Genomic DNA, 288,358 nt, shown 5'->3' on the forward strand with positions numbered 1-288,358 from the left:
CTTATGAAGTCAGAGACAAACAAAGATGAAACACTGAGACAACTGAGAAAAACATCTTAGATGGATGGCCCAACATGAAGCAGGACTGCTCACCTGATGTTGCAGAGTACTGGAACTGCAAGGTGGAACTATCAATGGTTGAAGACATATCTCAGAATCAAAAATGAGAGGTGATGTACTGGCCAAGACTCAACAATGATATAACAAATGAAGTGTAAAACTGTACAATATGTTGGAAATATCAAGCAAGCAATCCTGTAGAACCACCAAAGCCACACCACCACCATACAGACCTTACCAGAAGGTAGGCACTGACCTATTTGAATGTCAAGGGAAGGACTATCTTGTAGTCACTGACTATTACTCCCTGTATCCAGAGGTGTGTAGACTGAACACCACCACTGCAGATGCTGTAACAACAGGGATGAAAGCCATATTCTTCAGACATGGTCTAGCAAGTGAGGTCTTCACAGACAATGGTCCCCAGTTTTGCAATTTAAAGTTCTGACATTGATAGTGAAAAGATTGATGAACAACGCAAAAGACAGTGGAATGGACTTCTACCAGAGCATCCTAGTATACCGCACAATACCGCTCGAGTGTGGTATGTCACCAGCACAACTCCTAATGGGATGTAGGCTAAGATCAAACCTACCCATTCAGGAGAATCTCCTAAAACAAAAGAGGGGGAGAAAGTGAGGAAGTACAAAGAACAACAGAAAGAAAAGCAAAACTATTACTTTGACAGAGGAACAAAAAACCTATTAGAACTCCACACTGGTGACCAAGTAAGGCTAAAAGACAAAACAAACTTATGGACTCAGAAGGGAACTGTCCTTAGTGAAATCCAGCCAAGATCATACACCATTCAGACAAATGAAGGTGCTGTTCTGTGAAGAAATCATTAAGATCTTCAAATGGGACCAGCCACAGCAGATGGAAAGACGGATACTGTTGAACAACCTGAATGAACAGCTAAGAAGACATCGTCTGAACCAACAACTCAGATTCAAGGACAATCAATCAAGAGATCGTCAAGATACATGACTCCTTGAGTAAATTTAGAGACTCCTGTTATAGAAACCAATCTTATTCGCTCTTCAAGTTTTAATATATGTGAAGTGAAAACAAGTTTAAAAAATGTTAACAATGTTGATAATAATGAAAATGTAAGTTCTTGGTGTAAAAGTTAAAATTGCAGAGTTATACAAAGAAAACATGTTAGTTAAAAGTAAGCTACTTTTGCTTTAAAAAAAGGGAAATGTAATGATACTGATCATATTTGCATAGCCACTAGCAAGGCCTTGATTATAATTACTGTTTGATTAGACTTGGCTGCCACCAGGAAGGAGGCTGACGAACAGAGCAAGACCAAGTATTTTGGATCTGTAATGGAGATTTGCAGCCTCATGGTGCTGTTTACAACAACTTTAAAGCAAAGAACCTTTTCCTTCATCCATCTCTTGTCTAAGAACTCACACATACAAATACAACATAAAACACTCCAGTTTCCTCTCATATTCCAAAGATGTACAAATTGAGTAGGTTAATTAGTCAGATGTGTATAATTGGGTGGGCCGGAAGGACCTGTTACTGTGGTTGTTTGTTGATGCATCGAATAACCAGACAACACAAAGCGGCAACTTCTGACGAAAGCCTTACTGTTAAATTCAACAATACAATATATAACAGGAGCCCTTGGAAATGGCGTCCATCACCAGCCAAGCTCCGTCACCTATTTATTTAACCACCACGCTTCGCAGGGACTCACGCATTATAGTGAGTACAGTGGCCAATAGAAGCGGCTGTCTACAGTGCTGTACCTCCAAATTAAAATATATTAACTACATAAACTGCATTTCTATACTACAATCCAAGGGCCAACATATAACTATTTTATTTAGAAATAATTTTGTGAACACTAAAAATGCTGGCCAATTGTAAATATTAAATGTTCACTTTAGAAGTCTGAATGCTCGCCAGAAAAACATGTGAATTATTATCAGAATGATATCACATTCACTAAGGAGATCTCTGCATGCCTTTATTCCTAAAATAGATGCACACATGAAAGGAGCAGAGATCAATAAACCTTCCACATTACCTATAGCATATAAACCATTATTACATGAACTTCCAGATCTGTCTTTCTTTAGATATTTTGTACAAGCCCCAAACTGTTCCTCTGTGAATTCTCTCAATGCTTTGTAAAAATTCAAGGAGCTGCATCCAGAATATGATATGCGTTGCTTTCTAAAAACCCCTAAATAATCTTTTTTAATGCATCTGGGGAAATAAAACGAGAGGATTTTTTATTAAAAAATTTGGAGTCCAGAAACAGATGCCAAAAATCGGAAAAAGAAGAAAAAGCTGGAAGCACTTATCATGTGAGATAGAGAAACAATATTGGCATTTTGGGTCAAGGACCCCACACCAGGAATGTAAAAGTGTGGAAGTGTGCCTATTAGAATGCAGAGAGAAGCTGGAAGAAACAGGGGGAATGTTTGTGCAAGGAAGCCGAACAAGGTTGTCAAGGTAACAGTTACTTCCTTAACTCTCAGAAGGAACAAAATGATCGAAAATTCTGATTGATTTTGAATCAAAAAGTAGACCACAGAATAAAAAAGAAAAAAGAAAAGATTTGCCTCTCATTGTTAAACTCCTCCTTCCTTGAAGAATCATCAGTAAAATATCTTTACCTCCTATGGACTCAGCGAGACTGGCTAAGTTCCTCCAGCATTTCTGTGCGTCAGGAAACAAGGTGCTGCTCAATAAACTTATGCTGGGCCATTGGGTTGCAATATCAGAAGCTGAAGATAAGACAGCTAGGAGTAGGATGAAAAAATTAAACTGACAGCTCACCTGAAGGTCGGATCACTCTTGCTGACCCCAAGGAAAATGATCTGTAAAGCAGTCACCCAAGCTCCATTTAATTCTTTACTGTGAAGAGGACCACATTGTGAACACTGATTGAAATACACAAAAGTGAAGGAAGTACAAATGAATTGCTGCAACACCGGAAAGGAATGTTTGGGTTTCTGGATATTGGAAAAGGAAAGAGATAAAAGGCGAGTCTCCTCCAGTTATGTACACCAAGAAGAAGGGTTAGTGAGGGTGAAAGAACAGAGGAAATGTTCCCTTTGGAATTCTGTAAGCTTATGGGAGGGAAAGATGTGCATCGTGGTGGAATTCTTTTGGAAGTGATGAAAAGTTTGGGAAATTATCCATTGGATATGAAGACTGGTAGGACAGAACGAAAGGAATAGGGAAACTCTATCCCTGTTTTTAGTTGGAAAAGAGGAAGATGTAGCAGGGCAGAAAATAGAGAGGTTGAAAACCTTGGAAATTATATAGAGAGATAGTTCAGCTAAGAAGAATGAAGTCATCAGTCATCATGAAGATGTTGGTGGGGTGGAACAGATACAATGAAGACAAGAGAAATTGGAGAAAAGGAACTCCATTCTCTTGCATCAACAGCAGAGTTCTCAAATGCATCTCCTCAATATCCCTACATTTTGTTTCACAGATCATCTTTTAAAATACTTTTTACCATGATAACATTTGTCTGCTTCCTTTTACAGACATTGTTTTTTTTTCCCATCGTCCACTCTCTGCCACTTAAAGAATGCACAACGTCTCACTTTCCATTTATCAGGGTCGGTGCTGGGGGGCGGGGCATCCACGGGTATTTCCCTCCAAAATGATGTGCTGTGCCCACCTCCCCCATACAGTCTGGCCGTCAGACCCGCCCCACTCCCTCCCATTTGCGCGAGTGAATCTCCTCCTGCCCCCGGCCGGGTCATTAGCATGTGTCGAGCGTCAGTTGCATCTAGTGACACTTGATGCCATAAATAGAGTGTCCTGGTTCCCCTCGTCAGAGGGGTGGATGGCATTAATGACAGGTAGGTCCTCGCCAGCAACCCCCCCCACGAAATGAACCTGCCTCAAAATCACTAATACCCCCCCTTTAAAATACATTCTGGCACTGACCCTGCCATTTCTGATGAATAATCTTTGACATGAAGCATCAAGTCTGTTTCTCTTCCCACAGATGCAGCCTGATCTAATCTGGACTCTATTATTGTTGTGAAATAAAGTCCTAAACCTTTTGAAACTTTTAAAATGTGACTGATTTAATAGCGTATAACTGAATGATAGAGATATTTTGTGCTGATTTTGGGTGTATCTGAAACGCAGAAAAGCAATTACATGCATAACCTGTAGGTCATGATTTTGAAAGTGTGGGTTTGATATAATGCTGTTTGAAATTTATGACCCACAGTTTTAAATTTGCAACATTAAAGTTTTATTGTTGTTGCTATTTAAACCACCTCATAATACTTTGCAAGACTCTAGTTTAAAACATTTGAAATATAGGTGCTGAGCTGCGGAATAGAGAGAGTAAAGTGGCTGTATTGAAAGTTAATGCTGTCCTTGCTGTGGTCGGGCTTCCTGCACTATCTTGAAGTGGTACTGATCTAACTTTGGTGAAAGTCTCATGTGAGTGATTTGACTCAAATCTACATTAGACAAATATTTTCTTAAATAAACAATGTTCACTTATTGCCAATAAAGATTAGTTTTATATATCCCTTTTATAGCATTATAGCATTATGTTAAAGTGCATTTGTATTAATGAGTTGAACAGTGTGGCGTTTCATAGCACTGAACTTGCTTGGAAGGCATTAACCATGTTGCACAGAGTATGCCTGTATAAATAAAACCTATAGCACTTGTCAAGGATTAATGGCCACAAATACACAAGTAAGGAATAGAACCATCAGTTAGATGTGGTTCGATAAAGAAAACTTCTATGCTCTGTTTCTTTTATCTTATTTATCTGAGGTTGAAAAGCCTTCTTTGAGCTGAACTCTTCTTTGCAAACTCTCAAAAACTGTAAAAATCAAAGGTTTCTTTCCAAGAGAAAAATTAGTCAATTATTTGGAGGATATTGTTGATAGAATTGCTTTAAGCAATTGCCAAGAACCTAGCTGAAAACAATGATCAAGGTTTGTGGTCATCATATACAGAAGTACAATGTACAAGTATACTGACATTACTTTCTTCCTATAGCCACACATGGGAATGTAAGATATACCAACAATAATAAATTAACATTATAGTAATTTACATTACCACAATATGCTATCAGACAGAAAAGGAGATAATAACTAAAGAAGGATAGCCAAATAAATTTTCACAGTTGTAGATAGTGCAAGAAAAATGAACTTTCAATAAGGCAGACAGACCTTTTCCTAGCAGGTTATGGTTAGGGTTGTGTGGAGAGGTTCAAGAACTTGATACCTGTTGGGGGGGGGAGGAAAAAAAAGAACTTTTGGCTTCTGTATCTTATGCAGAGAGAAGAGATTGTATTAAAACACATAAATGCTGGAAGATCTCAAGCAGGTCTCATAGGAGGTAAAGATATATAACTGATGATTCAGGACTGAGCTCTTCTTCATGGTCTGAGTAAAAAGCAGGAGGAGAAGTAAAGAAAAGGTAATGGGAGGAGAACAAACCAACAACCACAAGGTGTTCATTGGATATGGATAGAAGGACAGGAAGTGGAAAGGTGAGAATTACTTGGGGGAGGGGGATTTTTGCTCTGTAAATGTGAGGTGGAAAAATGGAGACAGAGGAAAGGGAAAGAAACAAGATCAAGATTCTAGATTCAATTTATTATCATAATAATTACAACAGTGTTGTATTACATAATTTTTTTTTGCCTGCTACAAGGCAGATATATTCGCCACTGGCAGAAATTGCCTAAGCACCTCTTCCAGTCAGAGAGAGAGAAGCAAAAGAGAGCCCCCTCCCCCACCACCAGAGTCACCAAGTGCCCATAGATTTGCCTGCAGCACTTCCGCAACCCCTGTAGCCTCAAAGAGCCCAGCCCAAACAGAAGTAGAGGAGAGGAGACACAAGGATAGATTAGGGTGGGAAGGGGTACAAATGGAAACTGGACATTATTGTCATCCATTTGGAGGATGTCCAGAGAAAATAGGACCAGTTGTTCCTCCAATTTGCAGGTGGTCTCAGTCTGTCAGTGCATGAGACCATGGACAGACATGTTGGCAAGGGAATGGGTGGCTAATTGAAATGGGTGGCCACTGGGATATCCCTGCTATTGCAGTGGACAGAGCCAATCTCCAAGTCTGCATTCAGTCTCTCCAATGTAGATGAGATCACAATAGGAGCACTAGATGTAGTAGACGACCCCTGAAGATTCACAAGTGAAGTGTTGCTTCACTTGGAAGGACTGTTTGTGGTGCGGAATGGTGGTGAGGGAGGAGGTGTGGGTACAAGAGCAACACTTCCTGTGGTCACAATGGTAGGTGCCAAAGGGACGATTAGTGGGAGTCATGGAGGGAGCAGTCCATGAGGAATGCAGAGAGAGGAAGACGAGTCTGGTGGTGGGATCATGAGGTAGGTGGTAGAAATGGCAGAGGATAATATGCTGGATGTGGAGACTGGATAGGGTGTTAGGTGAGGACAGAAGGTATTGTAACCAGGGTGTTAAGAATCCTCTATGACATTGGCTGCCTTCTGGAGGATCATAGAATCATGGAAACTGGATGCTGAAGTAGGCTATTTAGCTATTTGAGCCTGCATCACCATTCAATATGATCATGCAGATTATATGATTTCAGTACCCTATTCCTAATTGTTCTCCATTACCCATAAGGGCTACATTCAACCCCATTTTGAATATCTCTCATGAATTGGTTTCTATGATCGGGAGTTCCACAAGTTTATAACTCTGAGAGAAAAGGTTTCTCATCATCTCAGTCCTAAATGGTTTACCGATATCATTAGATTGAGATCCCTTGTTCTGGACTTTCTCAACATTGGGAATTTTCTTCCTCAGGCTGTGATGCAACTAGTATACTTTCCTAATGACATGTCAAGTCTTCTCAAACTTCTTAGAAAGTAGAGGTGCTGGTGTGCCTTCATAGTTTCCTCAAAATGCTGGCTCTAGGAGAGGTCCTCCATTGTGTGAGCATCCAGGTACATGAAGGTACTAACCCTCTCCCATCAGCATCCAACCAACTGAGACACATGCCTGGTCCCTCAACCTCATATGAAACATAAAAGATACCAAACTAGTCCTAGCCAGCAGAATTTCTTTTTTTTTTAAATTAGACGTAAAGCACAGTAACAGGACTATTTGGCCCAGGAGCCTGTGCCCCTAATTAATCTACAACTCTTGGTATGCTTTGAATGGTGGGAGGAAACCAGAGCACCCAGAGAAAATTCACACAGACAAGGGGAGAGTGTACAAGCTCCTTTCAGACAGTGTGGGATTTGAACCCCAGTCCTGGCCGTGGGAACACTAACAGCGTTGTGCTAACTGCTATGCTAACCATGCAACCCTCAATTCCAGCCAGAAAGGCCTTACTTAAAGAAAATTGGTTAGTTTCAAACAGTGCCTCTGAGCTGGCCTGGACAATTGCTACCCAATGCAATGATTGTGCCCTTTGGTGATGCTTGATGCCAATAAGCAATACTGCTAGCTCTTCCTCGTCAATGAAAAATAAAACACAGAAATAAAGATAAAGCATGATCAGCATTAGGTCAAATAGACATGTTAAACATAGATTGCAATGTTTTCCAGTCCTATCCAATTTATTTCCGATCTTGTGAGAAAAACATGACTGTCAGAAATGTATTTCATCAATTGGCAGATATGGTGACATCAGGAAGCTATAGTTATTTTTGTATTACTGCAGTGGCATTTTTCCTATCCACTAGGGGTACTGTTGTAAGGTTTAAAGACAGATTGTGAGGTAAATAGAATTAAGAATAATATAAGCAAAAATGATGTGTTGGTAGAACTCAGCAGGTCAGGCAGCATTTATGGAGTCAAGGGGATGGTCAACATTTTGGGTCAAGACTCTACAATGATCCTAATGAATGATCTTGATGCAAAAACGTCAATCATTCCTATGCCCCGACAGATGCTGCTTAGTCACTGATTTCCTTCAGTAGTTTGTTAAGGTTCAGATTCCAACATATCCTGTCTCTTGAGCCTCCATGGGAATAATATGATATTTGAATACATAGAGTACTTCATAAATAAATGTTTTGTTAAACAATTGATTATTCAAAATTAAAATGATGCAAGGAGACTTAACAGAGGTATACAGAAAAACCCCTGTCATCTGGAATCCAGGCAACTGGCAACCTCAAGCAACTAGCAAAAAAAAAAGGAAAATGAATAAATTTTAAAAAACAAATAAATAAGAATAATAACAATGTAAATAAAATTTTAAAATTGTAAAAGTAAATGTTTTCTGAAGTAACACATAAATTTTTGGTGAAGTGGTCCTGCTTTGCTCGTAGGAGCTGTTTGAATAAATTTGTGTGAAATAGCATTGCTGTTGCCCATTACGAGGACCTGGTTGATGCTGCTCCCCATTTGGTGACTGTCTTAAAGTGTTTCCTCATTTGTGCTTAGTAAGAATCACCCCAGTCAGAAGCTTTATTCTGTAAACTTGGGGGAGGGGGCATCTCTAATGTTATGGGTCATCTTTTGGGCGGCTCTGTGGAGGGGGAGGAGTATCTGCTAAATATTCTCAAAGAATGTGACTGAAAATAAAGTAAAATGCTTCAAGGTTTATATATTCTTGCAAGTGAAGTTAGTTCTGTGTAAGTACAGTATAAACTTCTTAAACTATTTACTCTTAATGCAGGTATATTAGTTAGGCACTGTGAGAGTGAGTCTCAAGCAATCAGAAAACTTGCTCATCAGGCATCTACCAATCCCACAGGTGCCAGATACCAAGGATTTTACAGTATTAAAATTATAAAGGGCATAGGTCAGGTAGACAGCTAGTACCTTTTCCCCAGGGTGACAACAGAAAATATGAGACACACTTATTTAAGGTGAGTGGAGGAAAGTTTAACGGAGATGTCAGAGGAGAGTTTTTTAAACTCAGGAAGTGGAGGATGTGGTGATATGTAATTACACCATTAGGTCACCAGGGGTCATCCCCCTCCCCCAAGTAATTCTCACCTTTCCACTTCCTGTCCTTCTATCCATATCCAATTAACACCTTGTGTTTGTTGGTTTGTTCTCCTCCCATTACCTTTTCTTTACTTCTCCTCCTGCTTTTTACTCAGACCATGAAGAAGAGCTCAGTCCTGAATCATCAGTTATATATCTTTACCTCCTATGAGACCTGCTTGAGATCTTCCAGCCTTTATGACCTTGTATATACAGCAGTCCAGAGCTACAATCTAGCCTTCTAGGTTTGCCTTGTAGAGAGACAAGATCTCCGAGTGTATATGTTAGTAAATTAAAGCTGTCTTATACTCGCACTGCTGTTATGGTTATTGCCAATACAATTCAATAGATTAATATGATAGCTACTAAGATGGAAGCTGCTTCTGCTCCAATGCGCATTCTCGACCACCAGGAGACTCTTCCTGAGGAATGGAATCCAGGGATGACTAGCACGCACGTGCTTCCAAGGACAGAGATGGCAAGGAACTGGTGTACTGGAATCATGGTGGAATGCAGGGAAGACCACAGAAGTACGATAGGGCAGGTAAGAAACGGCCAAGAGCCCTGCCTACCCGTGGGTTCGCTGGTACAGGCACTGCCGACCCTATACCCCAGACCAATCAGAAAGGGGCAAGTGCGGGTGCAAGGATTTCCACAAGTCGTGCTCCCAATCACCACGTATGTGCAGAATTCCCAACCACTCCAGAGCTAGGGAAAGTAGACACCGCTACCGTCACTCCCTCAGCAGCAGCTCCCAGTACCCCAGGGTCCACCCTTGCTACACTTAAGGGACCAGAGACTGCAGCTTAGCCATGTGCTGCAACCAGTGTTGGAATAAAGGGGTTAATTAATCATAGAAAATATGTAGAATATATGCTTATGTACTATTCAGTTTCAGTACTATGTAACAATTTAATATTTACCTCATGGTGAAGGAAAAGAGTAATGTAAGTAAGGGGCAGCCGCAGTATGTAGCAAAGTTGGCAGATTAGAGTAGGTTTAGAATTGCCTGCTCCCAAAATACAAAAGGGAGGATATGTATGAAACAATTTAGTAGGAATAAGGCAAAAGGAGATGTTGATTAGCACAGGAGAAGATGGCCAGACAAGAACAAAGAGAATCCTAACAGAGACTGTTAGAAACAAAGAGAATGGAAACTAACTCAGTAAGAGGCTAAGACAGAAGGAGGGTGTTGAGTAAAACAGAAGAATATGGCCAGAATGAGAACAAAGAAATAATTAGAATATCTGGGGTATTAATTGATTTTGATCAAAACAACAGGATATTCTGGCCTTGAGATTAAGATGGGAGGTCTACACCCTAGATAACTGCAGAGCAGGAAATTACTTGAGATAAATCTTATGCAAGGTATCTAGCAAAGAAAGCCAACTTTTCTTCAAGTGTAATAATGTTGATCTATATAAACAGAAGAGACTGGACAGTAGGAGTCAGTCTTGGGGAATAGCTCACTGTGCAAGTGACCTATGAACTAACGACTGAACAAGAGCTCTGTTAAGCTTTATTCTTGTGCTGTGTAATAAACTGATTGTTGAACCCTATAATGAACACGCTGGACTCAGACGACACATAGACTAAATTAAGGGTAGGGTAAAGTCAGAGTCTGACACCAGACAGGCTGGAGTTCGACCCCAGAAATCCTGGAGCTGGCACACACTTTGGCTGTTGGCAGAGATGCTTTCTGAATTACGTGGAGGGTGCTGAGGCATCGGATAAAGAGCTATTAATGCTGCTGTTAGCCCAGCTGGGAGACCACCCTTACTCCCTTATACAGGATGCCAGGTCCTACCAAGAGACAATGAGCATTTTACAAAGGCATGACAGTAAAGGGCATAGTGAACTCCACTCCCAGTACAGGCTCATGACCAGGTCACAATAAGTAGGGGAGTCTGCCAGAGTCTTTATACTCTCACTGAAAGACCTGGCGAGAGGCTGCAACTTTGAAGCAGTATCAGCTCAGGAGTATGAGGAGGACCTTATTAGGGACAGAATTGTTGCGGGCATAAAGTCCACTGAGACGAGACATCGATTGCTGGAGAAAGAACTGGTGGGGCTAGATGAGGCAGAGACTATTGCAGAAGCTTTAGAAAGCACCAGGAAAGAATCGGAGGGGTATTCACAGGACCTTGGGGCTGGGACAATCGTCACACTGCTGGACTCTCTATCCCCACGAAAAGAAAAGTATGCTGCCTCACAGGAATCCAAAGCAGCAGCACACCTTGAGAGTCCCAAGTGCTTTTTCTGTGGACAAAGAAAGCACCCCAGAGTCCTCTGCCCTGCAAGAGAAAATGTCTGTTCCAACTGTGGAAAACGTTGGCATTATGCAAAAGTCTGCAGAAGCCCCAAGGCCACAGCCAAGGCCCATTCTCATGCTAATGAAAGGCAGGAAAGCTATTCTTTCTCCACAGACAAACAGAAGAAGAAGAATGCCATGTGCAGCCGGCCATTTTGGACAAATGCTACAAAGCAGAGGACACAGTCTTCAGGAGATGAATATGACGCCGAGTACTACCGGATGGAAGGACTCGAAGGACACGCCAGACTTGCTTCCCTATGCATGAATCAGGCAAGCCCACACAATTTATCTGACGCCACTGTGTGCATCAAAATTAATGATGTAAGGGTATATTGCTTAATAGATAGTGGAAGCACTGAAAGTTTTATTGACCAGGGTTTGCCCTCCCCACATGCCTGAGTGAGCACCAGATCCTGTTGGCAGTCAGCAGCCTTGTGGCTGATGTAAAACAGTTTTGCAGGTTTACTCTAGAAATCCAGGGCACAAAATATGAAGGGTTCAAATTACTAGTACTCCCTCACCAGTACTATTGGGGTTAAATTTTCAGCGCCAGTTAGAAAGCATTACAATAGTGCAAAACGGGCCTCACCCCCACTACACCTTACGAAAAAACAACACTGCAGCCTGTCTGCCCTGAACATAGAACCCCCTCCACTGTTCATACACCTGACCCCAGAATGCACACCAATAGCCACAAAGAGCAGGAGGAACACCCCGAGGGATAGAGCCTTCATTAGGACAGACTTCCGCAGGCTACTACAGGAGGGCATCATAGAGCAGAGCACCAGCCCCTGGAGAGCCCAGGTGGTTGTAGTAAAGTCAGGAGAAAAATTGCGCATGGTAGTGGATTACAGCCAGACAATCAACAAATTTACACAACTAGATGCCTTCCCCCTGCCACGCATGGTCAACAGACATGGTCAACAACATTGCGCAGTATAAGGTGTTCTCCACCAAAGACCTGAAGGCAGCATAGCACCAACTGACCATTAGAAACAGCGATCGCATTTACACGGCATTTGAGGCAGACGGCAGGCTGTATCCATTTCTGCAACTTCCCTTCCACTCCACCAATGGAGTGTCCCTGTTTCAGAGAGAAATTGACCAAATAGTAGATGAGTTCCAACTGAAAGTGGTCTTCCCCAACTTAGACAATGTGACAATCTGTGGCCACACTCAGGAGATTCATGACACGAATTTAAAACGCTTCTTCCAGGCAGCTGAGGAAAGGAACCTAACTTACAACAGGGACAAATGCATCTTTAGCACCAGGAAGTTGCCAATCTTGGGATACATATTGCAGAATGGGGAAATCAGCCCAGACCCAGCCCATAGACCTCTCCTCGACCTCCCAGTGCCACACACACTGAAAGCATTAAAAAGGTGTTTGGGGCTGTTGGCTTACTATGCCCAATGGGTCCCCAACTACGCCGACAGGGCCCGCCCACTTATAAAAGCCTCAGTTTTCTCACTGTACCCAGCAGCCACCAGAGCATTCAGGGACATTAGGGACCATATCGTTAAAGCTACCATGCGCTCCACAAATGAGTCGATCCCATTTCAAGTAGAAACGGATGCATCCAACATGGCTCTGGCAGCCACCCTAAATCAAGATGGACGACCGGTGGCCTTTTTCTCATGAACCCTAGCCATTGTGGAAGCAGTAAGGCACTGGCGATATTATCTGCCATGCAGGCACTTCACCCTCGTCACGGACCGATGGTCTGTGGCTTTTATGTTCGATAACCAGAACGGGAAGAATTAAGAATGACAAAATCCTGTGCTAGCAGATAGAATTGTCTACATTTAACTACAACATTCTATACCGCCCTGGGAGACTCAACGAGCCCCCGGACGCGCTGACCAGAGGCACTTGTGCCACCCTTAATCACACGTCCCAGTTGCAAAACTTGCACAATGAGCTGGGCCACCCGGGGGTCACTAGACTGTTTCACTTCATTAAAACCCAAAACCTCCCATTTTCGGTAGAAGAAGTGAGGTCAGTGAACAAGAGCTGCCCCATCTGTGTGGAATGCAAACCACAATTTTACCAGCCAGACAAAGCCACCCTGATAAAAACTACCAAACCTTTTGAGCTCCTCAGCCTCGATTTTAAAGGCCCGCTCCCATCCAATAATAGAAATGTCTATTTCCTAAACTTAATAGATGAATATTCCCATCTCCCCTTCGCAATACCGTGTTCTGATGTATCAGCAGCCATTGTTAGAAAATGCCTCCAACCCATCTTCAGCATATTTGGGTACCCGAACTACATACACACAGACAGGGGTGCTGCATTCATGAGCACGGAAGTACAGCAGTACCTGCACGAGAGAGGGATTGCTACCAGCCGCACTACAAGTTACAATCCCAGGGGGAATGGACAAGTTGAAAGGGAAAATACCACTATCTGGAAAACGGTCCTCTTGACTTTAAAAGCAAAAGACCTGCCTGTTACTAGATGGCAAGAAGTGTTGCCAGAAGCCCTATCCTCTATTCGTTCTTTGTTGTGTACTGCCACTAACATGACCCCACATGAACGTATCTTTTCTTTCACAAGAAAAGCCACGACAGGCACAGTACTGCCTAATTGGATGATGACACCGGGACCTGTTCTCCTCCAGAAGCACTGCAGACCCCACAAAGAGGACCCACTGGTGGATCAAGTGGAATTGAGGCACGTGAACCCTCAGTATGCCTTTGTCACATTCCCAAATGGAAGAGAAGACTCGGTGGCCACCAGGGATCTTGCGCCAGCCAGATGTGTGAACAACACGGAAGATACTCAGATGTCTACGGTTCAACAAGGAGCGCAGCAGCAGTCACTAGAGCAGTCGTCCATCGAGTCACCCTAGAGGACTATACCACCCACCCCGGAAATCAGGACCATGGGTACGCCCACCTCACAAAATATCACCACCCTAGACTAGACTGCAGTATCTAATCCCATACAAGAGATCCCCAGCCCAAACAGCCACATGACTAACCAGTACTTCCCACTCCCACACCTCCACCAAGAAAGGCCAAAAGGCAGACCGCACTCCCCACCCCTATACCACTACCGTGGAGGTCCAGAAGGTAACGGAAGCCATGAAAAATTTTGGACATATGAACTTACAAACAAGGGAAGGAGGACAGGGGATGGGGTGGGGGGGTTAACAATTTTTTTAAGGGGGGGGTGAATGTGGTGATATGTAATTACACCACTAGGTCACCAGGGGTCATCCCGGTGACCTTGTATATAAAGCAGTCCAGAGCTGCAGTCTAGCATTCCAGGTTTGTCTTGCAGAGAGACAAGACCTCTTACTGTACATATTAGTTTATTAAAGCTGTCTTATACTCGCACTGCTTTTGTGGTTATTGTTAGTACAGTGGGTACCTAGAATGCATTGCCTCGGGTGGTGGTAATAGCTGATGCAATAGAAACGTTCAAATGACTCTTAGATTGGCACGAGGATGTACGAGAAAAGTAGAGGGGTAGGGGTGTGAGGTAGGGAAGGATTAGATTGTTGTGAAGTAGGTATACAGGGATCGGCACAACATCGTGGTTTGTAGGGCCTGTTCTGTACTGTAATGTTCTATGTTCTAAAATACACACTGTGTGTTACAGGCAGCAATAGGCAATGAACCAGAGAGTGTTTAATTTTAAAACACTAATTTTATTTATCTTAAACTATTGTCTTAATTTTTAAAGTATCCTTAACACTAAATCTATCCCCAGCTATGTGCAGGTATTGTGTGAGGGAGGGAGGGAGGGAGGGAGGGAGGGAGGGTGTTGAAGCATAGGCCTTTGAAATTTCATGCCCAATATTAATGTTGAACTGATGGGAAGACTGAAGTTGAGGCTAGGTCAGACTCACAAATTCTTCTTGTGTTGCCTTTGAAGAAATGTCCATCCACATAAGCTGTGGTCATAACGCTCCTGGTCCTTTTGTAGAAAAGCCTTGAACTGGACGGTCTCCACGAAGCTTCCAAGATCCTGGCTTTTATTTAAAATTACTAATTTTGCCAACTATCAGTCCTGATTCCTCCTGGCTACCATTAAAACAGGGAACCAACATAGGCAGTTGTGGTACCCATTTAAAGGGAACACGAGCAGGAATGGCATCCTGGTGTCAGACGACAGCCCAGAAAAACGGGCTCTCCTAGGAGATATGAAGTACACTCTGGATGTATGCCTACCGACCTGCCCTTTGCTTCACAATGGGATAGCACGGTGATGGGCATCTGGGCTCTGTGCTTAGGGAACGCCATCATTTTGAATGATGGGAGGAAACTGGAGCCCCCAGAGAAAACCCAAGCAGACACAGAAAGAACGTACAAACTCCTTACAGACAGCACTCTGCTCCATCAGGAACACAATGGCCCTGATTGAGAGTTAACTGGTAAGATGCTGTTATTGAATTTGATTATGTGCCTTGTCCATCAAACAGAAGGCACTTGTCCATAAAATATATTAAAATTGACTTGTTTTGCATCATTTTAAAACATGATTTTTTTTCTCTTTTTTTCTTTCTTCTATATATATATATATATATATATATATAGTTATAACAAGTACATAGAGTTGACTGTAGTTATTTGATGTCTTTGTAGTGATTGCAGAGTGATGCGACTTCTGAGGGATGGAATGTTATATGTGGATTGTGGAGAAATACGTGGCCTCCCTGTCTCTCTGGAATATTGTAGATTGCAGTTGGTCACGTGTCATCCCTGTCAGAAACTTATTCAGAAGTCACATTACCTGTCAATCAAGGTTGGACTCCGGCCACCCATTAGTGCACACTTTGCCATTAGCTCATTTAAATTACCTTGGGTCGTTATTGGCTAGGCGCCCAGATCAGATTCTTTCTCTCTGCCCCCAATGGTCCAAGCCCTAGACATTGCTCCATGCCAGGTCACTACTGTGGACATCGCTGGAAGTGTCGTAGGTAAGGTGGGCTCTACACTTAAGCTGAGCCATAGTGTACTGTGATAGATCAGAACTTGGAGAGAGCTGCACACCTGTGAGAACAGGGGACCAGGAGTGTGTGTGAAAGTCCCTGTCTGTAGAATGTAAGAGCATGTAGAGTAAAGGTGGCCACTGGTATCAGAGTCCAACCTGGGGGCGATGTGAATGTCCATAGCATTGTTTAGTAGTAGGGCAATTGAATACCGTTTGATGTTCTCCCCTGTGCATTCATTAAAATTACCTGTGATTGTTATACTTGTGTCTGAACTCGCCTCTCTGTGAACTCACTGAACCTGATACTCTTTCAATCACAATATATGGGAAAAATATACATGGCTCCTTTCATGTATAGCATATTCAAACCTGGGTGACTGATAGCTGTACTGTAATAGTGTTGTGCTAATTGCTACACTAACTCTGCTTCCCCAAAAGTTTGGAGAAATAAAATTACAGCTTTCAAAAATCAAAGTAAAGAAAATTAATATATTAATTGAAAAGTTAGATTTACAATATCTTTGCTCTGAAGCTTGGAAAATGTTTTTACAGTAAAATATATACTGACAACAAAATCTAGAAATATAAGGAACTGATTCATGCAATTAAAAGAGCACCACTAAATGATTACAATATTAATAAGATAAAAATGATATTTCAAGTGAAAGATTCAGTATAATATGTACAAATGAGCATGGAACTGTCCATGCAAATTTTCTGTTACAGATGATGTTTCCAATTAGAATCACAGAACCAAATCCCATTTACCTGTCAATTATTTTTTTAAATGTCAAAGTTGATTGGGGATCCAAGATGGTGCGGGATGACAGTGAGAGGAAGTTAAAACTCCCAAGGTAAAAGATAGAAGACAAAAAAAGAGAAGATTTCCCCCAAAAAACATCCTGAAAAGAAGAGGATTTCATAAAAAAGCATTAAAAAGTTATAGAAGAATGAGTAAAAAGCCAAAAACAACAAACTCAGAAGGAACAGAAAAAAAAAATCAAGAAATGGTAAAGGCTCACCTCGTGATCTGGATGGAGAGGCTGACCTCGGGCCTAATCAGAGGCAGACAGCTGCGGCAGCAGCAGTAACAGGAACAGACCATCAGGCCGTCCAGCGAGAAGAGAGAGTGTGAAGGCAACCTTAGTGGGGCTGACGTATGAGGAGGCCGAGGGAGAACTGTGAATGAGGTGGCAGGAGTGCAGTTGGATGAGTGTGGTGAGGGGGTTTGTGGATGGTGGGAGCAACCCAAGGTGGAGGTGGCAACAATGGTGACAGAAGAGGTGCCTCAAACTGCTAGAAATACTCAGGACCTACTTGGTAAGGCCATTTAATCTGGGGATCAGGAGGAGACCACGGTCGATGCAGCATTGGGAGCATGAGGCATTGGGCCTGGGAGAAAGCTGGAGCAGCGCAACCAGGGAGATGACGGGTCCAGAGGGAAGGATGTGAGGTCAGGAGGAACATTGTCGTCGGAGGAAGATGGAGATGGGGAAGAGGAGGAAGAATATGGACAAAGGTGATGGACAGATGACAGACAGAAACAAAAGGAGGCAGTAGGCTTGATGCCCTCCACCAGGGATATAATGGAGACTTTGGCCAGATTTTTTTTAAATTAAAAATATTGGTGGTGTGTCAGAGTGTAATTAAGAAAAGATTGGATAATTTAACGGAATGTGTGACTGAAACAGAAGAAATGAGTGAGTGGAAGAAAGACTGGAAAAGAGGGAAAGTGAAATGGATGTGTGGGTGAGGGAAAGTGAAAGAATGTGGGAAAAAATGATCTTCCAAGAGAATTACAGTAGGAGAAATAACTTTAAGATAGTTTGGGTGAAGGAGGGTGTGTAGGGAAGAGATCCGGTGGAATTCTTCAAAAAGTGGATCCCAGAAGTGCTGGGGAGATACAAAATTATGGGTGAACTGGAACTTGAAAGGGGCCACCCGTCTCTTGCCTTCTGCATGGGTCAAGGTCAATTACCCAGTTCCATCCTGGTCAAACGCCTTCGCTACCAGGACAGAGAGTGAATTTTACAGGTGGCAGCAATGGGAGTGAAGGAAAGTGGGGCGGGGGGGGGGGGTGGGGACTGGCAGAATATGGAGGTAAGAAAATCCTCTTCTACCCATAACTAATGTGGCACTATTAAGGCACAGGAAAGAATTTGATCAAGTAAAAAAAATTAAGGCAAAAAGGATAACAGTTCACCCTCCTTTACCCACCTATTTTAAAAATAATAAGGCAAGGAGGTTTTCTATGTTAATATAGATGCTAGGGAGGCAATAGGTTATGTAGAAACTGCCATCCTCTCAAGAATAATATAAATGGGAGATAAAAGGAGAAATTAATGGAATAATTGATTGTATATATTGTAAAGGGAAGAATATAGATGGGAATGTTTTATTGTTTAAAAATATGAATGTCATAGTTAAATAAAGAATTAATGTGGGGATCTCTAAGAAGGGGAGAAAGGGTAATGAAGAAGTTAGATGGGTGCAATAGGCACACTCCAAAATAATGGGGGAGTTGGCACCAGTATCTTGGATATTAGTTCTGGAAGGAGAAGTAGGCGGGGGGGGGGGGGGGGGTGTATGTGGATCAAGAAGGATGGGAAGAATAGAGAGGGTTATTTGGGGGTATTTTTTGAGTATTTATTTTATGGATACTTTGGTTCTAGGTTTTTTTAGGTTTTATTTGGAGCACATTCATCTGTCAGGGATCCGTGGAGGATAAATTGGATGGAGGATTAGTATTCTGGTAAAAGAAGGAAGGGGAGAGAATTGATAGAGGGACTCTGGGGTATGGATAAGACAATCATATTTATGTTTCAATGTAAATGGGCTGAATGGGTCGGTAAAGAAGAAGAGTTTTGGCACACTTAAAAAAAATACAAGCAGATATAACATTTCTACAGGAGACCCACCTCACAGATCAAGAATACAATGTTAAAAAAGGGATGGGTGGGTCAGGTGGTAGCATCCTCCTTGAGCTCCAGAGCCAGAAGGGTGGCCATCCTCTTAGGAAAGAGTGTTCCAGTGGTGGTCTGATGCACGGTCTTTGTCCTGGATGGGAGAGTTGTGATGATTCATTGTCAGAAACTCAGAATTATGGACACTCATGAATATATATGCCCCGAATTTTGATGAAAGTAACAGAGGTGGGGGGGGGGGATGTTTTGAATGGAGGAGATTTCATCTTTTTTCTGGATCCAGTCTTGCACAAGTTGGCGAGGAAGGTAACAAAGGCCATAACAGCCAAAACTACCCTGGCCTTTATGAAAGATTTTTAAAAAAATATTTTATTTAAATTTTCCAACCATGTAATTTCACATGAGTTGAATTTAATAGATGTCTGGAGATGGCAAAATCTGATAGAGGGGGATTATTCATTTTACTTGAGACAGCACAATTCCTAAACTAGAATTGATTTATTTTTGGTACTGGCCCAATTGGAGGGTAGGATAGTGGAGACCAAGTACACAGCTCAGTTATTGTCTGACCAACCCCACTTTGCTCTGTCTATTGTAATGTCTGATTAATTTTTTTCTGCTGTTGGGAAAACTGGAATTTTATAGCTTTTTTAGAACTCAGAGTTGTTTTGTGAGTCAGTATGCCCTGGCGTGGAGTGGGAGATCCTTCAGTCAGAATGTGGTGTCTTACCTCATGCTTTGACTTGGCCTCAGAGAACTGTTGAGGGGAACTCCGCCAGGATGTGGGTGAACTCATTGTCTGAAAGCGTTATAGACTCATGGTTGGAGACGAGTAGCTTGGCTTCCTCCAGAGGCAGAGTCTGAAAGGTTCTGGTGTGTACCAAGTGCCATCCCTGGAGGTTGACAAGTAGGCAGTGGGCCTAAAGGAAGTCAGCCCCCAGGAGTGATTTTGTCACTGCCGCGAGAGTGAAGGTCCACGTAAAGTGGCTGTTGCTGAAACAAAGGGGGATGCCGCGGGTCCCAAAAAGTTCAAATGTAGGAGCTGCCCTCACTGCTGGACCCTGCTTGCTGTTGTCAAGACCTGCAGGGGGTAGGTTGCTCATCTTAGCACCAGTTCAACCATGAAGTGCCTACATGACAAGGAGTCCCAAATGTAGAGGAGGCTATCACGTGGGTCAACCACTGCAGCCATCAATGACAGTCAGCCAAGGCATTTCTTGGAAACCCACAGGGTGGGCAGCATCGACGGGCCTCCGCATCCCATCGCTGGTGGTGGTAGCAGAATTGTCCTGGGGTATTAACTTGCCTCTCCCTGGTCTTGGTCTCACAGCCAGCTGTTCATGGGGCTTGCTGATGTGGTCTACAATGGCACTGGTGTCCTTTACTCTCCAGAGCATGTCCACCTGGGCCATAACCCTGAGGGTCGCTGAAGTCCTCGTCTGTGAGCAAGAGTCAGATATTCTTGGGTAGCTGCTCCAGAAAGATCGGTTCAGAGAGTAGGCAAGGCTTGTGGCCCTTGGTTAAAGCAATCATCTTGCTCATTAGGGCAGATGGGGTCCTTTCCTCCAATCTGTCCATATGCAGCAATTGGGTGGCGCACTCATACCCGGAGAGCCCAAAAGTGCGAGTTAACAGCTCTGAGGGCCGTATATTTGCCTTGATCCTGAAGCTGCTGTAGGAGGTCTACGACCCTTGCCACTGTGTCTTGATCGAGAGCGCTTACGACAGAAGTAGTGGGTGTCAGCAGCGGTGATGTGTCAAAGCTAGAACTGAGCTTCTTCCTGCTCGAGCCACACAAGTGGCTGTTAAACCCGAAACATTGGGAGCCTGAATGAGTTGCTGGCTCCACTTGATCAGTCATCTTTGGGTCCAACTGCCAGTTGGACCTGTAGGTGTCACCAATGTACCGCTAGTGCCACACAACTGTGGAAAAGGATGGCACGCACATCAAAACCTTGAAGTCAAGAATGGTTTATTGCACTGGCACTGACAGAGTACTGGTACTGCACAGTGCTACCACGGTTCCCCATCTTCCTGCCATGCAGGTCACCTGGGACGATGGCCAGTGTTACCCCTAGGTTTGAATGGTCGCTGCATTCATCAGCCATTTTGTGGGCTGGTCCATGAATCCTTGTGCGGGCCGCTACAGTGCGACCCCCATTGCTAAGGCACATGATTGTGCAATAATTGTGACAAATTTATAAATTAAGCTCCTCTGTCAATTTCAAAGTACGAACTTCTACTGAAAACATTCATGCAAAGAGAATATGACAATTAATGTTTCACTAAGGTAATTAGGAAGACTTCATTAAATACCTTTGTTAATAAATACCACTGCTCAAAAATGACAGAAAAATGCATTTTGATATCGTAAAAGATAAAATGTTTTTTCTGTGTAATTGTAAATTACAATCTCCAATGTAATTGTGAACTGTAGCATTAAAATAAAATATTCACTGGTTAGTTCAAATTGTAACCATGAATAGTAATTTGCAAAATGAATTTGTTAGTCAACAAGCTGTTATTATGTAGGATATGATGGAAAAATATTGAAACTTTCACTTGGAAAACACGTGTAGAAATGTTTAAAAATTAGGATCAATAATGCACTAAGGAGTCTGAAAGCTGTGGGGAAAGGGTTTAATGCATACGAATATTTGAAAATAATGGTATACTAATTGTTGACTGTTAATAGCTCCTATTGTTAGATTTTAGTTGAAGGCAATCAGAGTTGAGGACTCACAATGCATAATGTTACCCACTGCTGCAATTAAATATTTATAGAACCAAATGACAAAATTCCTATTGTCATCAGACACTGATGAACAGTTGCTATAATTTGACTCCACTTCAACATTTTTTTCAATAATTCTAAGGTTGGGAGAGATATTTTTAATTTCTTACTATTGGTCGCATAAATCTTTTCTGAACTACATTAATATCCTTTCATGAACCAACTAACAATGTACACTGCATGGCCTCCCTTCTTTTGTATTACATTCGACTGGAAATAAATGATAGCATTCAATTTGCTATTGTTTTACCTGCACACTCTCCTTCTGTGAATTATATGAGTACCCCTGAATCCTTTGCTGTTTTGATGCTTTTTCACCTCATCTCTGTCCAAAAGGATATTTCCATACTTCCATCATTATACCCCATTTGACAGCTCTGCATCTCTTCACCTAACATTTTGATATTCTCTTTGTGGCCTGCCTGTGTCCTCACTATAATTTAGTTTTTTTTTAAATATATTTAAATTTGAATCATCTGCAAATTTAGCAGCCATACAATTTCCTCCTTCATCTGTGTCAATTTTACAAGTCTCATCACTGAGAGTGGCTTCTTCCCAACAAGATAAGGAACCATTTAGAGTCATTGAGGTATTCAGCATAGAAACAGGCCCTTGAGCCCACTACGTCTATTCCAATCATCACATCTATACGTCTATACATACTTATCCCACTTGCCTGCAGTAATTCTGTATCCTTCTGTGTCTTACTCATTCAGTTAACCTGTCCAGAATCTTCCTAAATGTTGATACTGTGCCTGGTTCTGTCAGCTCCTCTGAGATACCAAATGCAGACAAATAGGACCAGCCCAGTATGCCATTATGGTCAGCAGGAACAAATTGGTCCAACAGGCCTGTCCATGCAGCCCAACTATGATCCTATGACTCTGCACCAACCCATTCTATGTGCAAATAAAATTTACCCCTCAGATCCCCTTTACGCCTTCTCCCCTTAAATCTTTGTGTTCTTGTTTTAGACATCCCCTCCATAGGAAAGAGATTTTGTCATTCAACCTTCGTTATGCCTCTCGGAATTTTATATTCCTCCAAAATGTCACTTCACAGGCTTCTGCACTTCATGGGAAAGAGACCCAACCCAGCTCTCCAGAAATGAAGTCCTCCAATCTGGGAAACACCCTTGTGCATTGTGATCGTACAGATCTATCACCAATGTATATAGTGTATATAGTTACAGTATCTAGACTGTGCTTACAGTGATTGGCTGAGAGCTAAGCCACGCCTATTGTCTGGGCCTTAAAGGGTTGTGTCCCTAGCCAGGTCGGATCATTCCGGACTGGTCGGCCACCTGTGAAGAGCTCCTGTCTTTTGCTAATAAAAGCCTTGGTTTGGATCAACTAGTCTTTGGTTCTTTCGACGAGCTCTACATGCATCTTATCTGCATTCTCTCCAATTGAATTTTCCTAGAGTAGGCAATCAAAACTGCACTCAGTACACCAAATTAATGTTTCCGGCAACTGTAATATTATCTCCAAACTCTATGTCTTGGCCAATGAATACCCACATGCCATATACACGTTTTTCACTAATTCTTCTGCCATTTATTTGTGCACTTTCCTAGTTGATCAATATCCTGTTGTAATCTGAGAATCTTCTTCACTGTCCTCTGGACCATCAATTTTGGTTTCAGCTCTAACTTACTGATTATGTCATTTACATTCTCATCTAAATAATTAATATACATGATAAACAATAGGGGATCCAGCACCAATCTCTACGTCACACCACAGGTCACAGGCCACCAATCTGAAAAAATGACCTTCCACTACCACCCTCCGACTCCAACCACCATGCCACTTTTGTTTCAAATTTGCTAGATCTCCCAAGATTCTGTGTGTTCTGGACCGGGCTACCATGCAGGATCTTGTGAAAGGCCTTGCTAAAGTCCAGCAGACAATATCTACCCCCCTTCCCTCATCAATCATCTCAGTTGCCTTTTCCAAAAATAAAGTCAGTCAAACGTGAGAAATGAAATTCCCCACACACAAAGCCAGGTTGACTCTCCCTGACCAGTCCTTGTCTTTCCGAATGAAAATAAATCCTGTCTCTCAGAATCCCTTCCAATAACTTTCACACCACTGAAGTAAGACTCCTTACCCTGCAGTTCCCTGGCTTATTACTGCTGCCTTTCTTAAATAAAGGCACAGCATTAGTTACCATCTTGTCTTCCAATACCACACCTGTGGCTAACAAGTTTCAAAAATCTCTACCAGGACCCCAGTAATCTCCTCCTTTGCTTCCTATAACATTCTGGAATATACTGCTTAGGCCTGGAGATTCACCCACTGGCAACCCCCGGAGTATTTCATAGGTCTCAACATTTTAACTTATATTTATGTAAATCTCTTCCATGGTCCTGGAGAAACACCATCTCATGATGCATGGTATGAACAACAAATAAAGGTGACATGACTTGAGCCAGACTGACCTGTAGCTCCTGGGTTTATGCCTCTTCCACTTTTTGGACATACTTTCTAACTTCCACAATCATTTAGTAGTCTGACATTATTCCAAGTTCTAAGGAAGATGGGTGGATAAGAAAAGCATTTGGCCTATTCTAGCTGTTTGTTTGTTGGCAGTCTTCATAATTTCCCCCCTTATCCCATTTAAGCCTGCAGTGTATCTACTGCTATTTTTGGGCAGCGACCTCCCAGTAGCCCAACCATTTCAATTTGAGTCACACTCCCAGACTCGCACGCAATCTCTCACTGCTATTTTTGAGCACTCCTCATCTTTAAAAATGCCTTCCAATTATCTATTTCAAAGTAATTTCTCTTGCTATGAATGCCATACCGTAACCATAGTCTACCTCTAGAATAAGGACCTATTTAGTCAAAATTAGCCCCAGCCTTCCATTAGATGACATTTTACTATATATCGGTTTATAAAACCATTTTTGGCTATACTTTACATTCTCAGAAAACGTTTTTTGCCCATTAATTGCTTTCCCTTACTCTCCTCACTGCGTGCAGGTCAGTTCTCCTCTGCTTGGCTAGTCTCGTATCTATTGTAAAGAGGTAAACAAGAAAATATGCAGCTGTTGGTGTCAAATGCTGGAGAAACTCAGCAGGTGGCACAGCACTCATTGAAAGTAAAAGCTAGTCAATCTTTTGCAACCGAGCTCCTCTATTCCAAGTCTCATTTCTGTTTCTTCTTAATCTCGAAATTTACAATCATCCAGGGAACTCTAGCTTTCTCCATTCTTGGAAAGTAATTGGACTGTAGTGGAAGAAGTTCCACTTTGAAGGTTTTTTGCTTATTTCCCCTCCCCCCCCCCCCCCCCCCCCAACCATGACTTTCTGTTCTCTTTTTTATTTGTGGCCCATGTCTACTTCATAGCTCATTCAAAGAAAATTATAATTAGTTTATTTCTTAATAAATTGATAGCAATTTTCCCCCATGACAAATTACACTGGACAATATTTTTTTTCTGCCAAGGTTTGCTTCCTGAAAAGACTCAGGATTATGATAAGCAGCTTTATGTTGAACACAAAGGTCATTTCAGATTTGCTGTATCACGTAGGAAGTTGGAGAAATAGGAAATGAACTTGTGTTGAATTTTGCACGTTTAATCACATAATGATGTAGTCACCATGATCATCTCGGAATGCACCAAGGTCAGCAGGGAGTTCATCCAAGTGTGAAAGCAGAAAATGGTTTTCTATGTTTGATGTAGACTTAAAAGATGACAGGAAATTACAAAAATAGATTATATCTAAAATAAGGTACATGATAACCATATAACCACTTACAGCACAGAACAGGCCAGTTCGGCCCTACTAGTCCATGTTGTAGCAAATCCCCACCCTCCTAGTCCCACTGACCAGCACCCGGTCCATACCCCTCTAGTCCCCACCTATCCATGTAACGATCCAGTCTTTCCTTAAATGTAACCAATGATCCCGCCTCAACCACGTCTGCCGGAAGCTCATTCCACATCCCCACCACCCTCTGCGTAAAGAAATTTCCCCTCATGTTCCCCTTATAATTTTCCCCCTTCAATCTTAAACCATGTCCTCTAGTTTGAATCTCCCCCTTTCTCAATTGAAAATGCCTATCCACATTTACTCTCTCTGTCCCTTTTAAAATCTTAAACACCTCTATCAAGTCCCCTCTCAATCTTCTACGCTCCAGAGAAAAAGCCCCAGTCTGCACAACCTTTCCCTGTAACTCAGACCCTGAAATCCTGTCAACATTCTCGTGATAGGAACATTTTAAGATTATTTTCATGTTCAGCAGCCCAAAATACATAAAATACATCCAAAGTGTTCAGGAAGAAAAATCTTCATAGATCTGTGTTATTTATCATATTTTCCACTGAAGTATCTTCATAACAGCTTAACACTGATATCTTAAATATCCTACATGAGCCTCACATTGGTAAAAGATTTTGCCCTTGCACTGTCTTTTACTGTACTTTTCTCTGTACCCCTATTCTTGTTTTTAAAAACACTATACACTGCACACTTCTTTTACTGTAATTCTACACCCTGTACTTTTGTTTTATGATCACAAGATATAGGAACAGGAGTAGGCCATTCAGCCCTTTAAGTCCACTTCACCATTTCATCAAGAGCTGAACCTCTCTCTTGCCTTCTCCCCATAACCTTTGATACCCCAAATATTCAGATACCTATCAATCTCCGCCTTAAATTCAGCCAGTGACTTGGTCTCTACGGCTTCCCATGGTAGAAAATTCCAGAGGTTCACCATTCTCAGGTTGAAGAAATTCCTCTGCGTTTGTTTTAAATGGGTATCCTTCAATCCTGAAGCTGTGCCTTCTTGTCCTGGACTCCCCTACCATGGGAAGCAACTTTGCTACAACTGGTCTGTCCAGGCCTTTCAACATTTGAAGTGCTTCTAAAAGGTTCCCACCTCATCCTTCTAAACTTCAAGGAGTTCAGTCCAAGAGATGTCAAAATTTTCCTCACATCCTTTCATTCCAGGGATCATTTTTGTGAATCTTCTTTGAACCCTCTCCAATGCCAGCACATCCTTTCTTAAATAAGGAGCTCCAAACTATATCCCATACTCCAGAAGAGGCCTCACTAGTGCCTTGTCAAGCCTCAACATCACATTGCTACTCACATAGTTTTCCTCTAGATCAGTGGTTTTTAAACTGCCCACATAAACTCACATTCCACCTTAAGTATTCCCAATGCCATCAGTGCTTGGATTGGTAAGGGATTGCTTAAGGTGGTTTGTGAGAGGGAAGGTTGAGAATCACTGCTCTAGACCCAATTATTACTGAAATATTTTTCTTAAGAAAAATTGTCATTGGCCCATTTCCTTTGCAGTTATGAAACGGTGTACATGTCATTTGGGTACAATTAAAAGAATTATTTTTCAACCTTTTTCTTTCCACTCACATATCACCTTCAGCAATCCCTTACTAATCACAGAGCACATATGGCATAAGGATTGCTGAAGGTGGAATGGGAGTTTAGGGGGGTGGGGAATTTGAAAACCACTGCTCTAGATACTAATGCCAACATTTCATTCGCCTTCTTCGCTGCTGACTTAACTTGAAGGTTAACCTTTCAGGTGTCCTGCACAAGGACTCCCCTTTATACCTCTGAACAAAAATGGGAACAAGATTTAAATATAAAGATAAAAAAGGAAACATGGGAGAAGTTATGTTCTGGAATGATGAGAAATACAATAAATACGAGGTTACGTATGATACAATATAACTGGATACACAGGCTATACATTACACCTCAAAAGTTAAATAAATGGGACCCAACAGTATCGGATAGATGTTTTTGATGTAAAAAAGAAATGGGAACAACAATTCATGCAATCTGGACATGTGAGAAAGTAGAAAAACTTTGGGAAGGTCGAAACCAAATATTAAATAAAATTACAGAAAACAATATACCAAAGAATCCAGAGATCTTCCTCCTAAGTAACATAAAAAACAAAGAATTTGGAATTGATTTGGATGATGCACAAAAAAGATTTGTTAAGATAGCTCTAGCCGTAGCAAAAAAATGTATTATGTCAATCTGGAAATCGGAAGATAATTTGAAAATACAACAATGGTATATAGAAATGAATAAATGTATTCCATTAGAAAAAATAACATATAGTTTAAGAAATAATATTGAAATATTTGAACAAATATGGGAGCCTTACATGAAACAATAGAAAAAACCTACCGGGGACATTCACTACCTAAATTAACGAAAAGAGAAGGAAATGAAAAGAATTGACTCAGTGGAATTTCTTGTTTATTTTTATTGAATGACAACATTGTTTGACTGGTTTAATGTATCCTAGATTTTGTACTTTATATGGACGGGGGTGGGGGGAGGTAGGGAGGGTGGGATGGGAGGGGGGGGGGAGAAAATGGCACTGTATATATTTGAAAAGGAAAAAGTATGTATCATGGTTAATGTGGTTTATGGTGTGAAAAATAAAAAAATTTTTAAAAAGTACTAGTTCTGTAGTTATAATGGTCTTCAATCATTCCCATTCTTCCCGATGGTTGTCTGTCCACTTGAATTCACATTTGTCCTGTAACAACTGTGACAGATTATAGATAAGTTTTTGGGAGATAAATTAGGGCAAATTTTTTTTAGTGTAGGTCACATACAAACACTTCAAAATAGATCTCATTTAAAATACTAGAGCTCTGCTCAAATTAGAGAGGCCAGTTCCAGCAAAAAGCTTTGAAAAGTGCCCAAGAAACTTCACTAATGGATTGTTGTTTTGAAAAGCAACAGATGAAAGAACTCGGAGGAGTAGGTTTGGAGCCACAGGCTGTCTGGAGTGCAGCTTGCTGTTCTAAGAGGTCATCTGGCTTTGCAAGCAGAGAGAGAGTCAAACAGGCTTTTCTCTGAGAGAGAGAGAGAGAGAGAGAGAGAGAGAGAGAGAGAGAGAGAGAGAGAGAGAGAGAGAGAGAGAGATGAGTTTTGCAGTTTTAATCAGCAGCAAAAGCTGGGACTGCAACAGGACAAACTGGCAAGCTTGTGGATAAACCCCATTTGGAAGATGGGTTGTGAGTGCTCAGTTCAGCCTGGTCAAAATCCATACAAGAGGAGAGGACTGGCTGCCTAATGTTTCACTTGAAATAAGAGAAACAAAAAGGAACTCTGTGGTGACGTGAAAGAAAGAGGTTATCATCTGAAGAACCCTGAGGGGGAAAGTTTTGTCAGCAAGACACTGACGTGGCTAATTAGAAGGGATCAATTTGTGTCCAGGAACAACAAATTTCTCTCTGTAAAATGACAAGAACCTTCCTGACCTGTAACTATTTACCTTTCAAGTACCAAAGTCTGGTGGACTTCATAAATGTTAAATTCTGTGCACAGTGTAAGAATTGCCTGCAACCAGTGAACTTGGAGGAGTTCACCTGCCTCTGACAGTGAGGTTGGGCTGTGAATCAAATAACTTTACTGAATTTACACACGCGTCACATATACGTGCGCTTAGAATTAGAAGGGGGTTAAGTTAGGTGAGTTAAGTTAATAGTAATAAGATTAAGTTTGATCCTGTTTTCATCTTTGAAGATAATCAAAAGCAACTTTTGTTTAAGTAACAATTTGTCTTGGTAACTATCTATTGCTGCTCAGTTTTGGGTCCTCTGGACTCGTAACACAACTTCCTTAGGTACATTGTTTTGGAAGACAGGTTTAGTGTGAATTTACCATTGAAATTGATCATTCCCAGCAATCTCAATATGCCTTTTTTTGTCAGTGGATCTGGGCGTCTCCAAAATTGCTTTCACCTTGCTCTTGTCTGGCTCGACACCTGCCTCTGACAGTTAATTTCCCAAAAAGGTGATTTCCTTCACTCCAACCTGACATTTTTCTCTGTTTAACTTTAATCCATATTTCTGGATGCATTGTAGCACTTTGATGAGCCATAGGATCATGTCATCCAAGTACATGTATTGATATGCCATAAGCAAGGACCAGACTTATATCATTTTATAGGCTTTTATTAACAGAAGAAGCCACCTCTACTGACCAGTGGGATAAGTTGCACCATCTGTTATACCAGTAGGGTGGCGCCAATCTACAGTCATAACCAATAGCAAGCAGTGAGCATAATACATTACATCACTACATTCACCCCTCCTAAAATTAACCAATTTTAAGTAATAGTAAAAAAGAATAAAAAGCGTTAAAAGCACCACAGAAGAAGAGAGAAAATCAGTAGTCAAAAAAAATCCGTGTGAAATGCAGCAATTAAAACTTATCATAAGTAAGCCGTTGGGACGGCCTCAAAATTCTTTGAGACCGACGTAAAACAACTGGAGAGGGCTCCTGTAAGCTAACAGGAGAAGTTGTTTTTTCAGTAGATAAGAATTAATTGGTAGCAGGTGTTGTTTGGGGTAAGTCTCTGTGTGCTACAGACTGAATTTCAGGGACAGAGACATGCTGTTCTGAGGAGGGCAAAGTGAGATTAGTAGGAGCGGGAAAATGGTTAGAAGCTGTAGGCAGAAACCTCTGGTAAAGCAACCCCTGGCGGAGCAAGATCCCTAAGGGAAACAGTGTCCTGTCTCCCATCAGGAAAAGCATATTGCGGGTTAGCATGAAGCAGTTGTAGATGCTCAACTAATGGATCCACTTTGCTCTGTCTAACATGCTTTCTCAGTAAAACTTCTCCAGGTTTAGAAAGCCGGGCCAGCAAGGTCGATCCAGTCTTCGACTTTCTGGAAAAAGAAAACAAACGCTGATGAGGTGTTTCATTAGTTGATGTGGAAAGTAAAGTACGAATAGAGTTCAAAGCTTCAAGTAACATTTTTTGCCAGCGGCTGGCAGGGAGACCTTTAGAATTGAGTGCCATGGTAACAGCTTTCCAGATTGTACCATTGCTGGGTTTAACTTGACCATTTCCCCGAGGGTTATAACTGGTAGTGTGACTTGTGGCAATGCTTCTGTCAAGAAGATATTGCTGAAGCTCTGAGCTCATAAAGGCGAACCTCTGTCACTATGAATGAAATTTTGATAACAAAAAATACTAAAAATAGAATCGAGACATCTAGTTACAGAACCAGCAGAAACACGAGTACAAGGGATAGCAAAAGGGAAATGAGAGAATTCACCAATAACACTAAGAAAGTAAACATTTCTATTATTTGAAGGCAGTGGCCCTTTAAAATCTACACTGAGGCATTCAAAGGGTCTAGAAGCTTTGATCAATGAGTTATGTGAGGGTTTGTAAAAATGAGGTTTGCATTCAGCACAAATAGGGTATCACCCAGTTAGGGTTCTCACGACCTCTACAGTATAGGGCAGATTGAGAGATTTCACATAGTGATAAAATCTGGTGACCCCCCGGGTGGCACAGTTCTTCATGAAGAACTTTTAATCTATCTAACTGCAGACTTGCACAAGATGCGCGAGAGAGAGCATCTGGGGATCATTTAATTTTCCTGGACGATAGAGTATGTCATAGTCATAAGTAGAAAGTTCGATGCACCATCACATAATCTTATCATTTGTAATCTTGCTTTTCTATTTAGTGTTGAACATGACTTTTAACTGATCAGTTAACAAGGTGAACTTCCAGCCAGCTAAGAAATGTCTCCAGTAGTGGATAGCTTCTATAATAGCTTGTGCTTCCTTTTCAGTGGAAGAGTGTTTTAATTCTGCCCCTTGTAAGGTGCAAGAAAAGAAGGCTACAGGTTTGCCAGCTTGATTTAGTGAGGCAGCTAGAGCAAAATCAGATGCATCCGATTCCACTTGAAATGGTAAATCCTCAACAATTGCAGACATGGAGGACTTAGCTATATCTTGTTTAATGTTTTCAAAAGCTTGGAGGGCCCCATTACTCAAAGGAAAATTGGTGGTTTTAGAAAGATGTCGGTTTTGTCAGTGTAGTGTGGCACCCACTGGGCGTAATAGGAGAAAAACAATGCTTGAGAGCCTTTTGCGTTGGAGGGGGCAGCTCCATGAGGGGTCACATTCTCTCAGAGTCCAGACTAATTTCTCCTTTACTTACTACGTAGCCTAATATTGGCAGGCTCTTCGTGCAGTACACACATTTTTCATTATTCAGAGCTAAACACAAGGTTTTGGCTACTTGGAGGAACCATTGCAAATTCCGATCATGATCATTCATGTCTTTACCACAGATGGTAACATTGTCCAGATAAGGAAAAGTGACCTGCAACTTATAGGTGTCCACTAACTTATCCATTTCTTTTTGAAAAATTGATACCCCGTTAGTGACGCCAAAAGGAATTCTCTTAAACTTGAAGAGTTTGCCATCTGCCTCAAAAGCAGTAAACTGTTTTTCATCCTTATGGATGGGAACTTGGTATTAAGCTGATTTCAGATCATATTAGAGTATATCCCATATTGGGCGATTTGAAATGCGAAGCGGGCGTAAGCGTCTAGTTGAGTGTACTTGTTTATAGTTTGGCTGTAATCCACGACCATTCTCGGTTTCACCCATCTCTGACCACTACCACTTGAGCGCACCAAGGACTTGTGCTGGGCTCGATTACATTTTCCTTTAACAAGTTCTTAACCTCATCTTTAATAAAGAGTCTGTGAGTCTGTCTTCTTTCTTATAGTGCCTACATTTTGTAGCTATAGGCTTACAATCCAAGGTCAAATTAGTGAAGAGACGTGGGGGGGGGGGGGGGGTGTTTAATTTTTAATGTAGACAAACCGCAAAACTTCTTTGGTGAGACGTTGATGGATGGCAAGGGACCGTTAAATGCCAACATGATACTTTTCATTTGGCACTGGAAGTCTAGGCCCAGAAACATTGGAGCGCATAGGCCAGGGAGTACAGAAATCTTAAAATCAGGATTCTCATTGTCATGTATTTTTAAATTAATTTTGTAATAACTTGTAGTATCTTGTTCTAGTCCTGAGCAAGCCATTGTGATTGTGCGCTTAGCTGGGTATAATACATGATTTAGAGCTCTAGCGATCGAAGGGTGAATGTAACAGTCTGTACAGCCCGAATCAAATAAACAGTTAATACGCTGCCCATGTACCTCCACTTTCATCGTGGATGGCTGCATGTCATAGGATTTATCTTGATTTACCTTCATGGAAGCCAGGATTGGATCCCCTTGTGGCATTGGCATATAGGGCATCGCCTCATCACTGGTCGGTCCATTAGATGATTCAGAAGAAGTCGAAGAAGCTGAGGTCAGACTTGACGAGTCATTGACTCTCCAGCTCACCATCGTGGCGTTATGACGATGACTTTGCTTAGTATCAGCGCTTGAGCACTTCTTCCCCTTCTCCTCCTTCTTCTTCTTCTGCTTGCCACAAGTGCCAGAAGTTGACTATCTAGCTCGGCAAACTCTGGCCCAATGGCCCTTCTTCCCACAGATGGCACAGGTATCTTGGCGTGCAGGGCACTGGTTGCGGGCATGTAATGCCAAGCCGCAGAAGTAACATTTCAGGGACCAACTTTTGCATCGTGGTTTCGTTGAGCTTAGTAGAGAATCTTCACTACAGGTCGATCTGAGGGGTGCCACTTCAGCACTTCTCCCTTGCTCGAATGCTTCGCCCCTTGTAACGCAGTTAGGATCATCTTCGCTTGACGCAGAGCCGCATTAAAAGTCAAGCCTGGAGTCTCTAGTAGACGCTGTCTAAAGTATCCAGATTCCGGACCGCTTATGAACATGTCTAACATCAGGGACTCGTGATGAGCTTCAGCTGTGATGGCAATGCAGGCACTGTCCCTGGATAGCCCCATCAGGGCAAGTGCGAAAACATCTATGCTCTCACCTGCTTGTTGCTTCCGAATGTGAAGCTGGTGTCTTGCGTACAGGGTGTTCTGAGGTATATCATAGTAGGTTTTAAGGAGATTCACCGCATTCTGGTAGCCAGCTACCTCTCTGACCATGGATTAGGGACCATTCTTTTTGACACACGCCATTGAATTCACCCATTCTGTGGGCTCCTCCATTTTATTTATGACCCTCCTAGTGCCATCATTCAGTCAAGTTCCTATTTGAGCTTGTAGAGTGTGGCTGTGGTAATAGCTCTGGGTTAGAGCTCTAAAGAAGATATGCACACTCATGAGTACAAATAGTACTGACTTTCTGGGTCATTCGCTCTGCTTTTTATATGCCAGCTGAGCCTTGCTGCTACGTCATCAGTAGGCATGGCCTGCACTCTGCCAATCACTAATTGGTACCTTTACAATCTGCCGATTGCTGATTGGACCATTTCCTCTGTGGCCATTGTGACCTATGAAAGAAGGCTGTCTAGGCCCGTACTGCCTGCTCGATTGTCCCGTTCAGACGTCGTTACTTATGTAGGCCACAGAGTAAGCCATGGGTTGCTACATGACCCCAACCCCCCCACCTCAAGAACCGGTGATCTGTAACAGGTCTATCTTTGGGAGGCCTACTAGGGTCCAAATGTGCTGGTTTGAGATGGTGGATTGTGAACTCCCTGCCTCTGATATCTAGCACACTGGTGGTCCCATTATGCTTGAGTATCCGGTAGGTTCCTTCGTAAGGCCGTTGAAACAGTACTCAGTGAGCCTCTTATCTTACAAAGATGTGTCTGCAGTCCTTTAAGTTTTTAGGGGTGTAGGTTTTGGGTTGACCGTGTGCTTTGGGAAGTGTCGGGGTCAGTGTGCCTCGTTATTCTCTTAGGCGATGTAGGGCCACTGCTGGTGGTTCGTCCGTCTTTTTGGCCAGGAATTTGTCAGTGATAACCAGGAGTGCCCCATAGATAATCTCCACTACTGATACATCAAAATCCTCTTTGGTAGCGGTACGAATGCCCAGGAGAACCCATGGGGGTTTGTCGGCCCAGTTAAGGCCTGTGTGCTGGGCTATGACGCCTGCCTTGAGGTGCCTGTAGAAAATTTCCACTAACCCATTGGCCGTGGTATGGTGGAGTTGTGTTCCCAGGGTGTTGGATAAAGCTGCCCAAAGGTCTGAAGTGAACTGAGCCCTTCTGTCTGAAGTCAGATACTCTGGAATCACAAACCGTGCTCCTCAGGTGTTCAGTAGGGCTCTGGTGCATGCTTCCATGGAAGTTTCTGCCAGTGGAACTACTTCCGGCAACCTAGTCAGGCAGTCCATCGTTGTCAAGCGGTATTGTGGTCCTCTTGAGGGTCCACAATGTCAAAGTGCACATGGCTGAACCTTCATCGGTCTGGCTCAAAAGACTTGGGGGGTGGCGGGGGTTTTGATGTGCATCTGGATTTTAGATGTCTGACACTGTGTGCAGGTTCTGGCCTCTTGGTCACTGTCTTGACCGTGATTCTGTTGGGTGGGTGTGCCAGGTTTTGGACCATGTGGAAAACTTGTTTCCTCCATGCTGCTGGCACTATAGGTCAATTTCTTCTGGTCAAGATGTCACACAGAAGTGTCTGTTCCCCTGGGCCAATGTGCATGTCTTCTAGCTGGAGACCGGTTATTGCAGTCCTGTATGCAGGGATGTTGTGCCTCTGCTAGCACTGCATTGTCGATCCTTGGGTTGGGGGCTTGTATTGCCAGAATGGATGGCCATGATACTGCATCGGCTACCACGTTTGATTTCCTGGTGATATAGGACAGGTGCCTTTGTTGCCTGGCCAACTATGATTCTGATACTTCGCTGAAAGCCAAAGTGAGCAGCTTGTGGTCCATAAACATCAAGAACTATCCACTTTCCAGGAAGTATCTCAAGTGTCAGACCACTAGCTTTAGTGCCAGGAGCTCTTGATCAAAGGTACTGTACTTGAACTCAGCTGGTCAGAGGTGCCATCTGAAGAAAGCAAGAGGCTGCAATTGCCTGTTGACAACTGTTCAAGTACTTCCATGACCACAGTGTTGGAGGCATCCATTGTGAGGGCTGTCGGGGCATCTGTCATTGGATGCACTAGGAGGATGGCATTGGCCAGGGCATCTTTGGTTTTCTGGAAACCCTCTGATGTTTCCTGAGTCCATTCTATTTTCCTCTTTTGACCTGCCATAAGGAAGAATAAAGGTCACATGATGTGACCATACCAGCGAACTCTTGAAGGCCTTTTACTGAAGTTGGCCTCCATCTTTTTGGGCAATGGCTTGGGCCCATCTTTATTTATTCTGTGCCCCAGGATTGTTTTCCTCTCACCTGAATTGGCACTTGGCTGGTTTGATTGCCAAACCAAATGTGCTCTGGTGGGTGCACGATTGCCTTATGTGGGGCGCATGCTTGGCATGGTTGCAGTTGGCTATCAGAATATCATTCAAGTATATGAACATAAACTTGAAATCTCGGCCCACTGTGTCCATCAGTCTTTGGAAGGTTTGAGCAGCATTTTTCAGTCCAAATAGCATTCCGATAAATTTGAACAGTCAAAAAGGGGTGATGGTTGCGATTTTGGCAATGTCCTCTGGGTGGACCGGGATCTGGTGATAGCCCCTTATGCAGTCCACCTTTGAGAAGATCCATTCTCATTGCAGGTTGGTGGTGAAGTCGTGGATGTGGGGCACTGGCTCTCTGTCCATTGTGGTGGCCTCATCAAGGCAACAGTGATTCCCGCAAGGTCTCCAACCCCCTGCTCCCTTGGGCACCATATGGAGTGGGGAGGTCCAGGGGCTCTCAGAGTGCCGCATGATGCCAAGCTCTTCCATTTTTTAAAATTCCTCCTTTGCGAGGTTGAGCTTTCCGGGATGGGGGAAATGTGGCATGCCCTGGTATGAATGGGCGGGCCCTCCATGAGGATTGGTGCTGCACCCCATGCTTAGGTTCTGTCGAGGTAAAGTGAGGCATTGTAAAGGAAGGGAATTCAGTCACAATCTGAGCAAATTCATTGTCGGAGTCAGTTACTGGTGGGCAATAACCTTAGTTCCCTTAAGGGAAAGGGTCTGAAAACTTTTAGCATGCACCAATCTATGTCCCTTGATATCCACCAATAGGGAGTGCACTCTGAGAAAATGCACCCCAGGAGTGGCTATCGTACGGTCGATAGTGTGAATTTCCAGGTGATCAGGTTGATCCCAAAGCAGAGGGCTATGGTGCGCTTGCTGAAAGTCCAAATGTCCAAATTGTTGGCCACCCTCAGGTCCCAGCCCACATTTCCATTGTGGATACCGGACTTGGAAGGGGGACACTGACCTCGGCCCCTGTGTCGACCAGGAACCAGCAAAGAGTCCTGAATGTGCAGGAGGCTGTCTTGTAAGCTGGCCGCCACTGTCATTAATGACGGTTGTCTCTGGCGTTTCTCTGGAATGCACAGGGAGAGCGGCATCGATGAGCATCTCCACCATTGATAATAGAAACAGTATTGCTCACTGGTGGGATCCACTGGCCAGTTGGTTGGCTATCTTGTCACTTGTTGAGGCGGGGGTATGGTTACTTGTTCCAACGTTCCACGAGTCCTTTTCCGCCGCCCAGAGTGCGTCTGCTTGGGCAGCTACCTTTCTAGGGTCATTAAAGTCTTCCTTCTTGATCAGCAGCCGGATGTTCTCAGGCAGTCGCTCCAGAAAAATCTGCTTGAAAAGCAGGCAAGTAGTGTGCCCATCAGTTAAAGTGAGCATGTTGCTCAAGAGGGCAGAAGGGGCCCTGTTCCCCAAGCCATTCATGTACAACAATCAGGCTGCACGTTCGTGCTTCAAGAGCCTGAAAGTGGGGTTTAATAGCTCTTTGAGGGCCACGTACTTCCCTTACTCTAGAGGGTGCTGGAGGAAATGGATGATCTTGGCTGCAGTCTCTTGCTCAAGGGGGCTCGAGACATAGTAGTAATGCATGGCGTTGGCGGTGATGTGTCAAATGGCGAATTGTGCCATGACCTGTTGGAACATCACTGGTTGCAACGTCCAGAATTTCAGAAGCTCAACAAAGTCGCGTTGATTGAAGGTTGCTCGTCCATCTTCTTGTCCAAATTGCCGCTTTGACCCGTCGGGATCACCAATGTAGTGTGTGGCTGCAGTTATAGCTCTGGGTTAGAGTTCTAGAGAAGACACACACACACAAGAGTACAAACAATACTGATTTATTGGGTCATTAACTCTGCTTTTTATAAGCCAGCTGAGCCTTGCTACTATGTCATCAATGTGCATGGCCTACACTCTGCTGATCATTAATTGGTGGCTTTATGATCCGTTGATTGCTGATTGCTCCATTTCCTCTGTTGCCATTGTAGCCTATGGAAGAAGGCTGTCTAGGCCTATGCTGCCTGCTCAATTGCCATGTTCGGACATCACTACTTGTGTCAGGCCGTGGAGTAGGCTGTGGGTCGCTACAAGCTTACCTTTTAGTGGCACTGGAACAGGCTCGAGGAATACATTATTGGCTGTGCATCCTCTTTTAACTGTATCTTATAGGTGAATGGTAGAAGTCCAAACCCCTTGAAGATGTCAGGAAATTGATCCAGTATTTACTCTCTGCTTTTCTGTACATGGTCAGAGTTAATATGGTGCATGCTCTTGATTAGGTTTAATTCTTCACATGCTTTGTCACCCAGCAGTGACTCATGTCCATCTGAGTCTACTGTGAACCTGACGTGGTGCTCTTTATCTTTAACTTTCACCTTGAGTTTACATGTACCTTTCGTGTTGCTGCTCTGTCCATTGTATGCTTTGAAAATTATAGGATTTGCATGGATGTATGGTTTTATCTTCATTGCTCTGATGTTGTGCTCAGACATCAAATTGATGTTTGCCCCTGTGTCTAACTTGAAAGGAATATTTGTTCCATTTGTATGCAATGTCACAGTCCATTTATCTTGATCGATGCTGTTCACTTCCTGCACCACCATACATTTTTAATTCTGTTTCCCTTTGGAAAAATATTGCTCTGCACAGTGATTACAGACTTTTCCATAAGTTGGGCATTGCTTTGGTGCATGTTTGGTGCTGCATCATTTACAATTGAATGTCTCTCCATCTTCTTGTTGGTCCTTGTATCTTATTTTTTGTGAGTGTCCAGACACTGTAGCTATGAGTATGCCTTCATTTTCACTGGATTTTACACTCTCACCAAACTTTTTCACGTGCTGCAGAGCTAGTTCACTGGCCTGGCATATCTCCACAGCTCCAGCTGTGGTAACCTTTGTCTCTCGCAGCAACATCTCTCTCACTTTCTTATCATTAATTCCAAATACAATTTGATCACAGATCTTTGAATCTTGCAGCAATCCAAAATTACATGTTAGTTAAAAAATTATCAAAGCTCTCTCCCTGCAGCTCCGTGTGCAAGTGAAACACGTATCTCTTGTAGGTTTAATTTTACTTTGGTGAACAGTGTTCATCAAACATCATGATAACCTTGTCAAATTTGCTCTGGACTTCTGCATTGGCAAATAAATGTGTTGAAAATCTCTAGTGCTTGAGGTCCTACACGGTAAGTAGCATTGCAATCTTCCATGTATTTGGTTCACTATCAATTCCAATGGTTGCAGGTACAGCATAAAGCTTTTTTTAAACAGCCTCCATTCATGGTTGATGTTTCCAATCCATTTTACAGTATTAGGAGCTTTTAAACCCTCCATATTTTCTCTGCTGATATCGACTGTTACTCACTGTTGGGGTGGGGGGTGGGGTTCTTCTTCTTTCACTCCTATGCACAGCAGAATTAGGCTGTTTCTTCCACTCTTGACTCTTTCTTCCACTCCTAGTACCATGTGATGTTTATTCTATTACAATTAACAAACTTGGGTTATTTTTAAATAACTAGATTTATTAACTAAGCAAACAGCAGGAAGGACAGGACATACAAATGCCAGACATCATGTAGAAGCATCCATCTTGAATCCACCTAAGATGTAACAGCATACCCAGGATGCAACATTCCCTAGATGCTACACACTCAGCCTCTGACTCCTCCTGGTGGTAGCACTCTATCCCTACATTCATGACAATAAAATCTGATTCTGATGCTAAACTGCCATTTGACCTTCTGAGTGTTAATTCTGCCAAGATCCTTGAAGGACAGCGTTCAAATGCTTCTAATCTAATGCCTTTACTAAAACATCATTTTTTTCATAGTATGAGTACCCACCAGAGTTTACAATCAGTGGTCTGTCCTGTTGCATATATTTAGGGATAATAGAGTGCATTATCAAACAGTAGTCATGGTGCTGCTATTGTTTAGTATGGTTTATTACCATGTAAAATGAATATTGGTCGATTTCTTGAATTTCGAAAGGACGCTGCTTGATATTTGCAGAAATTTGTTGGATTTTAACCTAGTGACTTGATTGCTTAACTCATTTTCAATGTTGCAACATTTCTTATACAGTCATTTGAATTGGATAAATGTAATTGGACACTGTTTGAATAAAGCCTTTCTTTTTTTTCTGTTTGATGGTTAAGAGAAGTTTTGGTGATAACAGAGAAAGTCAAAGTTCAAAGTTCAGATTTCTAGTCAGAGTATATACATGACATAAAACCCTGAGGTTCTTTTCCTGTGGACCAGGCAGAATTTCAATTTATCACTAGTACAAAAGACTATACTCAAGATACATACACAAAAGAGAGAAATGTAAAGAAAGAAAGAAAACTAAACAAACTAACTGTGTAATGGAGAAAAATATAAATTTTCAGTAATAAATAATGTGTAAAGTAAGATTAGTTAAATGAGTCCTTGATTGAGTTTGTTGTTGAGGAATCTGATGTTAGAGGAGTAGCCACTGTTCCTGAACATAGTGGTGTGAGGCTTGTGGCACCAAAACCTCTCCTAATGGTAGCAGTGAGAACAGAGCATGTACCTGGGAAGTGTGAATCCTTACTGTCCTCCGGCAGCAGTGTCCCATTAAGATTTTCTTGATGGTGGGGAGAGCTTTGCCTGTCATGTACTGTGCTGTGTCCACTACCTATTGCAGGGTTTTCCACTCAGAGTTATTGGTGCCCCAAATCAGGCCGTGATGAGGGCATGCAGCCATTCAGCACACTTTCTACTACACACCTGCAGAAGTTCACTAAGGTTTCCAATGTCATACAAACTTCTGGAAACTCCAGAGGAATTAGAAGTGCTGACTTGTTTTCTTCACAATGACATTTGTGTGTAGCGCCCAAGGAAGATTCTTCAATATAGTAACTCCCAGGATTTTAAAGTTGCTCCACCTCTGATCCCCCAATGATCACTGGATTTTATGCCTCTGGCTTTCCTTCCCTGAAGTCAACAATCAGCTACTTAGTTTTGGTGACATTGAGTGCAAGGTTGTTATTGGTGCACCATTCAGCCAAGTTTTCAATCTCCCTCCTGTATGCTGAATCATTATTCCTTTTTATAAAACTCACTCCTGTGGTATCATCGGCAGATTTGTAGATGGTGTTATAATCATACTGAGCCATAGTCATAGGTGTAAAGTGAGTAGAGAAAGGGCCTAAGAATGATGGGGATTGTGGAGGAGATGCTCTTACTAATTCTCATTGATTGTGGTCTAGAGATGAGGAAATCCAGGATCCAATTACACATTGGCGAATTGATGCCCACGTCTTGGAGCTTGTTGATCAATTTGAGGGTATGATAATGTTGAATGCTGAACTGTAGTCAAAAAGAGCATCATGATGTATGCATCTTTGCTGTCCAGCTGTTTCAGGATTTTATACAGAGCCACTGAGATGGAATCCACTGTAGACACACAGTACATGGATGGGAGAGGTATGGAGAGCTATGGACTGGGTGCAGTTCAGTGGGACTAGGAAAAAAAAAGATTTGGCTCAGACTAGAAGGGCCAAAGAGGCCTGTTTCTGTGCCTATGTTCTATGGTTCTATGATCAAACATGTTGCTATAGTTGGCAAATTGGAACAGATCCATGTCGCTGTTCAGACAGGAGCTGATATGTTCCAACACCAGCCTCTCAAAACACTTCATTACTGTGGATGTGAGTGGCACTGAATGATAGATATTGATGCATTGAGGCCAGTTTTAAAAAAGGTAGGTATCACACCCTGCCAGAGTGACATATTAAAGATTTCCATGAATACATTTGCAAGTTCATCAGCACAGGTTTCCATTTGGCACAGCTGTCAGGTATTCTTCATTGTTTCCATTCTTGTCAGGAATCTCTATATCATCCAGATTCATTAAAGATAGACTAAAGTATCTAAATTGATTGCCTCCTAACTGACTTCACACAATCCTCTTCTGCAAAATGAGATTGCCTTGGAACAGTTGAAGAAAATGTGCTTCAACTAACTATAAATGCAGATTCTGGTGATCAGTTACAGTATGTGATATTAGTCTGCAAACACAGAGCAGCTGTTGATTGCCTCCTTGACATTGAATGGAATCCCAGAGCAAATACACTTAACTGAGGGAAATATTAGCATTGATTAAACCCATGCAAAAACCTGCTGTTTGTACCATAACCTGCTCAAATTGCAATTCACCCATCAACTTGCCTTAATTAGGGTTATCTTTATTAGTCCTGACATTTTTAAATTCTCCATCTCATTTTCATATACCTTCATTGGTTCACATCTCTCTATATTTCAACAACCTCTAGACCTACAACCAACCCAGTTATTTGTGCTCTATCATTGCACATACACAAAAGTGCTTGAGATGCACAGCAGATCATGCACCATCCATAGGAAGTAAAAGGCAATCAATATATAGGGCATGAACCTTTCATCAGGAATATGGAAAAATAGTTAAATGTGTCCATTTGATACACACAGACCCCCCCACACACACACACACACACTTCCACAACTTTGGTCTGTAGCACTTTAGGATTTTTACAGTAATAAAAGCATAATAAAATACACATTTATTTAACTGTTGAGATAGCAGTGACAAAAATTGAATCTATTTTTGTTATTTGCTTTTTTAGCCTTGTATAAAGAGTTGTTTTTTTTATTATAGGAGTTTAAACAAAAGCTTTACTTGTGGGAATCATGAAATATTTGGTTGGTCTCCAAAATGTTCAATTGAGGAAACCGCCAAGCCATTCAACCAAATATGGTACTATCTCAACATAATGTACATTGCTGTATTTTGCTTTAGGATAGACCATGTGTTTTTCATTTCTCTCTTGAAGCATCACTTCTTTTGGACTAACTGCAATTTATTCTCTTTTTCTCTCTCATGGCATATTGTGGTAATTTTAATTTATACTCTTCTTAAACCTGTCTGGCTGCAGCAAGTAAGAAATCAATTGCCTCTGGACATCACTTGGACATTTAACAGAAAACTTTCATAATAATCATCATGTGTGCAAATTAGGTAAATGCAAATGTCACTTTTAATGCAGTTTATAATCCTTGTATTAAAGTTGTGTTCCAATGCCCACATTATCCACTCTACAAACAAAAATCATAAAATCTGTCGAAGCTGGAAATCTAAAATAAAAACAGAAAATAGTGGTAAACACCCATTAAGTCAGGCAACATCTCTAGAAGGAGAAACAGGGTTAACTTTTCAGTTTAAAGAACATGGTGAAGGGTCTTTGATCAAATTGAAATGTAATTTCAAGTTTATTGTCACCTGCACCAAAATCCAGTGATAGAGATTGAGGATCATCAGGAATCATATATTTCTCCACCCTCCAACCAGCATATTCTATTGCTGATTTTATCTCAACCCATTTCTTCAGTTCATTTTTAACATTTGTTTCACACAATGACAATCTACACCATTCACAATAGAGTCCTCTGATTCACTTCAAAGAAAAGTAGAGAAAATACAGGTGAAGTTGGACATTTCATACATTGTACAAGAACGACACAGTACAAAAGTGCAGTTACAGAGACAGATCAATTGGTAAGTAACAAAGGCAATGTAATTTTGATGGGAGGTCAGTTGATTCATAGGGGGTTATAGGATCAGTTTACTATTTACTATATGCCGTGGAATATATTTGGGTTTATGTAGGTCAACAATATCCTATTCGTTATGAACAAGGTGTTTGAATTGAAAAGGTTCAATTTTGTATTTCAAATCAACAAGCTTGATGTAGACTACAATACTGATCCAAATATATTAATATAAAACAACTTCTTTTGCAGTTGAGGAAATGGATATTAAATGGAAAGATATAATTTCACCACCAGAAATGTGAGCTCTGAATTATTTTTCAGCTACTGCAATTCCTCATCCTAACCATTTAAGACACATAAATAATAGCTCATTAAATATTTTCCCTTCCTTGATTAATTATTAATTATTAAATTGAATGCATAAGTTTAAATAAGTGTCCTGCTTCATTGTAAAGGAAATACTGTAATATCTGACCCTTTCTTTTTTGAGTGTCAGCTTCATTGACCTCTTAACAAACTATTGAATGCAGCAAAATCCCCATTATCTGGCACTCAATCAATTGACCGGGACACTTGCATGGAGGTGAGTCAAATTGTCAGAGTGAGGACAGTGCTCATTTTAATGGAGGTAAGTCAGGTTGTCAGTGTGAGCAAGGTGCGCCAAGGACCTGGCCGGGACACCTGCATGGAGGTGAGATGGGCTGCACTGAGGGTCTGACCGGGACTCTTAAGTGGAGATGAAACAGGTTTTACTGAGGATCTGACTGGGACACCTGAAGAATCAATCAATGCCATTTGCCGCTGGGGCGACTCTCCAAAAGTGTCTCACTATCTCTGCGCTAGTAAAGTCTTTATTTTTATTATGTGGCCTCTGTCAGTCATAGTCAACCATGAATACTGCAACTCTAGTAGTCACTGGATTGTTGAGTGACGTCAACCATGGCTATTGAGGCCGATCCTAGAATGGTAAGCTCTGCCACAGCTGCTGCATGTGTAGGTCATCATTGAATTGTCATCCGTTCTGGGTATATTAGTAAGGCTTTATATGTAAACTTGAAGGAGGGGGCACAGTTAGCACAACACTTTTAGACTCCAGCATCCAGGGTGCAAATATGAAGTTAAATTTTGTAAGTTACAGGAATTATTTAATTAAAGTGAATTAAAGACTACTAGAATGATTTTTTTCAAATTACTTTACATTTTTCACTGTCTTTTGTCTTTTAAATAGTGTATTCTTAATGTAGGTGTATTAGTTACACATTGAAAGAGTGAGACTCAGACAACTGGAAAATTTGCATATCCAACGCGATTCCCATAGGTGTCAGATAATGGAAATACTACTGTACTACTACTCAAAGTTTGAATTGGAATATCCATGAATTACAGTAGCAGGAATGATTCTGCATGTTCAAAATCTTACCTTAATAACGAGGTCAGATGTGATCTAACACCTGTAGTAGCACCTTCCTTTTTTTTATATTCAGTGAGAGCTTGCTTTGTGCATTATGGAAAGCAAATCACAATCTTCAAGTACTCTTGTTGCATTAAATTCTATTTGAAGTGCTTGTTCAGAAAAGCTACCCCAGCACTGCTTAATCTGCACCCCTTAGCCATTCTAATAAGTCATTAAATGTTAATAGAGATGTTAATTACTTTGATCTCTAATTCTCTTTGTTCATTTATCCCATGTCTTTTCTAATTGGCCATTTTTTAACCTAATTATACCGTTGAAGTCTTTATGTTGAACTTCATCTGCTGTTATTTCACTTGCACGCTTCAAAACATATGGGGGTTGTGGGCTGGAAGGGCCTGTTAGCGTGCTACGTGTCTAAATTAAATTATTTTCTTATTTTCACGAGCAGTTCAACTTCACTCACACACCTCAAATAGTATTATTAAATCCACCATATGTAGCAGTTCAATTCCTAATTACATAATTTGCCATTATGACCTGGGTGGAATATCTCTCCCAAATGTGTTTTGGATATGCTCTCTATTCTAAAGATTAAATGTTTAAATTTTAAATTTTCTTTACAGAAAGGTAGAAGCCGATTCTGGCCATTTAAACCTGTACCCCCCAATTTTAAACACATGCCGCCCAATTGGAGAATGAAAAATCAACTCCAGCACCAATGATGCAGCAAATTATCATTTTAGTCTTAGGCCTTTTGCTGCAAACCGTACTTTGTTCATGTTCTTACCAATGAACATACACTGCACTTTCTTCGTTTGAAAATAAGACAACTGAAGCTGATGACAAATCTAGGAAGCAGATGTTTAGGGACCAAGCTTATTGACATCTGTGTCGCAATATTGGAGGTCATACTGCTAAACAGACTGAGGAGTGAGTGCCTAACCTGATACTAGCACAGAATGAAAGTGTAAGTATGTGACTTCCCTTCAAATGCTCCAAGTCCAATATTGCACTTTGAATACCTATTTTCCTGGAGTATTGCTTGAGAATAATGCTTGAGAAAAATACATTAAAATGCAACATTCACTTCAAGCAGCTAAGGTTATGTATCTGGAGTCAAATAAAACAAGCTGAGATTAGTGGTTATGTTGCATAGTGTTGAAATTAAAGATTGATGATTCTTTTATTGTCATGTGTGACAGAGTACATAGATATGTTTTTGGGAGATAAATTGGGAAAGGTTTGTTAGAGTAGGTCACATACAAACACTTTAAATCAGATCTTATATGAAATACTGGAGCTCTGCCTCATGGTAGATATGTTGGGGTCAACAGTCTTTGCAAGAGCTTTGGAGAGTGCCCAAGAGACTTCACTAATGGATGATTGTTTACAAAAAGGCAACAGATTAAATAACGTATTGGAGCCACCTTCTGTCTGGAGGGGAGCTTGCTGTTCTAAAATGGTCATGTGGTTTTGCAAGGAGAGAAAGTCAAACAGGCTTTGTGTGTGTGTGTGTGTGTGTGTGTGTGTGTGTGTGTGTGTGTGTGTGTGTGTGTATGTGTGTGTGTGTGTGTGTGTGTGTGTGTGTGTATGTGTGTGTGAGAGAGAGAGAGAGAGATATACACACAAACACACACACACACACACACACACACACACAGATCATTTCTACAGTGTTACAGCCAGCAATAACAGGTGGAAATGGAACAGGACAAGCTGGCAAGCTTATGGAAAGCCCCATTTGGATGATGGCCTGGTCAAACCCCTTGTGGTTCAGGCAAGAGGAGAGGACTAGCTGTCTAATGTTTCACTTGGTATAAGGGAAACAAAAAGGAACTCTGTGGTGACCTGAAAGAAAGTGGTTATCATCTGGAAAACCCTGATGGGGCAAGTTTCTTCAGCAAGACTCTGAAGTGGCTAGTACCAAGGAATCAGCTGTGGGTGTCCAGTGAACAACAAATATCTCTCTGAAAATTGACAAGATCCTTCCTGAGTGGTAACCATTTACCTTTCAAGCAGCAAAGCCTGGTGAACTTCATAAATGTTAAATTCTATGCACAGTATGAGAATTGCCTGCAACCTGTGAATTTGGAGGAGTGGAGAAATGAGACGGAACTGTGAATCAAAGAACTTTTCTGAACTTATACACACACACACACACACACACACACACACACACACACACACACACACACACACACACACACACACACACACACACATTATGTACACATGCACTTAGAATTAGAACGGGGTTAAGTTAGATAAAGTAAGTTAATAGTGATAAGTTAAAGTGTGATTCTATTTTCATGTTTAAAGATAATTAAAAGCAACTTTTGTTTAATGACCATTTGTCTTGGTGACTATCTATTGCTGCTGGGTTTTGGGGTCCTCTTTGGCTTGTAACACATGTAATAAAAACATAAATATAATATTACATGAAATTTCCTTCAGGTAGACAGAGTATCCACTAGCATTGCCCAGCGCCCCTTACAGTAAGAGAAAGAGAAGTAAAAGAGAGTCCCTTCAGAGTCATTGAGATCCGTGGATTTCTCTCCAGCACTCATGCAGCCTCTGCAGCCACACAGACCCCTGTTCTATCCGTTAGCAACCTGAGCTCCAGATCCAAACCTAAGACACAATCAGGAAGCCTTCAGCTCCCAAGGACCTTCAGGAGCTCTTCTTGCCCTGCAGCAGCCTACATCCTGACTGGGTCATTTTTTTGGAATATTTTATTTATAAAATTTAAACCACAATATGAATCACTTTTCATTCTTCAAAAATTATTTCAGAAAGTTATACATGTGGTATGTAAGAATCCCACCTCCCTCCCCTCCACCCAAAGCACCTAGATAGAAAAAGTAAGAAAAATAAAGGTTAAAGAAAGAAGGACTGGAGAATGCCAGGGGAATAAAGCATTTATATCATAAAGTCTAATTTTGGAGGTTACCAAGAAGTGAGGTCTTCAGAGAGCTTATCAAATGTACAAACCCACATTTTGTAAATATGGGTCCCATATTTTCCAAAACAAATGATATTTATTTTGTAAACTATGAGTAATCTTCTCTAATGGTATAGAGCTACAACGTTCTGCATGCCATTTTTCCATACCTAAATCCATTGTGTGGGTCCTTTGACCTCAAGTCACCAACAGCCTGCAGCCTGTGAACATTTGTTATAATCGTGCTACCTGTCAAGATACAAAATGTAAGCAGAACCATAAAAGTACAAAACACACATTTTATTAAGTCATGCCAGCAGGTAGACCTGAAGGGTACAATATTTAAGGACAATTCTTGAATACAAATTTGAGAGGTATCTCTTTGAAAGTATTGTTATAAGTTAAGGGATTACCATTGGTATTTGTACATTTCCAAACAGAGGGAAATGGCTGATGTCAATTGGCTTTTTACTTGTACATGTTATAATTAAGAGATTATGAATTGTGGCATATAAAATTAGAAACAGTCTGGAAAAAGTCCCCCCAATATTCTACGCCTCAATTTCCGTCTAAACAGAAAGTCATCGATATCAGCAATAGGGAAAGAAGCTGCTAGGGTGAAGTGCTGTGAAGCCTTGGTCTCGTTGGCATCTTCAGTGTGGCTAAGTGCATTCTGTAGCTTTTGACAGCAATATCACGCCTGACAAGCAGTGAAGTCAATCATCCGCATTTGGGCGGGAATGAATGGGAGGCCATTTGATAAGAAGTGGAATCGGTCAGCAAAGGCATCTTTGTGTTAAGATATTATGGATTCTAGAGCCCAGGGGGACTGTGTTTACTTGAGATGATTTGGGCAGAAGAGATCATCAATTCTAATTTCCTGTCTGGAATGTTCCTTGGGACAAAACTTATGTCTCTCCCTTCATGCCTGTTCTCTGGAAGCCTGTGACTTTATTTCTGTTACAGAGGAAAATCTCTGCTGGTTTTCTCATAATCAATATTTCTAGATAGCCAATAAACACAAACTTCTACATTCACTCCTTTTTATTTATATTTATGATAACCAGTTAGATGATACTATTGAAACCATCTTTCTGTGCACATTTGATGAGGGCGCACACACTGTTGAGCAGGAAGACAAGAAGTATTCGACATTATGCAGCCATAATGTAGTATTGCTACCCAGAAGTCTCCCAGCACGTTAAAAGACCACCATCCAGAGCTCCCCATGCTCCCCACATTGTGAATGCTTACCCCAGATTTTTTAATCTTGTCTATCTCTTGAGTGATGTGTCATGAAAGGTCAGTAATGTAAGAGGATTCGTTAATAATGTAACAAATTCATTAGGATGTAAGTGCAGAATTCCTTCTCGATGAGTGCATAAGTCCAAACTTTCTCAGCCAGAAATAAGTCCAGAGCCATACGATTTTATAAGACCATATGTCTTAAAGCTATCATCTTAGATATTCGGCTCTGAGTGTGCATCAGGGACAGGGCAATACTGTTTGCCACTTGCTCAAGGGCAGCTGCTAAATTAATGATTTCCCATTAATTTCTGGCCATCCCATTTGTGGGAAAAGCGATCATCCAGAACCTTTCTCCCTTGAGGTAGCCCTGGGTTGTCTGTTTAAATGGGGGTGGTCTTGTAACTGGGGCAAAATTCTTAGATAGGTAACCATGTTGGCCAAATAGAAGCAGCCAGTCCATTGCTTGTGGGTAGGTTGACTGTCTTTTTGGTGGGTTGTTGCTCCAGGGAGCCAAGTGTAGGCTCAGGTGCCACACACTAAGTATGTGCCATTTACTGGTCTGGGTAACACTTTAGTAGCCATGTAGCTGCTGTGGCTCAGAAACATTGTGTCCTCTCCCTTCCTGAAATTTCAAAATCGAACAGTGACTTTTTTTTTGTCTTGGGACACATCGGGCACTTGCATGTAGGGCCAGAGGGTCTTGCAAGGTGTGTAATTTATAATGGGTGTGAGGTAACACCTATGACAGATTATAGATATGTTTTGGGGAGAAAAGTTGGGACAGGTTTTTTATGTAGGTCACATACAAACATTTTAAAACAGATCTTATTTAAAATACTGGAGCTCTGCTCAAGCTAGACAGGCTGGCTCCAAGAGCCTTTGCAAAATCTTTGGAGAATGCCCAAGAGACTTCACTAATGGATTGTTGTTTTGAAGAGCAACAAATGGAAAAGTAGATTCGGAGTCGCAGACTGTCTGAGAGTGCTGTTTGCTGTCCTAAGAGGGTCATGTGGCTTTGCAAACAGAGAGAGAATAAAACAGGCTTTTCGCTGAGAGAAAGAGAGAGATCAGTTCTCCAGTTTTGCAGTCAGCAGCAGTATCAGGGACTGGAACAGGACAAGCTGGCAAGCTTGTGGAAAAAAAAACATTTGGAAGACTGGCTGTGAGTGCTTAGTTCAGCCTGGCCAAAGCCCTTGTGGTTCATACAAGAGCACAGGACTGGCTGTCTAATGTTTCACTTGAAATAAGAGAAACAAGAAGGAACTCTGTGGTGAGCTGAAAGAAAGAGGTTATCATCTGGAAATTCCTGATGGGGCAAGTTTCTTCTGCAAGACACTAAAGTGGCTGATTAAAAGGAATCAGTTGTGGGTGTCCAGCGAACAACATATATGTCTCTTAAAACTGACAAGAACCTTCCTGAGTGGTAAGTGTGATGATACGACCACCAGCCTACTGCAGGGGGCGACCACTGTACCTGCAGGAAGACTAACTAAGGTGCTGACTCCACCAGGCCAGCTGTCAATCAGCCGACTTGAATATAAACCTGAGCCAGTCACATGGGCAGTCACCAAGGCTTGAACTGGTATTCAGACTTTTACTGGAATAAAGCCTGTTGTACAGTCTTTTGAGTTTTGTGCTTGTTTGCTGCTACCCCAGTGCACCTCAGTAACCATTTACCTTTCAAGTACCAAAGCCTGGTGAACTTCATAAATGTTAAATTCTATGCACAGTATGAGAATTGCCTGCAACCTGTGAAAACCTGGAGGAATGAAAAGTGAATCAAATAATTTTTCTGAACATACACACACACATTACGTACACATGCGCTTAGAATTAGAAGGGGGTTAAGTTAGGTAAAGTAAGTTAATAGTGAGTGATAAGTTAAAGTGCGATTCTGTTTTCATGTTTCAACATAATTAAAAGCAACTTTGTTTAAGTAACCATTTGTCTTGTTGAATATCTATTGCTACTGGGTTTTGGGGTCCTCTGGGCTCGTAACATATTTGGGGGATCGTCCTTTCAGATTGAAAATTGGAGTTTTGGAATCTTAAACTTTTGGAGATATCGTAATTTATTAGTTCATTGTTTTTTCCAAGCTAATTTAAAGCTTGTTTGTGGAAAAACAGTAGCAATAGATGTTGATATATTTTTGTCACAACCATCACCTGCAGAGCTGCAGAGCAAGAGAAATGAGGAACTGATGGTTATTTCTAAGCATTAAGGCTGACTGAAGTCAAGCACTGGATGAAAAAAGTACAAATACAGAGAATTATAGTGAGATATTATGTAGGTGATGGAAAATTAGTTGAGAAAACCTTAGAAATTTTTCTGGAGGATAGATCTTTTAAATTGCAATTGGAGTTGGAGAAACTGAGGGTGGAAGAAGAAACAAAGGGTGTTGGAGGCTGAAAAACTGAGGATATATGAGGCAGAGAAAACTGAAAAATGGAGCAAATATGACTTAGAGGTAGCTGAAAAAATGAGGAAGGAAGTTTGAAAGACAAAGAAAATATGACTTGGAAAAGATTGAAAGGGACAGATGGTTTCAGTGAAGTTAAAAATTGAGATGGAGGGAGGTAAGAGAATTGAGGCTGTAATTCCTGGGGAGAGGCTTTTGGATAGTAGAGAGGTAAATCTAGTTCCTCCTTTTGATGAGGGAGATATAGATACATATTTTCAACTTTTTGAAAAGTTTGCTGAGAGCTCAAGATGGGCAAAAGAAAAATGGCCTCTTATGCTCCAAAGTGTATTGAAGGGAAAATCACAAATTGCATACTCTAGCTTGACTACATAGCAAGTGGCAAATTATGATACTGTTAAACAAGCAGTATTAAAAATGTATGAGTTGGTTCCAGAAGCATGTAGACAAAAATTTAGGAGTTTGATGAAAACATGGAACAAATCTTATATGGATTTTGCTCTGGGAAAATTTGTATGTTTTGACTGTTGGTGTAGCATTTTCAGAGTTAATGTGGAACAGATTAGTAAGCCTGAAATTAAGTCTGGTGAGAATGTTAAGAGAAAAGATGAAGATAAGGTGGGAAAGGACAAAACTTCTGCATTTGTATGTAATTTTTGTAAGAAACCTGGTAATTTTATTGTGAATTGTTTAGTGTTGAAAAAGAGACGTGAAAAAGAGGTTTTACCAGACGCATGTATTCAGACAGTTGAATTTAAGGAGAGCAGATGTTCCAAACCTGATAAGGGGTTATGGATGTTTTCAAACCTTTTGTTTCAGAGGGCTTGGTTTCAGTAAAGGAGGGAGAATCACAGGTTCCAGTTAAAATTCTTAGAGATACTGGGGCTGTTCAGTCATTGTTGTTGGAATTTTTTTAAAACTCTGGATCAAAGGACTGACATAGCGGAGACAACTTTGATTAAAGATGTTGGAAGCGACATAGTGCTAAATTCAGAATTAATTAAAGAACTTCTTGTAGTAGGAGTAATTTCAAAGTTAGCCATGCAGGGAATCTCATTTTTATTAGAAAATGATTTGGCAGAGGATAAAGTTGGGTCTGTTTTGAGATTAACAAATCAGCCTAGTAAGGAGGATTGTGAGATTTATCCTGCATGTGCTGCACCAACATCTTTGTATTCGAAAACGATGAGAGCAGAAGAAGATCCAGTTGATAGAGACTTGCCCAGTGCTTCTGAAATAGTTTTGAAAGAGCAGGTTAATTTTGAGAGTAAGGATTTCTTTTTGTCAAGGAAAGAGTTAATGTAGCAACACAGGACAGATACAGACCTATTGACATAAGGGATGAAGCAGTAAGTGAACAGGAGATTAAAGAAATGACTTGTAGATATTACCTGAAGGGTGAATTGTTGATGAGGAAATGGAAACCTCTTGATATTCATGCTAATGAAGAGTGGGGGGAGGGGGGTGTTATTCATCAGGTGGGCATTCCTAGAATTTACCAGAATTAAATTTTAAATCTAGCTCATAGTATACCCTTGGGTATATCTTGGAGTAAGGAAAATATATCTTGGAGTATATCTTGGAGTAAGGAAAATCATGAATAAGATTTTGAGACAATTTTTCTGGCCTGGTTTGAGGTAGGATGTTGTAATTTGGTGCTGGACATGTCACTTTTATCAGGTTGTTGGGAAACCTAACCAGGGTCCTCCAGCAGCTCCATTGCAACCTATTCCTGTTGTTGGGGACACTTTCACTTGAGTTATTGTGGATTGTGTAGGTCCCCTGCCTAAAACTAATTTTGGGAATCAGTACTTATTAACAATTATGTGCACGGAGTCGAGATTTCAAGAGGTTATACCATTAAGGAGTATTAAAGCCAAAACAGTGGTAAAGGCTCTGGAAAGATTTTTCACTGTTTTTGGATTATCTAAAGAGATCCAGAGTGATCAAGGATCTAACTTTATGTCTGGGTTGCTTCAGCAGTTGTATTATGAGTTGGGAATAAAGCAGATCACTTCATCTGAAAACTAATATGAAACTCAGGGGGCTTTGGAAAGATTTCAGTCTACTCTTAAAATTATGATGAAGATTTATTGTCTGGAGAATGGGAAAGATTGGGACAAAGGTATTCATTTATTGTTATTTGCAGCAAGGGAAGCTGTGTAGGATTCATTAGGGTTCAGCCCTTTTGAAATTGTGTTTGGATATCAGATTAGAGGGCCTTTAGTGTTGATAAAAGAACAGTGGGTTAATGAAGATGTGCAGTTGGACTTGCTGGATTATGTTTCTAAATTTAAAGGTAGGTTATAAAAAATGTAGACTTTGGCTCAAGAGAATTTAGAAATGGCTCAGAGTAAAATGAAGAATTTATTTGACAGGAAAACTTAAGTGAGGAATTTTAATACAGGAAGTAAAGTTTTAATTTTATTCCCAACACATGTCAATCCTTTGAGAGCTATATTTTCTGGACCGTATGTAGTTAAATCAAAACTGAATGATGTTAACCATGTTATTAACACTCCAAATTGAAGGAATAAAACTCAAGTTTGTCACATAAATATGTTGAAATCTTATTATTAGGATAAGGGTGGTCGAGAGCAATGTGTATCAAAGGTGTTAGTTGTTGACAGAGTTGAGGAAGTTATGTATCATAAGATTGTGGAAACAGGATCTGATGAGGGTAACCATGGTTCCTGTGCGCCTGTCTAATGCAGCAATTTTGGAAAATTTGGAAGAAAGGTTAGGCCATCTTAAGTCACAAGAACAAATGCAGGTGAAAGAATTAATTTTTAAATCTACAAATTTGTTTCCTGATGTTCCAAAAAGGACATCAGTGATTTATCATAATGTGGACATGGGAGAGGCAAGTCTCATAAAACAACACACATATAGAATAAACATTCAGAAGAGTAAAATCATGGATCCGCAGGTGGAATATATATTGAAAAATTATATTATTAGACCTTCAAACTCTGATTGGAGTTCTCCTTGTGTTCTGGTACCTAAACTAAATGGAACTGTTAGGTTCAATACAGATTACAGGAAAGTTAATTCAGATGCTTATCCTATTCCAAGAATAGATGACAGTATTGATAAAATTAGGAAAGCTAAATTGCTTACTAAGTTGGATTTGTTGAAGGGTTACTGGTGTGTAACTCTAACTGAGAGTGGAAAGAATATTTCAGCTTTTATATCTCCATCCTGTTTATATGAATATAATGTGTTACCTTTTGGCATAAAAATGCCCCTGCAACATTCCAAAGGGTGATTAATTCAATAATCCAAGAGTTACCACATACAGATGCTTATATTGATCACTTGGTCATAAAAAGTGACACATGGGAAGAACATCTGAGGGAATTGGACAAATTGATTGCAAGATTATCCAAAGCAAACTTAATTGTTGATTTAGCAAAAAATCAATTTGCAAATGCCACTGTATCATACTTAGGTCATGTAGTTGGTCATGGCAAAGTTGCACCTATTCAAGCTAAGGTGAATGCAATTTCTGAATTTCCTATTCCAATGGCAAGAAAGCAGTGAGGTTTATTAGGAATGGCAGGATATTATAGGAAATTTTGCAGAAACTTTGCTGAGGTTGCTCTTCCTTTAACCAGTCTTTTGAAGGGGAGAAATTTGTGTGGACTAAAGTTTGTCAGACAGCTTTTGAAAATTTAAAGGAGATGCTATGACATTACCCTGTGTTTAAAATCTCCTGATTTTGACAGACCATTTTCTTTAGCAGTAGATGCCAGTGAGGGGGCAGCAGGTGCAGTTTTGTTACAAAAGCTTAATGAAATTGACCATCCAGTTTCCTACTTTTCAAAAAAAATCATTTTTTTATCCAAAGAATTATTCCACTATTGAGAAGGAGCTGTTGTCTATAATATTTGCTCTGCAGAATTTTGATATATATATCTTGGTACCTCTCATGAACCAATTTTGATATTTACTGACCACAATAAAATGAAGAATTAAAACAGAAGATTGTTAAACTGGAGTTTATTATTGCAAGAAATTAATCTGAAAATTAATCATATCAGTGGTACAAATAATGTGGTAGAAGATTGTTTGTCAAGATGTTAAAATTGATCATGTATAGTAAAATATACTCTCAATGTTGGGTTACATTGTTATAACATGTTATATTGTATATTGTTACATTTTTAGTGATTTTAAAGTCAGTTTAGTTATAATTGAATTTCAACTCAAGAGTTAAAATTGTTGGGGAAAGTATGGCAGATTATAGATATGTTTTTGGGAAATACGTTGGGTCAGGTTTTTTGATGTGGGTCACACAAACATTTCAAAACAGATCTCATTTAAAATACTGGAGCTCTGCTCAAGCTAGACAGGCCGGCTCCAAGTGCCTTTGCAAACGTTTTGGAGAATGCCCAAGAGACTTCACTAATGGATTGTTGTTTTGAAAAGCAGCAGATGAAAGAACTCGGAGGAGTAGGTTTGGAGCCACAGGCGGTCTGGAGTGCTGTTTGCTGTTCTAAGAGGGCATTGTGCTTTTGCAAGTAGAGAGAGTAAAACAAGCTTTTCTTTGAGAGAGAGAGAGAGATTAGTTCTGCAGTTTTACAGTCAGCAGCAACGGCTGGGACAGGAACAGGTCACGCTGGCAAGCTTGTAGAAAAAAACCATTTGGAAGACGGGTTGTGAGTGCTTAGTTCAGCCTGGTTAAAGCTCTTGTGGTTTATACAAGAGGAGAAGACTGGCTGCCTAATGTTTCACTTAAAATAAGGGAAACAAAAAGGAACTCTGTGGTGACCTGAAAGAAAGAGGTTATCATCTGGAAAACCCTGATGGGGCAAGTTTCTTCAGCAAGACACTGAAGTGGCTGGTAACAAGGAATTAGTTATGGGTGTCCAGCGAACAACAAATCTCTCTCTCAAAACCGACAAGAACCTTCCTGAGTGGTAACCATTTTCCTTTCAAGCATCAAAGCCTGGTGAGTTTCATAAATGTTAAATTCTGTGCACAGTATGAAAATTGCCTGCAACCAGTGAACCTGGAGGAATGAGAAGTGAGATTGGACTGTGAATCAAAGAACATTTCTGAATTTACACACACACACACACACACATTACATACACATGGGCTTAGAATTAGAAGGGGGTTAAGTTAGGTAAAGTAAGTTAATACTGATAAATTAAAGTGTGATTCTGTTTTTATGTTTAAAGATAATTAAAAGCAACTTTTGTTTAATGACCATTTGTCTTAGTGAATATTGCTGTTGGGTTTTGGGGTCCTTGGGGCTCATAACACACCCCTCAAAACACTGAGAGCAGCAGTCATCCCTTGTTCCCTGACAGTTTGGTTCTGTGTTCTTTCGGGTATAATTAGATAAAGCTCATGCAGAGAGCAATTCTCTCACATTAAGGGGGAATGATTGAAATGGCGAACATGCTACTACCATGAGGTGGGATTTCAACACACACCCAACAGCTATTGCTATTGACTATCTTAGTGTAGGGTAAGCATACTGAAATAAAGGTGTTATTATCTGTGCTCCCTGTCACGGGCAGGGTGGTGGCTGTAGAATGACTATTCGGGGAGGCTGTGCTCTGGGGAGCCAGGTATGCCCTGGGATGTAACAATCGCGGATCTTCCCCAGAGATGGGGAGCCATCCTAAGGTAATAAACATAATGGAAAATAGGTAAATTGGAAGTCCTTATTTCAGTTAATCTTCCTTCAGAGAAGCCTTCTTCTTTAGTGTAGTCATGTCGATAATTTTGCAGTTGGTGTGATGAATCCACCTGCGATGATCTTCAATCTTTAGTTCTGTGAGGGTGGATAGTAGTACTTGGGCTGGTCCCTCCACCATGGGCCTATGTTCTTGCGATCCCAGTTGCGAACTAGCACATTGTCCTCCTAGTTGGATGGAGGCATCAGCCTTGCCATCAGGTGCTGTCATTTGTGTTATCACAACCTGTGAATGTCAAGTTAACAGTGTGTGGGTTCGTTTTTGGATGTACTCTATTATTTTTTTCACTCACAGAATGTAGGTCAAGTGTAATCTGCTCATTTTTCTCAGTTTCTTCCCCCCTCCCCCCCATGGGGTGCGCAGGGGGTGCCTGTCACCTGGAGTCAGGCCAGTGGCTGAGTGCAGGGTCACCCTCATCTCAGATAGGGCCAGTGATAGGAAATTTTCCCATTTTAACCCCGTTTCCTCAGTCAGCTTGACAAGTTTAGTTTTTAGTGTGCCATTTGCTCTTTCCACTACTCCTGTTGGCTGAGGCGGTGGAGACAGTGAAACTGCTGTTTTATTCCAAAGTGATCACATATTTCCTTGTTAATTTTGGCTATGAAGTGTGGCCTGTTGTCAGAACTGATGGTAGTTGGTAGTCCGAATGTGCGGATTATCTCTTGTAATATTATTCCCACTGTTGTTTCTGTAGTTATTGCAGGTTACTCTGTCAACAGCTCCAAAACCCACAATTTCTATCAGTGAAAGGAAGAGGACACCAGTCACAAAATGAAATAGTTTAAAAATCTTACGAAGGATTTCAACAAAGTTAAATCTTTTGGGTTATATTTTTCATTGGTTTTTTTTATATATCTCATAAACAAATGCATTCTCTTAAGATTAAAACTTAGTTGGTTTTGGCTAGGTTTCTGGGTGCATAATTGGCCAAATGTCATTTTATCTTATTTTATGCCCTGTCCTAGTTTTCAATGCATTATATGATACTTATTAGGAGGCAGGTCCTTTCTGTAAAAAACCCTCGAAGTATTTTACACAGATTTCTACTGGGAGGATTGCAGAAAGTAAGGCAACAACAATGTTTGCTGCTTCATTACTAACCACAAAGTCTACCCCATTGGAAGATCCCATGGGCATCAAACAGGAACTTTGGTTTAGTCTTTAATGAAGCAGTGAAGATGAAAAAAATGGAAGAAACAAAACATGAGCCTTATAAATCTGTTTCTACTTTCATCTCATGAATAAATACTGTCTACAGATCAAATTGCCCTCTCTCCTATTTCAAAAATGTCATAAGGCATTTTTGAGACACCAACTCTTAGAAGAAGACTAAACTCCAGAGGTTTGTTAACTCAGCCTGTGACATCAGAGGCACCAGATTTCACTCCACCAAGGAGGCAGTAACTTAAAAAAAAAGCAGCTTCTATCCTCAAAGACATAGGAACATAGGAAGCAGGAACAGGAGTAGGCCAAAAATGGCCCATCGAGCCTGCTCCGCCATTCAATACGATCATGGCTGATCTAATTTATGACCTAACTCCACCTACCTGCCTTCTCCCCATATCCTCTAATTCCTCTAGCATGTAAAAATTTATCTAACCGAATTTTAAATATGTTTAATGAAGCAGCTTCAACCACCACCCATCACTTTGCTACCATCGGAAAAAAAGTATAGGAGCCTAAAGATGAGACTCAACAGCACAAGGACAGCTTCTTCCCCACTGCCAATCAGGTGCCTGAATAATCAATGAACCAAAGACACTGCCTTACTTATTGTGCACTATTAGTTTTTAATTTTTTTATAGTAATGGTGTAAGATGGGTATAATGTGAATGTTTGCTGCAAAACAGCAAATTACATGACTTGTTCAAGACAATGCATTTTGATTCTGATTCTAACCTGTTTAATTCCTGATGAGTACTACATTGATTTTCATTCTTAAGATTCATAAAATTTCCAAGTGGATGTGGATATCAATATGTTGAAATATGTTGGAATACAAGTAATTCAAGTGAGTCACATTACTACTGTTCATTGGTATCAGTCAATGCCATAATATAATAGCACAAACGGGCCCTTCAGCCCTCAATGTTGCATGGACCTATATATTAAATACCCCTAATGATTCGCGTCCTCCACCACAAAAGGCCTTCCAGGCCCCCACAACTCTGTGCTTAAAAACAAAATGCCCCTGATGTCTCCCCTAAATTTTCCTCCATTCACTTTGGAATTTGAGAAAAAGATGCTGGCTTAAATGGTCTTCTTTGTAAATGTTACCTTGCACTATTTGTACAATGGACTGAACTAAATCTGTGTTTGAGCAAGGCATATGTATCTTTCATACTTCCATTCTGTCCACCATTTTGAAGGCAAACACTCACAAATTGCTAAACTGTTTTATTTCACAATATTTACAAAGCCAAGTTATTACTGAATCCATTTATTTTGATCGTAACAAGTCCTTCTCTCGCTACAATGTGCTGTTGCAGCTAAATTGAACACTGTAATTACTCTGTATTTTGACCTATAGTCTACGGCAGGTGTCTCTGTAGTCTCTCGACTTCCGGCGTCTACCTCTCTGCCTCTTTCCAAAGCATCTTGTTCCTTTTTTAATCTCTTTCCTCACTGACGAAAATCGAATAGTTATCAAGAAGATGATGAGGAGGTGGTTTATTAGTTACTCAAACTTACTAAGAAATTAGATTTCTGTTAAGAACATGCAGAAAGATGCATCTTTTTTAACAAAAATATTGGGATTATATTTTTCTTTAAAAAAAATTATAAATCAAAATATCTATTTTAGAACTCTCTTCAAAACATTAACATTTTAGAAATGAATGTTAAGCATAATAAGAAATCATAGCTTACCAACAACAGTAAAGTTCATTATTCATTCTTTCTCTGTAGCTTGCTAAATATTGAACTGATTATTCAAAGAATACTTACTTATCTAAACTAACAAATGTACCCTTCTCAAATTTACTTTAATACTCATTAAACATGTGTAATAGATCAGAAAATCAGAATTCTCAATTATATTTCCACTCATTTTTCTTTCCATTCAATTTGTTGCTCATATTTTGCTCTGATACACAAAATGTCCATCGGTTTCCAGTTATGTATTAAAATTGATTCTGATTAAAATAGATTTTTTTCTGTGATTTTTGATACAGCCTACAGTTATTTATCCACCCTTATATAATTGACTTCCATGGATGCATGAGTGAATTATGTTAAGAAATAAATTTCAATACGTTTGTTAATTATACATTTTTCAACATCTGAAAGCAATTTTTGCGCCTTATTACTGAGTTTATTTTTCTCTATTTCTGTTTGTTTGATCAGGAAACTTCACTGACAGTTACAAGGGTGATTATACTTTTATTTGATAATAATCTTTCAAAGAGTTTAATCTGAGCAAGTGTGAGTTGTTGCACTTTGAGAGGTCAAATGTAAGGAGAAAGTATACCATTAATGGCAGGACACTGATGTACTGGATGGATCTGTTCCCTGAAAGGAGATGGTGTGGTAAAAAGGGCATGTGGTTGGGGGATTGAGAATAAGAGAAAATAAATCATGTTACAGCTATATAAAACTTTGGTTAGGCCATGAATGGAGTCATACATGGTAGAATGAATGATTAGAGGTCAAAGGCTGCCAATGCCAGAATCTGATAAGAAGAAAAAATGAGAAGGTTTAGAGGGAGACCAGATTGAATTGAAGGAGAGGGACGAGAGTAGATGGGGGTGGAAGGGGATGGAACCAAAGAGGAGGGGTGATGAGAATGGGTGGTGGGATGGCTGGAGATGAGTGTGGGAAAGGGGACAAGAAGGAAGGGAAAGTCCAGAAGTGATGCAGAAGAAGAGAGAGGTCTCAATACCTAAAGCAAAAAAATTTTGTGTTCTTACCAATGGGCTGTAGACTACTCAAGTGGGATATGAGATGTTGCTCCTCGAGTTTAGGGTTAGTGTTAAGATTTGAGTGACATGGTTAACATAATGGTTAGTGCAGTGCATTTCCAGTGCCAGGGACCTGAGTTGAATCTGTAAGGGGTTTATACATTTACCTTGTATCTGCATGGGCTTTATTTGGGTGCTCCTGTTTCTTCCCACCTTCCAAAATCATATGGGGTTTGAACGTGAGTTGGTGTATTTATAGGCAGCACAGGCTTGTTAGGGTTCTGTATCTCTGAATTTTAAAAAAATTACTGCCAGTGGAGAAGGTCCAGTGCAGACAATTTGGTGTGGGAACAGGAAAGGGAGTTGAAAGGGCATGCAACCGGGAGCTTGGGATGGCCATTATAGATGGACCATCAATGCTCTGCAAAATGGTCCCCAAGCCTGCATTTGGTCTTACTGATACTTTGAAGTAAATTAGTTTGGAGGAGGTGCCACAGAGGGGTGGATGAAAATGAATGGGTGGACAAGGGAATCATTGAGAGAGAAATTCCTGCAGAAGGTGGAAAGGGGTGTGGAGGGAAGGGATGTGCCTTATGGTGTATCTGGCAGAAATGACAGAGAATGAGGAGAATGATGAAGAGTGATGATAAGAGGAACCATATCCTTGTTCTTGTGGGGTAAGAGCAGAAGTCTGAGATGGAAAAAATAAAGGAGATGGTTTTATTGGCACAGTAGAGCGAAAGCCATCTAGCTTGAAATAGGAGAGCAAATAAAATGTCCTGGAATGGTAGGCCTTATGTTAAGAGCAGATGTGGTGGAGGGAGAGAGAGAGGGAGAAAATGAGAAAAAGGAATGACATCATTAAGGAAGACAGGGTGGGAGGAGATCTAGTCGAGGTACCTGTGGGAGCCACTGGGTTTGTACAGCTTTTCTCCTGAGATGGAGACAGATATCTAGAAAGGGGAGAGAAGTGTCAAATATGACCCAACCAGTTCATCATTTCCTCCTGCCTCTGTCCTTCCCTTTCTGATCTGCTCCCTGCGGCAAATAAATTGGGAATAGCTGGAAATTTTTTAAAAATCCAAGTGTATTTCAAAATAGGGTTGAGATTGGTAATGATATTGATAAAATTGATGAGGGTGGTGCAGAGGTAGGTTTGGAACAAAGCCTGTTCATTGTAGATAACAAAAATTATAGGCATAGTTGGGGGCCATGTGAATGCTCACATCTTTGATGTGAAGGAAATGAGGGTTGTCAAAAGAGATGTTATTATGGATGACAATGTGTTCTGCCAGGAGGATGAGTGTTCGACTCTCACCTTCTCTTCTCATCAGATACCAGCACAGGCAAACTTTGTCTTCTAGTAATCCACTTCTTCTGGTATCTTCCTCTAACTGGCCCCTTTGTTTCTTCTTGCCTCTTTCATCCCCTGTCTGGCATCTGCCAACCTTTTGCCTCTATTTGTCTTGCTTCACCTGGATCACTGATCCCACATGGAAACCTGATCCCATCCAGTCCTCTTTATACTGGCTTTTCTACTACATTTCCCCAGTCTCCTTAAAGGGCTTCAGCTCAAAAATTCAACACTTTTTTTTCTTCCATGGATCCTGCTTGACCTACTAAGTCCTCCAGCAGATTATGTTTGGCTTCAGATTCCAGCATCTAAAGTCTCCTGTGTGTCTCTAGTTTAATTTGGCAATGTGTTCTGAACAGATGTCAAGGTGCAAAGGGCCTATTCCTGTGTGGTATTGTTCTCTGTTCAAATCACATATGGATGACACTTCCTGGATGAATATGAAGAGAAATGATATCTTCTTGCTGGTATCCTCTGTTTTTGACAGAGGGCTGTTTGACTGAAGGTTGGTGTGTAAATGGAGCATGCTGCCAGAGGAAGTGGTAAATGTGGGTACAAGTACAATATTTAAAAGAAATTTGGACAGATATATGGATAGGAAAGAATCAGAAGGATTTGGGTCAAACATGGGCAAATGGGACTAGCTCAGGTGGACTAGTTGGGCTGAAGGGCCTGATTCCATGCTGTATATCTCAATTACTCTATGACTCGAATTACCAATAATTAAGACGGTCATTTGACCTATCCTTTTGAATCCAACAAAAAAGGTTTTTATTATTGAAGAATAAGTGCCTATTTATGGAATTATGAATACCATGAGTGCTCCTCCCAATTCCACTGTCAACTTCATCATCTCTTGGGACATTATCTGGATTCCACTACTGAAGTAGAGGTCAGAGAATCAAAATAATGGTCAGCCGCTCTTATGATGTGGCATTGAGGGTAGGGGGCAGGTAGTAGAGCTATTACCTGGGTTTGACCTTGTTTAATGGTGTTATTTGTGTGTTCTTTCTGTGTTTGCCTGCCTTCCCTCTGACTGCTCTGGTTTCCTCCCACATCAGGAAGGTATGTGATTTAGCTAATTAATTTGCCCATTGTAAATTTGCTGCTCAGGTTCAGGCCAATGGGGAATCTGGGAGCGACTGTGGGGAGAATAGGCGATGAATGTAGGATTAATGTGGAAGCTATTTGATGGTTGTATGGTTGTGGTCGGCTGAAGGGCATTATTCCATTCTGTAACCCTCCATTATTTTCATGAATACAATGTCAAGTTTATAATTATAATCCTGCAATACTTAGGCTTGGGTTTATAAGCAAAATGTGTGCACATAACTGCCTAATTAATATATTGTTTGCATTGCATAGGTAAATGGCACCTTTCATGTAAAAGTCTGTCCAGGACTGACTTTCAAGATGAAGACGTCAACAGAAATGGTGAGGGTAACACATAAGGGTGAGACCAAAGACAAAACACTGAAGAGGGATCTTTGGAAGATTACAGAATGTAAGCAAATATAAAATATGTATTGCGAGTTAGATTAAATTACCAGATATCAAGGGTGTAAACAAAACACCAACTCTTATTATCATCAGACTCCCACTTGAGTTATTCACTTGAGATGCATCATAAAGGTTTCATTATTTTCTCTATTTCCTTTGTTATCTAAAGAGTTCTGATTCCATTAAAAGTATCGTCCTCTGACACCCCCTGGGACTGAACCTGAGACATCTCTTTAGGTCATCATTACAGGTGGCTCATTTCCATCTTAATTGCGGGGAAGCTTGTGGAGACAATAATCAGGGGAAAACGGAATAAGCTTGGAAAATATTAAAAGAGGTGACCCAGCATGGATTTGTTCAAGGCAAATCACATTTACTGAACCTGATTGATTTTATTTTTGGTGAGGTGACAAAGACGACTAATGAAGGTGATGCAATAGTAATCGATAAAATGGATGTTTAGAAGACGTTTGATGAAATCTCAAAGTTTATAAACAAAACTAAGGCAATGGGATTTAAATAATCAGTAGGAGCATGGACAGAAAATTAGTTTAAAGCAAAAAGCAGCATTGTTGTAAAGGATTACTTTTCATACTGTGATGGTCATTCCAGGGAACACTGCTTAAGCAATGTTAAGGTCAGGTAAAATTTCAACAGTTGTGGCTAATAACAAACTTTGTATGTGTAGTATACATTGGAAAAGATAGTAAATGAAACATGCAAGGTCATAGAGGTACTGCCTGAAGGGGTCGTAAAGGGGCCGATGAAATATAAAGTGGTACACTTTTAGAGAAAGTATAAGGAAAAAATATAGATTAAAAGGCACCGTTCTGAAGCTGTACAAGAATGGGGAATATTAAAAAAATAATTGATAAAAGAAGTGGTATCCTGAGATTCCTAAAATGATGAATTGGGATATAAAAGCAACAAAACTGTACTAAATACTCGATAAAATGCATCGAGACTACTGTGTGCCCAATTTTAATCACCTCACTTTAGTAAATTTTAGAAGGCCTTAGAAGAGAGGGCACACGGGGATTAGATGGGAAAAGCTAGAGTCCCCCGTAGAAAAAAAATTGAGAGCAGATTTAATGGAGGCATTAAAGATCAAGGCAACTTCCAAGCTGCACTTTTATAGTAGGAAGCTTGCATTTCCTTCTCTCCCTTCTGCTCTCTTACTTTATCCAATTGGAATTTTGGGCTTCATCAACCTTGCACCTATTAACCATGTTGATCTGCTTCACTGACTGCCCAAAATACTGAGGTTTTCACCTGCAGGTGCTCCTTGGCTTCTTTCGGAAGTACATAGGGGTTTCTGTAGCATTCTCTGCTATTCCAATGGTTTATGGATTTGTGCTGGTAATCTATGAGTGGATCCCCCGTGTTGCTGAAAATTTTACAAATTCATCTGCAGCACATTTTGAGCCAGTGCTTCTTACAATCTTAGGTGGCATTGTGAGCCTTCAGCTTGTGAATGATAGCTTCAAAATGTGGTTGAACTGAGGGAAGTTGGAAAAACAATTGCCTATCACCAATTCATGTTTGGCCTCAAATGGGAAGTCTTTAAAAATAATTTAAACATACAGCATGGTAACAGGCCCATCTGGCCCACAAAGCCATTTTGCCTGAAATCACACAATTACCTTACAACCCCTCACCCCCACCCACCCCATAGGTTTTTGAAGGTTAGAAGGAAACTGGATCCAACCCAACCCTTTTTTATCTTTACTCATTGTTTCTTTTCTGAGATCTTCACCACAGTCCCTTCCATCACAAGCAGACACCAAGGAAAATGATGAATATGGAAATAAAATTGATGTCTTATGACAAAGATTATATCTTGTATCCCTTTCTACTATCTTTAACCAAAGTCATCATTTATTTTGGCTTAAGATTTTTTCTTCCTTGTTCATTCTTGGCCAAACACTATTTCACAAGCTCTCTTCAAGTAGTTGCTCCTTCCTGATGTACCACTGCACTTCGGTCTCTGAACTGTAACCCCTTAGAAGCCCCAAGCCTCATCTCAGATGTGGAAGTACAGTCGAAGTCCAAAAATCCTGACTGCTTGAGGATTGGGTCAGTCTGGATTTTCGGATTTTCCAGACTCTCAGGCAGTACTTTTAAAATTAAAATTTAAGGAGGAATAAAGAAGAGATGAACAGGGACATTTTGATCATTTATTCATCAGCAAATACAACACGCTTCATTAATCAAAACGAGCAGTTTTAAAGAAAAAATAAAGTGGTCGCTTGTTGCCACTGGGCATCTGTGGCGCTTGCGCATGCATGAACGCGCACAAAAGCCTGCTACATTTTAAAAGTTTGAAAGTTTTCAAAAAGTCCGTATTTCTGGCATCCAGATTTTTGGACCTACTGTACAAGAGAAGACTGTGTGGGTGGTCCTGCTGTTTCTCTAGCCATTCCATTATGACAGCTTCATGTCATTCTTGCAGCTTTGCATCTATTTGATATATTTTATTGAGATGCAATGGACTTAGACAAACATTTGTTCACGTTATGCCTGTGTGAAAAACAATGTTTCACTTCTCCTCATCAATCTTTTGAACTCGGAATTCAATTTACTTCAGCTGGAAAAGGTCCTGTGCACCACTACTGCTTCTTCTCATTTATCTCAGGATGGTATTTCTCCTATGGCTTTCCATTTAATTCATCTGCAAATTTATAAGCAGCTGCTCCTCATTGAGTTAGGTGCTTATAAGAGCCATTAAGCTTTGCAGCACTGAAACAGGTCTTTTGGTCCAACAGACTGAGTTACTATGCAATTTGTTGTTTTTGATTATTTTTATGGCAATTAAACCTTTTTTTTTATTAAGGACAGAGAGTAAGGGTAAGGAAGGTGCACATTTTGAAAGTGGATATGTTGCAATTACACACTACATACCACAAACGGAAGAAAAAACAGTAGACACATCTTAAAGCTGGATTATGACATTATAGCTCACAGACTTAGTGAATCATGTACCTAAACTCAGTCACAATGTAATAGCACCCAAGGATCATGATGGTCCTTGATAGCAGGTTTAAACTGCAAACCCTGCAACATCTCAAACCAAATGACAAACAGACACATTCAATTGGTGATGCAGAACTCTGGAGTCATTATGCACAAATGTGCTATTATCCACTATCCTCTGTCAAATCCAATGTCTTCACAGTGAAATATACAAAACTCTTATGAGCCCTGAAAGGGTGAATGGAGTGATGAAGTTTCCCCTAAGTGGCATATCTAAAACCAGAAATCATAATTTCAAAATAAGGAGTTGACTGTTCAGGACTGAGATGAAAAAGAATTTCTTCAACTGAACAGTCATAAATCTGAATTCTCTACCTTAGAGAGCCTTGGAGGTGGAATCAATCTGTTTTTGTATTGTAAGTGTACCAAGAGATATGGATCGACTACAAGAGAATCTGATAATCTTTATGGATGGAGAAGGCAAGATGGTCTACTACACATTCTGTTTCTTATTTTGTCATATTCAGAAGAGGGCATTTACCAATAATACTATGTGAAATTAATTATGCAGTGTAATCAACTTGATTAAACGTTCATACTTGAAATTAATGTCAGGGAACAAAGGATTCAAAAATAAAACCAGCTTAACTTGTCCATGTCTGTTCAGTGAAAACATTTTTTATAACTCTGAAGGGTAGAAAATAAGAACATTTGGAAATTAAATCTGAGCAGCCACTGATCATTCAGATTTAGAGTAGCCATACATTATGAAAATGGTCCAGTTTGCGGAAACGTAGAAGATTAAAAATTAAAGATCATCAACCAGGAACATTGCATTTTTAAACAGTTGAGGATGAAAATATCTCCATTTTTCCATAATCAATATATCAAAAAGTAGCAACACAGCAAGTAATTGCAATTTATAGCACTGCAAATACTGATCTAATTAAACACAAAATGCTAGACCATTTTGACTTAAAAACTGAAATTGAATCCTCCTTCATTGAAAGAACTATCATTTTCAGAAAATGAATTTAATATTTTATTTCATGCTTATATTTAATTGAAGTTTCAAATAAAAGGATAGTGTTTAAATATACTACCTCAATGTTTTATAATTACAACACAAATCACTTGAGAATAATTTTGAAAGTGTTACATACATTTCAGTTCATAGTAAAATGAATTATCATGGTTGAGGTTTATATTGTAAAATCAAGCCCAGTCTGCTATAAAGTGCTGCAACTATAATATATTCCTTTCTTGGTGAAGTTCAGCCTAATCAATTTCACACCAATTAATTTAATCAATTTGAATGAAATGTGTTAGTTTTGATCAGATTGTTTGGTAGAAGACCATCAAATAATGGCCATATAACCTGAAGAATCCAATTTCTTGGAAGCAATTTATCAAAAATATATTGAAATGTTCAATAAATTTCAAATAACTGCCTTCTCTAGCTAGCAAGCAAAGTTCATATTGATGAGGCTTTGGAAGTCATCTTATATGTTCCCTTGAATCAATGATTTGATATACTTGTTTGCAGAGATTAGGTATGTAATTTCCCTATTAAGAACTAAACAAAATAATCATATAAGATGATAGATTCCTCTGTCAGAATACCAATTATTTTCTTGATGGCCCATCTACTTTGGCTCACCACCCCCAAAATTAATAATTCATCGGCCTCCTGTCTGCCTATGAACTATGTGAGTATATTTGTTGTTCCCCACCCGTGATTCATGTGAAAGTGGATTGGTTGTCCAACCTGCCTTGTCTCTGCTCTATACTATCTGATCTCTTTCTCTGCAGCTCTGCACTCTGTACTGTGATTTTACTGCTTTACTACCTAATACTCGATGGACTACTTGTAAAACAAACTTCCCCACTGTACCTTGGTACATGTGACAATAAACTTGAACTTAATCAACCTACATTAAAAATGAGGTTGAATCAGACTGTTAGAGAATTGGACATTTTAGCTCTCATCCATTTTGTGCTCATTCAGTTTTGGTTAAAAGTAACACAATCCCACAGGAGAACAGTTCCCATTTTTATCGCTTCACACTAAGAACCTATTTGCCTCTTTTAAAAAAATGATTTTCTTTTTCGATGGACTTGAATTTCTTTGTGAAAAACTTCCTTGCACAGTTCGAGACAAGATCAGAAACCTGTTCATAAATAACACATAGCAGACAGGAGGAATTTTCTCCCCTGTGAATGATGTGAATATTGTCAAAAAAATAACACTTGACTTGCTGCAAAACAGAATTGAGATTGTACAAGTGAATGGTCTTAATCTAAGTTTTGCCCAAATCTATCATATTGTGAAATTAATTCTGAGAACATTCTTATTTTAATACTCCATGGTCAACAATTATCCTTTATTCTATCATAAAAATGATAGCTTAATCTTTAAGACAGCTAAGAAATTATGAGAGAAATATTGATTGGTGAGATAGAATGGCACATCATTGATATCAAACAGTTGAATATTACTTTCATTCCTAATGGAAAGCAAAAAAACAAACTGTATGCATAATTATATTTAAAATTCTAAAATACTGTGAAATAGTACATTTTCTAATTTATCTTTTCTCAGCAAAGCCATGCTCAAGTTATTTTAAAATTAATTCTGAAAATACTGGACTTCATCTTGGATTTTTCAGTAAACATCTATACTTTGCTAAAAACCGCCTTTTAATATGCAGTGTGCAAATCCAAAAGGGTATTTATATTATTCATGAAACACAAGATATCTTGTTGTCTTCATATAATTTATCCTTTTTGTCAAAATCTCTTACTGATATTCTTATAACGACAGTGTATCTAAACTTAGGTCATGAACGTTGTTTTGATAGTCTTCAAGTTTAGCTTCAACCCAGCATCCTCAGATATTTCCTGTACAAGCTACTGTGAGTAGAAAATTAACAATAAATCAAACTAGCTGTACAGACATGCAATGGACATAAATGTCAAGGTCTGCATCTGCCAAAAGTTAAGGCACTGATTAGAATATCTGTTAAAAATGCAATTTACAGATCAAACTTGAAGTCAGGTCAAATATAAATTGAAGCAAATGAACTTCAAACTACATTCTTTCACAGCACCATTAACTTTCAACCTTGTGATATAGACTTTATCTGATGATGGATTCTTTGGGGGGGAAATTGTCTTTTGACCTTCAAAAATTGTTTTTGTTTGGTTTTGAATAGTATTAATTTGTTGATTATTGTTCATGCTTGCTGCTTGATGTCTTCAATAACTGAGATGTCTTCACTGGCAAACTGAGAACTTAACCCATTAAGATAAAGACCACCATTTTTTGACAAAGTGGGCAACGTATCTTTTCCATCAGTTAGATTGACAGACAATGTTCTCTTGCTTGGAGTTAACTCTTGCATTTGCTGTCCTCCCAGCTCCGAGGACAGTTTTCTTTTGATGGATGCAGCTCTTTGAAACTTGTCATAAATTTCCACACTCAGTCTTCTGCGTGTCTCCTTTAAATCTGCTGTGACGTTGGCTGTCCATTCAGCAGCATGTGCTCTCATCTCCCCAACCTAAAATTAAAACAAACATCAACTCCCGTTTCTCTTCTACTGACAATGGGCCTAGTAATTCAAATCTGCCTGGACTCAAGCACCAAAGAGTGAACTGCACTTAATTGACTCTGTGTTGCTAGTTCATGCAGGTACTTTGTTGTTGAAGAAATTGAGTGTTTATGAGATGTAAACATTTTTTGTATCTTCACCTGCCTTAATTACAAGTTATTTCTGGAATCCCATGCACCCACTGAAACTTACCTGTTCATTCTCAAAAGGGTAAGTGTTCAATGCAACCAACCTGATGTCAACAAATTATTACACAGCTTGTGAGAAACTGCTACAGCAATAGTGAGGACAGCCATTCTGTTAGACATTCATGGGGAAACATTCTCATGCCTGCAGAGCATTTCTGTATACATACATTACAAAACATCCATCATTTTTCTTTCACTCTTGTAGGAGTTAGTGATACAATGCACTCCCTGGACAATTGCCCTAGAAGCAGAACTATATATTGAAGGTCCTGATGGCAGCCTCCTTGTTGTTCTGAATTTGGACTTAAATGTAATTAAGACCCTGAGGTAGAACGTCCAGTTCTGGATATAAAGATCAACTATAAGCCATCATAGGAACATTGGAAGTAGGACAGGAGTAGGCCAAAAATGGCCCATCGAGCCTGCTCCGCCATTCAATACGATCATGGCTGATCTAATTTATGACCTAACTCCACCTACCTGCCTTCTCCCCATATCCCCTAATTCCTCTATCATGTAAAAATTGATCGAACCGAATTTTAAATAGGTTTAATGAAGCAGCCTCAACCACATCCATCAGTCTTGCACAGTATGAGCCAGACCTGCAAGGTTCTTAGGTGCATGGTATTGATCATGACAAGGGACTGTCGACTGTCTCAGCTTCTGCAAGAAATGATAGTCCTCCCTATTGACAGAGCTCCGGGCTTGCACGTGGAGATCAAAACACCACAAGCCTACATTCTGCGACTTCTTACACATTTGAGAAGCCTGCAGCACTCTGGACAAATCCTCATGCAGGCACTATGCAGTACTCAAATGGAAGATACTCACGAGGTTACCAATGCATCCGTAAGCAGCTAACTACAATACATGACAACCACTACAAGGGCTAAATTATTGGGGGTTACTCTGGCCTTCATCTCTCAAGGCATGGGATGAACATCCGGAGCTCCGACTACATGCGACGGGGTTTCAGTTTCCAAATTCATTCATTCTTGGAATGGTCAAAATCTGAGCAGCTCTCCCTGAAGTCTTTGGGGAACAAGTTTCTTTCTCTCCTTCATCAGATTTCTTTCCCTTCTGCTTGGAACACAGCAGAGCTCCAGCAGATTTTCTTGGGCTATTTAAATTTTACAATGCAGCATTCTAATTCATTCATAGCATTCGCTTCACAATATGTACATGAGAATTTGCTCAGTGTTGAATGGACACACAGAAATAGCATGTGGAAAAATAGGAAACGGACAGCTTATCATAACAAAATGAAAGGCAGAGAGAGCAAAGTGCCATAGGCAATTACTGTCCCACTTAGAATGAGCTGCCAGAATGATTGAAGTCCATTTTAAATTTCTCATTGTGTTTTGTATGATCCTACCAAAAAAGGAAAGTGGAAATTCACTGTATTTGAGGATTAGCTGCAATTATAATACAAATAACTGCTCTTGTCAAAAATCATAAATGATCATTTGTGTAAATGCCGAAAAAGTGCTGAGACAAGATAACATGTCAATTAAAGTCGAAGGGTAGTTTTTAACTTAGAGTAGGTGCCAGTATGGACTCCTGTGATATTTACAGGTGAAGCATGATTGCTTCTCCGTGTCCTTGGGATATACTGAATGAAGAATTCATCCTGTGCAACCAGCAGCCTCTCTAACATTCTTGAGATTCCAAACCCATGGGAAACCCTTGCAGCAAACATCAAGTTTTCATCATGCTATGGATAGAGCACCCATATATCACAGTGAGATTCATGGATATTCCCAAGACCTACCACTATAAATAAAAAGGTTCATGATGTGTTCTGGATATTTTATATTTTTCTCTTTCTCCTTCTGTTATTCTCTTCTCGCCTTGTTGGGAGCTAATTCGAATTCTATTTTGTGATTCTTTGTAAGTGCCCCATATATTTTCCTCCTTCACTTTGGAAAGTCAGATCACTGGGCTCTGCTTCTCCTTCTTGCTTAAAAAGCTGATTTGTGAGGACCTTTCTTCATCACTGGTTTCAATAAACAGATGAAATACTACATGGTGGTCCATATGCAAGACTCAGTAACCAACCATCATCTCTTCATCCGCCTGTGTGTGAAGGATTGCATGGCAGAGTACAATCCATGCGTTACCCAACCAAAAAACATGGCTGAACTGCAATATCCACCCTCTACTTATATTAGACTACAGCCTACAGCTCAGCCTTTAACACTATGGTTGCAAACTCTGGGAATTTGTCAGATGGATCCTCATCTTCTGTTCCTGTAGTCCACAGTTAGTGAGGATTGGAGACAACACCTCCTCCACAATCACCCTCAATATCAGTGCCCCACAAGGCTATCTTTGCAACCATTTACAATTACTATACTCCTTCAATACCCTTGACCGTGTAGGCAAATATTGCTCCAACTCCATCTCCACTTCTGTACATTGCATCTTGAAAAGTGACAAAATGGAATATAGAAGGAAGATAGAGAGTTTAGATACTCAGTGCTAGGACAACAATCTCTCCTTCAATGTCACAGAAGAGGGATGACTTTAAGCTTTACGGTCAAAGACAAAAATTTAGCTAATGACCTGTCTTGGTCCAACATCATCACCAAAAAATGTACCAATGTCTCAACTTCCTGAATATCCTGAGGAAATTTGGCATGTCACTTGTGTCCCTCAACAACCTCTACACTATCAAAAGTATCCTCTGAGATGCGTTGCTCCATGGTATGGGAACTGCTTCACCCTGGACCAAAAAAAACCATAGGGAGTGTTGAACCCATCTCAGACCATCACACAAACCTCATTCACTCCATTAGCTCTATTTACACTTCCTGATGCCTCACAAATGCATTCAACATATTGAAGGACTCATCCTATCTCATTCTACCTGCACAGCCATCTTGAGAAATATATGGATTTGGACCCCTCGGTCTCTCTGTTCCTCCAAAGTATTAAGTAACCAACCATTAACACTGTACACAGCCTTCTGGTTTGACCTTCCAAAATGAATTAGCTCACACTTATCTGGATTGAACTCCATCTGCCACTTTTCTGCACAACTCTGCACCCTTCTTTATACTTTTGTAACCTACGACAAGCTTCAGCGCCATCCACAATGCTTCCAACCTTCATATCATCTACAAACTTATTATCTACATCCTTCTGCTTCTTCATCTAGGTCCTTTATAAAAAAAATTCACAAAGAGCAGGGGTCCCAGAACAGATCCTTGTGGTACTCCACTAGCCACTGGCCTCCAGGCAGAATACTTTCCATCCACTACTACTCTCTGCTTTCTACATGCAAGCCAATTTTTAATCCACACAGGTATGGTTCTGTGGATCCCAGGTCTCATGATTTTCTGACCGAGTCGCTCAGGGGGACCTTGTCAATTGCCTTATTAAAATCCATATAGACCACATCTTCTGCCCTACCTTCATCAATTTATTTTGTTTCTCTTAAAAAAAAAACTCAGTTAGGCTCATGAGGCCCAACCTTCCCTTCACAAAGCCAGGCTGACTATCGAGTAGACTGTACTTCTCCAAATGCTCATTGCTCCTATCCTTAAGAATCCTCTCCATTGGTTTGCACTCCTCTGAAGTAAGACTCACTAGCCTTTCATTCCCAGAATTCTTCCTATTACCTTTTTTAAACCAGAGGACCTCATTTGCTACTCTCCCATCCTCCAGCGCCTCCTCTGTGGCCAAAGAGGACTCAAAGATCATTAGCTACTTCCCCACATGAGATGCACAGCAGTTGTTAATGCCATTTGTCATTTGTCTACTCCTCCTGCCAGCAGGGGTAAAGGGAGCTACAGCTAATAGACAAAACAGAAAGTATTCTTATTTAGTGACATTAAAGATAAACTTTCTACTTAACTTTCAGACTCTTGCCGCTATTTTAAAGGTACAAAGAATCCAAAAGACGAGGGAAGAGCAAATATTTCAAAAGGGCAATGGGATCTATTACTGAAGGTGCAAGTGTTTTGATAGTTTAACATTAAAGAGACAGAATACAATTCTTACTGGCACAATCCTTTTAAAGACTTTATTAAATATCATGAATGCAATTTTACAGGAGGTGCCAAGATGTAAATATTATATATAGAGAGGGCAGGAATTTGACCTTGATGGAATAATTTCACATGCACTTCTGGTATAATTATTTTGCTAAGCCAACTATTCATTTTCTTCTGCGCATTTTCTATTATTTAAAAAGATGAAGAAATGATCATTAGTAATTGACTTGCAAGGTGATAAACTTTGCAATGTAGACAACTAGGATGGTACCTTATTTGATGCTTCTTTCTTGTGACAATGGCTTAAATATTCCACTCTCCCTCTTTGATGTGAATTTCCTCTCTACATTGCATTGGATATTAAAATCAGTGATATCATCGGGTAATTATAAAATACATATTTAATGGTAACCACAAATTGATTATTATGCATCCATAGTGTGTGGCTGATTCCTGTGCTAAAAGGCCACTACAAGCATTAAGATTAAACTCAATTTCATCTATAAAGATCTGGACTTAAATGTTTTCAACCAGATTTATCATCTCTCAGTTATTGGTCCATTTCAAGCACTTTCCAAGCCCCATTCAGGAACATAGGTGGCTACATCGCTGCGTTGTTAGGGCTGCTTTGTTTCTTTGGAAATGTCACACTATCCCACTTCTTCCAATGTAGAAAGAGACAATAAGAGTGTCTATAGAGGACCTCTTGCATTCCTTTGATCATCATTTCTAATGTCTGGCTCTTTAATTCTGTTGCTATATTCAAATCTTTATTTGTGAAATTAGGCCGTGATTTTCATTCATAATACAACATTATGCATACAAATATGTAGTTCATTCCATTTTCTTTCACTGCTCCAAAAGCAACTGTTAATGTTTCCATTCATATCACACAAATTAGCTGGTAGGTGACATGACTACTATAATTTAAGTATAGATAAATGACAAGGGAATAATGAGAAGGAGAGTATTTTGGCATTTGAAAGAGAATAAGTTGTAGGGCTCTAGAGAAACAAAAGAAAAGGGAGAGAATTGATGGGATTAATGCTGGGAATTTGCACGGACTTGTTGATGGGAATTGTCATTTTCACACATACTTGTTCTGTACAAGCAGGTTAATATCCACATAGCAACTGTAAAGAAATGTGTATTATACATTGCACTCCGATAAAGTGAAAATAACCCACAACTTATCAAGAACAAATGTTTCAGTTTGTTCTGCTTAAGTTAATAAGTAAATCAAAGGAATGTTATGAAAATAAGACTAAATTATCAGATTTTTCATTTCAAGATAGAACATAGAGCACATTTATCCAAAGATAAATTAGCTAAGATTTTTCCTACTATCAACACGTTATGTAATAGATGTCGTAATGGGATTGCATTCTTATTTCGTATGTTTTGGACCTGTTCAGTATTAGATCATTATTTGAAGGAAATTTTAATGCATTTTCCCATATTTTCTTGGTTCTATTCAACCTCATCCCATGACAACTTTATTTGGTGGGGTGATAGAGAACAGTCAATTATTGGTGTCAGATTGCCATGTGATAGCTTTTGCCACTTTAATGGCTAGAAGATGGAAGGACTCTATCCCTCCCAGTTATGCTCAATGGATGACCGAAACCTTAACATGCTTGAATCTCGAGAAGATAGGATGTAATGTTTTGAAAATTGAAGTTTAATAAAATGTGGCATACTTTTATGGAATATTTTAATGTTTAATGAATAATACAGTGGTTTACAGTTTGGTATGTAAGTTCTCTTCCTGAACTTACTTATTTACATATAAGACATTCACCAACGTACCCTTTTGTTGGTTCAAGGTGCCCTGGTGGAATTTTCCTCTTTTTTTTAGTTTAGGGAGTATTGATTAGTTAGTTACACTCTTTTTCCTTTGTATTTTTTTTCTGCAGGAACAAGAGTAATATTAAAATCTGTCTGTTTGTTTATTATTAGTTGTGATGTTCATTTTTACTCTAGGAAACATTGTAATTACTCTGTACCAGTATAATATATTTTTCTTGTTCTTACTCTTTTTGTTTTATCTATATATATTTATAAAAAATTCAATAAAATTATTAAATATAAAAAAATTATCAAGTGTTTAAAACATGTTTTTTTATAACATAATTAAAAGATTAAGAATGTATTTAGAATGAAGCATTGAATTATACAAGGCTGAATTAGCCCAGATGGCCTAAACAATCTATAATATCTCACTTCACATGAGCTGCTTTCCAATCTAATTATTTCTTCACAAACAACTCTATGTTTCCTTGTCCTTCAAGAGTGACCTTAAACATCACAATTACTGCAGAGCAGAAAATTCCATATTCCAACCATTTCTCTGTGTACATAAGAGTCACCTTCAATGTTTTATTGAATCTCTTACTCTCAATGTGGACTACCCAAAGAAGAAACAAAACCATTGACAAACAACCACAAACAATTCTTTCTGAATGGAACATGCTGCTCTTCTGATAAATGAATTAGTTTCATACAAAACATAAAAATAATTTGATCTATTTCACTGCATTCACAATCTCCATCACAATGAAGTGCACGACATGAACTGTTGTCGGAACATGACTTAGAATCATTAATCCAGGTGATCAGCCCCACATGTCAGAAAAAACAATGTTTGAACTAAAGAAACATCAAGGTAAGATAGTTAATGTTTTGAAAACATGCTACATTAATATTATAAAGCTTTAAGTCACATGCAACAAGATAATTGAATATTATTATGTATAAAATAATCACTTTTAAATCAGCAATATAAGTTTCTATTGGAATTTAATAGGTTTTTATTTCTGCATTAATATTGATACTGCATTAGAAGAATGGGGTTAAAAATATCGGATATCCCACCTCTTCTTGTGTTTTTCTTGATATGACATGAAGCCAATCTCCAATCATACTTAGAACTGCAGCAAAATAGGCAAGTCCTACCAGGATCCAGAACCACACAGCAGGTTTATACCAGTCTAGATATTCTTTATCTGGACTCTCTCCTGAACATTATTAAAAGAGTAATCAACATCAGTCAAGTTCAAGTTGATTAGCATGACAAATTTTATTCTGAATGTTCAATTTCAAGTTTATTATTATCTGACTATACATATACAACCAGACCAAATAGCATTTCTCTGGGCCATGGTGCACACACATAATAATTACATATATACATAAACATTTAATAAGTATATATATATATATATATATATATATATATAAATATTTTGGAATTATTTACTCATTTCATTTTAAAGAAACCTAACATTACAGGATTTATTAACCTCACAGCCTGTGGGAAGATGTAGCAAAGTAGTAGAACAGAAAACATTGGCTCAGATATACTCTTACAAAGCTAATAAGAAGCTAATTCTAAGAGCCCTTTATTACAGCTAGTTGAATGAAAGCTGCATTGACACTAATTGTTGGTATGATGAAAATTGCAACATTGCAATAGCCTCAAGCGATTTATTATAACATTTGCTGAGAGTACTGAGAGATTCTGTATATATTCACTAAGGGTAAATTCACTGCCTCGTCCAAGACCTAATAGAATGCTAACTGGTATTAAATTAGTTGCTGACTCAGAGCCAATTAAAAATATTTCATAGCTATTATTTATTCCACTTTTCACAGTATTTTCACATGATTGTTGATTAAGAATTAAAGCTGTTTTCAACCCATTCTTACTTAAAAGAAAGTAAAACACAATGTAGTATTGAACTGTAAGTGAAGGGAATGTTCTAAAGCATTTTTATTAGAGATAAGAGTAATATTTATAAACTCTAGAGCCAAGTGGTGTAATGTGGTATTTTATATGGTAATGGCAAGCAATAGCATAAAACATACACATTAATTAAAGTTTAGCAGCCAATTGATGAACTGAATTTCGCCTGTCGACTGAAGGAAGAAACTGAAAACCCAGAATAACCCAACATTTCTCATCAGGTATATGGCTGACTATCCAGTTATAAAGATTAGACTCCATAGACCCTGAAGAGAGTAGTTGTGGTATGAAATAACACCGCTGAGACAGCCCAAGAATATAGAAAAAGGGCAAGGGGCTGCAGAGGAAGGACTGAAGAACATTACACTGCTCAGGAAGAGTGTGTGCATGCACACTTAATATTATGAGCATAGGCATAATCTCATGTTATATAATTGATTTACCGTAAATTTTGGCATGTAAGTTGACCAGTAGATCAGTCCCCTCTTTTAGCATCATTTTAATGGTTTTATGGCATATCGGGGGTTTATATCGACCCCCATTTTCAGGCTGCCCAAGCCTCCCAGCAACAACCCAATTTCTTTAAAAAAAAAACTTCACAATCGCCAGGTAACAACGCTTTAAATTAAGCAAGTATTTTTTTTAACTCAGACTACTAAGCAGAAGTGGCAACCTTGTTCTCCCGGGTAGGAGCGACGACCTTGTTCTCCCGGCGGAAGCGGAAATCTCAGACCTACGTGGCAAGAGTGGTGACCTCGCTCTCCTGCAGAAGCAGTAACCTCCTGCTTGAGAGAACGAGGTTGCCACTTCTGTTATGTAGGCAGAGGTTCCTGCTCCTGCCAGAGAGAATGAGGTCACCGTTTCTACCACATGGCAGAAATGGTGACCCCATTCTCTTGAACAGGAATGTTGATCTCACTCTCCTGGCAGGTGCGCGAACCTCGGCCCACATGGCAGAAGCAGTGACCTCATTCTCCCAAGCAGGACCGGCGACCTTGGCCTGCACGGTAGAAGCATTGACCTCAGCTTCTCGGGCAGGAGTGGTGACCTCAAGCTCCTGGGCAGGAGCAGGGACCTCAGGCTCTACAATTGTACACTCTCTGGGTGGGTTATGGTGGCGCCTGGCGGTGGGGAGGTGTTGGGGAGTAGAGACGCCGGTGGTGGGGAGGTGTTTTGGTGCTTCTAGGGTTGAATTATACACCAAATCGCCATCAAACAATTTTTGATTTGAATTTAAGGTCTCAAAAGTTCATCTGGCGTATAAGTTAATCCCCATTTTTTGAGTGATTTTTGATAATTTCACGATCGACTTATATGCCAAGAAGTACAGTATATAACTTGGGGAGAGCCTAGTTTGATAATGAGAGGAGACAACCTTCAAAAGAGCAGTAAAACAAATTTAAAAGGAATTAAAATTTAAAAGTTGATGTTACAAAATGATTGAATGGATGTTTAAAATACTTCAGGGTTGCTTTTAAATTTAAAAAAAAATTAATCAGGGTAAAAATTAATTATTTCAAAATATTCAGAATCTACAAAATATGAATAAAGCAATTATATTTTATTACATTATGATGCATTTTAGAAAACTGAAAATATTAAAAACTTTATACCTTTCAAAAGAAAGTTAATTAAAAAATTGTAAATTAACTACTACTTAGTTCCTCACAGACATTCATCATCAATAAATGGACAGAGTTGTTAGTGTGTGTAGCAGATCAGAGCTGGCACAGTATTTAAAATAGATTCAATGTTGAATTCTAAGAATGTTGGACTCCACAAGGAGTTAGAATCCAATGAAAGAGCAGAGTAACAGAAGCACTGGCAAGTTGCTGTCAAAATGGCTTGGGTCTACTACATCTCCAGGCGTGAAGATTCCAAATTTGCTCAGATTGCCACCAATTCCACTGAAAAACAGTGATAATTCTCCAAAACAATTTGGGCCATAAAACATTTCTAAATTGCTTAAAATGTAGATGACCAAGATCAATTATTTTTTTTTTTAAACACAATAACCTAGGCTACACAAACAAATAAAACAAAATGTAATTTTGATTTAATCCTGTTTGCTTTTTTTTCTCCATGAGCCAGTCTTAAAACATTCATGGTCAATGGTGGTACACCACTGGTCTACTGCAGGGGCCAACCTCTGTACAAGAACGAGACAAGACAACACCTGGCTGGCTGTCAATCAGCTGACCTAAATAGACCAAGCCTCACCCGGTCTAGTGTCAATCACCCTCTGGGATATAAGCCTGAGCCGGCCCTTCGAAGACAATCTCACAGTTTACAGAATCTCTCCTCACATGCTGGCTCTGTGGAAGTTCATGTCGAATAAAGCCTATTGCACAGACTTTAGGTATTGTGTGTTTGCTTCTGACCGATAGCACACCACAAACTTAACGTTATCTTAATCTTGGGCTAGTCAAAGGGAAAAGCTACTGATTAACCGTCTATTGAATTGGTAGAAAGAGGTAATAGCTTACATTTTATAGTCATTGACTGAGAGAGACAGTGTTTTGATGACTAAAAAAGGCGGCTGTGGAGGCTAAGTATTGGGTACATTGAAGGAAGAGGTTGCTAAGTATCTGAAAAATCAGGGTATCAAACATTATTGGGAAAAGGCAGGGGAGTGGGGCTGAGTAGGAAAATGAATCAGCTCATAATGAAAAATGGCAGAGAGAGCTGAATGGCCTACTTCTGCTCCTATATCTTATGGTCTTATGGAAGAAAGCAGCCTAGAATGATCTGACAATCTTGAGTGGCTTGGACTTTCCTGAAATGAGGGATGTTGATTGTTGTCAGGAATTAATTCTAGGGAATTCCTAGTGTCTGGAAGCAGTGATTTCATCAGAAGGCTGAGCTACCCAAGTGTGGAAGTGCTCTTGCAGCACACTGGAAAGTTAAAAGTATTCAACATTTTGCAAATGCTTGAAACATTGCATGGATACAGATTTAAAGTGAAAACTAAAACAACTCTTGCTTATTGAGATATTTATACAAAGAATCACACATGTAAAATGAGTTTAATCCCCAAGGGGGAATTAAAGAAGCTGTTAAGCAGTGACTGGTGTTCATTTAAGAGCTTATACACATCATGAAATATACAGGGTACATTTTAGGCATAAATAGTTTAGTAAAATCTGCAATTTTCTGCAGCTGTAGATCTTCATTTCTGGAGAAGGCTTCATAGTAGTGTGTACTACGGGTAGGGGGAAACAATTCTGTCTTTGATTGTATATATATACTCCAAATGTTATTTACATTTAATGGTGTAATAATGAAAAATTCCAAGGCTATGTGTTGGAATTAAATGAAGATCTACAGCTGCTTGGAAAAAGGCTAATCTGTTGTAAAAAAAAATCCAAATAGTTGGCAATGTATAATTGACTACACAAGGACAAAGGTGAAAAAAAGTCTCTGTTTTTTTGGTGGTGGGAGGGGGTGGTTAATTTTAGAATTGCAGCATTTATATGCCTAGAAATATCACATCAAGTTCACTTCTAAATGCCTTCGATGCTCTCTGGCACAGCCAGTTACTTGAAATAATTCTTACCTGCCACATAATCACCAAATCCAATTGTTGTCAAAGTAATTACTGCAAAATAGATGGACTCTAATGCTGTCCAACCTTCTATGTGCTTAAAGATCATAGCAGGGATAGCCAGAAACAACAGACATCCAAATAGTATGAACAAGAAAGTGGAGATGACACGAATTTTTGTTTGACTGATCTTCCATTTCTGCAAAAGAAAGAAAAACTTCTAAAGCATTTCATTGCTTCCTGCCCTCGTGATCTTTCTCTGACATCGTTATCCCAGGACTGTAGAATAACAGATTATATTTCTAAAAATTAAAATGGCATGATGAATTAGTGTGGATGGACAAATAGGCCACACGAACATGGTAGGCCATGCAGTCTGTTCCCATGCTGCATAACTCTAGGACTCTAAATGCATTAGTTTTGATGTCAATTAAGCCTTGTGCATCTATCAGTGTGAGAGAACATCAAATCCACCACTGTACTGATCAAACAGTGATAGTAGAAATGCAAAATCAATTTACAAAGGTTGGAATTTGCTCATGCAGTTCCACTGTGCTGCTCTCGAACCAAAAGGATGAGCAGCTGTCTTCAGCTTGGATCTAATGCATTTGAAAACAAAATATTGAAATATCACAGATATTATAAATCAGGGTTTCATTGTCTGCTGTAAAATGGACAGTTTAAATAAATTCCCCAGTGTGGTACTGATGTATCTTCTTCGAGTTTCTGCAATCCTCAAGGGCATTTAGAACAGATGACTAGATAAGGATGGCACACATAGGAGATCCATTTACTGTGATGAAATTAAAAATGTGAAAGAATTAAGACCACAAAATGACAGAAGAATTGAAAATGTGGAGGAAAACAACAAGACAAGTTGGCTGGGTCAGAATACAGCTGTGCTAGATCAGGTTTGTTTGATACTGAGTACAGTCACAAAATGGGGGTTACAGCTCGGAAAGATGTAATTTAGCCCACTAGGTTCTTGCTGGTTCTAAGTATGAATAACCAACCTGGTCCCACTCCTGCGTACTCTCTCTGCAATTTGTTTTTCCTTTTAAAAATTCACCCAATACTCTTTCTTGAATAGCACAAATAATCTGTCTCCACTAGTCCCACCAGTACAATCCCTGATGGCTCAAATGCTTTCCTTGTGTCTGTTGTGGTTCTTTTCTGAACTTCCTTCATTCTAGCTCTACTAGTTCTTGACCCTTTCACCAGCCGGAACTAAATTTATCATGCAGCCTAGATCCTTTAAACACCACTATCACATCTCCTTTCAACATCCCATGCTCCAAGAACAATCAGTTTATCCATAAAATTAGTGTCCTTCATCCCCAGAATGATTCCAGCAAGGTCTTCATCTCTTTCTGTAGAGTGGTGCTCAGGACTGGTTATAATACTCCAGTTGTGGCCAAACTACTATTCTATAAAGGTTGATCATTACCTTTTTTTCTACTGAAAGGAACAGGAGGAGGAGTGGGACTTTTTGTCTATTGTGTCTGCCCTACTGTTCAATAAGATCACGGCTGACATTTTACACCCGCACAATTTTCCTTAATAAACCCCATATCTCAAAATAGATCACTGTTTTATGTATACACGGTTAATTTTCAATATATTGATAAGGTAACTCCTCATTCTTCTAAATTCTAGAAGTATCAGCAAAGCTGGATTAATGGCTCCACAGGGCACAAGCTCTCCAGCCCAGGAATCAATCTGGTGAATTTTGTTTTGTACTCCCTCTTTCACAAACCATTTCTTCCTCAGGCTTGTGCACATTGATCCAGCTGCAGTCCCTCCAAGACCCAAAGTAATTGGAGTAAGCAATCTCTTTACTCCAATTATTTTGTACAAAAGGCAAATATATTGCTTGCAATTTTCTTTGATTGCTGTTCTTAAAAGCCAACTCTCAGTTGCTGTTCTTAAAAGCCAACTCTCAGTGATCCATGTACAAAGGTATCCAAGTCTCTCTGAACACAAATACCCCACTACTTTCCCATCTCTTAATACTTCTGAAATGAAATACAATAATTTAATAGTTTTTCCACGGAATAGGATTATTTTTTTAAAAATTTTCACACTGTATATTCATCTGACATTTCTTCAATCATTCACTTAGCTATCTGTTTCTCCTGTAGCCTTTCTACCTTGCTCTCACAACCTACTTTCAGCTACATATCATGAGTCAATTAGAATATATTACATTTGATTCATTGATACAGGTTGTTCACATCTGAGGGTTCAGCTTAGATCCTGGTGGCTCCCCATCAAAAGGCCCTGATTTCTTTAATAATCTTTTGCAAGGTGCCTTATCAAAGGACTTCTGAAAATTCAAATGGACAATATTATCGATTTCACCGCATTTTTATTTTGCTAGTAACAATCTGCTGCGTGGGAAAGGAAAAGTTTGGTGGGCTCAAAGAGCACTGAGTCTAGACACAGGCTGAACACAGGAAGGATTATTATTAAAACACATGTAAAGGGACTGCAACAGGGATAATGCATATTAGTACGCTCAATGACAAAACACAGCATAATCAGTCACATTGGACTTAATGCTACTAGTACAGACCGTTTCCCATAGCCGAAGTTCTGTTAATCGAAATGATCCATTAACCAAACTTTTTTGTGGTGCCGACATGACGTCACAAGTTGAAAAAATATGTATTACCCGACTTGCCTATGTGGGGCTTTGACATTCTGTTGGCACCATTTTGATTTCAATGGCGCTCTCGTGATTTTGGTATGTATTCAACATTATTTCATGCTTGAAAAGCCTGCCATTGTTTTTTTTGTTGTTGTTTAACGGCTTATACAAGTATTCGGCTGATACTACTGAGCTGCTCAAAGCCATTGTTCCTTGTCTAATGTGGGCATGGCTCCAATGCTATCTAACAGACCCGACACCTATATATTGCACACCTCACCAATGACTCCTTCAGTATTGTACATGACCTGGAGTGGAGCAGGGTTTATCTCAAGACTAAAGAGCAAAAGAGAGAGAGCTACTCCATGTGGTAAACTTTATAGAACAGTAAGATGGAGGGTAGGGCTCAGGTAATTACTAGTTGATTAGGTGTGGTTCAGGTGTGACCTCCACAATCCACACATTCACCAGGTTCCAGAAGGAGAGGTCACATGACCCTCCACAATTCACACTACACAATCTCAAAAAGCTTTTAAGAAATTTGCCAAAAATGATTTATTTTCAATAAAGCCGTACTGACTCTGGCCAGATCTGTTATCATTTTGAAAGTGTTCTGTTACCAGATCCTTTGTAATAGTTGTAGCATTTTTCTCACTACTTTTGTTGGTTAAACTAGTCTGTTCTCCCCACTTTTTCTCACCATGCTGACATAAATATGGAATTTATGTGGTATGTTCTGGTTTATGATAACCTTGCTAGAATATGTGGAATTTTACATTAGAACATGGGAAATAGGAGCAGGAGTAGGTCAATCAACCTCTTATGACTGACCAACCATTCTTTGAGAAAGTGGTTGATCCAATTTGGTCCATACATCACTTCACCCCCCTCTCCCCATACCCCTTTGCTCTATTATAGTTCAAACTGTGATGGGCCCAGGGGACCCCAAAACCCAGCAGCAATAGAAATTCACCAAGACAAATTGTTACTTAAACAAAAGTTACTTTTAATTTTCTTTAAACATAAAATCAGGATCAAACTTTAACTTATTACTATTAACTTAACTCCCTCCTACTCATAATTCTAAACACATGTAAATGTAATGTGTGCGTGTAAGTTCAAAAAAGTTATTTGATTCACAGTCCAATCTCAGTTCTCACTCCTCCAAGTTCACCAGTATCAGGCAATTCTGATACTGAGCATATAAGTTAACATTTATGAATTTCACCAGGCTTTGGTAATTGAAAGGTAAATGGTTACCACTCAGGAAGGTTCTTATTGGTTTTTGGAGAGAGATTTGTTGCCAATTGGACACCCACAACTGATTCCTTCTGATCAGCCACTTCAGTGTCTTGCTGAAGAAATTTACCCCATCAGGGTTTTCCAGATGATAACCTATTTCTTTCAGGTCACAACAGAGTTCCTTTTCTGTTTCCCTTACCTCAGGTGAAACATTATACAGCCAGCCATCTGCTCTTGTATGGACCACAAGGGCTTTGAACAGGCTGAACTCAGAACTCACAACCAGTCTTCAAAATGGGGTTACCAACAAGCTTCCAAAAGCCACTGCAGAAAATCAACAGTATCTCTCTCTTTCTCTCGGTGTCACACTTCAAGAAAAAACCTGTTTGACTCTCTCTGCTTGCAAAAGCACATGACCTTCCTAAAAGAGCACACTCCTCCAAAACATCTTGCTGACTCTCAAAATCAATTCATGAGATCTTATTTTCCTGAGATGGACCCTTCCATTTGCACCTTGTTGTGAAAATCTCCAGCACAAGAGTCTATTGTCTTTGCAGAATTGTAGGCACCACCTTATGTATAACTCTTGCATTTTAAAATGAGATCTGTTTTGAAGTGCTGGTATGTGTTTTTAACCTAACTAAAAACCCTACAAATCTATCTTCCAAAAACTTATCTACACATAATATAAAATATAACATAATCTGTCACAAAACAAATGTCAAACTTTGCTTTGAATAAATGAAATGCCTCCACCATCTCAGCTCAAGAGAATAGAGAAATCCAAAGATTTATGACCTACCAAGAGAAGAAATTCCTACTCATCTTCATCTAATTATCTCCATATCTCTTTCCCAGTTCTGAAACCATATCCCCTGCTCCCCCCCCCCCCCAACCCCTTGTTCTCTCCACTACAGGAAATATTCTCTAACCATTCATCCTGTTAATCACTTCCAGAATCTTTATGTCATCATAAGATTTCATATCACTTCTCTCACCTGATCACTCTTTCTACATATATCAACTCCTTCAGCCTAGAAATTAACTTTGTATGACCTCAAATTGAAGGCCATACTTCCTTAATACAGCGACCAAATTGTACACAGTATTCCAGCTATTATCTCAACAATACCCTGTAAAGTTGCATCTCAACTTTTCTATTTTATTTATACATGCATCCTTTGTGATAAATGTCGGCATACCAATAGCCTTTCAAATTACTTGCTGTAATAGTAATGTTCACTCATTCTAACAACATGCATGGAAAAATGATTGATATAGAGAATATGAACAGGAAACAAATGCTCTTTAAGCATTCTGCTACTTAAATTAGAGTAAGTTGAAGGTTTTATAAAATTGTCCACAGTTGTGATAAGGTTCATGAGCATATCTAATCAGAAAAGATGATACAAACAAGTGAAGAACTCAACCTTATCAGGGTTCTGGAACATGTCAAACAAAGGTTGCTTCAGTTTTAAATCCCAGTCAATGAAAAGATTACAAGAGTATGACAATGTGGTTCCAGATGTTAGTCAGAAATCTGAAAATGAAGAAGAAGCACAAAAATATTGTGCAAGTGCATCGTAGAAGACCCAAACATGAAGAAATAGGACCATAGAAAAATAGAACATTACCATACAGCCCTTCTAGTCTGTGCCGAACCATTATTTTGCCTATTCCCACTGACATGCACCACCTCCCATCCATGTACCTGTCCAAATACTTCTTAAATATTAAAAATTGAGTCACATCAACCACTTTGGCTGGCAGCACACACCCACCACTCATGTTCCCCCAAACTCTTCCCCTTTCACTCTTAACTCATGTTCTCTGGTTTGTATCTCACCAACCCACAATGGAAAAAAGCCCATCTACATTTACTCTGTCTCTCCCCCCCCCTCATAATTTTAAATACCTCCATCAAATCTCCCTTCGTTCTTCTATTCTCCAGGAAATAAAACCCTAACCTGTTTAACCTTTCCCTGTAACTCAGTTCCTTTAGTCCAGGCAACGTCCTAGTAAATCTTTTCTGCACTCTTCCTACCTTATTGATAGCTTTCCTGTAGTTAGGTGACCAAAGCTACACACAATACTCCAATGTCTTATACAACTTTACCACAACATCCCAACTCCTACACTCAATATTTTGATTTATGAAGGACAATATTCCAAAAGCTCTCTACAACCTTATTCAACTGTGAAGCCACTTTGAAGGAATTATGTATCTATATTCCCAGATCCCTCTGTTCTACTGTACTCCTCAGTGCCTGACCATTTACCATGCAGGTCCTTTCTTGGTTTGTCCTTCCAAAATTCAACAACTGATGCTTGTCTGCATTAAATTCTATCTGCCATTTCTCCAGCTGGCCCAGATCCTTCTACATACTTTGAAAACCTTCTTCGCTGTCCACAACGCCTCCAATCTTAGTATCATCTGCAAACTTGCTGATCCAATTTACCACATTATCATCCAGATCACTGATATAGATGACAAACAACAATGGTCCCAGCACCGATCCCTGAGGCACCACTAGTTACAGGCCACCAGTCTGAAAAGCAGTCATCCACCACCACTCTCTGGCTTCTCCCATCCAGGCATTGTTAGATCCTGTTCACTACTTCACCATGAAAACCTAGCATCTGAACCTTCCTGACTAACCTCCCATGTGGGATCTTGTCAAAGACCTTATTGAAGTCCATGTAGACAGCATCAACAGCCTTTCCTTCATCAGCTTTCATGGTAACTTCCTCGAAAAATGCTCTAAGATTAGTTAAACATGACCTAACACACACCAAGAAAAGTTGACTATCCCTAATCTGTTTCTGGCTATCCAAATAATTGTATATCTAATGTCTCTGAACATCTTTCAGTAACTTACCTACTACTGATGTCAGGCTAACTGGCCTATAATTTCCAGCATTACTTTTGGAGTCTTTTTAATCAACGGAACAACGTAAGCTACTCTCTGATCCTCTGGCATCACACTCATGGCTAAAGTCATTTTAAATATTTCTTTCAGAGCCCCTGCAATTTCTACACTAGCCTTCCTCAAAGTGTAAGGGAATATCTTGTCAGACCCTGGCGATTTATCCACCCCTTTGGCTTTAAGACAGCAAGCACTTCGCTCCTCTTTAATCTGTACCGGTTCCATGACCTCACTGTTTGTTTTTCTTACTTCCCACGACTCTGTGCCCTTTCCTGAATGAATACCAATGAAAAAAAATAGTTTGTGATTTTCCCCCATCTCTTGTGGCCCCAAACAAAGCCAACCACTCTGATCTTTGATGGGACCAATTTTGTCCCTTACTTTTCTTTCGATCTTAATATACCTGTAGAAACCCTTCACATTGTCTGCCAAAACAGCCTCATGCCTTTTTTATGCCTTCATGATTTCTTTATTGAGGTTTTTCTTGCATTTTATATGCTCCTCAATTTCCTCATTTGCTCCATGTTGCCTATACCTGTAACATACCCCTCTCTTCTTCCAAACCAGATTCCCAATATCCCTCGAAAATCAAGATTTCCTATGCCTACTAATTGTGCTTTTAATCCTGACAGGAACATTCAAACACTGTACTCTCAAAATTTTACCTCTGAAGGTCCTACACTTACCTTGCAAATCCTTGCCCGAAAATAACATCCCAATCCATGCATTCTAGATCCTTTCTCATTTCCTCAAAATTGTCCATTCTCCAATTTAGAATCTCAACCTGAGGCACAGACCTCTCTTTCTCCATAATTAACATGAAACTAAAGGCATTATGATCACTGGACCCAAAATATTCCCCTGCACATACATATGCTATCTGTCTTGTCTCATTCCCTAATAGGAGGCCCAGTATTGCATTCTCTCTAGCAAATATATTGATTTGGAAAATATTTCTGAACACATCTGATAAACTCCAAGCCATCCAGCCCTTTTACAGTATGGGAATCCCAGTCAACATAAAGAAAAATAAAATCTCCTACTATCACAACCTTATGTTTCCTGCAGCTATCTGCAATCTCTCTACAGATTTATTCCTCCTATTCTCATTGACTATTGAGTGGTCTATAATACAACCCCATGAGTGTGGTCACACCTTTCCTGTTCCTCAGCTCCACCCATATAGCCTCAGTAGATGAGTCCTCTGGTCTGTCCTGCCTGAGCACAGCTGTGATATTTTCCCTGACAAGCAATATAACTCCTCCCCCTTTGATTCCCTCCCTCCCCCCCCCCATTCTATTACATCCTAAGATGAGTTTTTCTTTCTCATTTTGGAACATTACACTCCATCCAATGCTCTTAATCCCACATAACAAAAGGACTGTGTTAAAACATGGAGGGAAGACACTCCAACCCAATCCTTCAATGGCTAATACTTATACCAGATTATTTCTGCTTTGTTCCCATCTAATTAAAAGAGTGGGTGAATTACTGGGCTAAAATGTAAATAACCTGAAAGGCTGTTTTTGCAAAATCTTCATATCATTACTAATTTTTTCACTGGAAAAGTTGGTTTCCAGATATGGGATTAAAAACAGAGTTCTGGAGAAATTCAGCAGGTCAAACAGTACAGTCTATCTAGCAAAGATAAAGATACTTGACCCACATTTCAGGCCTGAGTCCTTCATCAAGATATGAGTAAAGTGTAGGCAGGTGCCTGAATAAAATGGTGGGGGGGTGGGGAGGAGTGGAGGCTTGGGGGAAGGGGGATGGGGCAAGGATAGGAGCACAGGCCCTCAAGTGGATAAAGGAGGGAGTGCACAACAGAAAATGAGGGTAGGGGGATGGCTCTGTGAATGGTGAGGGAAGAGGGTGGAGGGCTGGAGAAAGGGATACAGAGGGATAGGGAGGAGAGGGAGAGCAGTCTAGCAGAAACCAGAGGAATTGATGTCTAGCAAAAACTGGAGGTTGATATCTAGCAGGTGTTTCCCCCCCCCCCCCCCACCACCAATCCCACCCCTCCCCAGCCCTCACCATTTTATTCAGGCATCTGTCTACATTTTGCCCATCCCTTGATGAAGGGCTCAATCTTGAAATGTTGAGTATGTATCTTTAGCTTTGCTGTTTGACCTACTGAATGTCTGCAGCACGGGGTTTTTACTTCAATCATTGTGCCTGCAGACTATTGTGTTTTATTAACAATAAGGCAGGTCTGGTGGTGCTTTTTCTGAGTTTGACTGTTAAGGAAGTGAAACCTCACTGACCAGGTCAAAGGGCCAGAAGACCAAGGAGAGTGGTGGATCCACCCTTGACAAAAGGCTTCACTTGCAGTGGCTGATCAAGGGTACTGCCTTGACCTTAACCTCAAGAAAGACTCATACGTGCAATGCCTCCAGTTCATAAAAGAGGTCAACTTCTGTAACCATTCTGTGGCCTTAACAGTTTAGCAAAGAAATTGATGCTGGTGTCACTGTGCAGTATGGTGGAAGCAATCAAAATTCTTTACTGCAGTACAGCAAGACAAAAGCTGGTTCAGGGGAAAAAAGGATCTTTGCTCATAATGGCTCAGGTCAGGAACCCAAAAAGGTTGCCCTACCAAGAGATTTGTGCTTCCATGAAGATCAGTATAGAGCTCACTATCTGCAACCTCATGCAATTCTTCCATCTTGAATGTGTCTAATAGCAAGGTTTGAGGCAGCATGCTGCTTGGTGTCCAATCTGGAACAACAATGATCTCACAACAATTTCAATAGTTTTAGATAACCAAGCTTTTTGTTACAATTCTGACACGGTCACTTAGCTATAATGTTGATTTAACTTTCCTCTACTGATCTGGTAAATATTTCAATCATTAATTTTTATTTCAGATTTCATAAACTGTGATTTTCCACATGTACCTTTCTAGCAAGTTCTATTTGTTTAATGTTCTCTCTTTCTTCAAATGCACTTATTCCTTCATTGCCTTGATGGCGCCAAAAGCATTGTGCCTGGACAAACAAGTCAGATATTCTTCCTATTCTCCCTGCCCTCTCCTTCCCTGTAACTTAAAATGCACTTGTTTTCACACTTTTCCAGTTCTGATGAAGTGGTATTGATGTGACACTTTTAGTTTTATCTCTACTGAACACATACAAGGCAGCAGGACCAGACAACATTGCTTCGACTGTGCAGACCATCTGATGGAGAATTTCAACAAGTCATTCCAGCAGCCCATCTCCCTGAAAGTTTTAATATAGCCATGATTACCTTGGTACCAAAGAGGGTGACAGCAACAGGCCTCAATGACTACCCCCCAGTAGCACTGACCTACACCGTTATGAAATGCTTTGAGTGTCTGGTGTTGGAATACCTCAAAGAACACCTCCCAGAGATCCTGGACTAATTTCAATTCACCTACAGATGGAAACATTCCATTGATGGACTTCCTACCAGAAAGACCACAGTCTGTCCAGGTTGGCAGCAGAAGGTCAAGCATCGTCAGAGCTGTGTGCAGAGCTCACTCTTTTTCATGCAAATGACCCACAATTGGAATGCCAGATCCAGCTCCAACAGAGTAATGAAGTTTGCAGATTACATGACGGTAGTTGGCCTCATCAGCAACAATTATTAGTTACACTAGAGAGGTGAGAAATCTTGTGAAATGATGCAAGAATAATAATTAGCCACAATGAGTCACACTATAGGGAAGAAGTGAAAAATCTCATGAAATGGTGCAAGAGTAACAACCTGAGTCTCAACATGGAAAAGATTAAGGAGATGATCATGCACTTCAGAAGGACCAAGAACGACCACCCTCCACTACACATCAACAACTCTGTAGTAGAGAGAGTGGATAGCACCAAGTTCCTTGGTTTTCACTTAACTAGTGACCTATTGTGGACACTTAACATCTCCTCACTTTTTAGGAAGGCACAACAGCGACTGCACTTCCTGAGAAGACTGAAGTGGGCAAGACTACCAGCCACCATTATGTCAACCTTCCTTAGGAGCTCTATCGAGAGTGTCCTGGCCAGCTGCATCACAGTGTGGTACGGTTGCTGCAGAGAAATGAAACAGAGGTCAATTGAGTGGCAGAGAAGATCACTGGAGCCTCCGTTTCCGACCCCTCCCCCCACCAATCAATGTGATCTATTGGGATTGTTATCTGAAGAGGGCATACAATATCATTGAGGACCCCTTCCCCCTGCACACAGCGTCTTTCAGCTGCGCCCATCAGGGAAAAAATACAGGAGTATCAGAGCTGCACTACCAGGCTGAGGAACAGCTTCTTCCCACAGGCAGTGAGAATGGTGAACGACCAAAGGAAATGCTCACACTAACCATCCGAGACTCTCATTTGTACAAAACAATATTTATTTATATACATATAATATCTTCCCTGCATATGTTATATCTGGTTGTGTGTCTGCATGTTTTTGCACCGAGGACTGGAGGACACTGCTTCATCAGGTTGTACTTGTTCAATCAGATGAAAATAAACTTGACTTGACTTGAACTACTAATGAACTGCTCATATAAACGCTCCATGATTTGACTATTTATTTAAAAAGAATATGTATTTATTTAATATTTATATATGCTGTAGGTACCATGCATATGTGTGTTATTTCTGTTTGTGTGTTTGCACTGTTTGGACTGAGGACCAGAGAATGCTGTTTCATCTGGTTGCATTTATAAAATCTGATGATAAATAAACTTGAACTCAAACTTGATGCTGCCTGAACTATTGAGAATTTACAGTACATTTTTAAAAATAAATTTAAATTTAGACATACAGCACGGTAACAGGTCAGCCGAAGGGCTTGTTCATGTGCAGTATTGCCCAGATGTACATAAGGGTAACTAACAGTGTCGACCAGGGACTTCTGACAAAGTCAGGTGCTTCACAAATGAAGCCAGGAAACAATTCTATATGGAATGAATAATACATTTGCTACTCTCTTCCACCACTAACAAATGATCATTATAAATATGGTACCTTCTTTAACCAGGTGTTTCAAGAGTTATAAAACAATGATGGTTACTTTGATTTATGTGACAGATTAATCATGGGGAATAGTGCAAATGGAATTGATGAAATTGTAGATGGTTCAGTGACTCTATCAAGAGATGAAAGAATTCCAAGCCAGGGGATTTATATTTAACCCTCCATCTTTGCTATCTTTAGAATGCTATTGTTTAAAGATTATTATTTCCTTAAAACAGAAAAATCTATTGTGAAGGAAGAAAGGCAAGATAAAATGTCAGGACTGATAATGATAATGGTGCAAAAGAAATATGACACCATACAAGATGGAACTGCAGGTGAATTAAATATAGAGTGAAGTAGGAATGAAGGGGAGAACTATGCCAACATCACAGTTCCACGTATCTGAAAATTGCCCATACAACTCATGCAATGTTTAAACCATGCCAATTACACTTTTTCTCACATTAGCACCCAAGAACAGGGAGCAATTTCAAGAGCCAGTGCACCAGATGAATGTCACTGGCATTGCTTAAGTTCTGCCTCAGGCTTCTGGAGAAGTATTGACGATTGATTGGAAGCACTGCAGGATAGCTTCAGAGCATTTGCTGCAAGGGGGTTTAGCACTTATCTATCAGACACTTTTCTTGAAATCTTATCTGATGAAATAGAGATGGAAAGAGGGTCCTGGACACTCAGAAGAGCTAGGAAGCCCTCCAGTCTGGAGAAGAAACGACACTGGGAGGAGATTGTCAGAGAAGTCACTGACAGCAGTAATGACCCAAGGACAAGATCCCTCTGCTGAAAGAACTTTCAGACTCAGACATGTGGCAAAGATTTGTAAACAGATCAACAAAACCCATGCACTAACTACCAACCCACGTTCACACATTGTTCCATGTACCCCATCCACATCAATCACTTGGCAACAATTTCCATTGAATATATGAAAAGAAGCAAAATGCCATCGTACATTGCAAGTCCAACTGCAGCCAGGGTTTGCCTCTCTGATAACACAAACTACCTCTTGGTCTGAACGTTTATTCCAAGGTATGTAGCTCTCAGCTAAACTGTCAGGGAAGAGGTGTGCACTGAAAGCATATGTCAGGAAGGCTCCTTAATGTTGCTGTCAGCCTTTTCCAACTCTTCCCCAAATTAGTTACTTTTAAAATTATGTGATAGAATTTTGAGAACTTTCTGTTGACCGATGATGTTGATGGTTGACTGTTGAAAGTGATCACCAGTGCAGAAACCTCATTGCCCATGAAATGAAATGTCCTCTGCTTGAGAACAGTCTTTCTTATGTTGCAAATGGCACAATAAGAAGCAAACTGCAGAATGTAGCATGTTTCAGTCACTTCCTCTTTTTCTTGAATAATCCAGAGGATACAGGTATCAGACCCATTATGACTTTCCACCTCAAAGGCTGAGAGCTCCATTCTTTGTGCTGGGTGTCCACATGTCCTTATCCATTTGTTTTTTTTTTGGTCACATGTCAAGGTAAGTGAAAATGTTTGTTTAGCATACCATACAGGAAAATAAAGAACAGTACAAAAGGTAGGGATACTATGAGATATCAGTTTAAATGGAATGAGTAACATTATTTTACTTGTGTGTTGTTCGTTCAGTGGACTAATGGTAGTAGGAAATAAACTATACATGCATCTGGTAATATGCAAATCTTCTTCCCACAGGAAGGAGAAGAAGAGAGTGGGGCTGGGTAGTACAAGTCTTTGAGTATATTAGATGCAGTCCCTCCTCCACATCTTTGGCTTGGCTTCGCGGACGAAGATTTATGGAGGGGGTAAAAAGTCCACGTCAGCTGCAGGCTCGTTTGTGGCTGACCAGTCCGATGCGGGACAGGCAGACACGATTGCAGCGGTTGCAAGGGAAAATTGGTTGGTTGGGGTTGGGTGTTGGGTTTTTCCTCCTTTGCCTTTTGTCAGTGAGGTGGGCTCTGCGGTCTTCTTCAAAGGAGGCTGCTGCCCGCCAAACTGTGAGGCGCCAAGATGCACGGTTTGAGGCGTTATCAGCCCACTGGCGGTGGTCAATGTGGCAGGCACCAAGAGATTTCTTTAGGCAGTCCTTGTACCTTTTCTTTGGTGCACCTCTGTGACGGTGGTTATATGACATGATGGCATGTCTAACATATTCCTCTAATGTAATCAATTTAAACTTGTCAAGTGTATGGGTCCTTTTATTAATTTTTTTTTCCATAATCTATAAGATCATTTATATCTTGTCTTTTGAGTTTGTGCTTTTAAAAAAAAATGGTAGTGAAATTGTATGTATTTACCAAATAACTTCAGAAGGGAAGGGGGTAGAATTTGTAGTACAGTATCAATTTATTTTTTATCTTTTTCAATTAGCCACATGTAATAACTGATTAAATTATTACATGATTATTTCCTTTTTTTGTTTGTTTGGCATGATATATAGTTTATATGTAACAGCTTTTCATGTATAAGGCTTTCTTTTGTATAGTTCCTTTTTCATATTATCTCTTGATATTTAGATAAATATAGCTTCTACATTTTGTATTTTTATTGTAAAATTTAATAAAAATATTGAAACAGGAAAGGGAGATTTATGTGATGGTCAGAGCAAGATTCACAGCAGGTTTTTGCAGTCTTGGACAGAGCAGGACCATGTAATGTGGTGATGCATACTGACAGTATACCCTCAATGGTGCATGTGTAATGCTGGGAACACATGTCAATGAGGTTGGTCCAGGAGAGATCTATTATCTACTATTTCAAGAGCAGGTATCAAATAAGGATTCCATAAGAATCAACACTGCTGTATGCAAACTGCACACTTCAAGCTTGCATATACCCCCTGTACTGACAATAACCACAACAGCAGTGTGAGTTCAAGACAGCTTTAATAAACTAATATGTCAACAAGAAGTCTTGTCTCTCTGCAAGACAAACCTGGAAGGCTAGACTGTAGCTCTGGACTGCTTTATATAAAAGGATGACCCCTGGTGACCTAGTGGTGTAATTACACATCACCACACCCCCAATTCAATCATATCAGGGAAGACCCACTATAATATTGCAACAGTAGATTGCAACTGAAATTTCTCACATATGTGAGTGTGGAAGGAAAATGTGATTGTGGATCTTCAATCTGTGTTCTTGGCCTATTTTCCAATTAAGTTGTCTTGATTTTTGTGTTTCACAAAAAGATATTTAAAGAATTATAATATTGTATTCCACATTTTCAATAAGCTGCATGGTTTATTTTTCATAATGCACTTTTTTGAATTTTAAGAATAAATTTGTAATTCATCATCTAATGTACTGTACTTTCAGCCTTAAAACAATGAAAGTTTTGCTTCTGTTTTACAAAATTAACTTTAAAGGAATAAAACATATTTATCACTCTTTCCATATAAATAAGAACATACGGGTACCTTTAAACCTTCAACTCTGAATTTTGAACGATGTTGGAAACAGACCTGTGAAGCTGTTTCCTCTCACATTTTCTTGTATGGTAGAAATGAGAAGATTGGTGGAATAACTTGAGGTGGATGATGAAAGCTTTGAGAAGAGATTAGGACAGAAAGAAAGCAAAGGAAAGAGGATATATATTATAAATCTTACATTGTGTACATTTTTTGTCTATAGCACTTGGCTACTGGTTACTGTACTTTTCCCATACCTTTTATATGAATTGCTTCTACAATAAGACACTTTTTCTAATTATAATAAAAAAACCTCTATCAACTCCTTACTCTTGCTATATAATCGACTTGTCAGAATGTAGAATTCGTTGCAACATAATTACACTAATCATAAAATACTCTTGCTCTCTGGTAACTGTGAATATTTGTTACCTTTCTTTGTATTTATTATCTCTTTTTAAATTAGCTTAATGTATACTAATGCAGAAGTCTAACAGCCTGAATACACCAGAGATTGTCTCATCTCAGATGCTAGGCAGTTTCAGGCCTGGTCAGTATTTGGAGGGGAGACTGCCTTGGAACACCAGGGGCTGTAGGTTTCTGTGAGGGGCTCTGGACAAAGTGGACACTCTCTGTCTGTCTTATAGTAGACAGAAGTCAAAGAATTTCACATATCTTACATTCTAAATGTTGGACTACATGACAATAATGGAACCTTTACCTTTTAAGGTAATTATTTTTTTCTGAAGTATCCTGTACAGCGGGCAGCAAGTAAGAATTTTGGTATGTATGAACATTGTATAATGTATATCACAATAAATTAATTTACTCACGAGTTCTCAAAATGGTTTTACTCTTGCAACAGGAAAGAACTCAAATTTCTAAATGTTCAAAATAAGGTTGTAATCCAAATGTACAATTTTATTATTCTATATTACACTAGAACATGTCTAAGGTATAAAATTCCATTCCATGTTTTGCAGCATTTTAAAATATCTGCTGGAAAACCAGAAAAGTAATTGTCAGAAAATCAAGCTGGTGCATGCTATTTTTGTCATGAGGTGGTATGTTGCCAGCCACATTGTGACATGCACAGAGGACCAAACAGCACTATTTATTCAGTTGCACCCAGAGGTGATTCCTCTTTTGCCTCAAGAGCTCCTGTTTGGAGCCTTTTAAATTTATTTTTTGTGAAGGTGTATGTCAAATTGAGAAGTTGTGTTTTTTTAATAGAGACCTATGTTTGTGGCAAAATTAAAATGTTCTGATTACAATTCTGTCACATTCTTTTCTTGGTGTTCAATAGTGCTGGATTATGAGAGAAAGAGAGCACAAATGTGGAAAGAGAAAGATTCTGAAAACCATAAATAGGATGCAAAAAAAAGTCACTGTGAGAATCTAAGACTGTTGGGGTTTATTTATTAAACATTATATTGCCACTTAAAGGCATTGTCAAATATATATATAGATTAGGCACTCATTAAAACATGACATGGTGCTGATATATTTTCACGTTTGATGCTTTTGAAAAATTGCTTAGAGGATTTCTACTGACTGTATCTTTTGGATTCATGAGTTACGTCCTGGCCACCTGCTGCAAGAAGGAGGTGGAGAATGGATGGTTTTAGCTCCACAGGATGTGTAAGGGGCAACTTCCTCACCTAAACCTCAATGCAGAAAATAGTGAGAGGAATCTGTACATCAATCATTACCTAAGTTGATGGAAGGAGAAGGAAAGAAAAGAATGGACTCAGTAGAATTTCTGGTGTATTTTTGTTGAATGACAACATTATCTGACTGGTTTAATGTAACCTAGATTGTATGCCTAAAATGGATGGGGGGGGGGTGGGGGGGTGGCTTGGGAGGAGGGAGGGGGGGGGAGAAAAAGTCACTGTATATGTGTTAAAAAGAAAAAGTGTGTAGCATGGCTAATGTGATTTATGGTGTGAAAAATAAAAAATTAAAAAAATTAAAATAAAAATTAAAAAAAAAGGATGCCCTGTTTCTCTTCCAGCTTGATGTACATGTTTGTTATAAATCTTTTAATTATCATTGTGTCTGTAATTACATATTCAAAGCTGCTTCCTTCTGGTAACCTCAGCCTGCTTCCCAATTTGTCCTTTAAGTAGGTTTTCAGTTGGTGATATGTAAACATTGTACCGTGAGTTATACCATATTTGTACTTTATTTGTTCAAAAGATAATAAATTATTTCCCAAAAAACAATTTTCTATTCTTTTGATCCCTTTTCTCTCCCATTCTCTAAAGCAGGGGTGTCAAACTCAAATTCATAGAGGGCCAAAATTAAAAACTTGGACTAAGTCGTGGGCCAAACTAAATATTTATTGAAAATTTTCAACAACATCTGCATGTTTTCTCTTCTTTCAACATATGTAATGTTAAACTTTTTCTTATTAAAATAAATGTTTAATAATAGTTTTGGTTAAACTCTTTCCAGAAGAAGCATTAACAAATGAGAAATAAAATATTCAATAAATAATATTTCTCTATAGCCTTTAAGCTCCTTTTAAATGTTTTTTTTTCACAAGCCAACAAGTCAAAAAAGTAACAACTTGCTTCAATGACAAACAGGTTTGTCTTTTAAAATGATGAACATATAGTCTGCCTCCCACCTGTCTTGAAAGGTCCTGTTTTCTGTCTTTCGTTTGGCCATTTTTCGTAAGGGGTTTATAACATGTGAGTTGGGCGACAGGTCGCAGATGCTAATGAAAGTAAAGAGAGGAGGTGGGGGCGATTAGCGGGCAGACGGGCCGGCGCCAATGCATTTGCAAAGCATTCTGGGATTTGTAGTATTAGCTGTGCATGCGCTATACTGGCGCGGCAGCCAGCGGGCCAGCTCTAATACATATTTGATATGATCTTGCAGGCCAAATATAATTATATCACAGGCCAAATTTGTCCCGCGGGCCTGAGTTTGACATGTGTGCTCTAAAGGAAAGTTTATCTATTGTGAAATGGATTAGTTGATTTTTCGTCAATAATAATTTTGGTAGTTGGTAATTTGTTTTTTTTCCTTTCTACATGAATCTTCTTCCAAACGTTGAGCAGATGGTGAAGTACTGGTGAACTTCTATGTTGCACCATTCTTTCATCCCACTTATAAAGTATATGTTCTGGTACCTTCTCCCTTATTTTATCTACCTCTAATCTGGTCCAATCTGGTTTTTCCCTTGTTTGATAAAAATCTGATAGATATCTTAATTGTGCAGCTCTATAATAATTCTTAAAGTTTGGTAGCTGTAAATCCCCTTGTTTGTACCATTCTGTTAATTTATCTAGCGCTATCCTCGGAAATAAGCTGTAAACCCAAACAAAAGTGGGAACAAGATCTAAACATAAAGATAAAAAATGAAAAATGGGTAAAGCTATGCTCCAGAACTATGAGAAATACAATAAACACGAGGTTACGCATGATACAATATAATTGGTTACACAGGCTATATATCACACCCCAAAAGTTAAATAAATGGGACCCAACAGTATCAGATAGATGTTTTTGCTGTAAGAAGGAAATGGGAACAACAGTACATGCAATTTGGGCATGTGAGAAAGTGGAAAAGTTATGGGAAGATCTAAATAAGGTATTAAATAAAATCAAAAAAAGCAACAAACCAAAAAAATCCAGAGATCTTTCTTCTAAGTAATATAAGAAGTAAAGAATTAAGCCTCAAATTGGATGAAGGACAAAAAAGATTTATTATGATAACCTTAGCTGTAGCAAAAAAATGTATAATGTCAACATGGAAATCAGAAGAGAGCCTGAAAGTACAGCAATGGTACATAGAAATGAATAAATGTATTTCATTGGAAAAAATAACATAGAATTTAAAAAATAAAGTCACAGTATTCAAACAAATTTGGGAACCTTACATGGAACACAACAGAGAGGGCCTACCACAGACCTCCACCCCCTAAAATAACAGAATGAGAAGAAGACGAAATGAACTGACCCAGTGTGTAAAAGTAGATGACACAATTTTCTTCTTTATTTTCATTATGTGATGACATTGTTTAATGGGTTTATTGTATTGTATATGTTGAATGTTTAGTGGGTAGGGAGGGGGGGTAGGAAGGAGGGAGGGAAGGGAGGGGGGAAAAAGGGGAGAAAATGACACTGTGTATATTCAAGAGGGAAATGTTTGTGTGTATTTTGGTTAATATGGCTCATAGTGTGAAAAATTTAAAAAAAGAAGGATGCCCTGATAGAAATCTGCCACATGCTGAAAATGTGACTACAACTTCAGAGATGACCAGTGGCTAAATCTGCAATAGTACCAGCCAAAGATCTGTGGGTGTGGAATGTCAGCTCTGTCACGTACTCAGACGAGTGGGAATTTCTTCATTGCCTGCTGTTGGAGGAAGAGGAGGACGCAACTTTGTTCCATTCAAAACGAAACTAACCACCACTGTGTGCTCGGCTACTGTGTGTTTTTGCCTGATTTAGAGCAGCAAAGACTGCAATTTTGTTCAGGACATCTGATAATGCTCAGCAGATATGTCAAAATTGACATAGATGGATAAATTAGCAGACTACTCTGAGAAGCTGAGAGTGCCTTAGTATAAGACACAGCTATGATGTTAGCTGCCTAAACTAGCATGGCAGAAGGCTGAGCTCCTACTCTATTACCCAGATATTCTCATTGTGGATTAAGCTGCAATGGAAGATAGAAATTGATGCTCATACACCAGATTCACAGATACAACCACTGCTACTTCCATGATGGGATCCAGCTTAAACAAAGTTGTTTTCAGATTCCTCCATATGGAGCAATGCTGTGATGGCATTGTGAATTGACCAGTGTCCAAGTTTGATCCTGACTACATGTGAATTCACTGAACTACTTTTGCTACAACATCCAGGTACAAGTCTTCTAACACCAACCCCATTTATTAATGGTCAGAATGAATGGATGTCTTTGTGGCCCCCTACCAAAGGATATACCCTATTAATATTTCCAATGAAGCATCTAACATTTAGATTCAGTTTGTGTTTTTGTTCCATTATTTTTCAAAATTTCCTAGGTTATATCCTCTTGTAGAAGAACAACCCAATGCCTTTAAGTTTGTGGTGCAGAAAGGGAGCTAACTTATGTTATCAGCAGTCTGCAAGTTAAGGACCAGATGTGGGAGGAGCAGCTTATTAAAGATAGTTTTGGTACTGCCACTGGGCTCCCACTTTGAGAGCCGCAAGCTAACTTTAGGGCAAAGAAGGTGGCAGATAGAAGTTGATTTTAATTTGTGCTTACATCACATCACATCAGTTCCCTGCTCCTTATGTAAAACCAATCCACTGATTTTTTATTAATTTGTTGAAACGAGCAAGCAGCGTGAAATTTACACAGAAATGCTGGGGGACCTCAACAAGTCACACAGCGTTCTTTATGTGGCAAAGATAGATACCTTCATAAAGGCCCAGGCCCTTCACGAAGGTATGAGCAGAGAGCAGGCAAGCACCTAAATAAAATAATAGGGGCAGCAGCGGGGGGCGGTGGGGGGAGCACAGGGTCAGAGGCAATAGGGCCATAGGGAGAGATGGGTGGTAGGACATAAGGGTAAAAAAATCAAAGTTATAAGGGGAGGGAATAGATCTCTCAACAGAGAGGGAAGGGGTGGGGTGCTGGAGGAAGGATGGCGAAGAGAGGGAAACAGAGGCGTGGACTAACAGAAACCTGAGAACTCAATATTATTGCCTTTTAGTTGGAAAGTGCCCAGACAGAATATTAGGTGTTTCTCCTGCAACTACGGGCGGCCTTGGTGGCAGTGCACATGGTGATGGACGGACATGTTGGACCAAGAGTGAGGCGCAGAACTGAAATGGTTGGCCACTGAAGCAGAGCAGATGACAGAGCGAAAGTGCTCAGTGAAACAATCTCCCAGTCTCCGTCCAGTCTCTCTGATGGAGAGAAGGCCATAACGGGACCACTAGATGCCATAGATAAGCCCCACAGATTCAAAAGTGGCTTCACTTGGATGGACTGTTTGAGGTACCAAATGGCGGCAAGAGTGGAGTGCAGGTGCAAGGGTTGGTACCAAGGGGGCGATTAGTGAAGAAGGATGAGGGAGTCACAGAGGGCGTAATCCCTGCGAATGGAGGAGAGGAGAAGATGTGTCTGGTGGTGGTATCATGTAATAGGTGATGGAAATTGTATAGGATATAATAACCAGCATGGTTGGTGTAGCAGTTAGCGCAATGCCTTTACAGACCAGGGTTCAAGTCCCGTACTGTCTGTAAGGAGTTTGTATGTTTTTCCTTTGTCTGTGTGGGTTTTCTCCAGGGGCTCTGGTTTCCTCCCACCACTCAAAATGTACCAGGAGTGTAGGGTGTATAGAGTGTAAATAGAGCAGCACATGGGCCAAAATGGCCTGTTACTATGCTGTATATCTAAATTTAAAACATTTTAAATGTTGGATTCAGAGGTTAGTGGAATGGTAGGTGAGGACGAGAGGAATCCTGACTTTATTCCAATCTCGGGGCAGAATGGGCCAGGGCAGATGTGCAGGAAATGGAGGAGATGCGGGTAAGGACTGAGTTGGTGAATCAGATTGTCTGAAGGAGGAGATCATGGATGATCTGGAATGGAAGACCTCGTTGTTGGAGCAGATGTGACTGTGATGGAGAAAATGCAAGAAAGGAATGAAATCAGGGTGTGACAAGGTGTAGTCAAGGTCACTCTGGGAGTAGATGGGTTTGTGGAAGATGTCTGTTGAGCGCTTGTCTCCCAAGATAGAGACAGAGAGATTAAGAAAGGAGAGAATGTCGCCAGAAATGGTCGAAGCAAATTTGAGGTTGGGATGAAAGCGAGCAGTAAAGTGGATAGCAGCTGATTGGAAAATTGAGCTCAATAGTTGAAGGGCAATTGAGGTCAGGTGACTCAAACATCACTATAAAAGTGAGGCACTGTGTAGTGGAGTGGTCTGAGTGAGAGTGGAAAGCCTTTGGCTAATAGGAGATGAGGTGGTAGTGCAGGAGTTGAAGTAGGAAAGGGGGCAACCCTATTTGAAGAACAAAATGGAATCAGCAGGTAGGCACAGATAAGGACAAGTTTTCTATATCGTAGTGGGAATGGCAGCCAAGGCAGGGGAATGCTCCTCTTCCAGTATGTAGGTGGTCAGGAAAGCCAGCAGTATCCCTGACAACTTCATCTGTGAGAAGTGCACCCTCTGCAACTACTGAAAAACCAAGCTAAAGAATGGTATGGCACTATGTTGAATAAGCTTTGGAACATTTGGCAGAAGGAGTGATAAACAGGAGTTACAGGGAAGCTATCACACCTAGGAGTCAGGAGGAGAGCGGATGGATGCTAGGCAGGAGAGGGAAAGGGAACAGGCAGGCCATGTAGTGTTCCCCTGTGGCTGTTTCCCTCAGTAACAAGTGTACCATTTTGGATACTGTTGGGAGAGATGACTTTCCAGGGACAAGTCATGGCTAGAAGTCTGGTCCTGAGGTTAAAAAGAGAAGAGAAGAGAGGAGAAGAGTTAAACTGTGGTGTTAGGGTTCAGATAAGAGGTTGTATTGAAGGGATCAAGACTCATGGATAGTATGTTACCTCCCTGGTGGCAGAATCCAAGATATCTCAGATCAAGTTCATGGTATTCTCAAGAGGGAGGGTGAGCAGCCAGATGTCATGGACCATGTAGGAAAGTACAGTTTCCATCTGAACCAGAGGGGAACTAATATCCTTCTGAGAAGGTTCGTAGTGCGGCTTCAGAGGGTTCAAATTAGATAGAGGGTGGGAACCCGAGTGCCAGAGCAGATGGAAGAGTGAAAGAGGGAAAAGAGGATGTTAAAATTGCATGTAACATTTGAAGTCAACAGATTGCATGTGGTGGATCATACAAGGATCATTATAGGAAAGGCAGATGAGCTTAGACTGTGGATTCAGCATGTGAAAATATGACATTGTGGCCATTAGTGACACTTGGCTGCAGGAGGAGCAGGGCTGGCAGCTCAATGTTCTGGGTTTTTGTTGTTTTACATGTGATAGAATGGTGGGGTGGGGGGGGTGTGGAGAGGAGTTATTTTGCTTGTCAGGGAAAATATCACAGCTGTGCTCAGCCAGGACAGACAGGAGGGCTCATCTATTGAGGCTATATGGGTGGAGCTGAGGAATGGGAAAGGTATGACCACACTCTTGGTGTTGTATTATAGACCATCCAATAGTCAATGAGAATTGGAGGAGCAAATATGTAGAGACATAGCAGACAGCTGCAGGAAACACAAGGTTGTGAGAGTAGGAGATTTTAACCCTACATATTTACTGGGACTCCCATACTATAAAAGGCCTGGATGTCTTGGAGTTTGTCAAATGTTCAGGAAAGTTTTCTAAATGAATATATAGATGTACCAACTAGAGAGAATGCAATACTGGGTCTCCTATTAGGGAATGAGATAGGACAGGTGACAGAAGTATGTGTAGAGGAACATTTTGGGTCCAGATGAGAATGCCATTGTTTCAGATTAATTATGGAGGAGGATAGGTCTGGGCCTTGAATTGGGATTCTAAATTGTAGAAATGCCAATTTTGAGGAAATGAGAAAGGATCTACATTGCGTGGATTTGAATACTTTTTTTTCAGACAAGAATGTGTGAGGCAAGTAGAAGACCTACAAAGGTGAAATTTTGTGAGAACAGTTTGTATGTTCCTGTCAGGATTAAAATCAAGGGCATAGGGAACCTTGATTTTTCAAGGGATAAGGGGATCTAGTTTGGAAGAAGAGAGGTGAATAGCCTATGTCAGCAGCACAGAGCAAATGAAGCACTTGAGAAGTATAAAAATTATTAAAAATACCACAAGAAATCAGGAAGGCTAAAAGAAGAAGAGGCTGCTTTGGCAAACAAACCATGTGAAGGAAAATCCTAAATGTTTCTACAGGCATATTAGAACAAAAAGATAGTAAGAGGAAAAAAAATCTGAGTGCTCAGCTATGCATGGAGCCAAAAGAGATGGGGAGATCTTAAATGATTTTTTTTTAAATCAGTATTCACTCAGGAAACTGGCACAGAGTAGAAGGAAGTAGAGGTCATAGGCACTATAGAGATTAGAGGAGGAAGTGTTTGCTGTCTTAAAGTAAATAAGGGTGGATAGATCCCCAGGGCCTGACAAGATATTTCCTCATACCTTGATTGAAGCTAGTGTTGAAATTTCAGGGACTCTGCCAGAAATATTTAAAATGTTCTTGGCCACCGGTGAGGTGCCAGAGGATTGGAGCGTAGCTCATGTTGTTCTGTTGCTTAAAAAGACTCCTAAGGTAACCCTGAAAATTTTAAGCCAGTGAGCCTGATATCAGTAGTAGGTAAATTATTGGAAGGTTTTCTAAAGATTGGATATACAATTATTTGGTTAGCCAGGGACTGATTAGGGATAGTCAATGTGGCTTTGTGTGTGTTAGGTCATGTTTAACCAAACTTGTAGAGTTTTTTTAAGGTTACCAGGAAAGTTGATGATGTGGATGTTTACTACACAGACATTAGTAAGGCCTCTGACAAGGTCCAACAAGGGAGGTGCAGCATTATCAATTAGACCCAATCACTATAAACTCACAGGCATATCTTACATGCTGTTGGCCTGATTCCAAGGCAGTACTGAGAGAGGGGATTGGGCGGTATCATCTTTATTAGTGATCCTGAGGGGGAGGAGTTACAGTATCAGGGGTTGGCCAACTAGTATAATGCATGTATTATGTGTTCCACCACAGGAGGTTAGTCATTAGTTCAGACACTAGGTTTTCATGGTGAAATAGGAAACTGATTTTTGAAAATGGCTGGATGGGAGAAGCCAGAGAGTAGTGCTGGAAGAATGCTTCTCAAACTGGAGGCCCGTGACGAGCAGTGTGCCTCAGGAACTGTTGCTAGGATCATTGTGGTTTTTTTCATCTATATCAATGATCTGGATGATAATGTGGTAAATTGGATCAGCAAGTTTGCAGATGACATTAAAATTGGAGACATGGTAGACAGTGAAGAATGTTTTTAAAACTTGCAGACAGATCTGGACCACCAAAAACAAAAATAGGGTGAAAAATGGTAGATGAAATTTAATGCAGATAAGTGTGAGGTGTTGGAAGGATAAATCAAGAAAAGACCTACATGGTAAATGGTAGGGCACTGAGGAGTGTGGCAGAACAAAGGGATCTGGGAATACAGATACATAATTCCCTGAAAGTAATGTCACAGATAGACAGCGTTGTAAATAGAGCTTTGACATATTTCATAAATCAAAGTATTGAGTATAGGAACTGGGATGTTATTGTAATGTTGTGCAAGACATTGGTGAGTCCAAATTTGGAGTATTGTGTGCAGTTTTGGTCACCTAACTACAGGAAATATATCAATAAGATATAAAGAATGCAGAAAAGATTTACTAGAATGTTGCCTGGGCTAAAGGAATTGAGTTACAGGGAAAGGTTAAACAGGTTAGGACTTTATTCCCTGGAGTGTAGAAGTATGTAGGGTGATTTGATAGAGGTATTTAAAATAATTATAACTGTTTCCAGACAGAGTAAATATAGGTAGGCTTTTCCACTGAGGTTAGGTGAGATACAAACCAGAGGGCATGGGTTAAGGTGAAAGGGGGGGAGAATTGATTAGAAATATAACTGGGGCAGCCTTTTTGCCGAAGGAAGACATAAGTTATTAGAGATGATGTTCCTGGGGAGTCGTCCAGCTGGGTTACATGCACAGAACTTTAAAACAAGAAATTTCAATGAGAATATGTTATAGGCTCCCTTATAGTCAATGAGAAATGGAGGAGCAGATGTGACAAGAGACCACATAAAGTTGTAAGAGTAATAGATTAGTAATGCTTGTTGATTTTAACTTCTCTAATATTGAATGGGTCACCCATAGTTCCAGTGGCTCGGACAGGGTAGAATTCATTCAGTGCATCCATGAAAATTATCTAACTCAACAATAAAGACCTCCTCTAAGAGAATGGGTAAATGACTTGAGTGTTAATGGGGGAGCACTTTGGGAACAGTGATCGTAATTCTATTAGTATTAAAATGGCTGTGAAGAAAGAACTGATCCCTGTCCTGGCCCAAATTTTGGACAAGGTTGATTTTGGAAGCATTACAGTGCCTGAGCATTCTGAGAGATGAGATTAAAGTAAGTGAGGGGAGTGGTGTATTTGATTAATGCCTCTGCAGCAATTGGAAAGATAAAGATCCTTGATTTGCCCCTAGGCTCCACAATTTTAAATATGTGATTAAAGTGCATATTCCAGATTTTATTCAAGGTTATTTGTATTCATTTTGGTTTGACCATTTGAAAATTAGAGCACTTTATATACATAGTACACCCATTTAATGGCACCAAAATGTCACCAGTGTTTACACAGATATGTTTAAATGCTTCATTGGTGGAGGTATAAGAGAGTTAGGCTTGCTTCTAAGTTTTTAATCAACTTTGAAGTCTGTAGTTAACATTTTTCAATACGAGGACCAGAGTTGTGCCTATGAAAGTCAAAGAGGCCATTTTGAGGCTGAGAAACCAGAACAGTAAGAAACATCGTCCAAACCTTAAGATGACCAAAATCTACTCTTTGGAACATCATTAAGAAACAGATGTGTACTGGTGAACTCAGTAATCGCAAAGAGACTGATAGGCCAATGAAGACCTCCACTGCAGATGTCCGAAGAATTCTCATCCCAATGAAGAGAAAATCCCAAATGTACAGTATGTTCAAAAGATCAGAAACGCTCTTCCAGAGGCAGATGTGGATGTGGCAATGACTACTGAACAGAAATACATTAAGATGCAAACCATGGTCTGGATGGCCAGATTACAGTGTGACAAGAAGTAATTTTTAAAAAGCCTGTATGATTCTGGAAAATAATCTTGTAGACAGGTGTGACCAAGATTAACCTGTATCAGAGTGATGGCAAGTGGAGTGTAAAGGAACTGACCAAGATCCAAACCATACCACTTCATCTGTGTAACATGATGGTGGGGTGCTATGACTGCACAAGTGCTGGCACACTTATCTCCATTGATGATTTAACTGCTGATGGCAGTAGCAAAGTGAATTCTGAGGTGTATAGAAACATCTTGCATGCTCAGATTTGAGCAAATGCCTCCAAACCCATTGAATGTTGCTTCATCCTACAGCAAGACAATGATCCCAAACATACTGCTAAAGCAGCAAAGAAGATTTTCAAAGCGAAAAGCTGGAATATTTTTGAATAGCCAAGTCAGTTACCTGATCTAGAACCAATTGAGCATGCCTTCATTTGTGAAAGAAAAACCTTAAGGGACAAGTCCCGAAACAAACAGGAGCTGAAGATGGCTGCCATGTAGAAACTGGCAGAGCATCACAAGAGAAGATACTTACCAGCTGGTGATGTCTATGAAACACAGATTTCAAACAGTCATTGCATGCAAGCGATGTTCAAAAAGTTACTCGCCTCAGACTCCCCAAAAAGGCTGTTTCACTCAAACCCCTTCCTCTGTACCTGCCCTGGAACAGGCCCAGCATCATGTAAGACGTGCTGATGACTTAAGATGATTAAACCCTATTAATCACTACTTCTAGTCTAATGTGGTTAATCAATAGTGCAACTATTTAATCAGCATAAATTTCATGCCATGGACAAGGCAATATAGGTGGATAAACTGGACACTGACCCAAAAGACCCAGAGGCCTCCATCAAATTCGATCAATGGCTGCACTACCTCAACGCAATCATCAAACACAATGATGTGCAGAGAGAAGAAGATTAACGGGATCTGCTCTTCGCACAGATCGGCCACCACATTTTTCAAATGATCAGAGACTGCAATACTTGGCTACTATGGAGCTCCTGCAGAGACAGTATCGGACCCCGATGAATGTCATCTATGCCAGGTATTTTTTGGACAGTTGTAGCCAAGCGCCTACTGAGTTAGTGGATGAAGACATGTGGGTCCTGTGGGATCTGGGGTGAGCCTGCGGCTGCAGAGATGACTCTACTGCTGTCCACTGAGAAGAACTGATACAAGAGGCATGTGTGGCTGGATTCAAGTCTGATCACATCCAACAGAGACTCCTAAAGAAGGGCGATCGAAGCCTGCTGGAAGTAGCAGACATGGCTAAATCGCTCAAGACAGTGCAGCTAAATGCAAAGGTCTTCTCTCTGGAAACGCGGCTGCCACGTGAGGAGCACAGGCACCGCCAGCATGGGACGTAGGGTCCCAGGTCACTGTCATTGAGCGCCCAAGGCACTACTTGTGTGGCCATACTGAACATCATCGTAAGAATTGCCAGGCCCAAAACATGACATGTTCCACCTGTGGGAAGAAGGAACATCACAGGAAGGTATGTAGGTCCCAACCTTCCTCCAGCAGTGCTGCATGCTGCCAGCAGCTACCACCATCTTGGACTGGGTCACTTCCGGTGCCACCTCTGGTTGCAGGGAACGACTGCGGGACAACAGAGACTGAAAATTGTGACGCCACTTCTTCCAGTGTCACTTTCAGCAGCAAGGAGCAGCACCGCATGGGGGCAGCCATCTTGGGGGTTACCCCTCAAACCAGTACTACAGCAGTGAATCAGACAGTTGGCCTCGATCATGCTGGACCAGAACAGCTCACATCAGCTAGCCAGGGTGTGGTGCTACACCACCGGCCTACTGCAGGGGGCAACCTCTGTACCTGCAGGAGTGTAAGGGGCCGGCTGCCAATCAGTCGGCCTGAATGGATCAAGCCCTACCCGTTCGGGTGTCAATCACCCTCCGGGATATAGGCCTGCGCCAGCCTCCCGAGGCCTCACACAGAGTTGCTGCAGCCACAGCCAGCCTGGCTCTGTGGAAGCCTGTTATACAGTCTTTACCTTGTGTGTGTCTGATTCTGTCTACGAGCGCACCACAATTTAATCCACAAAATTTTCCCACAGCTGCCATGGAAAAACTCCTGTGCACATGAAGCCTCAAAGTCGACCCACGCCACGCAGAAGCCCAGACACGCTTCGAGATCTGGCAGCACGCGGTCGAGGCAATCATCGAGGCACACGATTGGTCCTACTCCGGTCAAAGCTGGGTCCCCGCGCCTTCCAGGTAACTAAAGGCTGCTCCACGTACAAGAGCACAATGGACACTCTGGAGAACTTGTACAACACTCGAGCCCAGCAACCCAGGGAGACAGCTGAGTCTTACCTGGGACACTTGCGAGTTGGCCCGACTGTGTCTGGCTGAACCCGGGGTAGGTGTAGAGGAGGTCAAGAGGCTGATACGGGACACCTTCGTCCGAGGGCTATGCTCAAGGACCATTCGGCAGAAGCTACTGGAAGACAACATCTATGCCCTAATCAGGACTGTGGAAGTGGTCCAAACCCTGGAAGCAGCAGCCCTGCAGGTCGTAGCCTTCGATTCCAGGTTCCCCCAGGCTCCTTCATGGCCCTCTCACACTGCAGCTGCAGCCCCAGGCTGAGCTGGGGAGGAGAACATCGCTGCGGCAGGTGCCCGGTGCCCCTATAAGTACTGTGGGTCCTGGTGTGGGTCAGATGGACGATCGCACCAAAACTGTGCAGCTAGGAACCAGTATTGTTCTCGATGCGGCAAGAAAGGCCATTTTGCAAAAGTGTGCCTCTCTTAACTTGCTGGCAGCTCAGTGGCCCTCTATGACCTCCCTACCTCCCCCGTGGACCCCCCACATGCACATGATGGATGGAGCCATCGTCCCCATCCCCCTTCCCCGACTTCGACCGTGCAACATCCGGCCCCACCAGCAACCATCACAGCGTGTGCCACAAGCATTTGCACCAGCCCCCGCTCTCGCCGGTGCCGCTCACTGAGAACTACAGTGACATCACTTCCAGCTCATGGCGTGATGTCACTTCCGGCTGACATAACGACATCACTGCCGCTGGCCGTGATGATGTCACTTCCCTGGCGCAGCGGACATGGCTGGGAAGGAGGCCAACAATGCAGCGGCTCCCCACGTGCCACCACCATCTTGGGCCAAGCAGTGCCCGACATGGAGGGCCCCTGACAAAGTTGAGAACGATGTGGTCAACATGGGCAATGACCAGGCCACCCTACTGATGCTCCCCACACCTCCGGGTGCCATCAGCTGCCGCACGCCGCACCCAGCGACTGATGGCAACGTGGTCAACATGGGCGATGACCATGCCACCCTATCGACGCTTCCCATCCCTCCGGATAACGACGACTCTGACTCCGAGATGGTCCTGGCCGACACCACGCTGACCAGGGACATCCCCCATGATCTCGGGCACTCGATGATAGACATGCGAGTCAATGGGCAAGTAACAAAGTGCCTGTTGGTCAGTGACAGCACGAGAGCTTCATTCACCCGAGTGTGGCCCACTCCCTAAGGTTAAAGGTCCACCCCACCACCTGCTCAATCACCCTCGCCACCAAGGATAAGACTGTTAGTACCCTTGGGTGCTGCTCGGTCGATATAATGGTGGGAGGGGAGACTTACACAGGATTCAGGCTCCTGGTCATGCCCAAACTCTGTGCACCACTCCTCCTTGGCCTGGATTTCCAGTACCACCTGCAGAGTGTCACCCTTGCTTTCGGGGGGCCCCCAACCTCCACTCATATTGCACAGCATGCTAACTTACGAGCCCCGGCCAACCTGCGGCCACTCCACACTGCGCATCACCCAACCGGCGCTCTTTCCACATCTTGCGCTTGGCTGCAAGCCAATCGCCGCCAGAAGTAGGCGCTATTGCACTGCAGACAGGGACTTCATCAAGGTGGAGGTGTGGTGACTCCTGGCGGAAGGCATTATAGAGCCCAGTAACAGCCCTTGGAGAGCCCAAGTCCTGGTGGTCAAAGGGGGAAGTAAGCCAAGGATGGTCGTGGATTATAGTCAGACCATTAATCGGTAAAACCAGCTGGATGCCTACCCCCGCCAAGGATCGCCGACATGGTCAATGAGATAGCCTGCTACCGGGTTTGCTTCATGATTGACCTGAAGTTGGCGTATCACCAAATCCCTATCCACCCGAAGATCAAGCCCTACACCGCCTTTGAAGCGGATGGGCACCTGTACCAGTTCCGCCGGGTTCCTTTTGGGGTCATGAATGGGGTCTCTGTCTCCCAGTGGAATATGGATCGCATAGTAGACCGGCACAAGCTGAAGGCGACGTTCCCATATCTGGATAATGTCACTATCTGTGGTCGTGACCAGCAGGACCACAATGCTAACCTGGAAAAATTCCTCCAGACAGCAGCGGAGCTGAACCTCACTTACAACAAGGAGAAGTGTATATTCAGCATCACCCACCTCACCATCCTGAGGTACATCGTGGCCCATGGAGTCGTCGGCTCAGATTCGGAAAGGATCCGCCCATTATTGGAGTTACCCCTCCCCCCCCACGCTATAGGCCCTCTGCAGGTGCCTGGGCCTGTTCTCTTATTACTTGCAGTGGGTCCCTCACTTCTCGGACAAGGTCTGCCCACTGGCCCAAGCTACAACTTTACCCCTCCCACCTGAGGCACAGGCTGCCTTCACCCGCATCAGGCAAGACATCGCGGGCGCCACGATGCAGGCTGCGGATGAGGACTCCCCCTTCCAGGTGGAGAGCGATGCCACCGAGGTGGCCCTCACTAATACCCTCAACCAAGGGGGGGGTGCCCCGTTACCTTCAGGACCCTCCACGGCTCCAAGCTAGGGCACTCTGCCATTGAAAAGGAGGCCCAGGCGATTGTAGAAGTGGTCCACTACCTGGCCGGCAGGAGATTCACACTCCTCACGGACCAGCGAGCCATAGCGTTCATGTTTAACACTACCCACAAAAGCAAGATCAAGAATGACAAGATCCTGCACTGGAGAGTCAAGCTGACAACCTACAGCTATGATATCCAGTACCGCCCCAGGAAGTTTAACGACTCCCCTGATGCCCTCTCTCGCACCTGAGTGTCTATGCATGATGACAGGTTGCAGGCATTGCATGAGTCCCTCTGCCATCCGGGCGTCACCCGGTTGTACCATTTTATTAAGTCCTGAAATCTGCTATACACCATCAGGGACGTCAGGGACATGACCAAGGCCTGTCGGGTCTGTGCAGAGTGTAAACCCTGCTTCTTCCGCACCCCGCAGGCCCACATTGTAAAGGCTACTCGGCCTTTCGAGCGTCTTGGCGTGGACTTCAAAGGGTCCCTGCCTTCCATGAACCGAAACGTCTACTTCCTCACAGTAGTGGACAAGTACTCACGTTTCCCTTTCTCCATCCCTTGTCCGGACCCCTCCATGGCCACCGTCATCAGGGCCTTGAGGCAGATTTTCACCATATTTGGCTACCCGCCTTCATTCTCAGCAACCAGGGGTCTAGTTTCATGAGTGACGAGCTGCGCCAGTACCTGACGGCTAGGGGCATCGCGACCAGTTGCACCAACGAGCTATAACCCGAGAGGCAACGGGCAAGTGGAACGTAAGAATGGGGTGGTCTAGAAGGCAGTCCTCCTGGCTCTCGGGTCAAAAGGGTGGGCCGTTGAATACTGGCAGGACGCCCTGCCCGAGGGGCTCCATGTCATTCGGTCAATGCTGTGCACGGCTACCAACGAGACTCCTCACGAACATCTGTTCTCATTCCCCAGGAGGTCAGCGACTGGAATGTCACTCCCAGCATGGCTCACGACACACAAGGCCGAAGCCCTGGTAGAGCAGGTTTTCCTCCTTCATGCAAACCATAACTACACTTACCTTAAGTTCGGCAGTGGCAGGGAGGACACCGCCTCAACTAGGGACCTGGCACCAGCAGGAGCACCCACCACACCACGCCACCCTCCAACCCAGGACAATGCTGACCAGGCATACATCCCTGTCCCCAGGCAGCTATGGGGGACGCAGGGCGTCTTTGACTACCAGGGGCCCACTTCAGCCTTAGGAGATGAACCAGCCCCCCCACCCATCCAATATAACCCGCATACGTCGACCCCGGCCACCCTGGCCACCCCTTCGCGTGGCACCACACCAGCCATACACACCCCTGCCACCAGCCCCCCCCACTTCCCCTCTGACCAGTGACCAGGAGCCAGTCCCACAGAGACCCCAGTGGCCGCCGAATCGTCTCAACCTGTAAATATTGTATGTACATAATGGGTGCGATTCCTTGTTACTGCCCCCCACCCCACCACTCAGGGACAATTTTAAGGAAGGGGGTGAATGTGGTGATACACCACCGGCCTACTGCAGGGGGAAACCTCTGTACCTGCAGGAGTGTAAGGGGACAGGACAACACCTGGCTGGCTGTCAATCAGTCGGCCTGAATGGGTGTCAATCACCCTCCGGGATATAAGCCTGCACCGGCCTCCCGAGGTCTGACACTGAGTTGCTGCAGCCACAGCCAGCCTGGCTCTGTGGAAGTCTTTGTGGATTAGAGCCTGTTGTACAGTCTTTACCTTGTGTGTGTCTGATTCTGTCTAACAGTGCACCACACAGGGCCATGATGGACATCGAGGTAAACGGTCACATCACAAATTGTCTATTTGATACTGGAAGAAAGAAAAGCTCCATACATCCAGGCACAGTACAGCACTACTCCCTCGCAGTGACTCTGGTTAAGTGCAAGGTCACTCTGGCCTCCAGATCTCATTCAGCCAAGATCCACGGCAGCTGCACCATGACAGTGACCGTGTGTGGTACTAAGTACAAGAACTTTAAACTCCTTATTATGCCACAGCTCTGCACACCAGTCATACTGGGACTGGACTTTCAGTCCCAACTCAAGGGCATCCAAATAGAATACGAGGCGGGGCGCAATCTTCAATTTTTAAACCACCCACCCTCCCCTCCAAACACGACCTGCGGTCTGTCCACCATCCGGGTCCCACCACCATCCCTGTTCGAGAACCTCACCCCCAACTGCAAGCCTGTCACCACCAAGAGCAGGTGATACAGTCCCAAGGATAGAGCCTTCATTAAAGCAGAAGTTAAAGTTAACTTCTGGCTGAAAGGATCATAGAACCCAGCACCAACCCCAGGAGGGCATAGTGGTAGAGGTTAGGAGCAGAGAGAAACACCACATGGTCATAGACTACACTCAGACCATAAACCGATTTACTCAAATGGATGCCTACCCCCTTCCCTGCATCGCTAACATGGTAAACGAGATCGCCCAGTGCCAAATCTTCTCAACCATCGACATCAAGTCAGCTTACCACCATCTCCTGATCTGCCTGGAGGACAGCCCATACACTGCATTTGAGGCATATGGCTGCCTCTAACACTTCCTCTGGATCATGAATGGGGTCTCTGTCTTCCAGAGGGAGATGGACTGGATAATGCACGACTATGGGCTAAAAGCCACATTCCCCTATCTGGACAAAGTGATCACCTGTTGCCATGACCAGCAGGACCATGATGCTAACCGACAAAAATTTCTCCAAGACAGCCAAATGTCTCAACCCTGTATATAACCAGAAGAAATGCATCTTTAGCACTTCACGTCTGGCTATCCTCAGTTGCATGGTGGCGAATGGCGTCATTAAGCCCCATCCTGACCCTTTGTGCCTCCTGCTGGAACTCCCACTGCCTCACAGCCTCAAAACCCTGAAAAGGTGCTTCAGGTTCTTTTTCTATTATACTCAGAGGGTCCTTAATTATGCAGACAAAGCCCACACCCCCGGTGAAAACCACAACCCCCCATCCCCACCAGGTCGGCAGAAGCCAAAGTGGCATTCATACGCATCAAGGATGACATCGTCAGGGCAGTGATGCATGCTGAGAATGAATCCATTATATTCCAGCGGGAGGGTGATGGATCTGACTTTGCCCTGGCTGCAGTGCTCAATCAGGCAGGCAGGCCATGGCATTTTTTCCCCCGAACCCTCAAGGGGCCTGAAATCTGGCACTCAGCAATTGAGAAGGAGGCCCAGGACACACTGGAAGCTGTACGCCACGGGAGGCACTGCCTAGCTGGCAAACGTTAACCCTGCTGACTGACCAATGTGCAGTCACTTTTGTGTTCAATAACAAACAGCACTGTATTTTGTTTTTCTAAGCTGTATTATTGTATGTTTAATCATGATCAATAAATAAAATTTTCGAAAGAAAAATAACAAAAAGCAGAGTAAAGATTAAGAGTGACAAAGATCCTGAGCTGGAGAATTGAACTATCTATAACATGACCATGTGATCTTGTACTGGCCCGGGAAGCTCAATGATCCCCCTGATGCCCTGTTCTGAGGGACATGCGCCAACACGCATATAGATCACAGCGGCCTCTGCCACCTCAAAGTCACCAGGCTCTACCACTTTATTAGAGCCCGCAATCTCCTTTACTCGGTTGAGGCCATCAGAACTGACCTGGTCTGAACAGAATGTAAACCCCAATTCTACCAGCCAGCGAAAACTCACCTTATTAAAGGCACCTGTCTTTTCGAAGGCTTGAGTATAGGCTTTAAGGGCCCCTTCCCCTCCACCAACCGGAGCATGTACTTTCTCAACATTATCAATGTTATGGATAACATTATAGATAACATTATCAACATTTGCCATCCCCTGCCCAGACTTGTCCACAGCCACAGTCATAAAGTCACTACACAACCTGTTCACTCTGTTCAAATACCCTGCTATATCCATAGCAATCAGAGATTCTTGTTTGAGTGAGGAGTTGTGCCAGTACCTGCTGGCCAAGGGCATAGCCATGAGAAGAACCAAGAGCTACAATCCCCGCAGGAATTGCCAGGTAGAAAGGGAGAATGCCATTGTTTGGAAGCCAATCCTCCTAGCCCTCAGGGCAGGTAAGAAATGGCCAAGAGCCCTGCCTGCCCATGGGTTCACTGGTACAGGTGCCGCCGACCCTAAACCCCGGTCTGATCAGAAAGGGGCCACTACAAACGCGGGTGGAAGCATCTCCACAAGCCGTGCTCCTGATCGCCACGTATGTGCAGAATTCCCAACCAATACAGAGCCAAGGAAAGCAGACACTGCTACCGTCACTCCCCCAGCAGCAGTTTCCCCAGTACCACGGAGACCTGACGCTAATGCTGGGATCCCCCTAAGCCTGCTGCAAACATCCCAAAGCCAGAGACTCATCCAACAGCCCCAATCACCCAGGTTACTCTTGCAGCAGACACAAGCCCTACAGAGGCTCTACCAGCAGCACCAGATACTACACCTAGATCCAGAGACCACGTAGAGACTGGGAATGACCCCTTGGGTTCCACCACATTACTTAAGGAACCAGAGACTGCGGCTTAGCCATGTGCTGCGACCAGACTGGCTGGAGCTCGACCCCAGAAATCCCAGAGCCGACACGCACTTCAGCCGCTGGCAGAGATGCTTTCTGAATTACATAGTGGGTGCTGAGGCATGGATAAAGAGCTATTAATGCTGCTGTACTGCAGCTGGGAGACCGCCTTTACTCCCTTATACAGGATGCCAGGTGCTACCAAGAGGCAATGAGCACTTTACAGAGGCATGACAGTAAGGGACATAGCGAACTCCACTGCCGGTACAGGCTCATGACCAGGTCACAACAAGTAGGGGAGTCTGCCAGAGACTTTATACTCTCTCTGAAAGACCTGCAAGAGGCTGCAACTTTAAAGCAGTATCAGCTCAGGAGTATGTGGAGGGCCTTATTAGGGACAGAATTGTTGTGGGCATACAGTCCACTGAGATGAGATTACGATTGCTGAAGAAAGGAATGGTGGGGCTTGATGAGGCAGAGACTATTGCAGAAGCTTTAGAAAGCACCAGGAAAAAATTGGAGGAGTACTCACAGGACCCTGGGGCTGGGTCAAACGTCACACTGCTGGACTCTCTAGCCCCACGAAAAGAAAAGTATGGTGTCTCACAGGAATTCACAGCAGCAGCATGCCTTGAGGGTCCCAAGTGCTTTTCCTGTGGACAAAGAAAGCACCCCAGAGCCCTCTGCCCTGCCAGAGAAAATGTCTTTTCCCACTGTGGAAAACATGGGCATTATGCAAAAGTCTGCAGAAGCCCCAATGCCACAGCCAAGGCCCATTCTCATGCTAATGAGAGGCAGGAAAGCTCTTCTTTCTCCACAGACAAACAGAAGAAGAAGAATGCCATGTGCAGTCAGCCATCTTGGATAAATGCTACAAAGCAGAGTACACAGTCTTCAAGAGATGAATATGACGCCGAGTATTATCAGGTGGAAGGACACGAAGGACACGCCAGACTTGCTTCCCTACGCATGAATCAGGCGAGTCCGCACAATTTATCTGATGCCACAGTGTGCATCAAAATTAATGATGTGAGGGTAAATTGTTTAATAGATAGTGGAAGCATTGAAAGTTTTATTGACCAGGGGTTAGTCAACCGCTTTGCCCTCCCCACACGCCCAAATGAGCACCGGATCCTGTTAGCAGCCAGCAGCCTTGCAGCTGAGATAAAACAGTTTTGCAGGTTGACTCTAGAAATCCAGGGCACAAAATACGAAGGGTTCAAATTACTAGTACTCCCTCACCTCTTTGCCATGGTACGATTGGGGTTAGATTTTCAGTCCCAGTTTGAAAGCATTACAATAGTGCACAACGAGCCTCACCCCCTACTACACCTTACGAAGAAATAAAGCTGCAGCCTGTCTGTCCTGAACATAGAACCCCCTCTGCTATTCATACACCTGACCCCAGAATGCACACCAACAGCCACAAAGAGCAGGAGGTACAGCCCGAGGGACAGAGCCTTCATTAGGACAAACTTCCGCAGCCTACTACAGGAGGGCATCATAGAGCATAGCACCAGCCCCTGGAGAGCCCAGGTGGTTGAAGTAAAGTCAGGAGAAAAACTGCGCATGGTAGTGGATTACAGCTAGACAATCAACAAATTTACACAACTAGATGCTACACCCTGCCATGCATAGCAGACATGGTCAACAACATTGCCCAGTTTAAGGTGTTCTCCACCATAGACCTGAAGGCAGCATACCACCAACTGTCACATTTACACGGCATTTGAGGCAGACGGCAGGCTGTATCAATTTCTGCGACTCCCCTTCAGTGTCACCAATGGAGTGTCCCTGTTTCAGAAAGAAATGGACCGAATAGAAGATGAGTTCCAACTGAAAGCGGTGTTCCCCTACTTAGACAATGTGACAATCTGTGGCCACACTCAGGAGGATAATGACACGAATTTTAAATGCTTCTTCCAGGCAGCCAAGGAAAGGAACCTAATGTACAACAGGGACAAATGCGTCTTTAGCACCAGGAAGTTGCCAATCCTGGGCTACATAATGCAGAATGGGGAAATCAGCCCAGATCCAGCCCGTATGCACCCTCTCCTAGACCTCCCAGTGCCACACATGCTGAAGCACTAAAAAGGTGTTTGGGACTGTTCACTTACTACACCCAATGGGTCCCCAACTACGCCCACTTATAAAAGCCTCAGTTTTCCCACTGTGCCCAGCAGCCACCAGAGCATTAGGGGACATTAGGGACCATATCACTAAAGCTACCATGCGGTCCATAGATGAGTCGATCCCGTTTCAAGTAGAAACGAATGCATCCGATGTGACTCTGGCAGCCACCCTACACCAAGACGGATGACCGGTGGCCTTTTTCTCGCGATCCCTACAGGGGTAAGAGGTAAGACACTCAGCAGTAGAGAAGGAGGCCCTAGCCATTGTGGAAGCAGTAAGGCACTGGCGACATTATCTGGCATACAAACACTTCACCCTCGTCATGGACCAACGGTCTGTGGCTTTTTATGTTTGATAACCAGAACAGGGGGAGAATTAAGAATGACAAAATCCTGCGCTGGCAGATAGAATTGTCTACATTTAACTATGACATTCTATACCATCCCAGAAGACTCAACAAGCCTCTGGATGCGCTGTCCAGAGGCAATTGTGCCATTCTTAACCACACGTTCCAGTTGCAGAGCTTGCACAATGAGCTGGGCCACCCGGGGGTCACTAGACAGTTTAAAGCAGAGTCTCTGTTTTAGAAGATGGGGTGAATGGAACCACTGTATAGCTGTTAGCACCGTCTGTATGAATGTACTTTATGGATTGACCCACTCCTCTACCTGTGAGTCCTCCCCTCAGAATCCCCATAAAGGCTGTTACACCCAAACCCTGATGAAAGCCTATTAATCACTACTTCTAGTCTAATGTGGTTAATCAATAGTACAACAATACCATAGCTAAGTCCCAAATATTATGAAGTCGTGAAATGAGAGGACTATGTATAAAAGGTGCTGTAACCTCTACATAGACAAATCAAAATATGAACAAATAATCTTGAATAAAATCAGGAATGTGCACTTTAATCAAATGTGAATTGTTTGTAGGTGGGAACTTATAGAGATTTAGGAAAGGATGTTTGTGTGTAAGGGGATGGCTGGCACATGGAAGACATATAAGTGAGATAGTGAGGACAGCATGTTCCTATTAGGGTGAAGGGCAAGGCTGTCAAGTTTAAGGAACCTAGGTGAGGTGAGATATTGAGCCTTTGGACAGGAAAATGGAGACATGTCAGAAGCCTGGATCAAGCATATCTGTCAGTGATTATATGAGATGGAGCTGGCAAGCAGGAGAAAGGAAAATCCAAGAGATTATACAGGTATATTAGGATACGTTCAAAACGTACCAGGAGTGGTAGGTCAATCAGGTGTTATTGGGTGGCATGGGCTCGTGGGCCAAAAGGGCCTGTTACTGTGCTCTGTCTAAATTTAAATTTACATCTAAATTTAAATAAAAGGTTAAATATGGAGAGAATTAGTCTGATTGGAGGCCTGTGTCCAAAAGTGTGTCAGCATCATGTCCACAGTTATTTGTAATCTATATTAACAATTTGAGTGACAAAGTAATGAACCAATGATTAGTCAGTTTGCAGATGTCATCAAAATTGTTGGTGTAGACTCAAGAGGACGGTGAGGAAGAAAAAATATATAATACAATATTGATGGGTTGTTAATGTGGGCCAAGAGTGGCAAATGAAATTTGAATCTGACAAGTATGAAGGGTTCCACTTTGGGATGTCAAACTAGGGCAAGACTTGCACAATGAATGGTAGGATGTAGAGTGTGTTATGGAAGAAAGAGACCCAAGAGTACAGCTGCATAGATCCCTGAAAATTACAGGATGTTAAAGAAAGCATTTGGCACACTTGCCTTCATTGGGTGAAATATTGTTGGCAAAAGTTGGGACTTCAAGATACAGCTGTAAAGGTACTGGTGAGATTACACTTGGAGGTACACTGTGCTTAGTTTTGGTTGCTCAGCTATATCGAGGATAACAAGTTGGAAAGAGTGCAGAAGAGATTCACCAGAATGTTGTCAGGACTGGAGGACTTATGTTAGAAGCAGAAGTTGGAATAGGGTGATGTGATAGATTTTAGATATGTTTTTGGGAGATAAGTTGGAACAGGTTTTTTAGTGCAGGTAACATACAAACACTTAAAAAAATATATCTTTACTGGAGTTCTGCTCATGCTAGACAGGCCAGCTTTTACAAAAGCTTTGGAGAGTGCCCGAGACTTCATTAATAGATTGTTATTTACAAAAGGGCAACAGATGAAAGCACTCGTTGGAGCCACAGGCTGTCTGGAGTGGAACTTGCTGTCCTAAGAGGGTCACGTGCACGTGGTTTTGCAGGCAAAGAGAGTAAAACACGCTTTTCTCTGTGAGTGAGAGAGAGAGAGAGAGAGAGAGAGAGGGGGGGAGAGAGAGAGAGAGAGAGAGAGAGAGAGAGAGAGAGAGAGAGAGAGAGAGAGAGAGAGAGAATTCAGTTCTGCAGTTTTATAGTTCAGCAGCAGCTGGGAGTGAAACAGGACAAGCTGGCAAGCTTGTGGAAAAACCTCATTTGGAAGATGAGTTGTGAGTGCTTAGTCAAGGCCCTTGTGGTCCATACAAGAGAAGAGGAATGGCTGCCTAATGTTTCACTTGAAATAAGGGAAACAAAAAGGAACTCTGTGGTTATCTGAAAGAAAGAGGTTATCATCTGGAAAACCCTGATGGGGCAAGTTTCTTCGGCAAGTCACTGAAGTGGCTGGTTACAAGGAATAAGTGGTGGGTGTCCAGTGAACAACAAATCTCTCTCTGAAAACTGACAAGAACCTTTTAAGTAATAACCATTTACCTTTCAAGCATCAAAGCCTGGTGAATATCATAAATGTTAAATTCTGTGTACAGTATAAGAATTGCCTGCAACCAGTAAACTTGGAGGAATGAGAAGTGAGATTGGACTGTGAATCAAATAACTTATCTGAACTGACATACACATTACACACACATGTGCTTAGAATTAGAAGGGGGTTAAGTTAGGTTAGTTAAGTTAATACTGATAAGTTAAAGTGTGATTCTGGTTTCATGTTTAAAGATAATTAAAAGCAACTTTTGTTTAAGTAACCATTTGTCTTGGTGAATATCTATTGCTGTTGGGTTTTTGGGTCCTCTGAGCTCGTAACACTGGGTCTTAATTTCTTAGAGCATAGAAGTAAGGGTAGTATAGATTTATAAAATCATTAAGAGCATGGATAAAGTGAATGGTCATAGTTTTTCCCTCCAGAGTAGACAATTTTAGAACTAGAGTGCATAGGTTTAAAGCGAGAGGGAAAATATTTAAGAGGAACTTGAGGGTTATTATTTCTCCCAGAGAATAGTCCAATTATGGAACAAACTGCCAAAAGAAATGTTAAAGCAGGTACAATTATGACATTCAAAGGACATTTTCATAAATATATGGTTAGGTGGGGTTTAGAAGGATGAGGACCTAATGCCAGCAAATGGGTTTAGACTTGAGTGTCAATTTGGTCAGCATGGTTGGTTTGGACCATTCCATGCTGTATGACTATGGCATTATGACATGAAACAAAGGTTTCAATAGCAGGTCAGATGCTGATATCCTACAACAACTCACTCACCTCCTGAAAGCTCAAAGCAATCCTCCATAAAACCTGGGTGTGAGAAAACAATTTCTATATGCCTGGCTGAGTCCCATTCTAACAATACTCAAGACAATTTTCAATATATATAATCAAGCACCCTATTTAATTGGTATCTCATTCACTAATAATGATTATTCATTCCCTCCATTAGTGCACTGTAACTCCAGAGCACACCATCTACAAAATAAATTGCAGTGGCTTACCAAATCTGCTTTGATAGCATCTCTTACTGCCACTTTCTCTACCTCCTGGAAGGAGTAGGTAACAGATGCATGGAGTAAAAACACCGGAATGTTGGAGGAACTCAGCCTATCATGTTTCAAACAGATGCATGGAAACAAACAAGTTCCACTCCAAGCTTTGCCTTCCAGACTTGAAAAGATATTGCTGGTTCTTCAACATTACTCGATCTAAATCATGGAAATACCTTCCAAAATGTGACAGGAAAATAAAAAGCAGATCCTTGCCAATGGATATTGGGTGCCCAGCGCCTTCCAGAAAGGTTCATTCAGTGTTGCATCAGGTGACAGTTTTGTGGACCCTGGCCATCACAACAGAATCTTCTGACGGCAATGATGCCCACTGTATCACAGTGTCATAGATTCATGGAAATATACTGTTCAGAAGTTATCATTCAGTCCATTAAATCCATTCCCATTTACAAAGGCTAAAACAGATTGATCCCCATCCCCAGCTCTTATTCAATCACAGTACAGATTATGGAATGCCGTGCTCATCAAAGTATTTTTAGAAAAGACTCTGTTCCTACTGTTTTCTGTCATTAACCAATTCTCTATCCATGTAAATCAGAGAGCTCTCTGAACCCTTCTCCATTAACAATGGCGTGAAGCAAGGCTGTGTTCTCGCACCAACCCTCTTTTCAATCTTCTTCAGCATGATGCTGAACCAAGCCACGAAAGACCCCAACAATGAAGACGCTGTTTACATCCGGTACTGCACGGATGGCAGTCTCTTCAATCTGAGGCGCCTGCAAGCTCACACCAAGACACAAGAGAAACTTGTCCGTGAACTACTCTTTGCAGATGATGCCGCTTTAGTTGCCCATTCAGAGCCAGCTCTTCAGCGCTTGACGTCCTGCTTTGCGGAAACTGCCAAAATGTTTGGCCTGGAAGTCAGCCTGAAGAAAACTGAGGTCCTCCATCAGCCAGCTCCCCACCATGTCTACCAGCCCCCCCACATCTCCATCGGGCACACAAAACTCAAAACGGTCAACCAGTTTACCTATCTCGGCTGCACCATTTCATCAGATGCAAGGATCGACAATGAGATAGACAACAGACTCGCCAAGGCAAATAGCGCCTTTGGAAGACTACACAAAAGAGTCTGGAAAAACAACCAACTGAAAAACCTCACAAAGATAAGCGTATACAGAGCCGTTGTCATACCCACACTCCTGTTCGGCTCCGAATCATGGGTCCTCTACCGGCACCACCTACGGCTCCTAGAACGCTTCCACCAGCGTTGTCTCCGCTCCATCCTCAACATCCATTGGAGCGCTTACACCCCTAACGTCGAAGTACTCGAGATGGCAGAGGTCGACAGCATCGAGTCCACGCTGCTGAAGATCCAGCTGCGCTGGATGGGTCACGTCTCCAGAATGGAGGACCATCGCCTTCCCAAGATCGTGTAATATGGCGAGCTCTCCACTGGCCACCGTGACAGAGGTGCACCAAAGAAAAGGTACAAGGACTGCCTAAAGAAATCTCTTGGTGCCTGCCACATTGACCACCGCCAGTGGGCTGATAACGCCTCAAACCGTGCATCTTGGCGCCTCACAGTTTGGCGAGCAGCAACCTCCTTTGAAGAAGACCGCAGAGCCCACCTCACTGACAAAAGGCAAAGGAGGAAAAACCCAACACCCAACCCCAACCAACCAATTTTCCCTTGCAACCGCTGCAATCGTGTCTGCCTGTCCCGCATCGGACTTGTCAGCCACAAACGAGCCTGCAGCTGACGTGGACTTTTTACCCCCTCCATAAATCTTCGTCCGCGAAGCCAAGCCAAAGATCCATGTAAATATGTTATTTTAAGTTTCAATCTTGTGTGCAGTATTTTATCAAATGTATTTTTAAAATTTAGGCCCTGTTTTCCCTTTACCTTTGTGATAGTACAGATTTTATCACCAATGTGTATATGTACATATGTACAGATGGTAGTGTAGGATGACTGTGTTTGGCTGAGAGTGTAGCCACACCTACTGGCAGGTCTTAAAGGATTGCTCCTAGCCAGACAAGGTAATTCTGGTCTGGTCGACCTACTTGTAATATGCTCCAGTCTTTTAGTTAATAAAAGCCTTGGTTTGGATCAACAAGTTCTTCCGACGCGCATTACAACCTTCTTTGCCATTTACATCAATTTCCATTTCATTGAGTTAGATTAACAAAGAATGCAAGAAATAGTTCAAGGATTAAGATACCCACATTCATTCAATTGAATTATGGCTCATCTTCCACTTCAATTCCATTTCAGCTATCCCTCCATTCCCTTAATGTCCAGAAATCTTTTGATTTCCACTTTGAATGAACACAAGTGACCCCATGAATTTGTCAGAGGTAAAGAACGTCAAAATTCAGAGTGAAGAGCTTTCTTCTAATTTCAATGGCCCTTTCTTTATTCAAAATGTGCTTTTTGGTTCTATGTTCTTTACCCAAGGACAATACATTTTTGCATTAAACCTGTTTAGCCCTCTGAGAACCTTATATGCTTTGATAAGCTCTCCACTCATTCTCCTAAATTTTACAGAATACAGACACAGCCTGCTCAATCTCTTCATATAGTAAGCCTGTCTTTTTAGGAATGCCTCTAGTGAATTTACAGGTACATCCATTCTTAGGGAAGGAAACAAAACTCTCCAAATGAGGTTTCTGTAAAGCCCTTTACCATAGCAATAAGACTTTCTGACTCCAGATTTCACATCCTCCTATAACAAAGGCATTTCCATTTCAATCGTTTGCTGAACCTTCATGTTTGCCAATGTACCTTGGGTGCAAGAACTCAAATTACATTGAAAATTAATAACATCCAATCTCTCATCTTTATCAATAATCTAATTCTCTGTTGTGTGCACCAAAGATGACATCCTCATATTTTTCAACATTAAATTTCATCTGCCATATTCTTCCCATTCACTCAGTTGTCCTTGTGCCCTTAAAGGCTCCTTGCATCCTCTTCTGAAATCATAAACCCATCCAGTTAAGTCTCCAGCAGACTTGGTTTCATGAAAAGGTGAGCCCAAACACCAATTCCTGCTGTAGTCAGTATTCACAACCTGCCACCACGAGAACAAGCTGATTTAGTCCCACTCTTCTCCCCATCCAATGACCATTCTCAATTTATGTCAATATATTATCCACAATGTAAGATTACTTCCATTAATAATAAACATCTTATGTGGCACCTTACTAAAAACTTGCAAACATCCAAATATTGCCCACTGAATATCCAAAGAATGGTTAATCGTGACATAATTTTCTCTGTTACCAAGTCTTTAAACATGAACTACTGGATAATTGCACTGTTTTCTTATACATAACTTTTATTCTTCATTTTTTGATGAGCAGAAACTTTTTTTTTGCTACATTCTTATCTGATGGGATTATTCCAGAATCTAGGAAACTTTAGAACATCATCATGGAAATCTCCATCAGGTCAGCAGCTGATCCACAAGGTGCAATTGATCGTATCCATGAGAAGGTTCTTTATTTGTTCCAAAATTAATATATAACAGGTAAGGGCAGCACAGTTAGCACTGTGGTTAGTGCAACTCTATCACTGGTACCTGGATTCGAATCTGCCACTTCCTGCAAGGAGTTTATACATTCTCCCTATGACTGCATGGGTTCCTCCAGATGATCCAGTTTCCTCCCAGATTCCAAAGATGTAAGGGGTTTGTAAGTTAATTGGTTACATGGAAGGCGTGGTTTCATGGGCCATAAGGGCCTGTTACTGAGCTGAATCTCTAAATTAAAGGTAAATTAATAATCATTCTGAATACTTTTCATTTCATCCTCATTTTCTCCTACAGCTCCATTGGCAGATGTGTGGTCTGCATGGCTGATTTCCCTTATTCTGTTAATGTCTTAATTTTTTTAACTAGTTACTTTTAGACCTTTTTTTCAAATTGTCTACTTGACACTCACCTTTCATTTTTAATAGATTTATATAGACACTCACTTTAATCCCAGGCGACATGTAGATATTTATCACGTTTAATTTATGTTTTATTCATATGATAGCAAACATAAAATATATATTTCCATAAACATGTTAGAATCAAATAAAATATACAATTCAGAAGAAAAATATTACTGATATTTTACTCTATTGCAGCATAAAATCTTGAGATGTCTCTCTTTTGTGAAAAGATTTCTTAAATATTTTAACACGACAAGATAGCATGCATACTGGATTAGCATAATACCTGCAATGAAAGATTTAATATCATTTCTAAAATGTTGACATTTATATTACTTACAAGAAATACGTCTTCCACTTTGGCGATTCCTTTTCCAAATATAGTTCCTAGCTGATCGCCAACACCAGCAAGTAAAAACCCAAACAGTGGAATTCCTAATAAGGCATAAATAATGCAGAATATTTTTCCACCCTTAGTAATGGGAGAAATCTTTCCAAAACCTAGGAGAAAATAAAATCAAAATATATATAAGGCACTAAGTATACTTATTTTTATATACACAAATGCAATAAATCCAACAAGAGACAAAGGATTCCAGCACAGTGCTTTTGACATTTCTCCCTCTGAAGTATTATATTTAAATATACACTTTTTTTTATTCCTATGATTTGTGACAAGACTGGAGAATACATCATCACTGTTTGAGGTAAATTGTGTGATTTTATTTCATTTATCAGTCATTTGTGTTGAATTTTCTGTGAATAAATGCTAGTTTAAAACAAGTTGATGAATTTCTGTTTTCATTGCTCCTTTTTCTTTCCACCTCTCCTCTCCTCCCATCAAATTGATGCACTCATTAAAAAGCTCCCAACAATTCTTTCAAGACTAACCATTCAACGTGCTAAATAGATTGTGAGCAGGTAATTCAAAGATTATTTAATCCATGCTAATCCTATTCGATAGGGATCACTGGATAATAACCAGAATGAATTACGCAGTTTTTTTTTTAACCTTTGAAATGCGAACCTAAAATATTGTCAATATATTTGCCCTCACTGAAATCTGATCATTTAAAATTGACGGGGGAATTAAATCTGCATGGCTTTGCACACAAGACACAGAGCCTGTAGCTACTTATTCTCCACAAAGCCACCGTTCTTTGATACCTTATTTAACTCTGCATTATCTCTTCTCATTTCTCTTCCCTGTGTGTGTTTTTGTCAATCTTCCTTTCTGTTATTGGTTTGTTAGGGTCAGCCCTTTAAGAGGTTCCTATATGAAAATGCATGGTCTCTCCACTAGTGTCAAGTAGCAGGTATGCCTATTTCATTTACCACCAAGCTGATACATATATCGCCCATTCCTTTAAATAGTTGATTACCAAATTTTCTTTTAATGTCTTAGATGATACTTTTCTAACTTCTTCAAACCACTAACAGGCCAAATGAATATTAATTGCTGTGGGTTTTGCACATACTCATGCAAATTTTGAATAATTGTGCAATAGCAATTTTGTTTTTAAAAAAGTTACAAATATGAAGAAAATATTGGATCCTGCTTTTTGCCAATTTACACCATGATAAGAGAATAAATAAAAGGGATGATACTGTGCTTGGTACTACAATCGATAGTAGAATAGTTCAAGCTGCAATATTGACTGATTTTGGAGCACCCACCAGAACTATCAAAAAAAAAACAAACTAGATAAAGAGGTATGTAGCAATAAAAGGCTTCTCAGGTGAAGCTTTTAAAAAAAAATCACACAGTAAGTGCAGAGAGACAAGTGTCCTACTAGGACCCACCAGGGATTACATTCATCGATCAACAGCCTCTTGCAGAGATGGATTAAAGTTTTCATGAACAAAATAGATTTGGTCAGTTGAAAGGCCTCTTTCTAATCCTACATTCACCATTCTAATAAAGCCGTGGTAAACAATGATTGTTTATTTTTATCATGAAAGGAATTTAATTTTATTTAAAAAAAAACAATACTAAGCTGATGAACACTTAAATAATTTGTGGGAATAAATATGATTTTGTGAATTAAGATAAGATTAGATAAAGAATGGGATTTTCAACAAATTCACAAGAACAAATGTGGTTTTCAAGGTGAATAATTTATTAGGAAATAAACATGAGATGGCAGGTTTAAGCACAAGGAGATTTTAAATCTATGTGACATTTAATTAACAGATGCATCACAGGGTGTAAACATTAACAGAGTTCAGATCAAGGATTTCCTAGTTAATTTGTAGATTGATGGAATTGAAAAAAATGTAACTTTTAATTATTGCACTTAGAGTAATTTTAGGCTATTCCTGAAATATGAAAAGTGTTGCATGTAAATAAGTTATGTATTAGATTTAGTGAATTGCTTTTTTGGAGTTTCAAGGGAAAATATTGATCGATATATAAAGCATTTACACAGAAGTAAATTGCCCTCATGGATATAATTTTAACCATGAATAAAAAGGAAAAAATTGGGAAGAGTAACACCACTGCTGAGAATTAAAATGAACCTGCAGATGTTCCCATCAGCTAAATTTTAGAGGTATATGATTTAAGGATTAAGAAATTCTTCATCAGGTAAAAGTATACTTGTGAGGTTTCTGGTTCAGTTTTGTTCAAGGCTGGGGGGATTCAATATTCTAAAAACACACTAGTTACGCATTCTACATGTTAATATCCTGACCTCGTTAGCATAACCTCCCATGCATTCGACCCAAAGTTGTGTAAGCTTTCCTATCAGGCCATCCGTTCTTAATGTGGCAAATACAAGTTGCTCTCTTTTTGCATGCAAGATGGAGAGATCACTTGGCAAACAGAATGTGGGAGAAAGGGGAAGGGTGGTGGTGAGGTGGTATTGGAAAATGAAAGAAGAGGTGGGGAAAGAGAACAGGGGGTGAAAGGAGTGATGAGATGGGAATGAAGAAGCAAAGTGAAGGATAGAGGAGCAAGTAAGAGGAAGAAGAGTAGCAGAGATTGAAGGGGTGGATGATAAGCTCAGGCTGAGAGGCAGGAAGTTGGCAAGAGATGGCTCAAGAAATAATAGTCAGAAGGATAACAAGATAATATGGCAGGGGAGAAAATGACACATTGAGCAGAAACATGGATACTCAGAAATAAAGGTAACAAATCATAAAATAAGAGATCAGGAACAAAGCTAAAGCAATGAGCAGTTATCAGTTTTAGACAGGGCTATTAAACCAAGATTCAGAAGGGTCCATGGCTTTTATGAGGAAGCTACGGAACAGCTTCATTGAGAAGTTCAGCGCGGGCAATTGTTCAATGCATGGCAGCAGCAGCTTGTGAAATGCTGACTACATTTGAATTGAAAATTAAAAGAAAGATATAATGGCTAATTTCACATTGATCAGTTTACACTAAAGACCATATCAAAGCTGCATTTGTAGCAAATAAAAATATTAAGTGATTATAGTACATAGACATTTCTTCTTACAATAAACTGAAATAGACTATTGACTGTGGAGTAACATTTGAAAATTCAAGGTGATTTTTAAAAATTCTATATACATGATGCCTGTCCCGCATCGGACTTGTCAGCCACAAACGAGCCTGCAGCTGACGTGGACTTTTTACCCCCTCCATAAATCTTCGTCCGCGAAGCCAAGCCAAAGGATACATGAATTTATCACCACAGATATATCACAATTCATTGAATTCCATTTTTTTAATCGAAAAGACAAGGTGCTCACTTTGTCAAACTGCTTGCTGGATCAGTCACCATCAGCAACTGTGGTCATTTTTATTCACATCATCAATATGCAAGATGTGGAGATCTTCAGAGTGCTCTTCAAATTAATGAGCTCAACATTAAATACGAATGATGGATTCAAGATTTATTGTAAATATCTTACCTATGGTAGTTATTATGGTGCCAGCAAAGAAGAAGGAGCTGCCTAAGTCCCAATGACTGGTTTGATTGGTCGAATTCCCTGCAGGATTAACACCTGCATTTACAGCTTCTATCACATGCTGTCAGTTTGAAAAGAAAACATCAGTGAACCACCAAAATTATTCAACATGCAACAGAAAGACATATTTTATAAATCACTGGTTCACTGAATAATTGGACCCCCGAGTAAAAACACATTTTGATTGGAGAACACAACTACAGAGTCACTCGGCAAAGAAGCAGGTCCTTTGATCTACTACATTCCTACAGTGATTTTTGTCCATTGACATTTACCCTCATTAGATCTAAATGTCTGCCACCACCAGCAGCGAGTTCAGCCACCACTTTCCCCTCAAAGTTTCTGTGAAAATCTTTCCCCTTAAACTTATGTTTCAGATACCATTTGTATGGGGAAAGAGATTCTGACCATCTATCCTTACCTAAGCCTCTTATAAGTTTATATCTCCCTATCAGATGATAATAATGATAAAGTGTTTATTGCCATATACACTGCACAAAGTATGCATGGACCAAAATTCTTACTTGCTGAAGATTATACAAAAGATTATCCCTCAGCCTCTCATTCTCCAAGAAAAACCCAACCTATCTAATCTCTCCTCATTATAAAATCCTCCAATCTAGGCAACACACTGCTGAATCTAAACACAATCTATTGCAGGAACCCAGTAGGTCAAACAGCATCAGAAGCTTACATCCCACTAAATCGGCCGTTCAGTGTCCCAGGATAGGAATGGTGTTTTTGCTGTTCACACTTGACCACACTTAACTGGGACACTATGCGTGTTCACATTTGCAAGAAGCCATCCCTGGGGTTAGGACTGTTCTACCTTCTACCAGTGATGTCATGACGCATCGAATGATGGTGGACCTGCCCTAAATCTTGATCAATATATTATGATCTTATATTTGAACAAAATTAATCATGCCTAATTATAACATAATTAAGCTTTATTTACAGCACAGTATGAGCCCCTCAGCCCCTGTTGATGATGTGCCAACCTATATAAACCTTTATAAGGAACTGTGGGAAAGTGCTAGCAATAAATAGCAATAGCGGTGAATTATTAAACAATGTGGGAAAGTTGGTAGCGCTGTAAATATCATGGGAAAAAGTGATGGTGGACCTGCCCTCCCAGAATGCTGTGTGGCAGAGAAAGGGCTGTATGCATGGTTGCCCGCACAGGGCACTCATGGAGGGGTTTCTCTGCCGCACAGCATTTTGGGAAGTCATGTCTGCCATTGCTTTTTTCCCACGGTCTTTATATATTGTGCACTATAGCACTACCAACTTTCCCATGCTGTTTAAAAATGGTCCGCTATTGCTATTTATTGCTATTTACTTCCTCTCTCTCTTGCTGCGACTTTCCTATAGCAAAGTTTATGGCTTCTTTTTAATCTTTTCTTCTTTCGCACTCCTGAACTCATGCAAAAACTTGGGACAGTTCTATCCCAGAATCCAATTACCTGTTCTACGCTTACCTCATTGCAATACCAGCATCTGTAGACACCAGGGATTGTACTAGGGTCAAGGCCGTCAATCGCTGGCGTGAGATGATGTCATCTCATGCCAGCATTGAGAAGATTTTTTTTCCCCACACTAGAGCCTTTTTAGGCCAATTGGCCATTAATTCCTAGAACCACTTGCAAGTGTGAAAGGAACTAGCAAGAGAAAAAGAATGGTCAATGTTTCACACTGCAGCCCTTTATCAAGACCTGGGAAATGTAGAAGAAAAGCTGTATAAAGTGGGCAAGTTGTGAAAAATGGGTCATGGGCCCCATGTGGGATTGGTGAACTATGGAGAGGTGAAATATGAGGGATAGAGGCAATAGATTGACAGACAAAAGGGGAAAGAGGCAAGAAAAATAAAAGGGTCAGGTGGAGGCATAGGGCAGAATGAGTGATTGGAAGAGAAAGGGTGTCAGTGCTGGAATCTGATAAGGTGTCAATCATGGTATAAAGAGAGACAAGATGTATAGATTCCTTGTTTTCATATTTCCTTTTGCTATAGTGTGTATATAGAGCTAAAATAAACCTTAATAGATTTATTCCAAATCAAACTTTCTATTTCACTCTTTTCATGCAATAACATTGTTGAACCCAATTTATCCCGCAAATACCCCTTTATTTGATAATAACAAAATATTGTGTTATTTTGTGTCCCATATTTACTTTTCAATTGATCAAATGACATTAAACCTCTCTCTTCAAAACAATCCACTATTCTTCTAATTCCTTTGCTAGACCAAATATTAAAAAGTCGGTTGTTCATTGTAAAAGGAATAAGTCTATTTTGAGTCAGCGGCATTTTAGGCATCTCATATTCCTCATTCCTATTTCAACATTTACCTTATTCCACATATTAATCAAATGTTTTAACAATGAAGTATCCATATCTCCAATTATCAATCTCTTATCCCATTTGTATATAAAATCTTCAGCATTATCTCCCCTACTTTATCCATCTTGATCTTAAACCACATTGGTTTCTCTCCCTCTTTAAATGAAGAGAGAAATCTCATTTGTGCTGCTTTAGAATAATTTTTAAAATTTGGAAGTTGTAAATCTCTCAATGCAAATTTCCAAGTTAATTTCTCTAATGAGACTCTCAACATTTTTCCCTTCTAAAGGAACTTTCTTACATATTTATTCAATTGCTGAAAAAAAATTCTGTGGAATAAATGTAGGCAATGTTTGTCTAGATCTAGACAAAGATGGGAAACTGATTTAAATATTAGTACTGGAGAGAAAAATTGGTTGGAATTGTGTCGTGATAGTATGACAAATACAATAAATGTTAGATATAGATTGGTTCAATATAACTTTTTACATCAATTATATCTTACTCCATAGAATTTAAATAGACTGAAATCAGATTTATCAGATAAATGTTTTAGGTGTAATCAAGAGATAGGTATGTTTTTTGTTACATTCCACTTGGTCATGTTCAAAACTGAGACCTTTTTGGATGGTCTTAGGAGAACTTTTAGAACAGGTCACTAAAGTTAAATTTCTTCAAGATACAATGGTTTTCTTATTAGGTAATATATCTGGGAAAAGGCCAAAACTAAAATTTAATATGCTTCAAAAGGAAGTCATGAAAATTGCATTAGCAGTTGCAAGAAAATGTATAGCAGTGACACACAAATCAGATCCGGATTTGGGAATGGACAGATGGCATGCTGAAATACATAATTGTATACCTCTTGATAAAATTACATATAATTTAAGAAATAAACATGAAAGAGTTTCTTTAAAATGTGATGCCCATATTTGCACATTTTAGGTATTACTTTATGAAAATTATTCCCTAAATCTCAAGAACCCTATCAACTCCTTGGAATTAATATATGTTTGATATTGTAAAGGCAAAATTTGATTGAATGGATTGAAACTTTAGTAGCAAGATGTATTTATTTCTTTTTCTTGCATCTTTTTCTCTCTCTTATTCATTTTTATTTTTGTTTTTAATGTTCTTTGGGGCTATTATTATTTTGAGGGAGAGGGGTGGGAATGGTGAGAAGGTTTGGGGGGGATGTACAATACAATGTATTACTGATTTGAGATGTATGAGGGATATTTTCTAATGCATGTATGAACATTTAAATAAAATATTCAAATAAAGAGTCAAGATGGAACAGAGGTGGGGGAGGGAGAAGTAGAAAAATCCAGTGGTATGATGGAGTGGAGAGGAATGGAACCAGAGAGAGAATGAAAACAACATCATACCACTGATGTCTTTTGAACATCACAAGTATACTTGTTTCTATAGCTTCCCCTGGCAGGTCTTTCCACATAGAACATCTGAGTACTTCAACCAATTCATATTATTAGAATCCCAATGGCAGCTATCGTACATCGGAGTGACACATATTTATGAGAGACATTGTCATTGACTGGATGGTGAGAATAATGAAAGGTGCAGATATAGAAAAATATTCAAATAGCACCATAACTAACGAACACCCTTACCTATTTTTCCACCCATTTACTTAATTGCTGAAAAAAATTGCAATGCTAGGAGTAAAATGTACTACTAGAAAAAAACAGAACACCACATAGCACTCTGAGCTTGGATTTAATTCATTTGTGAAAGTGATGAAAGAGTAGGTCTTGAAAATTACTTTCTCACTGTCCAAAATATTTCGCACAGAGATCGTTAAAAAGCTCTTAACTCAATTTTAGCAGACTTATAACTTCAGCTTTTTTTTTGTGTCGCCTGGGAGTTATAATTCACAGTCTAAGTTTTATTTGAAGCACGAACCATGTTTCTGGAAAAGCTTGCTGAAGATTACGGATACCACAGGAGGAACTTCAATTGTCAGCGAGCTGACCACTTACAAGTTAAGTCCCAGAAGTGAAAAAACAGCTTCCCACTCTGACAAAGGCAGATATTACAGCATGCTGCATGGTAGTTGTCAGACATTGCAGGTTGGGTCCAGGCAAGTATCTGTCAATCATTCCACCATCTATTCCCACATCAGTGGATAAGCAGAGGAGGGCCTAGTAAGATGGAGTGGACCTGCAGAAGGCTGCATTTTACAAGATACGAAATACTGCCAAGCACCCAGCCTTCCCTTTCAGTTAAACATGCAAGAATAATTGGGTGACTGTGTCAAGTTGCAAATGACATTCATATTAAATAGTAAAAATTGATCTGTTCTAACAAAAATGCCTAAGAAATGGATTGTCCATTAAAATCCTGCTTAAAACTTATTAAAGACATTATAGCACCACGTCAGGGTAGATCACCTAGACTATTTTTTACTGAGGTTGCCATGTCTCTCTTCATATTTCTTTGGTGAAACTCAATTTTCTCTTGCAAAATCCCCATATTGCCATCATTAGTTTTCAATGGCTGTTGAAGTTATTTTGCCTAATAATTTAATTCCATAGCACACAATTCTTATGCACTCCACAACTAAATAAAAGAGACAAAATGGAAAATTGACATCCCTGCAGACCCAGATGACGGCACCTATGCTAATCTAGTATGTGTTTCCATGTGCTAAACAACTTGTAATCCTTTGCATTTAGTTCTTACATCATTCCCATATTTGCTACAGTTTAAACCAAATTCACACCTTCAAATATAATAATTGTTTAAAATCTATAGCTAAATAGTTAAATCACAAACACCCACCAGTTTTTTTTAAGTGCTATCCATTCAATCTCAGTGTCTTATTTCTAATTAAAATTTATAAATTCTGTTTATTCTGCTCTTTGGCAAAAGTATTCATTGTAGTTTCTTTCCAATAAACTTATTTTTAAATTTGAGATTACTTGATTTGTATTTTGCATTTGAATTCAGTAAATCCATACTTAACAAGGGCCTGGTTTGAACACAAATAGGATTTCAGTCATCAAAAGATGATGTCTTCTTTGCCTTTGGACTGAAACTTGCCCAAGAATTGCCCAATAATTGTTGGCTGGCATTGCATCTGTGGCTGGCACAGGATGAAACTCATTGGCATTCTGCCAGCTATCTCTTTGGAAATTGCATCCTACTTGTCAAATCAAGCATTAGGCTACTTGCCCAGTAAAGCTTTAATGGGACCATTTTGTATCTTAGAGCACACACAAACTTGTGCCTGGAAACACATTCTATAAAAACACTCCAAGTTATAAATGTTCAAAAATAAAATCAGTTTATTTGACATTGATATCCTAACTGCAGCACCAAGCATAATTTTGCATGCTGTTCTGGATGCTTTTGTCCACCTTTGGCAGGAGACTTGGCCAAATATTAAGTGTCCATTGAGAAACTGATAGCCAGCAAGAAGAAAGGTTGAATGAAGTGAAGGAGGAGGATAAAATCTTTATCCAGATTTAAATCAATCCCACAATTTATTTTTGCCAGACAGTGTGTTGGCTTCAAATGTATCGTAACTCTATATCAGATCTTTAAGCCAGGAGGTTATTGCCTCAGTTCGTACTTATTATTTGAGCAATATTTGTTATAATTTGTTCTGAAGAAGCATTCATCTGAAACATTCACTTTTTCTCTGTCCACAGATATTGCATGATTTATGGAGAAGTCCCAGCATTTTCTTTTTATTTCATATTTCTAGCATTTTCAATTTTGCTTTCCAATTACTATATGATCACGTTAAGTGAGTGTCTTAAATCCATGTTTCAGCCAATTTTTGAGACATTAATGATGTAGCACTTGTGATTCTCCACTAAAACTGGTTGCAATCTTTAAACTTCCTCCTAATTTTCCTTCTATGACTATTAATTGATCACCCCACTATTGCTCTACAATTCATAAAATTATGAAAAGAAAGATCAATTCTAGCATATGGCCCACGTATAAATATTGCTTCTTTGACTAAGCTATATAATTGGTCCAACTTTCATGCTCTTTTCCCATAACTGAAGAATTTATGTATCATTCACTACTTATCCAAATCCTTTATGAAAGTTACAGTTGACTCTGCTTCCTTTCCTCTTTCAACTAATGTATTCTGGATCATAGCAATACATTGCTTTGAGTCATCTTACTCTGGTCAAAAGTAGTACAATCATTTCTTGTGTGGAACTTTAACAACCTATTAAATGATTCTAACATCAAACATGATACCTGCATCCGGACTCTACATTATTTCATGAAACATCAAATGTTCATCCTTTCATATGTTCATCCATAGAAACATCAAGGGTACCTGACAGATGTGGCAGGGCCTAAATAACATAACCTGCTACTAAACCAAATCTGGAGTAGTAGGAAACAGCAAAGCTTCACACCCAGATGAACTATGTCTGTTCTGACACACAGAACATGCTCACCCCCATGTCTCCTGATCACCCTCTATTGCAAATATCCAAAGACAATGTGTGGGCAGCCTTCAGGAGAGTGAATCCAAAGAAAACATCTGGTCCGGGCGGAGTACCTGGCCAAGTACTGAAAACCTGTGCTGACCAACTTGCCAATATATTCATGCATATGTTCAACATCTCGCTCCACAGGGCACGGTACCCACCTGTTTCAAACAGGCCTCAATCATACCAGTGCCCAAGAGAGTGTGGTAATCTGCCTAAATGACTACCAACCAATGACACTCGCATCCACAATGCTGAACTTTTGAGAGGTTGGTGTTGAAGCATATCTGCTCCTGTTTGAGTAGTAATATAGATCTGTGACTGTGGTGGTACACCACCGGCCTATTACAGGGGGCAACCTCTGTACCTGCAGGAGTGTAAGGGGACAGGACAACACCTGGCCGGCTGACAATCAGTTGGCCTGAATGGATCAAGCCCCACGCAGTCGAGTGTCAATCACCCTCTGGGATATAAGCCTGCGACGGCCTCCTGAGGCCTCACTCAGAGTTACTGCAGCCACAGCCAGCCTGGCTCTGTGGAAGTCTTTGTGGATTAAAGCCTGTTGTACAGTCTTTATCTTTGTGTGTGTCTGATTCTAGCTAACAGTGCACCACAGTGACAATTTGCCTTCCACAGCTAAAGTTCTATGACAGATTCCATGTCACTGGCTCTACATAAATCCCTAGAGTACCTGGATAGCAAAGATGCATATATCAGCATCCTCTTTATTGACTACAATTTGGCATTTAATGCCATCATCCTCTCAAAACTGATCAGCAAACTCCAAGACCTGGGCCTCAATACCACACTGTGTGCTTGGATCCTGGATTTTCTCACCTCCAAACTCCAATCAATGAGGATTGGTAAGATCATCTTTTCCACAATCTCCATCAGTACTGGAGCAGTACTGGGCTCCATGCTTAGACCCCTGACTACTCTCTTTGCACCTATGACTTGATACGACAAGACCATCTACGAATTTGGTGACAATACCACAATACTGAGCTGTATAAAAAGGGGCAATGAATCAGCATAAGGGAGGAACATTGAAAACTTGGCTGAATTAGGTACTTACAACAACCTCGCACTCAATGTCACCAAAACCAAGGAAGGGAAAGGCAGAGGTGGACGACCCAGTAATCATTGCTGAAATCAGAGGTAGAGAGGTTGAGCAAATTTTAATTCCTGGGAGTCACTATTTTGGAGGACATTTCCTGGACTCAACGTAATAATGGCATAATGCAGAAAGTTGGTCAGTGCCACTACTACTTCAGGAGTTTGCAGAGGTTTGGTATGACATTGGAAACCCAGGCAAAGCTAGTGATGCTTAGTGAAAAGTCTGTTGACTAACTGCATCACAGCCTGGTGAGGAATACCAATATATCTGAGCAGAAAGCAGTGAAAAATGTAGTGAACAAAGCCCAGTACATGACAGGCAAAACTCTCCCCACCAGAAAGCAGCAGCAATCATCAAGGATCCACACCATCCAGGATATGTTCTGTTCTCGCTGCTGCCATCAAGAAAGGGGTGCCACTATTAATTTTGGTAGTTGATAATTTATTTTATTCCTTTCTATGTGAATCTTCTTCCAGATGTTGAGCAGATGGTGTAATACTGGTGAATTCCTACGTTGCACCAATTTTTCATCCCACTTATAGAGTATATGCTCAGGTATCTTCTCCCCTATTTTATCTAGCTCTAATCTGGTCCAATCTGGTTTTTTCCCTTGTTTGATAAAAATCTGATAGGTATCTTAATTGTGCTGCTCTATAATAATTTTTAAAGTTTGGTAGTTGTAAGCCTCCTTGTTTGTAGCATTCTGTTAATTTATCTAGTGCTATCCTCGGTTTCCCCCCTTTCCATAAGAATTTCCTTATTATTCTCTTTAGCTCCTTGAAGAATTTCTCTGTTAGGTGAATTGGTAATGATTGAAATAGGTATTGTATCCTTGGGAAGATGTTCATTTTAATACAGTTTATCCTTCCTATCAATGTTAGTGGTAAGTCTTTCCAGTGCTCTAAGTCATCTTGTACTTTTTTCATTAATGGCTGATAATTTAGTTTATATAAATGGCCGAGATTATTATTTAGTTGTATACCTAGGTATCGCATTGCTTGTGTTTGCCATCTAAATGGTGATTCTTCCTTAAACTTTGTGAAATCTGCATTATTCATTGGCATTGCCTCACTTTTATTTGCATTGATCTTGTACCCCGATACTTCTCCATGTTCCTTCAATTTCTTATGTAATTCTTTTATTGATATTTCTGGTTCTGTTAAGTATATTATAACGTCATCTGCAAATAGACTGATTTTATATTCCTTCTTTTTTATTTTTATCCCTCGTATTTTATTTTCTGTTCTTATCAGTTCTGCTAGTGGTTCTATAGCTAACGCGAACAATGAGGGAGATAGTGGACATCCCTGCCTTGTTGATCTGCTTAATTTAAATTGGATTGATATATATCCATTTACTGTCACTTTTGCCAATGGTCCCTTATATAATGATTTAATCCAATTAATATATTTCTCTGGTAGGTTATTATGATAGCCCTAGCTGTAGCAAAAAAATGTATTATGTCAACCTGGAAATCAGAAGACAACTTGAGAATACAACAATGGTACATAGAAATAAATAAATGTATTCCATTAGAAAAAATAACATATAATTTAAGAAATAACATCACAATATTCAAACAAATATGGGAACCATACATGAAATACAATAGAGAAATCCTACCATGAACCTCCACCACCTAAAATGACAGAAGGAGAAGACAACAAAATGAACTGACTCAGTATATAAAAGTAAAAAATAAAAATTTCTTGTTTATTTTATTAAGTGACAACATTGTTTAACGGATTTAATGTATCTTATAGATTGAACTTTGAATAAATGGGAAGGGGGAGAGGGAGGGAGGGAAGGGAGGGGGAAAAAGAGGAGAAAATGACACTGTATATACTCAAGAGAAAAATGTCTGTATGTATTTTGGTCAATATGGTTTATTGTGTAAAAAATAAAAAAAATTAATAAAAAAAAGAAAGGGGTGCCACAAGAACTCAAACCACCAGGTTAGGGAACATTTTCTACTCTTCCACCACCAGACTCCTCAACAACAGGCTCAGTCAAAGATTCATTTAAAGACTCTTACTTTGTATATTATTTATTTCTGAATATTATTTTTTCTGTATTGCACATTTTATTTACATTTCGTTCTTTGTTTACATTTCTCTCTTTTGTATACGTATCCTTTCTTAACTACAATTTTTTTGCATTACCAACAAGTAGAAATTCTGCCTGGCCCACAGGAAAAAAGAACCTCAGGGTTGTATGTGATATCCTGTATGTATTCTGACAATAAATCTGAACTTTGAACTTTAATTCATCCACTCCAGCTTCCCCCACTCAACACTCCTTAAAATTCAATGCTTGCAAAATACATTATTTGTCCAGACCATTTAATCATTGTATTGAAATTAATTTTTAAATGATTTATCTTTTTCTGAAGAGCTATGACTTTTTTTTAATGAACAAACTTGCATTAATGTAAGAAACTGTACTTCATACTTTCTCAGTTTGGCTAAAGTGCCCTAGCCTCTGTAAAAATATGTACCACCACACATTCTGTCAGGCAACAGCACCACAATTTTTGTATCAGGTGGGTGCTGCACTGTCCAGCCATACAGCCACACACTTAGCATCAGTATAGGGTGCAGTATATTTGCATATTCACACTGAAGAAAGCCATTGAGCCCATAAAGTTGAAATACTGGGCAGAGTCAACCTGGACTTACGGAAGGGAAATTACTGTATGTTTGAGCATATCGCAGATGTTTCTAAGGTTGAAATAGTAGAACAGATACAAACAACCAGTGAGTGTGATAGATTTTGATGGATGGAGGTTATAAATAATAAAATAGTGGAACGAGGGAATACTTTTTAAATGTGTAGAGATTTATTGGTGGCATTATTCATATGGATCTTGAGGTCCTTTTTCACAAATTACTGTCAATTAACAGTCATGTAATTAAGAGTGAATCTTCATTCATGAGCACCATAGAGGCTCATTTGCTGAATATATTCAAGAATGAGACTGATAGATCAAGAATTATGGGTTAGTGCACAAAAAGCATTCCAAGTTCTTATTGAAAGGAAAAATAAACACACATGGTCAAATGACCTTTTCCTGCTTCTCAATCTTCTTTTCTTACATCCAATTCCTGTTTCAGACCTCAGAACTACTGGCATCACTGGGGGGGGGGGGGGGGGGGTGGAGGGGTGGGTGGTGTGAGGGGTGCAAACCACATTGGGTGACACCAGCAGCAGGGTTAACACCTAAATGACTGTTGTGCAGTGTTTCAACAGGAATTTTTTTTTAAATAAAAAATATCCCTGTAGTAAGTTATAACAACAAAATCATTTTTTTGTAAGCACAGCTTATATGTATCAATATACCTACAAGACTAAAACTCTCTGCTCATTTACTTTTTGAACCTTCTAATATGCTCCGGTCAGAGCTGTCATTATTACCCAATGACAATGACGCTTCAAATTGTGTGGTTTCGTCTGCTCGCACTACAAGCACGTGCTGGTGTTTTTATAGTCGCTGCTTTTGTCAAATTTTCTGGTGTTTTAGCTACTATATTGTGGTAATTAGTATTTGTGAACCAATATTAATACCTCTTTTGAGAATGAAATAGTAATTAAAGGAAAAGAAGGAAAAAAAATCAAAAAAGGCCTGCTCAGTTACTGGTGCGGGAGGAGGTCCATGTGGGGGGGGGGGGGGGCCGGGGCCGGGGGTCGACATTATGAGTTACTGCACTGGGTGACACCAACCCTAGTGACGCCACTGTGCAGAATCATCTTATTCTCAAGGCTGTGTAACACACAAAACAAGTAGAAACTCAGCAGATCACGCAGCATCCATCGGAAGCAAAGATATATAACTAATGTTTTGGGCCTGAGCCCTTCATCAATGTATGAGCCAAAAACAGGCAGATGCCTCAATAAAAAGGTGGGGGAAACGAGGGAAGAAGGGACAAGGGGAGGAGCACAGGCCACAGGAAAACGGTCATAGGAGGATATGGGTGGGAAGGTACGAGAACAAAAAAAAATGATAGGGGGAGAGAGCATCTCTCAGAATGGAGAGGGAACCAGATGAGAAGCTGGAGGAAAGTGGACAGAGGGAGAGGGGAAGAGACAGATGGATTGGAGAGGAACCTAATGGAAACCAGAAAAGTCGATTGGATCAGCTCAGCATTCAACACCTTTGTACCTTTATTCCCAAAGTGCTGGTCAACAAGCTCCAAATGCTGGGCCTCTGCAGCCCCTTCTGCAATTGGATCAATAACTTCCTCATCTGAAGACCACAATCAGTACAAATTGGAAACAACGTCTCCTCCTCACTAATGATCAACACATGCACACCCCAAGAATTGGTGCTAAGCTCACTGTTGTACTCTACACCAATGACTGTGTGGTCAGGCACAATTCCAATGCTAGCTGTGGGGAAAAGGCCAGTAGGTGGAGTTGAGTCAGTGATTAAATCAGCCATGATCTTATTGAATGGCGGAGAAGGCTCTATGGGCCAGATGGCCTACTCCTACTCCTTATGTTCTTATGTTATGTTCTATGTACAAATTTGCTGATGACACCATGGTTGTCAACAGAATCACAAATGGCAATGAGGAAGCGTACAGGAGGGAGATAGATCAGCTAGTTGAGTGGTGTCACACCAACAACCTTGCATTCAACATTTGCATAACTAAAAAGATTGTGGATTTCAAGAGGAAGTCAGGGGAACACGAAACAGTCCTCATCGCAGGCTCAGCAGTGGGAAGGATCAAGAACTTCACATTCCTGGGTGTCAACATCTCCAAGGATCTATTCTGCAGCCTCCATGTCAATGCAAACATAATGAAAGCTCACCAGTAACAATAATTTGTGAGGAGTTTGAGTTCTTGAAAACTTCTACAGGTTTACTATGGAGAGTATTCTGGCTGGTTGCATCACTGTCTGGTACTGAGGTGCCAATGCACAGAACAAGAATAAACTACAGAGAGTTGTTAACTCAGCCTGTGACATCACAGGCACCAGTCTTCACTTGAATGAGGACATCTACAAGATGCGGTGTCTCAAAAATGCAGCCTGATTGCAGTGAACTGGAATTCACTGGTAGTGTGTTATGCTGATGGCTGGCCCTGCCTCTTAGCTCTGCCCACATCTGCTCACTTACAACCCTGGTTTCCAGCCTAAACCCAGAACCCTTCTGAAAACTACTGTAAGGCCCTACCTATAGTTATAAGCTAATAAAAGCATTTATTCTCCCTCCAGTTGTGAGAGCTTTTATTCACGCTACAATTTTATTAGCTTATTCCCTAGTAATGAAAATGCTACTCAAGCCAGGTATGCTACTGCTAGACCCTCTGTCCCGTGACACAGTTGAGGAGATCACATACTGGCTAGGGAGCTTCCAGGCCTACCTGAACATGACCTGAGATGTCTTCCACACCGATGAACTCAGGAGGTCCACACTCATTTTGAGGGTAGGAACAAAAGTGTATGCAGTCATCAGGGAATGCTCTACATATGACGCTGCCTTCAAGGCGTTGAAGGCTCAGTAACCTGAAGTTGCAGAACGAGGTCCTAGCAAGGCACCAACTCGCTCTACGTCACCAGTGGCCAGTAGAAACCATTGATGACTACCTGCTGGATCTGTGGACACTTGCCAAAAAGTGCAGGTACAAAGCAGCTACAGGCTGCGTTCGTGAGGAAGAACAGATCTGGGACACTCTAGTCGCGGGGGTCTGCTTGAGGTACACGAAGCAGCGACTGCTTGAGTTGGGAAAGAAGGACCTGGCTAGTCACAATGAACTAGCCAAATCACTGAAACAGGCCAAGCTCAAGAATGATGGCCTCGAAGCCAGCGAGCTTGCTCATCCAGGTGACCCCTTCCAAGGATGTGCTGCTCCTGCTATCCCTGCCCTAACAGCTGCCGCTTCCTAGACTAGAGAGTGTCCCATGCCAGGGAGTGCATTTTCTGCAGCAAGAGCAAACATCCCCGATCTCATTGCCCGCCAAAAGACACAGTGTGTTCCAACTATGGCAAGAAAGGACATTAGGTGAGGGTTTGTCGTGCGAGGGGAAGCCTGGGGAAGTCCATGGCCTGCACTGCTCCTGGATCCAATTCCAGCCCCAAGCCATCTGCCTCAAATTCACCCAAATCCACGCTGCGCGACACACTGACAGAGGGTGTCAGTGTGGAAACGGCGCGAAAAGGCTTGGCGGCCATCTTGCTGCAACCCAAATTCAACTCGGTGCCTTCATCATTGGAGGAAGGAGGGCAGTCATCTTGCTGTGCCACAAGGTCAATGCCATCTTACCCATGGAGGGCAGGCCAGTATGGTGGGGGTCACTCCAGTGAGGAGCATGGAGTCTCCAGTATCCTAGCTTCAATGGTCCTAGATCAGGACAAATCTCACAAGCTCAGCAACTCCATAGTGACTGTGAAGGTAAACGGACATTGCACTAAATGCCTAATCAGCACAGGCTTTACTGAAAGCTTCATAGACTCACGGACTGTGGAAAAATACAACCGGAAGATGTATCCTTCTAATTACCACACATTTCTCACGTCTCATTCGCATTCCACGTGTGTTCAACAACATTGTATAGTACATCTGTCATTTGAAGGGGGGATTTCTTTAAGATTCATCTGCATGTACTTGATTAATTGTGTGCTCCTGTATTGTTGAGTCTGGACTTCCTGTGTCACTTTAAAAGCGTGTCCTTGGAGTATTCTGGTACCCTCCCCTCTGTAACGGTTAGGAACAGAGGGCCCCTAAAATCAGAACCAACACGTGTAGCCTCTCCACACTGAATATTTATCCCCCCACCTCCCCTCTTCCCGAATCTGTCCTCGGACTGCAAACCCATTGCTACCAAGAACAGGAGGTACAGTACAGCAGATCGAGATTTTATAAAGTCTGAGACACAACGTCTGCTTGACAAAAGTATCACTGAACCTCGCACCAGCCTGAGGAGAGCGCAAGTGGTAGTGGTAAAAGGAGAAAAGAGGTCCAGGCTAGTAATTGACTATAGCCAAACTATTAACCGGTACACACACCTGGACGCATACCCCCTCCTTCAAATTTTAGACATAGTGAATGATATTGCGCAGCATCGGGTCTATTTGGCCATCAAAGTGAAAGCTGCCTATCACCAGCTGCCAATCCGTTCTGAGGACCATCCATATATGGCATTTTAGGTTAACAGTCATCTCTATCAATTCCAGAAGGTCCCTTTCAGTATTACTAATGGGGTTTCTATCTTCCAGAGACAGATGCACAGAATGGTGGATGAGAATGGGTTGAAGACTACCTTCACCTACCTTGATAATGTCACCATCTGTGACCATACCTTGGAAGACCATGTCACCACCTCCAGAGTTTTCTCCACACAGCGAAAGCCCTAAACCTCACTTATAACTCTGACAAATGTGTGTTCAGGACTAAACATCTGGCTATTCTTGACTACATGGTGGAGAATGGCATCATTGGCCTCGATCCTGATAGGATGCGCCCCCCCCCCCCCCTGTTAGAGCTCCCCATTCCCAGGACCACAAAGGCTTTGAGGAGATGCCTGGGGGTTTTCTCATGTTATGCCCAGTGGATCCCTCAATATGCTGATAAGGTTCACCCTCTCTTAAATGCCACTAATTTCTCCCTCTCGGCTGAAGCCCAAACTACTTCCAGGACCACATTGCAAAAGCCACCATGCACGCGGTGGATGAGAATGTACCTTTCCAAGTGGAAAGCAACGCTTTGGACGTAGCCCTGGCTGCTACCCTCAACCAGATGGGCAGGCTGGTTTCACTTTTTTTACGGATATTACAAGGCCACAAGCTATGGAACCCATCAGTGGAAAAGGAGGCTCAAGCCACTGTAGAAGCCGTAAGGTACTGGAGACAATACCTGGCTGGTAGAAGATTTACGCTCCTCACTGACCAGTGCTCAGTCACATTCATGTTCAATAGTGTCAAGAGGGGAAAAATCATGAATGACAAGATTGCTAGGTGGAGGATCGAGCTCTCCACCTACAATTATGATGTTGCCTATCGGCCAGGAGCCCTTAATGACCCTCTGGATGCCTTATCCAGAGGAAGCTGTACCTCTGCACACACTGGCCAACTGCAGTCTATGCATAATGAGCTCTGTCATTTCACGGGTTATCCGCATGGCTCATTTTGTCAAGGCGTGCAATCTGGCCTACTCCATTGAAGACGTCAGGGAAATTACCAGGGTTTGCTAGGTCTGCGCGGAGTGCAAGCCGCACTTCTACTGCCCTGCAAAGGTGCACCTGAACAAGTCATCCAGGCCCTTCGCACAATTCATTGTCAATTTTAAGGGAGCTCTTCCCTCCATGAACTGGAACACCCACATCCCATTCACCATTCCGTGTCCAGACATGTCCATTTCATCGGTCATAAACACTGTAGACTCCATTTTCGGCCTGTTTGGGTATCCCAGCTATATTCATAGCAACCGGGCTCATCCTTTATGAGTGACGAGTTACGTCAGAACCTGCAGGTGAGGGTATCACATCCTGCAGAACTACTAGCTACAACCCCCGGGGGAACAGGCATGTTGAAAAGGAGGATGTCATGGTCTGGAAGACTGTCAAACTGGCCTGAAGTCAAAAGGCTTTCTAGACTCACACTGGCAGGATGTCCTCCCTATGGCACTCCATTCCATCCAGTCGCTACTATGTACTGAAACCAACGCTACCCCACATAAGCTGCTATTCACTTTCGAAAGAAGGTTGGCTTCGGGAACTACACTCCCAATCTGCTTCACCACTCCTGGTCCAGTCCTTCTCAGGAAGCATGTGAGGAGAAGCAAGACCGACCCCTGGTGGAAAGGGTGAAACTGCTCCACGTCAATCCCACATACACCTATATGGAGTACCCATATGGCAGGGAGGACACTGTCTCCATCAGGGACCTAGCACCTGCCGGAACAGTGAGTCCATTGCCTCAGGTGCCCTGCGAGTCATGGAGCTCATTCTCACCGCCCCCAGTCAGGGCCTCAGGGATCCGGTTCAGGAGGAAAGTGCATCCCCCTCCATCTTTGAGCCAGAGACCCAGACCACCTCTCCTCCCTCACAAGGGGACCAGGAGACCCAAGGAGTCCAAGGACCCCAGTGCCAAGGTGCTCCACCAGGAACTCCAGACTCCTGGACCACTTAAATCTGTAAATTTGTAAATAACTATATTTTTCAACCATTTTTTTTGAACCCATATACTCTGTCTTCATTCACGGACCCTAAATTCTACAGGAATGGGTGAATGCAGTGAACTGGGATTCACTGGTAGTGTGTTGTGCTGATGGCAGGCCCCGCCTCCTGGCTCCACCCCCATCTGCTCACTTATAAACCTGATTTCCCGCCTAAACCCAGAACCTTTCTGAAGACTACTGTGAGACCCTACCCTTAGTTATAAGCTAATAAAAGCATTTATTCTCCCTCCAATCATGAGCATGTTTATTCACACTACACACCCTCTATCCTCAAGGACCCCCACCACCCAGGCCATGCCCTCTTCCTTCTGCTACCATTTGGAAAAAGGTACAGGAACCTTAGGTTGTGCACTCAACAGCACAAGGACAGCTTCATTCCCGCTGCCATCAGATTCCTGAATGATCAATGATGCAAAGACACTTCCGTACTTTATCTTTTCCTTGCACTATTTTTATTTAATTTGTAAAGTGGTTTATTGTGGTGATACAACCGCTACACTGGCCGCACTCCTACCAGCCTAATGCAGGGAGAAACCACTGTACCTCCAGGTAGACAACCTGGGAGGCTGGCCCCACCTGCCCACTGTCAATCACCAGCCTGTATAAGGACTTGAGCCAGCCCCTTCGGGGACAGTCAGACACATGGAGCCAGCAAGATACTGAGACTGGTGTATACAAGTTTAAGCTAATTAAAGCCTGTTATACAGTGTGTGGGCTTTTCATCAGAATTATTCGCACTTGTTTGCACTGAGATGCTGCCGTAAAACAACAAATTTTGTGACATATTCATGACAATAAATTCTGATTCTGGAGCAGAATGTTAGGTGTGGTCTCTCTCTAATCCTATCCCTCTGTCTCCTTTCCTCCAGCTCCTATACTACAGCATTATATATTCTGTATCACAGCTCATTCCCAAACATTTGCATTATGGGACCATTTCTCTCACAGGCTACAGTTGCCACACATTCTGTTTTTGCACAGTCACCGATTTTGTATCAGTGTTGTAATTTTGGTATCAGAAAACAGGGTCACACTTTCTACATCAGGTCACATTCTCAAACTTGCAATATCTGGTAATTGTACCATAGTAAATTATAGGGGCAGTTAGACCAAGCCCTTTACAGCACCAGCGATCGGGACCAGACCGGGGTTCAAATCCAGCATTGTAAGGAGTTTATACATTCTCCCAGTGTCTGTGTGGGGGCTCCTGTTTCCTCCCACCATTCAAAATGTACCAAGGGTGTAAGTTAATTGGGTGTAAATTGAGCGGTACAGACTTGTGGGGCAAAATGACCTGTTAATGTGCTGTATGTCTAAATTTAAAAATGTATCACACTTTCTGGCTTTGCATTCATCACACATTTTTGTGTCAGGATACTTTATTATATACAATTTCTCTCCTGGGCTATAATTTCATACCGTTCACAGGTCACAGTGCCTTTCTTCATTAGTGAGATTCTTTCCCTATTAGTTTCTGTGCACCCTTTCTTTATCAGACTCTATTCTCTGCCAGCAGAAAGCCCCATGCTCTATCTATTCTGTCCCAGATGTTCGGTATCGGTGGACAGAAACTCTTTTTTTTGTACCAAGCCACATTGCTGCATTTTCTATATCAACCACACAATCACTGTTTTCATATCAAAATTGAAGTTCATATGTTCTCTTCTGCAGTACTACACATAGTGAATCAAGTTAGTGCGTCACATTTCCTTTAAGAGTTACATTGCCTCACTACTTACGTGAATCAACAGTTACCACAATCTCTCTATTAGGATACAAGCCCACACTTCTTATTTAAAAAAAAAACTGGCAACACTGCAGGAGCTTCTGTAACAGCAGCACTGTTGCTGGTGTAGACCCGGGAAAATGGGGAGTGGAGACGCCGCGTTTCCGTGGGCTCCAACCACCCAGTCCAACTGCCTTCAGCTCCATACAGAATCTGGAATGGTCTGTTAAAGGAGCCGACAGTGGATTTTTTTTTTTTTAAAAAGTTCCCGTGACTGTGGGATCTGCACCCAAGATGGTGACATTTGTTATCGGCAACAGGCACGAGAAGTTGCAGGCTCTGGGGAAACAGAAAATGAGTAGGGTACCAGAAAATGAGACCATCCCCCTCCCCTCATCTGAGAAGGAGAAGCAGAGGAGACGACCAATGGAACTGTGACCTTGGCGGCAGACCAGTGAGGTGCTCTGTGGGTGAAGGACCCACACAGGTGGCAAGCTGTTGGTGACTCGAAGTGAGGAACCCATGCAGGCTGTGGGCTGCTGGCTTGAAACTAGTATCAGGTATTAATCGGAACCAGGATGGAAGAAGGTGCCGAAGGCACTGAAGGGTTCTTGATAGTGTCTGAGGTTTGGATCTGGAGCTCGGGATGTTGATGGTTTGGACTGGACACTGTGCGGCCGTGAAGACTGAAAGTGCTGGAGGAAAATCCAGGGACACTCAGTGACTCTGGGGGAATCTCTTTTGCTTCTCTTTCTCTGACTGGAAGAGGCATTTCAGGCAATTTCTGCCAATGTCAAATCTGTTTGTCTTACAACAGACAATAGCAATTTCATTTAATATGACCCTGTTTATATTACATGACAATAAAATGAATCTTGAATCTTTGTAAAAAGCCATAATAATTTTTTGCTTCAGGTTATCGTGTCACAATTTTTGTCCTGGGACATAAGCCCAAAACAATTTTTGTCTTATGGGAAACTATGCCACATTTTCCTTTTACAGTTAAAGACCAAAATTACAAATGCCAGAAATCTGGACGACTTGAGAATCCTGACTTTTCGAAAATCCTCAAACTTTTTAAATTTAGTGGGCTTTTGTGTGTGTGCATGTGTAAATGGCAATGATTTGGAAATGAACTAATTATTTGTTTTTTTGTACTTTGTATTTTATATGAAAAATACTTCAATAATAAACTATCAAAATATCCCTGTCCACCTTTTCTTTATTCTTCCTTAAATTTGAATTTTAAAAATACTGCCCGAAAATCCAGACCAACCCAAACCCCAAGCAGTCTGGATTTTAGAATTACTACTGTAAAATTAGTGTCATAATTTCATTTTGGATTAGAACCATATCCTCAGTACCAATTCAGAATGGTTCATACATCCATCAAGGTCGCTGCACAGGTTGATAGGATAATTAAGAAGGCTTATGGGATGCTGGGCTTCATTAATAGGGAGATTGAGTTCAGGAGTAGAGAGGCATGTTGCAACTCTACAAATCTCTAGCGTGACCACAAGTGGAATATTGCGTTCAGTTCTGTTCACCTCATTATAGGAAGGATGTGTAAGCCATGGAGAGGATATAGTAAAGATTTACCAGAATGTTGCCTGGATTGAAAAACAAGTTTTACGAGGCAAGGTTAGTAGAGCTTGGACTTTTCTCTTTGCTGACGTGGACTTTTTACCCCCTCCATAAATCTTCGTCCGCGAAGCCAAGCCAAAGAAGACAAAGAAGATATAGATAGGCAGGAATAGCAAACACCAAAGGACATAAGCACAAAGTTAGGGGAGGTAAGTTTAGGGGACACATCAGAGGTCAGTTTTTTTTTAAAAACACTGAGTTGTGGGTGCCTGGAATGCCTTGAGTGGGATGGTAGTGGAGACAGAAACATTAGGAGCATTTAAAAGACTCTTAGATAGGAAGGATAAATAGGGGGTTATGAGGTAGGGTGGGTTTAGAACTTTTTTTAAGGATATGTGGGTCAGCACAACATCAAGGGCTGAAGAGCTTGTACTGTGCTATAGTGTTCTATGTTCTAAAGCATTTTTTTTGGAACAGACTGTATAGCATCACAGTGTCACACTTTTGCATCAGGATGTGTAGCTGCAGTTTCTAAATCTAAGTACCGTACACTGTTACAGTTTCTTTGTCAAGAGTACAGTGCCACATTTTCTGAACTCTGCTCCAGTCCCATTCTTTCTCTGGCAGATCAGAGAGTGACACTTCCCATATTAGGCAGCCGTGTCACACATTCTGCATCTAGATTTAGTGTCATGCGTAATTTAAAGAACAGGCAATTGAGTCACAATTTCACAATTCGGCATTAGTGCTGTACTTTCAGTCTGCTACACCACAACCTCTATATAGAAATTCATAGTGATCTTTCTGAATCAGGCAGGCTCGAAGGGTCGAATGTCCTACTCCTGCTCCTATCTTCTATGTTTCTATGTTTCTAAGGCTATGGACTCAGTACAAAATATAATTCACTGATATAATCTCGAAACTCCAATGACCTGACATAACTTTTCTCTGTTAGAATGGTCACAATGCCACAATTCTGAATAAGTTGAAAACCCACTGGAAAACTTCCAAAATTATTAATATGGATACTTAACTTTTATCAGAAAAGCACTACAACATTCATACTGTACAAGGAGCACAAATAATTGATAACTATGTTTAATTGGTAGCTATATTTTTATAGAATAATAACAATAATTAATCATTTATTGTCATATACATTCTACAATCTACATGTACATCAATTTTTTACTTATTGCAGCCAACTAGGTAAAATCTTATTGGCTCTCCACAGCCCTGGATTACCTAGACAACAGCAGCACATACATCAGGCTGTTTTCCATCGATTACAGCTCAGCTTTCAACGTCATCATCCACTCAGTGCTGATCAGCAAGCTTCAAGACCTGGGCTTTTGCCCCTCCCTCTGCAACTGGATCTTTGGCTTCCTCCTGGGAACACCACACTCAGTGTGTATCAGAAACAATGTCTCCTCCTCACTGACAATCAACACAGATGCACAAGTATGCATCTTAGTCCACTGCTCCACTCTCTCTACACTAATGACTGTGTGGCTTAGCAACAATTCAAATGCCATCTACAAATTTGCTAATGTCACCACAGTTTTTGGCAGAATCTTAGACAGCAATGTGGAAGCATACAGGAGGGAGACATCAGCTAGTTGAGTGGCGTCACAACAACCTTGCACTCAATATAAGATAAACATAGGAACTAATGGTGGATTTCAGAAAGGGGAAATCAAGAAAACAAACCAGTCCCCATTGAGGGGTTAGGAGTAAAGAACTTCAAATTCTTGGATGACAACATCTCTGAAGATCTATTCTGGGGCCATTATGTTGATGAAATCACGAAGAAGGCCCACCAGCAGCTAACCTTTGTGAGGAGTTTGTGAAGATTTGGTCTGCCATCAAAGACACTGACAAATTTCAAAAGCTGTACAGTGATGAGCATTCTGGCTGGTCCCATCACTCTCTGATATAAAGGTGCCAATGCACAAGATAGGAAAAAGGCTACAGAGAGTTGTCCACTCAGGAAACGCCATCAAGGGATTTAGTCTTCACTCTATAAAGAATATCTGTAAGAGGCTGTGTCTCAAGAAAGCAGTCTTTATCATCAAGGAACCACTCAGGCCATGTCCTCTTCTCTCTGCTACCATCAGGAAGATGAATGCCCAACAGAACAATCGTAGCTTCTTCCCCTCTGTCATCAGAGTTCTGCGAATGGACCTCAGATACTACCTCACTTTTTCTCTTGTTCTGCACTCATTTATTTATTTATTTTTAAATACTTTACAGAAATGTAATTGATGGCAATTTTGCACAACATTGCTGCTGCAAAACAACCAATTTCATGTCACATATTCATGACAATAAATTCTGATTTAGTACTTTGTGGGGGAAAAAAACAGTACTGTGGTGCGCTGGTAGACAGAATCAGGCACTCACAAGGTAAAGACTGTACAACAGGCTTTAATCGGCAAAAACTTCCACAGAGCCAGGCTGGCTGTGGCTGCAGCAACTCTGAGTGAGGCCTCGGGAGGCCGGTTCAGGCTTATATCCCAGAGGGTGATTGACACCCAACTGGGTGGGGCTTGATCCATTCAGGTCGGCTGATTGACAGCCGGCCAAGTGTTGTCCTCTCCCCCCCATACTCTCCTGCAGATACAGAGGTTTTCCCCTGCAGTAGGCTGGTGGTGTACGACCACAAGTTGTATACTTAATTGAATTATAAGAGACAATAAATACAAAAGCTAGTTATATAATACGATAGATTTGGGTAGGTTCACGAGCCTGAAGGCTGTTTTAAAGAAACTGTCTTGAACCTAGTGGTGCATGTTTTCAAGCATCTGTACCTTCTGCCCTGAAGGTACCCATGAAAAGAGGTTGTGACTAAGGTGATGAGGTCCTTTATGATGTTAGCTGCCCTCTTGAGACAGTGCCTTCCATAGATTTATTCAATGAATGGAAGGTCAGAACTTGTGATAGATCTAGCTATGTTTGCTTCTTTCTGGAGCCTCCTGCATTCCTGGCCATTCAAATTCCCAAGCTAGGCTGTGATGCAACCAATCAGTACACTTTCCACAGTGCATCTGTAGAAGTTTGATAGATTATTCAACGACGTCAAATCGCCTCAGACTCCTTAGAAAGTATCGGTGATAGCGTGCCTCAATGTCCTCTTGAAAATGTTAACCCTCAACATAAATAGTATTAGAATTTGATGATTGCAAAATTGAATGCAAAAGTCATTTTGTAAATTATTATGGAATCTGAGATTCTTTTGCTTTATTGACTAGTTCTAAATTGGGATACAATATAAATATTAACAGCAATCCTGATAATCTTAGAGAGGAAAATAGATCCTGAGCAGTTCCACATCAAACAGCAAAAATAAACATGCTATCTCTCAACCAGAAAACAGTGAACAGAACAAAAAGTGTTGCTGCATGGAGGAGAGAGCAGAGGATATCACAGTTTATGGGTTACTCCTTAATTGCATGAAGAAGCTAATATAGACATTAAATCATGGGATATCTTGATTGCATTATGAGAGCATTGGAGAAAATGTTTTACAACATCTGTTCATTTTATTCTTTCAATCCCAATCGCAGAGTGACATGGCAACCTGGATAGACGATCCATTACAAAATCATCTCATTTCTTGTTTTGGTTCTCTTTTCCTGTCAGTCTACTGAATAACTATACTGATGATGGAAAATCCCTAGGGCCATGCAATGTTGTTCATTTTTCTACCAAGCACATTCATGGATGTTAAAATTTAATTTAAATGGTGACAAATGGTATTTGAAAGAAAATAAAAGGGTTTTTAAGTTATTTAACGTCAGTGATGGTTTCAATACTTTCCAAAATGCTCTCCTGCCAAGGAAATTCTTGTAAATTCTAGTCAATGCTGTGATGTTGGAAATATAGTTGTCAATTTTCAAACATCAGCAAAAAAAATAATTAGCTTTTCTTAAAAAACTAAGTTAACAATAGATAATGGACAGGATGCCAAAGGTACCCCTTGTCTTCTTAGAAACTGGATCTGGACTCAAACATTTTATTTGCTGGTAAAATGAGCAGGTATTAGTTATACAACATGAAACAGGTCCTTTGGCCCAACATCCCCTCACTGACCAAAATGTCCCAACCATACTAGCCCTACCTGGCTACACTTGGCTCATCTCCCTTGAAACCCATCCTACCTCATGTATCTTTTCTTAAACATTGCAACAGAGCCCATCTCAAGCACACCCTTCAGCAGCCTATTAAATATATCCTACCACATCTGTGTAAAAATGTTATCCTCAGGTTCATGTTAAACTTGTCCCCTCTCACCTTAAACTCTGTCCCCTGGTTATCAATTCCCCTATTCTCGATAAAAAGGCTCTACCTGCACCAGATTTATTCCTTTTAAGATTTTGTACTCCTCTGTGAGATTGCCCCTTATTACCCTATACTCCAAGGAATAAAGCTCTGGCTTGCTCTATGTTTCACTATAACTCAGCCCTCCTCTCCACCACCCCTCCTCCCCCCAACTCTACCCTCTTCCCTGGGTCCTGGCAACATCCTTTAAAATCTTCTCTATGCCCTCTCTCAGCTTGATATCATCTTTCTTATAGCAAGGTGACCAAAACTGAACACAAATATTGCATTTTCCATATGAAAACAAATGTCCTCCTTCACAACAGCAAATTTTCTGAGCTGTGGCTTTGACAAAGGCAGCGAGGAACAAACAATCGAGTATGATAATAATTCAAAGCCTTTTTGACCTCTTAATATCAACAATGGTTCTCCTTTTGGAATTCAAGCAGAAAGTCCAACAAACATAATTGTTGAATAAGGGCTTCCCACAACGGTGAAAAATAGTTTGTTAGCTATTCTAAGTCAATTAAAACAAATTGTTATCTGGTTTTCTGCAGTGGTTGTTGCTGTAGCTATTTGGACAAATGTAATAGACTGTAGAATGGTAGGACAAGATGATATTCACATGAAGCGATGATTGCAGGCAATTACCCATGTTCCTGACCAACATCTATACCTTCCCTCACAATGCTGAAGGATCACTATTTGTTGCTATTTCTAAAATACTATTCTGTGCCTTAAAAGGAAGCCACTGTCTGAGGGATATAGATAGATCCCGACTTATGATGTTCCGACTTAGAATATTTCAAAGTTATGATGGTCAGAATCTATAGTTTTGATTTTGAGTACTGATGTTTCCCCACACTTGCAATATGAAAGTGACATGACTCTCTTCCGATGCTGGGCAATTGCAGCATCATGCAAGAGTAGCATTCAGGGTACGCTGGGATGCATCCATGCTAACAATCTCTGTAGCTTTTCAATAAAGGATTTCACATCTTCTCCCCGGCCACCCGCGCATCCGAGCTCCTGATCGCGGGTCCTATCCCCTGCTGCCGGTGCATCTGAACACCCGATGCCTAAACTGCCCATGCATCTGAACTCCCGATGCTCAGGCTGCCCGCGCATCACAGCTCCCAATCACAGGTCCTCTCCACTGTTACAGTAATGGTTTTTTTCAGTGTAAATATTTTTTGAATAAAGATTTTCAATGCTTATTTACAAAAAAATGGAAGAATGCAGTATTTTTTCGACTACCATATTTTTTACTTACAATGGGAGTCCTGGACCGAACTCTATTGTAAGTCGGAGTCCACCTGTAATGATCTGTTGGATAAGAACTCCGTAACACAAGTGAAGATGTTATAAGACAAGTTGGCTGAAGATTGTCCTTGCCTCAGCTTGCAATACAGTGCCAGACCTTAAGGGAGTGAGCAAATGACAGAGAGTAAACTAAATATATCTGCTGTGAGGAGAGTTGGCACAGACCTGGGTGACCAGTTGTTGGTTGCCATGCACAAATTTTGATAAGTCGGATCACCTGGCTGTGCTCCTGTCTTCATGCAGAGAAAGCCTAAAAAGAGAGACTCTGGAGACCAAGACATCTAGAAGGTGATTGCAGGAAGCTGAAGAACGGTTACAGAATTTCCTCGAGTCAACAAATTGGGCAGTGTTCAAGGACTCAGCTGAGAATCTGAATGATTACACCAGGATTCTCACAGACTTTATCAAAACAACTGTGTGTGTCCCCATCGAATCGTCAGTGTTTTTCCCAACCACAAGCCCTGGATGAACAATGAAATCCAGAACCTGCTGAGAGCCAAATCACAGGCCTTTAAGTCCAGAGATCCTGATCAGTACCAAAGGAGCAGATATGTCCTTCATAAAGCCATCTTCTAGGTGATGAAGAGTTTCCGGTCAAAAATGGAAACAAGGAAGGATACAGACAGCTGTGGCAAAGTCTAAATGCCACAACCTGCTACCAACTCAAATCTAGTGCAGTAGGAAATGATAAAACTTCACTCCCAGATTAACTAAATGCCTTCTACACCCATTTTGACCTAAGAACAAAGAAGAGCCACCACTGCACACTCCCATGTCACCTGATGATCCTCTCCTGTCTGTTTCTGGAGATGACGTGCGGGCTGCCATCAGGAGAGTGAATCCGAGAAGATCATCCAGCCTGGCCGGAGTATTAAAAATGTGTGCTGACCAGCTTGCCAATATATTCTCGGATATCTTCAACATCTCACTCCAGCAGGGCGTGGTACTCACCTTTTCAATCAGGAGTCAATCATGCCAGTACCCAAGAAGAGTGTAGTAACTTACCTAAATGATTATTGACCAGTGGCACTTGTATCACAGTGATGGAGTGTTTTGAAAGGCTGGTGTTGAAGTACATCATTTCCTGTCTGAGCGGCGACATGGATTCATTCCAATTGGCCTATCGTAGCAACAGGTCTACAGTGGATGTCATCTCACTGGCTCTACACAAAGCCCTGGAACACCTGGATAGCAAAGATGCGTACATCAGGATGTTCTTTATCGACTACAGTTCAGCATTTAACACCATCATCCCCTCAAAATAGATCAGCAAACTCCTGGGACTCAACACCCCACTGTGCAATTGGATCCTGAATTTTGTCACCTCCAGACCACAATTGGTAAGGATTGGTACTGTATCAATATCTCCTCAGTACCAGAGCTCCCCAGGGCCGCATTCTTAGCCCCTTGCTCTACTCACAATACACCTACGACTATGTGGCTTGGTCCAACAACACCATCTTCAAATTCGCTGACGATATCACAGTCAGGGGTTGTATGAAAAGGGGAAATGAGTCAGCATACAGGAGGGAGAGTGAAAATCTGTCTGAATGGTGCAGCAACAACAACCTCACACTCAATGTCCACCAAAACCAAGCAGCTGATTATTGACTTCAGGAAGGGAAAACTGGAGATGTACGATCCAGTGATAATTGGGGTGGAGAGAGTGACTCCCAAGAACATAATTTGCTCACCATCTCAGAGGATCTTTCCTGGGCCCAACACACAATTGGCATCACAAAGAAAGTACATCTGCACCTCTACTTCCTCAGGAGTTTGTGGAGGTTTCATATGACATTGGAAACCCTGACCAATTCCTAGAGATATGTGGTGGAAAGTGTGCTGACAGGCTTCATCACGGTCTGGTAATGGGGACACCAGTCCCCTTGAGTGTAAAGCCTTGCAAAAGGTAGTGGACACAGCCCATCCATGGACCTCCCTTCCATCAAGAACATCTACAGGGAATGCTGACAACGGAGAGCAGCAGCAAATCATCGAGGATCCACATCACCCAGCACACACTCTGTTCTTGCTGCTACCATCAGGAAAGAGCTAGTAGGTGCCACAAGACTTGATCCACCAGGTTCAGGAACAGCTGCTACCCCTCCACCATCACAGCAAATTCAATCAAGCACTTATTTAAGGACTCCTACTTCTGCACTTTGTTGAATTTTTTTCTTTGTATTTCACAGTTTATTTTTATTTCTTTATCTGTTTACATGTGTTCGTTGAGTCCTTTTTTTTAATGTTGACAATAGGTGGTAATTATGACTTGCCCACAGGAAAAAGAATCTCAGGGTTGTATGTGATGTCACATAATGTACTCTGACAATAAATCTGAATCTGAAATTGCACATTGATAGAATGGGAGGTCTTAAACCAGTGAAGCAGTTGCATTGTGATATAGTGACAAGCTAAAAATGGGCCAACCATCTGCAGGAACACAAATTTACAACCTGCAGACTTCCAGATAGCCATGGAGAAAGGGATGAACCTATCTGCTTTTGTAAAATTTTCATTATGATGGATATTTATTGTCCAGGATGCTAATTGCTAACTTTAGCATTTGAGCACAGCAGAAGAAACTGTTTAAGGTTCTAACAAGTACCCTTTTCCCATCCTAATCAATCAAAACATTTCTATCCATGTCGATCTGATTAAGATTTTATCTCATTCACATGATCAAATCAAGGACAATGATACCACAAAACATACCGATATCATTTACTAGATGGCTAGTAAAGACAAATACAAGTTAGAAGACAGTAAGGGTTATTGGAAGTTACAGGGAGAAGATATAGATTCTACTCCTCATCCTTGGTCCAATGAGGAAGAGAGCATCTCATCCTGCTATGGATGACTTGTTTGTCTGCAACTCATTGGCCCATTATTCCAGTCTGTAAAAATTGTATGGAGTTTGGAAATCCTTTTTAAGATATGATCTCTTTAGATTTACTCCCCAAAATACACCGTACTTCATTTAAAATTTAAAAAAATGTTTACTTTGTTTTGTTAGCTAGAAATGTCTCCTCCTTGAGTAGTGATTTCTGAAAAGAGATTAAACTAAATGATTCTTTGAAATATAAATTGATACATTGTCTCCAAAAAGTGAGGGCACTGTTTAGAGATAAGACATAGGAACTTGGCTTAACTTTAGAAACTGAGAAAAGGTACACTTAATATTGCCACAATATCCCTTTCCTGTTTGATACTAATATCATTTGCAGACTGACAAGTATTGCTGATAATCCTAAATGGCAGAATGAAAGGAGCTGGAGGTAAAATAAGCTCAAAATTACAAGTGAAGTATGTACCATAATTCTGTCACTGCCTCCTTCACGGTCCCCAGACAACTGCAAGCTTGTTATTTTGAACCTATGAATTCTGCTCGGGATGCAAAAGGTTCTTGCAAACCCAGCTCCTTTCAATTAAATCGATACTCCAATTAAAACGATACTCTTCGTTCCCACGAAGATCATGCACCGGCAGTTCAGCTGGCACGTTTCGGTGGCCACGGAGTGGACGCCTTTCCGGCACTTGACTGATCGCCGTCCACCAGCGAAAGCCGGCTCCTAGGGACAGTGGTCTAGTCCCGCCCACGCTGCCTTGACATCGTGGCAGCGCGTTGGGCTGATGTGGAACAGAATCGGGAGCATGGAGGGCAGAAGGGAAAATGGGGCAAGGTTAGGTTGGACTGGCGGCACTGCATTGGAGACAAGGGCAGCGCCAACGCCGTGGTGACAAACCCGGGATGGGACTGGCAACAATTGGGGTGGAGGGGGGAGGGGGGGGGGGTGGAGGGGGGAGGGGGGGGGGTGGAGGGGGGAGGGGGGGGTGGAGTGTCCCCACCAGCACCGACGAGAGTCTCCCCCGGCCGGACATTCAACCGGGCACGTCGGGCGGAAGGTGTGCACGTACATCGGGCTGAATGCACCAGCCGTTCTCCACACCCTCCTCCCCAAGTTATTCCGTGCGTTCACATCTCTCTAGAAGGATACAAAGGTGCCACTAAACAGTTGGAAAGAGGTCACTTTGAGTTCTCCACAGTTTAAGACCAAGGCACAGTTCTCTTGTGGCGACATGCTTTGTTTGAGATTCCTTTCCTTCTGACCGTGGTCGTGGTTAATAGTCCTTACCCCTTCAGCTCTGTTCAATCAGATGAGACTGCAGGATTTCACGCATGTAAATATAGGTGCGCGACATAGATGTCAAGATTGTTTGTTTGCCTCAATAATGTATCGCAGCAGATACCACTGCAGCACCCTCTGAAATTGAAGCAGCCTGTTTGATTAGCAAAGAAGCATGTCTGCGATGCCTTGTCTCCCGAACAATACGAATGAAACCATTGTGATATGATGCAGCTATTAGTGGGTGGGTGGGTGGGGGAACACACCTGCCTTCACCGCGTTGAACACCTGAGGAACAAGATCAGATTTGCAACTCAAGTTCATAGCAGCAGAAACTGCGAAAGCAACTTCCTTGCACTGCCATTAAATATTGGCTTTTCGGTTAGAGGGAGCCACAAGCGCGAGTTTTTGGCAATCGATCATTTATTTGTGTGAGGTTAAGGAATTGTTTGAATATTCGAGCTCTCAATGGCACTACATACGATACCAAGCAACCTAAGTTAAAGAGGAAAGAAGTGTGTATTAAGGGACTTTTTTTTTCAAACAGCACTTGACTTATGAAATGTGCTTCTTGGATCAACATACAGTCACCTCCCCCCCCCCCCCCCCCCCCCGACAGCCGCGAGGAAATTCATCCAATGTACACGGTGACTCTAAGTGGACGAAAACAAACGCGAGGTGCTCCTTTTAAAGCTACTGTTGAAGCGCTCCCTCGACAACCACAAGCGGGTGAGAGTGGGAGGTGGCAAATGGAAAGAATTCAGGTTTGCAACCAGAAGTCGGGAGAACATGAACCAGCTAACGAAGTCCAAACCTAGAAACTGTGGTCACACCTATAGTTAGTAACCAAAGAGTTTTACCGAGCAGTGATTCAGGACCAAGACCCCTGGAAAGAAAAAAAGAAAGTTTCCGAAGAGGCTGGGTGTTCGTCACCCCTCAAAGATAAATTTCCTTTACAGAATTTTCTATGACAGCGAGGAATTGATGAAGTTTGCAGTGATCAGGTGTCATCTCTTTGAACCTAGAAGCAATCGACTGACTTTTTTTGTGTTTTAATATACATTTAAAGGTGTAAATTATTTCCGTGTTATCGCCCTGGTTATAGAACTCATCCACAAGTGATACATGACGGCCTGATTAGCACGTGAATTAGCGGTTTGTCCTTGTGGTGGTGCACCACCGGCCTGCTGCAGGGGACAACCTCTGTACCTGCAGGAGTATAAGGGAACAGGATAACACCTGGACGGTTGTCAATCAGTCAACCTGAATGGATCAAGCCCTACCCGGTCAGGTGTCAATCACCAATCACCCTCCGGGATATAAGCCTGCGCCGGCCTCCCGAAGCCTCACACTGAGTTGCTGCAGCCACAGCCAGCCTGGCTCTGTGGAAGTCTTTGTGGATTAAAGCCTGTTGTACAGTCTTTACCTTGTGTGTGTCTGATTCTGTCTAACAGTGCACCACAGTCAATATCAGATCTCCCAAACGATGAAGACCATGACTTCACAAAGATACAATAGCAACGAATTACACTGTTTACATGATCCCCCAGTATTAGATAGATAATGATTATATAACTCGTTGTTAAAAGTGAGAGGTCCATTGTGAAACGCAGTCATCTATTCAAACCAAGAGTCGATGGCTGACCTCGTCACCGCCACATCATCAGCCCGCCCACTGGCAGCCCGGCTGCTTTCAGCTGCCACGGAGGATACTCCAAGCAGGATTTAACACCTACTGGAGAAGAGTTAGGTGAGTCGACCCCCCGGCCAGGTACTCTCATTTCAGATGGCCACAATATAGCTGCACAGGAGCACAATGGTGCGGCTTTCTAGTCGGGTATTGTGGCCATCTGAAAGTGCCTTTAGTCTGTTACTTTCCACAGGTCATACAGGCAGCATGCCTTTCTGAAATCAGGTGAAATTTTGGGGCAGCTGATTTTGCCCTCATTGCTCAGCAATTTTAAACATGCACGACACTGAGCACATTTCTCTACAGCCAGCAAATTGTTGGGCTAATATTTAAAATACTTTTTAAATTTGGTGTTTGTGTTAAAAACTGCCCTACTGTACACAGCTTCATGCATTTTATTGCCATATTGAAAATATTATAGTTATGCCACTTATGTACTAAGTGCTTTAACTATTTAGATTTCAGATTTATTGTCAGAGTACATGTGGTGGCATACATTGCAGCAGGCATGACCTCACAGGACTGGGCAGACTGGCCCGCCTTCTGTACCTGTACCTCCTCCCCGTAAGATCCCCAATAAAGGCTGAGAGTGTTAGTCTCCTCCCTCATACCTGCCTTGGACATGAACCAGCAGCATGTAGAGGCATGCCTGGATTTTTTCATTAATAAAGTCTTTGACTACTTGCTTCATGTCTGCAGGTGATCGTTGATCATGCCATAATTTATTAATCAGAATTTTAACTGCAATGGACAAGGCAATTAGACTAGAGAAGCTGGAAACCAATCTGAAGGAACCAGAGGCCTCCATCAGATTCGACATGTGGCTACATTGCTTGAAGACCTACATGAGATGCCATGAAATTACAGCCAACAGCGATTGATATGACCTGGTCTTCGCAGCAGTGGGCCACTGAGCCTACCAAATAATCTGTGACTGTAATGGGTACAAAGAAACAATGGCCCTACTACAACAGCAATATGGAGCCCGATGAATGCAATGTATGCTCGCTATCAACTGGCCACCCAATGCCAGGCTCTGGTGACTCAGTTGACTATTTTGTAAGGGCAGAGACCTACTCAGCAGGCCACATGTCCAACAGCTGGGGAAAATGGGCGATGCTATCTGCTGTGCACACAAGGTGCAACTACTGCAGCCTATAGGATGACCTGCTCAAACTGCCAGACTAAAGAGCACTACACTAGGGTAAGCTGCTCTAAACCCCACTCGAGCAGTACCGCATGTGGACCACAACCCACGTCGCCATCTTGGGCCAACCCACTTCCACCGTCATTTCTAAGAAAAGAACATCTGGAACAGGTGTGGGATGATACGGGGTGATGTCACATCTGACTTCTCTTCCAGAGTCCACCACGTGCGATCCATGGGGGTGCCATCTTTGTGATTCCCAGGCAGCCATCATGGTGGTAGTCATCCCAATGATACAGCAGCAGCAACTTGGACAGTGAGCTGATGTTGGCCTCCATCTGCTGGACCAGAGCAGACCACACTAGCTGGGGCAATGGATGGACATTGAGGTAAATGGCCACACCACTGGCTGCCTGTTTGACACAGGAAGCACACAGATTTTCATACACCTGGGCACGGCCAAAGATTATTCCCTGACCATGTACTCGGCAAAGTGAAAGGTAGCATTAGCCGCTAAATCCCTCTCTGCGGAAATCTACGGATGTTGCTCCATGAGCATAACTGTGAGGGGCATGAAATATAAAAACTTCAAACTGCTGGTGATCCCCCACCTCTGCACACCTATCATACTGGGAATGGATTTCCAATGCCAACTTAAGGGTGCGCTGATGCAGTTTGACGGACCCCACCTCCAACTCATGGTCAATAATAACCAGTTCCTGGAGAGCCCGTCTGTCCTTCCAAATCACACACCAGAACACCATACAGGACATCCGACCTGAGGTTTGGCGTCCCTCTGCCCCCCACCTCATTCCAGAAATTCACCCCAGACTGCTAACTATTCACCGGGGATAGGGAATTCATAAAAATGGAAGTGGGGAGACTGCTGGGGGAGGGCATAATAGAACCCAGTAACAGGCCCTAGAGGGCGCAAGTGATGGTGGTGGAGTGGAGAGAAGTACTGAATGGTCATCGATTACAGCCAGAAAATCAACAGGTTCACCTTATTAGATGCCTACCTTCTCTCCTGCATAGCCGATATGGTGAATGAGATTGCTCATTTCAGGGTCTTCTCCACCATAGACCTCAAATCGGCAGACCACCAAATTCCAATTCACCCAGAAGACTGGCCTTACATGGCATTTGAGGCAAATGGCTGGCTCTTATCACTTCCTGCAGGTTCCATTCAGTCTCACAAATGGGGTGTCAGTGTTCCAAAGGGAGATGAATCACATGGTGGATGACAACAAATTAAAAGCTACCTATCCCTATTTAGATAATGTCACCATCTGCGGCCAGAACCAGGAGGAACATGACAAGAACCTGGAACCGCCAAATCTCTCAACCTTACATACTAGAGAAAAGGTAGGTGTTGAGTACCAAGCAATTAGCAATCCTGGGGTATGTGGAGGAGCACGGTGTCATTGCCCCTGACCCTGAGTACATGCACCCCCTTCTAGAATTACCTCTGTACTAGAACCCCCAAAGCTTTAAAAAGGTGTCTGGGATTCTTGTATTATGCCCAATGGATCCCCAACTATGCTGACAAGGCCCATCCTCTGGTGAAAACCTCTACATTTACCCCATCTGTGGAAGCCTGTAAGGCTTTTGAGGGCATGAAGGATGAGATTGCCAAGGCGGCAATGCATGTCATTGATGAATCTGTCTAGTTCCAAGTGGAGAGCGATTCCTCTGACTTCACCCTGGCCACCACACCGAACCAAACAGGCAGGCCAGTGGCATTTTTTTGCCATACCTTCTAAGGACCAGAATGCTCCAAGGCCCCAAATGCAAGCACTTCACCATCGAGAAGGAGGCACATAGTGGAGGTTGTGTATCACTGGAGGCACTATTTGGCTGGCAGACCATTCACCCTGCTGACAGACCAAAGAGCCGTCACTTTATGTTCAATAATAAACAGCAGGGGAAAATTAAAAATGTCAAGATCAGGAGGTGGAGAATTGAGCTGTCCATATAATTATGAGATCTTGTACTGGCCAGGCAAGCTCAATGAGCCACCCAATGACCTATCCAGGGGAACCTTTGCAAGGGTGCAAGCAGATCACCTACAAGCTCTCCACGATACCCTCTGCCACCCTGGGGTCACAAGGCTCTACCATTGTGTGAGTGCCCGTAACCTTCCCTGTTCAGTAGAGGAGGTCAGTGAATGGACTCACATTTGCTTGGTCTGTGGAGAATTCAAGCTGCAATTTTACAGACTGGAGAGAGCTCAGCTCATCAAGGCCACTCGCCACTTCTCAGTATGGACTTCAAGGGTGCCCCTCCCATCCACGAATCAGAACGTCCACTTTTAATGTCGTGGATAAGTATTCGCACTTCCCATTCGCCACCCTCTAACCTGACATGACCACATCTATGGTCATTAAAGCACTCCGCACTGTCTTCGCCCTGTTTAGATACCTCAATTACGTTCACAGTGATCAGTGGTCCTCATTCATGAGTGAGGAGTTTCTGCAATATTTCCTTTCCAGGGACATAGCCACAAGTTGAACAAACAGCAACCATGCCCACAGGAACAGGCAGGGGGAGAGGGAGAATAGCACCATCAGGAAGGCAGTCCTTTTGGCCCTCAAATCAAAAGGGATGCCCGTATCCCAGTGGAAAGAGGTGCTTCCAGAAGTGCTGCACACCACCAAGTCCCTATTTTGCACTGCAACTCCAACCTACATGAAAAAAATTTCTCCTTCCCTAGGAGGTCGGCATCTAGAACCATGCTGCAGGTCTGGTTGATGACTTCAGGGCTGGTGCTTCTCTGGAACCACATTAGGACCCACAAGACAGACCTACTGGTCAAAGAAGTGCACCTCCTGACTGCTAACCCACAGTAAGCTCTGGTAAGGTACCTGGATGGATGGGACGACACAGTGTCCATCCAGAACCTGAATTGAGCTGGGACCCCAGTATGGGAGGTGCACCCAGTAGATCCTGTCAGCAACCAGCCGGCCCCAGAGATCACTCTGACAAGCAATGAAGTGATCCCACTTCCACCTCAGCCCCCTGAGTTTCCCTCCCCACCACAGAACTGGTACACACAGACACAGTTCAACCCTCCAACACTCAACCTGCCGAACAAGCCACCATTCCTCAGGAACCGACAACGCAGCCAGTACTGCGATGAACACAGAGTGGGATAAAACTACCGGAGCTGCTGAACTTACAAACTGTTATGAACTGCATGACCAGTGCCGAGGGACATTGCGCTGCATTATCCAACCGGACTTCATTCAAAAAAAAGAGGCGTGAATGTGGTGGAGCGTGATAGTGTAGGCTTGACATTACTGGGCTAGGCAGACTGGGGCTCACCTTCTGTATGTAGCTTCTCCCCTTAATAAAGGCTGAGAGCCCTAGTCTCTTCCCTTATATCTGCCTTGGACATGAGCCAGCAGGATTTAGATGCATGCCAAGGTTTTCTGATTAATAAAGTCTTTAACTATTTACTTTGTGTCTGCGAGTGCCACAGCCCATACACATCACATACAACCTCGAGATTCAGTTTCTGTGAAAGGAGACAGAATTACTACTTATCAGTCATGCAAAGATTCTGTACACAACATACACATAAACAAATAAAGAAATGTAAACAAACTGAATGTGCAATACACATAAAAGTTTTAAATATCAATAAAGTGCACAAAGAGTCCCTGAAAGTGTCCCTGATTGAGTTTTCTGTTGAGGTGTCTAATGGTGGAGGGGTAGCAGCTGTTCCTGAACCTGGTGGTACGAGTCTTGAGGCACCTCTACCTCTTTCCTGATGGCAGCAGCAAGTTAATTGAAAAAAGCAAAATGTACCCATATTTTCTGAGGTCGGACTGTATTCTGAAGCAGAAATTGATGGCTAAGTGCTCCTTGGACTGGCTAGTGCACTCACCCTTTTGTTTCTAATCTTTGAAGAAAAAGGGTAGAGAGGTGTTAACGGATTTCCTCTCCAGAAATTGAGGAAGCCATAATCTATGGTGCGAGATTACGACTCCTAACCATTGTAACTCCTAACCATTTAAACTAATGCAGAATGGACAAAAAAAAGTCCTGCCAAATCATTACCATTAACTAACACCAGTGACACAGCTTGTTGCATTAACACACAATTGGTTCTGATTCATGAGTACTTATTTCAGGCTAATTAGAGTTGACGGAAGTTATCTTAATTGGCTCCACTAATTTTGGAAATCATTGTCAAGAATGAGAAATTTGTTGAATATCTCTATGAAGCATTGAAGAAGATAGGAGGAATCCCAATTTTCAGAAGCAAATTTGGATGCTTTGTTGTAAAGTAGAAATAATTGCTATGAGCAGCAAGCTAGGAATATGTAAAATAAATAGAAAACTTTTTTGTGGATGAACACAGTGGAGGATAAGGAAATAGTTGATATTTTGGGTCAAGATCCTGCATCAGCATTCTAGGCATTTTGTTTCATGGCCAAGTGGTAGTAGAAAAAAAGGGTTACATTAACAATTAAATGTCTAAACTCTTTTTGCAGGAAACACATCTTACTAAATTGGAACATGACAAATTAAAAAGAGGATGGGTAGGACAAATAATATTGTCTTCCTTTGGTTCAAAGGCAAGAGGGGTAGCGATTCTAATTAATAAAAATACACACCAGTTAATTGAAGATGCCTTGATTGATCAAGCTAGAAAGTATAGAATATGAAATTTTAAAATTTATGGAGAAGCATGGACATTACTGAATATTTATGCTCCAAATTATGATGATGAGACTTTATGAAGGACACCTTAAAAACTGCAGAGGGAAAACAAAATATATTGGTTGGAGATTTTAATTTTTTGCTTGGACCCAATACTATATAAATTGGCTAGAACAATAATGAGGGAAAAAGCAGCAAAAACTACAATTTCATACATGAAGGATCTAAATATTACTGATATATAGAGAGAGACTACTCTTTTTACTCAAGAGTGCATGATTTACATACAAGGACTGACTTATTTTTAACATCTGCCCAGTTAAAAAGTAGAGTAATTTAAAAAGAATACAAAGTGAGGCTTTCTATCCGATGACTTGCCACTAACATTAACTATTGTAATAATGGAAAAGCAAATAAATGTATACAGATGGCATCTTAATGCCATGCTACTTAAAAGAACAGACTTCTGCGAAATTATAAAGAGACATAGAAATACTTTGTAAAACATTCAGCCAACTACTAACAATAGTTTTGTTTGATATGGGACAAGCTCCAAGCATATTTGAAGGAACAAATTAAATCCTATACAAAGATTTTTAAGAGAGAATATATGGCAGAAATAATTAGTTTGGAGAAAGATATTAGAAAATTAGAAAAAAATCAAAGAACAGGACTATAAGAAGAATATAGATTACTGGAAAATAAAAAAAACCTAAGAAACAATATAATATAAACATAGAGAGCAGAAAAAGCTATATTTAAAACAACAATAATATTATGAGTTAGGTGAATGGGCACACAAAGTTTGGGGGATTAAAGCAGAGGAGTCATCAAGAATGATAAACAATATAAAAACAGAAATAAACATTCTAACATATAAACAAAAGGAAATCAATGGCACTATAATATTACACAAAATTATTCAAATCAGAATTACTATGAGACAAGAATGAAATGGAAGAATTTTTGTTGAATGTTGAACTTCCAAAACTAGGAGAGAGAAAGGATAGAACTAATCATTCTTTTTACAAGAAAAGAATTTGAAAAGCCCCTGAGTATCCTATAGGCTAATAAATCATCAGGAGAGGATGCATTCCCACTTGAATTTTACATACCATTTAAAGAACTATTAATGCCCTTGTTAATGGATGTTCTGGACCAAGCAGTAGAAACACAGACCCTCCCAAAATAATTCTCAACTGTGATTATTAGAGTGTTACCAAAAAAAATAGGGACCCATTAAAAATGTTGTCATATAGACCAATATGCCTGTTAAATGCTGATTACCAGATATTAGCAAAAGCATTGGCTAATAGGTTAGGACAAATTTTATCAGAATTGACACATACAGAACAAATAGGATTTGTTAAAGGAAAACATTCCTCAAATAGTCTAGGAAGATTATTTAAAATAATACACATGGCAAAATTCAAACAGAATCCAAGTATTACAGTTTTCCTGGACGCAGAAAAGGCATTCGAACATTTGGAATGGCCCTTTATTTAAAACACAGGAAAAATTTGGCATTGGTTCAGATCTATAAACTGGATAAAAACTTTATACCATAAACTTCAAGCTAAAATTATAACCAATAATCAGATATGAGCTTGAGTAGATCAAGGAGACAGGGACACCCCCTGTCCCTAGCATTTTTTATTTTAGTGATTGAACCACTAGTGGAGATAATAAGAAGGGATCCGGATATAAAGGGTGTCAAAGTTGGACGAGAAGAACATAAAATTAGTCTATTTACAGACGATGTGCTACTATATCTATCAGACCCAGCTAAATCTTTGGAAAAATTGCAAGGAACATTAGCAAAATATGGAAGAATATCAGGTCATAAAATAAATATGGATAAAAGTGAGAGAATGTCATTAACAAATTTTGAGTGTGAAAGATACCAAAAAGGGAGTAAATTTAAATAGAATATGATGGATTAAAATATCTTGGAATAGCAACTGACAACAGCTTATAAAATCTGTATAAACTAAATTATGTTCCTCTTCTTGAGAAGATAGAGTGGGGCCTGCAGAAATGGAGAGGCCTACCGATTACTTTAGTGGGAAGGGTTAAATGCATCAAAATGAAAGTAATGCCAAGACTGCAGTATCATTTTCCAATCACTGCCTATTTCATTACCTAAAATCTCCTTTAAACTATTAACTAAACAATCATATTAGACAGTTCCTTTGGAATAATAAGGTACCAAGAATTACATTGGAAAAACCAACATGGGACTATGGGCTGGGAGGATTTAGACTTCGAGATTTTTAAAAATAATACTTAGCTGCACAGGCTAGATTTTTTGCAGCCTTCTTCACTGAAGGCAATGCCCCCTTTTTGGATTCAGATGGGAAAATACTCAATGAAGGAGGGGGAAGCAAAGGATTTTATCTATAAATGGAGTGTCAAATCACTAGAAAAAAAGACAGATAATCCCATACTAATACATGTGATCAGAACATGGCAAGAAATTAATGAATGTATAGGCAAAAAATAGGGATATCAATAAAAGCTCCACTGTGTAAAAATGTGTTGTTGCCTATGAACATAGGCAACAGAATATTGTGGTATGACAAAGGTATAAGATATTGAAGACTGCTACATAGAAGGAACTCTTATGTCATTCGAATAATTAAAACTCAAAAACTGAGTGCCCAATGGGACCTTCTGCTGTTTTCTCCAGCTTAGATCAGTCTTAAGAAAAAGATGGGGACCAACATTGACCCCACCTGAAATTAGTGAAACTGAAAGAACTGTCTGGATGGGGAATACACCCAAATATATCACAAAAATTTACTATGCTCTCCAGAGTGAAAGAGCAAAACCAGAGCTGCAGAGGTCAAGAGAAAGATGGGAGTCAAACTTGGGTGTGGTGATTTCAGATATAAAAACTGGTCAGATTGCTGTATGGACAGCATGACATCAATTATAAGTGTAAGATATAGATTGGTTCGGTATAATTTTTTTTAACACCAATTATATCTTACCCCACAGAAATTACATAGATTAAAAGCAGAAATATAAGAGATGTGTGTCATATGTGGGACTGAGACAGGAACTTTTCCTACATGCTGCATGGTCGTGCGTGAAGGTGAAGCCATTTTGGAAAGACATCCCAGAAAAATTAACCAGTATAATAGGAGTAGCCTTCACGGGTGACCCAGACCTATATTTACCAGGTAATTCTATGAAAATAAGCAAAAATTTGCCAAAAAAAAAAAGAAATGTCATTTATAAAAATAGCACTGGCTGTAGCGAAAAAATGTGTATCGCGATCACAATTTCCCTCTACTTAAAGCATGATGAACTGCGGAAATGAACAGCTGTTTTCCAGCTATGGAAAAATAAAATCATATACAATTTGAAGAATAAATATGATACATTTGTAAAGATCTGGTAGCCATACTGACCACATAGGGGCCCAGATAGTACTGAAAAAAGGACTATAAATGCATCTATTATATATATTTAAAAGATATGTAAGCTCTGACAGTGTGCAGATTCGTATGTATGGAAGGGAGAGGGAGGGGCTGTTTTGTTTATGTTTGTAAGAAAAAGTTTAATATATTGTGATATTGAAATTTTTAATATGTATTTTTTTTAAATCAAAACTAAAATTGTCAAAAAAAGTTAAATGTCAGTCAACAGTTAATGTCAGATGCAAGGTCATAATAATAACAAAGCTAAGTCACAATAAAGATCTCATCAACACCTATAGTCAAAATCTACAGCAATGTAATCAAATTCCATCTCTTACTAGCTGCACACTGTCCAATTCAATCTTGTCACCTACCAGAAATCCCTGTCAATCATGACCCCCATCTTTGTAAGCTTCAACATAATTCTCCCCTGCACCCCCCGCCAACAATTGCAACTATTCCAAGATTCTGAGACAATAGCAGAGCATTACAAGCCAACTAGTAAGACAATTCTGATACAGAAATTATAGACTGACAAAGTCAGGCATATTACACTTGGACTTCTCATTCAAATCACTGAATCAAGTGGTGGACTTCAAAGGCCTAACACAGATCTATGTAACACTTCACAAGTTACATCCTCTCAAATGAAAAATTGACCATACATTGCCAGAATGGATAGTGGATGCAGGTCTTTCTTTGGCTTGGCTTCGCGGACGAAGATTTATGGAGGGGTAATGTCCACGTCAGCTGCAGGCTCGTTTGTGGCTGACAAGTCCGATGCAGTACAGGCAGACACGGTTGCAGCGGTTGCAGGGCAAAATTGGTTGGTTGGGGTTGGGTGTTGGGTTTTTCCTCCTTTGTCTTTTGTCAGTGAGGTGGGCTCTGCGGTCTTCTTCAAAGGAGGTTGCTGCCCGCCGAACTGTGAGGCGCCAAGATGCACAGTTTGAGGCGATATCAGCCCACTGGTGGTGGTCAATGTGGCAGGCACCAAGAGATTTCTTTAGGCAATCCTTGTACCTCTTCTTTGGTGCACCTCTGTCACGGTGGCCAGTGGAGAGCTCGCCATAGAACGCGATCTTGGGAAGGCGATGGTCCTCCATTCTGGAGACGTGACCTACTCAGCGCAATTGGATCTTCAGTAGCGTGGATTCGATGCTGTCGGCCTCTGCCATCTCGAGTACTTCGATGTTGGAGATAAAGTCGCTCCAATGAATGTTGAGGATGGAGCTGGTGGAAGCGTTCTAGGAGCCGTAGGTGATGCCGGCAGAGGACCCATGATTCGGAGCCGAACAGGAGTGTGGGTATGACAACGGCTCTGGATACGCTAATCTTTAGGTAACCATTTGAATCTCTGAGGCATGGAAGAACAGAGATCATGTGCTGGTAAATAGGATTGGTGTGGATGGGTAATTGTTTGTCAACATAGACATAGTAGGTTATTTGAATCCACGACGATATGACTCTATGAGCTATTATTTCTAACCTTGTTGAGTGAAATGATTTACTCTAAAACTGTGCTCGTGATTCACAACTGAAATTGATAGATAATTAGCAACAACACTTCTGGAAAATAATAAAATGGTGTTAAACTATTTTGGGGAGCCTTGCACTATGCTGTGAGGGCTAGTCAGCTACAAGCACCATTATCTATTGGAGTTTACAATCAAAAGTTACATTTTATATTGGTCCAGCACCAAGAGAAAGCCAACACACAGTGTTTATGTCATATACACACACAATGACATCAATCTATTCTACCACCATATTTTGCATGTTATATATAAATACTCCAGATACACAGCCCAACTTTGAAGCATATTTTTACATCGTCATCCACTAAGAAACCTGATTATGTTCCTAACAGGTGGCACTTATAAAAATGTTTCAACAGGAAAGACTGATTAGTTCCTACCCCTGTGTGAAAATAGAAATGCCTTCCAGATTTTTCCTGTTTTGTAACAACCATTGTTACACTTGTTTAAATTTTCCATTAATTGTACCCAAAGAAAAATTACTTTTTCAGCTGTATAATTGGCAGGGTCAACTGCTTACAGGCTATATAACGTTTCACTGGAATTTTTGTAGAGAACATGTTGCGGTTGATTTTCTTTTCAAATTAGGATTATTTTGATGAGAATAATTAACCTTAAAATAATGAGTAAAATAATTAATGAAGGGCTAAACAACTAATTGAATGATTAGCAATTATTCTATCCCTGACTATACTGTCGTTCAATGAGAGAAAGCAAAGGATTTATACATAATTCAGTAAATTTATCAGTCTTCTACCATATTAAAAGAATATAAATCTATCTTTGCTGTCATCCCAAGAATTAGCCAAATAAAATATTTTGGCCTGCGTCCAATGCCAGTATATCCTCTCAAATGAGGGGGCCAAAACTGTGCATACTCCAGGTGTGGCTTCACCATATTCTAACAATTCTCCTCAATTTTTAAAATTTATTCAACTTGTAATAAAGGCTGATAAGCTATTCCCCTTTCAATTGTTGCACCCTCCTGCTAACCTTTTGCAATTCGCGCACAAGAATACAGGGTTCTCTCTGCACATCACTCTGTCTTTGGATTCCTGTAACTGAAGTTGATGCACGGGCTGAGTATGTGGGGTATTTATGTACAACGTGCAAATACATTTTAGAATGCGATGATGTCATCGTGTGTATATGACATAAACACTGTATGTTGGATATCCTTGCTGCTGTGTCAAAATATTTTTTGAAGAACAAAATTATGATACCTCCACGTTACTTTCTGCTTACACAAAATTTGAATCGCTTGACTTTGCAGGTAAAAAAAAGTGGAATGTGTTGCAAAAGGCAAAAGGAGAGTAGTAAAGAAAAAAGATATTTAAAGCCAAGATTAATTAAAAGCTAACTGTTTTCTGAAGAGGAACAGTTCCACTTGCATTGGAATAATGTGACCATTGCTAATAAAATGATAGAAGGCCTTTATATATGGATCACTAAACGTGAATTCTGCCAAATATCTTCCATGCAGAGAAATATTTCCTTGTGGTGAGGTCTACATGTATTCCAAAAGTTATAAAAACAAGGTAAGCATTTATGAGATTTATATGTTCCTTGAATTTGTCAACATTGAAACAATGAATATTCATGTAAATTAAAGCCATAAAATATTAACTATGAGACTAGAACTGATATCACAGAAGATAAATATCTTGCAATTTACAAAACCAGTTCCATTTTTGCAAAGAGTGATTAATGCATCACATATATTCAATAGAAAGCTCATAAACTCAAAAAGACCAAACCAAATTTGTTTTAAATAAAATGGCCATGTGATTTTTATAGTCATTCATAGTGTTTAATTGCATAACCTGCTCTGATTAGTATCTCCAAGAGGTCAAAAGACTTTGAATATATTTTTTACATGGGGTAGATTTGTTGGAGCAACTTCCTGCAAACAGTCAGCTTTTAATGGAAAGTTGTTCCACAAAGGAAATGCTTTGTACAGACTGGAGATTCATTCAGTTGGCATCTGCCAAGTGTTTCAATCTAGTGCTTTGTGCAATTATTTCGCAAAACAACAAAGTGTGTTTACACTTACCCGCAGCAACTTGTTCAAAATACACAATGAAGAGAGCCTAGCTTTCTCAGAACATTCATTCATGATTTTAACAATTCATCTGGGGAAAAATCTTCATCAATTTATATTAAAAAAACACTTAATTTCAGCCCAACAAAAATTAAATCATTTTAGAAGCAAGGATTAGAATTTTCTGCATTTAAAAAAACCCAGAATTGGACAGAGAAATGCATCTTCTGATGGATATTAAGGTCAATTAAATGACACTGCCTTAATTTTAGACTCTGCAGATTGGTTAAAATTGTGCCGGTGTATAAATTTAACTATAATGTAGTGAAATCTCTCTCTCTCTTTTATAAAATTAAGACAATTCCTTGGGTACCCATATTGTTTTATCCTTCCTGAGAATGTCTGGCAAGTTCAGCATCTAAAAGCAAATTTAATTGCCCTTTAAAAAAGTGTATGCTCCTTGACCATTGCTGTTATTGTGAGAGTCTTTAGAGTAGAGAGTTCCAGGCTTTTGACCCAGTCATGGTGAAGGAGGAGAAATATTTTTCCAAGTAACAATGATGTATGAACTGAAGAAAATTTAGGGTCTGGATTCTCTATCAAAATATCAGTGCTAATCACGGAGCAATTCTGCTCAATTGCTCAGAATCCAAGGATGCAACAACACAAGTAGAGATAGAACAAAAGCATAATTGCATTCAACTCCACCTGCTTACTAATAGGCAGAATGAGTCATTTTTCAATTCTAAGGGACAACTTATCTTTGGATAAAACCAAAGGAATATGCCTCGTTTCCTCTCAATTTAAATAAAATTATTCCCCCTAATTTTCCTACATTGCTCAGCCTCGTCAACAATTTCCCTTGCCGGTTTTCTTTTAAAAACCTAATGGACTGCAAAATGTTGACTTCCCTCTTGCCCTCGGGCATCATTTCAAAATATCCACCAACCCTCTCTTATTCAAAGCCATGTTCCCATTAGCTCAATCCAATACAATTTGCTTTCAATTATCTCCATCAATAATTCAAGGCATATTCTCTTGAAAAGAATAAATTCTTAAGACCCAGGGAAGTACACAATAGTTATGCAACTTCCAAAAGTGCTTTATCAACCTCTGAAAACTTGAATTCCCTATGAAAACTTCAATTTACTTTAAAAATCCATAATATGCCTGGTAAACATTTTGTTGCTATGTAAAACTAGCTATTACATGCATTTTATAATTCAGCAAATTTGAATCCTGGCATAAATCCACCCTTCAGTCCTTTTGGAAATTTTAAATAAAATGGAAGAAATAGATGACTGCAGGCACGATCAAATTATAATTAATTTTCTTCTTTACTGGTAAAAGAAGACCAGTATAATTTTCTTTAAATACATTCTGAGATTACTGACAGGGCATCTCATAAATGCATTATCATTATTTCTAAAACATGGAAAGCAAGTTGTTGGAGTCGATTACTTCAGAGCAGGGAAAGAAATGTATTTTATACCAATCACTAATAAAGAATAAGTGGAATTTAATTAAAGACTTCTGGAATTTTCAGGTGGTAACTTTCTGAATTGAAGATTTATCACATTGCCAATTTGCATAATTCCAGCCCAAGTTAGGTGGAACTGAACTGAGATGTGAATTCTATCATCATGAAGTCAGAAACTCAAATCAGCCAAAATAACAAGTATATTTGTGTAATGTATAAACTGGCGTTGAAAGTGATATGGAATTGTTTCAGCATACGTTCTCGTGATTGATGTGATCATGCGGATGTGAACACAGAATTAGGTTTCAAAGGATGATCAGAAGTGGAGATATTTTAAAATCAGAAACACCATTATAAAATGCCAGTGAAAATAATTACATTTGAATTAAATATAAATGGTCTGTGAATATCTGCAAATTACTTTAATCTTGGCAGTAATAAAGCTATCAGTTAACTCAAGAACGTTACTCTATGTGAAATTATCTAATTTTAATTGTTCAACATGCTGCAACAATACTAATACTGCTCAATATTACTTAGCTGTAATGATAAGTATGCTTTGCAAACATTAATTTAAATTCCTGGGACTCACTATCTCAGAGATCCTTTCCTGAGCCCAACATACCAATGTCATCATGAAGAAAGGCACTTGTCAAGCGCCTCTATTTCCTCAGGAGTTTGCAGCGGTTTGGTATGACATCAGAAAACTTGTCTACAAGTGCTTAGCGTACTGACCGGCTGCATCGTGGCTGGGTATGGGGGACAGTCCTACAAAAGCCCAGGACATCACGGGCAAAACTCTCCCCCCTTTTGAGAAAATTGACAGGGAACATTGTCATTGGAGAACAGCAGCAATCATCAAGGATCCACACCACCCAGGACATGCTCCGTTCTCACTGCCTGAGGTGCCACAAAACTCATACTGCCATATTCAGGAACAGTTGCTACTCCTCCACATCAGACCCCAAAACAACAAACTCAATCAGAGACTAATTTAAGGACTCTTACTTTACACATTATTTATTACTGTTTTTTTTCCTTGATATTGCACAATTTGTTTACATTTCTTTATTTATTTTTTATATATATATTTCTCTTTTTATGCATGCGTATCTTTTCTTGAGTGCAGTTTTTTGATAAGTAGAAATTCTGTATGGCCCACAGGAAAAAGAATCTCAGGGTTGTATGTGATGCCAAGTACTTGTATGTACTCTGACAATAAATTTGAACTTTGAACTTTAATTCTGCTCATGTACGATAACAACTACAACTGAATATATTGTTGAGCCTTTCTGACTCAAGCCCAAAAATCTGGATGCCAAGAATCTGAACCCCTGAGAGTCCAGACTTCTCGAAAATTCTTGGGGTTTGTGTACGTGCGTGTGTAAGCACCACAGATGATCAGCAGCAAGGAGTGACTGTGCAGAAGTCACGGAAATGTAAGAAAAATATGATTATTTGGGCTTTTTTGTACTTTGTATTTTATATGAAAAAAGTTTCATGAATAAATTATAAAAATTTACCTATTTATTCTCTTTAACTTTGAATTTTCAATGTACTGCCCAAGAATTCAGAAAATCCCAAGCAATCCAATCCTAAGCAGTCTGGATTTTAGGACTCCAACTGTATATGATTTTCTGGCATTAATAGGGAGAGAGGCAATGGGGAAGGAGGAAACCACCCCTCTGGCAAAATCTATACAAGTGTTGGACAGCAAAAGTAAGCTGATAATTATTACTAAGCTGATCAAAATATATGCAGGTACCATATATTTTGTCGAGAAAACAACCCTTGAAGCACTCAAACCACCACCCCCCCGCCCAAAAAAAGGGTCATCTTATAAGCCAGATACAAAAACAAATGACCTTATAATTCTGTCCAGAAAAGCAGACCGGTCCCGACCACCTCCCCACCAGTCCCAAAACCTCCCCATCGCCACCACCACCTGTCCCCAACATCTCTCCACCATAACCCACCCACACATTTTACAATTGTAAATTGTAAACAAAAAAATGTTGTTCCCTGCTCCTGCTGGGAGTCCAAGGTGACTTCTTCGATGCAGACGGCACAGCACCCAATGTTGAGAATGGGGTTGCCGTTGCCAACTCCAGCTGTAGCTGATGCTGAAGACTTGGACTCAGCTTCATTTGGCATCTTCCCAGTCAGAAGCAAAGATTTGGGGTTTTTTTGTACTGTTATTGTAATCTCTTTCTTGGTTCATTTACAGATATTTTACTTGGCTATTGGGGTGCTGTAACAAAGTTTGGGTTGTTGCTGGTTGGCCTAGACACCAGTCTCTGGCTCGTTTCTTGCAGCCGCTCTGAGGCACTGAGCAGAAAATTGGCGGGTTGTCTTAAACAACCAATATGAGCGAAAACCATGATATTCAAGCTGAAATTGGGGTCCTGTCTTATCCACCAAAATATACGGTAATTGAAAAACTTAAGAAATAAGCTTTTCCATTAAAAACTTAACTTGCACTTACAATTGGTTTAGTACACACCTGTACCACTGTACAACCAAATTGTATCAATTAAACATTCTAGAGTTGGCCCATCAGCTAGGTCAAATGTTCATCAGTTTACATGAACATTTCAAATAAATTATTATTTTACTGAAGTTTGTCTAGATGATACAGTAAAATCGGACAGAGAAAATGACACAAATAATATTGCCAAAGCTGGAATTGTCAATATTCAACATTTTGCTTTCAGACATTTATGGATAGCATAACTTTTGGCAGATCACATTCCACTGGAAATTCATGTATAGAAAATTGTTAAGATTTCCCACACTAAAACTTAAAATGAGTTTGTTCCCAATTATTCCTGAAATTTGACTGGGTCTAAGCAACCATTGGCCTCATTTAGTTTCAGTTTTTAGCCTGGCAGGATGAAAATGAAGAGATATCTTCAACACATCACTGCAGCAGACCATTATCCCCACAGATTCCAAGACAGCCACCATCATCCAGGTACAAAAGAGAGCAACAGTAACAGGCCTCAACAACTACCACCCAGTCAGTGCTTATAGCTCCTGGTGATGGAACTTATCAAAGCACATCTCCCTAAGACACTGGAGCCATTTCAATTTCCTATGGACTGAACCATTCCTTTGATGATATCCCTCCACTCCATCCTGACCCTCCTGGAGAATAATGCTTCGTGCCAGGCTGCTGTTCATCAACTTCAGCTCTGTGTTTAATACGATCATTCCCCAGAGGCTATTGGAGAAGCTGTCCTCACTTGGACTCAACACCCCTCTCTGTAGCTAGATTCTGGGCTTCCTAACGGAAAGACCACAGTCTGTTCGGGTCGGCCACAATGTTGAGCACCATCACGCTGAGTATTGGCACAACTCAGGGCTGTGTGCTCAGCCCTCTCCTGTTCACGGATGCAACCCCAGATCCAGTTCCAACCATCCGTGGTAACAAATTCCAACTGAATCATCAAGTTTGCAGATAGCAAGACGGTAGTTGGCCTCAACAGCAACAATGACGAGTCGCATGAGAGAGAAGAGGTGGAAAATCTTGTGAAATGGTGCGAGAATTAACAACCTAAGTCTCAACACGGACAAGACAAAGAAGATGATTATCAACTTCAAGAGGACCAAGGACGACAGCCCTTCACTACACATTAATATTTCAGTGGGGGAGAGAGTAGGGAGCACCAAATTCCTTGGATTCCACTTAAGAAGTAACCTATCCTGGACACACATTTCCTCTCTTGTCTAGAAGGTGCAACAGCGACTGCACTTCCTGAAAAGACTGAGGTAGGCAAGACTACCGGCCACCATCCTGTCAACTTTCTACAGGAGCTCCACCAAGAGTGCCCTTACAGCTACATCACATTGTGGTATAGTTGCTGCAGAGAAATGGATCAGAGGTCAATCCACAAGACAATAAGACCAGCAGAGAGGGTCACTGGCATCTCCCTCCGCTCTTTGCCATGATCTACCGGGATCTTTGCCTGAAGAGGGCTCACAAAATAATTGAGGACCCTTACCATCCAGCACACACCATCTGCCAGCTACTCTTGTCAGTAAAGGGATACAGAAGTATCAGAGACAGATCCACCAGGCTGAGAAAAAGCTTCTTCCACAGGCTAGGAGACTGCTAAACGACTGATGAACTGATCATACAAACCCTCTGTAACTCTACTATTTACTTAACAATAGGTTAGAGGCTCTGATAGCTCAGTGATTAGAGCATTGGTCTTGTAAACCAAGGGTGGCAAGTTTGTTCCTAGCTGGGGCCTTATTTCTGTGAGGTGTGCTGGACAAAGTGGCAACTTTCTATCTTCCTTATGGTTGACAAAGTTTAAAAATTTTTATGTATGTTACATTCTAAATGTAGCATTATGTGATAATAATGGGATCTTTACCAATATTTATTTATATGTACTGAATATGAATTGACTATGTGTGTTGGCATGTTTTTGCACTGAGGATGGAAGAAGGTTGTTTAGTCTGGTCGTACTTGTACAATCGGATAATTTCAAATTTGAAAAAAATTGAGTACCTCAATGGAAAGGAGGTTCTGGGAGAGTCTTTTTAGGTGTGAGAGAAAGATAGACTGTGAGGAATGGATCCAATATTTCATCAAGTTTCAGACTTACAGTACCATTAAAAAAACTTGTTCGTCATCAGATATGCCAATGTAATTTTGTCTGGCATGAAAGCTCAGTAATTTTTTGCTCAAGACTTAAAATTCAACTGAGGTGACAACAATCTAATTTGAATAAAGTTATTCAACTCACATATGCTTCAGAGAAACAGCTCAGCTACCTGCCAAACACAACAAAATAACAATTCAGAGTTGAAGATGGTACATTTACAAGTAGATAAACCATTGGCTTATTTTAACTTGCTCCCTTTAATCTGATACCTTCCTGCTTGTTCACAGAAGTCATATCAACTCAAATCCTTAGTGCTCCACAAAACTTCTCAATTGAATAATGATGTCCAAAAATTTACAGTGTTTCTTTAATCTATTTTTTTTGTTTAGTTTTTCCAACTTCCTGAAATATGTCATTTAAATTCAAAATAATTGATTCAATAAAAGTATGCATTTTAAATAAAATATCATAATTAATGAAAGTAATTATTTATGTCTAGATCTCCACTTTTGATAAATAAGAAAGCACAACTGTAAATGTGAAAAAAAATGATAAATTATGCAAGGGCAAAACTTTCAACTGGTTTCATGGTGATGGTTAAACTGAGCTTCACTTTGAACAGAATGCAGCTGGAGTGATTGAAATTGTTTGCCCTTGTTTTCTGGACTTTGGAATGAATCTGGAACAACAGTTTTCTCTCAAATAGCACCATTGCTCTCCTTCGGCATCCAGTTACCTGTGCCATGGTGGTCTGCAGCTGAGCTCCCAGGCACACATAGAAAGCTGAAGCACCCTCAGCTTTCAAATCCCAAGATAGAACAGATTTCATGACATTGCTGAGATACATAGACAGGCACACATGAAGTCAATTAATAATTTATACACACATAATTCAGAATTTTGTAATATGATTACAATCTAATAATGAAATAAGTTGTTGCAAACACTTGTAAAGTGAGGCTTTAAATCCTAGTTGAAGGGGGACTGTCTACATCCATGATTTTATTTCAAACGGGTGCATTTTATTTGTACTTGCAACTTCCGATCTGCAAGAAGTATGTCTAAATTTAAAAATTTAGGACCTTAAACCATTGTTGGTAAACATATTCCTGCTTGCCATGCATTCCACAGCGTTGTGATATTGATAGTTATTACTCCAAGGATTTATTCAAAATTTCAGGAGTTCCTCCAGAATATTGAGAGCTTGTATGCTTGTTTTAGAAAACTATCAACAGATAACAAATGTAATCTCATTCGAGAAGTTGAAGGACTTTCGATAACAAACCACTATCATTTCAACAGGAAGGATCAACTATTACAGATGCATTAAAGAACCAATTAAATTTGGGACATTTTATCATTTTTGGTCATCAACAAATTAGTATTTTTTTTTATATATTGCTATTATCTTGATTCTTTTTAAAAGGATTCTAGAAGAAAGATATCAATAAAGACAAGTTTAATAAATATGAAACATTTTAAACATCAATTTAACATCAATAATAATAATGAGACTATGGGCAACCAACATTGGATCACATCAAATAAGCCTGCAATTATCCTTGAGCTGTAATGGATATTCAAATTCCCTAATCATCTATTTCAAAAATATTTTCAATAAAGCAACAGTGAAATAAATTGAGTGTCTTCCACCAATAAAAAGGCAATTAATAAAGATTTTCAAAACCAGAATTCAGTCAAAGATAAATGGACCAAAAATTGAAATCATAGTTATTTTCTTTTTCTCTCACGATGTTTACACAACCTGTCCCAATGATCAAAAAAAAATTTGTGTGCTTAAATTGAGGGGCAATCTCACTGAAACATTTCAAAAGACATGGACAGAGTTGATGTACAAAGGTTGTTTCCCATGGTGGGAGAGTCTAGGACAAGAGGGCACAACTTCAGGATTGAAGTGCATCCACTTAGAACAGAGGTGTAGAGGAATTTCTTTAGCCAGAGGGTGCTAAATCTATGGAATGTGTTACCACAGGTGGTTGTGGAGGCCAAGTAAATATAAATTTTAAATTTAAACATACAGCACGGTAACAGGCCATTTCAGCCTACGAGTCTGTCGCCTAATTTGCACCCTATTAACCTAAACCCTCAGAATGTTCCAAATGGTAGGAGCAATCCAGAACCCCCAGGGAACACCCACACAGACATGGGGATTCAAAACTTGGACCCAATGACTGGTGCTGTAAAGGCAATGAGCCAACCGCTGCGCCAACCGTGCAGCCCCGGTAATACAGTCATTGGGTGCATTTAAGGGATACATTGATATGTTCTTGATTTGCCAGGCCATCAAAGGCTATGGGGAGAAGAACGAGCAGTGGGGCTGAGCAGAAAATGGGTCAGCTCATGAGTAAATGGTGGGGAGACCTAATGGGCTAAATAGCCTATTTCTGTTTTTATGTCTTATGGTCTATTTCTTCAGAATAGAAAAGAATATCAAGAAATATAATTTCCATTCATTCTCCAAAGTTGATACAGTTGTGCCTCAAAGCATGGTTTAATTGGAAAGGACTCTGTTTATTAAAATCTGCTTATATTGTACAATAACAAAATATCTAATTAACTTCATCTATCTTACAAAAATACCAGAATAATCATAGATGATTAGCATTTGTGACAACAGATTTACTTAGAAATCAAGCTCAGTGCCAATCAGAAAGTAAGCAGATTTTGTTGAGCAAGAATCCATTTAATTAAAGACAGAAAGGATCTAATTTTGAAAGCTGCTTTTGTTTAATGCTGGGAAACGCACACATATTGACTGAATGACCTAATTCCACTCTTATGGACTTATTAGGTTGTTGATCAAGAAAGGAATCAGGGGTTACAGGGAGAAGGCAGGAGAATGGGGTTGAAAAGGTTAGTGCATCAGCCATAGTAGGTCAAGCTCGATGGGTCGAATGGCCTAATTCAACTCTTATGGCTGCTCTATCGACTTAATGTTGCTTCTTCACAAATACATCACCACCAGCCAATGTTAACTAAAATGTAGAGAGGCTGCACGGATCAGCTGGGAGCCAGTGTGGTGTCAAGGATAGCTCCAATTTGAACAGACTGCACAATTTATAATGAGCCACTCTTATTACAGTTTAGACCCACTGTGATTTCACTCAATACTGACAATTGTACACGTGCATCTGAACTGGGGCATTCATAAAATATTGGGCAGAACAAGCTTCAAGACTTATTTTAAGCAATAAAGAAATGTGGGTTCTTTTAAAACAACTATACTTTATTAGCTAAAGAACTCACACTATGTGGAGGCATCCATCTTGAATCCAACCAAAGCTACAACCAACTCATTTCCGACTCCCTTTAGTGGTCAGGAGTGTCACTAGCAGTCTATCCCTACATTCCCTTTCCTTGAGATGTTTAATCTAACATGACACACTAATACAGTATTTATTTCAATTTACAGTTCAAGACAAACATCAGCAGCACAAACTTTTAAAGTGTGCAGTTCCTTTTCTTTTAGAAATTCAGCCTGTCAGGTGCTTTGACAACATGTGTGGACCTTCTTAACACAGGTACCTGTGTCAGCTCTGCTGGTCCACTACTGTCTTGCACTCATGGTGTTTTCTCTGTTGATGTGCAGGGTGGATCTTCTGAATCTGTCTGTTCCTGCAGTGCCTCTTGCGTGTTCAGCAGGATCTTTCTATTCCTCCTTAGTATTTGACCATCCTCTGTTCTGACAGTGTATGATCTTAGATTTACTTCCTCCAAGAGTTGGAATCTCCGAGTCTCAATGTGTCATGTTGTGCCAGTGGCCCTAAGCTTCTTACTGAGTTGTGAAAGTTTGCCTTTTGTCTCTGTTGCAGATGCCTTTGTTTCCATTCAACATCTTCAACATCCCTGTTCTTTTTTAGGTCTAAAGAGTGGGGAACTGTAGTTATATCCCATCAGACGCTCAGCAGGTAACATACCATGTTCAAGTGGAGAAGCTCTGTAACTCAATAGAGCTAGATACAGATTTGAACAACTGTTTAACTATATGAACTCCTTTACCTGCTTTACCATTTTACTGTGGATTCAGAGGACTTGAAGTCTCATGTCAAAAATCATACTCTTCTGCAAAGTTCTGGAATTCTTGAAAATAGTCTGTCAGTTAAAGTCCTTGGAGCCCCATGGCATATCCTAGTGCAATCCAGTAGCTTTTCTAGTTTCTTTTTTTTTCCTTTTGTTTAATATGTTACTGTAGCTGACTGCTACAAAGAAACACAAACACTCACAGTGTAGGAGATTAAGCTCTGAGATTTATTGAGGCTTGAAAGGCTCCTTTATACAGTTGGAGCTCCTGCCATTTGTTTGATTGACTGACATCAGCTGCATGAATAACAATAACACAGGCAGGAACATTCTTGCATGTGAATACCCTTCTTCCCCAGTCTGTTATTGGTCTGTTAGCTGGGCAGCTTGGCCAGCACCATTTTAGGGCTGCTGGTTTTGTACTGCTTCAGCTTTTACCCCTGCCGGTTTGTTGTCTTGGGAGTCGCTTTAGCAATCTCTGTCTGTGTTTGCTGCTGTGCAACGTGCTGGACTGATCGCCTCAATTGCGGGTTGCCACAAGACCACACCCCCCCCCCACCAGAACCAGCATTACAGTCTATAGTGTCCGTAGGTATAGTCCCCAAAATCTTTTGTAGTCTGCCTGTGGAGATGGTGTCTCCACGGGTTCTGCTGGGACTGTGTGGGCAGTCTTGACTCTATCTGTAGTGAAGACCTCTGATTTACCACCGATGTCCAGCTCAAAGGTGGCTCCATTGTTCCAGATAACTTGAAAGGGACCTTCGTATGGCTTCTGCAGTGAACGGTGGGGTCCTCTGCGTACAAACACGTACTCACCGTCCTCGAGTTCTTTGGGGATCTTAGACTTGGCTTGTCCGTGTCTAGAGGGTGGGATTGGAGCTAGGTTACCGACCTTTTCACGCAGCCTGTCCACGAAGGTGGTTGTCTCTTCCTGCTGCCATCTGGCCTGTGGAACAAAATCCACGGGAACCATGAGTGGGGCTCCATAGATGAGTTCAGCAGAGGATGCATGGAGGTCTTCTTTCAGTGCTATTTGGATGCCCAGTAGTGCCCATGATAGCTCATCCACCCAGATGAGGCCCTTGAGTCTGGTCATGAGGGTGGTCTTCAGGTGCCTGTGGAAACGCTCCACCATGCCGTTGGCTTGCGGGTGGTATGCCGTCATATGGTGTAGCTGAGCACCCCATAGGTTGTCAATGTTGGTCCACAAACTGGAGGTGAATTGTGTGCCTCAGTCAGAAGTGATGTGCTGCGGCAGTCCGAATCTTGCAATCCAGGACAAGAGGAGTGCTTTGGCACAGGACCTGGTGGATGTGTCGTCTAGGGGGATTGCTTCTGGCCACCGGCTGAAGCGGTCGACCACTGTGAACAGGAAAGCAGAAACCCTGAGAGACTGGCAAGAGTCCCACTATGTCCACATGAATGTGGTCAAACCTGTGTTCTCTTGGCTCGAAAGGCTGTGAGGGGACCTTGGTGTGTTGCTGCACTTTGGCTGTTTGGCACTGCGTACATACTTTGGCCCACCCCCGGACTTGTTTCTGCAATCCATGCCAGATGTACTTCATTGTCTCCATGCCGTGGGGACAATAGGTCGAACCTGCCCGGTGACCACATCACACAGGAGAAGGGTAGTTCCTGTGCCGACTGGAACTTCCCAAAGCCGAAGCCCTGTGACAGCGGACCTGTACTGCGGGATCTTGTTATCCTGCTGCTGTGCCTCAGCCAGTGCTGCGAAGTCCAGACAGTTGACCAGGGAGTGGATGCTGTGTCTTGACAAGGCATCAGCGACCGCGTTGTCTTTGCCCAAGATGTGCTTGACATCAGTGGTGTACTCAGAGATGTAAGACAAGTGTCTCTGTTGGCGGGCTGACCAGGTATTGGAGATTTTAACCAGGGCGAAAGTCAGTGGTTTGTGGTCCGTAAAAGCCATGGAAGTACTGGAAGTGGCAGATGGCTAAGAATAGCGCCAGCAGCTCTCTATCGAAAGCACTGTACTTTAGTTCAGGGGGCCACAGATGTTTGCTGAAGAAAACTAGTGGGTACTAACTTCCTTCTATCTGCTGCTCCAGAACTCCACCAATCACTATTCCATGAGGCATCGACTGTGAGGGCTGTGGGTGCATCTGGTCTGGGGTGGGTCAAGTATGCAGTTTTGACCTTCCTTGGTTTCCACAAATGCACGTGCGGATTCATCTTCCCAGGTCAGGTCCTTCTCCTTGCCGGACATCAGGATGAACAGAAGTCGCATCACTTGGGCAGATGCTGGGATCAACCTGCGATAAAAGTTTATCATCCCCACGAACTCCTGCAGTACTTTGGTTGTACTGGGCTTCTGGAAGCTGTGGATGGCCTCTACCTTGTCAGGCAGTGATATGGTCCTGTCCTTTGTAATCCTGTGGCCCAGGAAGTTGAAGGTGTTCAGGCCAAACTGGCATTTAGCCAGGTTGATGGTGAGGCCAAACTCCTGAAGAGGACTGAAGAAATTTCAGAGGTGCTGAAGGTGTTCCTATTGGGTTCTACTTGCCACAAGGATATTGTCCAGGTAGACCAAAGTGCCGTCCATTTCTCGGCCCACTGTGTCCATCAGTCGCTGGAATGTCTGTGCCGCATTTTTGAGCCCGAATGGCATCCTCAGGAACTCGAACAGCCCAAATGGAGTGATAATGGCTGTCTTAGGGATGTCATCAGAATGCACCGTGATTTGGTGCTATCCTCGCACGAGGTCCACTCTTGAGAATATTGTTGTCCCGTGCAGCTTTGCTGCAAAATCCTGGATGTGTGGCAAGGGGTAACAGTCCGGGTTGGTGGCTTCGTTGAGTGGGGATGGTTGCCACATGGTCTTCAGCCCCCAGTTGCTTTAGGCACCATGTGCAGGGGCGAGGCCCATGGGCTGTCTGACCATCAAAAACACCCAACTCCTCGAGCTTGCTGAACTCCTCCTTGGCCAATTGAAGTTTCTCAGGGGGAAATCATCTCATCCTTGCATGAAGAGGTGGGCCCTTAGTCAGGAGGTGATGTCTGATGCCATGTCAAGGCATCTCCGCTGTGAACTGAGGGGAAAGGATTGCCAGGAATCCGGCTAGCACCTTGGACAACTCATTCTCCGAGCTGTGGACAGAGTCCAGGTGCATTGCCGGAAACCTAGTGCCCCTCAGTGCAATAGTCTGGTAGGTCTCGGTGTGGAAGAGTCGCTTATCCTTAAGGTCCACAAGGAGGCTGTGGGTTCGCAGGAAATCCACTCTGAGGTATGGTTGTTTCACTGCGGCCAGCGTGAACTCCCATGAGAAGTGACTGCCCCTGAACTGCAACTCGGCCCTACGAGTGCCATACGTCCGTATACTGCTGTTGTTCACAGCCCTCAATGTGGGTCCTGCTAGCCTAGTGTCCAACCCTGTCAGAGGTATCACGCTAACCTCTGCTCCTGTATCCACCAGGAAGCGTCTGCTGGACAGGCGATCCCAGATGTACAGGAGGCTCTCTTGGTGGCCATCCGTCGTGGCCATCACTTTGCCCTGGATCTGGAACTGAGCCTCCGCCAGGTCGAACCACATGCCGGGTCGAACTGTCCAGAAGGTCGGGAGCTTCAGGCCAACTGTGCTGACTGCTGCTTCGTTCTCCATTGCTAGGTTTAGATTCCTTCTAAACCGTCGGGGTCACCAATTGTAGCCGACTGCTACAAAGAAACACACACACACACACACACACACACACACTTGTAGTGTGTGAGGTTAAGCTCTGAGATATTTTTGAGGCTGGAAAGGCTCCTTTTATATAGTTGGAGTTCCTGCCATTTGTTTGATTGGCTGGCATCAGCCGCGTGAATAACAATAATGGGCGGGAACATTCTTGCACATGAATACCCTTCTTTCCCAGCCTGTTATTGATGTGTAGCTGGGCAGCTTGGCCAGTATCATTTTAGGGCTGCTGGTATTGTACTACTCCAGCTTTTACCCCTGCCGGTTTGTTGTCTTGGGAGTCGCTTTAGTAATCTCTTTCCGCGTCTACTGCTGCGCAATGTGCCGGCCTGAACTCCGCAATTGCGGGCCGCCACATTACTTTATAATATAAAAATATGTAAGTAATGATAGATTTTGTTTTGGGGGATTGGGGTTAGGGAGGGTTTTAGTCTTAAGGGGAGGGGGTATATTTCCTTTACTCAGGTCTAATCTTTACTAATACGATGGATGTATATAAATGATTATATACTTCATGTATGAACATTCTAAAATAAAGTATTCAAAAAAAATGTGAAAAAAATCAGTCCCAACTTTCTGCCATGGTTCTACTGTTAAGTGAGTTATTATTATGGCTTCCTTTGTCTGCTTTTCGTGATGTTTCAAATTGGTCTCACAGCTTGAAACCATCCTGTCGATGTCGGCATTTATCCCTGGCCAATAAACAGCAGTTCTGGCCCTTCTCTTGCATTTTTCCATTCTAAGGTGCTCCTCATGCACCCTTTTCAGTATTTCCTGTCACAGAGATTGAGCAATGATAATTCTATTCTGTCTGGGAGGAAGCCCATTTACAATACTCAGCTCAGCTCAGCTCTGATGTCGTAGGATGGCTGACATTCACCTCTAGACCATCCTTCATTCAGATTCTTCATGACCTTCTGTAGAACTGTTTCCTTTTCTGTTTCAGCTGCAACTGCTTGGATTTCATGTCAGGTATGGGAAGAGATTTAGTGATCAGGTTCACGTGGAGATTCACATCAGTCTCTGGGGAACTCTCATTGTGTGCTTCGCACTGCATTATTGCTCTGGATAATGCATCATCCAACGTAACAAGTTTCCCTGGTCTGTACACCAATTCAAAGTTATAATATTGTATCTTCATCATCGGTCTTTGGATTTGTGGTGACATCTCACTGAGATTTTTCTTGATTATCACTATTAATGGCTTATAGTCTGTCTCTGCCATGAAAGTTGGTAGACCATACACATAACTGTGGAGTTTCTCAAGTCAATAGACCAAACCTGGACTCTCTTTCTCAATCTCTGCGTTTCAAAATTCAGATGTTCTCATCATCCTTGATGCGTTTGCCACTGGCCTCCAATCTTCTCCCACAGCCTGAAATAATTTGGCACCTATTCCATCTTTTGAAGCATCTGTAGATATTTGTCTTTCTGGATACATCAAATAACATCAAAAGTACTGGTTCTTTAGTTAGAATGGTCTTCAGTCATCCCCATTCTTCCTGTGGTTGTCTGTCCATTTGAATTCACATTTGTGCTGCAACAGCTTCCTTAGGTACATTGTTTTGGAAGACAGGTTTAGTATGAATTTACCAATGAAATTGATCATTCCCAGCAATCTCAATATGCTTTTTTTTTGCTCAGTGCATCTGGACATCTCTAAAATTGCTCTCATCTTGCTCTTGTCTGCTCTACACCTGTCAATGACAGTTTATCTCCCAAAAAGGTGATTTCCTTCACTCCAAACTGACATTTTTCTCTGTTTAACTTTAATCCATATTTCTGTATGCATTGTAACACTTTGATGAGCCTTTAATTGTATTGCTTTTGTGTGGATCCCCATATGATCATGTCATCCATGTACCCTCGTACCCATTTATGCCTTCTATGATGTGCTCCGTTGTCCTGTGGGACAGGAAATTCCAAAAGGCATCCTCAGACAGGAGTATCGGCCAAACGGTACAGTATTTCGTGCTATCTTCAGCAGTTTTATTTGCCAGAAGCCGTGGGATGCATCCAATTTAGTGAAAAATTTTGCACTGGCCATCTTGCTTGTAATGTCATCCCTAGTTGGAATCTGATGATGTTCCCTCTTTATATTGGCATTCAAGTCTTTTGATTCCAAGCACACATTTAGGCCACCATTCTTCTTTTTGACACACTATTGAACTCACCCATTCTGTGGGCTCCTCCACTTTCTTTATGAACCCGAATGATGCCATTCAGTTGAGTTCCGGCTTGACCTTTACTTTTAGTAGCACTGGAACATGCCTCATGGCATGCACCACTGGCTGTGTCCTCCTACATCTGAATGGCAGAACTCCAAACCCCTTGAAGATGCCTGAAAATTGATCCAGTATTTCCTCCATGCTGTTCCGTGCATTAGCACTGCTAATGTGCTGCACCTTCTTGACTAGGTCTAAGATTTCATATGCTTTGAAACCAAGCAGTGATTCATGTCCATCTGTGAATACTGTGAACCTGAGGTGGTGTTCTTTATCTTTAACTTTCACCTTGAGTTTACATGTACTTTGCATGCTGATGCTCTGTCCATTGTAGGGCTTTGAGCTGTACAGGATTTTCATGGATGTTTGGCTTTATTTTCATTGTCCTGATGTTGTGCTCACAGATAAAATTGGCCTTTGCCCCTGTGCCCAGCTTGAAAGGAATATTTGCTCCATTTGTATGCAATGACACAGTCCACTTATCCTGTTCGACACTGTTCACACATGGCTGTTTAGTGTCTCTTTGTTTATAATCGACCTGCACTACTATGCCAACATAAAGAGTATCCCTGAGGGAAGTTCCTTGTTTAGCGTGTACAGTATGCACTCTTTCACTTCTGTTTTGTTTCCCTTTGGAAAAACATTGCATTGCATAGTGATTCTGCCCTTTGCCCTTATTGCAGGCTGGGCATCGTTTTGGTGCTTGTTGAGTGCCGCATTGTTTACAACTGAATGTCTCTTCATTGTTTCCTGCATCTTATTTTGTTTGTGTGTGTGTCCAGACACTCTGGCTACAACTATGCCTTCATTTTCACTGGCAGCAAGTTTGAATAAAGGAAGACGTGCTTACAGCTACTCTTCAGTGTTGTTATTTCTAAAGGACAAAGTGGTGACGAGGATAAACTCCATATTATGGGATCTACAAGATTTTGGATAAAGTACGTCAGAAGTGAAAAGTGAGTGGATAAAAAGGAAGCATGATGGCTGCAGCAAGATGGAAGCACGTGTTCGGCAGCAGAAAGAAAGGAGAAGGGGAACAGGTGGTGAAGAGAATGGATGGGCGAGAATGCTTCTGCTGTGGAAGGAATAACCACAGCCCTGATAACTGTTATCACAAAAGGGGCAAGTGTTATTTGTGTGACAAGGAGGGACACATCAAGTCAAAGTGTCCAAGACAGAAAGAATATAGAGAAAAAGAGGGTCACCAAGGGAAGAAAAACCAGGAATTGAAGTATAAAAAAGCAATCTTCCAAATAAAAAGCCTCAGGAGAAACAAAAGTTCTAGCAGTGAGCGCGCCTCCGAGGATAACGGAGAATTGGCAGTGATGTACATCCGAGGTGTAGTTGATTGCAGGTCAGAAATATTTCTTTGCATTAAAGTTAACAATGAACCTGTCCCAGATGGAACTCGACACAGTGGTGGCTGTGTTATTAATGTCGAAAGGTCTGAAAAACAAACTACTGCCCAAAATAGAAATGGAATGGCCGAACATAGTGTCAAAGTCAAAGTTCTAGGAAAATGTAAAATATACATCGAGTATCTTCTTTGGCTTGGCTTTGCGGACGAAGATTTATGGAGGGGGTAAAAAGTCCACATCAGCTGCAGGCTCGTTTGTGGCTGACAAGTCCGATGCGGGACAGGCAGACACGGTTGCAGCGGCTGCAGGGGAAAATTGGTTGGTTGGGGTTGGGTGTTGGGTTTTTTCTCCTTTGCCTTTTGTCAGTGAGGTGGGCTCTGCGGTCTTCTTCAAAGGAGGTTACTGCCCGCCAAACTGTGAGGTGCCAAGATGCACGGTTTGAGGCGAGATCAGCCCACTGGCGGTGGTCAATGTGGCAAGCACCAAGAGATTTCTTTAGGCAGTCCTTGTACCTTTTCTTTGGTGCACCTCTGTCACGGTGGCCAGTGGAGAGCTCGCCATATAACACGATTTTGGGAAGGCGATGGTCCTCCATTCTGGAGACGTGACCCACCCAGCGCAGCTGGATCTTCAGCAGCGTGGACTCGATGCTGTCGACCTCTTCCATCTCGAGTACTTCGACGTTAGGGATGAAAGCGCTCCAATGGATGTTGAGGATGGAGCGGAGACAACGCTGGTGGAAGCGTTCTAGGAGCCGTAGGTGATGCCGGTAGAGGACCCATGATTCGGAGCCGAACAGGAGTGTGGGTATGACAATGGCTCTGTATACGCTTATCTTTGTGAGGTTTTTCAGTTGGTTGTTTTTCCAAACTCTTTTGTGCAGTCTTCCAAAGGCGCTATTTGCCTTGGCGAGTCTGTTGTCTATCTCATTGTCGATCCTTGCATCTGATGAAATGGTGCAGCCGAGATAGGTAAACTGGTTGACCGTTTTGAGTTTTGTGTGCCCGATGGAGATGTGGGGGGGATGGTAGTCATGGTGGGGAGCTGGCTGATTGAGGACCTCAGTTTTCTTCAGGCTGACTTCCAGGCCAAACATTTTGGCAGTTTCCGCAAAGCAGGACGTCAAGCGCTGAAGAGCTGGCTCTGAACGGGCAACTAAAGCGGCATCGTCTGCAAAGAGTAGTTCACGGACAAGTTTCTCTTGTGTCTTGGTGTGAGCTTGCAGGCGCCTCAGATTGAAGAGACTGCCATCCGTGCGGTACCGGATGTAAACAGCGTCTTCATTGTTGAGGTCTTTCATGGCTTGTTTCAGCATCATGCTGAAGAAGATTGAAAAGAGTGTTGTTGCTAGAACACAGCCTTGCTTCACGCCATTGTTAATGGAGAAGGGTTCAGAGAGCTCATTGCTGTATCTGACCTGACCTTGTTGGTTTTCGTGCAGTTGGATAATCATGTTGAGGAACTTTGGGGGACATCCGATGCGCTCTAGTATTTGCCAAAGCCCTTTCCTGCTCACGGTGTCGAAGGCTTTGGCGTGGTCAGCAAAGGTGATGTAGAGTCCTTTGTTTTGTTCTCTGCACTTTTCTTGGAGCTGTCTGAGGGCAAAGACCATGTCAGTAGTTCCTCTGTTTGCGCGAAAGCTGCACTGTGATTCTGGGAGAATATTCTCGGCGACACTAGGCATTATTCTATTTAGTAGAATCCTAGCGAAGATTTTGCCTGCAATGGAGAGCAGCGTGATTCCCCTGTAGTTTGAGCAGTCTGATTTCTCGCCTTTGTTTTTGTAGTGGGTGATGATGGTTGCATCACGAAGGTCCTGAGGCAGTTTTCCTTGGAGTATAAGGGACAGACAAAGATAGGATTACGCCTTTATATTGTAGATACAAAAGGACCCGCCTTGTTTGGAAGGGATTGGTTGTAACACATCCAACTGGATTGGAAGGAAACTGTTACGGTGAAGAATGTACAAACTGTGGGAGCAAAGAAATCAAAGCTGAAACAGGTGTTTCAAAAGTATCAGACAGTTTTTGAGAAGAACCTGGGAAAAATTCAAGGAGTCCAGGTAAAATTGTATTTGGAACCAGAAGCCAAACCTAAGTTCTTTCAGCCAAGGACGCGATTTAAAAAAAGGAATTGAGAACCATAAACTAAGGAATACTCAAGAAACTCCACAACAGAGACTGGGAAGCTCCTATGGTGCTGGAAAAAAAAACTCAATGGTGAAATTCTAATTTGTGGGGACTATAAGGTCACAATTAACCAAGTGCTGCAAGTTCCTGGACACCCCATTCCGAGAGTGAAGGAATTATTTCAAGCTCTGAATGGTGGGAAAAAGTTCACAAAATTTGACTTGTCAAAGTTAAATTGGACCCCAAATCTAGGAAGTACTTGGGCTATCATCACTTACCTGGGATTGTTCACTTAAACAAGGATACCATATGGGATATCATCAGCTCCAGTGATATTTCAAATGGTCAAGGACAAACTACAGCAAAGACTAAATGTTGGATGTTATCTGGATCTCATCAGCATTACGGGTCAGAGGACACAGAGCACCTAACAAAGCTGGAAAAAGTCTTAGCCAGGTTAGAACAGGCTACAGTCCGACTGTGTCAAGACAAGTGTATATTTATGGATTTACGATTGATCGTGAAGGAGTCAGGATGGATATAGCAGTCACCAAAACCGTCCACAGTGCACATTTCCCATCGATTCAAGTGAAGTTACAACCGTTTTTAAGTTTGGTTAATCATCATTAAAAGCACATCCCTAACCTGTCAACGCTGTGCAATCTGTTCAACCAATAGTGCAGCAATGCAGAAACTGACAAAGCTTTCAATCGCTTGAAGAAACTATGGACCTCAACCCAAACAAGAAAGTGACCCTTGTTGTTGATGCTTCACCTGTTGGTTTAGGTGTGGTATACGCTTCCCCCTCTTTGATGGCCTGTGAATGGGACTATGCTCAACTGGAGAAGGAAGGACTGGTCATAATCTTTGGTCTTAAGTGATTTCACCAATACCTATATAGTAGGAATTTTACTTTGGTGATGGAAAATAAACTACTGAGCTTGATCTTAGGCCAGAAGAAAGGCATTCCTGTGTTAGCGGCGGCAAGAATTCAAAGATGGACAATGGAGCTCGCGGCGTACAATTATGACCTAAAGAATTGTCTGACTCTGCCTGAGACAGAACAGGTGGAAGGGAACATTAATTTGATGGTGGAAGGCGAAGTGATCAATCAGGAACAATTTGACCACTTATCTATTACAGCGAATCTACACTGTTGAAGATTCTATACTTCACCTTGAATGAATGACCAGAGGCCAACAATATTACCCTCAAATTGAAAGCTTATCACAAGCAGCAAAATGAAATATCAATTGAAGAGGGTTGCGTGTTGTGGAGAACAAAAGGAATCATATGCAAGAAATGGCAAGAGGCCATGCTAAAAGATCTCAATACCAATCATCCAGAAATGGTCTGGATGAAGGCGCTGGCACACATGCATGTCTGGTGGCCATCAATGAACAGTGACATTGAACAGATAGTGCAGGGATGCCACATCTGCCAAGAAATATAACAAAAGGCACCCCAGGCTGAAGCCAACCCATGGAAGCAGCCATCAATTCACATTGATTTCACTGGTCCATTCATGGGAGAAAATTTCCTGATTATTATTGATGCCAAATGGCCAATAGTAGTGCTAATGTGGTCAACCACAACGGAGAAAACAATTAAGGAACTCTAAGGTGTGTTCAGAGGGTATGGATTACCCATAGAACTTGTTTTAGACAATGGACCTCAATTTGTGTCAGATGCTTTCAAACAGTTTGGTGAGGCAACTATGTGTAACACATATTATCTGCACCCTACCATGCTAGTACTAATGGAGAAGTGGAGCGCTTCGGGCAGACATTTGAGTGAGCAATGAAAGCAAAGAAGTCATATAAAATATCATGGAACCATAAAATTGCAGACTTTCTGATATCATACAGAACACCGCCGTTCTCCATTACAAAATTTAAAAAGGGTTCAAGGAGGAAGCCTGGCAACTATCGGCCTGTAAGTTTGACGTCTGTGGTAGGTAAATTAATGGAGAAAATTCTTAGAGATAGTACTTATAAACATCTGGATAGACAGGGTCTGATCAGGAGCACTCAACATGGATTTGTGGGAGGAAGGTCATGTTTGACCAATCTGATTGAATTTTTTGAAGAGGTGACTAGGAATGTGGATGAGGGTAGCGCAGTGGATGTTGTCTATATGGACTTCAGTAAGGCCTTCGATAAGGTACCATATGGAAGGTTAGTTAGGAAGGTGCAGTCTTTAGGTATAAATTTTAAGATAGTCAAATGGATTGAACATTGGCTGAAAGGGAGAGGCCAGAGAGTGGTAGTGGATAATTGTCTGTCAGGTTGGAGGCCGGTGACCAGTGGTGTGCCTCAAGGATCTGTATTGGGGCCATTGTTGTTCGTTATATACATTAATGATCTAGATGATGGGGTGGTGAATTGGATTAGTAAATATGCAGACGATACTAAGATAGGTGGAATAGTGGATAATGAAGAAGGTTTTTCAAGGATTGCAGAGGGATTTGGGCTGCTTAGAAAAGTGGGCTGAAAAATTGCAGATGGAATTTAATGCTGATAAGTGTGAGGTGCTTCATTATGGTAAGAAGAATCAGAATAGGACATACGTGGTAAATGGGAGAGCATTGAGGAATACAGAAGAGCAGAAAGATTTAGGAGTAACGGTACATCGTTCCCTGAAGGTAGAAACTCACGTGAATAGGGTGGTGAAGAAGGCTTTTAGTATGCTGGCCTTTATCAATCATTGCATGGAATATAGGAGTTGGGAGGTGATGTTGAGATTGTATAAGACGTTGGTGCGGCCTAATTTGGAGTTCTGTGTGCAGTTCTGGTGGCCTAATTATAGGAAGGATATAAACAGAGTGGAGAGAGTGCAGAGAAGATTTACCAGAATGTTACCTGGGTTTAAGCATCTAGAGTATAGGGAGAGATTGGACAGATTAGGTCTTTATTCTTTGGAGCGTAGAAGGTTGAGAGGGGATTTGATAGAAGTATTTAAGATTATGAAATGGATAGACAGAGTGGATGTGGATAGACTATTTCCGTTAAGAGGAGGAAAGATTAAAACAAGAGGACATGAGTTAAGAATTAAGGGGCAGAGGTTTAGAGGTAACATGAGGGGGAACTTCTTTACTCAGAGAGTGGTAGCCGTGTGGAATGATCTTCCGGGAGAAATAGTGGCGGCGGAGTCAATTGTATTATTTAAGAAAAGGTTGGACAGGTATATGGATGAGAAGAAGATGGAGGGTTATGGGCATTGTGCAGGGAGGTGAGACTAGAAAGGGGTGTTTGGTTCGGTGCGGACTAGAAGGGCCTAATGGCCTGTTTCTGTGCTGTAATTGTTATGTTATGTTATGTTAAAATGCATGCCGGTAGAACTGACGTTTGGATGCAACTTGAGAACCTGGCTTACTGCAGTGCACCCAAACATCGGACTTCATATTCAACGGTCAACATCCAAGCCATCAAGAGCTCTGGAAATTGAAGGAAGACTATTAGTAAAGGATTACTAGGAGAATAAAAGGCGTGTTCCTAAAGAATCTAAGTCCATGTTCATATTCAGAACTAGTGGAGGCAAGATATGGAAATTACATATTGTTGGACATTCCATTTTGGGCATAACCAGGCAATGATACCCCTGAGAAAGCCCCAGTACCAGTGGCACATGAGCAAGAGGCCAGTCATTACTGGACACACAGCTAGTAGTGCCAGCCAGTGAGAAGTCATCTGCTCCAAAGGGTTGAAAAGTCATACTGCAATTCAGTGTTCTTCATCTCCAAGAAGATCCAAGAGAGAAGGATGCCCTTCAGCACATCTAAAAGACTGTACAGTGCCTTAAAGACTTTATTCAATATATCTCAAAAGACTATGGGTGATGACTATAAGACTTTGCATGTTTCAGTAGCACAGGATCTATAGTTATCACGATTAGTGGAAGCTATTGTTAAATTCTATGTAGTGTCAGCATCATTAATTTTAACTTTATACTTATTTACCAGTAAGTATAAATCATTTTGAGTGTTATGGAACCTGCATGAACGCATGACGTCAGGTATGCGGTGCATTGTGACGTAAGTTTCAGGGTGGTGCCATGTTAGAATAAAGAAAGATGTGATTACAGCTCCTCTCCAGTGATGTTATTTCCAAAGGGGAAAGTACACAACAAACAGTGTTCATCAAACATCTTGATAGCCTTGTCGAACATGCCCTGTTCTGCCTCAGGAAAAACAAAATGTATTGAAAACCTCTAGTGTTTGAGGTCCCACCATGGTAAGTAGCAATGCAATCTTCCATGCACTGGGTTTACTATAGAGTCCAATGGCTTGCAGCATGAATCATTGTTTGAACAGCCTCTATTCATGATCAACATTTCCAGTCCAAATTCAGGATACATTTCACTCTCCATATCTCTGCTGATAACTTCTGACACATACTCTGCACACTCCTAGTGTTTCCTCCACTCCTGGTACCAAGTGATGTTTCTTTTTATTGCAATAAAGAAACTTGGGTACTTTAAAAACAACTGTACTTTATTAGCTAAAGAACACACACATACACAAGGCAATCATCTTCAATCCAACCCAAGCTACAACCAACTTTCCGGTGACTCCGTCTAGCAGTCAGAAGTGTCGCTAGCAGGGGGGAGGGTGGCATGGCAAGATGGTGTAGTAGGAAAACGTGTGGTTCCACCTTCCCCCAGTTAGACTTCTAAATACCTGAATTTAAAATTTGTAAAAGTGGTTAAAAATAGTATTTACAGACTTTGGGATATTGGAGGATTGCAATGGCTGCAAACGTGAAAAAAAAATCAAAAGCTCAATTGCAAAAGAAATTACCTTACAAAAGTGTTGAAGAACTGAGACCTACTTACCAAGTTGAAGCCACGGAGTTGTCGATTGGAGTTCCCAAGCCTCAGAGGACTCCTGCTCGGTTAAGTATTACGCCGGCGCCAATCACACAACTGCAAGATGGCGCTGGCTCAGTGATGAGCTTGGCTGGCCCTGACTCATGCCCCCATGAGTCCAGGGGCATGGGCAGATAGGCCGAGCAAAGACAGACCCGTGAGCCCACAATGCTGCCTGGCAGTCCGGGAGCACACAGTGTGGCGTCAGAAGGTGCACCTGCGTAGTCGGTAACTTTGCCAGGCATGCACAGAGCATCATGGGTCCGGGAACTACTGGATAAGGTGTGGGCGGTGGGGGAGTCTGAACAGCGGCGGGCTGACGAGGCTGGGCGTCCAGACCCTCAGCCGCACTGGAAGAGGACCTACGATGTTAGAGGAGGAAGAAAGATCGACAACATAGGAACTTACACAGGAAGAAATGGGGACTGAGACCAGAGAAGGTAGGCCTCAAAGGGAGGTGATGGAACCTGGACTGGATTCCTGGATTCTGTGTTCACAATTTTGGAAGGGATTGCTCATCAAATGGAAAATATGTCAATACAGATGTCTACTCAGATGACTCAAGAATTTATGGAAGTGAAAACTAAAATGAACACTATATGTGAAGAAATGACTTGTATGAAGCAAGATATTAATGAGGTTAAAAGTGATGTTAGTAGATGTATATAATTAGTGGACACTGTACAAGATAACTTTAAAAAGATTGAAGAAGCTTTTTTTGAATGTAAGAACCAAGTGGAGTGTAATTGAGAAAAAAATGGAACAAGTGGAGGATTTGTTCATGGATTGGGGGATCCAGAAGAAGGAATTATTGAAGAAGACTGATTCATTAGAAAATCAGAGTCGAAGAAATAATGTAAAAATATTCAGTCTTCCAGAAGATATAGAAGGTTCTGATCTGGTAAAGTTTATTAAGAATTGGATTCCTGAGGTGTTGGGCAAGGAATTTTTTCCAGATGGTCTGGAGTTTGATTGAGCACATAGGAAGAAACTATTTCCAAGCCAACCACCACGAACAGTTTTGATTCGGTGTTTGAAATAAAAGGACAGAGAAATTATATCACGAATGGCAGTGCAGAAAGCACGGCAGAATCAGGCTCCAATGATGGTCCAGAATAAAAAAATTTTTTTTATGCAGATTTGAGTCAATAAATTATTAGAAGGCGCCAAGAATTTAATTCAGCAAAAGAAGTATTGTGGTGAAAGTGATATAAATTTGCCTTTTGTTATCCGGCCGTGTTGAAAGTTTTTTTATGGGAACTTTCAGTCTCGATTTTTTGAAAATGATCATGATGCATTAATTTTTGCTAAATCATTTCCAGATTTACGAGGAAATAGACGACCACCACTATTATCACCTAAGAAGAGCGTAAATGGCAATGGAAATGGGAAGAATTAAAAACATGGAAAGAATGGGAAGAAAGTTGAATTGACATAAAGTCTTCTTGATATTGAAGATCTGAAACAATAATTGGGACTGGAATCATTGGGTTGATTATTTTTGTTTCAGTACTTTGTGAAAGTCTGAATGGTGGGGTGGATGACACGGAGACCTTTAGTCATCTGCCACTAGTGGGTTTTACCACACCCATATTTTTAGGGGGCTACTACATTTTTAGTAGTTTGTTTTGGGGACTGTTAGTTTTTTTTTCCTTTTTTTTTTGAATTTTTACATAAGGGGGGTAAAATATTAAGGGAATTAAAAGGGGAGCATTATTTTATAGTAGTGGAATATATTATTAGATTAAGAAATGCCTAATTTGAATTTTACAACTTTTAATGTTCAGGGTTTGAATAACACAATTAAGCGTAAACGAGTTTTGGCTTAAACAAGAAAAATGAAAGTTGATATTGCTTTTTTGCAAGAAACACATTTGACTGAAAAAGAACATTTGAAATTGAAGAGAGAGTGGGTTGGCCATGTATTTTGTCCATCTTTTTATTCTAAAGTGAAGGGTGTAGTGATTTTAATTCATAAGAAATTACCATTTGAATTGGAATTGTTTGAAGGAAATGCTGGGAGGATTTTGATGGTTAATTGTAAAATTTTTGCTGAATACTTTGTTAAATATTTATGCACCTAATGTAGATGATGAATGGTTTATGTCAGAGGCTTTTTTATTGCTTAATCAGGCCAACAATAATAATATTTTGGTTGGGGGAGATTTTAATTGTGTTTCGGATCCATTATTGGATAGATCTCCGAAAAGTATAAGGAAATCAAAGGTGACAACACAAATAGGAGCTTTAATGAAGGATTTGAATTTGGTTGATGTTTGGAGGTGAGGAAACACTACAGAAAAAGACTCTTCTTTTTATTCCTCTGGGTATGATTCCTTTTCTGGAATAGATTATTTTTGGTTTCAGCACATCCGCAAGGTAGAGTATTACAGGTTGAGTATAAAAGTTGGATTATATCAGATCATTCTACGTTATTATTTTCCTGTGTAGTTTCAGATGTAGTACAGTCGTCTTATAGATGGAGGTTTAATACAATGCTATTGAAGAAACCGGAGTTTATTACTTTTGTTAAGGAGAAGATTACTTTGTTTTTGGCTGAGAATGTCAATTCAGTACGTAGTTATTACAAACTGGGTGAGCGAGCTCATAAGGTATTAGCATGGCAATTAAAAAAGAGCAGACATCACAAGCTATTAATGCTGTGAAAAGGAATTCAATAGTTACCTATAAACCACAGAAAATTAATGATGTTTTATTCATTTTATCAAAAATTATATACTTCTGAGGGAAAGCAGGATGGTGGTTCTATCCAATCCTATTTATCTAATAGGATAAATTAGTAATTTAGGGGAGGATGAGGTTAAAGAATTGGAAGCTCCATTTATGGATTTTGAGATTAGAGGCTATACAAGAGATGCCAAATGGAAAGTCGCCAGGAGATGATGAATTTTCTGTTGAATTTTATAACGTATTTAATGAAGATTTATTCTCTATATTTGGAGATGTGTTGCAGCAAGTAACAGAGGAGCAGTTGTTACCAGAATCTTGTTCAAGTGCTATAATTACTGTGATTCCTAAGAAAGATAGGGATCAATTGAAAGTATCTTCGTATAGACCCATTTCTTTATTAAATGTAGATTATAAAATTATAGCAAAGGTGTTAGCGAATAGACTTGCCAAATATTTACCTCAGTTGATGCATTTCTATTTTTAATAAAACCTGTTTGATCTAAATGTATCTGATAATATTCTTAGATTGATAACATTTTAGTCAATGCATTTAGACAGCAACCACCATCCAATGGTGGTTGCGCTGGATGCGGAAAAGGCCTTTGATAGGGTCGAGTGGAATTTTTTGTTAAAGGTGTTAGAGAAGTTTAATTTTTGCCCTTATTTTATAGGCTGGGTTAAGGCCTTGTATACAAACCCATCTGCTAGAGTGGTGACAAATGGTCAAATATCCTTATCATTTAACTTAACGCGTTCGACTCGACAAGGTTGTCCATTGTCACCAGCCTTATTTGCATTGGCTCTTGAACCATTATCTCAGACAATAAGACAGAATGATAAGATTAAAGGAATGAAAATTATGGAGGATGAATAGAAGATTAATTTATTTGCAGACGATGTGCTGGTATATTTGACAGAACCGGAACAGTCTTTGAAATATTTACAAGATTGTTTTTCAAAATTTGGAGAGTTATCTGGATATAAAGTAAATTGGGATAAGTGTGAAATATTGCCAGTTGGGGATGGAGATTATTCAGAATATAAAAGTATTATAAAATTGAAGTGGTCAAATAGAATTAAATATTTGGGAGTGGTAGTAAATGCAGACAACCAGTCTTTATATAAATTGAATTATGTCCCTTTATTAAAAAGGATTGAAATGGATTTGATTAAATGGAAAGATTTGCTGTTAACATTAATTGGTTGAGTAAATTGTGTTAAAATGAATATTTTTCCTTGAATTCAATATTTGTTTCAGTCTATACCATGTTAACTTACAAAGGGTTTTTTTCAGGACCTGAATAGAGCAGTGCAGGAGTTTTTTATGGAAAGGAAAATTAGCCCAAGTAGCTTTACATAAACTTACATGGAAATATGCTTTAGGTGGATTGCAGTTACCTCACTTTCAAAATTATGATGCAGCTCAGTTGAAATTTGTTAGCAGATTGATGGATGTGGACTAACCTCTGAATTGGGCAAAGGTGGAAATGGCTTGTATATCTGAAGTTGAGATACATCAGTTTATATTTAAATGGAATGTGGATTTATTGTAGGAATGTAATATGCCAGTATTAAAACATTTGTTATATGGGTTAAAAGAAATAGAGTTTTAGGATCATAGGGTAAATTACCAATTCAAACCCTGTTATATCATAACCAGCCTATTCCTTTTACAATGTTTAATAATCATTTAGAGATGGAATTCTCAGGGCATAAAGATAATTCAGAACTGTTTTGAAGGAGGCCAATTTCATTCTTTTGTTCAATTAAGGGAGAAATTTGATATATCTGTAAATTCTTTGTTTGTGTATTATCAACTCAGAGCTTTGATAAAAGATAATTATGGTAAAGAGATGAATTTATCCATGTTCACGAAATTTGAGTCTTTGATTTCTTCAGTACCTAAGAAAGATTATATTTCAGATATGTACCAATTGTTACAGGATAGTATGGATAAACGGGAATGGGAGAAATCTAAGCTTAAATGGGAAAGTGATTTAACCTATATTTTTCCAGGTTATGTGTTATGATAATGTAACTAAAGTGATGGATGTACGTTATGGAATGGTTAATTATAATTTTTTTTTTAACATCAGTTATATTTGACTCCAGAGAAATTGAAAAAAATATGGATTTAGTAATTAGGATTCTCATTTTAGATGTGGACTATATACTGGAATTTTTCTACATGCTGTTTGGTCTTGTTTTAAAGTACAACCATTTCGGGAAGGAATTAGATTGGTTTTGGAAAAATTATTTAAGATTAAATTATCGTTAGACCCATCGATCTTTTTGTTGGGATATATGGTTTCTTTGAAAGGACTAGGGTTGGATAAATTTCAAATTGCATTTGTACGTCTAGTGTTATCTGTAGCACGAAAATGTGTAGCTAGTACTTGTAAGGATAATGTGGAGATTAATATAGTACGTTGAGAAATGGTATTATTATGGAAAAAATTACATGTAATTTGCATAATAATTATTTGTTTTTTGTTAAAATATGGTCTTATTTGGAGTATACGAACTTAGAAATACTTTGAAATATTCTTTTTAATCACTATATTATCTTTATATTTGGCTCCCCTTAAGGGGGCTGGCTGGCTGAAGGGATGGGAGGGTGGTCAGGTTTTTTTTTTTAATATATACAAAAAATTGTAAGTTGTCTAAATTCTTTTAAATAAAGTTTTCCAAAAAAAAAGTGTCGCTAGCACTCTATTAATTATGTACACTACATTGGTTGCCTTGGTGGAGAAGCTGTAAATTAAGAGTGAGATCTGTATGTGCAAGAATCGAGAAGGTCCATCAGATATGCATAAAATAGGCAGCAAATAACCATGGTCAAGTCCCAAAGTCTGGATACAGTACTAAACCTAATTTAACTCTCTCACAGAAGTGACCATGGTAAATGAGAGCTTGTCAATTGCTACACCTGCCTCGGATACAGTTTAATTTGCTACGCTCTTAATTCCTTATCAATTGTGCTTATTAGTCAAGAAATAACTTAATTTCATATGTTCATAACAACTTCACATTTCTACACACCTCCCACATGAAACGATATGGGCAGTTACAATTTGAAACTACAGAAAGCATCAAATGCTTGTCAAAACGTACCAAACCCCAGTTGTAATTAACCAGCAACTGAGCTGCAAAAGTGGAGTATCCTTCCTGCTGAATATATAATTTTCTGCACAAAGAGGGCATGAATTAGCAACCTGAGCTTTAAAAGAGGTACGCTGGTGTCAAATCAACATTGCATGCTGATTGACAGTATAATTGACAGACATTCACTCCTTTTATTCCAACACGTGGGAACAAGTTGTCCAGCAATGATTCAAATTGTGATGCTCAATTCCATGTCAACTGCTTCCAGCTAACAAATTTGCATTTAATAGAATTTCAAATGAACCAGCAGGACATGCAGAGATTAAGTAGAAAAGAAAATAACATTTAGTTACACTTTGGCATCCATTCAGAACATCCATAAAAAAAATATTAAATTGTTCAATAACAAGATTAGTTATCGAGTAATCTACAATTCAACTCAAAATATCAGATGGATTTTTTTTTTAAACTATCTCTTCCTTCTGCTGTGCAATTTTATGCTGACATTTCCCTCTCCCAGCAACAAATGTTTTTTTTTAAAAGCAGAAGCTGTAAACAGGATGCTCCTGTGCTTGGTCATGTATACTTTTGGATCTTAATACTAATTACAATTCATTTATTTGAATTTATCAATGTAATGACTGGAATTGACTGCTAAACAGACTTTCTTAGTGGATGAACTGCATCAACAGCACTTAATTTTAGGAATCCCGTAACAAGGATTTAGCTTCCTGAATACTTATGGGTGTACTTTGTGGATTTTGGGCTGGTGATCACAAAAAGAACCTTAAAATTTTCCTATCACATACAGCTTTTTTCGAAATTACCAATTGTTGTAATTTTCTTTTAAATTTTAAGCCTACTTCAAGCATACAAAACCATGAAATGCCACATGTCATAGAAAATTTATTTTCTGCACTTGCACCTCTGTCCAGCTGACCTTGGTCATCCAGTGATGAGCATGGTGAAAGGTTTCACCAGGACATTGTGACCATCGAAAAGCAACTGGAATCCATCAGTGTTGGCTGACTATTGTTGAGCATTGACACGAGGCATCAGATGCTGAGTATGAATGATTTTATTTGTATGTACACTGAGTATATTTTGACAATCGACAAACAGAATACATTAAGTGGTTTATCACATATTTGTTAATGTGTATGAAAATTCAAAACTTAACCAAAAAGGCATTGAAATTCCATTGCAGGCAAAGCATTTGACCATATTCAAAGAATACACATGCCCAATTAAATTGGCAAATGCAGGCTCAATTTTGACCTTTGAGAAAAATTTTGACAGGTAATGGTGGGAGGGATAGAGATGGATATGGTCTGGGTGCAAGTCAGTAGGACTAGGCTGTATAATAGTTTAGCACAGACTATGAGAGCAGAAGGCCTGCTTTTGTGCTGTCACATTCCATAGTTATCTGTCTTGGAATATTTTGCAAACAAATGTGCAGGACATCAATACAATTCGTAGCTATTACTCACGCATTTTGAACTACTGACTAAAGCCACGTTTCTCCTGCCTTAACCATATAACCATTTACGGAGCGGAAACAGGCCATGTTGGCCTTTTGAGTCCTCACCGGTTCACTGATTTTGTGCCCCCTCTTTAGGCATTGGTCCCGGTAGATCTTCATTCAATAACGATGGGCGAATTCAATGCAGGTGGAATCAGTCGTAGAAATGTTTGTAAAACGTGCAGTTCAATACTTCTGGGCACATTCAATAGGTGGTCAACTAGTCCAAGAAATGTTTGTGAAACGTATCTTGATTGATTTTATCTATCAGTATCCAACCACCAGATGTCAAACTAACATGTCTGCAGTTCATCCTCCAGGCCCATCTGTGCCAAGAAGCACAGGGCAAAGACATAACCCAATGTTGCAACAAATCAAGAGATTAAAAAAAGCAAACTCACCATTGGAAAAAGGCCACAGAAAAACACTGGGTTGTGGATCATATCTGCAACTTATTCTCTCTTTACTTAAAAGAAAAAAAAGCACACAAATGCCGGAGAAACTCAAGAGGCCAAACAGTGCCTTTATGCAGAAAAAAGGGAACATCTCTCACACCTTGATGAAGGGCTCAAGCCCAAAACGTTGGTGATGTATCTTTACCGTTGCTACAGACTAAAGTCTTTAATAGACTCAATGAACTAGAAGTCTACTAATCCAAATTTTCATCAATAACATTTATTCCCAGACATATGTATGCTTTTAAATAGAGGGCAATGAATAATGTTATTAAAGATACATCACATATAATATGATATAAAAGATACCCTACACTCCACATTAGCAAAACTAAGGAAATTATTGTGAACATCAATAAGGGAAAACCATCTATATGAATTAGTTTTGCTATCTAGGGATAATTCCCTGGATGGAATTTTTAAAAACTATGGGAACAAGATTACTAACAAATATTTTCTGAGACAACATGGGATTCTATTCTGAAACATGTTCATTCATCTTCTCTCTGTGCTAGACATTCGTTATTGCAACATTGTGCCCACTATTCCAAAACCCGATTGGCTAAATTTTATTCTAACTTACCTTTTAAATGTGATAAATGTAAAACTGAAAATAGTTTATTGTATCATATGTTTTTTTTTGGTTATGTCCTTCTCTTCTCAATTATTGGGAAGGCGTATTTTGTACACTATCTAAAGATAAATATTAATATTAATTTTGGCCTCATCTTCTTTTATTGCCTTGTTTGGAATATGTGAGTCCAATGATCCGATATTGAATTCTTCACAATTCCATGTAGTAGCTTTTGCTTCCTTGATTGCCAGAAGGGCCATACTAATGAAATGGAAAGGTGCTGTCCCTCCCACCCATACTACATGGGTGTCTGATATGATGGCTTGTTTGTCTTTAGAAAAAATTAGATGTACCACTACTGTAATGAAAGTTAATTTTATTTCTTTATGGGGTTCTTTTCTTAATTATTTCCCAAATTTGTAAGATGAACTAATTTTTGATTTTTGACCTCATTGTTTATTTTTCTTTTCATTATCAGATAGTGGTCTGTTTATTTTGCCAACAGCCTCTGAATGTAGGGGGTCAATCTTGTAGAATAGCAAGTTTCTATTTTTATCTTTTTGCATGTATTTTTAAAAAATGTAACATAGGTTTTGTCATTACTCTCACTAGTATTATACAAGTTTGATTATTGTTCTATTCATGTTTATTTACCTATGTAACATTTGCTAAATAAATGAAAAGGAAAAACCAGGAGAACACAAGCTAGTCCTCATTAAGGAGTCATCAGTGGAAAGGATAAAGAACATCAACATTTCTGAAGATTTATCCTGGGGTTTTCATGTCAATACAATCATGAAGAAGGCACACCAGCAACTATACTTTGTTAAGAGTTTGAGAAGATCTGGTATGTCACCAAAGACTTTTGTAAATTTATACAGGTGTACTGTTACAAGCCCAGAGGACTCCAAAATCCAGCAGCAATAGATATTCACCATGACAAATGGTTACTTAAAAGTTACTTTTAATTTTCTTTAAACATGAATATATAATCAAGCTTTAACTTACCTCTATTGACTTATCTAACCTAACCTAACCCCCTTCTAATTCTAAGCGCAGATAAGTAAATTGTGCTTATGTTCAGAAAAGTTCCTTGGGTCACAGTCAAATCTCACTTCTCATTCCTCCAAGTTCACTGGTTGCAGGCAATTCTTATGCTGTGCACAGAATTTAGCATTCATAAAGTTCACCAGGCTTTGGTGGTTGAAAGGTAAATGGTTACTGCTCAGGAAGGGTCTTGTCAGTTATCAGAGAGAGATTTGTTGTTCCAGGACATCCACAACTGATATATTTCCATCAGTCACTCCAGTGTCTTGCTGATGAAACTTGCCCCATCAGGGTTTTCCAGATGATAACCACTTTCTTTCAGGTCACCATAGAGTTCCTTTTTGTTTCCCTTATTCCAAGTGAAACATTAGACAGCCAGTCCTTTCCTCTTTCATGAACCACAAGGTGTGTGTGTGTGTGTGTGTGTGTGTGTGTGTGTGTGTGTGTGTGTGTGTGTGTGTGTGTGTGTGTGTGTGTGTGTGTGTGTGTGTGTGTGTGTGTGTGTGTCTCTTTCTGAGAGAAAGCCTGTTTGACTCTCACTACTTACAAAACCACATGACCCTCTTACAACCACAAGTTCTCCTTCCAGACAGCAGCGGCTCCAGCATGCGCTTTCATTTGTTGCCTTTGGTAAACAACAATACATTAGTGAAGTCTCTTGAGCACTCTTCAAAGCTCTTACAAAAGCTGTGAGAAGCCAATATGTCTAGCATTAGCAGAGCTCCAGTATTTCAAATAAGATGTTTTAAAGTGTTTTTATGTGACCTACTCTAACAAACTTTTCCCAATTTAAGCTCCAAAACCAAGAGAGAGAGAGAGAGAGAGAGAGAGAACTAGGTTGGGTGAGGGGCGGGGAAGAGATGACAGTGCAACTCGGGTGGGCGGGTTAGGGATCCAAAATTCAGAACAAACTGTCCCCCAGGGGTTCTGGGTAAGGATTGTGTACCTGTACTCTGTATACTCTGTCACAGTACCATGTAGAGCATTCTGACTGGTTGCATCACTATCTGGTATGGAGGAGCCCATATACGTGTCAGGAAAAGGCTGCAGAGTTTTGAACTTGGTCACTGCAATCATGGCCATTAGTATTCACCCCATCAAGTGGCAAGAAAGCAACCTCTATAATTAAAGACCCTCACTACACAGGACATGCCCTCTTCTCACTGCTACCATCAGGAAGGAGGTGCAGGAGCCTGAAGACAAGTACCCACCTGTGCAAAAACAGCTTCTTCCCTTCTGCCATCAGTTTTCTGAATGGACAATGAGCCACAGACATGACCTCACCTAATTTTTTTCTTTTCTTTTGCACTATTTTTTTTAAATAGTGTCTTTAAGAAAATGTAATTTTTAGTAAATTTTTCACCTGCAGCACACAATAACGCTGCCACAAAACAACAAATTTCATGACACATGTTCATGACAATAAATTCTGATTCAGATTCTGATTATTGAAAACTGTGAAGTTTTTGTCCATACAAGTGGTAAGAATAAAGTGGTTTCCCCAAGGTTTGAATGGCTAAAATATGTAAAGAGCCATAAAGATTTTTATTAAAGCAGCAAATCATGAATGCAATCAAACTGGCAGCTTCTTGCATTTTGCAAAAACAGATTCTATTTTTGTTGCATGTCAAAGCAATAAAGCAAATAATTCTTCGACAGTTCAGAAAATCTAAAGACAGCCCTCATTAAAAAAATTGCATATACTGTAGACACATTCCTTTTAGTATAGATTATGAATTGCTTTGTATTAATTATGGTCAAGAGTATGGTTTCCCTTCAAAAACCAACTGTTAAATGAGTGTTTTTCCACAGGATTATTCACAAGTATTAAATTTACAAATTAAGATTATCAAAACAAAATGTTCTACTTCCTATTATGGTATTAAATATTCATTTATTTTGTTTGAATTGAATTTCTTATGCTGATTTACTTCAATTTAATATTTCCATATATCTTAACAAAGAAACCATGTACAGTAAAACCTCTGTTATTCAGAATTCAAACAACTGGCGAAACAAAAATCACGGAAGATAAATAAGTAAAATATACAGGTTGAAATGGCACGCCTTGCTATTTGTTCCCCATTCATGTAATGTTATGTGCAATCTCAAGCAACTGGAAAATTCATTTATCTGGCATCTACCTATTCGGATTGCAGTGGTTTTACTGTGCCTCACTTAAGAGATGGGATGGGTGTTTTCTAATTAATATGTCGCATTAGCATTATCAGACAACCAAGCTATATCTTTGCTGCATCCCTGATGATTGTGTGACTCATTGAAAACAGATGACCAGCATACGAGCGACAACAAAAATTGGAATTTACAAGATCACCATGCACAAAATCCAATTCACTTTTTATCTGCAATCCCAGCCCAGCCAACCCTCAGATTTAAAACTCTCAACTGCACTCCAATACCATACTCCTCCTAATTTCTTCAGCCTCCTGAACCACATTGTATATCCAAATGATTTACACACCTCCAATTTTAGTTTCGTGTAATCCATATATAATTTCAGTCATCTAGGACTCAAACTAAGCCTGCCCTAAATCCCTCCTGTTATGTAAGACACACCTGAAGACCCATTTTTTTCACTTAAGTAAGAACCTGAATCTTTCAATTAAAAGCTGCTTGAATCTGTCAACATTTACGCATCAAACCGGACAGAAGCACAAAACAACCAAATGCAGGCTGAAGTCCAGCCATCAACCTCAGCTTAGTACTGACCCTAGAGTACCTACACTATGATCAATAAGGTAGTACCGAGTTCTTCAGATTTCTTAAAATGGGGAATCTGTTCATTGAGGTTGTGCCAGGTTAGACCTGATACAAGTCCAGTGTGCTATTAAAATCACTTGGAAAGGTACAGTTGTTGATAAAACAACAAAGTTAATTTACTTTGTATTCAGCTAACATAATGTTTTAAAATATGCATAACTGCTTATAATAATTGTAGATATTTTAAAAGGTACTGTTCTGTATTGCCTGTATGCACTCAGGTGTCAAATGTACAACAAACCCAAAGACATGGTAAGAATAGAATCTCTCACATTTGTGTAGGTCTCTCTTTGCCAGTCTTCTATCAGAATTCTGTGCCCCGGAGCACACTGCAAGAGTGTGTCTAAGGACAGGCAGCCATGCAGCTCCCATCCAAGCTCCTACTAATGCTCCCTCCTCGTGTCAATCCATTGGCTTGACTGCAATCAGTGGATTGAAGTAACTTGTGACATGTCAGTGTGTAAAATGTACTAAACCAATGAAACCACACATTCATCAGAAATACACTCTGGCATTTATATGAACAATTGTTTGAAAAGCCATGAATAGTTTTACATTGCAAGGACATAAAAACATACATCCTAAGCTTCAATCTGCTTCTGTAAATCTCCCAGTTTCACTGCATTGTGGCAAAATAATTATTTCACAAATTGCTCCATATAACAGTATAAATTTTGAATTTTATTCATTAAACCTCCTAAGGTCAATCTTAAAACACTAAGTACGAGTTTCCTTTCTGAAGTTGTATACTCATTAAACAAACATTTTATATTTGTTTACTGATAAATCAAGAGTAGATTAAGACAACTTAATTGTATCACACAACACAAAAGTCAGTAAAAAAAGTCTCAGCTGACTCATTAAATATAGAACAGATTTGACTGATAAAAAAAACCAACCTTACAATTTCTCACATACATTTTAAAGTATTTTCAAGTTGGTAACAACAATAATAAAATATTTCATGGTATTCATTGATGACAGGATACAGTATATACTCTATTCATTAAAGTAATTATTCAATGAAATTAAAGAATGATACAAGTGGAACAGAGAAAATGGATGTTTCTGATGAAGAAATTGGATTAGGAACATTTTTCAAGAACGGAATCTTATAGACTGTAGTTCCCACACTACTTCTATTAAGGTATGATCATCTTAACAATGTATGGATAAAATTACTCTTCAATTAGGAGCAAGAATTGCTTCATTCATAACAAGTGACCCCAAAACAGGTGAGGAAAGAAGGTTGACTAGCACACAACTGTAATATTAAGTGTCATCCAGAAAGTATGACAAACTGATATAACTTGGTGATCCAAAGTTGCTCAAGATTCACAAACATCACATGAAATGCTCATATGCAAGTTCAATAGTTTTCCATCTATGAAGGAAATGTAGAAATAGATTTTTAGAAACAGCTGGATCAATAAATGCTTTGCACAAAGACATCACTTTTAATTGTTTGCTGATATGAAATTAACTGATTTCACAATTTTGCTATATGGGCAACAAGGAGAGTGCAGCAGTCAGCGCAACACTACGACACCAGTAACCGGAGTTCAAATCTGTTCCTGTCTGTAAGGAGATTCTCCCATATCCATGTGGATTTCTTCCAGGTGCTCTGCTTTCCTCCCATGCTACAAAGACATACAGGGATACCAGGTTAATTAGTTGCACCGGTGTAATTGAGAGGTGTGGGCTTGTGTAATGGAGGATTTAGACCAGCTTATGCAAGAAGGGATGCAGTTGCATCCGAAAACATAACCTAAATTCCACCAAGGGGCCCAGAGATGCAGTTGAATAGGAAGACAATCTAACTTACACTATGGGGCCCAGGGATGCATACGAATTAGTAGATACACCTAAATTCCACCATGAGGCTCAGAGATGCAGTTTGCTTTTGTTGGTCGCAGACTGTCAGGAGACCTTGAAGATAATTAAATCATTTATTCAAGGAGATAAGCTATGAGTAAACAACTTTTGGGTAATATAAGCCATGGTCCCACTGCTGAAGTTTGAGACTCTCCAAGAAGTGTCAATATCTCTCAGCAAGAAGAAGAACTTCTAAATTCCAACCAACGTTCCAGTCGGGGGAGGTGGAGAAGCTGCTACCGGCCGCCCAGACAACCTACTACAAGTGTGCAGTCATTGCCTCGCTTTGGCAGTTGGGACCAGTCCAGGCGTTGATAAGTATAATTGGGAAGGGTTTGCATATTGTAGCTTGAATTCAGCTTTAGATTTAGTAATAAAGACTTGTGTAAACTGAAGTGCTCTCAGTGTATGTGTCTGTTTTCTTTCGGTAGCTCAAACACTGTGACCAATCTAAAACGAACAAAGTGAGAGGTACAAGTTTACCCAGGACAATTGGCGCTGCGAGCAAGATTGATCTTGAGATGTTTCGCCGAAAGAAAGAGGTGAGCCCTGAGCAGTTCTTGATTCCGGGATGGACTTCCAAAGACAATGGGTTTGGCATGTTGGCTAATACCATGTTTTTGTTGGGACCACCCGTTAGTTGGGATGAGAAGTTAGATCCATCAAGTGCGCCTCTGGGAGAACGGGTTGCCACTCTCCTTCGAGAAAGTAAATTTCCTGTTAAAAAGGGGACGCTGACGGACGGTTTTTGGCTGCTGGCCACAGCCTTACGCCACTCCGTTCAGCGTGAAGCAGAATCAGTTCAGCGAGAAGTAGAATCTCAGCATAAGAGAGAGCAACTAGAGGAGAAGCTAGAAGCCCTACGACAACACTGTTCCACGATGAGCGAGATTGTTTGCACCAGTCAGGACCGAGCCAAAGAATGGGAGGATAAGCACTTCCAAACGATCTGCCGTAATATTAAATGCCGGCAGCAGCTCTGTGCAGATAAAGAAAGGCATGGTGTAGAACCCGATCCACATCGTATTTGTGCCATGATAAGGAATGGCGATGATCCTGATGTAATTGATGAATGGGACGGGAATATCTGGAAAGATGACCATGGTAATAATGCAGATACTCCTCAGCATGTGCCTAACATAGTACCCTCTCCACCTGCTGTTCACCCCCGCCCTATAAGGCAGCAGATTTTCCAAACAGACGGAGAGGGAGAGGGGTGGAATGTAACTGACGAGATTGAAGAGGTAGATGATCCCATGATCTCACTAGAGGACCCAGGGGAAGATACCAGAACCCCTGCTTATGCTCAATGGCCCACCCCCTCGACGGGAAGGCCTCGACCTCCTCCCAACCACCGGGCAAAGGACCCTGTGGCCAAAATGGGAACAGGGGTCAAGAGCAGTCAATGACACGTGACTTCTCTATAAAAGAGCTGGCTGCCATTGGAGATCGATATAGGAAAAAGGCGGGAGAAACTCTGGAGGCCTGGCTCCTACGTGTTTGGGAACAGGGGGGGGGGGCGGTAATGTATTTTTAACCCCTGAGGAATTGTTGGGATTAGGAACATTGTCTACTGATATCAGGGTCACTGCTGAGCTGCGGGGTAGAGGAAGAGAGGTGGATTACTTACTTGCCACTATAGGGGATGCCCTGCTATGAGTATACCCATCACCAATCGATTGTGATTTACATTTGCAGAACAATTGGGGCACCCCAGAGGAGGGTATAGCAGTAATTCGTCAGCAGGCCCTGGCCTCTGCCTTGTATGCAGGGTGTTTGAGGCTGTGGGTACATGGGGGGGGAGCCCTGATGAAGAGATATTTACAGCCGGAATGCATACCCGATTGGTTCGTTCTGCCCAACCCACTGTATGGGGACTGGTTCTGTCCGTAACTAGTCCGCTAATTGGGCACCCTGTGTCTGAGGCGGTGCACGCCTTATCTGGACTTAGAGACTTAGAGTTGGGAAGTAAAATCCACTCACGTACCACCCAGGTTAAATCAACCAGGACGAAAAATGGACCGACAAGAAAGGACTTTTTTTCTAACCTTGTTAAAGTTAGGCGTACCTAAAAGTGATATTGATGGGAAATCTACTGCGGTCCTTTATGCCCTTTATAAGAGGAAGGCAGGGGAACATCATCCCCAGCTGTTGAGTCCTCCTGGTCCAGCTGTGCCTTCTGCTCCCACTGCTGTTCCTATCGAGCCAGGGGAACTCTTGCTCCAGTTACCCGTGATGAGATACAACAAATGGTTAAAAAGGCTCTTATGGATAATAGTGGCATGTGGGCCTGGAAGCTCCCGAACCCTACTAAAGCATGAGGGTGTGGGCAGGGCCCCCGTGTCTACTCCATTGAGATACGGCAGATACACAGGGACCCACGGCCCTACATACCGATTTCAGTCCATTGGGGTGGGGGTAATGACCGCCAATATTTGGCCTTAGTCGATAGCGGTGCGGAGCACTTGGTGATTCTGGGTAACCCCGACCTCTGGACTGGACCAACATTTCAAATAGAGGGGATGGGAGGAGCGATCACCCTGGCGAAGGAAATAAAATTCCGCGCTACGGTGGGTGATGGCCCTTCCCCTATATGGTTACATGCCCCGGTGGCTGCCACTGACGAGTGTATCCTGGGTATTAATATGTTGCCCGGTACTGCCCTTAATACTAGCCAAGGGGGATTTGTATTTGGAATTCGGACTATTACAAAAAGACTAGTAGTGGGTCGGGCTAAGTGGGATCCTGTGATGGTGCCTCCCCGCCCCCCCCGAAACCAGTATGCATTCCACAGTATCGCCTCCCTGGAGGGCAAGAAGAGATTACTGCCACCATCGATGCTTTGCAAGAGGAAGGAGTAGTGAGGCCCGCAATATCACCCTTTAATAGCCCTGTTTGGCCAGCCCAGAAGCCGGATGGCTCCTCGAGAATGACAGTTGATGATCGCTTTTTGAACAAACATACCCCACCACTTGCTTTGGCAGTTCCGGACATTGTTACCCTTATTGAAAACATTGCTACTGGGAACTCGGGAACATGGTATGCTGTCATTGATCTCGCTAACGCCTTCTTCAGTATTCTTATAGACGAGGTCTCACAGGATCAGTTCGCCTTTACCTGGAAGGGGTGTCAGTATACCTTCACCCGCCTCCCTCAGGGCTATGTACACTCTCCCACAATTTGCCACAGCCTAATTGCCCTTGATTTGGAGACAGTACCAGTATCACCTTCTCTCTCGATTCACCATTATATTGATGATGTGATGATCCAAGGGACCACGGAAGAGATGGTACAGAAAGCCGAACAAGAGGACGCCTGGTTTACTGATGGTAGCAGCCGGTGGGTGCAAGGAAAGCAGAAGTGGAAGCCGGTGGCTTACCATCCCAGGTCAGGAACTCACTTATTGGAGGAGGGGGATGGTGGCTCCAGTCGGTATGCTGAGTTGAAGGCGGTCACTTTACCACTAGACTCCCATGATCACCCTCGTCAGCTATTTAGTGATTCCTGGGCTGTGGCTAATGGATTAACGGTATGGATGCCTGATTGGCAAAAGAATGACTGGCTGGTATATGACCGCCCAGTATGGGGAAAACAGTTGTGGCAGCTATTGTGGGATGCTTCCCATCATCGTGAGATAACCGTATATCACATTGACGCCCATACCAATGCAACGACGAACATGGCACAACATAATGCAGTAGCACATCAGCTTGCCACTATCAGCCGCGCTGATACCGTCCCCCTGGCTCGATGGACACATGAACAGAGTGGCCATTTGGGGGAGAAGGGATCAGCTATGTGCCTTACCCATCCATCAGGACACTGTCCGCATGGTCGTGCGTACATGCCCGGCATGCCAGCTTGTGAAGTCCCACACCGTTCCTCCTGGTCCACATGGCCGAATAAGACAGGGAGCTCGCTCAGCTGCGGTCTGGCAAATTGATTACATAGGCCCTATGCCAGACTGTATGGGTAAACGATACATCCTAGAAATGGTTGACACCTTTTCAAGCCTGGTTTTTGCTTTTCCCACCAAGACGGCTGACCAAGCTAAGCTAGCACTATCCAAGGACTAAACCATTTAGTTTCTCGTTATGATGTACCAGAGGAGATTCAGTCTGATAATGGCTCGCACTTCTTTGGGAAGGCAATCTGTGATTGGGCAACTGACAACAGTATCTTATGGGTCCACCATATTCCTTTTTACCCGCAGGCTGCCGGGTTAGTTGAATGAATGAACGGCTTACTGATGGAACAAATTTGTTTGTTAACACCACTGGGGACCTGACAATTTGAATCATCGCCCTTTGAAGGGAGGTAGACCTTTCCACTGACTTCTTCACGCTTCTGAACTACAGCCTATTCCAGAGGAAAAAGTCATTGCCCCCATTCCCAGCTAGAGAATGCAGGACAAAAGGTATGGGTGGTACCACCAGGTAGTGGCCCTGCTGTAAAAGGGGAAATAGTGACACCTTCCCAGGGTAACACTCGGTGGGACAGGATGATTTAGTTTGTTTAAATACTGAAAGCTTACAGCATCGTGAGTGACATATATCAAGCTTCTTTGTTCCAGATCCTCCGTCTTGCGCTCCTGCTGATCTGGCTTAACAGCTGCTTTGATGCCAGCAATTGGATTTGTAATGTCGAGGACGTTCCAAGGGAGTTGCCCATGGGGGACAGGGCCCAATGTATCCACTAATATATCTGATATTGTTCAGCATGTTTAAAAATCTGTTTGTGAGCTTCAGTGTCTGGGTATTGTGGCCCACAAAGATAGTTTGAGCCTTGGTTGGAATCCTTTTTGATGGTGAGCTGGTTCATTTGGAGGACTGGGCCACAATATTCCCCGTTGGTTGCTCGCTTTATTGCTTATTTTTGTGCTTATTATAGTTTTAGTTTCTATTTTTCTCTCCTTCTCTACTCAAATGCTTGTAAGGACTCGTAAGAGACAGGCTGCGACCAACGGGTGGAATGTAGTGGAGGATTTAGACCAGCTTCTGCGCAGTTGCATCAGAAAACATAACCTAAATTCCATCAAGGGGCCCAGGGATGCAGTTGAATAGGAAGACATAATCTAATTTACACTATGGGGCCCAAGGATGCATATGAATTAGTAGATACACCTAAATTCCACCATGAGGCTCAGAGATGCAGTTTGCTTTTGTTGGTCGCAGACTGTCAGGAGATCTTGAAGATAATTAAATCATTTATTCAAGGAGATAAGCTATGAGTAAACAACTTTTGGGTAATATAAGCCATGGTCCCACTGCTGAAGTTTGAGACTCTCCAAGAGGTGGCAACATCTCTCAGCAAGAAGAAGAACTTCTAGATTCCAACCAACATCCCGGTTGGGGGAGGTGGAGAAGCTGCTACCGGCCGCACAGACAACCTACTACAAGTGTGCAGTCGTTGCCTCGCTTTGGCAATTGGGATCAGTCCAGGCGTTGATAAGTGTAATTGAGAAGGGATTGCATATTGTAGTTTGAATTCAGCTTTAGATTTAGTAATAAAGACTTGTATAAACTGAAGTGCCCTCGGAGTATGTGTCTGGTAGCTCAAACACTGTGACCAATCTAAAACGAACAAAGTGAGAGGTACAAGTTTACCCAGAACAGCTTATGGGCCAGAAGGGCCTATTAGTATGCTGTATCTCTAAAATTAAATTGAATTTCTGAAATTTGTATATGATTTTTTAAAAATTTTTTTATTTTAATTCATTTTAAAGTTAGAGCATAGTAACAGGCTCTTCCAGCCCATGAACTCGTGTCACCCATATACATCAATTACCCGACAATTCCCATATGTTTTGGGGGGGATGGGGGATTGCAGAGATAATGTACAAACTCTAGATAACAGTGGATTTGAATGTGGGTCGCTGGTGTTGCACTAACTGTTCCACTGTCCTTGCCGCCTGTATAGCAGAATCACAAAATTAGTTCATGCCATCTCTATCAAGCAACTGAAATAGTTATGTGGCATTTTATAACTATATGTAAAATATATTCTAACTACAGCACAACTCCAACTATCTGAAATCCTCATTTATCCTAATTCTTTTTCTGGACCGAATTGACCTCACAGGTGGTAAAAAAAAAAAAAAATTCACCTGACATGAAATTAGATTGTCCTCATTTCGGGCAACTCCCTCTCCTCTCTCTTTCCATTTTTTCTTTACCTTCCCCTATTGACTTTTCTCTCCAACCTTCCCTCTCAAACTACGTGCCACTGTCTCCCAGCCACAAGCCGTCAGAAGAATCCCTTGTCCTGGTTGTCACCAAGGAGAGCAGCCTCCCAGACAAGAGGGACACCTCGGGCTTAGTGGCTTTACCTCCGCTCCCTCCTCGGCACAGCAGAATTCCCAATGCCGACTCCATACCCTCCCCTCACCCTACTACTGCACACGCACACCGGACACCCTAAGGATTCAGAGTCGGGTCTCTGTCGTTGGGAGTTCCGGTGACTGGGGAGAAAGGAACTCACCGACTTGTCAGTGAGTATTCCAGCAGCCCGGGAAGCCTCCCCAGGGATCAGTGGCAGTGGTGAGGACATGTCAGGGATCAGCAGCTGCCAGCATTTTTTTATGAGAATTAAACATTATTTTAATGCTTAAAAAGCCTTCCCTTGTTTATTTTTGGTTAAATATTGATACAAGCAATTTCCTGTTGCTACTGAGCATTTTTTTTTAAATGACCAGTTATCCCATTTTTAAAAAACTGGTTTTCCGACTTAGGCCCAGTCCTGACCATTTCAGATAATCAGAGTTGCAATGTATTTGGGAGCAAAAATAATTCCAAGATTCGCAAGGCAAAAAGGCAGACAGACTGTTCAGTGGTGCTGAAGATTATACATATTGTATATTTGAGTGATGTGATCCTCAAAGGACTGCTCTCTGAGAACTCCGTCCGACAGATGGAAGTGCTCAAGATGTATCGCTCCTGTTTTGCTTCGATTCGTGCTGCTTTTCCTCTGTATCCTGCGCGTATGTCATTACCCAAGTGTGGTTGGTTCCTTGTGATGACAAGGTGCCAGCGTCCAAGGCAGAAGATGTCAAATCTCCTTATTCAGTGAAGTCATTACCATGCTCCTCCTGACCGCACCACATGAAGAAAACCTACGGTGGAGATGTGGGAGGGGCAGGGCATAGGATGATTTCAGGCTTTGAAACTGAGTGGAAGGGACAACAGGATTAAATGCATTAAGAGTGTAGTCCATTAGAAAAGCTTATGCCAATCTTCCAATTTGCATATTTACAAATAATCAACAGATCAGTAGTGAGAGAATCAGAGTTAATACTCTGGGGTCAAGGACCCTTCATCAGAACTGAAACAACTGCCGAAGCTGGGCAACCCTCTTAGGACCCGCGTGAAGTTCACGGGAAGGCTGCACCTCCAACCACCTTTCACACCACGGTCTTACTTCCCTGCAAAAATTGCCTACCAGGCATTTTAAGGGGGGGGGGGGGTCCCACCCCCAGTGACAACCTCGTGAGTGATGTGTTACGCACTCACAAGAAGTCGCACAGGGAATCTTCTCACTACTCCAAGTCCACAGCCCTGTCACCTTTTGAGATCTGTCGTTGTTTCTTATCCTAAAGCAGAAATGCAAGGACTGCGAGGGGCAGGTGTTCTCAACAGTATGCTATGGACTTCACGTTGTTAACTGGGACATCTTAGCTGCACGTATGTGAACTTCCCCTGAGCAGGTACATCCACACTATCCAGCTCTTTCAATATTCAGAATGTTTTGATGCGATACACTTTCATCCTTCTAAAGTCCTGTGAGTGTAGGCCCAAAGTCATTAAATGCTCCTTGTATGTAAACCCTCTCATCTCCTCTGGACCCTCACCAACACTGGTATATTCTTCATTGTGAGCAAAACTGCTCACAATACTCCTAAATGTGGTCTGACCATACCTTGTAAAGCCTTACCATTACATATTTGCCTTTATATCCTAGTCCTCTTGAAACAAATGCTAACATTGCATTTGCCTTCCTTACTACAGACATAACCTGGACTCCAATTCCTTTCAGACCTCTGCTTTCGGAATTTTCTCCCCATTTAGAAAATAGGCTACTTGTTTATTCCTTCCACTAAAATGCATGACCATACAATTTCCTGCACTATATTTCATCTGCCCTTAACTGCCCATTCTCCTAATCTATCTCAATCCCCCTGCAGACTTCCTGCTTCCTCCACACTATTTATACATCCACCCATCTTTATATCCTCCACAAACTTCACCATAAAGCCATCTAAATTATTTATATTTGTTGAGGCCTAAGTGTTTAATCATTGCTGTCAATCTTTGTAAAAATTCTTCTCCTCCCCATGGTCGTATATCAGAGTGATCTTTCTCCTCGTGTAGCTGTATCACTGCAATTTTAGCCCTTCCCAAACATGCTTCATACCTAAGCCTAGCAAAAGAAGGTTTGGGAAGGAATCTCTTCCTCCAGCCTAGATCATGATGTTGCAATTCCATTCATTTTGCATGGCTTCAAAATCCCAGTTGCATTTTAAACTCTTCAATTGGACGGACTTTAATATTTTATGTTTAAGTGAATGACTGCCTAATGGATGTCATTCTTAACCAACGAATTTAAGACCGAGTATTTTTCTGATAAGCCTGTTCTAAACCATCCCCAAAGCTGCTCCAACCTTCCTAACTCTTTGCCAGTGGTTCTCAACCTTTTTCTTTCCACTCCCATACCACCTTAAATAATCCCTATCCCATCGGTGCTCTGTGATTAGTAAGGGATTACTTAAGGTGGCATGGGAGTGAGGAGAAGGTTGAGAACCGCTGCTCTAGACCCAATTGTTACTGAAATATTTTGCTTGAGGAAAATTGATATTGGCCCATTTTCTTTGGAGTTATGAAACTGTGCACATAACGAGTCAATTAGGTACAATCCCTTACTAATTAGAGAACACCTATGGTATAGGGAATACTTAAAGTGGTATGTGAGTGGAAAGAAAAAGTTTGAGGACCTCTGCTCTATATTGAGTACAGTATTTAAAGTAAATAAAATTTTAGATGCAACTTCTACGACTTCATATTCCAGTCCAAGTTGAGATAAAGGCCAACATTCCTCTGCTTTTTAAATTACCTCTTGTATGTCCACCTAACATCCTTCATCACTTCCAACTTTTTCCCATTCAGATATGTATGTATGCATGAACATGCCCTTATGCATATGCGATTGTGAACAAGTGTACACAAAATTCAGTGTTTATGTTGATAAAGATAAATCCCATAGTAAATTGATCCATTGCAGAGAGTGATGCAGTTTCCCCTGCATTAGAGCAACCAAGTTCGGATTGCTGATCACTTTGTTTAAACTGCAAGGGTCACCTGTCACTTTGATTACTAGCCCCATTCCGGTCCATCTTTTGCCTTCCACGTTGCTCTATCAATGCACATTGTGAGTTCAAGGAACCTTCACCTTGGACTTAATATTAAATTTAAATGTTTCAGATAGCTATGTAGTCTACTTTAACCTCTCCCTTTATGGTTTCCAACTGTCAATCTCCTTATCTTTGCAAGCCTCTCCAGCTTAACAAATCCTTAAGATCTCAGCACACCTCTAATGTTGGCCTTATGCTCATCTGATTGAATAGTAATCAGTCCACTGTGTTCTTTGCTGCCTGACTGTTCATGCTGCAAATGGCCTCCCTAAACACCTCCCTCCACATTCAAGTCATATCTTAATAACACTTTCCCCGACTTTGTACAAATGTTTTTTCTTCATTATTCTGTGAAACAATCTGAGAGGCACCGTTTTATCGTAATAACATTAGAAAAAGCAAAAGTAGCACCAATAGAACAAAAGGGATTCGAAGGGGAGAGAAGGAAATTGAAGGGGGATCAGCTGAGATGAGGGTGAAGTAGAGGAGGATGGAGCAGATGATTATAGGAAAGATAACTAAAGGAGAAGAGGGAATGGTGAGGAATGTGGAAGAAGGCAAAGGAAAATGTATCTGCTTTCAAGTTACGTGCATTTAGTGCATTCAAGTTGGAACATAGGAAATAGGAGCAGGAGTTGGCCATCCGGCCCGTCGAGCCTGCTCCACCATTCAATGAGATCATGGCTGATCTGGTCATTGACTCAACTCCACCCATCTGCCTTTTCTGCATATCCCTTAAATTATGTAAAAGATCTCAGCTAACTGAACCTTAACTATGTTTAATGAAGTAGCCTCACCTGCTTCCCTGGGCAGAGAATTCCACAGATTCACTACTCTATGGGAATAACAGTTTTTCCTCATCTCCATCTTAAATCTACTCCCCTGAATCTTGAGGCTATGTCCCCTAGTTCTGGTCTCATCCACCAGTGAAAACAATTTTCCTGCCTCTATCTTATCTATCCCTTTCATAATTGTATAGGTTTCTATAAGATCTCCTCTCATTCTTCTGAATTTGAATGAACATAAACCCAGGCGATTTAGTCTCTCCTCATAGGTCAACCTCTTCATCTCCGGGATCAACCTGGTGAACTTCCTCTGGACTGCCTACAAAGCCAATATATCCTTCCTCAAGTACGGAGACCAGAACAGCACACAGTCCTCCAGGTGTGGCCTCACCAATACCTAGAGCAGCATGACGTCCTCTAGCGAGGAAGGATAAAATTCCATTTGCCTTCTTAATAACCTGTTGTACCTGCAACCCAACTTTTTTGCAATTCATGCACAAGCACTCCCAAGTCCTCTGCACTAGAGCATGCTGCAGTCTTTCACCATTTAAATAATTATCTGCTCTTCTATTTTTCCTGCCAAAGTGGATGACCTCACATTTACTAATGTTGTACTCCATCTGCCAGACCTTTGCCCACTCACCTAACTTAACTATAGGTTTCTGCAGTCTCTCCCCACATCTTCTGTACAATTTCCCTTTCCACTCAATATAGTATCATCTAAAACCTTGGCTACACGACACTCTGTCCCCTCTCCTAAATCATCAGTGTAAATGGTGAACAGCTGTGGGCCCAGCACTGACTCCTGTGGCCCCCACTTACCACTGTCTGTCAATCAGAAAAACATCCATTTATCCCAACCCTCTGCCTTGTCAGTTAACCAATCCTCAATCCATGCCAATATACTTTCCCCAATTCCATTCATCTATATCTTATTGACAAGTCTCTTGTGCGGCACCTTATCAAACTTTCTGGAAATCCAATATACAACTTTAACTTGTTCCCCTCTATCTACCACACTCATTATATCCTCAAAGAACTCCAGCAAGTTTGTCACACAAGATCTGCCCTGTTTGAATCCATGCTGTGTCTGTCTGATGGAATCCCTTCATTCTAAATGTCTCATTATTTCATCCTTAATGACAGCTTCAAGCATTTTCCTGACTAAAGGCATTAAGCTAACTGGCTGATAATTACCCATCTTCTGCCTACAGCCTTTTTTAAAAAGCGGCATGACATTTGCTGCCTTCCAATCTGCCAGGACCTGCCCAGAATCCAGAGAATTTTGGTAAACGACTACCAACGCATCGACTATAACTCAATGTTTGAGCAAGTGTTGGTATTTGTGAGCTCACATGTGTATATATTTAATCTACACAGCAAAGCTCAGTTTCCATTCGCTTGAACTTCCTCCATCAAACCTGTATATCACTCCATGTTATAAATAAGCCTTTGGAAACATTTTCCACTCATTAAAATTAAGGTTGACATCTGAAGAGTCAGAACTCTTCATCAACAAAAGGCCTGAATATTGCTCATCTCCCATAGCTCAGATGTTTCAACACTAACATCTCCACAGCAGGTGTGCCAAAATGGATAGGAGTGGATCAGGTTAAAGAACAGGTGTTTGGTACATTTTCTTAGAAGGATTTTGGAAGTTGACTACTGTGTTCATTGTATAGGTTTCACCATCAAGAATGAGATTGTCTGGCACGTCAGCAATATCTCTCATCATAGAATCATACAGCATGGAAACACTATTTGATCCAACTTGTCCATGCCAGCAAGTGAATACCTTTCCATATTGATCCTATCCCTTGGTCCATAGCCTTCAATGCTTAAGCAAATCAAGGGCTCATCTATACACTACCTAAATGGTGTCATCAACCCAGCTTCCATTTGTCTCTCAAGCAGTGTACTCCAAATATTTACCTTACCTTTGTACCCTCTCTAAATCTCTTCTCCCTATCCTAAATCTATGTCCTGTTCTCTATCTTTGACGTTGGGAAAGTTTCATGCCACCTATCCTATCTATAACCATTGTAATCTTATATACCTCCATCATGTCCCTTCTTTACCTCTAACACTCCAGGGCAACCAGATCTAATATAACCAGTCTCTCCTCAAATTAAACTGCTCAATCCCAAGCAACATCCTCTGCACCCTCTCAAATGCTATCACACCCTTCCTATAGTATGGTGACAAGAACTGCAAACAGTACTTCAGATGAGGCTGATCAACATTGTTAGAAGGTAGGGAGCATAATCTCCCTACTTCTATATTTAGTGTCCCAATTAATGAAGACTTGAGTGTCATACACCTTCCTAATCATATTATCTACCTGTAGTGCCGCCTTCAAGGACCTGTGGACATGTACTCCAGGATGTCGCTGTTCCGGAATTCCTCTTTAAGACCCTACCATTCAGAATGTAGGCCTTGCATCATTAGTACTCCCAAAACACATCACCTCACATTTGTCTGGATGAAATTCCATCTGCCATTTTGCAGCCCATTTATTTATCTCTGCAACATGACTACCTTCCAAACTATCAAGAACTCTGCCAATCTTCATGTAATCTACGAGTTTATTGATCATGCTTCCCGTAGCCAAATCAAAGTGATTCATACACATCACAAACATATTCCTGTGGGATAGGTCAATGTCTCATGACACTCCAATCAATCAAAAACTGAACTAGCATACAAAGCCAGCACATTTGGGCTCCAAGCCTAAATCGATGGAGGAGGCAAAAAAAAAAGAGGAATTTACTTTGATGTTAAATACAAAGAAAATTGTTCAGGGAGGGTTCAATAGCAGGGTCATAAATCTCAGGTAAGATGTGAATGACAGCTACAACCTCTCAATAAAAGCAGATATCAATGATGAACCATCTTTAGGGTGCCAGCAATCTTCACCAGACTGAGAGAAATATTATTTGGGCCAAAACCTCAACCCAAGCTCATGATCTACCGAGCAGCAGTGATTCCCTTCCTAATTTCAGTTTCAGAGTCATGGAGAACAAAGCCCTGAAGAAACAGCAACAATCCCGACTCTGCAAAATTCTCCAAATCGATTTATATGGCAAGCAAGCCAATGTTTGCTTCCTCTCCCACTGACAACAACACCGAGTCTCCGGCTGCACCCAACGAGCTCCAATCAACATTTCTGCACACCCAACTCCAATGCTGCTCATGTAGCACACTCTCCCAGAGTTCCACCATGCAAAAAGATTTTCACAAAAATCCAAGGAAATGGTTCAAACTCTCTCTCACTCACTCTCTCGCACATAGAAGGGAGAAAGAGCTTCACGGGTGTTTTGGAGCCCTGCAGCTCCTTCAGACCAGGAACGAGACAATTCACACACAGCACAACCCTAACTAGCCATCCACTTGAACCAACACTTCAAGCTGCACCTGGCAGAGTCTGCGAATCTTCCATCGGACTATTCAGCACCTCAGAACCCTGGACCCTTGATCTCCAGAGACATTGTAATATAGGAAACAATAAAATGCAATTGCTCCGTCACTGATGGTTCAATTACAACTTGAGTAGCCTGTCTTGCAAACCATTAATCGAGGGGTAAGTCACGAGAAAATTGGGGGTTTTTTTACCTGAATCAATAATTCTAGCTCCGGGGAATTGACGCATAGGTGCTTTTCCAAAAACTCCAATTTCTGCATAATTATCGCAGTCTTCTGGGAGCTTTCCGTCGGCTGTTCGAGTGCCTGGAACACTGTGGCACCGATTATCAAATAAAGTACAACGACCAGAAAATAAACCGAGGCGGTCTTCCATTTCATGGCACTTGGATTCAGATCGCTGTCATCTCCTGAAGTTAAAACGGTTGGCTTTGCAGAAAAGGATAACCTTGGTTTAGCATTTTGTGCTGCTGTTTTAGGGTCTAATAGATCGGGCGCTGCCACTGAGGAAAAGCAAACATTTGAATGAATTTTAGGGGATTATTTGCACCGTCAATGAGATTAAATCGGATTTACAGGCTCAGGTTGTCTTTGTGACAGCCTCAATCTACCCCAATACAGCAACTTTAACTCGGAAATAAATATCTGCAACACCGATAAGCGGCCAACGTTGGAATTCATCCGAATTGACTGGAAACATGTTGAACCGATCGGGGACCGTAGGTTTCCACAACTCTTTGGGCGTGCATTATTCTTTGTTACCAACAAAGTCTTACTGCAGGCAATCTGCACCATGTCGGTCTCATGCAAGTCGTTACAAGTTCCTGCCCTTCGGATCTGAAATAGAGGGGGGGGGGGGGGGCTTGCTGAAAGAAGTCAATAATTGAAGCAGTTGGCAATAAACGGGCATTTAATTGGAAATCAATGAAAATATGCATCCTGACTTTTGGATCAATGACCCTGAGCTCGTGAAGAAAGCCCTGGTCAGGTATTCTTCCTTTTTTATAAAGATCCCGAGCAGTCAACTGCGTAGGCATTTACCTTTTTCAAATTAAAAAGGTTTCAATGTCTCGACTGTAGCTGTGCTTTGAAATTGACCAAGAACAGCCTAGAAAATATGCCTCGCTGTCGAAGCTTGCTCAGCAGTAATTCCAGAATAACAATGGAAATAGACCCCTTAAAAAATGCATTTCATGAACCTGAAGGGATAGCAATGGAGGCGACTGGTACTTACTTCTTGTACGAATAATTTCCCCCTATTTTCTTACATTAGCATCCTGGTTTGACCATAAGCAAGAGGAGAGTCGAACATTGACGAGTCTGTGCTGTGTGCCACATGGTTCAGGCGTATTCCTCCTGGTCAAAATGCACAGCGCCCGCTCTCGCTCCCTCTCCGAGGGGCTCGTCTGCACACGCTGATATAGACTCACACCTCGCTTCACTTAAACGATGCACGCCATTAAAATCATCGTCCCATAGCCAGGACATCGCCGTGCCTCATACGGTACGGCTAATGAAAAGAAAAATATTAGGCAATGGTGACTGCGGTCGGAAAGGGAAAGACCCAACGAAGAAACAATTAGTCACATCGACTGGCAATGAACCCGATTCGCTATTGAACTTTCCGGATTACAAACACCAAATGACCGTAATTTTTATTTACCACGTTCATCTTTCATAACATTTGTTGGACGGCTGGTCCAATGTGTCTATCCATCTGCATCAATGTCTGTGTGTTCTTTGTACACGTGCATAGATTGCAGTTGGTTTCAGGTTCCTGGATGATTTGGGCGTGTATGGACTTGGAAACTCACACGGTTACATGTGTGTCCTTTCAGTGCAAGCACGTTGGGAACGAGAAAGGCAGTTTAAAGTTGGTCAGTTATCAGGAACCCTGTCCCCCTTGCAATTCACCAGAACCCCATTTCTTTATTTTTTTTGTGTGGACCCCCTTTGAAATAGGTGAGGTCCTCATCCAATCTGCATCTGGATTTTCAAGTTGCCCCGCTGGTAATTTTTCGGCTCGATTAGGACCAAATGCATGTGATAAGGAGCTTTGGGTTCAAAACATCCGTCAGGGTCAGAAACAGTCATTGACCGTGGTGGATCATAAACATAAAACAGCAGAGGGAAAGACAAACTTTTCAAGCCTATATATTCTTTTAAATAAAGAGTTGATCTATTTCCAATAGAGTAAAATGAAAGTTTTTTTTTCAATCTGGTGAAACGAATTCCAGACATTTCTATGTTGTTGGCTCATTCAGAAAATAAGCAAAAGAAAAATGTTTTGAAGTGTTTTCGGGCATTATCAATCTTACAACAAATCTTTCACTTATCCAAAGAGAATGTGGAAGAATTAGTGAGAATATCACTACTTTTGAGTTGATTTATAAAAATAGGACAAAAAAATTGTTTATCTAATAACACTAGTTAATCAATTCATTGAAATAATCATAAAGATTAGCTGGTCTGAAATTTTTTGATTTTTAAAAAAAATCTGACTTTCTCTTCATGGACAATCTTCTCCGCCCCTCCTCCTAATCTGTCTAAGTCATCTCTGTTTCCTCAGCACTACCTGCTTCATCTCCTACCTTCATATCATCTGCAAATTTGGCCACAAAGCCATTCATTCCATAATCTAAATCATTAATATACAACATAAAAAGATGTGGCCCCGACATTGACTCCTGTGGAATCCCACTAGCAAGTGGCAGCCAACCAGAATGTGATCACTGTATTCTGACTCTTTGCTTCCTGCCAATCAGTCAATGCTCTACCCATGCTAGAATGTTTCCTGTTATACCATGGGCCTCATGCATGGCACCTTGTCGATGGCCTTCTGAAAATCGAAATACACAACATACACTGCATCTCCTTATCTAGCCTGCTTGTCACTTCTTCAAAGATTCCAATAGTCAAACAAGATTTGCCCTAAAGGAAACCATGCTGGCTTTGGCCTATTGTCATGTGCCTCCAAATACTCTGCAACCTCATCCATGACAATCAACTCCAAGAACTTCCCAACCACTGATATCAGGTCTATAATTCCCTTTTTGCTGCCTCCTTCCCTTCTTGAATAGTGGGGTGACATTTACCAAACTCTAATGAATGCCTCCATAATCTCTACTACTACTTCTTTCAGAACCCGAGGGTGCAATCCATCTGGTATGGGTGACTTACCCACCCGTCGACCATTAACCTTTCTGAAATAGTAACTGCACTCATTTCCTTTCCTTGATACTATGACAGATTATGTTATATTTTATTTTGTATATAGATATGTTTTAAAGGAGATAAAGTGTGGCAGTTTTTTTTAGTGTAGGTCACAAACAAATACAAACACTTCAAAACAGAGCTCATTAAAATGCAAGAGCTCTCCTCAAATCAGACAGTCCAGGCTCCAAGTGCCTTTGCAAAAGCTTTGAAGAATCCCTATAAGGACTTCACAAGTAGGTGGTAATTGGACATGCTGTGGAGTAATGGATTATTGTTTTGAAAAGCAACAGATGAACAGACTCGAAGATTAGGTCCGGTTCCGCGGTCTGTCTGAATGCAGTTTTCTCCTCTAAGACGATCATGTGGTTTTCTCTAAGAGAGAGAGAGAGAGAGAGAGAAAGAGAGAGAGAATTCAGTTCTACAGTTCAGCAGCAACTGGGACTAGAACATGACAAGCTGGCAAGCTTGTGGGAAAACCCTATTTTGAAGACAGGTTGTGAGTTCTTAGTTTAACCTGTTCAAAGCCCTTGTGGTCCATACAAGAGGAGAGGACTGGCTGAATAATGTTTCACTTGAAATAGAGAAACAAAAAGGAACTCTATAGTGATCTGGAAGAAAGGTTATCAACTGGAAAACCCTGATGGGGCAAGTTTCTTCAGCAAGATACTGAAGTGGCTGATCGGAAGGAATAGAAAGATAGATGAAAGTGTTTGGAGAAACTTATGTAAAGACAGTGTGACTAAGGTCATAAATGTGCAATATAGGTTGGTACAATATAATTTTTTTACATCAACTGTATTTAACTCCTCAGAATTTTTTTTTAATTGAATTTAGTTCTTCAGACTTGTGTTTTAGGTATGGTCAGGAAACAGGTACTTTTTTTCATTCAACTTGGACTTGGTTTAAGGTTAAAAAAATTTTGGTTACAAATTAAATCGTTTTTAGAGCAGGTATTAAATGTGAATTTACCATTTGATCCATTGTTATTTTTATTAGGGGACATTAAGTCGATTGCCTTAGGATTGAGATTAACTATGGATCTTATTGAATTTTTGCGTTTGATTTTGGCTGTTTCTAAAAAATGTTTACCTATTACATGGAAATCTGATTTGGTTTTAAGTATGAAAAAATGGCACATTGAAATGAAATTGTGTATTCCTTTAGAAAAGATAACGTATAATTTGAGAGATAAATACTTTTTCTTTGTTAAAGTTTGAGCCTATATTTGAAAACTATTGGTGTTAAGATTTGATCTCCACACTGGTGGCTGTCTCAGTTTCTGCAGCTAAAAAGTTGATTGTGACTGTTTTTAGTGATGAACTCCTTCTTTTTTTGTAGGTGGGTAGGGGAGGAGGGAGGGTGCTAGTGGGGTGGACGAGGGAGGTTGGGGTTTTGTATTTAATTATGTGATGTTTGTATCAATATGTTTGTATCAATATGTATCAACATTATGCGATTTAAAAATTTTAATTATTTTGTTAAATAACAATTTGTCTTGGTGAATGTCTATTGCTCTTAGGTTTTGGGGTCCTCTGGGCCCATAATATTACCCTTCAACATCTGACATATTGCTAATATCTTCCACAGTGAAGAAGGAAGCAAAATACTTATTTAGTTCCTCTGCCATCTCCTTGTCTCCCATTTTAATTTCTCCAGCATCATTTTTTATTTGTCCTACATCTTCTCTCACCTCTCTTTTACTCTTGAAATACTTGAAGAAGCTTTGATATTATTTGCTAGCCTGCATTCACACTTCATCTTCTCCCTCCCTGTGAGTTTTTTTAGTTACCTTCCGCAAGTTTTTAAAAACTTCCCAATCGTCTATCTTCTTACTAATTTTTGTTTCCTTGTATGCCCTCTCTTTTGCTTTTCTGTTGCCTTTAACTTCCCTTGTCAGCCACATAAAATATTTCCTCTTGTTTGGTATGTATTTACCCTGCACCTTGCTCATTTCTTACAGAAACTCCATCCACTGTTGCCCTGCCATCTTCCCTACCAGTGCCCCTTTCAATGTATGAGCTGACTTGCCTGCAAAGTTCATAAAACAAAACTTTTTACACATGACAATAAACAACTCAATTTTCAAAATCCTTCATGATCTTTCCATTCGCTTTAGGAACTTGGCTGAAATTATCTCATCATGACTGCAACACTCCCTACTGGTCCCACGCATATGTGAGTACTTAAGCCAGTATGCAGCAGTGCACTCTCCATATGAAGGACTATTGGTCCCCTGCTGTATATTTGGTACATGAAACAAAAGCCCAAAAGAAAATTAAAAACATTTATCATAACTGCTAAGGTGAGGATGTTTAAAGTATTCCTTTGCCACGTGATTATTTTGCATCCATTCATGATATCAATTCACTTGTGTAATTATAGGATGGATTAAGTGATATCCTATAACCAAGTAACTGAGAGGCACCCAATAGATCCATAGCCACACATACCATATGGTGATTTCTACCACTTCCTTCCTCTGATGCTCCCAGGAATTAATACTCTCTACCTCTGTCAGGTGAGTAAAAGATTTATAAGAATAATATATATGTTAAATAAAAGGATGGAAAATATTGGATAAATAATGTATATGATGGATAAGCATGACACTGTATCATGTTAAGTTGAATGTCAGATACCAGCTGAACAGATGATGATGTGATGAACAACAAAAGATAAAGAAGTGTTTCTTAGAGGTAAGCTGGTACATGGAGTGATATACTAGAATGGATTAAAGAGTATAGTGTTAGACTGTAATGTTGTAATATTACATACTTCAGGAAGTGGAAGATTTTTTTCTAGATTTAATGAGAATGTGAAACCACTTGGCAATGTAACAAGTTCACCTGTGATTCCTGTTTTTCCTGTATCCGAACATGAAAAACTCAGAATTAATCTGAGCATCTGGTCATGCTTCCACCTTATTTCATTTTATCCATCCTTCTTTACTGCCAAACAGTATGGATATCATTTCATAGAATTTCACACAAACTTCATTTCTATTATTCTTATTTCCTCATGAGAGACCTCTGGATAGGTGTTCTGAATAGCATTCATTTCCATGGGATAGCAGCAATCAGTCTTGCACCATATCGTTTCAAGTATATCAGATGAGGAAGTCAGATCATTAACTATGACTCCACTTGCTTGATTTGGTTTATAAATAATCCTTTCCATCAACTGAATTTTAAAAATTCTCCCCATCACAAATGTTCTGCTTCTCCTTCTTTACAACCCTCCTTTCCTGACAGATGCTTGATTGCCTCAATACATGGCACAAGTTCAAGCAGCATTCTTAAAATGCCAAATCCTCCTCCTCCCGAAGATATTAATGAGCATCAAAAATGACTAGTCCTGACCCATACCCTGCTGATGACTTTGTGGACACCTCATTGAAAAATAACCCCCCCCCCCCCCCCCCATTCTATTAGATTCTACAATTTTCATTTTTATGCAATCACTCACCATAGTTTTATTATTATTAGACATACAGCACATACAGATTATTTTGACCCATGAGTCCATGTCACCCAATTTACGTCCAATTAACCTACACCCCCGGTACATTTCCAATGGTGGGAGGAAACTGGAGCTCCTGAGGAAAACTCACGCAGACATGGGGAAAAAATACAAACTCCTTGCAGCGTGAGATTCAAGCCCCAGTCCCGATTGCTGGCATTGCGCTAACCACCCTTCTAATATAAATTGTTCCTCCCTCTCCCTTCTTTACTATTCTATGGGGCCAGCTGGGAGAGCAAATAAAACATTTTAAAAACAATTAGCTGGAAAGTTGTCTAATAATTTGTATGTTATCATTTGTATAGTTCTTCAACTTCATGCAAATTTTTAGTTCTAATTTTAACAAGAAAATCCCAGCAATTATATCTGACACATGGTGAAGATGTAGCCGTACACAGCTTCAGTGGGCACTGGAGAAACAGAAATTCTTGAATGCTCACTACATATGAATGAACAACTGTAATAAGACTATTTAACAAAAATAATAGCATGTTGATTGTTGCAATGGTATCTACTGTCCAATTTCGACTTAGTATTTTGTCCTGACTCTACAATTGAAGATTGGCAAAAGGGACTGGTTTAATTTAGAAATATTTGTTTGACCCTACAGCCCACTGTTCTCTCTGAAGTTTCTAGATCCATTAGAAATTATAGGTACTGATAGAGAGATTGGATGTAGCAGCTGACCAGCACCAAATAGCGTTCAAAACCTTGTAAGACTACACATAGACAACAACCCACAGACATTATGTACCTTTCCCATTCCTACCAGTCCACCTTGGCCCTCTCTTCCTTTGTTCACTTTTTCCATTCCCTCTCTCTCCTCGTTACTTATGTTTGTTACCCTCCCCCACCCAGTTCCATCAATCCATCATCCACATAGCATTCCATCTGTATTTCTTCTCCCTTGCTTACTTTTCCTATTCATTCTTCCATCTGCCCAACATCTCCCCTTTATTTGTTTCTACTTATCACTTTCCAGCCTCTGTCTCTATCTTGCCCTCTCCACACCCCATCTGCCTATTTTTGTTTTCTTATCTTTTTTCCATCTATCCCCCAACAGCACTACCCCTTCCCCTGCTCTACCTTGTTCCATCTGCTCATCATTGTTCATCTCTAGTTCCATCTAATCACCTAAGAGCCCCCATCTCACCCCTCGCCCTCTCCTCTTTTTACTGCCTAGCTCCCCTCTACACTTTCATGCTGGGTCATGATCAAAAATGTCAATCATCCCTTGGTTTCCATAGATCCCACCTGACCCCACCATTGGAGCATTAGCAGTTCAAACCCATCGCTGTCTGTAAGGAGTTTGTATCTTCTGCCTGTTCCTACGGTGTGATTCAGTTTCCTTGCACGTTCCAAAGATGCAAGTTCCTATACCGCACTGTTTCTCAAACTTCCATTCATTTCATAGTGTAGTTTGCATTGTTCCATCCAATTCACCAACCAATTTAGGATATTTTTCATGATTTTATGTCATTATGCTGAAACTGCTTTACAGTATGTACTGTCTTCAGAAAGCATTTTAGTGCAAGAGTATCAGTTTTTTTTTCCAAAAAGTCCAAGTCAGATTTTCTGTCAGAGGACATACATGACATCATATGCAACCCTGAGATTCTTTTTCCTGCAGGCCAGGCAGAATTTCTACTTGTAGGTAGTGCAAAAAACTGTACTCAAGATAGGCATACAAAAGAGAGAAATGCAAGCAAAGAAGGAAATGTAAACAAACTGACTGTGAAATACAGGGAAAAAATAATCAGTAATAAATAACGTGCAATGTAAGACTCTTTAAATGAGTCTCTGACTGAGTTTGTTATTTAAGAGTCTGATGAGGTAGCAAATGTTCTTGAATCTGGTGGCATCTATACCTCTTTCTTAATGGCAGCAGCGAGAACAGAGCATGTCCTAGGTAGTGTGAATCCTTGGGGATTGCTGCTACTCTCCAATGGCAGCATTCCATGTAGATTTTCTCGATGGTGGGGAGAGTTTTGCCAGTGATGTACTGGATTGTGTCCACTACCTTTTGTGCGGCTTTCTGCTCAGAGATATTGATGCCCATGTGATGAAGCCAGACAGCACACTTTCCACCGTAAATGTTTGCCAAGGTTTCCGATGTCATATCAAACCTCCAAATACTCCTGAGGAAATAGAGGCGCTGAAGTGCTTACTTCATGATGACATTTTAATTCCAATGAAAATTGAATGATGCTTCCTTTGGAATCCTGATTTATCATCACAGAACATTAGAAAAACAAAGATTAGATTACAGCCTTGCTCAACATATTGCAGTTGAAACTTTCTTGAAATGGCCAATTGACAAAAAAAGGGACAAATTCAAATCAGTAAATTACCACCTAATTTGTTTATACTCATTCATTAACAAACTTGGAAGAAGGTGTCACCAATATGGATTAAAGAGTTGAATTCCTGAGGAGGATGACTCCTTTGACATCAAGAGGTATTTGACCAAACCTGGCATCAAATGGCCTTGGGCATCAAAGAGACAACACTCCAATGTTTGTAGAGATATAGGACACAAAGGAAGGTGATTGTTGAAGTCAATAATCCTATTTCCAGGACATCACTCCATGAGTTCCTCAGGTTAGTGCCTAGGCCAATTTCATCTACATTATTGGCTTTCTTTCAATAGTGGAATGACGATGATTGTGTAATATTCAGATCAATTCTCATTTCCTCAACATGAAGCTATTCATCCTGCTTCCAATAAAACCTAGATATCATACAGGCTTGGATTATTCAATGCAAGTAAACATGCCCGGTAACTCTAGTTCCAACAAGAGAGGGTCCAACTATCTACCCTCACATTCAATAGCATTACCATGAACAAGCTGGCACCACATCAAATGCTGTCAATATACATCCTCTAGGCTGATGCAGAGAACAAAGAAAAGGCAGCGGAAACATAGGAACACCACCATCTACAGTTCATTGTCACTTCCGCCAGGCCCAATGAGATCACATCATCAGCTACAACTTCAACTCTCCCTGTACCCTGGCACTTTCCCCTGCCATTGTGGAAGCTGCAACAGTGGTCCTCACATCTCCTCCCTCACCAATATTTGATGAGACAAGAATTAGAGGGTAAGGGTTAACGGTGAAAGGTGAGATGTTTAAGGGGAATTTCTTCACACAGAGAGTGGTGAGTGACGAATGAGCTTGATTTCGATATTTAATCTGGATAGTGTATGGCTGGGAGGGGTATGGAGGGCAATGTTCTGTGTGCAAGACAGTGGAACTAGACGGAATAATATTTGGCACAAACTAGATGGGCTGATTCTGAGCTGTAGTATTCTACGGTTTTATTGAGGGATTTAAACAGCCCTTTCATGTGAGGTTTGCATGCGCCTTCACTGACCTGGGCGATTACATTTGTGCTCAACAATCTTGCACTCAATGTCACCAAAACGAAGAAGCTGATTATTGACTTCAGGAAGGGAAAGCCACAGGTATACAATCCAGTGATCACAGGGGGATCAGAGGGTGAGCAAATTTAGGTTATTGGAAGTCACTACCTTTGAGGATCTTTTCTTGACTCAATATAACAATGGTATCATGTAGAAAGTACATCAGTGCCTCTGCTTCCTTCGGAGTTAGTGGAGGTTTGGTATGACACCAGAAACCCTTGCAAATTTTCACAGAAGTGTGGTGGAAAGTGTGCTGGCCAGCTGCATCACAGACTGATATGGGAACACCAATAACCCTAAGCATAAAGCCCTCCAAAAGGTAATGAACATATCCCTGGACATCACAAGGAAAATCTTCCCTACTATTGAGTACATCTACATGGAACGCTGCCGTCAGAGGTCAGGAGCAACCATCAGAGACCCAAACAATCCAGCATATGCTTTTTTCTCCCTGCTGCCATTAGGAAAGAGATATCGGTGCCACAAGACTCGCACCACCAGGTTCAGGAACAGCTGCTACCCTTCCACCATCAGACTCCTCAACGACAAACTCAATCAGAGTCTCATTTAAGGACCCTTGCATGTGCTCTTTATTGGTTTTCTTTTGCTCTCTCGGTAATGCACAGTTGGCTTGTTTGCTTTCATTGTCTGTTTGCAGTTCCTTTGTTTGTTTGCCTGCTGACACTATGTGCAGTTTTTTTTTTGCACTACCAATTAGTAGTAATTCTGCTGCACTCACAGGAAAAAGAATCTCAGGGTTATATGTGATGTCATGCATGTACTTTGACAATAAATCTGATGTGGCTACGTGTTCATAGTGGACATTATGAGCTTCTGGTTAAAAGTCACTTTGAACTCTCTTTCCTATTCCGAAATGGACCTGTCTGTCCTTGGCCTCCTCCACCCAGGATGAGGCAGAATACAAATTAGAAGGACAGCATCTCATATCCTACTTGGGTATCTTGCAACCCAATAGAATGAACATTGAGTTTGAGGTTACCCACTTCCCATTGATCCTTTGCTACTCTCAACAGGGTCTCCCTCCCATGATATCAGTTTTCCATCCCCTCCACACCTTTTTGCCATCACTAAGACTCATCAGCCTCCCCATCTAGATCAATCTGCCCTTCACCCACAAAACTATCAACTTCTTCTTCCTTAGTTCAGCTTTCCTTCCCACCAACCTATGTGGCCATCATCCCTTTCTTATTGATTTTACTCCCACCAACCAGCTTCTGTCTCAATACTCCCTCCTTTCCCTGTCCCACCTAGCTCTGCCCCACCTACCTCCATCTGCCCATCATCTCTACCGGCATGTGTTTCCTCCTTACATGTACCATCCACTGTCTCAACCTGCCATCTTACTTTTTTTTTATACTGTCTGTCTTGCCCCCTATACTTTCAGTCCGGATATAGTGTCAGCTTGAAACATCAACTATCCTTTCGTCTCTACATATATTGCTGTTTGAACTGCTGAGTTCTTCCAGCAGTATGTTTTTGATTCAGATTCTAGCATCTGTAATCACTTGTGCCCCTGAATAATAAATATAGTTAATGGTGGAGGTCAGGCCATAAATCCCACGGGAACAATATCAGCAGCTTTTTTCCCAAATTTACTTTAACCATTATTCTTGCTTTCCAAATTTTATAAGCTGGCATATTTCTTAACCAAGCAAGTAATTTGCCTTCAGTCCATGAATTTTAATACAACTTAACAGTTTTTTGTAGAATCTGTTTTAAGTCATGAAGACCATAAGATTTAGGAATTTAGGAGCAGAAGTAGGATATTTGGCCCATCAAGACCGCTCCACCATTCCATCATGAGCTGATCCATGCTCCCACTCAGCCTCACTCCCATCTTCCTTGATTTGAACCTTTTTCTGAATTATGACATGTTTTGGATTGGATTTGAAAGGTAAATGGAATGCTAAGTCACGCGGTAAAAATGTATTGAAACAAAATTAGCTTCCTGTAAAATTGGCAGCCTACATTAAGGCTGATTGGTAACTCCTTCTGACACAGATATATCTCCACTCCCCTCTCTGTTCAATGAGATGAAAAGAATCTTCTTTACTGTATCTGAAGATATTGTCATTTTGCCTGCAATCTATTTCATTCTTATGCGGGTCTGGCAGATGCTTTTAGTCATTTCTGCATAAAATAAACAAAAGTTGCCGACATCTCTCCAATCCTTTGCAATAAATAGAAGAGTGAGGTTGTAGCAAAAGATAGATCAAAGGGTCTGAGATTGGATTTTGTTTACTACATGCACTAACCAACTCATCAGTGTCCACAAATAAGAAATCCGATCACACCCTTGCTGCCTCAGGATGTCTTGCTTCCCTCACTTGAGAGTTTGGAGAGATTAATCAGTAGGCTTCCACCTTGCTTCCACCAAGCAAACTATATTTCCTGTATTATTCAAAGTTTCTATTGTCTTGAACTTCTTTATATCTTGATCCTTTCAGGCAGCAATGAATATCAACATTAATCAATCAACTGATTATCTTGGAATAAGAATCTGACATTAGTGCTGCTATTTTGGAGCTTCAAACTTTACTTTACCTTTACAGATTACACTCTTCCTTGGCTTCCCATAGCTGGGGCATGGCAAACCACAGCTGGCTCTTTGACATGTCATGTGCAATTCGCGGGAATACGTTGGCTAGAGGAGATACCAGCATTCCCAAAGCTGCCCCAGGACATTCCGACCAGGGGATCCCGGGATGGTCACAGTCCAGGCTATGTGATAAGAAGAGGGAAGAGGGAGGGGGCACTAGACAAATGGCCCCTGCAGAGGAGTGGAGCAAGCAGTGCATTCCTGAGTCGTGTTCTCCTTGCATGGGCCAGGCCACACCACAGTAGAGCATTGCCAATGTGGGGTGTGTGTGGTAGGAGAGTTGGGTAAAGCTGAGGGTCCTCTGCAGAGATCAGGAAGCCAAAACTGGGCTAGGAGAGCCCTAATGAGGCGTGACCTGCCCCAGAAGCAGGATGTCTGTCTGAGGCAAACACTCTAACAGGGGGAAGAAAGATGATGGAGATGGGCAGGAGAGGCTGGAAGGAGTCCCTAATGTGGACCATCCAGAAGCCAAGCCAGGACAGAACTGGACAGTGAAAGTTCTGTCAATGACCACGGGCAAGCCTTGGCCCACCAGATGGAGAGTCAGCGTCAGCATCAGGCAGATCAGAGGTTACACCACTCTATACACCAGCCTCCATTCCAAGCAGCTGCTCCCCATCCCACTGGTGACTGGGAAGAGGGGAGAGGAGGGTGGGGCTGTGAGGAGCAAAGCTGTGAGCCCCTTGCCCTTGTCCTGCCGCAGGAGGCAACTTTGCATTGGGTCACTTCCTGGATGATACCTTCGGCTGTGGATATTGCAATTGTGAAGGTATCTGCAGAGACCAGTGGCAGCAGATTTCCTGAAGCGAACACTTCAGAAACAGGAGCAGAGGTCATCCATTCAGCCCTTTGAGCCTGATCCAATATGCAGTGAGATCACAGCTGATCTGGCTATGGACCCAACTCTGCCTTTCTCCCATTAACCTTAATTCCCCTACGACGCAAAACTCTATCTTACTGTGTCTTAATTATATTTAATGAGATGGCCTCCATTGCTTCCTTGGGCAAGATTTTGAAAATATTTTTTATGTTTATGTATACTTTTTGATTATAGAAACTAATACAAATTAGCAGTTTAGAATCTACATACATAAATAAATATTATTACATACATGTAATTCTTAATATTTATATAAAACTTTTGTAACAAAATAAGCTTGTCAGAGTAAAAGTGTGTATGTAATATTTTTTCATGTCTTGCAACTCTCAAACATCTAAAGTTTATCAAGTGTGCCTCTTACATTAAGCAAGTTTGACCAAACCTGCCATGCTGATTCTCCAAGTGGTGGGTCAGGGCTTGCCCTGTGGCCACTGATAGAACTTTTAGCACTCCATTCGGATAAAAGAGAAATTGGTATGAAAAAAATCTATAAGTAGTTTTAATTTATTTAAAGTGTCCACAGCACTATTTAAATAAATTAAAACTACTTACAATTTTTTTAAATTTGTTTTGGAGGTTGATAATAATTACAATGGTGTTTTGGAAATGGCCTTGCTGATCAATAGTTGTTGAAGCCAGATGCTTGCAAACTTGTGCCCCAGAAGGGGCTTATGCTGAGTATAATAAGGAAAACAAGCAAAGCAGAGCAGAGCACATTGCTAAGAAAGAGCAGGAGTTTGGGGGAATCGATTGGAATGTGCTTTAATACTTGATAAATTCATTTGCCTACAGGTTTCCTGAGCCATAGCTGTTGGGTGAATGCAACTTGTGTTACAAGAGGAACTGAGAGAAAGGCTATAAAATTGGGTCACCAATCCCATGTGGGGCCCCTGTCTCACCCCTTCCACACTGTTCTCTTTACACTGCTTCTGTACTAACTTCCCTCAATCGGATGAAGAGTTTCAGCGTGAAACATTGACCATTCTTTTCTCCCACTGTTTCTGCTTGACCTTCTGTGTTCCTCCAGCAGATTATGTTTGGCTGCTGAATCAAGCACCCGTAGTCTCCTGTGTGTCTCCAAATGCTGCATTGGCTCCAGAGATGTGTTGAAGGAACAAACCAGGCTGGAAAACTTAAGTTCTATGAGTAGCACAGAGGCATGTCTCTGCTTCCTTCACTCTCTTGCTGGCTGGCTTTCCACTTCACTGTGGATTCAGATATGTTCACCCTAGATCCTTTTCAATAGCCTGGTCCATCACAGTCATTATTCAAGCCTTCTGCACTCAAACTAGTGGGTGACATTTCCCTTAGGTGAGCTTCCAAATGAACTAACCATTCTACCTGCCTTGAGAATCTATTTTGTGATGTGGCAGAATAGGTGCTGACTAGCATATAAATCACATGCAGATTCTGCCCCATCTGCCTACTAAGCTACCTGCAGTCGATACCTGAGGTTATAATTGCACAACTGAGTACTGGTGCATCTCTAGCCTTTCTGGTGGGCATGCTATTCCTCCAACGTCAGAACAGGGCTCAGTTTCTGGCTCTTAGAACATGAAAGGGGACAATGGCAGTCACCGTTAAGAGAGGAGAAAGATAAATACTTCACTTTAAACAGCTTCTCAGGAACAACAAATTATGAGATGAAAGGAAAGATGTATGCGAGAAGGAAGACTGTATTTTATCCCACCAGTGGCCATGGATGTCTTTATATTAGGTCAGCATTGCCATCTCTATGGATTTGTAACAAGCAGGTCTCTGTCTTGACCACCACTGCCTTGTTTAAAAAATTCAGCAACTGTTTTCTGATCTGTTTCGGTGATGAGGTTATAATAGTTGAATAATTAGCAAATGTGTGTGCCAGCTGTTCAAAGAGGGGGATTTGAGGGTTGTGATAATGTTAAGAGTGCAAGGATGAAGGTGTGTGTTGGACGTGAACTATAGTTTCATAAACATTATTGGAAGAAGAGTGGTACTTTGAATTGAGAGTGAATTAGCCATCTGAGGCTAATGGTGCACTGATTTGGTTAAGGCATTTGATGTTGCCTTTCTCAAACACGTATGTGATCAAAAATTCCTTCCTTTCAGGCTTAATGCTATACTCCTTGATTAATGTGGATGATTAAAGGTTCCCACTGATTTCTCAGCATGTGGTTCTCCTGTCCCTCATAAGTTTATCTGGCCTTCAGTAAGATCTGAGGTACAGCAATAAATTATATGTTTTATAAATTATAAATTTAGACCTACAGGCCCTTTTGGCCCACGAGCCCGAGCCACCCAATTACACCCAATTGACCTTCAACCCCCATACATTTTGAAGGGTGGGAGGAAACCGGAGCACCCAGAGGAAACACATGCAGGTTCAGGGAGAAGATATAAAATCCTTACAGACAACAGCAGGTTCCCGTGTCACCAGCACTGTAACAGCATTGCGCTAACCGTGAGGCTAACCGTCTCACCCCAAGGTAAAGCAGTCTGTCTGTCTGTCTATCTACCCTGCATCTCTTTCCCAAATTGGATTCACTTGAAATATCCTTTTCTGCACCTGTTGCAGCCACCAAACACTTGCATTTGAGAAGGGACCAAAAGCAATGAATAGCACAAAAAAATAACTGCTGGCTGTGGTTTGACCATAGCACTGAACACACTGTACTCTGCTGCTGTGTAGCCAACATGTCACTCAAATGTGTGGGTTTTGTGTTTTGTGTCATCCCATATTCACTTCCAGGAAAGTGTCCATTTTTAACCGTAAGCTTGCTATGCTAACGATTTGGGATAAAAGAGAAATTGGCATGAAAGAGACACAAATTAACTGAAAGGATTCCTGCAGTTGTTGAAGACACTCAGATTTCAGATTCAGATTTATTTGTCAGGGTACATACATGAGATCACATACAACCCTGAGATTCTTTTCTGTGGGCAATACAGAATTACCACTTATTGGTAGTGCAAAACAAACTGTACACAGCGTATACATGTAAACAAATAAAGAACTGTAAACAGACAATGAATGGAAACAAACTGACTGCAATACAGAGATAATTTTTTTAAAAATCAATGAAGTGCAAAATAAGAGTCCATATATGATTCTCTGATTAAATTTGTCATTGAGGAGTCTGATGGTGGAGGGGTAGCAGCTGTTCCTGAACCTGGTGGTGTGAGTCTTGTGGCACCTCTACCTCTTTCCTGATGGCAGCAGCAAGAACAAAGCATATGCTGGGTGTTGTGAATCGTTGGTGATTGCTGCTCCTCTCTGACGGCAGTGTTCCCTGTAGATGTTCACAATAGTGGAGAGAGTATTGCCTGTTATGTCCTGGGGTGTGTCCACTACCTTTTACAGGGCTTTACACTCAGGGGTATAGGTGACCCTATATCAGATCATGATGCAGCCAGTCAGCACAATTTCCACCACACCTCTGAAGAAATTTGCCAAGGTTTCTGACGTCAATACCAAACCTCCGCAAACTCCTGAAGAAGTAGAGGCACTGACATGGTTTTGTCATGATGGCATTAGTGTGTTTCATCCAGAAAAGCTCCTCTGAAGTAGTGACTCCCAGGAACTTAAATTTGCTCACCCTCTGCACCTCTGATCCCCCAATGATCACTGGATTATATACCTCTGGTTTTCCCTTCCTGAAGTAAAAATTAGCTACTTGGTTTTGGTGATATTTAGTACAAGGTTTTTGTCGGTTCACCATTGAGCCAAATTTTAATTTTCCCTCCTGTACGCTGACTCATCCCCTTCCTTTATACAACTCACTACCGTGGTATTGTGGGCAAATTTGTAGATGATGTTATTGTTGTATGAAGCCATGCAGACTTAGGTGTAAAGTGGGTAGATCAGGGGGCTAAGAACGCAGCCCTGTGGTGTTCCGGTGATTGCAGATTGTGAAGAAGATTTTCTTACCAATTCTCATTGATTGTGGTCTGGAGGTGAGGAAATCCATGATCCAATTGCACAGTGGGGTGTGAGTCCCAGGTCTTGGAATTGGCTGATCAGTATTGAGGGGATGATGGTGTTTAATGCTAAAATGTAGTTGATAAAGAGCATCCTGATGAATGCGGCTTTACTGTCCAGGTGTTCAAGGGCTTTGTGCAGAGTTAGTGAGGTGGCATCTGCAATAGACCTGTTTCTTCAATAGGTGAACAGGAATCTATCCATGTCACCATTCGGACAGGAGCTAATATGCTTCAACACTAGCCTTTCAAAATACTTAATCACTGTTGATATGAGTGCCACTGGTCGATGGTCATTTAGATAGGTTACACACTCTTCTTGGGCTCCGTCCCATATGATTGAAGCCTGTTTGAAACAGGTGGGTGCCATACCCTGCCAGAGTGAGATGTTGAAGATATCCATGGATACATTGATAAGTTGCTCAGCACAGATTTTGAATACTTAACCAGGTACTTCATCCGGGCCAGATGTTTTCCTGGATTCACTCTTCTGAAGGCAGCACGCACATCATCCTCAGATATGGACAGATACGAACTCAATTGGCATTCAAACTTGCTCAACTTTACAAAGGCCATACAACACCCCAGCACAGAAAATGGCCTTTTGGGTCTTCTGTCTGTGCCCAACTATTTTTCTGTCAAGACCCACTGACCTTCACGTAGTCGATATCCCTCCATACCCTTTCCATCCATGTAATTCTCAAAATTTTTCTTAAATGTGAAAATTAAGCCTGCACTCACCACTTCAGCTGGCAGTTTGTTCCACAATCCCACTACTCTCAGTGTGAGGAAATTCCACAAAATGTTCTCCTAAAACTTTTCCCCTTTCACCCATAACCTCCGTCCCTTGATTTGTATCTCACCTACCCTCATTGGAAAAAGCCTACCTACATTTACTCTGCCTATCCCCTCATAATTTTGAATACCGCTATCAAATCTCCCCTTGTTCTTCTACACTACAGGGAATAAAATCCTAACCTGTTTAACCTTTCCCCGTAACTCATTTCCACAAATCCCACCAACATTCGAATAAATCTTTGCTGCTCTTTATCAACTTTATTGATATCTTCCTATAGTTAGGTGTCCAAAACTGCACACAATGCTCCAAATTTGGCCTCACCAATGTATACATCTGTACCATAGCATCCCAACTCTATACTCAATAGTTTGATTTATGAAGGTCAATGTGCCAAAATCTCTTTTTATGACCCTATCTACTTGTGATGTAACTTTCAAGGAATTATGTATCCATACCCAAATCCCTCTGTTCTGCCACACGTCACAGTGTCCTACCTTTTACTGTGTATGTCCTTTCTTGGTTTGTCCTTCCAAAATGCAACACCTCACACTTGTCTACATTAAATTCCATCTGCCATTTTTCAACCCATTTTTCAGCTGGTCCAGATCCCTCTGCAAACTTTGAAAAGCCTTCCTCACTGTCCACCTCACCTTCAATCTTTGTGTCATCTGCACATTTGAAACCACATTATTATCCAGATAATTGATATCGATGACAAACAGCAATGGGACCAGCACCATTCAGACATTTCCCTGAGATACCCCACTAGTCACAAGTCTCCAGTCTGAGAGAAAATCATCTGCCACCACTTTCTGGCTTCTCCCATAAAGGCAATGTTGTATTCAGTTTATTACCTCACCATGAATACTGAGTGACTGAATTTTCCTGTCTAACCCCCTTGTAGGACTTTACTGAAGACTATGTAGACAACATCCACAGCCATCTTTCATCAACTTTCCTGGTAACCTCTTCAAAAAAAATTGATTAAACAAAACCTACTACACACAAAGCCATCTTGACTATCCCTAATCAGTCCCTGACTATCCAAATACTTGTATATCCAAACTCTTAAAACACTTTCCAATAACTTATCCACTACTGATATTAGGCTTATCGGCCTACAATTTCCACAGTTATTCTATCCTCCAATCCTCTGGTACCTCACCCATGGTTAAAGAGATTTTAAATATATCTACTAGGGGCCCTACAATTTCTACACTAATTTTCCTCAAGGTCTGAGGGAATATCTTGTCAGGCCCTAAGGATTTATCTGCTCTTATTTGCTTTAAAACAACAAGCACCTCCTCCTTTTTAATTGATATAGGTTCCATGTCATCACTGCTTGTTTTCCTTATTTCCTTAATCTCTGTACCAGTTTACTGAGTAAATCATTCATGTTCCTTGCCATTCGGTGTGGGCGATCATGTCATTCCATCCATCACAGTCTCTGACCCTCTGAATTGTAGTTGTTGACTCCCCCGTATCTAACCATAATGTTAATCCATCTATCATTTACATTTTCTGTCAGACTTTGCTTCTTTTTCCTTCTAGCTTTCCAGTTGTAACTAAATGTTCTAATGTATCTCTTCACATGATGAGTCCAAAGAATTTTGATTGCTGTTTTCTGATTCTTTTAAGTAATGTACATTTTATTTTTGTCCTTTGTAGAACTTCTTTGTTTGTTATCCTGTCTGTATATATGTGTAGCATTCTTCTGAGAGATCACATCTCTGCTGCATTGATACTCTTTTTCCATGACTCGCAGCCATGCATCAATATAGGAAGAATGTAGCAGCTGAGAGTTCTAAGGTGGATGTCAATTGCTATTTTCTTGTTTGTTTGGATGTTTCACGTTTCAGTAAATGCTATTCTTGCCATTGCTAGTTTTCCTTTTATATCTATTCTATCAGATGTTACCCATGATCCAAGGTAGTTATTTCAGGATTTAATTTCCCAATGCAATCCTACAATTTGGAATATCAAGTTCCTTTGATATTACCATTTCTTCAGTTTTCATTTTGCTTTAAGTTAGGCCAAGTCTTTTGCTCTCGGTGTTAATGATAGATACTAATTTCTCTAAATTTACTTGCAGAGGTTGTTGACATTGTGTTCTCCTATATTGATTCCAGGTAGGTCTTGTATGGTTTTCATGATATTTTCACTGTTCAGGGAGAACAGATCTGGTGATAGAACACAACCCTGTCCGCCTCCTCACTTTATTGGCAGATGTTCACCAATCTCATTTTCTATCCATATGGTTGCACTTTGTTGCCAGTAGAGATTCCTGATTATTCTTAGATCTTTTCCATCGATATTAATATCTTTAAGCATTTTCATGATGACTTGCTGTTTCACTGTGTCAAAGGCTTTTGTGTAGTCAATGGAACTGAAGTATAGGTCTTGTGGTACTTCTGTTCTCCTTTCGATAATATTCCTGAGAATATAAGTGGTGTTTGATGTTCCCTTGGCTTCGACAAAGCCGCACTGTTCTTCACTGATCTCTGGTTTAATTTTGTTTCTTATTCTGAGCAGGATGATTCTAAGTAGAGTTTATGTGAGATGGCTCATTAAAGTAATTGTTCTGTGTTGTCCACATTCTGTTGCACCTGGTTTCTTTGGCAATGCAATGAATACTGTCTTTACAAGGAAATCTGAGTAAATGCAGGTGCAAAAAAAAACATTTAAGGTCTCCTCCATCTCTTCTGGCTCCAATTATGTCCTCTCTATCCTTTTGCTCTTAATATATCTGTAGAAGCATTTAGTATTTTATTCACCATGTCAGGCAAAGCAACCTCATGTCTTCTTTTAGCTCTTTTGATCTCCTTAAACTTTTTCCTGCAGACTTACACATCTTAAGAACCAAATTTGTTGCTTTTATTTTTCTCTTCTTCTTTACCAAATACCCAATATCCCTCAAACACTAAGATTTCTTATGTTTGTTTGCTTGCCAACCCCAGAATCGAATGCCTGAATCCATCTATTGAGTACAAGAGTTGGGATGTCATGGTGAGATTGTATAAGACATTGGTGAGGCCAAATTTTGAGTATTATGTGCAGTTCTGGACACCAAACTACAGGAAGGATATTGGTAAGATTGAAAGAGTGTAGAGAAGATTTACTAGGATGTTGCCAGATCTTCAGTAGTTGAGTTACAGGGAAACATTAAACAGGCTAGGACTTTATTCCTTGGAGCGTAGAAGAATTGAAGGAGATATGATGGAGGTTTACAAAATTATGAGGGGTATAGACAGAGTAAGTGCTAGTAGGCTCTTTCCACAGATTAGGAGAGATAAATGCAAGAGTACATGGCTTTCAGGGGAAAGGTTTAGGAGGAACATTAGGGGGAACTTCTTCACTCAAAGAGTGATAGGAGTGTGGAATGAGCTGCCATCTGACATCGTACATGCGGGCTCACTCTTAGGTTTTAAGAATAAATTGGATAGATACATGGATGGGAGAGGTCTGGAGGGTTGTGGAATGAGCGCAGGTCAGTAGAACTAGCGGAATGATGCTTTGACACAGGCTAGAAAGGCCAAATGGCCTGTTTTCTCTGCTATAGAATTCTATGGTTCAATGAAGCATCAATCCTACTGACAGAATTATATATCAGAAGGTCTACCTACATGTTTAAAACATCAAAGAAATATAATATCCTTCTATAAGACCTAGCTGATGCACTATCAATAACTCAAGAGATTAGAGTTACAGAACTATACGCTTTTATATACAATAAACTTGAAGGTCATCCTGTGCTGTGACCCAGACTTTCTGGGGAGGGGTTATGGTGTCGAAGCCTTTATACAGGGTCAAGAGGCAGGAGCCATGGGTACAGTCAGAGAGTGGGGCGGATCCAAATAAATGAGTGGACAGCAGTTCACCACACGAGCATAGTGTAGAACTTGGGCATTTTCAAGCCTCATTTTGCATTAATCTGCAGGAGCGCTTCAAGGAATCAGCCCAAGACTAAAGATCAGAACAGCATCCTGAGCATTTGGTAATATAATAGTATTGAAAGGCAGAATGCTTGTGGAGCAGAAGGGAATAATAACAATGTTAGCAACAGAATATCCTCTTTCTTCATTATGAGGAGAATGTACAAGAATACAAGATGTGTACTGTGTTAGTTACCATTCAAAGAAGGATGACACAATAGATCAGTAGTGTGGGGAGTAGGTGGGCACATGGCAATATTCTGTTGTGGTATACCCTTATCAATGCGATCCGTTGGATTGCACTGCAGTTTTTGAGAAATACTGGGGATCTGGTTAAGAAGGGAGAGAGAGGCTACAAACAACAAATGAGGTACTTAAGAAGAATAAAAGTACAGGAAAAAAATCTTAAGAAGGATATCAGGGGGGCAAAAATAAGACGTGAGGTTGCAAGGATGTGATATATTTTGATCTGTAGTGATAAAATCCACTTTATATTTCTCGAGAACTTTTATTACCTTCAGAGTGCATTTCTCATCAGCCTGGGTATAAATTGAGGATGGAGATGTGGAAGAACTGCTTTTCCCAGTGAATATTTAATCTGTGGAATTGTCTGTCCAAGGAAGCAGTAGAGACTGCCTCATTAAATATATTAAAGATTTAGTGAGATAGATTTTTGCACAATTAATGAACTAAGAACCAGGGGGGAAAAGCAGGTTGGAGCCATTGAGTTCATAAACAGATCTGCTGTGATTTTATTAAATGGCCATGTAGGGTTAATATTTATTATGCTGTTGAGAAATGTGGAACATTGCCTTAAAATTGAAGTATTAGGAAGTAACACATATGAAAGAGTGCAAAAAAGGAAGTGAATAGACATTAAATGAAGATCCCTGAAGATTGTAGGGAAGGTTGATAATTCATTGAGGGTATCTGAAAGAAAAACAGAAATGACATCAGTTAAGATACTGAGAAATGATGACCAGCCAGCGAAACACACAATGATTAAAGCACTTACAAAGACAGACAGAGCTTTTTCCTTTCTGTGTACCTACTCACAAGCAAGCAAAAGATTCCAGCCTGCTTGAGACTTATTTCAACAGAATATACAACAAAAAGGAACACGCATTTCAGCTCATGACATTTGCATTGAACCTAATGCCATCCAATAATATATAAATGACAGCAGTCAATTGTGAAGACATTATCACTTTCTTATGAAGGATCGTATTTAATGTTTTCTTGAAATCCACCGAGGCCATTTATATTGTTTTTTTTAAATGGGAAAAAATTTTTAAAAATCAAATATCCAAAATAACTTTCATTTTTATGTACTTTAACTAGCTCAATGTCAATGGATTGTCCTTCCAAAGCTGGTCCAAACTGATTGTAGATATCCTTGGCCTTATTGTCAAGCTCTGCTATCCTTACTTTCTAGGTTTAGTATTGCAACCTCTACTATCTCCACATTTACTTCCATCAGGGAAACTTTTTTGATGTTCTTCTTGAAATAAAGCCTTGTCATTTGCTATGGGACGACTTGCTCTGTCGTGATTTCTGGTGCCCGTCTGTAATGCGACTGAATTCACTCAGAGACGAGGAGTACAAGAAGGCTTTTAATAGCTTACAATCAATGACTAGTAGGACTACTCAGGTGAATCTGAGGTAAGGCAGGAAAACCAGGGTTTATATTGGGGTAGGTGAGGGAAGAATCAACCATCTGAACAATACATGGACAGTGAATTCCAGTTCACTGCATTCACCCCTTCCTTCAGAATTGATCCTGTGGGTAAAAAACATAGACTATTAATTCACAAAAAAAAACAAATACTTTACAAATATTTAGAAGTTAATTCTAGTCAAGCACTGCATTACTGGATGACTTTGGGCTTCCTGAACTTCCTGGACCCCCTGTGGTGCAGGATCAGTGGGTCTCGAGGGCTCTAGATCAAGTCGTGGACTGAATTGGTCCTCGAGAACGCTGAGTGGGGTACTCAGTAGTTCCTGGCACACTGTGGCATTGGACCCTCATTTCCAGCAGATGCTAGGTCTCTGAGAGGGACAGAGTCCTCTCTGCCGTCAGGGTTTGTCACGTAGGCATACGTTGGGTTGGCGTGTAGCAGGTGCACCCTCTCATTCAGGGGGTCTGTCTTGCTCCTCCTCACATGCTTTCTCAGCAGGACTGACCCTGGTGCCATCAGCCAAGCTGGAAGAATAGTCCCAGACATGGATTTCCTCTGGAATGTAAACATAAGCTTGTGAGGAGTTGCATTGGTCACCGTGCAGGGGAGCGACCTTATGAAGTGAAGCGCCATGGTAGGACTTCTTGCCAGCATGAGTCTGGAAGGCCTTTGGACCGGAGAGCCAATTTCACAGTCTTCCATACAGTTGAGTTCTCTTTTTCAACTTGTTAATTCCCCCAAGAATTATAGCTAGTCGTCCTGCTTGAGGCTATGCCCCTTAGGAGCAGGTACTGGCGTAGCTCTTCACTCATAAATTATGATCCCCATTCACTATGAATATTGCTGGGATACCCAAGCAGAGTGAAAATAGAGTGCAAGGGCCTGATGACGGTGGTGGTGGTCATGTCTGGGCAGGGGATGGCAAACAGAAAACATGAATATTTGTCAATGATGTTAAGAAAGTACATGTTTCCATTCGTGGAAGGGAGGGTCCCTTGAAATTGATACGGAGTCATTTGAAGAGGCGGGATACTTTTATCAGGTGCACTTTGACTGGGCGGTAGAAGTACGGTTTGCACTCCTTGCAGACCTGGCAGGGCCTGGTCATTTCCCTGATGTCCTCAACGGAGTAGGGCAGGTTGCGTGCCTTGACAAAATGAGCTATGTGGCTGATGCCTAGGTGGAAAAGCTCATCGTGCAGTGACCACAACTGGCCGGTGTGTGCAGAGGCACAGCTTCCTCTTGACAGGACATCTGGAGGCTCATTGAGAGTACCTGGCCTGTATGCTATGTCATAATTATAGGTGGAGAGTTTAATCCCCCACCTAACAATCTTACCATTCTTTATTTTTCCCCTTTTTGCATTATTAAACTGGGGCTGCAGGGGTCACAGGCGCTCCAACAACCTAGTCCTCTGAAAGGGCACCACTTTCGCCCGTGTGGTGATACACCACTAGCCTACTGCAAGGGGCGATCTGTGTACCTGCAGGAAGAGCACTAGAGGACAAGACAACACCTGGCTGGTTGTCAATCAGCTGACCTGAATGGACCAAGCTTCACCCGGTCGGCTGCCAATCATCCGCCGGGATATAAACTACATCTGGCCCCTCAAGGTCAGTCACATGGAGCCAGCACAGCTAACCATATCTAACTTAAGCAGGGACTTTTAAGTGGAATAGAGCCTGCTGATCAGTCTTTAAGTCTTGTGTCCGCTTTCTGTAATGACAGCGCACTACAATTTATTCCACTTAAATTTTTAGGCTGCTATGGAGATGCTCATAAGTGCTGGGAGCCTCGAAGTCGACCCACATCACCCAGAAGCACAAGCACGCTTCGAAATCTGGAGGCACACAGTCAAAGCAAATGCCGACGTCCTAAGACTTCAACAGGAAAAGGCTCATCCCGTTCAGCTCGAAGTTGGGTCCCCGAGCTTTCCAGGCCCTCAAAGACTGCACTGAGTACTAGGAGGCAATGAACTCCCTGGAAACCATGTATAAACCCCCAACGAGCATGGTCTTTGCCCGGTACCTTCTAAGTATTCATGCCCAGCAGCCTGGAGAGACAGCCGAGTCCTACCTGGGAGCCCTGCGTAAGTTGGCACAACCGTGCATGGCAGAACCTGGGATGATCGAAAAGGAGATCAAAAGGTTGATCAGGGATGCCCGCATCCAAGGTCTGCGCTCGAGAACCATCATGCAGAAGCTGCTGGACAACAATATTTACCCCCTGGCCAAAACTGTGGAGGAAGTCCGAGCCCTGGAGGCAGCAGTCCTACGCACCAAAGCCTTCAACTCCAGACTCTCCCAGGTGGATAGCACAGACCGCAGCTGTAGCCCAAAACCAGCTGGTGGACGAGAGCATCACTGCCGCGGGCGCCCCACGTCCTTGTAAGTACTGTGCATCCCGATGTGGGTTTGATTCTGCTCAAAATGTGGCAAGAAAGGCCTATGTGCCAAGGTTTACCATTCTAAGCCTGCCAGCAACTCAGCGGCCTTCCAAGACCAACCCCCCTCCCTCCCAGTCCCAGCCACATGCAATTGCGGGTGGCACCATTGCCCCTGCAGCTACTTCCGGCCTCCCCAGCCTCGGCAGCCCTACTTCCATCCTCATTGGCAATGATCGCCGCGTGCTCACCATGCGTCCAGACCAGCCCCTGGACATGCCAGTGCCACCCTGCTAAGACTCCATGTCCGCGGACTACAAAGACGTCATTTCCTCCGCCCGCAACGATATTACCGACATGGATGGACAATGGCATGACGTCACTTCCTCCAGTGCAACCAGCGCTGCAAAAGAGAAAGGCAGCCATGCCACACAGTGCTGCCATCTTGTGCTGGGCAGGGGCAGGTGCCACAACCACCCAGGCCCTCCCAGGCCTACAACAAGCACAGCACCAATGATGATGATGACATGGTCAACACGGGCACTGACCAGGCCACCCTCCTGACGCACCCCACGCCTGGGATGCCGCCGATTGCCACTCACTGCACCCCATGCCTACAGAGAGCGCCACCAGCCAACACTCACCTCTCTTGACGCACCCCACGCCTGTTTGGGAACTGCGACTTGGACCCCGAGCTGGTCCTAGTGGCCACCACACTGACTAGCGACTTCCCACATGGCCTCAGGTGCTCTATGATGGGCATCGAGATTAACAGGCAGGTAACAAAGTGCCTATTCAACAGTGGCAGCACCAAGAGCTTAATTCACCCGAACATGGCCTGCTCTCTGAAACTCAAAATCTACCCCACCACCTTCACTATCGCCTTCGCTGCCCAGGACTGAAACATTAACACCCTTGGGTGCTGCTCCACCCATCTAACTGTGGCGGGGGGGGGGGTGGGGGTGGCTGGAGACATACACCAGGTTCAGTCTCTTGGTCATGCCCAAACTCTGCACCCCAGTCCTCCTGGGCTTAGACTTTCAATGTCACCTGGAGAGCATCACCCTCGCCTTCGGGGGGCCCCTACCTCCACTCACGCTCCACAGCATGCCGTCCAATGACCCTTGGCCAACCTGTGGCCTCTCCACACTGCACATTGCCCTTCCCGCCCTCTTTTCACACCTCATGCCAGACTCCATTGATAGTCTCCAGAAGTTGGTGCTATTGCGCAGTGGATAGAGACTATCAAGGCAGAGGTGCAGCAGCTTCTGGCGGAAGGTGTCAATAGAACCCAGAAGCAGCCCATGGAGAGGCCAAGTCCTGGTGGCAGCAAGCTGAGGATGGTCATAGATTACAGTCGGACCATCAACCGGTATACAGCTGGACGCCTCCCCCTTACCAAAAATAGCCGACATGGTCAATGAGATAGTCTGCTACAGGGACTTCTCCACAATTGACCTGAAGTTGGCCTATCACCAACTCCCCATCCACTCGCCGGACAAGCCCTACGCTGCCTTCGAGGTGGATGGGCGCCTCTGTCAGTTCCGCAGAGTTCCATTTGGGGTCACTAATGGGGTCTCCGTCTTCTAGCGGAAGATGGATCGCATGAAAGACTGGCACAAATTAAAATCAACCTTCCCGTACCTGGATAATGTCACTATCTGCGGGAAGTTTAATGACTCCCTGACGCCCACTACTGGACCTGCGCATCGCTCCACACAACTAGCTGCAGGCCCTGCACGAGTCCCTCTGCCACCCGGGCATTACTCGCCTATATCATTTTATCAAGTCTCGCACCCTCCCGTATACCATCCAGGACGTTAGGACCATGACTGAAGCATACCAGGTCTGCACGGAATTCAAACCCTGCTTCTTCCACCTGCCCTCGGTCCGCATCGTAAAGGCCACCCGGCCCTTTGAATGCCTCAGCATAGACTTCAAGGGCCCCTGCCTTCCACGAATCGGAATGTCTATTTTCTCGCAGTCATAAATGAGTACTCCTGTTTCCCCTTCGCTATCCCATGCCAGACACCTCCACGGCCACCGTCATCAGTGCACTGACGCAAATCTTCAGCATGTTCGGCTACCCCACATTCATCCACAGGGACCAGGAATCTGGCTTCATGAGTGAGGAGCTGCACCAGTACCTGACTGCAAGGGGCATCATAATTAGTCGCATTACTAGATACAACCAAGAGGTAATGGGCAGGGTAATCTGGAAGGCAGTCCTCTTGGCCCTTAAGTCCAAGGGCTGGTCCATTAGAGTACTGGCAAGATGCCCTCCCCGAGGTGCTCCATGCCATCAGGTCACTTCTGTGCTCAGCTACCAATGAAACCCCTCACGAACGCCTGTTTTCATTCCCCAGGGAATCGGTGACTGGAATCTCACTCCCAGCATGGCTCACGTCCCCGAGACTGGTGCTCCTGTGTAGACACATGCAGGCCGACACCCTGATCGAGCAGGTGTTCCTCTTACACCTAACCACAACTACGCCTACGTTAGGTACCCCAGCGGCAGGGAGGACACCGTCGGAACAAGGAGCCTGGCACCAGTGGGAGCACCCACCACAGCACAACAGCCTCCATACCCCCAAGACCATGCTGGCCTGACACATCTCCTCTGCCCTGGACAGCTGTAGGGCACCTAGGACAACGTTGGCCTGCTGCACCAAACTGTGGGGGACGATCCCACTCCCCCACCCATCCAATATCTCACATATGCTCCAATTCCAGCTGGCCCGGCCATCCCACCATGCTGCACCACGCCAGCCACTCCAGCCCCCCCTGACTATCCCTCGCCAACCCTTGACCGGGAGCCAACCTCGCGATGGTCGTGGAGACTCCAACGACTGCTGGCCCATCTAAATTTGTAAATATGTACATATGTTTGGGGCTTGCAGAACATGGGATGTAATTTCCACCCCCCCTCCCCAGGACAATTTTAAAGAAGGGGGTGAATGTGGTGACACACCACTAGCCTACTGCAGGGTGCCACCTGTGTACCTGAAGGAAGAGCACTGGAGGTCAAGACAACATCTGGCCTGCTGTCAATCAGCTGACCTGAATGGACCAAGCCCCACCCAGTCGGCTGCCAATCATCCGCCAGGATATAAGCCATATCTGGCCCCTCGAGGTCAGTCACACGAGACAGCACAGCTAACCATAGCTAACTGCAGCAGGGACTTTAAGTGGAATAAATCCTGTTGATCAGTCTTTAAGTCTTGTCTCTTCTTTCTGTACGACAACGTACCGCAGCCCATGAGATCGTCAGCTCCCAGTTGGGCCTGCTCGAGCGCTGTCACCAGCTCCAGGATGCTGGACAAGTCTTTCATCCCCAACACCAGCAGTCACTGCCTCACGTTCCTTGACCTCACTCCTGCCACAAGAGTATCTCAGATTTGTTCCTCCTCTCTCACCTGGGCTGTGGCCGCTTCATAACGGCATTTTTTGGTCAGGGTCCACAATTCAAGAATATAGTTGTCCAGCGACTCACCCAGATGCTGCTGACATTGAGAGAGTTGGTGCCTCACCAGTACATCATTCTAGGACCTCATGTCGTCGGCCTCAAGCCTTCTATGGCCCACTCATTTGTTGCACAGTCTCTGATGACAGCGACCCTTTGGGGCTGAATCGAGGGAGAAGTCCCTATCTCTGGAGACAATCTGAGTTGAAGACAGCTTGTGTGGCTGTCAGGTAGGACTGGAAGCACTCCAGCCAGTAGGCAAATTCCTCCCGGACCTCAGGGGACAGAGGGTCAATCTGGAGCATACATGGCTTCAACAGGGCTTCCATCCCTTTTCAAAGTTAAGTTTTAAAATTGTAATGTGACTGAATGTATTCAGAGGCAAGTCAGGTGTGCAAATATGCTTTTAATAGCTTACAATCAACAGCTGGTAGACACAATAGTCCTCAGGTAAGGCAGGAAAACCAGGGTTTATATTGGGGTAGGTTAGGGTGGAGCCAGGGGAGGAGCCAGCCATCTGAGCAATACATAGATAGTGAATTTCAGTTCACTGCTGTAGAGCTCGTCGAAAGAATCAGACTTGTTGATCCAAACCAAGGCTTTTATTAGCAAAAGACAGGAGCTCTTCACAGGTGGCCGACCAGTCCGGAATGACTAAACACAACCCTTTAAGGCCCAGACAATAGGCGTGGCTTAGCTCTCAGCCAATCGCTGTAAGCACAGTCTAGATACAGTAACTATATACACTATGTACATTGGTGATAGATCTGTACTATCACATTCACCCCTTCTTGGAGAACTGACCCTGCAAAAAAAAACGAGGGAGAGAATGAAAGGAAGGGGTAGGTTAAAGACTGTAGCGGTCAGGGGGTCTGATCATCCGGCGTGACCGCCGTGGTGCCGGGATTGGGGTCGCTGGAGTGGTGTTGCCAGCGGGCTCGTCGGGTGCGACCGCACCTTCGCTCAATTCCCCAGTCGTGTTGTTGGCAGGGTGGCCCGGGTCGTTGGGGTGCTGTTGGTCCTTCTGTTGCGGCACGGGGCCTGGGGAATAAAGAGTTGTGGAAGGTTGGGTTGGGGGATTTGCTGGGTCTACCGCGTCCTGAGCTAGGTCCCGCACCGAAACAGTGTCCTCCCGCCCGTCTGGGAACTCAATGTAGGCGTAATGTGGGTTCGGGTGGAGTAGAGTCATTCGGTCGACCAAGGGGTCGTTCTTTGAGTGCCGGACATGGCATCGCAAAAGGACGGGACCAGGGATGGTGAGCCATGCCGGTACAGTAGTTCCTGATTCGGATTTCCTCGGGAAAAGGAACATCCTTTCGTGGGGGGTGGCATTTGTTGCGGTACATAGGAGGGAGCGGATGGAGTGTAAGGCACTAGTGAGAACCTCCTGCCAGTGAGAGGTGGGGAGACCTTTAGACCGGAGAGCCAGTGTAATTGCTCTCCATATGGTGGAATTCTCCCTCTCGACCTGGCCGTTACCACGTTGGTTATAGCTTGTGGTCCTGCTTGAAGCGATACCACACTCCAGAAGGTACTTTTGCAGCTCTGCACTCATGAATGAGGACCCCCTATCACTGTGGATGGAATTGGGGTACCCGAAGATGGCGAAAATACTGTGAAGGGCCTGTATCACTGAGGTGGCAGTGGTGTCTGGGCAGGGCACAGCGAACAGGAAGCGGGAGTACTCGTCGATGGCCGTAAGGATGTAGTTATTACGGTTGGTCGATGGTAGGGGCCCCTTAAAGTCTATGCTAAGACACTCGAAGGGGCGGGTGGCTTTGATAATGTGGGAGTTATCCGGACGGAAGAAGTGGGGCTTGCATTCAGTGCACACCGAACAGGCTCGGGTCATGGAGCGGATCTCCTTGACTGTGTAAGGTAGGTTGCGCGCCTTCACAAAGTGGGCAAACCTAGTGACCCCTGGATGACAGAGCGCCTCATGGAGTTTCTGTAGTCTATCCATCTGTATGCTGGCGCACGTCCCCCTGGAGGGCGCGTCAGGTGGGTCGTTGAGCTTACCAGGCCGGTACAGGATGTCATAGTTAAAGGTGGAGAGTTCGATTCTCCATCTGGCGATTTTGTCATTTTTTATCTTACCACACTGGGTGTTGCTAAACATGAAGGAGACCGCGCGTTCATCAGTCAACAGTGTAAAGCGCCTCCCAGCGAGGTAATGTCTCCAACGACGCACCTCCTTCTCGATCGAGGAGTGTCTACTCTCTGGACCCTGGAGGGTTCTGGAGAAGAAGGCTACAGGCCGACCGGCCTGGTTTAAGGTGGCTGCCAGGGCGAAGTCGGATGCATCGCTCTCGACTTGAAACGGAACAGACTCATCGATCGCGTGCAGCGTCGCAGCGGCGATGTCGGATTTGATTCGATCGAAAGCCGCTCTGGCTTCGGTCGAGAGGGGGAAGGAGGTGGTCTTGATAAGAGGACGCGCCTTGTCAGCGTAGTGTGGAACCCATTGGGCGTAATACGAGAAAAGGCCCAGGCAGCGTTTGAGCACTTTCTGGGTATGGGGGGGGGGGGGGGTGGGTAAATCCATTAGGGGACGCATGCGGTCAGGATCCGGCATGACTATCCCGTTCTCCACCACGCAACCTAGAATAGCGAGTCGTGTGGTCCGGAAGACACACTTGTCCAAATTGTAAGTCAGGTTCAGCCGACGGGCAGTTTGAAGAAATTTGTCTAGGTTGCCGTCGTGGTCCTGCGTGTTGTGGCCACAGATGGTGATATTGTCCAGATACGGGAAGGTAGCGGTTAGCCCGTTCTGGTCCACCATCCGGTCCATTTCCCGTTGGAAGACCGCGACACCATTCATGACCCCGAATGGTATCCTGAGAAATTGATATAGCCGCCCATTCACTTCAAAGGCCGTGAACGTAGGTCAATGGTGGAGAATATACAGTATTGGGCGATCTGGTTCACCACATCCGTGATGCGTGGCAGGGGGTACGCATCCAGGAGCGTGAAGCGGTTAATGGTCTGGCTATAGTCGACCACCATCTGTAGTTTTTCCCCATTCTTGACAACCACCACCTGGGCTCTCCAGGGGCTTGAACTTGGTTCGATGATGCCCTCATCCAGCAATCTACGCACCTCACTCCTAATGAATTGCCTGTTTTCGTAACTATGTTGCCGACTTTTGGTGGCCACAGGCTTCCAGCCAGGGGTGAGGTTTGCGAAGAGAGCTGGCGGGGCAATCCGGAGTGTGGAAAGGCCACAGGATTGGCCCCGGCGCATGGTGGCAGGTTGCTCGGGTGCTTCAGGGGTGGGGCGATGGCAGACCAAGAGGGGGGCGTGGGGTCCCCCAAAGTGTAGGGACACCGTTCGGAACTGACACTGAAAGTCTAATCCCAGCAACACTGGGGCGCACAATTGGGGAAGGACGAATAATTTGAATTGGGTGACCGTTACGCCTTGTACTTCCAGCGTGGCGATGCAATACCCCTTTATCCCGGTCGAGTGCAACCTCATCGCTAATGAGATCCTCTGGGTAGTGGGGATAATGTCAAGTCCCCAACGAAGGGCCAGATCTGGCTGGATAAAACTGTCAGTTGACCCAGAGTCAAATAAGCAATTGGTGTAGTGTCCATGCACTTTAATCAGTTCCATTGCTCTGGTGAGGGGATGAGAGCATTGCTGGTTTAGTGTTATTGAAGCAGTTGACAGGGGAGTTTCGCGTGATGACATCACGCAACGGGATGACGTCACACAGCGGGATGATGTCACACAACGGGATGACGTAATAGACGTAGTCAATGCTGGAGGAGCAGGTTGGAGGACCTCCCGGAAGTGCTGTTGTGGCAGCATCGGCAGATGAAAGGTAAGTAGTGGGGTTTGTAGTTGCTCGCGGTTGGCGATGGGTAGGTCGTCGGTCGCGGCGGTCGGGCTCCAGGGGTCGTCAGCGATGGACGCTAGGGTGAGTAGCTGGTTGGCCGCGGGGTTGGCTGTGGCGGCGGCAGCAGCAGTGGTTGCCACAGTCAGGCCTGAGGCCGGGTCGAGTATTCCGCACGGGGGCGAGAGGCGGGCCAACACCATGGTTGCGAGGGTGGGCTGCCCCTTCCGGGTTCAGCATCTCCGTGACGTCAGGCATTGCCATGCAGGGGAGCCCTCGCTCTCATTGGACGAGAGCTCTGGGGAAGAAGAGTTTGAATGGGATAGCGGTGATTGGGCTTCACACGAGGCACTGTGTTTGCCAGCGGCCATTTTAGACCTACAGACTGCAGCAAAGTGGCCCTTTTTAAGACACTTCTGGCACCTGGCTTTTCTTGCTGGGCACTGGGACCTGCTGTGCTTGTCCCTCCCGTAGAAATAACATTTTGGGTTCGCACGGGGCAGTGTAGCAGCAGCCGACAGGCCGTCAGTATCTCGGGGGGTGGTAGGATAGAAGGGCACTCTACTCAGATCAGAACGTGGGGTCCAGTCCCTAGAGAACTCGGTGGACTTTAAGGCTGCATCTTCCATTGTGATTGCAATCCGGGCCACGTCCTCTAGTTTTTCTACCCCTTGCTCGAGCAAGGACAGCCTCACTTCGTTCGATCGGAGCCCGGCCACATAGGCATCCCGGACGAGATCGTTTGTGATCTCGGCAGCAGTTTTGTCCACACAGTTACAGTCCTTGCCCAACGCCTTTAATTCTTGTAAATATGCCCTGCTGGACTCGCCAGGCTGTTGCTTCCTCGATGCAAGCACGAGCCGGGCATGAACTCTGTTCACCGGTTGATCATACAGTTCTTTCAGTACCTTTATGGCTGCAGTGTAAGTGGTCTCATCCTGGATGTTCTCGTAGACTCTCAAGGACACCATAGACAGCAATGCTGTTAGACGCTGGTTATCCTCCTCCACCTCAATGAATCTCAGGAAGTTTTCAAAGTTCAGCAGCCAGAAGTTAAAGGCTTTGAAGGCTGTAGCTGATTGTGGGTCGATATCAAGTATTTCTGGCCGAGTTAAATGCTCCATCCCTTTCAAAAAATTATTTTTGCTAATAAAATTGTAGAGCTCGTCGAAAGAATCAAAGACTTGTTGATCCAAACCAAGGCTTTTATTAGCAAAAGACAGGAGCTCTTCACAGGTGGCCAACCAGTCCGGAATGATCTGACCTGGCTAAGGACACAACCCTTTAAGGCCCAGACAATAGGCGTGGCTTAGCTCTCAGCCAATCGCTGTAAGCACAGTCTAGATACAGTAACTATATACACTATGTACATTGGTGATAGATCTGTACTATCACAACTGCACCATCTAATGTGGAGTTTCATTGTCCCAGTGATTTCAAATTTTTTCTAAACTATCCACAAAATCCTGTTATAATATACCCTAATCAATGCTACCTGCTAGACTCCACTGCTTCCAGTTGTGAAATATTTTGACCTGCATTGATTAAATCCATTTTATAGTTCTCTATAAAGAGTGGTAATCTCAAGATTGCTGCCTGTGCCAGGTGCCAGTGAAATTAGGAATAGGAAGTTGTGGCAGATGAATGTGTGGCTGAAGAGTTGGTACAGTAAGCAAGGATTCAGATTTGTGGATCATTGGGAGCTTTTCTAGGGAAGATCTGACCTGTACAAAAAGGATAGGCTGCACCTGAACAAGAAAGGGACAAATAACATAGCAGGCAGGTTTACTAGAGCTGTTGGGAAAGGCTTAAGCTAATTTAGCAGTGGGGGGGGGGGGGGGGGGGTGGGTGGGAACCAGAATGTAAGTGCAGAGAACAGGGCAGAAGGTGGAAAGGTGATGCAATTTATTGTGGGACAGTCAGGAGAGGAAACATAAATGTAGTCAGTATGAGGATTTGATATGAGTCTATTTCATTGCAAGGAGCATTAAGAATAAAGGAGATGAACATAGAGCATGGATCAGTACATGAAATCACAATGCTATGGCAGGTACAGAGACATGGCTGACGGAAGGGCAGGATTGGCTGATGGAAGTACTGAAATTACTGGTCAGGGATAGTATCATAGCTGTAGAGCAGTTGTCCTCAACCTTTTTCTTTCCACTCACATACCACTTTAAGTAACCCCTATGCCATAGGGGCTCTGTGATTAGTAAGGTGGTGTGTGGGTGGAAAGAAAAAGTTTGAAACCACTGTTTTAATTGTACCTAATTGACTTGTTATGTGAATGGCTTCATAACTCCAAAGGAAATGGGCCAATGACAGTTTTTCTCAAGCAAAATATTTCAGTAACAATTAGGTCTAGAGCACTGATTTTCAACCTTCCCTTCCCACTCACATACCACCTTAAGCAATCCCTTACTAATCACATAGGGATGGAGATTACTTAAAGTGGTATGTGAGTGGAAAGAAAAAGGTTGAGAATCCTGCTGTAGAGGGAATGTCTACTGAGTTGGTGTGGATGGGAGTCAGATATAGGAAGGGAGCAATCACTGTACTGGGAATACAAAGCAAAAAAAAAGATGCCTTACAATGGCAATTCTTCGACTGCTGCTCCGATGGGAATTATCACATTTTCCCATCTATTCAGAATTATTAAAATTCAAACCCATAACCATAGTAAAGAATTTATCTATGAACAATGATGTTGTCGGATCATTAGTAGATCTCACAATTGACAAAAATGATAGACTCTGTTGGACCACGGCAGCTTTAAACAGTTGACACACAGGCAAGTTAAACACCACAGGAGTCGCTAGCAGCTGACGCACAGGCCATTTAAACACCGCAAGCAGCCGACCCACAGGCCATTTAAGACCTGAACTCCAGGAAGCAGTGGGGGAGGGGGAAAACTACAGATTAAGTTAAGATGCCAGGCCCCTGAGGATTCCACCCCCTACCATCCTCCTGGGCAATATACAATTCTTGGTAAATAAACTCGATGAATTCCAAGCCAAAGTACAACATCAGAGGGACATCAGAGAGTGTTGGGGGATGTGCTTTACAGAAACATGGCTGAACAAGGACATTCCAAACATGGCGCTACAGCTCATGTACTACACCCTCCACTATACTGATGTCAGGAAAAACCAGAGGAGGCGGCATCTGTGTCATGATCAATTAATTGTGGTGGACAAATGTGTCAGTTATGTTCCAGTCCTGCTCCCCTGACCTGGAATATCTGGTGATCAAGTCCCGCCATCCTACTTACCGATGGAGTTCTCCACCATCATTCTGGGTCACAGTGTACATTCCACCACAGGCTTACATCGAGCTAACACTGGATGGACTGACCACTGTGATTAGCAGCCATGAGACAGCACATTCTGATCATTGTAGGGGACTTCAATCAGGCCAACCTGAAGAAGTCTATAACGAACTACCAACCACACATCACCTGTAAGACCACTGGTCCATTGCTATACCACCATGAAGAATGCCTTTTGAGCCATCCCACAACCGCATTTCAACAAGGCTGATCATCTGGCTGTACTTCTACTCCCAGTAGAAAAGCAGAGACTGAGCAGAGACTGAGGACTACAGCACCTGTGGTGAAGACAGTGAAAATGTGGTCGAGGGAGATGGAGGAAAGCCTTCAGGTTTGCTTTGAATTGGTGAACTGGACCATATTCAAGGACTCATCCTCATGAATGAATATACAACATGCGTCACTGACTTCATCAAGTCCTGCATGGACGAGTGTGTGCCCATGCACACATACCGAGAGTTCTCCAACCAGAATCAGTAGTGTGCAAGTTATTGAAGAGGATTCCTATTGAATAGTATTTAGGAACATTTGGAGATGTGCAGTCTTGTTAGGGAGAGTCTGCATGTCTCTGTAAAGGGAATGTCATGCCTCATGAGCCTGTGAGTTTATTAAGGAAGTTACAAAAGAAATTGATTAAGATAGGGTGCTCTATGGATTTTAGTAAAGCATTTGACAAGGTCCCCCATTGGAGACTTGTTCATAAAGTCATGGGTCATTGGATCCATGAAAACTTGGCTGTGTGGATTAAAACCTGGGAGAAAGGTTTAATGGGCAGAAAGTATTCTTTCTGGAGGAGAGCGACTAGTGGAGTTCCGCAGGATCTGTTCCATGACCCCGCCTCTTTGTGACTTTTATAAATGACCTAGATGACTAAGTAGAAGGATATGTTGGTAACTTTGTGGATAATACAAAGATTGGAGGAGTTTTGATTCGTGCTGAAGCTTGTTATAGATTACAATAGGATATAGGCAGATGCAAATCAATTCAGATAAGTGTGAGGTGATGCATTTTGGATGGACAAACCTGAGGGCTAAATATAGGGTTAATGGTCAGATACTTAACAGGATGGAAGATCAGGGGGACAAACATCTCTCACGGTGGGCATGCAGGATAGTTAAGAAGGTTTACGGGATGCTGGACTTAATTAGTCGGGGTATTGAGTTCAAGAGTCGAGAAGTCATGTTGCAACTCTACAAGTCACTAGTACACCACATAGGGTATTGTGTTCAGTTCTGGTCACTTCATTATAGGAAGGATGTTGAAGCTATGGAGAGGGTGCAGTGGAGATTTACCTGGATGTTGCCTGAATTGGAAATTAAGTCATATGAGGCAAGGCTAGCAGAGTTAGGACTTTGCTCATTAGAGCGAAGAAGGATAAGAGAAGACTTAATTGATATCTACAAGATTCTGAGAAGCATAGATAGGGTAGACAGCCAGTGCCTTTTTCTAAGGGCGGGAGTAGCAAGCCAAAGGACATCTGCACCAAGTGAAGGGAGGAAAGTTTAGGGGAGACATCAGGCGTTTTTTGGGTTTTTTTTAAACAGAGGGTTGTGGGTGATGGAATACCTTATCAGCAGTGGTGGTGAAGGCTGAAACATTAGGGGCATTGAAGGGACTCTTAGACAGGCACATGGATGAAAAAAAAGAGGATTACAAGGTAGGAAGGGTTTTTTTTTTGGTAGGAATATATAGATCAACATTTAGCGATACACTTGAAGGGAGTGGGCAGAACCAGCGCTAACAGCTCCTGTCTTGTGACAGCTAGACAAAACAGCCTCCTATCTACTGGCAACTAGCCACTACAGCCACGAGGCACAGTGACTCAGCAGCACCCATAGATCTACTGAGAAGCCCTGGCTACTCAATGTAGATATGTCAAGAGGTCATTAGCACTTCAGATATCATGACACCAGGTCACATGTTGTGTGTCTATATTAAGCCTGATAACACTAATAAATGCTCTTCTCTTCGCTGGCTGACAGCTTCAGGTGTGGTCTCGTTATTTCAACGTAATTGCATATGAACACAAACATCATCTTCTGCAAGCGCAACATTGAGGGCTGAAGGTCTGTAATGTTCTCTGCTCTATGTTCTAGACTTTTTGTGGTTCATTGCCTTCTGAGAGCTCTTCCCATCAGGATTCTTGTTATCATTTTGAAGATCAACAACATATACCTTGATGGTTTCAACAGCGCCATCCTAAATTTGGATTTACTCTTTTAGTCAATTAGATATAAAAGCATCTTTACAGTTGAAAATCAAAGACTGTAGATGTTGGAAATATGAAATACCAACAGAGAATGCTGGAAACACCCAACAGATGCATCTCCACTAATGGAGAGTGAAAAAAAATCTGAGCAAATCTCATAGATTATAACTTCCAGCAGGAATTACTTGTTCTGATACTGACAGAAAAGTGGCATGCCTACAGAATATGATACATGATAGAAGACTGCAAATGAGAAAGTGAGATGTCATTTCTCAGACAGATGGAACAGAGTGGAAGTGAGATAGAGAATAAAAGTGTGAGGATAACAGAAGCCCTATCTCACTTCTGCAGATTGAATGCAGGTGCTCTGTGAGGCCATCGCCCAATCTGCGTTTGATTTCTTCAAAATCATCAACATAGCATCTCTACTTTTGTCCGTTTTGATTTATCCTGCAGTGTCAGCTCAACAAAAGATGTCATTTTTTTTTCCACTCTTCATTCTTTAGACAATGTGCTGATATGGAAATCCAATGATTCAAGCATCTTGTTCCATGATGCATGTCTCATTTGAATGATGTAGTTCACTGTCCCTCCATTTAATATTCAGGTATCATAATTTTCAGGCACAGTATAAATGCTCAACTTTGATTAACCAGAACTTTTTAAAATGTTGGATTAAATGAACTAAACAGTTAATTAAACAAAATGTAAATGGAAAGCTAGAGCATATCTCATCTGTACATTTTCTCCCAGTCTTTTAGAAATGTTGTTACACATGTCCTGTGTGCAGATGAAATGAGTTAAAAATGTTGCTAATAATCTTACCAACATTCATTAATGTTTAATATTTCAGCATTAGTTAGTTGGCTGATTAAATTGTGCATTTTGGATTGCTGTAAAGTGTTTTTCACTTCATAGTAATATAAACTAAGGTGAAGCAAAACAGTGATCAGTTTGGGATTTTATATTACATTTGAAAATTACTTAACGGTAAAGTGCTTTGTTTTTAGATTTGAAAATAAGGTGGTGCAATGCAGAGTTAGATCCTTTTATATTTTCAGTGAACATAAAAACGTATTAGGACAATAGGATCTTTTAAAATTGACATTTTAATGCCATAACAATTTATAGTGTTTTTAATGCCAAGGAAAGTGATTTGATTTTTTCATAAATTGTAAATATTGTGGAACTACTAATATAATTTGTGTGATGTAATGGTAGAAATCAAGAGAGCATCATTCTGCATTCATAGGCTTTCAATGACATTGCTCCAGCGAGATTATAGTTCCCAATATTTATCCTGCACATTTAATTTTTTTGATGAACAAAAGGTCAAACATTTTTTAATGAAAATGGTAGATCAGTAAGCAAGATTAATTCTTTTGAATTGTATGAAATTCAATTAATAAAGTTGCTGCATCATTATGTACAAATATAGATCATGTATAATATTGATTTTCCTTAATTAATGTGGAAATTGTTATGAAATGTTGTATGGAAGGTTCCACATGTAAAGAAATTCAAGGCAGTGTTGACCTTGACTGGTTTAGGAAATATTCTTTTGCTGAAACTGAATTACAGATCTTCAGCCAACGATTAATATATATATATATATATATTCAGAAGGAAACTATCTTTTGAGCCATTGTTAGTCAAATATACAAATTAATCCATCATACTCTGTAGATATGAGGAAGAAAAAGATGGTTCCCATTGAAAGAATGGTGGAAAATAGTTCTAGATACATTCATACATTTATCCAAGAGATTAGAATACAGGAAGAGTAAAACAGACATGAATTGGCAACAAAAATACTCCCCTCAATGCATCAACCACTTGAAAATTAGTGGCAATTATCTGGTATAGATTTAAGGTTGAAGGTAGCGCTAATATAGGAAATTGCTTAGCAATCCTGCTTTCTCGTTCATATGAAATGCAATGCACTTCTGATAACATTCAAAGGGGCTGATGACTTTTTGGGGAGCTTAATTCAATTTTTTTTTAAGCAAAAGATTTGTATTTATGGCCACCAACATCTTCATATCCATTTTTACTCAATTTGTCATGTTAGATTATGGGTTAATTTGTACAGAAAAGGAAGCCTACATGTCATATATTATGACCAGGAAAGTAATTGTGAGCACTGAAACCTGTAAGGTTGTAAGCGGAGGGACACATTTCCAAGTTAATTTCCTCAAATCTTTCCACAGCTAAGTGCTTTACCACAAGATTCTTCAGGATTATTCCTCTTGCAGGGCAAATTTTTGGAGGATGAAAAATGCTACCTTTGTTTTTAAACTTTGCTTTAACCCCTCCTTTGGTACTAGTTCCTCGAATTCTCAATTCCTTAACACTTTAAAAATATATCAACTCCTCTTTCAAAATCTTCAGGATCAAGCTTTCACAGTTGCTTGGGTTAAGGAGTTCCAGAAATTCATCACATTAAGAAAATTGGGCTGCATTAATTGGCTGACATTAAACCAGGCTTCAAATGCCTTCAGAGAAAGACAGAATATGCAGATGCTAAAATCTTCAGCTGCTAAAGGAACTCAGCAGGTCAGTTAGCAGGCCAGAGGTAGAAGTGGTCAGTCAGCATTTTACATCAGGGCCTTTGATAAAGACTAAAGTAGGAAGAGGTAATAGCAAGTATATGAAGAGGAAAGGAAGCTAGTTTGGGGGTGGGGGGGCTAAGAGATAATAGGACAAAGGCAGGAGAGATGGAGATACAGGTTAAGGGAAAGATCACTTGGAGGAGGGGGAGAATTTTGAAAGCAAGGTCAGAACAGGAGTTGGTAAGGAAGAGATGGAAACATTGGGCCCAGATGGAGGTGTGGGTTGGGAGGGAGGGGGGATTATCTGAAATAAGAAAAACTGAAGTTCATTCAAATGGGTTTAAAGTAGATCAAGAGGAAAATTAAGTGCCACTCCTCACATTCACATTTACATTTGGCCTCACCCTGGCAGTGGATGAGAATATGAAAGGTTGACTACTGGGAGTTAAAGTTCAGACATAGAGTCTAGCTGGTCACCAAATCTGTGTTTGGTCTCACTGATCTCAAGGTAGCCACAGTGAATACATAGAATTCTGTAGATAAACTTGGAGGATGTGCATGCAAACCTCTGCTTCACCTAATAGATCTGTCTATAGACCTGGATAGAAGTGAAGGGGGAAAATGTAGAGATACTTTTTGAGATTACTGCAGGAAATGCCTAAGTGAGTTGAACAGTGGGTGGGGAGGGAAGAACGGACCAGAAAATCTTGTTGGGACTGATTCCTGTGAAAAGTGGATAGTTGTAGGGATGGGAAAATATAGTTGACAATGGACTTGTGAGAATGATTATGTGTCGGATATGGAACCTGGAGAGGTGGAAAGATAGGACAAAGGACTCCATCCTTATTCTGCCTGGTGAGGTGGGATTGGGTGAGGCAGAAGAATGAGAAATAGAGGAGATATGGATACAGGCTTTATCAAAGGTAGTAGAAGGTCATTCACATTAATTAGGATCAGATCAGATACTATTTATTGTCATGTAATAACACAGAAATGTATTATTACATGAACTTGCCTTTAGTTTGCCATTAGGCAGATAAAGATTCGCCATTAGCATTTCCCAGTGCCCTTTACAGTCAGAGAATGAGAAGCAAAAGAGAATCCACCCAGGGTCATTGAGTGACCATGGATTTACTTCGCGTTCCCACATCTGTTTGGGTGGAATTGAGGGGTGGAGGAGACATGAGGGTGCTAATAGGGGTGTATTACAGACCACCAAATGGGTCAAGAAAACTAGAGGAACAAATGTGTAGAGAGTTAACGTATATGTGTGAGAATCATAAGGTAGTGATCGTGGGAGATTTTAACTTCCCTCACATTGATTGGGATACCCATACAGTTAGAGGGCTGGATGGGCTAGAGTTCGTTAAATGTGTTCAAGATTGTTTTCTGAATCAATTAGTAGAAGAACCGACTCGGGACAGTGTAATACTGGATCTCCTCTTAGGGAACGAGCTAGGTCAGGTATCAGACATTAATGTTGGAGATCCAATTGGGTCTAGTGATCATAATTCTGGTAGTTTTAAGGTAGTTTTAGGGAGGAGCAAGGAGGGGCCTAAAGTTGAGGTTCTGGATTGGAGAAGAGCAAATTTCGAAGGAATAAGAAGGGATTTGGGGAGTATTGACTGGGACAGGATATTTTCAGGTGAGGGTATAAATGAGAAATGGAGGATATTCAAAAAAGAAATTTTGAAGGTACAGAGTAGTTATGTCCCAGTGAGGATGAAAGGAAAGGCTGGAAGTCATAGGGAGGCTTGGTTTTCGAGGAATATTGGAAATTTGGTTAGGAGAGAAAGGGAGGTGTACAAGAGGTGTAAAGAACAGAGAGCTGACAATTTGAAGGAGGACTACAAGGAGTGTAGAAGGAATCTTAAGAAAGAAATTAGAAAGGCCAAAAAAAAGGCACAAAGAGGCTTTGGCAGACAGAGTAAAAATAAATCCAAAGGGTTTCTATAAGTACATTAAAAGTAAAAGATTAGTGAGGGATAAAATTGGACCCCTTGTAGATAGTGAGGGTAAGCAGAGTGAGAAGTCAGAGGAAATGGGGGAAATTTTGAACGATTTCTTTGCCTTGGTATTCACTAGGGAAAAAAATATTGAACCAGTTGAGGTAAAGAAAAATAGTGGGGAGGTAATGAAGCATATAAGGATAACCGAGGAGGTAGTGATGGCTGTGTTGAAAAAGATAAAGGTGGATAAATCTCCCGGACCGGACAAAATATTCCCAAGGACACTCGGAGGCTAGTGGACAGATAGTGGGGCCATTAACAGAGATATTTAGGATGTCACTGGCCACGGGAGTAGTGCCAAAGGATTGGAGGGTGGCGCAAGTGGTTCCGCTGTTTAAGAAAGGGTCTAAATGTAAACCTGAGAATTATAGGCCCGTGAGTCTGGCGTCTGTGGTGGGCAAGTTGATGGAAAGTGTTCTGAGGGATGGTATTTACAATTATTTGGAGGTACAGGGATTGCTAGGGAGTAATCAGCATGGTTTTGTCAGGGGTAGATCATGCTTGACAAACCTGATTGAGTTTTTCGAGGAGGTTACAAAAAAGGTTGATGAAGGGAAAGCTGTGGATGTTGTCTATTTGGACTTTAGTAAAGCTTTTGACAAAGTTCCCCACAGGAAGTTAGGAAAAGGTGGAGGCATTAGGTATAAATGAGGAGGTAGTGAAATGGATTCAGCAATGGTTGGATGGGAGGTGTCAGAGAGTAGTGGTAGAAAATTGTTTGTCCAAATGGACTAGTGGAGTTCCTCAGGGTTCGGTCCTGGGTCCACTATTGTTTGTTATATATTAACGATCTGGAAGTAGGGGTGGAAAATTGGATAAGCAAGTTTGCGGATGACACAAAGATTGGTGGTGTTGTGGACAGTAAGGAAGATTACCGTAGATTAAAAGGTGATTTAGGAAGGCTGGAGGTGTGGGCTGAGAAATGGGTGATGGAATTTAATACAGATAAGTGTGAGGTGTTACATTTTGGAAAGGCAAATCTAAATAGGTCATATGCATTAAATGGTAGGCTATTGAGATGTGCAGAGCAACAAAGGGATTTAGGAGTTGTGGTAAATAGTACCCTCAAGGCTGATACTCAGGTAGATGGTGTGGTGAAGAAGGCATTTGGAATGTTGGCCTTCATAAATCAGAGTATTGAATTCAAAAGTAGGGAGGTTATGATGAAATTATACAAGGCATTGGTGAGGCCAAATTTGGAGTACTGTGTACAGTTTTGGTCACCAAATTATAGGAAAGATATAAACAAAATAGAGAGAGTGCAGAGAAGGTTCACGAGAATGTTGACAGGATTTCAAGGTTTGAGTTACAGGGAAAGGTTGTGCAGACTGGGGCATTTTTCTCTGGAGCATAGAAGACTGAGAGGGGACTTGATAAAGGTGTTTAAGATTTTAAAAGGGACAGATAGAGTAAACGTGGATAGGCTTTTTCAACGAAGAGTGGGGGAGATTCAAACTAGAGGGCATGGTTTAAGATTGAAGGGGAAAAATTATAAGGGGAACATGAGGGGAAATTTCTTTATGCAAAGGGTGATGGGGATGTGGAATGAGCTTCCGACAGACGTGGTCGAGGCGGGATCATTGGTTACATTTAAGGAAAGACTAGATAGTTACATGGATAGGAGAGGACTGGAGGGGTATGGACCGGGTGCTGGTCAGTGGGACTAGGAGGGTGGGGATTTGTTACAGCATGGACTAGTAGGGCCGAACTGGCTTGTTCTGTGCTATAAGTGGTTATATGGTTATATCCTTTTGAGCCGCACAAGACCGCAGTTCAGTTCAAACCATCGGGAACTCGTGTCCAAACCTCTGATACGATAAGGAAGCCTCCAGGACCGAGGACCCTTTGGGAGCTCTTCCTGGCTTCAGCCCTCTCTTGAATCCTGGTTGCAGTGCCTGGTTCTCATGAGCCAGTCTCCAGCAGCCTGCAACCTGGTGTGGGTGTTTTGATTTCAAGTCACCAGCAGCTTGTCGCCAGTTTGTGTCCTTCAGCCTCAGATCGTCTCACGGGTCTACCATTGTGGTCATTGCCTTAGGTCATCTCCTCTGAGTCTCCTTCTTAACAGGGGGTGATTTATCCATTACTGGTTCCTTGCACCTGTCTGCTGCTCCTGTGGTGATAGGATTTAAAATAAAGCACCACCGGCTCCAGTAACAGGACATTCAAAGCCTGTACCTAGCCATCAGCATCTGGACTGGGCAGTCGGAACCCACAGGAGAGCACTGTTTCATCGCTCCCCTCTCTCCCCAGAGTGACATTTCTTTTATTGTAATAAAGAAACTTGTGTTCTTTTATAACAACTATACTTTATTAGCTATAGTATTAAGGCCAAATGGAGGCATCCATTTTGAATCTACTCTTAGCTGCAACCACTCATCTCTGACTCCCTCTAGTGGTTAGGATTATCAATAGCATTCATTACACTCAGGTCCACACCAGTGGAAGTTCAACTATTATAGTAGATCTGACAACACCAATTTTTTTGGGATTTTTTAATCCTTTCCTGAACTCTCTTGAAAACACCTTAAGAGGTTATTTCAGATGTCCTGAAGTGGAAGGCCTCAACCTGGTAACAGATGCAGATAACACCAAATACTTTATTTTGCACCCTGAAATCAAAGACACTTCCAGATTCAAGTTTAAGTTTAAGGTGCAGTGAGAAAATTTGTTTTGTGAACAGTCCAGCTAGACATCCCATTACATAGTACAGCAAGTAAAACACAGTACAGAAGTGCAGAGTGATCAGTTAGTACAAAGCAAAGACAACATCATCTTATTCATGTGAATTTCATTTATCATTCTGATAATGGAAAGAAAGAAACTTCCCTTGAATCCAGTGCTGCATGAATCTTCCTAATGGGAGAAAGAAGAAGAGAGTATGGCCAGAATGGGATGTGTTTTTAAATAGGTTGGCTACTTTTACAAGGTAACAGGATGAAGTTGATGGCGAGAAGGGAGATTTCTGTCATAGCCTCAGCTGCATTCACAGCCATTGCAGTTTCTTGCTCACTTGGGCCAAGCAGTTCCCCTCCCAAGCAGTTCCCCTCCCAAGCAGTTCCCCTCCCAAGCAGTTCCCCTCCCAAGCAGTTCCCCTCCCAAGCAGTTCCCCTCCCAAGCAGATCCCCTCCCAAGCAGATCCCCTCCCAAGCAGATCCCCTCCCAAGCAGTGATGCACCTTGATAAGATACTTTCAATGGAGAAATTGTTCAGGGATGCAGATGACAAGATAAATGTCATACAGGGTCACAGGAATAATTTCTGTCTTTCAAAGCCTCAACCAACCAACTGCTTTGCTCCAGTTAAAGATGCTTGAATATTCAGTGATCTTTTGTACATTACAGAGAGCTTCCATTTTATGTAATTCAAAGATCCATTTGTTAGACTAAAATATTATATAAATGTAGATTTTGAAAATGTATAGAATCATCTGTTATGAATTTTATTATTAAAAGTACATGTTCAAGTTCATCATCATCTGACTGAACAAGTACAACCCAATGAAACAGTGTTCTCCAGTCCTCAGTGCAAGAACATGCAAACACATACAGACAAACAACACATATGCAGTACATATTTATGGACATAAAAATAAATATTGTTAAATAAATAGTCGAGTCTCGGAGGGTTTGTATGAGCAGTTCATCAGTTGTTCAGCAGTCTCACTGCCTGTGGGAAGAAGCTGTTTCTCAGCCTGGTGATTCTGACTAATATACTTCTGTATCCTTTTCCTGACAGGAGTAGCTCAATGATGCTATGTGCAGGGTGGTAGGGGTCCTTAATAATTTTGTGTGCCTTCTTCAGACAATGATCCCAGTAAATAATGTTGATGGGTGGAGGGAAACCTCAGTGATGCTCTCTGCTGCTTTTATGGTTCTGTGGATTGACCAACGATCCAATGTTCTACGCAACCATACCACGCAATGATGCAGCCACCTAGGACATTCTCAATCGAGCTCCTGTAGAAACTTAACAGGATGGTGGCAGTAGCCTTGCCCACCTCTCTTCTCTGGAAACACAGTTGCTGTTGTGCCTTCCTGCCAAGCAGGAGATGTGTGTTCAGGATAAGTCCAGAGTAAGTGGACCTCAAGGAACTCTGTGTTCCCCACTCTCTCCACTACTGAGCTCTTAATGTGTATTGGAGAGTAGTTGTCCCTGGTCCTGCTGAAGTCCACAATCTTCTCCTTTGCCTTGTCCATGTTGAGATTCAGGTTGTTATTCTAACACCACTTTACGAGATTTTTTCACCTCTTCTCTGTAGTACGACTCATCATTGTTGCTGATGAGACCAAATATTGTCATTTCATCTGCAAATTTGATGACTCTCTTGTAGTTGGATCTAACATTGCAGTTGTGGGTCTGTAGCTTCTATAGATATACTAGGAGCAAAAAGATAGTAGGAGACAAAAATGGTTCTCTTGGTCAGTTATGCATGGAGCCAGAAGAGATGGGAAGATATTAAGTGGTTTCTTTGCATCTGTATTTGCTCACGAAACTGGTACAGAATCTATGAAAGTGAGGCAAACAAGCAGCGAGATCATGCAGATTAAAGAGGAGCAAGTTCCTGCTGTTTTAAGGCAACTAAAGGTGGATAAGTTTCTAAAGTCCCAACAAGGTATTCCCACAGACTTCACAGGGGTCCTCGCAGATTTATTTAACCAGAGCATGGCTATGGATGAGGTGCCAGAGGATTGGAGGGTAGCTCTTGATTTAAAAAAAAAAGGCTCTAAAAAAACCTGGAAATTTCAGGCTCGTGAGCTTGACACCATTCATGGATAATTTATTGGAAGGTGTTCCAAGAAATCGGATATATAAGGATTTGGATAGACAAGGACTGATTAGGAATAGTTTAACCAATCTTATAGTGTTTTGAAAAGGTTACCAGAAAACTTAATGAAGATGTTGTCTATATGGACTTTACTAAGACCTTTAAAAAGGTCCTACATAGGAAGGTAGTGAGGAAGGTTCAGTCACTCAGTGTTCATAATGAAGTAGTAAACTGGATTAAACATTAGCTTTATGAGAGAAGCCAGAGAATGGCAATGGAGAATTGCCTCTCTGGCTGGAAGCCTGTGACTAAGTGGTGCACTTCAAGGATTTTTGCTGGGTCCACTGTTGTTTGTCAGCTATATCCACATTCTGGATGATAATGAGGTTTGCAGATGACACAAAAATTGGAGGTTTTGTGCACAGCGAGGAAATCTTTTAAAGCTGGGGGTATAAAATGGCAGATCGAATTTAATGCAAACAAATGTGCAGTGTTTTACTTTTAAAGGACAAACCAAGGTAGGACACACACTGTAAACACTAGGAAACAAGAGAAGGGTGTAGAACAGAGGAATCTGGGTACACAGATACAATAACAGGTAGCTAGAGATGTAAAGAGGGCTTTTGACATATTGGCCTTAATGCAAGGATAAGAGTTGAAGTGTTATGGTGAAGTTTTCTAAGACATTGGTGAGGTCTAATTTGGAGTTTTTATCACCTAACTAGAAGTAGGATATCAGTAAGATTGAAATATTGCAGTGGAGATTTGCAAGGACATTGCCAGGACTTGAAGAACTGAGTTAGAGGGAAAGGTTAAACATTAAGATTTTATTCCCTGGAGCGCAGAAGAATGAGGGTAGATTTGATAGAGGTATACAAAATTATGAGGGGTATAGATAGAGTAAATACAAGTAGGCTTTTTCCATTGAGGGTAGGTGAGATGCAAACCAGAGGATACGGGTTAAGGGTGAAAGGGGAAAAGATTAAGATAAACGTGGTGAAACTTCTTCATATAATGTCTAGTGGAGTATGGAGTGACCTGCGAGCTGAAGTCTTTGGACATTTAGAAAAATTTAGACAGATACATGGGCAGAAAGTGTAGAGGGGCATTATGGACTAGGTGCAGGTCAGTAGGACAAGGCTGAAAAATAGTTTGGCACAGCCTAGAAGGCGGAAGGGCCTAGGTCTATGCTGTAGTGTTCTATGGTTATGCAACTTTCATATCTATAAGGAAAGACCACACTATTTTTATTTGCTTCCAGGAAACCAGTGAGGATTAGGCTGGAACTAAGTTCTAGCTAGAAATGTCAAATCATTCTTATGTTTTCTTGTTGTTCAACTGCTGTTCATAGTGAACTTGTATTTTAGTTGCTTGTTTTTTCCATTCTTCCTGGATAAAATGACATTGTTGAATCTGCTAGTTTGGGTCCTTTCTTCAACATTGTCATTTTACTTTATCTTTCAAGGTACTGACAATGCACATCTTTGAAAATATAATTTTGATTGAGATTTTCATTGTTTAATATTTTTGACCTGTTCTTTCTCACGCTTCCTCTTATCATGTTTACAACTCCCATTTATTGAATTTGTTGCATGTTTTGATGTTTATCTGCCTAATTAATTGCAGTAGCCTTTTTTTTACCCCTTTAATCTTTTTGATTTGGTTGAAATAACTTGCTAGCATTTATCAAATGACTCCTCGTTTTCATCCATAAACCTTGCAACCATAATTGAATTGCAGTGAACTATTTTAACCTATTTTGCAATCCCACCAATTTGTTTTCTTGAAGTTACTGCCTTTTATGGGCATAACCTTATAACCATCCAAATTCTCATAGAGACTAATGAATCTTAGACTATAAACTGTACATCAAACTCATATCGCTACTTAAGACTTAATCTCGAAGAGCTACTGATCATATTAGATCTTCCACGAGATAAGCAAACCAAGCAAACAAAAAATTTAATGGGATGCCATGTTAATATTTGAAAACAGCTATCTAAAAGTCCCGTGACCATTTTATAGATATTTCATAGAACAATCAAGCAATTTATTTCAAAATTAGAATTTCTAGCTAAAAATAGTAAGCATCTCCAAATTATCAACATCCCATAGCATAATTAAAGGAATGTTTTTCTTATATTGAGAATTAAAGTAATTTAATGGTATGCGATAGATTAAATATCATAGTCAAGAAACTAGATGAAACCAAGTGCACAAAATAACATTTTTTAAAATCCAGAATAGATCACAATTGTTCACCTTTTTGGATAAATCTATATTAATCACAAAATTGCACTGGGAACTTCTCGCACTGTCTACATTAGCACATCTGACAATCCCATCAGACATTTGTCTACTGGTATTGCTTTAACTTTACCATTACTTGGTGCATAATTCCAGCTGTAAGTTGTAGCTCAGAATTCCAAACTATTATCCTAATGGAACAGTCTCAGTAGACCTGGCAACACATCAATCTGTCTTGTTGCTTTTTCAATATTTTAAAGGAAGATCTGTTGATGAAATGGACCTGAAATGAGCTGTTTCAGAAATGACCGCAGCTCACTCACATGCCAATCTAAATCCACAGATTGTGTTTAAGATTATTGATAGCATTGTTTGCCCATTACTGGTACTCAGTAATCATTGATGGTCAAAATCTGTTCCCTCGGGCTGTGGGACTAGTCATATATTTCCAGATTGAAGACGACCCATTTATTCTGACTCTGTTTTCTGAATGATAACCAGTTTTCTATCCATGATCATAGGCCCTCAGTGAAACAGACTAAACTATGTACATCAGTGAAGAGTCTACTCCCGCCGAATCTTCACAAAAACCATATTGTACTTATGTGGCACAGAGGAGTAATGCATCCTCAAGCATGGGGTTTGCTAAGGCTGCTTTCAATGAGCTCTGCAATTTTTCCTGTGGGAAGACTTTTGACTGTGCTCTTGTACCTGTACTGCTCTCACTGTCTTTAAAGGTCATGTTGATTCACAAATTCTTTGGCACAAAATCTTTCAAAGCCGCCATAACAGATATCTACCCAATCTGCTGATTACCACTAAAGAGAGATAAATCACCAAGGCACCAGATTAGCTAAGAAATAATTTTAGTTATCATGGTCTCATTAAGGTTTGGGGTGCATGAATCTGATGGTTTTCCATAAATGCAGTGAACCATTGATGTCTGTGAGGTCTGATTTGGAGTATTGATTTCAGCTTTGGTCGCTATGCTACAGTAAAAATGTTGTCAAGCTGGAGAGGGTGCAAAGAAGATTCATGAGGATGTTGCCAGGACTATGGGGCTAAAGCAACAGAGAAAGCTTGAGCAGGCTAGGGCTTTAGTCCTTGGAGTGAAGGAATATAAAGGGTAATCTATTGGACATTTACAAAATCATGAAAGGAATAAATTAAGTGTCTTTTGAGCAGAATAGGGGAATTGGTAACCAAAGGTTTAAGTTGAGGAGAAAGAGCTTTAACAGAAATAGCTTTATTTATACCAGGTAGTGGGTTTACAGAATGGGCTGCCAAATGAGGTGTTTGAGTCAGATCCTATTGCAATATTTAGGAAAAAAATTGGATGGATACATGGATAGAATAGGTTTAGAGAGATATGGGCCAAAAATGTGCAGGTGAGATGAGTGTGGGGAGGGCATTTTGGTCTGCATGAGCAAGTTGTGATGAAGGGCCCATTTCCATGTTGTATGACTCTGGGACTCAATGCATGGTTGTGCCTATAATGTTCCATCAAGAATCGACAGCTATTCTGTATACAATTGTATACCATTAGAAAAAAATTACTTATGGTTTAAGGAACCAACCAGAAATATTTTATAGGATTTGAAAATCAGAGATTTTGTTGATAAAATCCATCCATATCATCCACTACCCCCATTCCTCCCAATTAATATGTTAGAAAACATAAATATTGATTGATGCAAAATTATTCAGGTGGTTTTCTCTTCTCTTTTCTTTCTTCTTGGGGGAGAGGGAGGGATGGGGGATAAAAATTAAACTATGTATCATTTTGCATTGTTTTTATTATAATTATTCAAGATGAAGAAACATAGGTTAAAATTTGCTGCAATTGGAAAAAATAAAATTTTCACAAAAAAAATCTAAAGCTTTTTCCCTCTAAATCAGTGGTTTTCAACCTTTTTCTTTCCACTCACATATCACTTTAAGTATTCCCTATGTCATTGGTGCTCTGTGATTAGTAAGGGAGTGCTTAAGGTGGTATGTGAGTGGAAAGAAAAACTTTAAAAACCTCTGTTTTAATCGTACCTAATTGACTCGTTATGTGGACCGTTTCATAACTCCAAAGGAAATGGGCCAATGACAATTATCCTCAAGTAAAATTTTTCAGTAACAATTTGGTCTAGGGCAGAGATTCTCAATCATCCCTTCCCACTCACAATTCCTTACTAATCACAGAGCACCCATGGCATAGGGATTACTTAAAATGGTAGGTGAGTGGAAAGAAAAAGGTTGAGAACCACTGCTCCAAATTAACTGTTTAGATCAACACAAATGTACTGGAAGAAAACCTGTGTCAGTCATCTAAAGAATGAAAATATTATAGCTTTCCCATTTTAGTTACTGATAGGTATTAAGCTAGTCAGTGCAGGAATGGACAGATAAGCATCATGTGCAGACATTTAAGATTTAGTTTAATTTTGAATTCATGCATTGTGGGCCAAAGGGTCTGTTCTGGTGCTACATTCAGTGAGAAGACTGAAATCATCTAACTCTCCCTTATCAAGTGTTCATGCTTTTGACATTATTTCTCTCTCTTTAAATCTTGAATCTAAAGTCACAGATTGTTTTCTTTCAGCTCCACATATCCAATGTGCTTTCCAATTTGCTAATCAATATTCCCACAAGCCCATTTCATCCACTTCAATCAATTTTTCCAAAAGCAACAGAAAAATCTTCCATTGTAAGCTAATGCAATGTCTACTAATAGAGTAATGTAATGTAATAAAGATCTGAATTTTTAATTTTTTTAAAAATTTTGACATACAGCACAGTAACAGGCCATTTCAGCCCATGAGCTCATGCCACCTAATTTACATGCCATTAACCTACAAAACTGGTGTACCTTGAAACGTGGGAAGAAACCCGGAGCTCCCAGAGAAAACCCACGCAGACTCTGGGAGAACGCACAAATGCCTTATAGGCAGTGTGTATTCGAAACCCAGTCTGATCCCGATCGCTTGCACTGTAAAGGTGTTGCGCCAACCACTATGGCAACCATGAGACCAATACTTTAAGTGCAAGTAAAAGGGAAAGGGCACAGAATTTTCTGTAGATTATGGGATCCATTATCTGCTGGTCTTGTCCTTTAATTTTTAAATGCAGATGGAAACTGATAACATCAAAGTGAGCATATTGGATATTTGAAAGCTGAGTGAATAGGGCAGCAAATGTTTTTGTCCTTAATGAATTCATGGCATGATCATAAAATAAACAATGTCAGGACTGGGGAGGAAGTGCAACTAGCCAATGGTAAATTGGGTTAAGAAAAACAGAGGATGAGAAATGCTAAATTAAGAACCTTAAAAGATAAAGGGGAGGACACGGTAAAGCCATTCATGCAAGTTTACTGCCAAGTTGAACATTATCTTGGAAATATTTTGAAGATCCTTTGTTGTCATTGGGTCAATTTCATGGAAATCTCTGCTGGAGAAACTTGCACACCCGCTGCTGGCTCTTGACCCAAAACAGTAACAATTCCTTTGCCTGTGGATGCTACTTGACCTGCTGAATTCCTCCAGCAATTTGGTTTTTTTTTGCTCTACTATCTACCATCATTTATGTCCTCGTGAAAATCTTCAACCAACAGCACTCTTACGATCTGAATCACACAGACTGCAGAGAATTAAAAAGACAGTTCACCACCAACTTTTCAAGGGCAGTAGGACATCTTGGCGCCTCACAGTTCGGCGGGCAGCAACCTCCTTTGAAGAAAACCGCAGAGCCCACCTCACTGACAAAAGACAAAGGAGGAAAAACTCAACACCCAACCCCAACCAACCCATTTTCCCTTGCAACTGCTGCAACCGTGCCTGCCTGTCCCGCGTCGGACTTGTCAGTCACCAACGAGCCTGCAGCAGACATGGACATACCCCTCCATAAATCTTCGTCCGCGAAGCCAAGCCAAAGAAAAATAAAGAAAAAGGAAAGATCTAAGTGTGTATCAGATAAATTTAATTCTATAAAAGTAATATTCAATGTTAGGGAATTAAATCTGGGAATTATCATCATTAAAAGAGTGCATAAACTTGAAGACACATATTGGAACTCTCTCTGACATATCCAGTTCAAATCTAGCATGTAAATACAGCAACTTCAGGACATTCAGTGCATGTCAATTATGAGTCAGGCAGCAAAGCTAACATTACATATACTGACCTGTTGAATTTTCCAGCACTTTTGTGTATTCCATTACAATTCAAATTACAGCTTTGTATATTTACTATTTGCCTAAATTTGATGGAGTAATTTCTTGTCAATCATGGTTGTACTGCTGTTGTCGTTGTTTATTTGAAAGCAAAAGATTTTGTTAAATGTTCTATGAGAGAAATAAACATTAGTCCAATATAATTCATTCATTTGGTAGTGATTTACTTACCTTAGCCAAATTTTATTCAACAATCTGAAAGAGATTATCAGGCTTAAGGAAATAAACAGTTCTACTAAAGTTATGTCCAATTTTAGAACTTGGGAAACATTTTATTGTATATTTAGAACAAGCATCTGGGTTTTGTACTTTCAGATACTTATTTTTGACAGTTATTTAGCATCAATTAGATGCAACATTTCGAATGACAAAGTACAGCCTTCAGGCAACGCACATGTGGATTACATGCCAAAGCCAGAAGCTGAAAATCTTTTGTAAAATTGAATTGACTTAACAATAAGCAATCTCATGCAAAAATAATAAAGTTGCCGCACAATACTACTGGTAATAATAATTTTTTACAATTATTTTGTTTACTTACCCAAGTAGAATTAAAGAGCTTCTTTTCAACAAAGATGGTAACCAGTACCAAAAAGAATATTATTTGACAGAAATAACTTTCAGCAATGGCATTTTTTGTCTTTCAGTTAATAATGCTGCCTAGCTAATGTAAAGAGAATGTTTATCTGGCATAATTATACGATTGTCCTCAGAACCTCTTCTAAAGTCTCATTTCAAGGAAGACTATTTCAATGTCTTTCTAATTTGCAGACCACAAACATTAAAGACAGCTGCACAGGGGCACAGCAGTTAGTCCTGGTGCCTCAAAGCTCCAGTAATCTGGAAACAAGCTGGACCTCTGGTGTTGCCTGCATAGAGTTTGCACGTGCCTCATTGAGCACATGCATTTCCTCCATTCACTTTAATGTTACCCGACATCCCAAAAATCTGTTCATAGGTTCATTGGTTCCTGTATTTTTTTTAAAGTGTAAATAAATGCATAAGAAACAAAAAAAGAAAGCTTGTAGACGTGTGAGAGATAATAAATTGCAGGGCTAAAGGGGAAAAAGATAGGGAGGAACTGGTCTCATTGGGTTTGCTCTGCATCTAGTCAGCGTGGACCAAGTTGTCTGACTGACGTCATTCTGTGTTGTAATAAATATTCATAGGCTTGTACAGCACAGAATATGCCCTTTGGCCCAGCTCATCCATGCTGAAAGTAATCGTCTCCCTTAATTAATCCTATTTGCCCACATTCTGTCTATATCCCGCTTCTCCTTTCCTATCTATTTCATGTCTAAATGTCTTTTAAATGCTCCAATTGTACCTACCCTGGCACCTCCTCTGGGAGATCGGCAGATCATTCCACATAAACCACCCTTTGTGTGAAAAACTTGCCCCTGAAATCTCCTTTAATAGTTATTTCCTCTCACCTTAAACTATGCCTTTCAGAATCATACTCCTATGCCCTAGAATAAAAGCTCCAGCTACTCTGTCTATGCTCCTAAAGATGTGCTAGTCTGTAGGCCATTTCAGGTGAACCTTCTGCCTTGAGGCCAGTGACAGAAATGGATGGAAAACTATGAACCTTTCAGGCAGCAGCCCTAAAAGGCTGCTCCAGCATCCCATTCATATCCAGAGGTGCCTCGTAGTGCCCTCCGGAGCCAATGGAGTTGAGGCAACTGGTGCCACAGTGCCACCCATTATAAATATGAGGCATAGCAATGGCCATCTTCCCTACCCATAATCCCCCATGCTGGTGAAACTGCTCTGTGTTTCCCAGAACAGTTTCAGCTGTGTGGGAGATTACGGGTAGAGAAGATCTCCACTGCTAAGCTGCATTTTGAGCCACAGAGAGCTGCCCCAAAGACTGAAGCACCCAGGAAGGTGCCAGAGCAACCAACGGGATGGTCACAGCCCACACCAGCTACCCCTGCCCCGATGGCCCCCGTCGATCTCCTCTCCCCAGTGGGGCGGGGGCTGTCAGGTAGCAGGGAGTTTAGATAGCCAACATGCAGCTTTTATTCTATATGGTGTTGGGTGTTGGGTGTTGGGTGTTGGGTGTTGGGTGTTGGGTGTTGGGTGTTGGGTGTTGGGTGTTGGGTGTTGGGTGTTGGGTGTTGGGTGTTGGGTGTTGGGTGTTGGGTGTTGGGTCCTCATGCCAATGATTCCCTTCAGCCTGTTAGAAGAACCAACAGTGTTTTTTTTATTTTAATTTTCCAAGCACGGAGGTTTGTTCCCAAGTTGGTGGCGTCTGTGTTGGACGAGCAGCAGAACAGCACAGGGCAACAGAAACAGGGTGAACACCCCTTCCCCCCCCCCCCCCAACCCCATTGAGAAGGAGAAGCCTAGGTGACCATCATACAGGGAAGGTGACCACGGCAACAGACCAAAGAGCGGCTCAGCGGCTGAAGGACCCACACAGGCTGCAGCTGTTGGCAACTTGTAGTCAAAGGACCCACATAGGCTGTGGGTTGCTGTCGACTGGCTCATGACAGCCAGCTATCAGAACCGGGATTTAAGAGTGTGCTGAGGACAAGTAAGGTACCCGAAGGGCCTCAAACTCTGAAGGCAGACTGATCATATTGGAGGTTTGAACTGGAGTCTATGCAGCTGCAAAGGCTGTGGGAGCCCTGGAGGCCAATTCACGGACTAAAGGGATGCTCTTTTGGTTCTCTATTAAAAGGGTTGCAGGGCAATGTACATGGCAGTGTGGGAGGTGAAGCTCTGAGATTTATTGAGGCTGGAAAGGCTCCTTTTATACAGTTGGAGTTCCTGCTGTTTGTTTGATTGGCTGACATCCATGAGCATGTCTTTAGGCACAATTCAAATACTAAAAATTTGCCAATGACACGATGGGCATTGCCAGAATCACAGACAGCAATGAGGAAGCTTACAGGAGGGAGATAGATTAGTTGGATGAGTGATGTCACAGCAACACAACTCTATGTTAGCAAAACCAAAGAGCTGATTGTGAGGTTCAGAACAGGCAAACCAGGAGAACACAAACCAGTCCTCAATGATAGGTCAGCAGTGGAAAGGGTTAAGAACTTCAAGTTCCTGGTGTCAACATCTCTGAAGGTCTGTCCTGGGGCCTCCACGTCATTGCAATCATGAAGCAGGCTCTCCAGTGGCTATACTTCATGAGGATTTTGAAGAGATTTGGTATGTCAACAAAGACTCCTGTAAATTTCTACAGGTGTACCATGGAGAGCATTCTGACTGGTTCCATAACTGTCTAGTATTGAGGTGCCAATGCACAGGACAGGAAAACAAAAACTACAGAGTTGTGAACTCATCCAGCTCCATCATGGCTTCACTCCATCAAGGACATCAACAAGAGATGGTGTCTGAAGAAAGCAGCCTCTATCTTCAATGACCCTCACCACTCAGGTCATGGCCTCTTCACACTGCTACCATTGGGAAGGAGGTACAGGAGCCTGAAGACGAACACCCAGTGGCACAAGAACAATTTCTTACCCTCTGCCAACAGATTCCTGTCTGGACAATGAACCTCGCTTCCTTTTATTTTTCCATAAATGTTTTTTAAAATATAATTATAGCAATATTTGCACTGTAAGACAACAAATTTTGTGAAATGTTTATGACAATAAATTCTGATTCTGGTCAATGGTTTCAGAAAGATCGGAATCAAATGGAAACCTGGTCAGAGAAAGGGCAGATGAAGTTTGTGACAAGTGTGAGGTGATCCATTTGGGGAAGTTAGATGAAATAAATAGCAGAACTTTTAGGACCACTAATGTATAAAGAGGTCTAAGGTTTCCATTCCCTGAAAGGCACAACCCTAGTGGACGGGGAGGAAAAGAAGTTGCACAGCATGCATGGCTTCATCAGTCAGAGCATTAAATAAAACAGCTGAGAAGTCAGGTTGGAGCCAATATATAATTTTGGTTAGGCTGCATTTAGGGTATTAAATGTAGGTATGGTCACCACATGATATGAAGAATGTGGAGGCTTTGGAGAGGATGCAGAAAATGTTCACCAGGATGTTGTCTGGATAAGAGCTACATGGTGAAGCTGGACAAACTTGTATTGCTTTCTCTGGACCATCAGAGACTGAGGGGATACTGGAAAAAGACAAAATTATGAAATTATGTGGCATAGATAGCATAGTTAGGGTGAAATTGTCAAATACTATTGCAACTCTTGTCCATTTTGTATACAGACATGATTTGCTTCATTTGCTGTGTAGTTGCAAATAGAATTATAGGTTGTGCAATTATCAGTGAATATCGCCATTTCTTTCATTATGTTTAAAGGAAG

At 41.4% G+C, this 288,358-nt stretch overlaps 1 protein-coding gene and 1 long non-coding RNA gene across 3 annotated transcripts; one reads left to right on the forward strand and one right to left on the reverse strand.

Moving 5' to 3' along the window:
* The first annotated feature begins 34,205 nt into the window (after window positions 1-34,205).
* Window positions 34,206-80,909, forward strand: LOC138760564 (uncharacterized). 2 transcript variants are annotated; one of them, XR_011355704.1, is made up of 3 exons: window positions 34,206-34,429; window positions 63,965-64,103; window positions 80,706-80,909. It is a non-coding gene; the product is annotated as an uncharacterized lncRNA (long non-coding RNA). The 2 variants fall into 2 exon arrangements; XR_011355703.1 differs by lacking the exon at window positions 80,706-80,909 and having other exon boundaries at window positions 63,965-64,182.
* LOC138760562 (potassium channel subfamily K member 2-like) lies at window positions 69,843-229,535 on the reverse strand. Its single transcript, XM_069931293.1, has 6 exons — window positions 229,227-229,535; window positions 132,206-132,323; window positions 128,667-128,827; window positions 82,171-82,357; window positions 77,744-77,886; window positions 69,843-70,632 (listed from the first exon to the last, which is right to left on the reverse strand). The coding sequence occupies exons 1-6, from the start codon at window positions 229,413-229,415 to the stop codon at window positions 70,309-70,311; spliced, it is 1,122 nt and encodes a 373-aa protein (XP_069787394.1). The 5' UTR covers window positions 229,416-229,535; the 3' UTR covers window positions 69,843-70,308.
* Window positions 229,536-288,358: the final 58,823 nt, after the last annotated feature.

Source organism: Narcine bancroftii, chromosome 4 (assembly GCF_036971445.1).
Source record: "Narcine bancroftii isolate sNarBan1 chromosome 4, sNarBan1.hap1, whole genome shotgun sequence".
NCBI classification, from domain to species: Eukaryota; Metazoa; Chordata; class Chondrichthyes; order Torpediniformes; family Narcinidae; genus Narcine; species Narcine bancroftii.

Excerpts from the sequence above, each read along its gene's own strand:
- LOC138760562 (XM_069931293.1), bottom strand. The coding sequence starts at position 229,415 with ATGAAATGGAAGACCGCCTCGGTTTATTTTCTGGTCGTTGTACTTTAT. Across the intron at positions 128,828-132,205 it reads CACCATAATAACTACCATAG|GTTTTGGAAAGATTTCTCCC; the intron begins GTAAGATATTTA and ends ATTTTCTCCTAG. Across the intron at positions 77,887-82,170 it reads ATTTGGTGATTATGTGGCAG|GAGAGAGTCCAGATAAAGAA; the intron begins GTAAGAATTATT and ends AATAATGTTCAG.